General features: G+C 39.3%; 1 protein-coding gene across 2 annotated transcripts; it reads right to left on the bottom strand.

Moving 5' to 3' along the window:
- Positions 1-41,521: 41,521 nt before the first annotated feature.
- On the bottom strand, positions 41,522-188,688 carry LOC126480776 (uncharacterized). Of its 2 annotated transcripts, XM_050104077.1 has the most exons (14): positions 188,620-188,688; positions 188,264-188,411; positions 176,415-176,477; positions 176,281-176,322; positions 173,156-173,494; positions 147,090-147,280; positions 138,594-138,918; positions 111,320-111,437; positions 96,725-96,856; positions 96,350-96,649; positions 66,215-66,406; positions 56,771-57,447; positions 43,524-43,707; positions 41,522-42,688 (listed from the first exon to the last, which is right to left on the bottom strand). In XM_050104077.1, the coding sequence occupies exons 2-14, from the start codon at positions 188,402-188,404 to the stop codon at positions 42,681-42,683; spliced, it is 2,712 nt and encodes a 903-aa protein (XP_049960034.1). In that variant the 5' UTR covers positions 188,405-188,411; positions 188,620-188,688; the 3' UTR covers positions 41,522-42,680. The 2 variants fall into 2 exon arrangements, with proteins under 2 accessions (XP_049960034.1, XP_049960033.1); XM_050104076.1 differs by having other exon boundaries at positions 41,522-43,707.
- Positions 188,689-256,153: the final 67,465 nt, after the last annotated feature.

The raw sequence follows: 256,153 nt of genomic DNA, 5'->3' as shown, positions 1-256,153 counted from the left end.
TTGGTTTTGTTGATGTTCTTCTTATAACCTCCTTTCAAGACACTGTGAATTCCATTCAACTGCTCTTCCAGGTTCTTTGCTGTCTCTGACAGAATTACAATGTAATTGGCACACTTAAAAGTTTTAAATTCTTCTCCACAGATTTTAATTCCTACTCCAAATTTTCTTTTATTTCCTTTACTGCTTTCTCAATATACAGATTGAATAACATCGGGGATTGGCTAAAACCCTGTCTCACTCCCTCTTCAATCACTGCTTCCCTTTCGTGTCCCTCAACTCTTGTAACTGCCGTCTGGTTTCTGTACAAACTGTAAATAGCCTTTTGCTCCCTGTATTTTACCCCTGCCACCTTCAGAATTTGAAAGTGCGCATTTCAGTCCACATTGTCAAAAGCTTTCTCTTAAGTCTACAAATGCTAGAAACATAGGTTTGTCTTTCTTTAATCTATCTTCTAAGATAAGTCAAAGGGTCAGTATTGCCTTGCATGTTCCAACATTTCTACAGAATCCAAACTCATCTTCCCCAAGGTCAGTTCTACCAGTTTTTCCATTTGTCTGTAAAGAATTCATGTTAGTATTTTGCAGCCATGACTTATTAAAGCAATAGGTCAGTAATTTTCACGCTTTTGACACCTGCTTTCTTTGAGATTGGAATTATTACATTCTTCTTGAAATCTGAGGGTATTTCACCTGTCACACACATCTTGCTCACCAGATGTAGAGTTTAGGTGTGGCTGGCTCTCCCAAGGCTATCAGTAGTTCTAATGGAATGTTGTCTACTCCTGGGGCCTTTTTTTGGCATAGGTCTTTCAGTGCTATGTCAAATTCTTCAGACAGTATCATATCTCCCATTTCATCTTCATCCACATTCTCTTCCATTTTCATAATATTGTCCTCAAGTACATCACCGTTGTATAGACCCTCTATATACTCCATCCACCTTGTTTATATTATTGCCAGTTAAAGTTCGCCCAGGATAAGTGTAGCTTCCAGTTTCTTTCAGTTATTCTTTCCAATTAATTTCTTTAATTATTCAAGCAGCAATTATTAATCAATTTCCATTATATTATTTATACCCACCCCCCTGTATGTCACAACTCAATTTTCACAAACAAGCAGTCAACTTTCTCCACAGTCTCTCCCATCCAATGGGAAGGGCTGTTGTATGACTTGTGAGGAAGGCATTTGTTTAGCTAAACATCAAGAAAGACTGCAAGTCATTTGTTTGCCAATGTAATGCACAACAAGATAATTCAGCACATTACAGCTTCCCTCAGTATTTTCATTCCATTGATTTAACACTTCAAGCATGTCCACATCGACATCACTGGACCTTTACCTCCCTCAGAAGGGTATCAAAACAGCTGGACAGTGATTGACCATTTCCCTCGCTGGTCTGAAATCTACCCTACGAAAGTACGAAAGATGGAATGGCCGAAACTGTAGCCATGACCTTTTTTTTTTATGAAGCCAACTCTTCAGCAATCCTCTCCACATCACTACCAATCAGGGTAAAAAATTCGAGCCATATCTCTGAGGCACTCTCAGCATTGCTTGGTATGAACCAGATTCAGATCTGTACCTGACATCCCACCACAAATGGTCTTATGAAACACCTCCATATACAATTAAAGGCCTCACTCAGATGCCATGCTACATAACATTGGGCTGACAGCCTCCCTATTGTCCATCTAGGCTTCTGGGGAGCTTTCAAAGAACATATCAACAAAACAACAGGTGAATTTATGTATGGACAATCACTTTGACTGTTTTTTATCACATCAACCAGTATTATTGAAGCCTCAGACTTTGTGCAACATCTTCACTCTTAGATCTGCAAGCCATTTCAAAAGAACATTCTACAAAGTGACAATTATTTTTCTGTGACTTACACTCATGCAAATAAGTTCTTGTTTGATATAAAGCCATTATGTAAGTTCTCCAACCCAGCTGAGCCCTACATCAATACAGAGACAGCCTCTAACAATGAGACATTACTTACAGGTTACTCCATGAGAATACCAGACACACTCAGTATTCCACCAACATAACCTGTGCCTCTAAGAAAACATAAAGTTGGCAGCCATGTACCTTTCAACCCCAAATATGGTTGACACTCAGAGAGATGGGGAATGGAAAGGGGGAAGGTGATGTGGATAATGAATTGTTTGCTACATACCTCTACAAACAAATTGTAGAAATAGATGCTCCATACAGTCTTGCGATTACATGTTGTAATTAATTGCATATGTTGTATTGAACAAACAAATTGTATTTACATGACACAAACAAAGTTGCTCATTAATATTTCTTTATTAATAATATCTAATATTACTGTGATAGTATTATGAAACAGATCTTGACAAGTTAAGGAAGGAGAAGAGTAAAGAGAGGTGGGAAGTGGCAACAGGCAACAGGAGGAACAGGCCTAGAACTTTGTCTGACAGTTTCATGGTGAATGTGGAAAATAGATTTGACCTGTTGCTTCAGTTAGAAGCTGGTGAGCCTCAAGCAGTTGCAGATGTAGACAGGGCACAACAAACTTTCAGCAGCAAATTGAAAAGTAAGGATGTAGGGAAAACAGTAAAGAAAAAGAAAGTGTTGTTGTTAGGTAGTTACCATGGCAGAAGTGTTGGCCAACTTTTGCAGGATGAACTAGGATCAGATTACCAGGTCACCAATTTTTTAAAACCTAGTGCTGGTCTGGAGCAGGTGACAGAGGATTTAGGATCACTTTGCAGATATTACACTAAGGAAGACACCGTGGTTATAGTGGGTGGGTCAGGTAACAGTATTGACAGAGATCCTGGGTACAGTATAGACTGTGACCTGGCAAAGATTGCATCAGCATCGAAGCATACTAGTGTTGGAGTTTGTATCTGTTCTTGGGTGCCATGACCGACCTCATTTGAACTCTTCTGTCAAGAGAGTTAATTTGGAGTTGGAATGGTTGCTTATGTCTTGTGCAGGGTCATACATTGGTGTGGTTCCTGTTGATTCTCTCAATAAATGGGATTATACTAGGCATGGCCTTCACCTTAACAGGAAGGAGAAGGGTAAACTGGCTGGGAAAATAGCAGGAAAGTTAAAGGAGGGAGGAATTGTCATGAGTGATAAAATACCAGTGGTTATAGGGTTCAGAAAAAAACCATTTTTAGGGTAGCGAGGACAGAAAGTAACCAAATTTTATAAGAGGTTAGGACTGAGACAAACCTTCAGTTTGAGAAAGAACCCAAAAAAACATAATTCTAGCTTATTACATCAGCATAAACAGCTATTGGTTAAGAATTTTAAACAGTCAGCAGATATTTTAACTCTACCCAATTTTAACTCAGTCAATGTGAAATGTCAGCTACCGTTATTGCATCAAAATATTTGAGGACTGAGAAATAAAATTAATCAATTAATTATCTGCATAGATGAATTAGTCTTCAAACCCAGCTGACATAATCTGCCTCTCTGAACATCATGCGACCACTGGCATAGAGCTTTTAAGTGTTATAGGGTTTAGGTTAGCATCTCACTTTTGTAGATCAGAAATGGAGAAAGGAGGGGTTGCCACAGTCACCAGGAACTGTCATAAATTTAAGACTATAGACATTCATAATTTTTGCCTAGAACAGCATATGGAAGCATGTGCAACAGAAGTAGAATTTCACAAAAAATCCTTCATAATATTAAGTGTATATCGAGCACCTGCAGGTAACTTTAATCTGCTTGTAAATCACGTTGAAGCTGTACTGGACCATTTAACAACCAAAAACAATGAAACAGTGGTAGCTGGTGATTTCACTGTAGACTTCCTTAAAGACTCTCCCAATAAGAACTTATCTGAGTTAGTAACACTATCATTCAACTTAATTCCCACTGTAAAGTTCCCCACTAGGGTAGCCAATTGCTCACAAACAGCCATTGATAATATCTTTATAGAAAAGTCCAATGAACAAAATTATATTACAAAACCAATAGTCAATGGCCTCTCAGATCATGACATGCAGTTCCTTCTGTTAAATGTTCATACTGAACAGGATATAAAATCTGTTAAATTTGAGCTCAAAAGGGTAATCAATAAGCCAAAAATTGATCATTTTAGGACACTCCTCAGAGGCTTTCACTGGACTGATGTTTACAGTGCTCATGGCATGAATGAAAAATATAACACTTTAGCTAATAAAGTGCTTACCTTATTCGAACACTGTTTTCCCCAAAAACTTACCAAGGCTAGAGAAAAGTCTACAAAGAAGCCATGGATTACTCAAGGAATAGGGATATCTTGTAAAACAAAAAGAAAACTGTATCTGTCAATCCGAAACAATTCTGATGTTGATGCTATAGCACATTACAAGAAATACTGCAAAATATTAAAGACTGTAATGCAGACATCAAAGCAAACGTATTACAAGGAAAAGATAGTCATATCAGATAACAAAATAAAGACAATATGGGAATATAGTAAAGGAGGAGACCAGTAGAATCAGACATAAAGAGGGACAAATAGCATTAAGAGCAAATGATACATTGGTGACAGATATGTATAGTGTTGCAGAACTTTTTAACAAACTTTTATAACTGTTACTGAAAAGATGGAGTTGCCAGGTTCTGTAGATGCTGCTATGGAATACCTCACACCAGACATTTCAAGTAACTTCCATAATATGAATTTGACCCTCACTACCCCAGCAGAAATAATGTCCATCATAAAATCTTTAAAATCAAAAACACCTAGTGGGTATGATGAAATATCAACAAAGCTAATTAAAGAATGTGATTCTGAGTTAAGTAACATATTAAGCTATCTGTGTAACCAGTAGTTTATCAGTGGAATATTTCCTGAATGGTTTACCGAGCGAGGTGGCGCAGTGGTTAGCACACTGGACTCGCATTCGGGAGGACGACGATTCAATCCCGTCTCCGGCCATCCTGATTTAGGTTTTCCATGATTTCCCTAAATCGCTTCAGACAAATGCCGGGATGGTTCCTTTGAAAGGGCACGGCCGATTTCCTTCCCCATCCTTCCCTCACCCGAGCTTGTGCTCCGTCTCTAATGACCTCGTTGTCGATGGGACGTTAAACACTAATCTCCTCCTCCTGAATGGTTAAAATATGCTGTTTAAGAAGGGAGATAAACAAATAGCATCAAATGTCCGTCCAATTTCACTTTTGCCAGCATTCTCAAAAATTTTAGAAACAGTAATGTAAAATCGGCTTTATAACCATCTTATATCAAATAACATCCTGTCAAAGTCACAGTTCAGATTCATACAGGGTTCTGATATTGAGAAGGCTATCTACACTTACAGTGAAAACGTGCTTCATTATTAGATAAAAAATTGCAGGTAACTGGTATATTTTGTGATCTGTCAAAGACATTTAACTGTGCAAATCACAATATCCTTTTAAGCAAATTAGAATGTTATGGTGTAACAGGAAATGTTGCAAAATGGTTCAAATCTTATATCTCTGGCAGGAAACAAAGGGTGTTATTTGGAAAGAGACATGTGTCAAGCTATCAGGCATCATCCAACTGGGAACTAATTACATGTGGGGTCCCACAAGGTTCCATTTTAGGGCCCTTACTTTTTCTTGTGTATATCAATGACCTTTCACCACTAACATTACCAGATGCCAAGTTCGTTTTGTTTGCCAATGATACAAACATTGCAATTAATAGCAAATCAAGTGTAGTCTTAGAAAGATCAGCTAATATAATATTTGAGGACATTAATCACTGGTTCCTAGCCAATTCTTTGTCACTAAACTTTGAAAAAACGCACTACCTGCAGTTCAGAACTTGTAAGGGGTGTCCCACGAGTATATGCCTAACATACGATGACAAGCAGATAGAAGAAGTGGACGGTGTTAAATTCTTGGGATTACAGCTTGATAATAAATTCACCTGGGAAAAGCACACCACAGGACTGCTGAAGCTTCTTAACAAATCTCTATTTGCAATGCAAATTGTGTCAGACATAGGGGATATAAAAATGAAAAACTACTACGCTTACTTTCATTCCATAATGTCATGGGGTTATTTTTTGGGGAAATTAATCAAGCTAAGCTAAAGTTTTCCGGGCAGAAAAATGTGCAATAAGAGTCGTATGTGGTGTGAACTCAAGAACATCCTGCAGAAGCCTGTTTAGAGAACTAGGGATACTAACTACTGTTTCCCAATATATTTATTCCTTAATGAAGTTTGTCATTACAAATACATCACTTTTTCAAACCAACAGCTCAATTCATGGAACGAATACTAGAAACAAGAATAATCTTCACAAGGATTTAAAGTCACTTAGTCTTGTACAGAAAGGTGTGCATTATTCAGGAACACACATTTTCAGTAACTTGCCAGGAGCCATGAAAAGCTTAACAACCAATGAAATTCAGTTTAAAAGAAGCCTAAAGGATTTATTGGTGGCCAAGTTCTTCAACTCCTTTGATGAATTTCTCAATAGAACCAACTGATTTGTGTGTGTGTGTTGTTGTTGTTGTTGTTGGGGTCTTCAGTCCTGAGACTGGTTTGATGCAGCTCTCCATGCTACTCTATCCTGTGCAAGCCTCTTCATCTCCCAGTACCTGCTGCAACCTACATCCTTCTGAATCTGGCTTAGTGTATTCATCTCTTGGTCTCCCTCTGCGATTTTTACCCTCCAAGCTGCCCTTCAATACTAAATTGGTGATCCCTTGATGGCTCAGAATATGCTCCACCAACCGATCCCTCCTTTTAGTCAGGTTGTGCCACAAATTCCTGATTGCGCATTAAACAAGGCCAATCTAGGTACTCACAATGGATGATGTTGGATGACTTTGTGTTACGTAATTAGTCTGTATCAGACCAGGAGAAATACAGATCCAATGTAGGAGTAGCCTTATTCATAGAAGTGTCTCACATATCACTTTGAACTTGTGGCATGTGATTTTTCCAGTAGCACTTGATGCATTTTTTGAGTTCAGTGAAGTAATTTTGGCCTATGTGTGTGGTATATCAGGAAAACATGGGCCTCTTTGACAGCACTACATGGCAAAGTACTCACATTGTTACCAGACAGTAAGACCACTGTCAGCACAGCTTCAGTGTGCATTCAATAGACAAGAGATAAGAACTACGCAATAGTCAACTGCAAAAAATTAAACATTACTAATGATAAAGTGATTTATGGGGATGTAGGGCTACAGATATTCAATTTTAACAGATTGTGAGTGGTACATTCATATTCTTTGATTAGCCTGTGATAACAGTGGCACCACTACCAAGGCATTCCACTGACGGCCAACTTCAGCTGAATGAAGAATCCACAAGTATTTTTTTATGTAAATGTTTGTAATTTCAGTTTAGTAACTTAATCATTGATGATCAAAGGCTACTACTGTAAATATGATATTGATAATGTGAGCCCCTCACCTAGTTTTTGTTTTCAGTGATGTGAGACGTTTTTCCATTCAGTATTCATCTTTCTTGTCTGAGTCTTCATGTGAGCAAGACACAGAATTTGACTGCTCCCATATTAGCACATCTTAAGATACCAGTATATATGCAGGGTCACTCCATGATAATATTACAGACTTTCAGGGATGATAGAGAAGGGTAAATGTATCAATTTGATGCAAGGACCCCTGATCATGACCTGCAGAATCACCAATGAGTACTCCCCCACATAATTTCCCATGTTGATGGACTAGGTATGGCATATATAAATTGATGTCAAAAAGACTGAAAATCCTGTGTAATGATTTCCATTTACCTGCACAGTCTTCACAAACTGCTACATTTACAACAGTTGTTCAAAATGGTGTTCCCTAGTGTTAATGCAGGCATTGCATTGTTGAACAAAGTTCTGTGATAACCGATCTAATATCCTAGGTGTCATTTGAACAGTGTCCATGAGATCATCTTCAGTCTTGACAGGCATCTCATATACAAGACTTTCCATATGGCCCCACAAGAAGAAATCAGGTCAGGTGAGATCAGATGAACGTGCTGGCCACGAAACAGGACTTCGTCTGCCACATCCATTGATGAATAACAAGTGGGGTGTTCTTCAGGAACCTGGGTAGAATGTTTCTGATAAAGATTGTGTACACTGGTGCATTTAAACAAGAGGAAGAAGGAACAGGCCTAGTAAATACTGGTAATCACTGACTACGCTTGTCCACAATTAATTATAATCTGATTGTTGGCTCTTCGCTATCATAGTGATGGAATTCTCAATGGCCCAAACATGGCTATTGCGACTATCTAGCATTCCATCTCTGGTGAAAAAGCCTTCATCTGTGAAAAGCACACATGCAGGAAAGTGAGAATGACTGCAAGGCACTGCAAGAATGACCAGCTAAACGTGACATGAGGTCCGAGATGAGCATGATTCAAAGCATGCCTTTTCTGTTGGTGGTTGGGATGTATTTATTGTGACTATTTGGTATTCCGTCTCATGTGAAACAGGCTTCATCCATGAAAAGTTCATATGCAGGAAAGTGAGGGCTGTAAGGCACTGCAAGGACAATTGGCTGAACTTTAGGTCTGAAGTCAGCAGGAGTTGAAGCATGCACTTTCTGTGGATGGCAAGGGTGTAGCTGCATTTCCTGTAATACTCACCACACAATACTCTGTGAAATATTCATTTAACATGCAACTAATCGAGCACTGATTGTAGGCTCCTCATCCACTAGAATTAGCCCCGCATCTTCCCAGTCAGGAATCCATGTAATTCATCATCCTCTTTGGTCATTGTACTGTGGTACTAACTGCCCTTTCTCTTGGAAATATGGTGCGATCCAGATGTCTCCTACAAGGATATTTGATCCTGTACAACATTCCTGCTTCCTTGCAGCTTCTATTTGCTTGTCCATATATGAAAATTATATCTGCAATATTAACAATGCCCTACCATAGCAAGAACAACTTTATCTTTGCCAGATCAGTTCTCTGTAGTATGTGATCTATGCTACATGCATCGTGTATACACTGTGAGAGTAAAAAGTATTCACAGTAAGTGACAGGAGTGCGAATGATTATTTATTGTCATAATTACCAAGCCTGCTCCCACTACCTACAGTGATGACCCCTTTATTGTTTTTTCAACCGCGCCACAACGTGCCGAGTTATACTTGCAACTGCATGCCGCTATCGCCATGGGATACAAACTTCACACCGCAAAGAATACACCTCATGATGGTGCTTCAGCACCTAGCTTCACTATAGACAATTTATTTGTGCATCTATTTGGTGTTCTCACCGATTCCCAGACGATATAGCCAGTGCAACTGTGGTTCTTGAATGGTCAATGATGTTCCCATTGTTTCAACAACCGCCAAATCCCTTAATTAACTGTGCTACATCAACAGTGACCAAACACGGTGAGCAATGGCTGCCTGCCGCCATCCCCACCTTCCACCTAACCAGTGCTCCTAATATACCAGCCAGTGGGAGTGTTAATGAACTACACCACACTCATCTTCATTCTAATGACTCAGCGCGTATCAACATTCCATGTGCAATGTACCAAATTACAGACACCTTCCAGAGTATCGCAATTGTTGATAAACAATCGCCACCATATACAACCTCCTTCCACTGCAGAGAACCAATATTTACAGGTTATTGCAGACAAATCCATCCTACAAGTGACCTATCTGCGCCATACCACGTTTTTCAATGGCCTACACCTGAACTTTATGTCCCAAGTGATACCATACATCACCCAGATGACGTCACACTTATGGACATGCTGAAACCCGCATCACATCATCACAGTGATGTCACACCGACAACAGCCGTGTCATGCTCTGGGCCGCATTTCCCACGTGACATCATTCAACAAGCAGGCGCACTGTGTCTACCTTCAACCGTGCAGGGTTTTCATATCTCACGACCACAGCATATCAATATGGTGAGCCTGACCACAAGTACAAAAAATGCACCATGGGAACACAAGGTGTACCTACATCAGCCACTGCATTGTGTGACCTACACCGATGCACCGTTCGCCACAATTGCCGCCAACCAGGACCTGTCCACCATGCTGTGTTCCTCAGTACCCCACTACAATGCCGGCCTCCACAATGCCGAAGCATCAGCTGTGACACCCATGCCGCGTCCTGTGATAATCGGTCATGACACCCGCATTACTGACACATCTACTGTGAATACCAGGCCCCGACAACAGTTGCTGCCTCTATCAGCACCACCAGATGATGTTCACAAACCTGCACTATATACTACACATGATTACAACAACCTCATGCTGGTCCCTGCCCCTCGCCACCAGGCAGATTACCACAGGCCACACACCAAGTTATATCTGCCTCTGCTACAAGTTGATTCTCCACAAGTATGGTTCACACTCTGAGAGTGCATGATGCAGTCGGCCGGGATCACAGACAACCACGACATGTTTTTGGTGCTTTTGAACCACCTCCACACCAACACCGATCTTATCAGTGACCTCCTATTGTACGCAGCAACCACTGACAGAAACAAGACAACGAAGACGCTCGTACTAAAGTGCCTGTCACATTCACGTGAGCAACAACTCCACCTAGACACCGCTGGGCCACGATACTCTGTCAGCACTCTGGCTAATGCACAAGGACAAACCACTGGAGGCCGGTTACACCTTGCTGACTGGATGCTTGCCCTCATGCAACATCACACCTTGATAAACACTCGCATCGGTTCTAGCACCAACATCAAAACTGGGTGCATCTACAGCCAGCGCAGGCTAGCCTCCATACCAGTCATGCCCATGGAGACCACAATGCAACACTCACTGCGCACCACCTGGCCAACTGATGGTCACCGAACTGCTCCGACCTAAGCTGAGTCCTTCCACGCCATGCCTGCCACAGCCTCGCGAGACTCCTGGCCAACTGATGGTCACCGAACTGCTCCGACCTAAGCTGAGTCCTTCCACGCCATGCCTGCCACAGCCTCGCAAGACTCCACTGCAGAGAGGCACCCTGTGTACATGATACTACTGCCATGTGTATATGTGCATATCACTATCTCATAACTTTTGTCACATCAGTGTAATTTAAACTTTAAATTCTTGCCATAAACTACTTGTATACTGTTTCCATTTTTCTAATGTTGAATTAACCACAAATAGGCTTGGTAAATCAATTGCACCTCTAATTCATATTTCAATTCTTTAATCAAATCAGTGTAAGTTCTCATTGCTGAACTATGCTCACTGGACATAAGGTAATTATCATTTTTGTTACCACTTCACCATTGTCTTAATGTTGTCTGAAAGCTACTTGTATCTGCACTACACCTCTGGCAATCCTGTGTAAACAGGTTTAAATATTGGGATAAGAGAAGGGTTTCTGCAATAGAAACTATTGCATGTGTAAAGAGGGAGGGTAGTGTGGTACTCCTGGTGGAGAAGAAAGAAAAGACTAAAAATGTTACAACCAAAGAAAGAAAGAAAACAATCCTAAACATAGACACCCATCGAACCTCCCACGCCAAGGAATCCCTCCCTGGGAGGTGCTTCACTGGTGGGCTGAAGAATGAAGATGTTTGTCAATCCTAAAGAATGGATAACACAGCTTCACCTCCATATGCCCCAAAAATGAGTTCTAACACCCTGCTATGAACAGCCTATGGGAAGAGTAGCAATGCAAATTGTAACCTCCATCTCATTAACTAACTAAAGCACTAATAAATACTTATGAGCCACACCCCTACTTCGTCTACTCTTCATTTATGTTAGACAGGGTAAGCCAATGGTAACCCTTGCTACTACAAGCAATTTGAAGGATGTACAAAACCTGTGCAGAATATACTAAGGTACACTTGCCACCTTTAGTCATTATTACTTACATTATGAACATCTGAGACACTTAAAGCACTAACATTCATTTATAAAATCAATATAGTAATTAGACCACTACAGATCAGCTACGTCCCTTTATTTCACAACTTTGGAATAAGCCTCAAAACCAACAGAAAATCTACTTCCGTAGAAATTATCAAATACACCTCCTTCCTCAGAAGGATGTCTCCTGTTCTATTTCTTTTGAGGTGCAGGTCCTTCTTGCTTTTGTACAAGACCATCTATATTCATTACACAATTTATACACACAGATACAGTACCCTGTTTAGTATTATACACCACTCTTCTCTCTGCTCCTGTACTTAATAGTTAAATTCCTTTATTTTATCCAGAATTCTTACCCGATTACTGCACTGTGTCATCTGCTGTCCCTCAAGCACACTCCTATATTCGATTCAATGTGACCAAAACTTATTCAGTTTCACTGCAAATGTATTATGCTGCTGTGGCTCTGAATGTTCCTATGTAGACTTCATCTGGATGCTAACTTGTCATTGACTGCTATATCAGGCTATCTTTCCCCTTCTTACTGTTCCCGTTTTTGACGTGATGCTCCTGCACCTTTCTAGTTAAATTCACATTCTTATTTAGGTGATGCATCTTCTCCATGGATGCTTGGTAACATTAAACAATGCAGTGTTAATGTTGAGAACATAGGAATCCTTATTTACCCTCATCTTATAGTTACATAAGTGTATTTTATGAGCAATTACAGTGAAAATTATCATCCACAGGAATAATGTAATAAATTCATGGTATCTGTTAAAATTAAACATGCATGTAATTACCAATATTCCATATGTTAGTAAGTTACTCATTAATTGAGTCAAATTGACTATAGTCGAAAAGCATAGTGAAAGGAAATTTAACTGAAGGAAGATAGGTAGCAGGAGAAGAGATCATTATACAGAAATCGAAATTGTTACCTTCAAATCAGGTGTTGTAACATAACAATTACGTTCCTTCACTCGAACCTGTGCAGTTTTATTTCTTTCCTGCACACCCTTGTCCATGCTCCATATTTTGGATTGTACCTTCTGGCCATTTAAATAATTTTAACAATTGTTTTTCTATAAATTTTCTATTTAATATTTTCACGTGTGAAAGTCTAGCAGACAAATTAGGCAACTTGTTTAAAATAACTTGGAACTCTGGAATCATTCCAGCCCAGATTGTATGCCTGTTTGAACGATTGGTTCGGCAAAGTTTACTTAATTCCTTCATTGCTCTTTATGACAGGGGAGACTGAGGATGGTACTTTGAAACTGTAATATGCTGTACTGCTTCTCATGCTAAAAATTCTTTAACACATTGACTACAATGAGGCCATCGCCAGCCACAGCAGAGCCTCATGCCTGATGCCATAGCCTGACCTGGGGTTGAAACATCCTTTACTGTGCATGCGGCAGTCAATGTGCCATTATCCATAAGTAACCCTCTCAGTTTGAGCACATCTGTAAAACACACCCATAAACAGTTAACTATTGTCACTGTATTTGCTATTTTAATATGATATAATTTTACGCATTTTGACCAGAACTCAATTGCTATGAAGATTTAAGTCACTCCACCTCAACCTTTTGGCAACAGTCCGATGATATCTGTGGCTGTTAATTTATGTGATGCCTTTGATACTGTTGGTTACAATTTGAAATTGGTGTCTTAAACCCTCTGATGAAGTCAGGCATACGTGACATTTCCTTTATTATTCTTGTTACGTCCTGAGCCCAGGAGTATTGTTATCAGCAGATAGTGTTGTAAAATTCCAGGGGAATACTGCCGGTAATATTTCCAAAATTCATAAATTACTGGAAATTATGATTAATTAGCAGGATAGTTCAAAAAACTGCTAATAGGTAAAAGCAGCAATTATTTGGTTAAATCAAATTTATATAGATCTGGACTTAACCTCCTTGTTAGAAATAAACACACTTTTTAGTTTTCAATGTTTTAAATATCAAATAATTAGCCCTAGAATTGCCAAGCATCGTCATTTACGACTCTTACATTACCTAGAACTGCCAACGTCGAAATAATCAACTTTTAGAAAAATCAAGTTTATAATATTGATATGCCATCTAGTGAGTAACTAAAGTTACTAAAATACACTGGGAAGTTTGGTTATCCAATTTGTTAAGTTTTCTATCAATGTTTGAGGTATAAAGTTTAAAATAAACTCGTGCGAATTTTGTAAACATTAGTCACTGAAAATGGCATTTCGGGGAAAAATTATGCGAATAAATTGGCCAAGTTTATGATTTACTTGAAAATACAAGTGATTTTATTTACACAGAACATGGTAAAATATTAATTAACAATTCTAAAAGTGAAAGTCATAGCTATATTTCGGAAAATAAATTTATAAATCATAATTCATCACAGGAACTGAGGAGTCTTTGAATTCTGAAAGTGAAACACCTCTAGTCATTCGTTCGTAAAAATTAAAAAAATACCTCAGATAATGGACGGTTGAGAATTTCATCTCCAGAGAAATATTTTGTAAGTTTAGGTTTCATTCAGAGGAATGTGGGGTTTCAACTTGCCTAAAAATAGTAGGCCTAGGGAACATTTTAAATTATTTTTTCTGCCTGACTTATGGTAAATAATGTTTTGCCTTGAATTTGCACGCAAATTAATGCATGGAATGATAAATTTTGGATTAAAATGTATGAATTTACTTAGTTAACCTAGTTTTCAGGTTCTTTCAACTGTTAGTAAGTGTTAAAACATTCAAAATCTAAAAATTTTCATAAATTCCCAATTTTTTGGCATCTTCCCTCATCAAAGAAATATTCTCAGCAATATTTCCATTTTATAAGTTCCCTCCCACTGGGAATATACCCAGAGCACATCACTATCAGCAGGTCAAGCGAAGAGTGGGAGTGAGTGATACCGTGGAGTGCCGGGCCGTGAATGAAACATCGTTCAGTCAACAGTCATTTATTAGTGATACTTTTACAATCCCCTTGTATTCCTCATGATGGTGCTTCTGGAAAGCATGAGGTAGCATGTCAGTGCCTGGTGAGGAACTCGCTGAGCGTAGGGTCTGGCAATGCCTATAGTCAGTGCTGTGGCCCAAAGGAGGGTGTAGCAGCTGTGCATCTCCAAAGCCCAGCGTGGCTGTGGACTTCTGTTGGAGCCTCAGCACTTTCAATGAGTGAAGCTGCACTTATGGCCATTCCCAGAATACTGCATACCCCAGTAGCTCATTGTCGAGATGGCTTGAAGTGGAAGAATCAGCAGCAGTACGGATGACAGCCCAAGTGGTTGTGCCAGCGTACAGCTGGTGAGGCAGTACTTGTATTGCCCCACTAGCGGCGAAACAGGTGCACAGCACCCAAGTTGAATAACTTGCAGATGAGCAGACTGGGTCTTCATCCACAAAAGGTTGGCCCAGCCCCATCCTCATTCAACCACTGTTGCGATAGGCAAGACTGCAGCTTGTAGATCAGAAGTCCCACTTACAGCTGGATGGCTGTGGACTTGCAGCAGTGGACTCCAAGTTGGCTGCAGCTTGTAGACACTTGTTGAATTCACCAGAGCATCTTGCAAGTTAGAGATGCTACTCCATTGTTATCTATGATACAGATAGAATAGGCTTATTCTGAGGATCAGCTTGAGGATGGTGGACGTTCTACAGCAGATGATGTGATCCTCCTCCACACTAGTCATCGAATGTGCTCTCGTTTTCAAAGCCTGTCAGGACCTCAGCTGCTCTGGTCTTTAAGTTGAGGCCTTCAGGGCATTCCTTCATGAGAAATTTGCATCCTCAATGCATTCTTATGACGCCCCCTGGTGAAATTACTAAATTTAGCCTCGTTAGAGGCTGTCTCCTCTGCACTGTTGTCAAAGTGCTGAATCAGCTGTTCTTGGCTTCCCTCTTGCATAGTCTAATGAAGTGAACTCTCAGCTTGTTTGTACTTCAGGCTCCCATCCATGTTGACATTTGGTTACTACGTCATTGCACAGCCAGCAGACATGCCCCACTTAGCAACGTCTTAGTTGGTTTCTAACAAAATATTATACCTGTACTTACTGTTCTACTGTGCAACATTCTACTTAAATTTCTAAAACAGTAAAACAACTATATGCTTAATCCACTTATGTATTCAAAAGTGTCCATATCCATTGGCTACATACCACATAGGATTATAAATGACTGTAGTCAGTATGGATATTTGCCACTGCTTTGATACTCCAAATTAAGTATCATTATAAAACAGCCACTTTGTGTGTGTGCGTGTGTGTGTTTTCCAGTTGGTGACCCTAAGTTACAGGACATTACAATAGGACCAAAGTACTCATCAGATTGTAAGCCATCTCTTATTTTTTCCTTGATAACAGTGTTATGTCATTATTACAATAATTTATTGAAATGCAATTTACTCTAAATATGGTTCCAGATCCTGCAGTTCTACTTCAGTTATCTCTACTTAATGGTAACCTAGAAAGTACATCAGGCATTGCATTTGATGTATAATCTCTAACTTAAATCCTTGTAAAAATAAAACCCATCTTATCTCATTAGTCTACTGAGTAACAGACACTTTCCATTGGAAAAGACGAAGTCTGATGGTCTATGTCTAAGACCTGGAAAGACCACTGCAAATTGATGACACTTACTCTAAGATAATTATGAGAAAAAGGAATAACAATGACACTTTCCAAGTCACATTTACGGCATACATCCTTTGAATAGCTCACAACTCAACATACATTCTGACATATCTGTGGCCAATTTAAACACTTGAGCACTTAAGGATAATATAAAATCTTAGTTTCTACAAGATTTTGCTCAATATTAGTAAATGCTTCATCTGCACCATCATCCAATATCAACATAGCTTTTTGTTTCAATAAATAAAAAAGAACAAGGATCATTCATCGCCTGGCCTCTAATATATATCTTCTATAGCAGCTGACTAAACCTAAAAATGACTGCAATTGTTTTGTTCTGGTTTCATGCCCTTTATTACGACAATATGACCCAAAAACTTCAACTCTTGTCCCCCCAAAACCTGACTTGGAAAGGATCACTGTTATTCCTTTATCTCATAATCACCTTGGAGTATGTCAGCAATTTGCAGCAGTCTTTCCAGGTCTTAGGACTAGCAGTTGTTGTACCAAGTCCCTTCCTAGCAATTTATCTAAAGCATGAATGATAACTGCCACCCAATTTTCAAACTAAATGGTAATACTTTACACTGAAATGATTTACCCTGGAATAAGAAAGCCAAATATAGTCTTGATTCTTCACGTAACGGGGCTTGCCAAATCAGTCTAATAAATCCATTAAACTAAATAATTAGGCTTCCTCAAACCTAGATAATAACTAATCTATACTCGTGGGTCTGTGCTGCTCAGTTTCTATGTGCTTATTACGTGTTTGTACATCTAAACTAAAGAAACACCTCCTGTTAACTACTAACAGCATGTTATCGTAGACATGAAAACTGCGTCCACTGTCAGTCATCCTCTCACAAGAGTCCAAAGATTCATCATTACAGGCTAGGACTCACAAAAGAAAGTCCTGTCATCTTTCACTTGAAACCTACATACATAATACTTAATCATTCCTGGTATATATGAGAACATATTTTAATAAAACAACTCCTAATTGAATTTTTGTTTTTTATGACAGTACAAACAAATCACAATTACAGAGCTCCACCACATCAATTAGAAACAGAGTATTATTGTGTTTTCCTTGGCATTTACATACACTTACATTTGAAATAGCTGTTTCACACACATCACATTCAAAAAGATATTTTCTAGTTCATGTGACCATAAGCTTTTTACTTTATTAGAAACAATGATTTTTTTTATCTTTGTATGGTCCAGCTAGGATCCTTATTATTTAAACTACATACGATGAAATTAAATCTGCTTGAGACACTGATGTAAGTTTACACTCACAAACACCACAGCCTTTACATTGTGTTACCTACCATGTTGAATATGTGTACGGCCATCCTGATGTAAATTTACCTGATTTTCCTAAATCGCTCCAGGCAATGGAATGGTTCCTTTGAAAAGGCACAGCCGACTTCTTCCCCATCCTTCCCTAATCCGATGACCTCACTGTCTGGTCTCCTACCCCAAACAATCCAACCCAACTCATATCCCTCCGTATACAAAATGTCATCATCATACACCTCTTGTACTGTGGGGGTATGGTGATATCTTCACTATTTAGCAATGCTTTCCACAAAAGTGAATTGTTTATATTTAAAGTGAATGCATTTATCCTCAGTTGTCTATTTGTCAGATTAAGATTAATTTGAAAACTGTATATAAAACTGCCTATCATCGAAACAACTGCGACAATGAGTTCCTGCTAATGCTACTGTCATATTTTGTGTAGAACTCGTAAAAATATATGACCCTTCCAGGATTTGAACGTGTTGTTCTTATTCGCAATCACATATGCTATCCATTGTGGCAAAGAGTGCATCCTACAGACGACATTACTGCTGAGTATCTGAATTTGCCAAGAATAATTTCATTGAACTTTGGATCATAGTTCATCACCGATAGTCGACAATCTAGATATAAGATATGGACCAGTTGCAAAAGTTTCCGTAGTTTTGAGTGAGTTTAATGATGTTGCAGGGAGCAGGGAAAAGAATGTCTGTCCTTGTACATATTGCTGTTCTAAATGGGTGGAGAAAAGACGCATCAATTTTCATAAGGTTTCCACCATCAGCATTCACAAACTTTCCTTCTATTGTCAGTCAAAAGTTTCATTAAATGGCTGAACTATTTGCAGGAAAAGTATATAAAAACCTAGTGACTTCTGTCAACACTCCTGTAACACACATATATCATTGTCTTACTCCTAGTATGTGATGTCACCAGAACTTCAGATAATAACAGAGCATTTTCAATCACATGACCAAATCTTCATAGAGAATATTGACTGCAAATGTGATTTGAATGTTATAATCACTCAGAATAACAACAGTCTGAACCATACTTTTAACACAGGAAAGTAGCCTTTTAGCTCACTCATCATTTAATGTTACACAATAACTCATCATTTAATGTTACTCAATAACTCCTCCTTTGCCTGTTTTGTTTCATCAACCATAATAATATCAGTAGAAGCCACTAAATGAATATGCTTCACCAGAGGTTGATCTTCTTTAAATTCTAAGAAATTTATTTTGGATGCATACACTTCATACCTTATCATTTCCTTCCCATGTAATTCTTTTGTGGTTGAAACCTAACATTCTATTATCAATTAACCAGTCTGAGACTAACAGGACATCTACGTTTAAAATGTGTTCTACTAAAGATGTTTGGTTAAAGGTCAACATATTAATTGTTATAGTTGGTTGTTTTTCTACTACTAAAGATCTTTGGTAAAAAGTCAACATATTAATTGTTATAGTTAGTTGTTTTTCTTCTTTTATTTGTTTCCCTTTATGACTAATAGGTAACACAAATAACAAACACTACTGTTACTGATAGTATGGGGTAAGGATATTTTTTTCTCATTACTGCTAGCAATTCCTGTGAGATTATGGATATTTCACTCCCAGAATCAAAGTGGCTATCAAATTTCTTTCCAAAAATATCATCCACTATTACTGATTTATCTCATTCATTCATGAGTCGTTATCGGTCTTGTAAAGGCTACTGTCTTCTTTATATGAGGGCGAACTGTGTCACTGTTACTTCCCAAAGTGGCCCCTGCCTCTGAACAGTCATTGTTTCTCAACAACTAGTGTGAAAATTACCAGTTAGTCAGCGTATTAAGACAGACATTGTTTATTCTATTAGAATTATGTGTCTGTGTATGGGTACTCCCAGGATTGTTTCTCTTATTGTTATTTTGCTACCTTTCATTAAAATATTTACTTACAGATTTTATCTGAAACTGTGGTGGATAATGATATCAGTATTGTTACCTGACTGACAGTTTTCACCTTGTGTTTGTTTCCCTTGTTCTTCGTTCAATGTATCGATCTTTGAGACACGTTAACAAATCATTCACAGTCATCCACACTTGATATCGTGTTTCCTTGCTCACATGATAAAGGTACCACTATGAACCTACACTAAAATATTCTCAATTACTGTACAACCAGTACTTCTTTTTAAAACTTCTCTGAAAATCATTCAAAGAAGAGAGTTCTCCTGAATCAGCAGTTCCCCATTCAGCACCATCCCCTTCCAAAGAACTGAGGACAAAATCAATTCTCTTGGAGTCATCCCAATGCTTACGCAAAGATTTAGAAAAAACTCTTAAAAAGTAAGTGGGGGTAAACACACCTTTCCAGTTTCAATTCTGGAAACTGTTTGGACAAGTTAGTTTCATTTCACAGAAGCAATTCCTCTATCAGTTCTACAAGAGACCACCATTTCCATTTTATTAAAATCATCCTCAATTTTGGCTAGTTCATCCCAGAGCTTATGAAATTCACCCTCAGTCCTATCTGTGTCTGCTGTGGAATGAGGTTTAGTGACAGATCATTCAATCTCTTCCCATACCTTTTGTTCAAATAAGTCATTAAAATGCTCCTCCAAAGAAGCAAGAGCAGAGGCTGAGATGACAGCTGTGTTAGGATCTTTACTTTGTTGTAAAACATTTTGCCTGGCCTTCAAATCTGACACTTGTCTACATACCTCAGTAAGTTCCTGAATATTAAATCTTTAATCTGCTTTAAATCCTTACATCTCTAAACTGTTCATTGACTTCATTCATCAATAAGTCACATTGCTTAATTAGATCAGAATGTATTTATTTATATATTTATTCATTCATCAAAAAAGTTTTCCAGATTGTGGGACACACAGAACAAACACAAAACAAAACAGTGATGCAACACTATAAAAATACAGTATTATTTTAGTAGTCACATAAATTTTAGCTTGTTCCACAAAAGAGCTTGCACTACTTGCAGTAGCTGCACTGTCTTGTTTCCAAGACTCTTGTATCTCAAATGTTCTAAAAATTCTGCTACTGAATAGAAGCAATGGTCTAATAAGAATGCCCTTAAGGTTTTACAAAAGAGTGTGAATGATGATATGATTTTTTCCTTATGCAGAAGAATATTGTAAGTTTGTGTACCAATGTTTATTGAGAAAGTCTTGCACGCTGATGTCTTCAATGCTGGAAATGAAGCTTTTCCTTTTGTCTTGTATCATGCTCATGGATATTAAAATTTTCATTTACATCTCCTAAGTTCTTTCAATCATACTTACAGATTTCTAGTATGTACATACAGAGAAGTGGGAGGACTGTTGACTTTTGAAAGAGGGTTTTGCGAGAATCTGCCTAGCACATTGCATCGCTCTTACAGTTATTTTCTAGGTTAGAAAAATGAGTGAACTAAAGGGTGTATTACCCCTGTATATAATTCCATACAGTAGGAATTGAGCAAACTGGGCAATTCGGACAGTGCTAAAACTTGTTTTAACAGAGAGTAACCATTGACTATCCATGTATTTTGTTTTGAATCCATATGCCTAAAAACTTTGTCTCCAGAGAAGATGAAATTTTTTTAGAGTTCAATGTCTTTTTGTTGTATGCATAACCTTTTAAACAGACATTTAGGAATGTAATTGTTTTGGTGTTTATCATTAGTTTCTCCCTTCAAAGTATCTATTTAGCAGTAGACTATTACACAGTTTTTCTATGATTTTACTAAAGCCTGATAATAAGTTTTCTATATTTGACTTGTCTCCTTTCTTATGAATAGGGACCACTTTAGTAATTTTTAAACAGTCTGGAAATGTGCCAGTCAGAAAAGATGACTGTCTATATCTGCAAGAGACAGTGAAACATTTGTATACATTGCTTTATGATACAATCAAGAATACCATCAATTTCAGATGATTTTGTCTTAAGAGTTGATCCAACCATTCCATGTTTGTACATACTCCAAGTTCTTGTTTGTACCAAAGAGAATGCACATACATATAAAACTAGGGCTAATGTCCGTACTTATGAACATCAACCTGATAAATGTCCCCGGGACTAGACTATCCAAGCTCTGGTACTGTGCACCGCGGCATCTGAATCCGCGCCAGACAGCATGGAGGTCGAAGACCCCTAGATGTGTCTGCACCATCGCCCTGTAAGCCTTGGTGGCGTGCGCCTCCTGGCCTACATTTAGTGTGAGGGCACCACAGTGGAACACGTGGTCCCAGCGGCGCCCCCGATCATGTATTTAAGCGCGAACCTCTCGCTCAGCCAGCCAGTTTAATCTTGCGTACGTCTCTGGACATATCATCTCGCCTTAGACAGCATATTTACTTTCGTGTTCTGTGTACGAGTGGACGTGGTTGTCTATGACAAGGTCTCAGCCGTCGATGCGATTTTACATGTACCAATCAGCAGTGTAAGGCTTCATATGCGGACTCCCTGATCCGGGATGTGGTGGTTCAGCTGGCTCCCGATCCTGAGGTCCGTACAGCGGTGCTGAAACTCGATAATCCCTCCTTAGAAGAGATTCTCCACATCACCCTCTCCTTTGAAATTGCTCAAGTGGCTAACGAGAGTCTTATGGTGTGGCCGCCGGTGGCGGGTTCAGCCCTCGCAACGCCGACGTGGCCCAGCCAACAGTGGCCAGCGCCATCGGGACTCTTCGTTGCCGACGTCTCTATGGCATCAGCGCCTCCCCCATTGCCGGTCGCACGGCCCACTTCCATCTTTCCTGCAGTGCTTTACGACACATTCTCGAGCTGATTGTCCCCACCACTGGAAAACCTGCACAGTGTGTAACAAGGAGGGCCACATCCGATCGGTATGCCGTAGTCGCTCGACTCGCTCCAGTCCTGCCCCTCCTGGGCCCCATGATACCGCCCATGCTCTGCAATCGGTCGTCCCACAGGACGACCCACAGGTGCGGAAGCTTTTCCTCACACTCTGCCTTTTCACTAAGGATGTCGGTTTTCACGTTGACTCTGGGACCACCGTCTCCCTGATTAATATGGCGACATATACCCGGCTGGGTTCTCCTGAGTTATCACCTCCCTCTCGCCTATTGGTCGCCTGCAAAGATGGTTCCATTCCCCTTCGTGGGCAGTTCATCGTCCAGGCGACGTACAAGCGTGTTCCCCGGCTCCTTACCCACTTTGTCACAGACCATCCGTCGGCTTCGAATATTTTTGGCCTGGATGTGTTTCAACTGTTTAGTCCCAGTTACAACACAAGCTTAACAATAATTTTGCACACATTGGCATAGTGTTCCTAAACAAGGTAATACAAAGTGTTAAGGAACTGCCACAATAAATTTAAAATAGTTATAGAATCATATCTAAAAAGAAAAGCCTTCTACAATGTGGAGGGAGTTGTAGGTAACAGTATAATGATTTAATGATTTAGTAATTTATTTATAATATAAACAAAATGATATATATTGTAAGGTGTGTAATATACAAGTGTAATTGCTATTTATGTAAATTAAATAGGTAATACTATAATGATTAAATGATGATGGCGTCCTCTTGGGTAAAATATTCCAAAGGTAAAATAGTCCCCCATTCGGATCTCCGGGCAGGGACTAGTCAAGAGGATGTCATTATCAGGAGACGAAAAACTGGCGTTCTATGGATCGGAGCATGGAATGTCAGATCCCTAAATTGGGCAGGTAGGTTACAAAATGGATAGGTTATTAGATATAGTGGGAATTAGTGAAGTTCGGTGGCAGGAGGAACAAGACTTTTGGTCAGGTGAATACAGGGTTATAAATACAAAATCAAATAGGGGTAATGCAGGAGTAGGTTTAATAATGAATAAAAAAATAGGAGCACGGGTAAGCTACTACAAACAGCATAGCGAATGCATTATTGTGGCCAAGATAGACACGAAGCCCACGCCTACTACAGTAGTACAAGTTTATATGCCAACTAGCTCTGCAGATGATGAAGAAATTGATAAACAGTATGATGATATAAAGGAAATTATTCAGGTAGTGAAGGGAGACGAAAATTTAATAGTCATGTGTGACTGGAATTCGATAGTAGGAAAAGGAAGAGAAGGAAACGTAGTAGGTGAATATGGACTGGGGATAAGAAATGAAAGAGGAAGTCACCTGGTAGAATTTTGCACAGAGCATAATTTAATCATAGCTAACACTTGGTTCAAGAATCATGAAAGAAGGTTGTATACAAGGAAGAACCCTGGAGATCCTAGAAGGCTTCAGATAGATTATATAATGGTAAGACAGAGATTTAGGAACCAGATTTTAAATTGTAAGACATTTCTAGGGGCAGATGTGGACTCTGACCACAATCTATTGGTTACGAACTGTAGATTAAAACTAAAGAAACTGCAAAAAGGTGGGAATTTAAGGAGATGGGACCTGGATAAACTGAAAGAACCAGAGCTTGTACAGAGTTTCAGGGAGAGCATAAGGGAACAATTGACAGGAATGGGGGAAAGAAATACAGTATAAGAAGAATGGGTAGCTTTGAGGAATGAAATAGAGAAGGCAGCAGAGGATCAAGTAGGTAAAAAGACGAGGGCTAGGAGAAGTGCTTGGGTAACAGAAGAGATACTGAATTTAATTGATGAAAGGAGAAAATACAAAAATGCAGTAAGTGAAGCAGGCAAAAAGGAATACAAACGTCTCAAAAATGAGATCGATAGGAAGTCCAAAATGGCTAAGCAGAGATGGCTAGAGGACAAATGTAAGGATATAGAGGCTTATCTCACGAGGGGTAAGATAGATATTGCCTACAGGAAAATTAAAGAGACCTTTGGAGAAAAGAGAACCACTTGTATGAATATCAAGAGCTCAGATGGAAACCCAGTTGTAAGCAAAGAAGGGAAACCAGATAGGTGGAAGGAGTATACAGAGGGTCGATACAGGGGCGATGTTCTTGAGGACAATATTATGGAAATGGAAGAGGAGGTAGATGAAGATGAAATGGGAGACATGATACTGCGTGAAGAGTTTGACAGGGCACTGAAAGATCTAAGTTGAAACAAGGCCCCAGGAGTAGACAACATTCCATTAGAACTACTGACAGCCTCGGGAGAGCCAGTCCTGACAAAACTCTACCATCTGGTGGGCAAGATGTATGAGACAGGCGAAATTCCCTCAGACTTCAAGAAGAATATAACAATTGCAATCCCCAAGAAAGCAGGTGTTGACAGATGTGAAAATTACCGAACTATCAGTTTAATAAGTCACAGCTGCAAAATACTAATGCGAATTCTTTACAGACGAATGGAAAAACTGGTAGAAGCTGACCTCGGGGAAGATCAGTTTGGATTCCGTAGAAATGTTGGAACACGTGAGGCAATACTTACCCTATGACTTATCTTAGAAGAAAGATTAAGGAAAGGCAAACCTACATCTATAGGATTTGTAGACTTAGCAAAAGCTTTTGACAATGGTGACTGGAATACACTCTTTCAAATTCTGAAGGTGGCAGGGGTAAAATACAGGGAGCCAAAGGCTATTTACAATTTGTACAGAAACCAGATGGCAGTTATAAGAGTCAAGGGACATGGAAGGGGAAGCAGTGGTTGGGAAGGGAGTGAGACAGGGTTGTAGCCTCTCCTCGATGCCATTCAATCTGTATATTGAGCAAGCAGTAAAGGAAACAAAAGAAAAGTTCGGAGTAGGTATTAAAATCCATGGAGAAGAAATAAAAACTTTGAGGTTCACCGATAACATTGTAATTCTGTCAGAGACAGCAAAGGACTTGGAAGAGCAGTTGAATGGAATGGACAGTGTCTTGAAAGGAGGATATAAGATGAACATCAAAAAAATCAAAACTAGGATGATGGAATGTAGTCTAATCATTGGATTAGGAAATGAGAAACTTAAAGTAGTAAAGGATTTTTGCTATTTGGGGAGCAAAATAACTGATGATGGTCGAAGTAGAGAGGATATAAAATGTAGACTGGCAATGGCAAGGAAAGTGTTTCTGAAGAAGAGAAATTTGTTAACATCGAGTATTGATTTAAGTGTCAGGAAGTCGTTTCGGAAAGTATTTGTACGGAGTGTAGCCATGTATGGAAGTGAAACATGGACGATAAATAGTTTAGACACCAAGAGAATAGAAGCTTTCGAAATGTGGTGCTACAGAAGATTGCTGAAGATTAGATGGGTAGATCACATAACTAATGAGGAGGTATTGAACAGAATTGGGGAGAAGAGGAGTTTGTGGCACAACTTGAGTAGAAGAAGGGATCGGTTGGTAGGACATGTTCTGAGGCATCAAGGGATCACCAATTTAGTACTGGAGGGCAGTGTGGAGGGTAAAAATCGTAGAGGGAGACCAAGAGATGATCACACTAAGCAGATTCAGAAGGATGTAGGCTGCAGTAGGTTCTGGGAGATGAAGAAGCTTGCACAGGATAAAGTAGCATGGAGAGCTGCATCAAACCAGTCTCAGGATTGAAGACCACAACAACAACTATATTTTGTTGCAACATTATATTCTGCAAAGAAATAACTTGCAGCAGACCATGTCTCATGGAACAGCAATGTTGTCTTCAGACAAATAAAAGGATTTGATTTGAGAACAGTATACCCTCAAAACTATCCTCGGCCTTATGTGGCCACTGGCAAGACACTAGATTCACCTTGGTTACACCTCATTGTGGCATCACTATGATGTCTACTTGTCCAGTTTCAACTGTACGGGATGTCTATCGACTTTCATGGTCGAATCGAATAAGAGCATGTCAGCGCAGTTAGCCTCCCATATGAAGACCACACGTAGTATAATTGCTGCCTTAACTTAATGATTCTTGGAAGCAGTGTGACTTGTTGCTGTTTCCAATGCCCAATTACTTTCAAGCATGAAATTGCTGGAGATGTGTTCATTTTAGAAATGTTCTATGCAATCATTGTGTGTGCCTCATAAATAGTAATAAATGGAAATGAATTTATAGGTTGTACACCAATAGTTAAATCATATCTTGAGAAAGAGAGAGAACAAAAAAAAATCATTTTGCATGTAATAATCATACATTACAAGTGCATGGTTGCCCCAAGTTTCCCCAAGTGAAATTTTCTGATATTTCCCTGATTTCCAGACAACTTTAAGCATTTTTCACTGGCACATTTTGAGATCTCAAGGGTAAATAAAGACATAAGTTGGCAAAAAAGTAAGGACTTCCATATTTCTCCCCCGTTCTGCTTTGTTTTGTTTTAGGGTGCAAAACAACTAGGGTCGTATAAACCTAAAAACAGGGACATGGAGAAAGGTCTATAAAATACACAATAGAGAAATGGAGGTCCAGAACTAAAAATTAAATGACTTTCGCCATATTGCTACAATGTATAAGAAGTAAAACGTGGTCGACAGCCCTTGTGTCGTTTGCTAAAACGGCCGATAACTTAGATGGAAAACTGAAACAAGAACGTAACCAGTGAAAAAAAGGGAATTCCATCAGGAAATGGCAGACAGTTAAATGTTGGGCGCAATGTGCACAGAGTCGTGGGGGAGTGCCACTTAACAAATGGCGATTGCTAAAAAGGCAGTTCCCAATATGCAACCTAGTTAAAATGACCTCCTCATTGCAGGAGAGGTGAGAGGTGGTAATCCAAGCTGCTGGGAGAGGCTTAATAACCCGGAGCTTATTCCCATGAAGGGAGGACCAGTGGTGATGCCGAAGTTGCACCCCATTCTGACAGGCGGCAACACAGAGATCATCAAAGATGATGTAAGAACTAGTGGCCTGAGGTACAAGGACTGCAGCCTTGGCAGCAGCATGAGCAGCCTTGTTTCCTGTCAGACCGACGCGACCGGGAACCTACAAACATCACAGTGGCTCCATCAAGAATAAGAAAGTGCAAGCTCTCCTTGACCCACTGCACTAAGCGATGGCTGGTGTACAATGCACAGAGGCTTTGAAGGTCTGAGAATATGACACAAGCCTGTGGCGCCAGATGTACTCTGTGACTTGACACAGGGCAAAGAGGTCTGTCGTAAATACTGAGCAGTGTGCCAAAAGCCAATACCGAAAAATGTCGATGCCAATGACGAAGGCACACCCGACACCATGATCAGTCTGAGAGCCATCAGTGTACACAAAGGTACTATCATGAAATTCCATGTGGAAAGTTGTGAAACTGAAGGCGATAGAGCAAAGCCGGTGTACTGTCTTTAGGAACCGAATGACGGCCACGGTGAAGATGGACCGCTGCACTAAGCCAACGTGGTGAAGGGTCCACACCCACCAGTAAAGTTCCAGGGAGCGTGAAGTTAACCTGCCGGAAGTGAACTCCAGGAGGTAACAGAGAAAAGGGATGCACCCCATACTGGTGATCAAAGGAGTAATCGAAGAAGGAGGCATAGGATGGGTGGCCATGCATGGCAGACAAATGGCATGAATACCGGCTGAGAAGGAAGTCATGGCGGTACGATAGCAGTAGTTCGGTAGCTTCTGCATACAGACTTTCAATTCAGCTAGTGTAAAAGGCACCAGAGGCCAAACAGATGCCACAATGATGGATAGTATTGAGACGGCATAAGAGGGGCAGACATGCAGACGCATAAACAAAGCACCCATAGTCCAGTTTCGAAGAGACAAGGGACAGGTACAATAGGTGAAGGGTTGTTCAATCTGCACTCCAGGAAGTACCATTGAGAACACGTAAGACATTGAGGGACTGTGCACAGCAGGCTGCCAGCTAAGACATGTGGGAGTACCAAGAGAGTTTCTTATCGAGCAGGAGCCCCAGGAATTTTGTAGTTTCAACAAGCGGAAAAGCAACAGGCCCAAGATGTAAAGATGATGCGAGAAATCAATTGAGCCACCAGAAGTTCATATAAACCATTTTGTCAGTGGAAAAACGAAAGCCATCGTCGATGCTCCATGAGTAAAGACAACTGAGACATTGCTGAAGACACCACTCAATGAGACAGGTCTATGAAGAACTGCAATAGAGGGCAAAATCATCAACAAAAAGGGAGCCACATTTGCCACCCAGCAGGCCAGAACGCTCAGGACGGAACCCTGAGGCACACCATTTTCCTGGATAAAGGTGTCCAACAAGGCAGAACCCACACGTACTTTCAAACCTCGGTCTTTTAAAAATTCTTCAAGGAAACAGGGAGGTGGCCACAGAAACCCCATGCGTAGGGGTCTTAGGCGTTCTCCAAATCGAAAAACACGACCACAGTCTGGGACTTCGGCAGGAAACCATTCATGACATGGGTGGACAAAGTGACAAGATGGTCAACTGCAGAACAGCGAGCTCAAAATCCAAATTGTGCAGTGGTTAGTAAATTGCAAGACTCGAGCCACCATACCATGAATCATACATTCCCTCACCTTGCAAAAACAACTAGTGAGAGAGATGAAGCAGTAGCTAGAAGGAAGGCGTTTGTCTTTACCGGGCTTGGGTGTGGGTATGACAGTGACTTCATGCCAGCGTCTGGGAAACTTGCCCTCCGCCCAGATGGGGTTGTACGTATTTAGCAGAAAGTGCTTTCCAGCAAGAGAAAGGTGCTGCAACGTTTGAATGTGAACAGGGTCTGGCCCTGGGGCAGAGGATCTGGCTGAAGTGAGAGCATGATCTGGCTCTCTCATAGTAAAGGTGGCATTTTAACACTCACGATTCTGAGAAGAGAAGGATATCGCCCGAGCCTCCTCTACTCGTCTCGAATGGAGGAAGGCAAGGTGATAGTGGGAGGAGGTCCAAAGACATCATCTGCTACTGTCACGCTGGAAACTGGGGAATGGATCTTGGCCCCAGAGAGCTGTCAGAAGTTAGCCCACATGACGGAAGAGGAAGTGGAACTGTTAAAAGAACTAGTAAAGGAAATCCAGCTAGCTTTTTTGTTATCCCGAAGAACGTGGCAACACTGTGCATGTGTCTGTTTATAATGAATGGAGTTTGCCACTATAAGATGACGGTTAAAAACGAGGAGAGCACGTCTTCGGGCGTGAATTGCGTCGCAGCATGCCTGAATCCATCAACATATTAACATCTGTCATATCAACTATGCCATGCCAAACGATGCCATGCTTGGTGTAAGGAGCATAAACATTGGACAACTGAACAGTGCAAAAACGTTATGTGGAGTGATGAATCAAGGTACACAATGGGGCAATCCAATGGCAGGGTGCGGATATGGCGAATGCCCAGTAAACGTCATCTGCCAGCGTGTGTAGTGCCAACAGAAAAATTTGGAGGTGGTGTTGTTATGGTGTGAACATGTTTTTCATAGAGGGGATTTGTGCCTCTTGTTATTTTGCATGGCACTATCACAACACAGGCCTACATTGATGTTTCAAACACCTTCTTGCCTCCCACTGTTGAAGAGCAATTTGGGGATAGCGATTGCATCTTTCAACATGATCGAGCACCTGAACGAATGCATGGCCTGTGGCAGAGTGGTTACATGACAATAACATCCCTGTAATAGACTGGCCTGCGACTTGAATCCTATAGAACACCTTAGGTATGTTTTGGAATGCCGACTTCTTGCCAGGTGTCGTTGACCGACATCGATACTTCTCAGTGCAGCACTCCGTGAAGAATGGGCTGAAACGTTCCAGCACCTGATTGAATGTATGCTTTGCGAGAGTGGAAGCTGTCATCAAGGCTAAGTGTTGGCTAACACTATACTGAATTCCAGCATTACAGGTGGAGGGCACACGAACTTGTAAGTCATTTTCAGCCAGAAGTCCAGATACTTTTGATCACATTGTGTACTACTCCCTTTGGATTTCGAAATTGTGTCTACTAGCTGTCATGTGTCGTACAAAAAGAGAGAGGAAATGTAGTATTTACAAAATAAAATTGTGTATTCTCATGCACAGAACTTATGTAGGCAGAATCGAAAGAGACATTTTCAGTTGTGCATACTGTAGGTTTTTTGCCCTTACACTACGGGGAATTGGAAATAGCGAGGTGACTTTTGATGGAGAAGGTTTTTTCAAGATACCTTACTGATTTTTGATCTGGCTGCTTGTAGCTTTGTCACAGAAAGACTAAAAATCTAGTCTTTGGTGAGACTGAAACCTTGTGCCAGAGCAGCCTTTTATGTTGACACTGCTCTTTGCTCAAGAATGTGTCATTTGTTAGGGCTCACCATTAATTTCTTTTTGAAAAATTTGTATAAACACATCTTAACTCCTCACCAATAAAAATATTGCATTGGAATGCCCAATGAGCCAACTGTTGACATTCAAGCAAATATGCAGTAATATTCATCCATTTAGTTTTTGTTTGCTTATTCAAGGCAAGTGTTGCATGACAGTTAAATGGTCACATTCATTGCATATGTCAGCTACTGAGACTACCTGAATGTTGACAATCAGTCATACTCGAACAATCTTTCTTGACACAAGAAAATCCTTTTCTAGCGTATTTTCCCCAAAATCCCCCCTCCACACACACACACACACACACACACACACACACACACACACAATACAAAAAATTTGAGCTGCTACTGCTGCCATCAGCTCTCTGTTAAACCCAAAGCAAACAATGTATTTTTCCCACGTGGTATGTTTCCCTCTATTATATTCAATGTATTACAAAAGTTAGACATCTTCCACTGGGGTCTCTATTTTACAATGATTACACAATGCAATATGTAAATAAATGATAAATACTAGAAATTCAAGCAAGATAATGACAGTTGATAAATATACTCAAAGGGCTGTCCCACTGTCACTTTGTCGAGCAGTGTACAACGTGAGGCGGTAAGTGTCGTGTGGATATTTCTCAGATATCATAGGAGAGTGAGGAAGCTTTTGAGAGTATACTATTTTGTTCTGGACACAGTCACAAACTGGTTTGCAGGTCCAGAAGTTTTTGATGTTACCTGTGGATTAGAAAGTGAAGCGAATTATCTTTGAGGTTCCATAATAGTGATAACTCTAGCTGACAGATGAAATGTGGTTTTAAACATAAAGAGAGCATGTCGACTCAAGGTTGCAATTTTGTGCCTACGTTTCTTGATATTTACCACTAGATCATTACCTCATACAAGAGTGTATTAGATCGACAAGAAGACAGCACTTCCTCCTGTCATGTCTGCATCCTATAATGTTGATAAAACAGTCATATGGATGGACTTAGAATTCTGTGGGACTGCTTTAAGTGCTGCCAAGTTTACCTTTAAGACTGTACATCCAAAAACAATATACTTCAAAGCAGGTTAAAATTATAAACAAATTAACTAATTAAAATTACTTTCACCATGGGCATTATCAATATTCATTGACCAATGAGACACTGGGAACACATCACTTTACCAAAACTGATATGTTACACCACACTGTATAGCTTCCAATATTTTTTAAATAGTAGTTAAACTGAAGGTGCCAAGTTCTTTTCAATTGTATGTTAGATTAAATGTGATGGATGAATGTGATGAGTAGAGCACAGACTTTACATAATATTGCAATATAAAATACAATATTTTACCATGCAAAATATGCACTTTTTTCTTCGAGAAATTGGCTCTAAAATTAAGGCAAGCCTTGTCTTGAAATTAATATAAGAATGTCCAGTGTTTGATTTAAAATTCCTGCCAGACTTAAAAATGGCCATATATTCGATGATGCAGGAAACCTATCTCTATCTGGCAACATTGAATTCAATTGGCAGCAGCAGCGCACCAATGCGACGAACACTAGTTAGCGCACCAATGCGACGAACATGAGTTGCAGGGATTTACAAGCTTGCTAACACTGTCTCCTTCCTGCCTCGCCATCACAATTCCAGAACACTGTCTAGCCTATGATGCATCACTGCAGTCTACAGTGCCAGTGAATTTGAACTGGACGTGATTTGTGTTATCGGTAACAGTACAAAATTTTGGTAGTAGCTAGTTTTGTAATGGAAAAAAAAAATAGAAGATATTCATATGAATGTGGGCTGTAAACGGAAGTAATAGCATATGCAGAACAACATGAGAACAGAACAACTGAGCGGCATTTCGGCCCTCCAGCTACAGTAAAAAAAATTTGTGATTAGCAGACTAGTAATATATATCTTAAAAAAAAAAAAAGGAAGACTAAATGTGCAAATAGAGGATTGAATGCAAAATGGCCAAAACTAGAAGATGATATATTGAAATGCATTCAAGGACACCATCAAAATGGCACTGGAATACAAAAATGATTCAAATACACACTCATAAGCTAGCAGTACAGTGGAACTTAACACACTTTAAGGGAGGAGTTGGTTAGTGCAACAGGTTTATGAAGCATCATGGACTTAACATGAGAACCAAAACCAAAATATCTCAGAAAATGCCATAAGAGGATGAAAAGAAAATATTATCTTTCATGTACAGCTACATCTACATATATACTCCACAAGCCACTGTATGGTGTATTGCAGAGGGCACTAGTCATTTCCTTTCCTGTTCCACTCGCAAATAGAGGGCAAAAATTTCTAGAATCTTACCTCCATGATTCTTACCCACAATCTACGGTGTTGGCAGTAGAATCATTCAGAGGTCCAAATTTTCTCAGTTTGAGTTCCCAAAGCATGTCCACAACACTTACATGTTGTTCAAACATACCGGCAAAAAATCCAGCAGCCTGCTATGAATTACTTTGATGTCTCCCTCCAATCCAATCTGGTACGGATCCTAAACACTTCAACAGTACTCAAGAATATGTTGCACTAGTGTCCCATATGCAACTGCAAGAGCAACAGCCTCTGCTTCCTCAGCATCTTCCGAGTTTTGTTATTAAACCATTATGGGTCCTTCCCATCCTTTATCCACTTGCTACGCATATAATTCTCCAGACCACAATTCACGATCTGCTTAAACTTTTCCCATCAGTTCACTGTCTAAGTGACGTGCTAACAACTGCTTATCTCCTCTATCTGACAGAAACATTCTCCTAGCCTTCTTGACTGATTTATTAACTTTCGTAGTGACATCATGATCCCTAATCCCCATTTCCATACTGACACTGTTGAAAAGGTCCAGCCTATTTGTAGCTACACAATCTAAGATATTTCCATTGCGTGTGGGCTGCCAAGCTAGCCGCTCAAGACAGTTTTCACAGAATGTGTTCAAAATTATTTAGCATGACCGTCTGTCTGTACCCCTGCAATTAATACAGACACCCCAATCTATATTGGGTAGGTTAAGGTCATCTCCAACTAGTGTTGCATGATGCAGGTATTTACATGCTACTGACAATAGACTTTCTTTGAATGACTCTAGAACTGCCATAGGGGAATCGGGTGGCTGGTAATAACATCCAACAATTAACTTGGTTTCACCTAAACATGTGATACACCACCAGATAACTTCACTGTCACATTCAACTTTGACTTCAATAGACAGAACATTTTTCTCAACTGCAACGAAAACTCCTACGGCCTCTAATCTGTCTTTTTGATATATGTTCCACAACTCGCTTAATATCTTAAGAGTTTTCCACTTCAGGTTTCAGACAGCTCTTGGCCCCAAGAATAATTTGGGCATGAGAACATTTCTGATTTGAGCATGAGAACATTCCTGGAGTGCAGTAAATTGGAACTTTATTATGAATACTTCGACAGTTTACTGATAAAATTTTGACAGTCGAAGAGTCATTTCTCTCAACACCATCCGACTGCCCTTGCTGCATATTGACTGGCGAGTGTTCATCAGAGCACCTCAACTACTGTCTAGTATAAAAAACCCTCATGTGCACCCCACAAGTATTCTACTATTCGAGTAGCTGCTTCCTGTGTGTAGAGCAACCTTGACTTATAAAGCGGAGTTGTACAAATCCCCACACAATAACACAGGTCTAGAAATCTGCAGTCAATACCGTTACCTCCACTCGGCTCCAAACCAAAGGAGCCCGATCAACTCTGAGAACAATGGTGCAAATTATGAACTCTGCTTGTACCCCGTGCGCGAACCCAGCAATCTTCAACGTCTCTGCCAGCCCCCTGATGAACTGCGGATGGCCTTAGAACTATTGCAGTAGGCATCTTTGGTTCTGACGTGAGCCATAACTTGCAGACAATTGCACCTTGTATGCTAAATAGCTGCAGAGAAGGCAGTCTCCACATCTCAGATGAGCCCCCCCTGCCGGGTAGACATACCAAATGCACATTGGCTTTCTCTCCAGTGCTGAATGCTATCTGCCCAAGGAACCCGTCTGTGAGGCCGATCCACCACGTTGGGTACCTAGGAGGTGTCTCGGAAGCAGAGCCCATGGGAAAAACAAGATACACCTGTGGTATCTCATGTGACGCACCACAATTTCTCCCACTGCTACACCACAAGGCAGCAGCCTGAAGGTGTGTGACCATGACAAAAGCGCATCCAGTTGTTCATGAATTACAGCCACATCCTCCTGCATCCACACCCAGCATGCACACATCCTAAACATCCTAACAAGACTAACTGATAAGGTAAACTATAAAAGCAGACAGAATCCTAGATATGCAACTTGCCACCCTCCCGACGTGTCACCAATGGACGCTGATGTGTTAATGAGCTACGTAGCCGGCTGTTCAGTGAATATTATTCAACATGGAAAGAAAACCAGTATGGAAATAAGTCAAATGGTGAATATGAACGAAACTCCTCTGGCATTTGATGCGCTCAGTGTAACAGAACTGTTGCCATAACTGTAACTAAAAACAAGTGGAAATGAAAAAATGCACTACATTGTTGTCCTTTCATGTTGTGCTGACGGTGATAAACTTAATCCTATGATCATTTTAAAGCACAAAACAATGCCAAAATGTTCTGAAAGCGAAAACATTCTGAAATACCGCCAGGTGGTGCTGTTCACGTACTTTGCAAGAGTTCAATGGGCAAGACTGGTATGAAATTATGGATTAACAGAGTGTGGGAGAGAAGCAAAGGTACTTTACTAAAGAAGAGTTCTCTTCTTATGGTAGATCAGTTTAGTAGTCATTTGAAAAATTCTGTGAAACAGTGACTGGTACAGGGAAATAAAAGAGCTTGCTGTTATGCCAGAAAGACTTGCTTCACTACTGCAACCACTTGATGTCTTGATAAATACAGTATTTAAAGTGTATATGAGAGAGGAATGAAACAAACGAATGATGGATGAAACCCAACATGAATTCACACCAAAGGGAGCTTTAAAATGATCTTCAATCAAACAAGTGTGTCAGTGGATAAAATAGTCATGACGTAGAATGAGAGAAGACATTATCATTAAATCTTTCACAAAGTATGGCATTAGTAACACTCTAAATGACAGTGAAGACCATCTTATATATGAAGGAGACAATGATGAGGAATAGAAAGTTCACACGATGATTTCCAGGGATTTTAAATATCTGTTCAACAAACTAAGAATTTTTTTACTCTGGCTCTGCAATCTATTTTTAGTCTGGCTCCGCAATCTAATAATAAAAATGGTAAAAATGGTTTTTAAAAAAACTAGTTAAAAATTAAGGTCTGTCTAATAAATCATAAAATACGGTATGTATATAAACTCTATGAGGAAGGGGAGGAGGAATGGACACACCTTGAATGAATCATCCAAATGGGATGGAAACTGGTAGATGTGATGTACATGTAGAGATAATACATTAAAAAAAGATTACAATTTTGAGAAAAATTGGATGATTTATTCAAGAGAAAGAGCTTCTCAAATTGAGCAAGTTAATAATATGTTGGTCCACATCTGGCCATTATGCAAGCAGTTATTCAGATTGGCAGTGATTGACAGAGGTGTTGGATGTCCTCCTGAGGGATATCATGACAAATTCTGTCCAACTGGTCAGTCAGGCTGTCAAAATGAAACATGGACTCTCGGGACAGAGGAAGACCAGAAGCTAAATTCTTTTGAAATGTGGGGCTTTAGACGCATGCTCAAAATAAAATGTATCGACAAGGTCACAAACAAAGTGGTTCTGGAAAGAGCAGGTGAGAAGACAAGCTTCTGGAGTTTTCATTGTTAAAAGAAGAGTGCAATTTACAGGCCATCTATTAAGACATAAAGGACTCCCGAACACTATCATAGAGGGATATGTCGAAGGAAAAAGACCAAGAGGAAGATCATGGCCGAGGTACATGGATCAAATCGTAAAAGATTTGCGATGTAACACCTATAAAGAAATGAAGAGAAAAGCTGAAAGATACACAGAATGGAGACAAGCTGCCGTTGTAGCTGTTGCAAACCAATCCTTGGATTGACCACTACAGAAGAAGAAGAAGAAGAAGAAGAAGAAGATCATCAACTGGAAGAGAATTGTCTTCAGTGATAAGTTTAGCTTCAAACCGAGCCTCAATGACCAGCAAAGACATTTAAGTAGATGTTCCAGGCAGCGGTGGGATAACAACCTGACCGTCACCCACCATATGACCTGACTATCAGGAGTGATGGTATGGGAAGCTATTCCATTTCATAGTAAGACACCTTTGGTTGTCATCTGTGGTACCCGTATAGACAGCAGTATGTCGATGGTATTATGAGTAGTAACTTCTCCCATTTCTGGCTACAGAAATGTGACTGTTAGCTGTGTAAGTAGTCGCAGCAGGCAGCTAGATGCAACCGGGAAAAATTTTACTGCTGCACCCAGGCTGCCCAATTCTCGCATGGGCAGCAGGCCTGGATCTACGAGGGAGGAGCTGGGGTGGGGGGTGGGGGGGCAAATTCGTATTCTTGAGGTGAAAAAAACCTTGTTTCACAAAGCACCTAGCATCCAGCACACATTGGTCTATCGATTACTCATATGATTTTGATTCACATCCCTGCTGGTTTTTGAACACACTCTGTAAGTTGATTTCTGAATGAACCATAAGCCGCGCGGCGTAATCGTGTTTGGCCTTGGTTCACTCATTCCTGCCAGCATTGTCAAATAGTGTAAATGTTGAGCATAAACGCGGATATCTGCTTACAGTGTTCCCCCACCTATCTGTAACATATAGTTACTGTCCAACTGAGTACAAGGAATGAAGTTCACACAGACTTTATGTTCTCATATTGACATACCTCCTCGCAAGCTGCATGGTGAAACTACATTGCAGCACCACACATGCATCCACTGGCTGCCATAGTTTACAATTTTCCATTGATAACTGTATGAATAACAATCATGAACACATTTTATTAAATCTTTAACTTAAACCAATAATTTCAGGTCAAATCAACTTCTGAATTACACCGTAGTCTACATAACCTTAAAATACACTTATTTGTTTTAGAAACGTGTAAAGTACATTAAGAAGGTACACTTTATTTTACTTAATTTATTTTGAAATACTATTACTCTACTAAAAGACAATTATTTTCAGTTACTTCTGTTTACTAAAATCACACACACGCATGCAACTGATGCTTCACTGAACACAAGAACCATTAATAGGTATGTCAGAGACAGGGGTCTGAGCTCATGGTGCCCTTGTACCGACTACCCTTAACCTGTGTGCACCAACAACCCTGTTTGCAGTTATATTGGGCACATTTGGCCTGGAATATCACTGACTGGACGCTCAGCCTAGTTACTCACCTCTAAAATAGTAACCTCAATTATCCTAAAACGCATAATAGAACAAAAAGTCGAAGCTACACTCTCCGAAGACCAGTTTGGACCAGATAGAGGAACCAGAGAAGCAATATTTGCTCTAAAACTAATAATAGAGAAACGACTAGATAAGAACCTGACAACATACATAGCTTTCGTAGATGTAGAGAAAGCCTTTGATAATCTTAAATGGGGTAACTTTTCAAAATTTTCTGCAGTCACTGAATGTCGCTGATCAGGAAGAACATTTTTGTATGAGGAAAATTATGTCTTCATGTCATAGGATGTCAAGGGTGCAAATTTTAGGAGACGACATATTCCTACAGAGATATTGGCTGGAGTGTTGTCTTCTCCCACAGTGAAGATATTGCAGACAGCAGAAAAAGCAAAGTACCCTGAATTTCTTGCCACAACAGCATCAGACTTATTCATTATCCTCTGCCAGCATCTTCTCTTATGTCTGTCAAATTGCATTTGACATTCTCAATAATTTATGCTATTTCCTCAAAGGCAACACGCTAGATTCTAACTCTTTAATGTTACTGGCAAGAAAGTCGCAGTTGCTATGGATGTATGCCAGAGTATTTCAATTTTAGGATCAGTAAAAGCATTTTGTGCCTCTTGTATTGAAAAGGAAGATTCTCTCAGAAATGAATCAGTCAGTGTTTTCATGGCTTGAAAATGCTCATAATAAAAACCGACAGCTTCAAAGTACCCCACCGCATTAGAACAGGCTCCAGTGGCAACGTTAGTTTGACAGCAGTTCTCTGTAAATCAACACACAACATGAGGCTTCAAGAAACACTTTCTTGATGTATGAAATTATTTTACTTACTTGCGGATAGCTAGTGCACACTTCTTTGGCAATACATTGCAGTCTTTGGGCCAGACAGGTGAAGTAGGTAACATGCAGACAGAATACGAAAAGGGCTGTCACCACATTGAGCATACTGACCACAACATTCTAAATAATAACCAGAACTTTCTCTTCTAACATCATCACTGTTAAGGCTGTCATTCACAAAATGAGCTACTGTTCAATGATTAGTGTGTTCCAATACTTTGCGGGAAATCAATACTAACTTCTCCATCAAATTTTCCAACAATGAGATTGTTAACGAAATGTCCACCACATCCATTATTCCATCAATGGCTATCCATACGTGTTGGTTACTTACATAGCCCCAGACACTTTTCAGATCCTCCTGGTGACAAAAATCTAAATAGTTTTTCTTTAATGTCTATTCAGAAGGAAATCTGTTGCTGAGTCGATTCAGAAGGAATCTGTTGCCCACAGAACTTTTACACAGATGTGCAATATCCAGGGACTTGACATTTCTACCAAGGAATATTTGCAGTAACCATAACAGAGCACATATCATTGAAAAATTCATTTGTGGAGTTCACTGTCTTTTGCAGCTGCAGCAGTAACATTGTTGCTGAAGTTGGGACTTAATAGTGCACAAGATATGCTTACTGCACACTAGACATAGAACGATATAGAACAATCTCTCCATCAGTAATGGAATCATTGTCAATTGTAATAGCAGATGATCTGGTATTGATCTTAATTTAGATGGTAATTTTGATGCAACGAGGCATCACAAACGCAAACAGTCACGAACTCTTTAGAGGTACTATTTAGAAAACTTTTCTCGATACGTACGTGCTCCCAGGTTCTGAATGGATAGAAGTCACTAGTAGTCAGAAAACTTTGGGCTGCTAGTCTTTTGTTTCCCTCACTGCATCTTGACACCACACAAAGCCCTTTATGACAAACTAGAATGGTGATGACAATGCTACACACAATATTGTCATCAACCTACTTTGCTGTCAATAAATGAAATTTTCTATCTTCTAGAGTTTAGCAAAATCAAGTCCTTCATAATTCAATTCAAACTGCAATCAACCACATTTTATAACTCTACAACATGATTTTTAAGGATAATTCATCTGTTTTCAACTTTTACGATAGATTGGATTTGAATGTTTTTCTAGGGAGCAAACGAGGATAAGAAGGGTAAAAAAGCAAATAAGCTGTAACTTTAAGCAGCATAAGCTTAAATACAAAAACATGTAATTATAGCAAAATATGTACCAATAATATTCAATATATCAACACTGGTGACAGTATTTCTCTGAAAATTTAACAGGAATTTGTTTTGTAAGAGTCTCTGTTTCTGTGATCAGTACTCTGCAACTCGAATCTGTGCTCTTGTAAAGAACTTTTTTTGGGTGTTTCAACCAGAACTTTTCTCGTATAATTCGTTTGTTTGTGACTGAATATTGATTCCTGTTATAATTGTTTTAAAGATCAAACAGTAAGTTACAGACACATACATGCAAGTCTACAGAAAAAATTGTGGTGCTATAGAATTAATACATACTTTCCATTAAAACAGATTTTACGTGCCATTTTCATTCACAAGAGTCTTCAATGTTAGCTATATTTACTTGATTAATGCCACAAACTAAAACTAATGGCATGAAACTAATGCTAACCACGTCGATAGACACTTTTCATGAATGTTATGTAATTAATTATAAAGTGAATTTTTACTATTATTATTTTTACTTTGATAGTTTAGTAGTCAAGTGCCTTCAGCATATTATTATTATTAAGTTTCAATTTGTTCCTTTAAACAAAACTGAAAATTTATTTGGTCCTTTGATTCAACATTATTTAGCCACCCTTTTCTTGTTTCCTTTTATTTTCTGTTATACTGTTCACAACAAATTTTGTTGGATACTATGACAACACAAGTCACAAAACTCTACATAAATATAATAAATACTTGTATTTGTTATCTAAGATATATTTCAAATTTCAGTGGGGTAGTGAACGCACCCTCTGCAGCTGGCAGATGTGATGTCAGGCAAGGGATGCAGGAGGGGGATCTAAGTGCAAGGAGCGGGAGCCCAAGTGGGCAAAATGTTTCTATAGTGGGAGACAGGCCAATAAGTTTTAATAAATGTGTTCTGGACAATAACTTTTACTTCACCTATCACGACAACTAGTCATTATTTTGAAACTGCATGAGCTAATCGTATATGTTTCACAACACACTTTGGACCATTTATCAGCAAACAGCAATATTTCTGGCAGAAATTTCTGCATATTTTGATTTATCAGCCATTCAAATTTTGCAACTTGAAGTTTCTTCATATCAATTTTTAGCACATGGGTGGTACACTATAGACTAGACACATGTTCATTTAGTTTCCCAATTTCATCCCTACAATTTTCACACATTTCCTTTTTACCAGAAATCTCTCTCTCTCTTTGTGTGTGTGTGTGTGTGTGTGTGTGTGTGTGTGTGTGTGTGTGTTTCTTTGTAGTTGAAAGTAAGTGTTATAAACCCACAGAGCTAATTCATATTGTGTTTCAGTGGTTCATTGATCAATTTAAAATAGATCATCAAGAAGATTTATTTCCAAAATAATACTCTGAAGAGTATTATATTCAGAATAAAATACTTCAATACTTCATAAAGCCAATCCATTGCCTACGTAGTTAATCCCTAATTCTGGATGATAATTTATCAAATCTTTAATGGCAGCTGTTACTCAAACACAAAAGAATTTTTATTTTTTTATTTTTGAAACTTATAGCTGTAAAAGAAAATATCTACATTATACTATCTAATGATACAATTTAATTTATACTACAATTCACATACATTGATAATTTGTAAGTAAAAGTTACTCTACACGTTGTGTTTCTCGGAATTGGTACTGATACCTGCAGAGTGTTAAACTATTTGCTAAAACTATGTATGCTGCCACTAATCCACATGTATATTGCAGAAGGATGGCAAATTGTATGTCAATTTGAATTGCAATACTGTTGAATTATAATATGCAAATGAAATGGTTTCATTCTAAGTAATGGATATGATTATTAGTTGCAACAACTACTAACTGTTGGAAATATGTCTACTACAACTGGAATTGTCCTACCATAGCGTTAATAGCTCTAATTGGACTATTTAGAATACTTCATTGTATTAATAAAACAATAGACAGAGAATTTGATGTCTGAATTTTTCATATTTACTTCAGTTACGACCATTTAATTTACAGAAAGCATTATGATAATGTACCTACGGTCCAGCTGTTATAAACTACAAACTACCACTATGACAAGAGAAGTGATCAAGAATTATCACAGAATCTCAACTATTAAAAGTCAGATCATCACAAATTTCAATAGATAACCATAAAATCCACAAAAAAATTATTAATAGCTACACAACCAACCTTAATCATAACATTTTCAAATGCTGATGACGTTTGCATAACATACAATCAGAAGTACTGCGCACCATCTACAAATACATGAATAAGATCATAACGTTTTTCTTTGAAAATATCTTCCATATATTACACCTTCCTTTCCCTCCTGGTCTTACAGAGAGATGATAAAAGACATTTTATTGACCTGTAGGCAAGCACAAAATATTAAAAATTAACTGTAACATTTGTTGCAGCTTTCATTCCAGTCATATAAACTGTTACAATCAACAGTACAGAAGATTAATTTTTCGTATGAAATTATGTCCACTCTGGCAGTAATGATTGTAACTAACTTGATTCTTTACAAAGAGCAGAAAATAAAACCAGCAATGGGTGAGAAGCACACAGGCACAAGTTCAAATGGAAATTAACACTTAGGAGATATCAGTCTAGCTGTAACACTGGAAGAAAATAAAGCTGCTCTCTCTGAAGAAGGGCTTTGTCCAAAAGCTGAGCATTTTATGAGCCTTTTACAAATCTATCCACTGCTTGGCTCTTCCACTTGAAGAGAAATGATATATCCTCACATACAAACTACTTGACACACATTGTTTAATACATTTCTTTCCTGTAAATATTGACTACACATAGAGGCAAAAACAAATGAACTGCAGTAACACAGGGATATCAGAAGGAGAAGGAAATATTTCTGATATTATTTTGTGTGTTGCTACACTACCAATCAATATACAAGTTTAAATACACATCAAAGATCATCAGAGAGGGCAAAGAAACCACCACTACATACGATTTACATTAGAAGTAAATATTCTGTTTTAAAGGGAACATGGCATATACAATAATTTTCACTTCGAGAAAGTTTCAAAGTTTGAAACATACATGTTTACACACGTTTTACTATACTTAGCCATAACTATTTCCTGCCATACATAAATGAAGTCAAAGCTATACTTACAAACAATTCAATAACTCATTAAAAAAAAAACTCAAGTTTTAATCTATACTGTTGTTCTCCTCACCATATGAGAGAAGCACGCTTATTACTCGGGAAATATCATTATCACAGCGATTCAATAGTGAAAGATTTAGTTCCTTGTTGGTGAAGCCCATTTCAGTAAGTGTTGCCATGCACTGTGAAGTGGTGAGGCCAGTATCTGAAGAATGAGGTGGTGCCCCTGCTTCCCAGGATGCATTGTTCGCAGTCTATATGAAAATTCAAAGCATAAGTAATAATTAAATTTCCCTTAATACATTATACACAAAAATATTAATTATTTAATACTGTGAACATATCCAGTCACTGTCACCTGCCAACAGAAGGTTCTCAAATTAACAGTTTATGGTCTTGATTTCCTGTTGTCTATGAATTCAGCAATTTATACTGTTTTATGGGCACTAGGATATGGATGACTACGCTGTACATGATCTGAACTCTGCAGTTTTCCACACAGAAAACATATGCAACAGGAATGGGAAAAGGGGGAAGTGACATACTGTAAGGTCACTTGTTAAGTATGCATGTATACGTAGATATTTAATTTTTTTGCACTCCCTCAAAATGTAACGCCAACAAAAATTTCCTGACTTTATTTTCTTTCTGTGACAAGTAAAGGGGGCCATGACACTGCTTATCCTTCAGGAAGGTCTTATATTTATACAAATTTAAGTTCAGGTAATCTCCTCTGAGAGTAATTTTTTGGACTGAAGTCTCATGTGTAGGTGAAAAATGCATAGTAAACAGTACTGAAGATAAAAGAATGGAAGCTTTTAAGAGTGTGTGTGTGTGTGTGTGTGTGTGTGTGTGTGTGTGTGTGTGCGTGCGCGTGTGGGCGCACGCAAGGGCAAAGCTGCAGCAAATCAAGTTTTGGACAGAAGGCTACTATCACTACAACAATATGATCCCTGGTATTACATTGTAAAATCTGATACCAGCTGATCATCATCATTGCAAAAACCCACTTCGAGAGGAGAACAGATAACCTAAAAACAGCATAGGGAGATTCTATGTAAACATTTCGCGATTACAGCCACACTGAGTTTGATGCCTTGTAAGAATTCAATGAGTGAGTTCCCTTCAGTTCTTAAACAAGTCCACCTCATGATTTTACTCAAATTTACATTCCAGAGTAAGTCATCTCCCCCACCCCCCCCCTTCCATATCCATGGGTGTGAGAGCTACATCCCCCCCCTCTCCGGATTGTGTTTGTGCACTTCCCTCCTTCATAGCTCCATAAATTAAATATCCAGTAAGCGATTCCCCACACTGTCTATCCCAGTACATCACAAGAAGCAACCACAGGATGTCTCCCAAATTTATGCCAATCCTTCACAGCTTGCCTTATAAATCACTGGCGATGCAGTGTGCAGACATGTCTGTGGCAGTGTTTATTTTCCACAAAATGTCTTAACACTACATGGAATCCACATATGAGTTACTAATAACACTAACACAATAAATATATTTAGAGAAAACCTACTGTGTGATGTAAGCAGTCAGATTAAGTGGAAAGATTAAGAGGAATTTATTTATTTATTTATTTTTTATTTTCATTTTATTTCTTTCTTTGGATTTCTTGCATAGCCAACAATGCTATGGCTGAGCCTAGGCTGGTGTAATAACACATCTTTTGGTGTAATAACACATCTTTAGATGCCACACCTAACCACGCTCAGTTCATGTGATAGTGTTCTCACACCAGGTACTGCTGAGAGGGGACTCTATTGTAAAGTGTTGCTTACAAAGAGATGCATCCCCATCTCCGGCGTGCAAGTCGCCCAATGTGGCGTCGAATGCAATAAGCGCTTGCCCTCGGTGGCCGAACTCCCCCAAATGGGGGACTCCCGGCCCACAATGCCGTACGCTCATTTCCATTTCTGTGAAAAATGATGCCCTGAATCATGTTAAGTCTATTATTAGTAGTCACCAACTTGTTAAATCAAGCAGCAACAATGGCTTTTCATTTTAGAGATAGCTGCCACTTCTCCAAACTTGTATTCTGTCACTTCTCCGAACCTGTCCTCTAAGTTTTCCATAAAGAATAAAGGTTTTGTGACCAAGAAGGAATACCCATCAGTCTTTGTGCAAACTAAATATTGGGGGGTTCTTCCCATGGGCACCACCCAGCCTCAGCAATGGCTAGCTGGCCAGTAATCTGTTGCTTGGAGACCCATGCCTCAGCCAAGATAGGCACATATTCCTTGGCTTACATGGAAGTTTTCAGCTCGGGTGCCATGCGATTCCTGCATGGTCAGGGGGCTACAACCATGCAGGTACTTGAGAACAACACCCCCACCTCTCACCTGAATGGCTACCAAGCTGGGTTTTGGGTGTATTACCTTATTAAAAGGAAGGGTGCAAAGATTGAAAGGCACAAAGGTGGAGAATACACCGCACTGGGCGACCTTCCCTGCACAATTCTCATTTCTGGAGAATTTTGAAAATTGGTGGCACGTCAAACCCAACAAGAGGACCAAGTATTTATTTAATGAAATGTTGCAGAGATCACCGGAAATGGAAACTTGTCTCCCAATCATAAACTAGGTTCAAGCAGGGTGTGCACCGAGAAAATCATCTGATGGAGAGGCAGAGGGAGAAAGGGACAGTGGAAGTATAAGCTTACAGCACGGAAAGGAAGTAATGCTGCAAAAAAACCAAACCACATGGCTGAGCACTGGCACACACTGTGTAGGACGAAATGTCATACGATATGACACACAAGGGATGGCTGCCCACAAAATCAGAGGCAAAGTTATCCATAGCAGAACACTCCACAGGATAACAGGCAAAAGAAAGGTCGTAGTGGGAAAATGAGATTAGGGCAGGTGCTGCCACCCACCCAAGACCCCTGCAATAACAATAAATCCTGTAAGGAAAGGAGTAGTTGATGAAGTGACAAATGTAGTTTACGAAGGCAAGCTCAGAGGAAAGACTGTCAGAAAGTTTGTAGATACAGAACAGGGACAGTCACGGCATGCCAAACTGCACGCATGTACAGATGTGCTGCACGTGTGTCGTTCAGGGCTCGGTCCGCCACTACTCGGCTTTCCTTGGTTTTTCACGGCACTGGTCAGCACGGCTCGACATTACACTGGCTGTGCGATGCAACATCTTTTCATCTGGCATAGGGTGCGTTAGTTGATTAGTAGTGGCACCCATGTTTATTCCTCGCTATTCGGTAGCGATTCGTAGGAAGTTTATAAGTACTGTACAGTGGTTGTTGAAATGGAACACACACTCACAAAGAGGTGGGGTAGTGACACAACGCCACAAGCCTTCAGAACTGAATGGGAATTGCAATATTTTTTCGAAGAGAAGATGAAAATTCTCAATGTCTATTATGTAGTCGCATACTCACCGGGCACTGCAAATTTGCAATAGAACGGCATTATAACACCACACACAAAGAACTTAATGATTTAATTGGGGCTGATAGATCAAACAAGTTGGCGGAATTAAGAAGACATAGTGTTATGCAGCGAGACGGACCAAACGTGAGTACCCCTTACAAATCTTTGTGTTTCTAATGTTTGTATTCGTACATTAGAATTCGAATTTAGAGTTCACTCAATTTTTGTTTTCTTTTTTTTTTAGCCTGCAACCGAACTTGTCTTTAAGAGCAAGCTACAAAATAGCACTCAAAATTGCAAGAGCGAATAAGCCTTTCAGTGATGGTGATTTCATCAAGGACTGTATTGTTGAGGCGGCGGAACTCTTGATGCCACTGGAAGTAAAGAAGTGTAGTGAAATTAGTCTTTCCAGACAGACAGTAGCGGATGTCTACAGGCAGTTAATTGATAGTGCCTGCAAGTTTATTGCATTCTTGATTGCTTTGGACGAGTCGATCGACATTTTGGACACAGCACAACTAGCGATTTATGTTCGTGGAGTCAACAAAAATTTGCACGTGACGGAAGAACTGTTAGATTTAGTACCAATGAAAGACACAACGAGGGGTACCGACTTACTAAAAGCAGTTGAAGAGGCAGTTGAAGCCGTTGAGATGAACTGGAAAATGTTAGTTTCAGTCACCATGGACGGAGTGCCAGCAATTCGAGGGCTCAAAATAGGCTTGTAGCATTGTTGCGTAAAAAACTAGGACGATCGACGTAAGATTTGTACGGAATCATTGTTTTGTACATCAAGAAGCTCTTGGTGCTAAATATGCAAATTTGGAGCACGTGATGAAGTTGGTAGTCACCATAGTAAATTTTTTGAGGTCGCATGGCTTAGTACACCGTCAGTTTCAACAGTTTCTCATGAAACTGAACGAAGAGTACGGAGATGTTATTTACCACTGGGAAATATGTTGGTTAAGTCGAGGGTCATGCCTCGAGACATTTTTCAATTTAAGACTCGCTATTGTTGAGCTCCTGAAGGAAAAAGGAAAGGCAGAGTCAAAATTAGAAGATCCAAAATGGATTGCAGACCCGCCTTTTCAGTTGATCTGACTGCACACTTGAACGCTCTCAATAAGACTTTGCAAGGTGAGAAGGAGCTTATTTCTGATCTGATGAAAAAAGTGGATGCATTTAATAAGAAACTCGCATTGTGTAAGGAACAACTCGTGACAAAGAATACCGCCCATTTCCCTATGCTCTCTCGGGAAGAGTTTCCCCGTCTCCACAACGAGGCTGCAAAAGTTATATCAATGTTTGGATCGCAATGTGTGTGTGAAAGGTTTTTTTTGTTTATGAAACTAAATAAGTCACGATTACGTGGCAATCTGAGTGACAAAAATATAAGAAACTGTCTATGTTTATCCTTGTGCTGTCAGTTTGTGCCGGATATGAACTTTATTATGTCTACAGCGAACCAAAAATAATTAAATTAATGGTGATAATTTTATTGTATTTGTCATATGTTTTGTTGAGAATTGTAGTTATTGCAAATTCTGTACAGTAGTTCCAGATAATAAAATTTGCTTGTTTCACATGTAGTTGGAATCACTTATTCCACATCATACAGCATGCTGTAGACCACTTTTACATCCGTTTCTATATCTCAGCTTAAATGTTGTAAGAATTTTACAATGACGATGTGAGAAGCACGATATTGTTGGTGTAATGCAGTTTCAAACCCAGTGTTATTGTTATTTTTCTGTAGGTGTACCAACAGCCAACAACAACAAAGATTCAGTATTGCTCAACATTATGTGTTGTACAGAGCTTAATATTATCAAATGTCGTTCTTGGTCATCCCTGATACAGAAGCTCAGACTAAACTGCCATGCTATAATATAAGTGGATTAGTAGAGGAAATAACTGTGTTGTGTCCTGCAGGGACTTATTTCGTAAATCTAAAGATTGAAGGGAAAAAGTATGGTTTTGATGTGGAAGCAGTAGGAAAACACAGATGGGGGTTCAAACTCATTTTAGGTACAGATTTCCTATCCAGTTTTTAGGCAGTGACATGAACTGTGCAATTCAGCGAGGCAACTCACTGTTTTGAAAGTAAGTGTGCACTTCGCCTGCAAGGAACCTGATGTGTGAGGCCGCCTCCACAGGCTCCAACAGAACAGTATATGTGGGCATTAAATGTACCACCCTGTTAAAATAAGCAGACGTATAGAAAAAAATTCTCTAGATTGAAGTAAAAACCAGGATACCGCTGAGATTGGACTTTCTGGTTGATCTGCTCAGCGAGAACGACGTTCTCAACAGGTTGCAAATTCATGTCAAAAGGAATATAAGCAAGCCAGAAGTGATGGGGAAAAAGTTTCATGTAGCGATACATGTTGACAATTTTGGCCAAAGAGGTATAGTGATTCCATGTGGAACTATATTCGCAAGTGGTGAGAAAGTAATGAAAGCATAAGTTTATTGCGAACGACAGTTTAAACATAGCAAAAAGAAACAGATGCCAGTAATAAAATCACGACACCTGGTGCTTACCCTCCATCCCCGTATCAACGAAACACAGGATAGATTAGAGAACTGCACTTATTTGACCACGCTTGGCATGTGCTCTGGTCATCATCAAATTCTGAATGCACCACGAGATCATCCAAAGACAGCTTTTGTGGTTCCTTACAGAATGTATGAGCTTTTACACAAGTCTTTTTATCTCAGGAAAGAACCTGCCATTTACAAAGATTTGCTGACCTGCTATTGTGAGGTATGAAAGTCATTACGTGTCTCGTATATAATGGACATTTCATAAATAATGCATAGGTTGGTATTACTGTGGACTGTCTGATCAAATGACTCAATGAAAATTACGTCATATGTCATTGGGAGCTTGAGGAAGATGCACGTGTTTTTGTTTTATCGCCCTGTACTCTAACACAAAATTGGCGAGAGATAGAAATGGACCCTGCAGGGGTCTCATGTACTGTGACTGTTGAAGACCACAGGTTGTACATCAATATCGAAACTTTTTGCTGCAAAAAGCTAACAGAAATCCACAGTACATGAAGTGAATTTTGTGGTAAGTTTACAGTGGACCGTAGTACAGTTTCGCATTGTATGAATCATTTTCATGGTGGTTGTAGGAGTATATAGGCGATAATCGAAGACCTGGAAGACCAAAAATGTCATTCCTGCCAATATCAGTATTTTGTATTCTGACAAATGATTTGAAGAAGATAAAAGTTTCTGTAAGATGAGTCTCCCACTGTTTGACTGCAGAAAAGAAGCGGAAACACCTGGACATTGCAACATTCCTCACACAACTATTTGATTGTGAAGGTCACAGATTATTGTGTCAAATTGTCACTATTGACGAAATGTGGACTAGAGACTGAACTGGAGTTGAATTCACAGTCCAATGAGTGGAGAGCTTCAGAGCTTCTCCTCATCCAAAAAAATTCCAACATGTTCCATCAAAGCTCATGCAAATCATGATTTTTGCTTTTTATGATCGCCAAGAAATCATCATGATAGATAGAGTCTCATGTGGAACAAGTCTCACAGCAGTGTATCATCATAACTTCACACAAAACCTGTGCAGAAATATGCACAAAACCCAAACTCAGTTTATCCAGGTGGAGTCACTCGTTCTTCACGACAATGATCACCCAAACACCAGCAATGTCATAGCCACAAAAACTGCACAATTACTGATGGGAAGTGTTGCCGCATCCTCCCTACAGCCAGAACACGAGTGCACCCGACTTCGACTCGTTCTTAAAGACGAAAAAACTTATTCATAGAGATCATCATCTTTCTCTGGAAGAGCTTTCTACCACCATTGCCCGAGTCTTTTGACAGATGACCAGAAGTGGTGTTCTGCATGGAATAATAGAGCTTCTGAGATGAGATTCAGTTATAGAGAAGCAGGGACACTATACTGAAGGTCTGTAAAGTGATACAGAAAAAAAGTGAACATGTAAGAAAAAAAATTATTCTGCACTATTTATGAAATATACCTCGTATTTAAGTAGTACCATAAGTTTTTCAAGAACAACTGAGGAACACATGGAGAGATTAACAAGTGTGTTGTCAAGGTTGCAAAGTGCACATTTAATCTTGAAAATAGAGAAGTGATCTTTTCCAAAATCACTGGTTCAGTACCTGGGACACAGTGCATGTGAAATTAAGCCTGATCCAAGACTAACAAAAGCAGTAGAGAATTTTCCAATTCCTACTAATGTTACAGAGTTGCAATCTTTTCTTGGTATTGCTAATTATTACTGTCATTTTGGGAAGGATTATGCCATGGTTGCTAAACCATTAATGAAACAGTTGAAGAAAGGTGCAGTGTTTGTGTAGACATAGAAGTGTGATGCAGAGATGAGAAAAATTAAGTGTTTTGACAGGTTTACCTTTGTTGGTCTATCCAGATTTTGAGAAACCTTTCTTCTTTCCATGGACACTTCAGATGGTGCTATTGGAATTGTTGTTTGTCAAGAATAATGGTGAAGATAGACCTAGTGTTTATGCTTCCAGGCAGATGAACTCAGCACAGATACATTATAGTGCTACTGAAAATGAGTCATTATCCCTTGATTTTGCAGTAAAGTATTTCAAATGCTATTTTTGTGAGTGAAAATTTACTGTGGTCACTGACCACATTGCTCTTGTGTGAATGTTGAACTTAAAGAACCTTAAAGAACCCCAGTAGTGGCTTAACTTGGTGGGCACTGAAATTATCAGAATATGACTATGATGTATGCTACAAGCCAGGCTGTTTACACCAGAACACTGATGAATTAAGTTGTAAAGTTAGGGTTGTTCTGGCAAATGATCTTTTAATAGAAGAACTAAAAGAAACATAGGAAAGAGATGTAGAAAGTCCCCAGTATGTTTCTCTTTTGTTACAGAATATGGTATCTTACACCATGAGACCCCATAGCATAATACGGTAGTGATACCTAACGAACAACAGAGCATCGGGGCACAACGTCATGACAGTTTGCAGACATTCCACAATGTGCCAAAAATGCTAGGGTAGCTTCCTACTTCTGGTGGAATGGTAGACAGACCATTTTTGGAAATATATAAACAACTGCTTGGCTTGTGCTCAAAGAGCACCCCCACCAAGGATCTCCCGGAAGCTACTAGACCATTTCAAAATGTTGCTCTGGATATTGCTGGCCTACAAAGCACACAGAATAACAAATACATCTTATCCATCAATAATCACTTTTCCAGATACACAATTCTAGTACCATTTGCAGACATGACTGCATAAACTGTTGCACATACATTTGCCAATCATTTACCTCTGCCATACAAAGTCCTGACACTATCTCGACCGATCAAGGAACTAATTTTATGGCTGCCTTGTTCATACATGTATGCTAATTGTTGCAGATCAAAAAATAGTGGACCATACCTTTTCAATCGAAAGCTGACAGTGCTCACCTAGAACGTGTCTGAAAGAAAACTGTTCAAATGCTGTCCTACTACTAGAACAAACCACGCTCAGACTGATACCAGCACGTTGCTTCAGCATACAATACTCATATGCACAAATCAACTGGGTACATACCCTACAAGGTAGTTTATGGAAACCTTATGAACTCCCCATTCAAACTTTATAAGCTACCACCCGGTGTTGATATGTCTGAAGTGAAGGGGCTGGCCCACTGCCTTAAACCTATTTAGAAACAGGTTAAACAAAATAATTCCAGAGCTACTCAGAAGCAACTACAGTGTGTAGCAAAAAATGGACTATGCTTCCCTACTACACACCAGGAGACCCAATTCTACTTCGAAATCCTGTGGCCAAGAAAGGAAAAAACTAAGAAATTCTCACCCTTGTATGAGGGCCCATACCCTGTTATATGGGTGACTTCTCCTGTGAATGAACAATTGTCTGATCATACTGTGGCAGTACTGTGTTTTTGTGGATCGAGAAGTTTAAAAGTGGATGAACAATTGTAACACACGAAGAGGAGGAGGGGCGGCCATCAACCTACACTACAGATGACAACATTCAGCCAGCTCGAGAGATGGTTCTGGCGAATCACTATCAATGAGGTAGCATCTGCTTTGAACATCAGCCATGGCTCCACCCATAACATCAACCACAACGAGCTCGGTTTCCATAAGGTCTGTGCACGGTGGGTACCAAGAAAGCTTACCGACGGCCATAAGCTCACCCGTGTTAGGGTTTGTCAATGCTTACTCACTCGCTTCAACAATGAAGGTGGTGCACTTTTGAGCAGAATTGTCACCAGCGATGAAACATGGTTGCATCACTACGAGCCTGAGTCAAAGGGCCAGTGTCTGCAGTGAAAACACCCTGGATCACCAACGAGGAAAAATTTCAAGACGGGGCCATCCACAGGAAAGTTTATGTTAACCATGTTTTGGGACTCACATGGGCCTGTGCTGGCAGAGTTCATGGAAGAGGGAACGACTATCAACAGTGTAGGGTATAGTGAATTGTTGGAAAAGCTGAAGCCAGCAATTCGCACCAAATGCCGAGGTTTTCTGTTGATGAAGGTGTTGTTGCACATGACAATGCACAGCCGCACACAGCCCGTCACACTACTGAAACCATGAACAAGCTGAAATTAGAGGTATTGGAACACCCTCCCTACAGGCCTACCTTGCTCCAAGTGACTTTCACTTGTTTGGGCCACTCAAGTATGCTTTGAATGGTCGCTGATTTGCCTCAGTATGGACGTGCAAAATGCGGTACTAAAGTGGCTTCACGAACAATCAAAAACCTTTTATTTGGAAGGAATATGTAAGCTTGTTGACTGCTGGGAGAAGGAGGGAGAATACGTAGAAAAATGATGTGCACTGTATACCCCGAGCTTCATGCTTATAAATGGTTGAATGAAAAGTGTAGATAATTTTTGACTTGCCCTTGTATATTAATGGCACCATATCCCTTGCATTTGTATTTAAAATATTAAATGCAGCACTGAGAAATTATTCAAAACCTGAGAAAGAGGCATGGTGAACATGCAAAAGGAGGGCAATAGCAGGGCGTCACATGTACTAGTCTAGTACTGACACTGTGATAAATACACCGCCTGGAACTGCCACACCTGCACCCAAACTCAATCGGCCCCATCCCAGTATTTCAACCCATGGCCACACCCTGACCGTCCCTGTCAAGAGTGCATTTTTATTTCACCAGACCCTTCTGAGAAGCAATGTGGTTGCTAGTTGTCATGTTCCCTCTAACTTACCCTTGTTGCACGGATGGCTGCTACCACAACAGCAGCTACCGTCTGTGCCACATCCATCATATTTGCAATTAGAAGGTACTCAGTTCAAGGCATTGTGTTTCAGAATTTTTATCAATGTAATGACACTGAGCACCTAACTGTCACCCCTTTCTATCCAACGTCCAATTCAGAAATCGAGCAGATGGTCAGGACCTTCAAAACACAGGTGTGCAAAATACCTATGAGAGCCAACTCCGGGGAAGCACTCATCAGCTTCCTCACCGCCTACCAGTTCACACTCATAAATGGATGTAGCTGAGCCAAAATTTTACACAGGTACAGAACCTGCATTCTCTTCGACCTGTTATGCATGATGCAGCAGGTCCACACACATACCACATTGCCTTATAACCGCATGGATTCCCTCATTGCTCGTACTTTCAGCTAGATTCCTGGGTGGATCCACGCTACCACACCCAAGACATGCCCAGCCAACAGCCTGTCTACTACCACTACAACCTCCATCCTCATTTTTGGCGTCAACAGGACGTCAACAATGACCAATGATGGGAGGCAATGGATGTGGAACTACTTCTTCGCCCTAGCCAATTTTGGCTCCCACCAACACCAGCGATCCACTCACCACACAAATAAATGATGGACGAGAAGTGTTTTCCAACTGTGCTGCCCATGCAAGCCATCTCCTCCACAGCTGGCATCTGCTTCCCTGCAGCCAGGAGCTAGCTGTAGCCCAGAACTCATCGATCAAGCTGTGATGCCCACAGACAGTGTCAGCACCTGGCCCAGCTGATCACATCGAGGAACTACCATGGTAGTCTTCTAGTCTTCGGTGGGGATTCTGGCACCCCCCCCCCCCCCCCGCCCCCCCCCCCCCCCCACCCCTCTTCCACCCCATTCCTCAATGAAGTTGGTATAGGCACGGCCATTTAAGGGGGGACGGTTTAATATCTGATAGCGATACTAAATCCTCACCCACCTTGAGTACCAACATGGAGGACGGGTCATACTCCAGCTGCAGCTTGCTCCTACAAGGGGAGTGCCACATCAACAGACATATCATGTGAGCCCATCCACTGATGCAAGTGTGCTGGTAAATACTACACCTCGATACTTGTGAGGCAGTCTCTTGCTAGTTCATTGACGTCAGAAGTATGCGCCACTGATCAGAGGAGTTTTGGCCTTTCCTGTTTTACGTTTTGATTCAGATTGCTACCTGAACTGTTTGTATACACTTAGGATGACTTTACCATGCTCTGGGCTTGTTTTTTGTTAGCAGCACACTCCACGAATGCCTGTTTGTTCCACTAGTCTCTGCATTAACGGCCAGTGTGATGATCCTGAACTGTATCCTACCTAAACAGAGTAGGATAGAGAAGGAAAGATGTATTTTGACTGTATTGTTCTCAAATAATATAAGGAAAATGTCTCTTAAGAAGCTCTTCATATTTTTCTCGAAGAATTTCATACTGTTCTCAGTAACAACTTCCAGCAATAATCTACACTGCAGTATTCAGAGTAGTAGTCTGTACAGCTATCCAACTGAGGTCAAAAGCAAATAAGAAAAAGAGGGTGAGATAAATAACAGCCAGCGATTACAGCTAATGAGAAAATTAATCATAAACATAAACAGACTATTACAATAGTCTTCACTCCTACCCTTTCAATTCCTTAAAATAACAGCAAATAAAATTCATCAAATGACTGGGCATTAGTGTGGAAGAGGAAGGGACCTGACTTTCTATACTCATTGTTACAAGATGGAATTTTATTGGCCCAACAGTTATACTGTTTCCATGTACAACAATACAATGTGTTCCAAAGGTCTTGTAAAATGCAAATATTAGGTTTGTTCTCCTAAAGTTCATTTAGTTATGTGTATTGTATACATATGCCTTTTTCAAAGCATTTTATATTTTCCACTGCAGATAACTAAAGTATGGTCATTTAGTGTTAAAAGAAGAACTTGTTACAAGTGTCATGAACCACACAACAGAAAACTGTCTCAGAGAGATAAAATTGTCTAATGTAGGCTATTTACATTCATTAAGTGTTTTTTGTCATTAACATAAGAGATAGTGGTTTGATATAAACAAACAAGCTATAGGGATTTTTATTCTGTGTTAATTTGTTATTCATGTATGACATCTTTTGTTTGAAGGTCTTGAAAAGAACAAGTATGGTAGCAAACTGCAAACTATAGTTTGATTACTACCTAGTACCATTAGTTCAGAGGGTATTAATAATTACAACATATTGGAGGTAGACGAAGCTCTGCAAGAGATTCAGATTTTGTTATTCCAATGCTGCTATGCCCTTCAGTGAGAGGGACAGCTAGTCACTGAATGCAAGAATCATGACTGCAAGGCTGTTTTAACAGAGACTTTTGCCTGTGGAACTGGTGACAGCTGTCAAAGTGAAAGTATCTAGGATCAAATTCATCTGTATTTTGTTTGCTGCAACAATTTATTTGTCTTATACACCTGTTCAATAACAATAAAACCCACAGTGAAAATATTTGAGCATAAGCTACAAATATACAAAAAATGCTATTTAACCCAAAACTTACATGCATTGATTCAGCTAGACCTGTTGTTGGGTACAAAGCAACTGCATGAAATATGACTGGAAAAATGGAGAAAGATTGAATAACAATGATGAAACTTATTAAAATAACTCACCCTTGCAGGAATTGTGCGAAGATTGCTTATTACGGCTTTAGCAGTACTGAATGCTGATGTTGCAACATTCACGGCACCAGTCATTAATGTCTCAGGCAGAATGTGAATAATATTTGCACTGTTTTCAGTTAACGAACTCTGTGCTTCACGTTTAGGACTTGTGGGCTGAGAATGCTCACTGTCGTTTTGAGATGCATGATGCAGTGGTGCTTCATATCTGAATTCATGCACATGATTTGTGGTAGTCGTGTTCATTTCAGCATTTGCTTCTTCACAGTTCTCCATTGATGCTACTTGTTCATCTGAACTGGCTTTACTATCATTTGAAGATAGTGATGAATGATTATTTACGTTAAGTTTCTTGGGTCTATTTGTTACTTTAATAGGTACAGTTTTTCCTCTTGTATCAACAGCAAAAATTATGTTCTTCAAGTTTCCATTATTTTTCAAAGTATGGGGCAAATCAAAGGTAGAATAAACCTTTGACTTCTGTGACGGCTGCATTAATTCCTTTTTAAGGTTGAACTGTGAGGCACCACATTCTGCATTCACAGTAGCGTTAGAGCTTTGTGCCATATCACTGAGTTGTTTCTCACTTGTGGAGGAATCTGCTGACTGGTCTTCCATAGGCATTTTTTTCTGCTGTCTTGCCTGAATAGCTTCAGTTCCACTCTTTTCTGCAATCAGACCAAGCATCTTGTTACTCAAGCAATAAATTATTAATTTTGACATGAAATTACATATTTCTGAGAGGAAGCATTACAGCTTACTGTCACAGAAGGCAGGCACTATTAGTCAGGGTTTCTCTGACAAGAATGCTACTGCAGCACGTACAGAATATTAGAGATATTTGCTGATACCTACAACTAATATAAGGAAATAAAAAGCTCAAAACTAAGGCTTATTAGTAATAACAAATAGCAAAATATTTATTTCTGTTTTATTCAAGAAAGTGATTTGACAATAGCACAACCACTATAGATTTACTGAAAAACCTGTAAATAGACCAAAAGAAATGCCAGACATATCAAAGAGTAGGGAACCAGGAAAGACCACACAGAGAATAAATACCATCACAGCGACAGCTGTTTGCTCAAACAACATGACAGTGACAGTTTTCTGCTCCAGCATCCTGTTATGACTGTCTTCTGCTCTGCTGTCTAGAAATCCACTGACATCTTATTAGATTTTAAGTACTGTTCCAGATTTACCCAGTATCAATTATCTCTCTCAGGATGTTCATGTGTGTATATTGGTAAACTGTTGTTTTCCACTCCCAGCACTTTCTTTTATTGAGGTTTTATGTCCTACTAACAGTAAGTTCATTGTAAATGTTGCTTTAGTATAGTTCCAGGATGTAAGAGGGAATATATGAACATGGTTGTCAAGCATTCATTATTTGGAAAACCACAGTAAACTGAAATTGGGATCTAGATACAATTTTACAAGCTTATTAGTTAGTTAATTACATGTTCCAAAGATTAATCAAATGATTCTTTTATCGAAAAGATATGGAATGAGTCAGTACACAGGATACGTACACGTGATTAGGTTAACATTAGTGAGCACATTATTTTTTAGCCTTACTCCAGAAAAAATGATTTTAGGTTAGATTAAAAAACTTGCTTTGCTACCTGTCACACATTTTATGTTACTGGGCCAATGCTCAAAAATGTTTGTTACTGCATATTGAAATCGTTTCTGAGCCAATCACACCTTTATTAAAGGTCACAAACACACAAGTGGCAGGAGGACACACACATAAAACTATACACCCAAAAATTTTGAGCATTCTACCCTATTTACTGAATCATGTTCATGTGCTCTATCATTGTTGGTATGATTCTATTTGTTACATTCAACTGAGCGTAGTGTGTCTTGTCAAAATTAAGAGAGAGTATATTTTCACAGAACCACTCCATTTCTTTGGTAAAACACAATTAACAGTTATGTTTGTTGCTTTCTCTCTAATCAGATTTGTTATGACACTAGTATTGTCTGCAAAAGTGCCAATTCTACTTTTTGAATGTTGAGTGGAATGTCATTCACATACGTATGTAATAGGAGTAGACCCAAAATTGAACCCTATGGACTCCATTTGTGATTTCTCCCCAGTCAAAAAAATTTTATACCTTTCCAACAGTTTCTCAATTACTTGGCACCGTTCTGTATATTACATAAGATTCAAATCATTTGTGGGTAAAGTCATCAATTCCATGAAACTTTAGTTTTTCTAAGAGTGTAACATGTTCTACATAATCAAACGTGTTCAGAAGATCACGAAAAATGCCAACTGGTGATATTTTATTCTTTAAGACCTGTCATTTTTACTGGGTCAATGAATAAATAGCTTTCTCAGTTGAACAATCCTTCTAGAATCCGAATTGTGACATGTTAAGAACCACAAACTGTTTCTACTTTCTACTTACTACTCGTAAATACAGTACTTTTTCAAATATTTTGGAAAAAGACATCAGTAAGAAGAATGGATGATAAATATTTAAGTCTTTCTTATTACTTTTCTTATAATGAATTTTAACAATTGCTTATTTTAAGGTCTGGAAAAATTCCCTGTGCATTGCACACATATCTCACGACATTACTTAAGTTTGAGCAACTTTTCAGAAATCTGTTTGACATTCCTTCAACACCATATGAGCTTTTGTCTTTCAGAATTTTTATAATTCTATTAATTTCAGTAAAAGACATCAATCCAATCTTTTGTTGCTTAACGTTTTGTGGACTGCCATTTTTAATATATTTCTTGCTTCTTCAACCATTTAATCCCACTATTGCTGCTACATTCAGATAGTGGTTGCTAAAAGTACTCACAAGTTATGAACTATCCACCAGAACATTGTCATTTAGTTTAATTTTGGTATCTTATCCACTGACTGACTGTCCTATCTCCTGTTTGACAATATCACATATAATCATACACTGTAGGCTTTCATGGCCGGTATTTGTGATATTGCTGATACTTGATTTATGGGCTTTTCGCTGTGATCAAAGGCATAATTATCTGCCTATCATTTTGTCTTTCACTGCTGTAAACTTCATCAGAGGCGTTAACGTCTCCGAAAGCTGACTCAAAATAATCTCAGCAAGCCAAACTGTTTATACATATCTACACAATAGTCAGTTCAGGACATCATCAGACCACTGCCTAAGATCATGGGGTCATGCCGATGTACCCTATGGAGCTTGTAGAGGGGAAGAATTTGGTGCTGTTTGTTGTGTTTAGCGATACGGTACACAACTTTTCTAATTTCAGTCCTCCTCTTTCTTTATACTGTTTTTGTGCTTTTGAATTTTCTATGGCCTCTCTATACATCATAGCATAGTAACTATTAAATCTTGCTAAAACCACAGTGTCAGACGTGAATTTGCTAGTTCTCCAGTCATACTGCGTGATCTACTACTGCCGATTTATCTGTACTACCCAGACAGCAATTGCTCGTGTTTCTTGAGGTGAGAGGAAATGCTTCTTTTTTGATTTCCTATGCACACTTGCCTACATGTGCATGAGATTTTATATACTTCTGCTGTGGCAAGTGGCAGGTGTAGGTGTTTTGCAGTGTTTAGGGCGTAAGGTCTCACATGGATAGATACCTTCACAAAAATGTCCATTACCATCCCAAGCAGAAAAGAAGAATGATCAAAACAGTAGTAGACCAGGCTACAATAATCTGTGAACCACAGTACTTGAAGGACAAGCGCGATCATTTAAGATTGGCTTCTAGAAGAAACAGTTACACTCACGAAGAGATAAATATGGTGCTGCATTCTAAAACATCTGAAGTTTCTAATAAAAAGGAACCAGCTAAAGGGAAAGTTGCCCTTACATTTGTAAATATTATCACAGATTGCACCAGCAAACACTCAGAAAACACAGCACTGATATCGTGTTTAAACCAAGAAGAAAGGTGAGCATATATCTGAACACCGAAAAGGACGTAAGCCCACTGTTTGCCACAGCAGAAGTACATAAAATCCCATGCACTTTTTGTGACCAACTGTATACTTGAACCACATAAAGAAACATTAACATCCCTCTCAAGGAACACAAGAACAGCTGTCACCTGGGCAAGATGGCTACATCAGCAGTAGCAGATCACACACTAGGGCCAGGAAATCAACAAATTCATTTCTCTGACACTGCGGTTTTAGCAAGATCTACTACATTGGGATGTATATGTCAGCATCATTCTGCAATCTTAGGCAGCCATCTGATGACATCACGAACTGATTGTTGTGTGGATACATATAAACAGTTTGGCTTGCTCAGATTATTTTGAGTTTGGAACAGCTTACTGAGTCATTAACACCTCCGATGAAATCTCCAGCAAGAGAAGTCAAAAATTGAGGCACAGAATTATGCCTTGGAGCATGGCCTTATGCCCATAAATGAAATACCAGAAACATTTCATACAATTTTGATCATACTATCTGGATTATTTGTTTCAGCCAGGACTTTGGGACATTTTCATGACATTCCTTAAAATAATACGGTATTATTTGTAGTGTGCAAGTAATGTTAGAGCTTAACTTACTTTGGCCTTTATGTAAATTTCCCTCTTCCTCTTACATGAGATAAGGAAAGCAACTTCAAAATATTAACACAAATTTACTAGGGAACAAACTGAATTTGACATTAGCGTCTCTTTCTATCCATGTGAGACCTTACGCCCTAAACACTGCAAACACCTACACCTGCCACTTGCCACAGCAGAAGTATATAAAAGCTCACTCATCCTGTACCACTTCTTTTAACTAGTCTTAATACACTGCATCCTGCTCTCATTATTGACCCTCACTACTTTTTATGAACATTCCTCATGTCTGTAATGTGCTATGTTGTTTACTTTCATTAACTGTCCATTACACTAAGACAGTCCATTAACAGCTGGGTGGACAATGATTCGGCCTGAGCACTGTCTATAAATATGTTATCAATCAAGGTCCTGCTATCTTGCTGGACAGGAGTTGGAAAATTAACTACCAAAATTAGATTGAAACACTCAACAGTAATTCCAGTTCCTTTTTCCTGTCTGCATCTTTCCTTAAAAAAATCTGCATTAAAAATTTTCACAAACTATTGGGGGGGGGGGGGGGGGGGGGGGAGCAGTTAATAAGTAATGCAATCCACTTTTTTTCTCAGCCAGTTTCAGCTAAAAAAATGGCAGAATTTGTTATGGGACATTGTGGAATATTCCTACTTTAGCCACTGTGGTTTTGTGAAGTTCCGACAGGTGGTGGTGCTATACATAGCCTTAAAATTGGTTTCTGTAAAGGAGGTGCATTATAAGAAGAGAGCTGTCACTGAGTGTCTTTTGGTGAAAACCCATAGCATCACAGGTATTCATAGACACTTGCACAATTTCTACAGAAACCTGGCAATGAACAAAAGCATGTTGAGTTGTTGGATGAGGCTCTGTAGTCATCAGAACAAGGTCATGCAAACCTGTGCAATATACCGTGTGTCAGCCAGCCGAACGCAGCTGTGACTCTTGCAATATTGGCACACGCAGACAATCTCATTCAAGGTGATCGACAGATCAAGAACAAATGCTTCGCTGCACAACTGGACGCCTCTGTTGGCAGTGCTGACACACGCGCACACACACACACACACACACACACACACACCAATTGGGGTACTCAAAGGTGTGTGCCCACTGGGTTCCTCGCTGCCTAACATAAGAAGATAGAGAGATGAAGAGCAACGAAGGACCTTATGTGCAGAATTGCTTGCATGTTACGAGGCAGGTGGTGACAATTTTTGAAGGGCACGAAAGGGAAGCAGTGGTTGGCAAGGGAGTGAGACAGGGTTGTAGCCTATCCCCGATGTTATTCAATCTGTATATTGAGCAAGCAGTGAAGGAAACAAAAGAAAAATTTGGTGTAGGTATTAAAATCCATGGAGAAGAAATAAAAACTTTGAGGTTCACCGAAGACATTGTAATTCTGTCAGAGACGGCAAAGGACTTGGAAGAGCAGTTGACTGGAATGGTTAGTGCCTTGAAAGGAGGATATAAGATGAACATCAACAAAAGCAAAACAAGGATAATGGAATGTAGTCAAATTAAGTCAGGTGATGCTGAGGGAATTAGATTAGGAAATGAGACACTTAAAGTAGTAAAGGAGTTTTGCTATTTGGGGAGCAAAATAACTGATGATGGTCAAAGTAGAGAGGATACAAAATGTAGACTGGCAATGGCAAGGAAAGCGTTTCTGAAGAAGAGAAATTTGTTAACATCAAGTGTAGATTTAAGTGTCAGCAAGTCGTTTCTGAAAGTATTTGTATGGAGTGTAGCCATGTATGGAAGTGAAACATTGACGATAAATAGTTTGGACAAGAAGAGAATAGAAGCTTTTGAAATGTGGTGCTACAGAAGAATGCTGAAGATTAGATGGGTAGATCACATAACTAATGAGGAGGTATTGAATAGGATTGAGGAGAAGAGAAGTTTGTGGCACAACTTGACTAGAAGGGATCGGTTGGTAGGACATGTTCTGAGGCATTGAGGGATCACCAATTTAGTATTGGAGGGTAGCGTGGAAGGTAAAAATCGTAGAGGGAGACCAAGAGATGAATACACTAAGCAGATTCAGAAGGATGTAGGTTGCAGTAAGTACTGGGAGATGAAGAAGCTTGCACAGGATAGAGTAGCATGGAGAGCTGCATCAAACCAGTCTCAGGACTGAAGACCACGACAACAACAACAACAACAACATCAGAGGTGATGAAAGATGTGTTAATCACTTCAAACTCAACTTCAGCAAGTTTGTCATCACGAAAATGCAAATGAACTTCTCCTTCTCAATGACAATGCAAGGCCTCACCTGAGAGCGGCTCACAAAACTTCATACAGGCCCTCCCAGTAAGGTGGTATAAACCATCACACTGAACATAAATATGTTGCAAATAGGGTTCTATAGCCAAAATAGTGGGGAATAACATGTTATATTGGAATGCTAACTAAAACCAACTTGCTTTCAGAATAAAAAATTGTGTTGCATTACTTACTGGACGCCCCTCATGCTGTTTCTTCTTGCCTGTCAGATATGCATCTAGATTTCTCATAAATAGCTGAAAGTTTTGTAGAGGGGAACTGTAGACCATTAGAACTACCAGAGAAGTATTCTGCAGTAAAAACACACAAGCAAATGCCTCTAGGTTCTGATCTGCACAAAACTGATTGTTTCTATTTTTATGACGTTGTGTCAAACTCTTACATATGTTCCCTTTTTTCCATGCTAGCTTCACATGAAAATGATACCAGTCTATAATCCTTGATATTTAAATTCTCCATTTCTGTAGTTACATGATGTTGGTGTTCAAAGAGGCAAAGAACACCTAGTACTTACTTCAGAATTTTCCATATTTTCTGGACACACAAGAAGCTCACCTATCTTAGCCTGCCTTACTACGACTTGTTATCTCTATCTCCCAATTGCATCACCAACTACAGCAGAAATATGAGACTCTGTTGCAGTCAAAAGCAACCCCTCAAGTTTTTTGTTTACATGGCTGACAGTGTTAAGCCAGGGGTGGACGTGTCACTGCAAAACTTCCAAAAACCCCACATGAGTGTGTGCTGCTGCTACACCTATTTCCTTATATAAGTTCAGAAGCTTATTCCAGTAACATCTGCAAGAATAATTATGCCACATTTTGGTGTATAACCAGTTAATAATGGTAGTGGAACTAGAGATAGGTAGTGATAATGGAAGAGGAGAGGGGTGGGGAGGGGAGGGAGGAGGAGGGGGAGAGAGAGAGAGAGAGAGAGAGAGAGAGAGAGAGAGAGAGAGAGAGAGAGAATCACCATTGAAAGGTTGGGCTATTCAGCTGTCACCAAGAATTTAATTACTATAGTGTTTCTTAAATACTCCAGAACTAACGCCTACACAAAAAAATGAAATGAAGTTAGGATGCATAACCTGGGTAAGATTCTTAGGTTTTGCATAAAAAAACTTCACAGAGTTTCTTAATGAAACTAAGACAACACATGATACCTGTCAGCTTCAAAGAATACCTAAATACTACTTGCTAAAACTCCCTCTGCCCATCTAAAGTACCATACTCAGCAGAATCTTCTAAAGTCAGCATATAATCCCTCTTTAAGCATTCAAGAAATCACAACACATGCTATCTGCCTGCTGAAAACTTTGAGTTGCATTTTTTTGTCAATTTATTGTGGTCTGTTTACACCAATGTTCTCATGTAATTTACAAGAATCTACAAAATTATAACAGAATTTGCGCGAAGTGAAGTCACAGACTTGCAAGAAACTTCTGCCAGACTGTGAATGGCACTGAAACTACGTTTCTCTCAATTCTCTCCATTTCTTAGGGTTTTCCCTTGACCCCCCCCCCACACACACACGCTACTTTGCAACTAGCTAGTATTTAAGTTTTGGTGAATTTATACACATTATCGTACACCAAGTTCAGAATACGATTCTTTTCTAACAATTTCCACAGCAAATTCAACATCAACAGATTAAACTTGTGTGCTATACTGGGACTTGAATCAAGAACCACGGCTTTTATGGTTTCTTCCCAACTAAGCTGACCAACAGTGACATATGTCCCACTCTCACGGGTCAATATCTGTCAATACTCCTATATTCAATATCTGTCAATGCTCCTATATTCAATATCTGGTGATTATTCTTCAAAGGTTCTCCATGAAACAATGCTTTAAAGTTGTCCAAAATATTTCATTTCAACAATTAATAACAGATGAGTAATGTGAGGGAGAGAGACAGAGAGAGAGAGAGAGAGAGAGAGATACGGGAGGCAGGAAGAGAGGTTGCTAGTGGGTATCTGGTTGGCTCAGAGGGAGGTAGCAGATTTGCTGACACAGGATGTGACAGGCAGGGTGGCAGGCGGATGGGCTAGGCATGTGATGCATGGATGCCAAAGCCTGTGGAATGCACCGCATGATGAAGGTGACGGGGATTGGAAGGATGGTACACGACAGAGGAAGGGGAACTGTTGGCTGGAGAGTGTGCAGACAGGGGAATGTGTTGCAAGGATAGCTCCCATCTGTGTTAGTTCAGAAAAGCTGGAGGTGGAGAGAAGGAATCATGTGGCTCGGGTTGTGAAACAACCATTGAAATCAAGGATGTTGTGCTCATCTGGATGTTGTGCCACTGGATGGTCAACTTCGTTCTTGGCCACAGTTTGGTGGCAGCCCATCATTCTGCTGAGGCCTGTGACAGGACTGGGGCAGGAAGTGCTGGGTGGATGGACTCCACAGGTCTTGCATCTGGGTCTTGCACGGGATATGATCACTGTGGCAAGGAGATGGGAGTGGCATAGGGATGGGCCAGGTTCATGTGTAGGTTAGGTGGGTGATGGAATACCAATTTAGGGCAGTGGGGAGGATCTTGGTTAGCATTTCCCTCATTTCTGGGGATGATGATAGATACTTACTTGGGTGAAGACAACTGGCAGCACTGGCTGTTGATACAATAGGGGTAGTGCTAGTAGTTGACATTATACTTGTTGCAGCTGTTGTGACAATTGTTGTTGTTGCTGTTGTTGTTGCCACTGTTGTTGTCGTGGTAGAACTTTCAGGGTTTATTAATACCATCTCACTTGAGTCACTGGCAGCACAGCAATTGTCTGTAATGAGATGCAAAGATGAGCAAAGTATGCATGGTGTTTAATGACTGAAAAACAATCACTGTGCCACTCAAATATTTTCCTTTTGCGTGAGAGCTAAGACATTTTAAGGATACAGGGTACTTTTCTGGTTCAATATCATCTAAAAATCAACACCTATTACTTTCGGGCACTGTTTATAATGTATATGTTTTACAAATTTTTTGTTAATATCAGGTAATGCAGCACACTTTCTAAACAAATTAGAAGTATTTTGAGTATTTTTGAACCTGCTTAGGGTTATTAAAAAAAATTATAAAGAAATTGATGCAATTTTTTTCCAAAATGCTTCCTCAAATTGAGGTACCATTTAATCCTATGTTACACATTTGAAGGAGACCAAAGGTTTACCAGATATGCATGACATGATGGCTGAGATACTAGACCTATTTAATTATACCTACTATGTATATTACAAGGATTAAAAAACACATTTTAATTTTTATATGTTTTTCTTAGTAAAAATGTTACTTTTTCTATAATTCAGTCGATTCTGCTATAAAGCTTAGATTTACTACATAAGTATGGACTACTGCAAGCTACAGAAAAAAATCAGAACATGCTTTATAACTTTAGGAAATATTTGTTCCTGAATTCTGAAAAATACAACTTGCGGGAAATTGCAAATGAAGATATGAGTCCAATTAAACAGTGCCTCAAAACATTCCTGAAGCATAGTCTTCATCCTGCAGTATTTCTTCATCTTCAAGCTTCCTCTTGGCATTCCTTTTAGCACTTCTAACCTCTTTCGTAACTTGAAGAGTTAATCTTCAGGTTCATGCACCTGTTGTCTGTCACACGCAAGGATCTTCCATATTAGAGCCACATTTTATGCCTGAATTTCTCAGGACTTCCAACCTTCCTATCACTCCATCACTGAAACATATCACTGCATCTAGTACACCAACTTTTAATGTATATAGTCCTACGAAAGCATTCTTGGGTAATCTTTTCCGTATGCAACAGTTGAAACTTTTATTTGTATTCTGAGTGCCCCCATGAAGACATTTACCAAGCAAAACAGGGTCACTCAGGTCTCTAAAAATTGGCTCTATTTCATTCATAAAAGGCTCAGGAAGAGAATGCTTATGATGGTATATTTGACCACTTTCTTTTGCGTATTCGGAACCACACCAAGAATCTGCTCCTTTAGGGCAAAGTCCGTGAACAGGGTGGTCATCTGTGGAAAACTTATGAAAGTAGGTGGCCCAAAGAGCTTTTCTCATTGCTGTAACATCATTCAGAGGTGCAGTTTGTCTAATGGCCAGTCCATGACAACTCTGAAGAAGGTCTATTTCAGTTTCTGTCAATCTGCCTCGGGCAGACAGAGATTTTCCATCAGCTAGCAAGTTTCCTTTCATTTCTCTACGTAGCTTCTTCTGCACATGTCCACAACACTCCAGTTTTGTTACCAAGGTATCACCATAAACATTGAACTTATTAATCTTATTGAAAGTTTTAGAATCCAAATTGCCTAGGTACTTCGTATATCTAATGTAGTAAACGGGCACTGTAACCATCATAATTCTTAGAATACTGATGTTCAATATGTCCTTCAGTGTTCCCATGGCAGGTGTGGCAGTACTTAGATAAGCACTCAACCAAAGTTGAAAACCCTAAAACCCTACTGAAAGGACACAGATTTGCAACAATACATGAGACGAAAGTAAATTTGTGGATGGCGCATTGCACGATCCAGCATGAGGCGTACCAAGACTGCTTCGGAAGTGGGAACAATGACGGGTGCAGAGTATCAATTGTGGAGGAGAGTATTTCAAAGGAGGCCAAGGTATGTCTAGAAAAATTTTGTGGGCGAAGTTCAGAATTTTTTGAACAGACTTGGTATATAGCCGTTTTGTCCTGAGAGATAGCCTTGCTCCATACCAGGATTCTAAAACTCTTCGGGAATGTTTCTGGCTGTCTTTTCTGCTCATTTATTTCCTGTCTTTACTTCAATTTCATTTAGTAAACTTCCTAGACATCTGAAACTCTCCACTTTCCCAAGTCATTCCTGACGAACTGTTATTCCAGTTATGACTCTCTCCTCCTTTCTGGTTGTGATAATCATTTCACACTTACTTACACCTAATTTCATCCCACATCATTGTACTATTTGTTGTCAAATGGCCAACTACTCTTGCACTTCCTCCTGCTGGTTTCCCCAGACCATCTGCAAACATCAGTTCTTTCATCTTTCCTTCACCAATTACTTGTGCCCCACTAATCACTTTCTCATCCATTGCCACAATGAAGAGCAAAGGTGAATGTGTACTTCCCTGCCTCAAGCCATTCTTCAGTTCAAATCAATCAGATCTCTCACCTTCCACTTTCGTAACTAACACTCCCGCAGAACATTTCTCTGGAAGATATAGTCTGCTTTTCTACTGCTCTGTTCCCCTGGGACCAGATCTACTGGGGACCTCCCTACTTTGAAACCATGTTGTTGTTTTCTTGTCCCCCCTCCAATTTTTGTCCAAATTCATGTTTCCAAAACTTTCTCAACATTCTTTGCACAATGGCTCATGAATGAGATTCCCCAGTAGTTTGTTTTTGCACTCTTTTTCTATAAGTTTTCTTCCCACACCCTTGTGATCACTCCCCTGCTGCTCCAGAGGAGTGGTATGTATTCTTACTGATGAATGATACTCAAGAAGGAAAACCATAAAATAAATTATCATAGAAGAGAGCACAAAATACTGTATGGATCTGTTTATTTTATTTGCACATGAGGAATCATATAGACCTCAAGTCTTCAAGATGGAATAGTGATCACAGTAACTTCATGTGAGGAAGCGCATGCCTCCTGTGAAGCAAAAATAAAAGCTCTGAGCATCACTGGCCTACTTTGGAGATTTTTTTTTCTTTATCTGTAATTACATTTAAACATTTAAAAATGCTGATCTATTGGTTAAAAAAAAGACAAAATAATATGTTCATACGGTTGTGCAATGGTGCCAAAAATGTATTTATCATTAAAAGATGTAATTTTTTTCAATGGTAAACGTAACACAAACACTTAAACATAAATCCTTGTAGCACAATGGACAAAATAAGGCAGATGAAGATTTAAACGAAAGAAGAGATTATAAATTAAATGAAATTCAATGAAAATGAAGAACAGAAATAATGAATGCAACAATATGGATGACAGTGTAAGATGACAAACAGAACAGAAATAATGAATGCAACAATATGGATGACAGTGTAAGATGACAAAACAAGAAATTAAATCAATACAATACATAAAAATAATTAAAATCAGTTGTAAAAACAGAGCAAATGAAAAAATTAATATATTTACAAACTTGACCAAAGATTCAAAATAAAATAATTACATTTTAAATCACTCATTTGAATATATATAATGATCAAGTCATTTTGACATGGATTTAAAAATAAAAATTTTTATATTTCCTGACGGGATCAGAACCAACAACCTTCTGCCTGTCATGAACGCATCTTAACCACTACGCTATGCCACTGCTCTGAGTAATTCTATCAATTTTTAGTCTCTAGAGCATCAGATAAACTTCTGAAACTTTTTTTCGTTTATTACTTACAAACAAGGGTCCACTTTGATGAACGGCTTGAGGATGTGATAACTGGGATAATAACCTACATGACTGCAGCGATGGTTTCAAAAAGTCAATCCCAACCCTGGGGATTTTTCCTTGTTAGTTTACTTTGGAACCTTTGATAAGTCCCTAAGAAGAAAATCTAACAACAAATTGTTAGTATAATTCATTTTTTGCTGAAGTTGATAAGTCATGAGTCTTACAGTCTTGAAACCTTCAGCAGATTAAAATATGGAGTCTGTATAACTGCCTTGGCTCCACAGAAGTCTATAATATAGGCCGACCACATTAACAAATCCACACTGCTGGTCATTGAAACTTCAAGACCAGGAAGAGTAGCACATGCAGAAATTTTACTTGCACATGCAGTAATTTTACTTGCAAATGCAGAAATTTTACTTGCACATGCAGAAATTTTACTTCTTGTGAGTATGCGATACAGTAAGAAGTATACATGGGGTACACATAGTGTGAAAATTATTACACAAAGTTGTCACCTATAGCAACAACAACACCTTTAAATTGGCTGGGCAGGATAATTCTATGTCAAAACAAGCAATAATTCAAGGATTTATAACCCTTTATCTCAGATTTTCACAAATCTTTGCATATTTGCTTATACGTATAACATACAAACTCCTGCAAAATTTTTTTAGTCTCAGATTACAACTTTATTTTACATTGAATTTTAAATGTAGTGATATCCTGATAACTGAGCTCTGCGAGAATGTCAGTGCAAAATGGTACTTATCTACATAAATGCTCGTAACTCGGGTGTTTATGAAGCTTCTGGACTTTGAATTTTTTTCAGAAGTTAAGTAAGGCACACAGTTAACAGATATCCAATTACTGAAAAATATTAATGTATGCCAATTTTTGATTTCAGAAAAATTGCAAGGTGTGGAAAACTGCTTATATCACATTTCTCCAACCAGCTGGTAATCTGATTTTGTTCTTAAATAATCCTCTAGATTGTAAGCTTTCTGATAAAATAAAAACTTTAATGGGTCTTCAGCTAATTGACACATATATATGAAATCAAAATACTTTTTGCTGTGATGGAAAAGGGTCATTTTAAGTAAATCCGTCCACTCACTGTCTCACATGCAAGCATATCAAATTAGCTTATTTAAGTATAACTCATTCTAGGCAGGTGAGTTAACTTTAAGCTGAATATTTATTTCCTTTCATTTGACTAATTCAGTAATCTTTTAAGGCCTATAATATATATAATTTGGCTTTTTAGCCTCAGTGCTCTTTGTCTTTCTGTGAGACAAGTCATACCTGTTTGTCGTGCGGCCCTAACATTTCACTTGTATAAAGTACATTTTAAGTGAATTAGTGCTCAGTTAATTGCAATAGAAAATGTGAATTCATGTACTGTTGGAAAATTACTAAAAACACCATGTCATTTGACAAGACCTGAGTAAAAATTCTACAAAAAATAGAAGAGCTGAACGAAGACCAACAAGATTTGATATTGCTGCAATCCAGTATAAGCTTCCCACAAGATCAGGAAAGTGCTACTACATGTGAACATCACAGATACGAGGGGCATTTGAAAAGTCCATGCAAAAATAGAAACTACTTACGTGTTTGGTGTAAACCTTTCTTATTTTTCAACATAATCTCCTTTTAGACTTATACACTTTGTCCAATGCTGTTCTAATTTGTTGATCCCTTCCGAATAATAGGAATTGTCCAAGTCTGCAAAATAGCCATTAGTTGCTGCAATCACCTCCTCGTTTGAATAAAATCTGAAGAATAGGGGGAATGTGAAACGAGTTGGAACCCTATTTCCATTAATTGTGCGACCACAACTCCTGAGGTGTGTGCTGGTGCATTGTCGTGATGGAAAAGGACTTTTTTGTGGTTCAATCGGCGGCATTTTTCTTGCAGCTCATTTTTCAAACAGTCCAATAACGATGAATAACATGCACCTGTAATAGTTTTACCCTTTTCCTGAGAGTCGACATAGATTATCCCTTGTGAATCCCAAAAGACAGTCGCCACAACTTTCCGGCCGAAGGAATGGTCTTCGCCTTTTTTTGTGTAGATTCTCCCTTGGTAACCCATTGTTTAGATTGTTGTTTGGTCTCAGGAGTATAGTAATGTATCCATGTTTCATCCACAGTGAAGAAAAGACGCTTAAAGTCCTGTGGATTCTTCCTGAACAGCTAGAAACCATCCTTGCAACACTTCACACAATTCCGTTTTTGGTCAAACGTGAGCAATCGCAGAACCCATCTTGTGGATAGCTTTCTCACGTCCAAATGTTTATGCAAAATATAATGTACCCGTTCATTCGAAAATCCCACAGCACTGGCAATCTCACGAACCTTAACTCTTCTGTCATCCATCACCATATCATGGATTTTATCAATGATTTCTGAAGTCATAACCTCCACAGGGCGTCCAGAATGTTCAGCTTCACTTGTGCCTAATGGCCACTCAAAAAATTTTGAAACCACTTATAAACTGTTCTAACAAGTAGAAAAAGTTTCGTGAAAATCTGAATCAGTGGGTGTCAGTTATGGCTGATTTTAACTAGATTTTTTTTTTCATCACAACACAAAGTATTGTGATTTCAGATTTATTTGTGTCTCCATTCATAGAAAAAGCATTAATAATTTTATTTTATTATGATGTGTACTGTCTTGGGAATTACTTAAGACCAATTAAAAGTTCCCACCAGGTTGGGGAAATGTGATATACGCATTTTTCAATGTGCCTGTACCTTTTGCGGAAATTGGAAAGTGACACATATTGCATTGTTTTGTATTGTTCTTTGTAACTTTACTGCTTAAATAATTACATGTCTGTTAAGTATGTGCTTCTTTCAAGTTATGAAAAAAATTCCAAATCAAAAGCTTCATAAGCACCATTTTGCACTGACATTCTTGCAGAGACCAGTTATCAGAATATCGCTACAATTAAAATTCGATATAAAAATGAAGTTTTAGTCTGAGAGCAAAGAGATTCTGCACAAGTTCTTATGTTATAAGTACACGCAATTTGGCAAAGTTTCATGAGAATCTGAGATTATGGGTGACGTGACCTGCACGATTTGATGTGGAATGACCCAACATCAATTCTAACTGAGCTATGGTGACAGATGTGGGTGCATTATTTATATCATTCCATACTCCTTCAACCCTACACCAGACATCATCATCTGTGGCAGCTGGCAAAAGGTGGCAAGGCAGTCTCTCAGCGACCCATGACCAGAAGTTTTTCTCTGTAGGTGAAAAATCTGAAGAATGTGCTGTGAGGACACGTATAATAACGTCCGTATCGAGATAGGTCAGGACGATATGTGGTCTTGTGAAAAATAGCATTACAGAGATCTTGGTGATAGGGCACAGCAATTAGTCATTACATAAAAGAAATGTAATGCCTGCTTTCCAAATTAATGGCACTGTGGACCAGGGGTGATCATGTTGTGTTACCAAAGGCACCGAGTACCATCATACCGGATGTACATTACACTGTCAACATTAATATTAAAACACATATTAAAAACACTAAAAGCATCATGTGGAATGGCAGCATTTTTTAAAAATATAAATGAATCAACTGCATCGTATGGTGTTATCCATGGTTAAACAATTATTTATGAAGAAATATTAATGGCAAAACTCACTATCTATGTGTGTGTGCCATCACAAAAGTTTTCTATTGGAGGTGTTGAGGCACAAGCCATTAGCAGGCCAGCAAACCGTGTGACATCAGGGCCGAAACACTCACTCATTCACATACTCCCCCCCCCCCCCCCCCTCTCTCTCTCTCTCACACACACACACACACACACACACAAATTTTTTAAGATGATGGGAGAAGCTGACAGAATACATGTCACTCACAATTCACTCATTTACTTATGAAACAATTTTTACGGGAATGAGCAGTGAGTTACAAAATGTGCCTGGCAAGAGAGTAAGTAATTCCACAGCTTTTTGTGACAGGCCTAGCACAGAAGAGATCATAATTGTCTTGGTGTGTAAGAAGAGCCAAAAGTCTACTGTACTCTATCTCTGTAAACAACATTCTAGACTTCTAGTTCTCTGGGTATACAGAGATTTTTGGCTCTCGATATATGCGACCAGCTGATGCACAGCAGTACATGCAAAAAACTTGGTGTGCCCAGATGAATACCTGCCACTTTTAATGTTCGTCCTTGACTCGTAATAATACTGATCCTGATAATATCACAATCCAACACACTTCTAAAACACTCTGCATACATTACATTGTTACAGTGTTTAACGATGATTTTATCCTACAAGAATATTTCTGCAGTCCTAGTCTTATGCACGGACTTATTTTATTTGTCAAAGCAGTTAGATACTAATCTCTACACTACACTTATTGCATTTATTAGATTGTTAACTTTCATAGATGACTTCCTAGTCAAGTTACCCATCCCATGGAAACAGTAGTTATGCTGACCATCCTATGACAAAACGGATTTTTACATTTTTTAGATGATGTGTCAGCTGTTGGCATGATCTACAAGTTATATATATTCTTTAAAAGAATCAAGTTTGTCAAGCAACTTTGCCAGCCCCCCCCCCTTTTTTTTTACCAGTTTCGACAGACCTATGCTGTCATCATCAGACCTGAAAGCTACAAAAACAAATGTGCCAAGTGAAGATGGCTTTAAAGTATACGACTTCATGCAACCACTGTCCACACTACTTCAACCTTAGAATGTACATTTAACATTATTAGATGAACATGCTTCTTACAACACTGAAAACCACATAGCGACTTTGCATCAAATTGTAATACTTGTAAAAAGTGGCAGGGAACATCAGCATGTCACAAATAAAATCATCATCATCATCTTGGACAGTTTCCAGCCACTGGCTGGGTCTGTCGGGAACACAAGCCTCTCCATCGTGTTCTGTCTTTCCACCATTCCCCCTCTTCCACCTTCGTCCAGTTCTCTCCTCTTCTCATCACACATTCCTTCACTCCCTTCACCCATCTATCTCTTGGTCTTCCCCTGGGCCTCTTCCCCTCCAGTTGCAGATCAAACATCCTCTTTGGAATTCTTCCCTCATCCATTCTCTTCATGTGTCCATACCACTGCAGTCTTGATTTTTCTATCCTGTCCTGTACTGGTTCCTCCTTTAGTCTTTCTCTCACATACACATTTCGCAATCTGTCTCGTCTTGTTACACTTAATCTGCTCCTCTGGAACTTCATTTTACTAGCTTGTATTCTACTTTTGTCGCTTTTGTGCAGTACCCATGTCTCACTTCCGTATGCCAATATGGGGACAAAGTAGGTTCGGTATATAATTCCCTTGGATTTCTGTGGCACCTCCTTGCTCCAAATAAGCCCCCTAATGCATTTGAAGAACTGCCCTGCTTTTCTGCACCTTTCATTTATTTCCATTGCGTTTCCCCCTTTACTTTCAATCATGCTTCCCAGGTACTTGAAGTTCTCTACCACTTGTAGTTTTTCCCTTCCACAAGTTATATCCACATTTGGCCTATTCTTCTTCCTTGTTGTGACAATTATTTCACTTTTCTTTGCAGAGAAATGCATTCCATATTGTGCTGCCGTTGCCTCCCATACATCTAACTGCTCTTGCACCTCTTTCTCGCAATTTCCCCATAACATCAGGTCATCGGCAAAAAGCACTGCTTTCATTTTATGATCTCCAATTGCATCTGATACTTGCTGTAGGATTTCATCCATAACAATAATAAACAATAAAGGCGAAAGTGCACTTCCCTGTCGCAGCCCATTTTCCAGCTTGAACCATGCAGTACGTTCCCTCCCCACTTTCACACAACTCTCACTTCCCTCATACATTTTTCTGACTTTTCGTGTTATCTCTTCATCTATCCCTTTTGCGTTCAGCACATCCCAGAGGTTGTCCCTATAGATACTGTCATACGCCTTCTCAATATCTAAAAAGGCCATGATTAAGTCCTTCCCGTACTCATAGTGCCTTTCCTGCAGTTGCCTTACCGCAAATATGAGGTCCGTTGTTGATCTTCCCGGTCTGAAACCATACTGCTCCTCTTGCAGTCTACTTTCAATACTGCTTCTTATTCTCTTCTCCAGGATCTTTTCATAGATTTTTCCACAGTGGCATAGCAGGGTGATTCCTCTGTAGTTCTCACATCTCCTTTTATCCCCTTTCTTGAAGATCGGGACTATAATTCCTTTCTTCCAATCCTCAGGAATTCTGTTCTCCTTCCACACCACCCTCAGCACTCTGTATAGCCACTGGGTTCCTACTTCTCCTGCTGCTCGTATCATATCCACTGTTACTTCGTCCCAACCTGGTGCCTTGCCCCCTTTCATCCTCTTTATGGCTTCTTCCACTTCATTCCAAGGTAGATCATCAATTTCCCCACTATTATAATAGTCTGCTGCCTTAGGCTCTCCATCGCTGTTAGTTACCCACTTGACGGCATTCAACAGATCTTCAAAGTACTCCTTCCAAATCTTTTTGAGCTCATGCATTTCCTCCACAACTCTTCCATTATTATCCATGATCCTCAGGCACTCGCTTCTGTCGTTCCTCTTATTTCTTACCATGGTGTAAAGTACTTTTTTGTTCCCTTCACTGTCCTATTCTAACATTCTTGTCCATTTTCCCATCCACTTCTTCTTCTCCGCCCTTACTATGGTCTGTGCCGCTTTCTTGCTTCCCTTATATTTTACCCCAGTTTCCTCTGTTCGGGTCTGGAACCATTCTCTGAAGGCTTTGTTCTTTCGAAGTACTGCCTCTTTACATATGTTGTTCCACCATGGGGTTTCCTTACTTCTCCTCTTTGTGGTAGTTCTTCCGCACACAGTCTCAGCTGCCTCAACTAGAGCCCTCCTAAAATCTCCCCATTCTTCTTCCACTGTTCTCTGATCTTCCTTTGGCAGCTTCTTCCTGATCAGTGTCTGGTACTGGGTCCTCTGTTCATCCTCTTTCAGCATCCATGTCTTCAACCTTTTCTCCTGTATGTCTGTTGCCCTCCTATCTTTTTTCTCTCTCAGGGCGGCTACCAACAGCCGATGGTCACTGTCTAAGGCCTCAGATGGAATGACCTTAACATCTGTGAGGCTGCTCATCATCTGCCTATCCACTAGTACATAGTCTACTACTGAAGTTTGGGACCAGTCTCCACTGTACCAAGTTATTTTGTGGTTACTTCTCTTCTTGTACCAGGAATTTGCGATCGCCAGCCCCTTCCTCTTGCAGAATTCCAGCAACAATTTTCCTTCTCTATTTCGGTTCCCCCAGCCCTCTGGTCCCATTATCTCCTCGAATCCTTTCCTGTCTGTGCCAACATGTGCGTTGAGGTCCCCTATTATAATCTGATTACCTCCATTTAGCTGCTTTTGCATGTCATCTTCAAATTCCTCCTTCACCTTTTTTGTACACCCCACCTGTGGGGCATATGCTTGGATGATTTCAATGCTTTTTCCTTTCACTCGTACTCTGGCTTTTATCATTCGATCATTGATACCTTCCACCTCCTCCTGCAGACCCTCTCTGACCACTATTGCCACAAATAAAATAACACACAAAATAAAACGTACACTTATGTTCAGAAAAAACAGAACACCTTGAACGACTAGAGATAGATGTTCATATTCACAAGACATGTGCATTAATATGTTCTGCAGAAATGACTAAGATCTCAACCATGTCAACACACGGATTCAAGGTCAATGTCGATATCACGGCACACTACCTACAGGCAAGCTAATGAATCACTGTGACCTGAGCAGATGTGCAGAATGCCTCGCTGACTTACACGCAAACCTTACTGTCAAATCAGTGAGTTTGAAACAGGACGCATTATCGGCATAGGAGAATGTGATGAATCCATCCAGGAAATTGCTGCTCGTGTGGGACGAAGTGTTTCAGCTGTGCAAAGGGTGTGTGCAAAATGATCCACATAATTCTGTAGAACACGACAAGATGGGTCAGATTGCACTACCCAGACCACCCCCTGAGAAGAAGTTACAGGCACTTCGTACACTTCTCCGTCGATCTTTGATGAATCTGCAGAAACATGTTAGTCGGCAACGGTGTATGGACAGGAATGGCATCAGAGAGCGTTTTTGGATGAATCCAGATTCTCTTTGTTTCAAAATGATGTTCATATCTTGGTTCACCACAGACGGGGAGCAGCATCACAAGACATACAGCGCCAACTCAAGGACTTATGGTTGTGCTTTGGGTCACGGCTGGTGCACGTCCAGGGCACTGTGAGCAGTGTGACCTGCGAACCCACAGCCATACCTTTTCTGCACAACACCCCAGAACATAACTTTTCTTCACAACACCCCAGAAGCCAATTTTCAGCAAGACAATGCACAACCACATATTGTTGCACAAACACATATCTCCTTGGTGTCACAGAATGTCGGCCTTTCGTCAAGTCCCATCAGGCCACCAGACTTATTGCCAATTGAAATGGTGTGGAATAAGGTGAAACAATGGATGCAGCGCTGTGACCCAATGCCAACCACCACAGATGAACATTGGTACCAGATGAATGCAGCACGGATGGCTACACCATAGGACACCCTCCGCGCCTTACACGCATCAATTCCATCACGCATGGAACAAGTTATCAGGGCCCATGGCAGACCCTATGCCTACAAGGCAACAGGACACATGCTGAACTGAGGTGACCGAAATGCTAATCATTTCTGTACAACATACTAATATACACATCCTGTGAATAAGAACAGCCTATCTCTAGTCGTTCAATGTGCTCTGCTTTTTCTCAACACGAGTGTACAACATGTTGCGCTGATGTCACGGGATACACTAATTGCTTGATGCCACAATGGCAACTTAGCTAGTATAATATTTTCGCAGGTAAGTACACAGTTGTTTCCACAGTGGGGTCCTATAATTTGATACACGTACATGTGCCATACAGCCTTTATGTCTTCTCCCAATCTCATTAAAATTACTTTTAGTTAAATTGCGAATTTAAAATAACTGATGTTTTGAAAATATACAGTGCCTTAAAAAAAAAAAAAAAAGGAGAGAGAAGAAGAAGAAGAAGAAGAAGAAGAAGGCAAATACACAACGAAATACACATTGTCATCCTTTACAAGTAAACTTATAATAAGATGTCACTTTTAAAAAATAAGTTTACAGTAAACATAGTTCAGATTAGTCATCCACACAGAGCCCTATCACAAGCCCTGACTGAAAAGATCATCAAGGTAACTATATACAAGATAAATATAGGCCATAGCCATGAACCATACAAAATCTCCCATGAAATAATATCAGAGTCACATAATAGTACTCTTCGCACCTTATAAAATATGATGATGTGCTCGTCGTTTATACCTTCTAGTTTTTAGTTTAAGTAGGCACAAAGTAGATCTGGAGTTCAGATGTGAAAATGGTACCAGATGTCAACATCTTTTACATAATAACCTCTTAATACAAGAATTTTTCTATGTAACTGATGCGGTGCTCGATGCTTATGTTTATTACAGATTTTGTTAAGTAGATACAACAATGAATACCCAGTATGCAGAAGTTTAACTGTGTCAAATTAAGGATCAGATAAAAATGATATAGTACCAATGCCAATATTTCACACATGATGACATCTTAATCCGTGAATGAAAAATCTTAATATAAATGATTCGGTGCTCGATGTTTATGCTCATTAAGGGTGTATACAGGGACAAGGAAAAAAAAAAATCCCAGATTTCCCGGTTGAAAATACACTTTCTCCTGGGTGAACATACACTTTTCCCGTGTTAAGTGATAGTATAGTTTTCCTCGGCACTGTAAAACTTATCAGTCCTTTGAATGTTTATGGTTTTACATGGCGACGTAGAATTTTCCGGCACTTTAGGAAACGAAACTAAGGGGGAACAAAACACGTTTTGGAAAGATCTTCGATGTGCAGCAACATGTATGCTGCATATTTTCGTGTTATGAAGGTATAAATTCGAATTCCACCATACACCTCATGTCACTTTCCAAAGCATTGAAATCAAGATTGCGACGCACTTTTCTAAGCCAGTCATAGATTATGTCACGTGATCTCGCCAGCCGAAGACAGCATAGGACACGTGATGTAGTCAGCCAATAGTAAGATCACTCTTAAGCAGCGCGAAAACACGTATAGGAAAAGTTAATGGTTTAAATTAATATACATAGTGTTGCTACAAGAAAAACATAGCTTTCACATATAATCGTCGTCTTGAAGATTAATAAGCTGCAAGAGACGCTAAGCTTCCACATATAATGTTGATCTTTTTTGCGCGTGTTACAGTTTCAGATATATCACACAAATGTGCCTGCAAAAATTTTAATAATGGCGTAAATTTCTGATCTTTTGGGCTCGAAATTCTTCTAGATGGTCATCCTCAAAGAGTTGATTTTTAATTGAGGGTCAAACGCTGTGTGATTTCAGAAATTCATTGTACATTCTCACACATTGTTCATCTTGTGTAAAAGTAAATTTACTTTGAAAGTAATGCTTTTCAAACAACCATTCGCAATATTTTCCCGCGACCTGTTAGAAACTGATTCGTTTCTGCAGTTGCCAGAGAGCGCCAGGTAACAGGCGCAACTGCTCATGCGCAGCTACGAAGACGCAGGAAGCTGGTATGTTCGTACGTGTAAAACATTAAAAGATCTTGCACTATGTAACAAAAGAAACAAGACATCAGAGGATACTTCAAGAGTATCGGAATATCGTGAACCATACTAAAATGTATAATTCAGCTTGAAGTGCACATTCGTATGTCCAGATTCGGATGTAAATTTTCTTGAGTACCAGTACTGTCTGCCACGTCACGCTCATCGGAGGTAATTTGTTGTTAGGAAGCATTGTATAGTCTTCCTAGAGCCTTTGACATACTTTGCTGTGTGCAGATGCTTGTATGAGCACTATGTTTTGCTGTTGTATATGGCGCATTTCCTTGACGACTTAAGTATTATTTTCGTTTTTTCTCCCTTCTCGTTCATGTTTTGTTGCTGCAGTATTATTCCGCAGAAGCGAGATAGAGTAATATCCTTTGTTGGAGTATTGATTTTTACCAGTCAAAATCACAAAAATTTAACTGAAAACTAAAACAATAATAGACTCCCGGAATTCAAAAAATTCCCGGGTTTTCCCGGTTTTCTCCCGGATGAAAAAATTCCCGGGTTTTTCCCGGATCTCCCGGTTGTCCCGGGTTGCAGACACCCTGTTATTACAGAACTTGGCATTTAGTACAAGTGGACAAGCCAGTATAAACATAAACATCAAGCACTTTATCAGTTACATTTAGATTTTTCATTCACAGATTTTGATGTTACAAGGGTTGTTTTTTAAGTAAGGGCCGTTTGCGCGTATAGTCCCGTAGTTCGCGCGGACGCCGCAACAAGCCACCGCGCCACTTGCCGGCATTCTTCCCGTTCACACTGATGCAAGTTGCAGCTCTGTAGCTGACGTGTACACATCGCTGTGCTACCTTATAATGTTTACGATTATTGAATCGCCCACCGCGTGTGAGATACGATCAGTGATACGTTTTTTGACCGCGAGAAGCCTATCAGCTGCACAAATTCATCGTCAGTTAACAGAAGTTTATGGCTTGAATGCAATGAGTGAAGGTAAAGTGCGTCAATGGGTTAGAGAGTTTAAAAATGGACGTCAAAACATCCATGACGAAGAACGCTCAGGCCGGCCCTCTGTGATCACTGATGATTTGGTGGCTGCAGTCGAAACAAAGATTCGTGAGGACAGAAGATTCACAATTTCCACTCTTCCTATGGAATTTCCACAAGTTTCAAGATCGGTTTTGTACAAAGTGCGTCTGAAAACCTAAACTTTAAGAAACTGTGTTCTCGGTGGGTATCCAGACTCCTCACAGAGGACCACAAAGGGAAGAGATTTGCCACATCATTGGACTTTTTGATTCGTTACGAGGAAGAAGGGGATGACATGTTGAGTCAAATTGTCACTGGAGATGAAACATGGGTATCCCATATCACTCTCGAAAGCAAGCGACAATCGATGGAATGGCGACACACAACCTCACCCGTCAAGGTCAAAGCCAGACAGACACTGTCAAAGCGCAAGATTATGGCAACTGTGTTCTGGGACCGGCGGGGTGATTTTGCTGGTGGACTTTATGCCACGAGGAACGACAATCAACTCAGATGCCTACTGTGCAACTCTAAAGAAGCTCCGCAGAGCAATTCAAAACAAAAGGCGCGGCATGCTGACAAAAGGAGTTTTGCTCCTGCACGATAACGCTCGGCCTCACATCTCTCAAAAGACTCGGGATTTGATTGATTCTTTTGGCTGGGAAGTTTTGGACCATGCACCATACAGCCCTGACCTTGCTCCTAGCGATTTTAACCTTTTCCGGTACCTGAAACACCATCTTGGCAGGCAGCGCTTCAATGACGACGATGAAGTGAAAGCAGCCATGAACTCTTGGCTGTCGGAGCAGGCGGCCGAATTCTTTGAAGAGGGAATTAAAAACTTAGTTGTACGGTATGACAAGTGCTTAAATAAACAAGGCAACCATGTAGAAAAATAGGTAAAAGTGTGTAGAATCAGAAAATAAAAGTTTTTTTACAAAAGTATATGTATCTTTTTTTTAAATAAAAACGGCCCTTACTTAAAAAAACAACAACCCTCGTATTGTGCATGAAATATTGTCGTTGGTACTACATCATTTTTACGTGAACTTTAATTCTTCACAGTCACACTTCTGCCTGCCATGATGTATTTATTGCTGTATCTATTTGAACAAAATCTAGAATAATGTAATAAACATTGAGCCCTGCATCACTTCTGCATAAAAAATTTCATTCATATGCTAATTAGTTATTACATGAATGATGTTTACATTTGGTACCTTATTCACATCTGATTTCCAGATGTACCTTGTGCCTATTTAATAAACTAATTACCATACGAGTAGCAAACTTGGTAGCATTAATGTCAAGGACACAGGGAAGAGAAATAATGCAAAATCAATTCAATTGAAACACTTTTAATGTGCTGCTATGGTGTATCATACCATTACATAATAGTACCATAACTGCTACAAAAGTGTTCAATATAGCGCCCGCCAGTGTCCAGAAGAGACTGAAAGTGCAGGATTGCATTCTGCACAATGGAACAAAGCATGTCCATAGGTATGCTGGGTACCTATCTTGATATGCTGTGCGTCAGGTCAGCACAAGTGTGAATGTTCCGCTGGTAACCACTGTCTTTCAGGTAGCCCCACAACCAGAAATCACAGGGAGTGTGATCAGATGATTGTGCCGGCCAAGCATTTGGAACCAGGCACAATCATCTGATCAATCGGCTGATAATTCAATCATTTATAAACATGTTTCGGAGAAGGAAGTGAACTTCACAAGAGATATGTGGTGGAGCTCCATCTTGCATGAAAACTGTTCAGTTCAATGCACCTCTCTCCTGTAGGGTGAGTATGACATGCTGGTGAAGCATATTGCAGTAATGCTGGCCAGTCACGCTGCACGTCTTTGGACCTCGTGCACCAGCCTGTTTAAAAAAGAATGGACCAGTGATGAATGTAGCCACAAGCTACATCACACAGTAACAAACTCACCATACAAAGGAACTTTATGCACAGTGACTGGACGTGAAGATTCCCACACTCGGCAATTATGTGTGTTCACCTTACTCATCAGAGAAAAATGAGCTTCATCTGTCCATAGGATGGTCCAGGGGCAGCCCTCTTCAATCCTTGCAAGAAGGTGGAGAGAGAAGTCAACATGTCGATAATGCATCCTGTAGTTCAGACTGCTGTATGATATGGATCTTGTATGGATACCGTTTGAGAATGGTTGGAAGCACCTTCTGTACAGTGGACCACAGGAGTTCAACTGTCATGACACAGAACACGCACATCAGTAATTGTGTGCAGCCTTGTCTGCCATAGCAGCAGCGATTTCATCAAGCACCTTTGGTGCAACTGGTCGTCGGCCTCTTCCCAAAGCGACGCCCAGTACTCCAGTTGATTCGAACTTCTTCATTATGTTCCGCACAGCAGGTGGAGAATGAGAACCCTTCTGTAACCCTTTCAACCAGCGATATGCTCGAAGTGCAGCTGCAGCATTACTGTTGTTTTCATAATAGAGCTTCACCAATACTGCCCTGCTCCTTTTGTCCATATTCATGTTGACACGTCAACAAGTGCACTGCGACAGGTCATGTGTATGAGACTATGAATCATGATGACTGATCACGGCATCTGGCGGCCGTAGTTGAAACTGGATAATGGTGCAGGGACGCATGGAAATCATGCACCCCATACTCTGGACACTGATGATACCAAGTTTAGTACTTGTACGGTAGATAGTTTCCGTGTTATAACTTGTTGAATAGGGAAAGTTTAATTATAATCACCCAGTATATGAAGAGGACAATGATGATGACAAAGAGGAAGAGGGAGAGGGGGGGGGGGGGGGGGGAGGAGGAAGTTCAGATGATGGTTTTCAGGGATTTTAAAGGTCAGTTAGTTTTTATAAACTAAGAATTTTTTGTCTGGCTTTGCATTCTAATAATAAATTCTTTTATTTTTAAATTGCTTAAAATTTAAGCTGAGTCTTACAGTCTGTAGCATCTTATAGTTCGTAAAATACGGTACATAAATTGTCTTAAAAATAATTTTAATGAGATTGGAGAGAATACATAATGGTAATGTGTCACACGTGTCAAAATTTATCGATTATGGGACACCACTTTGTAAACAACAGTGGACTTACTTGTCTGCAAAAATATTATACTAGTCAAGCTGCCACTGAGGTACCAAGCAATTAGTGTGTGCTGGGACATCAGCACATCATGTTGTATGTTTTTTTTGTATGATATTTCATTTGTGACATGTTGATGTTCCCTGCCAGTTTTTATTACAATTTGACACAACATCACTATGTGACTTTCAGTGTTGTAATGAGCTTGTACATCTAAGAACATTAAAGGTACTTTCTAAGACTGAAGTAGTGTACACAGTGGTTATATGAAATCAAATATGTTAAAGCCACCTTCACTTGGGATGTTTGTTTTTGTAACTTTCAGATCTGATGATGACAGCATAAATCTGTCGAAACCGGTCATAAAAATAAAAAGAATTGCTAGTGATCTTGATAAACTTGATTCTTCAAGAATAATGTCCGTCCCGATAGCTGAGTGGTCAGGGTGACAGATTGCCGTCCTACGGGCCCAGTTCGATTCCCGGCTGGGTCGGAGATTTTCTCCGCTCAGGGACTGGGTGTTGTGTTGTCTTCATCATCATTTCATCCCCATCCAGTGCACAGGTCACCCAATGTGGCATCGAATGTAATAAGACCTGCACCAAGGCAGCCAGACCAGCCCTGCAAGGTGCCTCCCGGTCAACGACGCCAACCGCTCATTTCCATTTTCAAGAATAATACAGTGATTTTTTGGGAATAAAAGGCAAGCTATGTATTAATTCACGATATATGCCATTTTCATCCAAATCAATCCAGCCACCTCAGCGTGAAGAGCCACTTGAGAGTTAAGTGCAGCAAACCAACTAAGAAAGAAAATAATCAATTTCTGGTTCACTATGGGGCATATTTTATAATATTTGTACAAAGAATGTCGTCTGCACTCATGTGCATGTGTGTTACCCGCAGATACGCTCACATATCATGATCAAAATCCAGTAACATTCTACATGTACAGGCATTACACCTATGTCATACAGCGTTTTAATGACACCGTCACTGTGTGTCTTCCAGCATCTCAGAGGCTATAACATTCGCCTCACGCTCAGCGACTAAAATGCAACAGGCTTGTATGGATGTATGGATTAAACACTTCGAGTTTCATTTCACTGAATCGTATTATGTAAGACATATTAAACAATAAAAGTGTTTTCACAAATATGATACAGTTTAAAACTCAAAGAGTAAATAGCTTTTCCTAAGAGTAATTATTGTTCCATATTTCATGTCAGTCTTAAAATCAATGAACATATTGTACTAAACACTTTTAAATGTAGCCTGTGTGTTAATTCTGGGTATAAGTTCCAAATTCATCCAGCCGGAGGCTTTATTGCAAAAGTAGGTCAAAAAATAAGGAACAGTTGTCAGTGAGTAACTCTGTGTATTTACTTCTAGTGTGATCACAAACAGCTTCTAAGGGTGTTGCAGAGTAGGTTGGTGCTAAGAAATAATGGTTAAGAAAATAGAATTTGATACATTGTGCCATGTCTTAGTTAATTAGCTTTGAAGTTAGCCGATCAGGCTGTTGTGCGCACAAATTCAAGCGGCCTGCCAGAGATGGTGTCACCAAAAATGTTCTTCATTTGGTTTCCTAAAATCGAACAAGACAGCAATACAAAAATTGGAAATGGGACAGTAGTAAGAATCATACCCAAACTAAAGGCTGAGCGGTCTCATACATTATCATATACAATATGACAACCACTGACAATAATTGCATCTGACAGGCTGCTTGAATCTGCTCACGCAATGGCCTGATTAGCTAACTTCAATGCTAATGAATTCAGAAACAATGTAACATACCGAATTTTTTTTTCTTTACAATTACTTCTCAGCATAACCTACCATGCAAGGCCCTTACAAGCTTTTCAGACTGTTTCTGACCACGCTGAGTATCAGTATTCACAAACAACCGCGAAGTGCATTATTCCAGAAAAGACAAGTCATGTGTTGATAGAATTTGCTGAAAAGAGCATATTCAACCATAACACTTTCTTCCTGATGAAAATGGCAGTAATCTAGAAATGGAATGAAAGATGAAACTACTTCCATTTTATTAAACAATACAGTAATTGTACAGCTTATAATGGCATGTCATTCAGCAGCTTATAAAAAAGAGAAGATTGTACAAACATTCCAAACTGGTTCCAATGTTTGTATAGTTCAAGATATGAATCAGTCTTAAAAATGAAAAATATAACATTCTAGAATGAATGTCAGATATGGTTGATACAGCTATCTGAACAAATAAGAAAGGAAAGTTTTAACAAAAAGTGCTCTTTCAATGGAAATGATTTTAAAGGGAAGGACATTTACACAGACGGAGTCATAGACATTTCAGCCTACTCTTTGTAAGATAAAATATATTTTAGCAAATTATCACCAGACTCATAGGTGAAGCTGTATGCACACCCATCCTGCTCTTCCACATTTTCTAATGTCATCTACGTATCTTCCATTAGGTTGACAAATCACTCTTTTCTTGCTTCTTGTTATCTGTCAATGACCTTACTTGCCTCATCTACCATCCATTTGCCTAGTTACATGTCCTACCCACCTACATTTCATTTTCATTATAGTCACAATTATGTCTTCCAATCTTCTACCAGATCAATTTGTTTGTTTTCCTTTTTCTTTGCTAGTAATTCCTAACACTCATTTCTCCTTGTTTGCTGATATACATATATGTATCACATTGTCATATTACAAAACAGGTAATATACAACATATCATAGTACAGTGTACAATAACAACATGTGCAGACACCACTAAGCGAGATCCTAGAGAATGCTTTCCATCTGTTATATACTGACAGTGTGAATAACAAACATTAACGAGTTGGGCTCTAGTGCCTGGAGACAGAGTGTAAGATGTGTGTGTGTGTGTGTGTGTTTTATTTCCAAAGAAGGGCCTTGTCTGAAAACTTAATATCTTAGCAGTGTTTTTCATTGCACCTGTCTGTGACTCAGCAACCTATCCTTTCCATACCATTCTTAATCACTAACAAACCCCATAATGCTCATATACATTTTGTTTTGTTTTGCTAGCCTTGATAGTTTAATCATTGAAACCTTTTGATAATTAACAATGAAGTTGAAATTGCAGCTGTGGGGTATAAAATAACTGTATGCAGCCAGTGATGAAAATTTTACTTTTTCCAGTTTCTGTCACAGTTGCGTTTAAAATTTTTTATGTGTGGTGACTAGTTTTGGACTATACTGTCCATTCTCAAACCATAGCCTCTGTTGTAAATGTTTAACTACATTTCCACCAATACACATATGTGAACATTTGCAACTAACGCTACAGTCTAAGAATGGACCATGCATTCCATTTTTGAAAGCAACTGTGACGGAAGCTCCATAAATAAAATTTAGTTATGCATTTTGCTAGTCCTCATTCCTACATTAAGTTGGAACTTCATAATGATGAAAATTTTTCTCATTCAAAAAAAACCTCTTGTATTCATTGTGGCAAGGAAGCAAACAGCCTCCAAATGTCACCTTGTGGAATTTTTACTGTGGCTGAAACACACAGTGTCATTCTATCAAACTGCAAGTGGTGGGAAAGTATATGTCTTCACACCCCTACATGCTTTGTGAGCGACAAATCAGGGGGCCAAGTGGGCCAGTCTAGACTCTGTACATTTTTAAAAGTGTTTGTGGTGGGTACTGAAGTGTGTGTATCTTGCATTATCCTGCTGGATTATGCCAATCAGTACTCTGGTGATAAGAGATTTAACAACAGCATTTATCATTCTCACCACATACTGGCAAAAAGTCAGCCTCCTTTCAACAATTACCAAATCAGTCCTGTTGTCATACCCAACAGCTCATCACGTCATTTCCGGGAGTTGGAGAAGTGCACATCCACAGAACTATTGCTTTCAGTAACCTTTCTCTAGGTTATCTACTGACACATCGGTGCCAAGCTGGCTGCCACAAACAGAAGTAAGTCTTAAACTGAAGTAAGTCTTGTCACCGACGTATTCGACATCCCAGTTAACTCTAGAATGACAGCGTGCAATTCTCTGTTGTCTACTGTGTTGTACAGCAGTTAAGGAGACGTGGCAACTTGATATCTAAGTCCGGCTTCCATTACACTGCTCCCAGCATTTCTTGGTGACACACTGCCTGTTAACGTCTGCCCACATTTCAGCTGTTGTAATTTGTAGGAGCCAACAGAACATTGCCTACTATCTTCCCGTGGAGTAGTCCTTCTGCAGAGAGTCATGCTACTCTACCTGCCACACTGCTGTCCTGTGTTCATACCATTACCACTAACTCTGCATTCACTGCACTACAGCCTTCTGTCCTAGTGGTCTGCTTGTGTGATGCTCCCATGGCCCTCATGCCAATGATTAAACCTTTCTCAAAGTCTGGAAGATGGCGAGAAACTGTTTATGGACATCATCTTTGATTATTTGGTTACTGTTCCATCTGAGAAGTTCTGTAACATTATACACATTCAATAGCCATCAATTACTCACACAATCCTTCATCTATAAGAATTACGTCTTTCTCTACTAAGCTCATACGAGGATGAAATTTTAAACAACACATCCCACAGGAATGAAAATACTGGAATACTTGTTTGGTAGTGTTCAGTCAAGGTGTTCATGATATAATACAGGACGATCAATCTTTAACGCAACCAGCTGGCAGGGATTATTTTACCCCACCACCAGCCAGCCGGCAGTGGCACTGGCGAGGAGTATATTTCCCCTCCGCTGTGAGACCTTTGCATGTGCAGAATTGTCATGCAGATAGGACATGTGTGCTATGAGATACAATACAGTGTAGTGAGTGGAAGTGTTTAAAGTGAAATAGCGAAATAAAAATATTCTATTCGCCAAGGAGTATTCGTGTATGATTTGTATGCGCATACGGGATCAGCGTGTGCCTTAAAGAGATTATTTCAACATGAATTTCCTGACAGTCAAGTTCCTAATTGGAGTACAATTCAATGACTGATAAATAACTTCCTTAAAACTGAGAGTATTCTTGACAGGAAACACAGACAACTATGAACAATACTGGCAGAAGAAACTCTGGATAACACTGGGCACACTCTGAAAAGGACTCTTAAAAAATCAGTTCGACATCTCTCAGCAATTGGGAACTTCCTACGGTTCTGTTCAAACATCTACAAAGTTACTCAAGTCACAGACCTACAAAATAACAGCAGTGCAAACTTAAATTGTGTGACCCTGCAAGAAGGTTGTAGTTTTGTAAATGGATTCTGAACAGAGTGCATGACATAAAATTTACCCTGACCTAATTTTCTTTTCTAGATGGAGCAGTTAACAGCTGAGTTTATATGATAAACTCAAACTACCAACATGGAAGACAATAATTTAGTCTTCTATTAGTGAAAGAATGCTGTACCATTTCTGTCCATTGTCTGGCAAGCCCACATTGTAGCATGAGCATTAGTAAATGTTCTGTCACATATCATTTCACATGACTGAACTTTAAGGTGACAAAATTGTAAACGAGCCCCTAGTAATTTTATGCTTGCTACTTTGAACTAGATTGGTGGCTGCACCACTAGAATAGCACTTGGATGGCATTTAAAAAAGAATAATAATAATAATAATAATAATTCTTTTGTCAACCCCCCCCCCCCCCCCCCCCACACACACACACACACACACCAATCCAACGAATCTACTTCCATTATATCTAATCTGTGTGAAATTTGGGCTTACCAGGACAAAGGGAAAGGGTGAAAGACTCCCCTGGGCCTCCAAAATCAGAAAATCCAGAAAAAATAAAATAATCATCAACCTGGCCAAATATTAGATATGTGTGATAAATTAATTCATTACCTAATGTATATATTTACTTAAATTTCTGTAACTGAATGTGCTCTTATTTCACAAATCTTCAGCGACCATTCTCTTTATTTCATGTATGATTGTGTTTCCGAGTATTTTATGGATGATTTTTTAGTAGTAGATTATGTCGTGTACGTCACTGCTCATATGACAGCACGTTATGCTCATAAAATTAATCTGAGAAGTTCACGCTATTTTAGGAGCACATTACTTTCGAGCAGTTGTTGCAAAGCCCACTTGGAAATGGATGAGGCCAAAATTGTACCACTGTCCATGAAATAAAGAGGAAGGCAGTTGAAGGCTTCAAGAAATCTTCCAAAAATTCATCACAGCTGTGGCCCCTATCGCATTGAAAATTATACTACAATGATCCAGAGACAAGTAGCAAGGGTGCAGAATTAATGCCCCCCCATAAAAAAAAAAATAAAAATAAAAAATAAAATAAAAATCTAGTTTTTAGCCCAACCCAATACAAACCACCCTAGTAGTCTTTCACTTTTCAGGGAAGATAGCAGTCATAGCAAGTACAAAGTGTTCAGTTTATTTATGTCAGATAATACATTTGCTTGGATATTATTCACATTAAATAACTGTAAGTAAATTGCCACCTGACAAATGTTAATTATTTTCTTTTTTACAGGGGAAAACAGATTCTGATACAGGAGCTGAGAAACTGAATACCAAAATTAGAAGCTTTGTATCAACAACAGAGATGACCACAAAAATAGGCTGAAAGATAATCTGAACTTAAAAAGTAAGAGAGATTTTTGCACGCCCCATCCCCCTCCACAATCTTTAGGACATATCACTCGCTAAAACCTTGAAAATCATTACTACTAAAGAAGACACTACTAAGTAGTTGATTTCCATTGTTTATGCTTGGAATCAATCACTAGTATCTGAGTGAGCACAAAATTAAATTCAAGAGGTTGATAAATCATGTATTTATGGCATGTAAATGCATTTGAAAACATAATGAAAGAAAAATCTACTAGCATTCAACACTGGTAATTTTAAACATATGTTTGTCATGTAACTTACTATGGTTTGGCTGTACAGTCTTCAGGAAAAGGGGAGGGGGGGGGGGGGGGGGGGAGTGGGTGGTGAAAGGGAAATTTTCAAATTAAATGTGATCTCTCTCGATCAAGGACATTCTCCTGCACTATCTCTTTTGTACTCTGCGGATACCCATCATGAAATGTAGATGGTAAAAACTGTTTACTATTGAAAATATTTATATTTGTGATATATATGCATTATGACCACAAAGAGAATGTGATTTGTTACATTTGTCTTGCTTTTTCACTGTGTAAGTCAAATCACTTCTGAAGCCCTTGTGCCCCTTCTGACGCCAAAGCATCATATTTGGACTTCAGTATCCTTTCAAACCTTTACAAATATAAAGCTGTCACTTTTGATATCTCACACGTGTCTTTATGAAAACTGAAAATCATTTATGATAGCTGTCTCCCATTCTGTCACTTTAACCATCTTTTATCCTAATTAATCAACTTAATCAAAACCAGAAATAGTTAATGTATTAAATAATGAGCAGAATCATCAGTTGAAAAATTCAAATAGGAGTCTATCATATTCCATAAATTATCAATGATGTGACTGTGTAGATTGTTTCTAATAAAAGGAAGAGTATTTTCTACCAAATTTGTTTTGCATCAGAAGGCCCTTATGGCAGGTCCTTCACACTGGTATGAAATGAAGATTTCATCAACGTTCTACACATAGTAATGAAACTGAAAGTTATAAATGATCTAGCTGTGAGAGATGTCAAGCTGAACAGAGGAAGGGGAGGGAGGGGGGGGGGGGGGGGGCAAAACATGTTTCAAGCTGTGTCTGAGAATCTAAGTTTCCAGCAAATAAAAAGGGACTTTCTCAAAAAATAAGAATTTTTTACAGAAAATATGATTTTTTTGTCATATTGGTCTCACAAACAATGGACTTAGTACCTTTATACAGCAGTATTAATATTTCAACTGAAAACAATTAAGTTACTGGCAAATCTGAACAATGTTTTCTGAGATATAAAATTAATACGATCTTTACGAAATTTTTTCGCTGCTTATTTTTCTTATGTACAGGCCGTTTGTTACTGAGCTCAAATTGCACACAAATCATTTTCTTGTGCAACGGAACCCAACTATTGGGGTAGCACAAAGAAAAACCTCAAACTGTAAGTAATGTACCACACACAATATGGTTACTTACTGGAATGATACAGTTTCATGAATGAATATGATGTGCCACCCTCCCCCTCAAATCCCATCTTCTCAAATTATGTAGTATCTGGAGACTAAACTCGCAGTTATCCTAAGCTATGTCTTTGCAATTGATGGATAAACGGTACACATTGCATGGAGAAGGTTTTCTGGATAAGGTCTGGTATTCCATTAACAATAAGTTGCCTTGATCCAGCTGATGACTCACTGTTGAATTAAGTGTCGAGAAATTTGCATCCAGTTGGCACTGGACACACTGAAATATTAAAGGTGGAAGAAGCTTGCATAAATAGTCAGGCCTTGTGTGTTACTTTGAGCAAGAATGTCATTCCCTATGTGCTTTGAACTAACCATGAGTTATAATTATTGGTCCCACATGCTGTGTGACTGGTGAATACAAGCATGACTGCAGTCTCTGGCAATTGATGCCACACTGCTGTATGGCTTCAGTTGCCTGTTGTGTGTGTTTTGTCTATTATTGATAAAGGCCTTGTTGGCCGAAAGCTTGTTTATGACAGTCTTTTTGTTGTGCCTATCTGCAAGTCAGCATCTCCGGTATACGGTGAGTAGCGATTTTCCGTTTCATAATATTGTTGCATTCCACACTGGATTTTCCATTGTATTTTGGCGTTCAGAGGTTGCTCAAATTCACAAGATCTATTTTGGTGTGTGTGTGTGTGTGTGTGTGTGTGTGTGTGTGTGTGTGTGTGTGTGTGTGTGTGTCTAACAGAAAAACCCCACTGGAAAAATTTTACACAATTTCTGAAGAATGCATGAGAACAAGATTTCAGTTCAAAGGCGGAGAGTGGTAAATTGTGGGCACCACAGTTCACCTGTCTGACAAGTGCATGCAATTTGGGTGACTGTATACAAAATGTGTTGTTGTTGTTGTTGGTGGTGGTGGTGTTGTGGTCTTCAGTCAAGAGACTGGTTTGATGAAGCTCTCCATGCTACTCTACCCTATGCAAGCTTCTTCATCTCTGAGTAAATACTGCAACCTAAATCCTTCTGAATCTGTTTAGGGTATTCATGCCTTGGTCTCCTTCTATGGTTTTTACCCTCCGCACTTCCCCCAACACTAAATTTCCAATACTAAATTGATGATATCTTGATGCTTCAGAATGTGTTCTACCAACCAATTACTTCTTCTAGTCAAGTTGTGCCACAAATCCCATTCAGTACCTCCTCATTAGTTATGTGATCTACCCATCTAATCTGCAGCATTCTTCTGTAGCACCACATTTCCAAAGCTTCTATTCTCTTCTTCTCTAAACTACCATGTTTCACTTCCATACATGGCTACACTCTGTACAAATACTTTCAGAAAAGACTTCCTGATACTTAAATCTATACTCGATGTTAACAAATTTCTTGTCTTCAGAAAAGCTTTCCTTGTCATTGCCAGTCTACATTTCATACCCTCTCTACTTTGACCATCATCAGTTATTTTGTCTCCCCAAATAGCAAAACTCCTTTACTACGTTAAGAGTCTCATTTCCTAATCTAATTCCCTCAGCATCACCTGACTGAATTCAACTAAATTCCATTATCCTCATTTTGCTTTTGTTTGTGTTCATCTTATATCCTCCTATCAAGACACTGTCCATTCCGTTCAACTGCTCTTCCAGATCCTTTGCTGTCTCCGACAGAATTACAACGTCATTGGCAAACCTCAAAGTTTCCATGGATTTTAATTCATACTTCACATTTTTCTTTTGTTTACTTTACTGCTAGCTCAATATAAAGATTGAATAACATCGGGGAGAGGCTACAACCCTGTCTCACTCCCTTCCCAACCACTGCTTTCCTTTCATGCTCCTCTACTCTTGTAACTGCCATATGGTTTCTGTACAAATTGTAAATAGCCTTTCGCTCCCTGTATTTGACCCCTGCCGACTTCAGAATTTGTCAAAAGCTTTCTCTAAGTCTACAAATGCTAGAAATGTAGGTTTGACTTTCCATAATCTATCTTCTAAGATAAGTCGTAAGGTCAGTATTGCCTCACGTCTTCCAACATTTCTACAGAATCCAAACTGATGTTCCCCTAGGTTGGCTTCTACCAGTTTTTCCATTCATCTGTAAAGAATTCGTGTTAGTATTTTGCATCCATGACTTACTAAACTGATAGTTCTGTAACTTTCACACCTGTCAACACTTGAATTCTTTGGGATTGGAATTAATATATTCTTTTTGAAGTCTGAGGGTATTTTGCCTGTCTCATACATCTTGCTCACCAGATGGTAGAGTTTTGTCAGGCATGACTATCCCAAGGCTATCAGTAGTTCTAATGAAATTTTGTCTACTCCCGGGGCCTTGTTTCGACTTAGGTCTTTCAGTGTTCAAATTTTTCACTCAGTGTCACATCTCCCCATCTCATCTTCATCCATGTCCTCTTCCATTTCAATATTATTGCCCTCAAGTACACTGCCCTTGTATAGACCCTCAAATTCTCCTTCCACCATTGTGCCTTCCCTTCTTTGCTTAGAACTGGTTTTTCATCTGAGCTCTTGATATTCATACAGGTGGTTCTCTTTTCTCCAAAGGTCTCTAAAATTTTCCTGTAGTCTATATGTCTACCTAACCCCAGTGATATATGCCTCTACATGCTTCCTGTCAATATCATTTTTGAGAAGTTTGTATTCCTTTTTGCCTGCTTCATTCACTGCATTTTTATGTTTTCTCCTTTCATCAGTTCAATTCAATATCTCTTCTGTTACCCAATGATTTCTACTAGCCCTTACCTTTTTACCTACTTGATCCTCTGCTGCCTTCACTATTTCATATCTCAAAGCAAATGTGAAGAACAACAAACATCTGGCATTTGGAGTTCCTACAAAACTAGTGCATCTCAGTTTCTAAACCAATTCCACATGACCCCGTCAGTTGTCTAATATCAAAAGCATCTATAGGATATAAAGTTGATGAAGAAACAGAAGAAGAAAGTTCTCTCTCATCTTCCAGCAACATATCATAACATGACTACCAATCTGGAGAAGGTATTCATTTAATGAATAATGGTGATCTTTGGCCTTGGCATTAACGAAAGGTTAAGTTGAACTGCTCGGTTCATGTTGCAAATAATTTAATTTGCTTGCATCAGGTACAATAACTCCACATTTTCGCCACAAACACAAAGAACTTGTGAAATTCTATTCAATGAGTGGCACTATTTACTACTGCAAGAGTGTTCAACATTTTCTCATGTCAACCTCAAGTTGGGACACACTACTGAAGCATGGCGATTGTTCAACTCATCTAAAATAAGTTTCAAAGCAGTATTATTAGACAATGGAAACAAAAATATGCATCAGTACCAGTTGGATATTCTACCCATTCTGAAAGAACATACAAAAATATGCCACTACTTCTTGAAAAAATATGGTGTCACAAACATAAATAAAAAATATGACCACAGTATTATTTATAAAACAAACTACATAATTTATTTTAATGCTTAGCCATGCACGTTTGAGACTACCTGACTCTCATAATAACAGAAGTAAAAATTATAAGTTGTGAACTTGCCTTCAGTTGTTGATGAAGCTGGCATGGAAACAACAACAAATTTATCTTCATCTCCTGATTCTGAAGTAACTGATATGGTGTGTGAAACAATACTCATATTATCGGATTCAGAATCACTCTCATATTCAGGATTTTTCTGATTCTCATTACTGTTCATGACATTAGAAGATACAGTTTCACACTTTGGCAATGAAGCAGACTCAAATATTTCATCACATTTTGATCGAACTGTAAGGTCAACTGCATGATCATTCCTGGATTTATTATCAAAGTTTTCAAGAAAATTGTCTGTTGCAGGGCCTATAGCAAAAAATATTATGAGTTATTAACAAAAGCAATATACAGTATTACAGATCATCAGAACAGTCAGCTTACCGCTATCACATCCACTGTAAATATTCTGAGGTTCATCATTTGGGTCAACAATAATAGCACAGCTTATCCAGTGCCCAAATCGAACACCCATATGGTAGAAGTGCCAGTAAGATTCGAAAGTTCCAGCAAATTCTGCAAGCAAAATTGGTTACGTTCAATTTTAATACAGTGTCCTGAATTTGATTCAAGTTACAGTGATAACTAGTGAGTAGTGGAGAGCCTTATCCATTTTTATTGCTACTTTCCTTGAGTATAATACATTTAGCAATTTCTTTCCTCTTAGTTGCATTCACAACTTTACAAAAGCTAAAATAAGGCAACAGTATAGGTCAGCTATTATCACAGTACAAGAGATCAAGTTCACATCAACCAGATTTTGTAAAATCAGCACAGTGAAATACAAGCCACGATCACTTTAATTTGATCACTTTAATTTCTTTATTTTTATTTTGTATTTCATATGAAACTGAAATGCACAGATGTGGAATGACTGGTTATTAAAAGATGAAATTACACTGATGAGTTCAGAAAGACATACAACAAAAACTTCTGAATAGTTATGTATTACTAATATATTTAAAAAGGAATACTGTGTTTCCTCTATTGTAGGCCACAACTTAAATTATTACACTATTGCAATTTCCTGTCATTGTCAGAAGAAGAGTGGTCTCTATATCAATGTAACAAAGATTCCAAACACAAGATTTATTGCCCAGATCGCAGTTGGTACATATCCTGATTACTAGTTTCAGCGAAGTTAGATTGCCATCTTCAGATGGTTGGATACATGAATAACAAAGCCACTACGTGTGGCACATTGCCATCTGTCCAATGAAAACATGTTGGTAAACTCACAGAAAAGACACTCCCATGCAACAATAAGTACATTAAATAAAAGCCAAAACTGTACCAGCTAGGCACAGAGGTGTCAGAAACAGGTTTGAGGTCATCCACTGACTGCAGTGAATGTGCTCTGTCTGATGCATTTGAAACTTCTGTATCCTGCTATCAGTGTGTGTGAGTCTGAGGGTGGCAAGTGCAGTGTCACCGCATGTGTGTGTACCAAAATCAACCACCAACTGTATAAGAGAGGGCCGGCCACTAAAGGCCACAGGTAGGAGCGTGCATACCGCACAGTCTCCACCACACCGTCTACTGGCGGACCGTGTGTATACAAGAGTGAAGCAGCAATGACTGACTCTCCTTATGTTCTTCTAGTTTGTTCACCTCACATCAGTTGTTCTGTGTGGAGTCACAAGAGACTTCTTTCTGTTATTGTTCAGAGGGTTATGAATAAAGCCACATTTGTGTTACTTGGATCGGTTTCATGTATTGCTTGGTTACTACATGACTGGCGACGAGTTTGAAAAGGTTTCTTTGTGTGCAATCTTACAGTGAGGTTTCATGAGGTTGATTCATTATGGTTGCTGTGATACCAGCCCTGACTGAACAGCTTACTTCAGTTGTGAACACTTTGTTGGTTTCGATTAACAGACTGGGTACCGTTGCACCAGTCCGTTTCACTTTTCCTCTATATGATGATTCAGCCAAGGACCTGGAAGCTTACAAAAAAGACCTACACAGCATTTTCTGGCTTTCAGTGTGACAGATTCGAATTTGTGCAAAGCTTTCTTCCTCCCGTGGATTCCACCTGAGATGTATCAATTACTGTGTCAGCTTGCCCCTTTACAAGAACTGGCACCTCTTACTTTTGATCAAATGTGCAGTTTATTGTCCAACTACCATCACAAACAAACACTTCACAACGGAATGAACTGAACTGTACCGATGCCATAAGAAACCTAACCAGTCATCAGTCATACAGGGTTTTGGCAGACAAACTTCATGGCCTTAGCCGTATGTGTCAATTCGTTGCTGATGCCCGTTATACAGACTCTACGGTGTGTAACGCAACTATCTGTTTAGCTCCGGACAAGGAAGCTTGCCAGAACTCTTTACTCTATGAAGTTGGCAGGGCAGAAGTTTTGCAAACAACATAATATTTTGAAGAGATGCTTGCACGAGGAAGCAGCAGCAAACATCCAGGCCCGTTCCGAGTTGACCAAGGTCGGCCCAAACATCTGTAACAGCCACAGTGCCAGCATCAGCGTTCCCTGTTTCTGTCTTGTCCTTTCTGTTTTGTCCAGCACAAACGTTCAGCATGCCTTAAGTGCTGGGCTACTTGTAATGCTTAGCAGAAGAAAGGCCACATCGCCTGTGTGTGTCGTTCATTGAAGATTGCTCAGCATATGGACATGGACGTAAACCACATGATTCCAATGCTTGTGACTTCTTCCAAGTTATTTACCGAGTTAAGTGCTTTTTGCCACGTCTCTGGCTACAGGTTGACGCAGGTGCTGCGATGATGTTATTGAATTCTCAAACCTGTGTGAGTTTACACTCGCCGCCATTAACGCTGATCATGCAAAAGCTGGTCAGTTATAACAACAAGAACGCTGTGCTACTGGGACAAATACATCAACCGCCTCTTGTAGGTCAGTGGTAGGTCAGTGGTTTCTTCCGTTACATTTTTGTTGGGTGCTGATTCTAGTGCTGAGAACTTTTTCAGGATGGACAAATTTTGGGCATTTGGATTTTCTATCATCGACACAGTTCAGCTTGTGTCCGATCAGGTACCACATTATCAACTGGACACATTGTGTGAGGAGTTTTTGGACTTGTTTTCGGAAGGTATAGGGTGTGCTACGAATTTTTCTTCTCATATTTTTTTGAAATCCACGGCTCAACCTTACTTTTGTCGTGGACATCCTATTCCTGTAACCCTGAAAGATCAAGTGAAAGCAGAATTAGACAGGCTTCTGTCTCTAAGAGGTGATGCAACCTGTTATGGCTACGGAATGGTCATCTCTGCTGGTTGTAGTTCGGAAGCTGTTGGGGAAAATTCACTTTTGTGGTGACTTCAGCAATACTATCAACATGCAGTCAACTGTGGATGCGTACCCTCTCCCATGCCAGGAGGAACTTTTGGCAAAAATACTGGGTGGCCAATAATTTTCTAAAATTAATTTGTCTGAAGCATACCTGCAGGTTCCTGTGGACGAAGGGTCTCTGAGAGTTCTGGTTTTGAATACTCCTTTTGGTCTCTTCAATATTTGCGCCTTCATTTTAGTGTGACTAGTGCTACTGCTATTTTCCTATGATTTTTAGAGTAATGGACTATGCCTGCCTCAGGCTGCATCAATTATCTTGATGATACCGATGTCACGGGCTGCAGTGCTGCCCATCACTTGAGAAATTTGCGCACTTTGTTTTCTGTCTTACAGTCTGCAGACTTACAGTGTAGCCTCACTAAATCTATTTTTTCAACCTTATATTGTTTATCTGGGGTTCAAGGTCTCACAGCATGGGGTTCACCCTCTGCCAGACCACATCTCCACTGTTATGTCTATGCGTCGCACCTCGTCTACAAAGGAGCTTCAGGCCTTCCTAGGGAAGATAGCCAACTACCATAAATTACTGCTGGGGGCAACTGCAACGCCTTGTTATGCAAGACTGTACCATTCTGCTGGAGCCTGGATTGCAAACGTGGTTTTCAGATGTTGAAATCTTTGCAACTGTTGAAATAGAGACTACTCTTGGCCCACTGTTTAACTACGTTCTCTCCAGAACAGAACATAGTTTTGCCAACCCACCATTAAATCTCTCACTCTACAGCATCACTGTCAAGTGGAAAAAGAGATTTCTTGTTTTTTTGTATGATCCAAGTTTAACCTTATTACTGACCATAAACCCATGGTTTCCTTGTTTAACCCTCACACTTCCTTGTGTTGTCAGGCAGCACACTGTCTACAACAAAAGGCGCTGTTCTTGTCTCATTACAATTACGAAATCCACTTTCAACCTATGTCTAAACATGCCAACGCAGACACCTCATCCCACCTTCTTGTCTGTTCTGTTCCTGACTTTGATCATGAAGAATCGCTCTGGCGCACAACAGCTGCCATTGCTGCTGACCCAGTTCTTCGCCAGGTGATTCATTTTGTTTAACAGGGCTGCCTGATAAATTGCCAGGTCAGGCTTCGCACCCACTGCACAACTATTTTTCCTTACAGTATTGCCTATATTTTAGATGGTGTTTTGCTGTTGTCCATGGAAGATCTCCCTCCAAGAGTGGTCATTCCCGACACATTACAATGCGAGGTTCTACACCTTCTCCACCACAGCCATTGGGGAGTTTTGTATACTAAACTGTTAGCTAGGAGACATGTTTTTTGGCCATGGATTTATAGGGAAATTGTCTGTCTTGTCATGGCTTATGGGCAATGTGCTTCAGAACAGGGAGCTCCCTGGATATTTCTGTCTCCCTAGCCTCCTCCACACCAGCCATGGGGTTGAAATCACACAGACTTAGCAGGTCCCTTCCTGAATTCCTGTTGGCTCTTGGTTGTGGATGCATTTTCTCAGTTTCCTTACATTCTCAGGTGAACTTCAACATCGGCTGAGGTCACAATTCATACACTTTTGAGGGTTTCTCCTACTGAAGGGCTGCTTTGTATCTTAGTTTCTGACAATGAGCCCCAGTTTATCTCTCGTACCTTTCAACTGTTTTGTTCACATCATAGCATTCATCATGTTATGGCTGAAACATCCGACCCTCAATCAAACGGCAAGATGTAGCAACTAATGTGTACGTTAAAGCTCCAAATGAAAAATTTTGTTGTGGATTCTTTGCAGGACAATGCCCTTCTCCGTTTTATGAGCACCTATCGCTTCACACCTATGGGGAAGCGGATTCCAACTGAGTTGCTTCATGGCCGACAGCCACATACACTCCTTCACTTTCTGTGACCAGCACCACACCTGCAGAAGTCAGGTTCATCCCACCAATTCGAGCTGGAATCACTGGTGTGGCCACAAGGGTTTGGTCATCAGCTCTAGTGGATACTGGCCACTGTTGTCCACTACCAAGGGCACCATCTCTGTGATGTCCATAAGGCCAACAGGCTGACTGTGTGCCATTTTGATCAGTTGTGTCCCCACTTGCTGCCAGAAGCTACCGTTTCATCGGTGCAGCTCCTGTCGCCACAGCCTGCCCCACCCCGCCACCCACTGCCTTGAGCCTGTCATCACCTGCTGTGGACCACCACCATCCCATTGGCTGCCTCCTACATGTATGCTGCCTGGGGTTCCAGCTTTCCGGCACCAGGCACCGGTCTGTCTCCGGCCTCCAGTCCACTGCTGCACCCTGCTGTTCCAATCGGGCCACCTCCACTGGATCCCTCGTCACCATCACCTGAGACATTATCATTGGTGGGTCCACCCCAGTCTTCTCCGCACTGAGACCTGCCTGCCAATGACAACGCAGAGGGGCAAAGGCACCCTCTTACCCAGCACTGTCATCGTGTGCCACATGGGCCCACCGCTCTTGGGTCAGCCTGTGCCCCCGTGCATTCCAGTCCTATGTTCTAGTGCCCGCCTGGTACATTGTGCTGCCTCCACCATCAGCATCAGCTGCTGCCACTCCGGATCCAGTGGATGTGGCTCTTGTTGGGGTGCCAGCATCTCCTCCATAACCTGGGCACACCGAGGTATGCTGTATCCTGTTACAAGTGCATGAGAGTGTGAGTGCACCGAGTATAGTGTCGCCGCGTGTGTGTATTCATCCCAATCACCAACTGCATCAGAGCAGGCCAGCCACTAGAACCCACCGGCAGGAAGCGTGCATACAGCATGCTGTTCTGTCATGCCATCTACCTTTGACCTGCCACCTATATACACGTGGAGCAGCGCTAATTGATTCTCGTTGTGTTGTTCTAGTTTTTACCGCTCTCACATCAGTTGTTCTGTGTAGAGTCACAAGATACTTCTTTCCATTATTGTTCAGATGGTTATGAATAAAGTCATATTTGTATTACTTGGATCACAGTTATGACTTTTATTTTAGTGTAGTTAGTGTTGCACTGTAGTGTCTTTTCTGTGAGTTTACCTCCAATTTTGTCAATGGCCATATGGCAATGTGCCACACATAGGGAATTTAAATTCACATACCCAATTATCTGAAGATGGCAATGTCAGTTTGCTGAAACTAGTAATCAGGACATGGACCAACTGTGATCTGGGCAATAAAACTTTTATTTTGGAAGCTTTTTAAAATTAAATTATACCTTAGAAATAAATACCAAAACTAGTGGCACTGTGCTAACATAACATTCCTGTATAAAATTGGCAATCTACATCTCATTATTCATGTCAACAAATTCATCAACTGAGAAAAACGATCTTGCAAGAAGATATTCCTTTAGTTGGCTCTTAAATTGCTGAGTTTTACCAGCAAGGTTTTGGCCACTAGGAAAACACTGAAACCTTTTGCGGTTTAGCAATGTACTTCTATTCACACAACTCCTTCTACAGTTATGTAGGATCTGTTTTGGCTTTATACAGTGAATTTATGTATTGCAAATAAGTAGCTATTATCGGTGAGGCACATAATGGACTAGAGACAGTGAAATCATTATGAGTATCAGTGGTGGTGAAGAAGAAGAAGAAGAAGAAGATGATGATGATGATGATGATGATGATGATAATAGGTTGGTTTGGGTGTGCGAGAGCAAGATCTTTAGCTCTAGTACTGAAATCTTTATCAGCTGAGTGCAGATAAAACTTACAGAAGAGTAAAATTTCAACAAGAATTATAATAAAATGGAAATGCCATGTGGCTAGGGCCTCCCAGCAGGTAGACCGTTCGCCTGGCGCAAGTCTTTGAAGTTGACGCCACTTCGGCGACTTACGTGTCGATGGGGATGAAATGATGATGATAAGGACAACACAACACCCAGTCCCTGAGCGGAAAAAATCTCCAACCCAGCCGAGAATCGAACCCGTACCGTTAGGTATGACATTCAGTCGTGCTGACCACTCAGCTACCAGGGGCGGATAACAAGAATTATACTGTCATAAACACACACACACACACACACACACACACACACACACACACAAATCAGATTTAGCCACATTGCTCCATCCACTTTGGCCTGATACAGCAACAATGTTTCAATGTTCCAAAAACAGAAAACAGTCTCTGCTGTAGATCTTTTATTAATAATGACGCATTCACATGATTAGTGGATCTTCAGATTCTCTGTAATTAGTAATAACAATCTTTTCAAATAACAGTTCATTAATGAACCTCTCTAACACTGATCAGGGATAGCTAAGCTAAAGGTGAGAAGTGAAGTGATTCATTTGCCTTGAACAGTGGACACTGCATTAGTCATATTTAAATATTTTATAAGTAATTCCGTGCAGTATGTGATTTCTCATCCCTGCTCTTTTTTACTGAATTTTACATGTTTCGATATTCTTGTAACCTTTGGTGTCTGGTCATGATGTCCATTTTTTCAGTTTTTTTAAGTTCCTTTTTCGCAGTGGTATAGTACAGGTAAAAATACTACCTACATGCTAGCTACTTATTATAAACTACACTTCATTTCAAGGAGTACTTTTAAACTTGAGTTTTGTTTTCTTTTTTTATTATTTTTGAGGATTATTTTTAAACTTGAGTTTTGTTTCCTTTTTTTATTATTTGCTACCCTAAGAACTGACCTCATTAAAATGCAAAGTTATGTTTACAGCAGAATTTATTTCCCTTAATAATTCTTCCCTGGCTCTCAAGCAGCTTTTTCAACTTTGTTACCCAAGCAGTCATGCAAAGCACGTTTTCCAATACAAAACATAAGTTTAAAATTATTTCAAGCGCCGCTTGTCAATTAATCTTTAAAATGCATAAATGCCTGGGTATTTACAAATTTTGGGCATTTTCCCAGGCATTTGCCCCAATTTACAAATTCTCAGGCATTTTACATCACTAGTGTCGACCTCTGTCAACGCAGCAGCCCATCTTTCCCTGCCACTCTCCTGCCCTAGGGCCCTCCCTGCCCCACAGCCTTCCGAGGTTGCGCATGTTCGCATTCTAGTCCCTGCATACACACTGCCACACAGTGCTCATCTCTCCTCCTCCCGTACAGTGCTAGCCCTTCCCCTTCCGCAGCTCCTCAGATTGCTTTTTCCATTCCACGTGACAGTTGCATTCTGGTCCGAGCTGCCAGAGAGGGTGGACAAGTGTGCGTGTGGTGTGCTTTCTTTTGTAAATGAATGTGTGTACTTGTAACTTTTTCTGACAAAGACAGTGGCCAAAAGGTTAGGAGTAAGTGTCTTTTAGTTATGCCTGTCTGCTACTTAAGTGTCATCTTTATGATAAGTAGCAATCTATCTTGTCCTTAAATTTTTTACAATTTGTCTGAAAACTAAAACAAAGAAGAATTCCTGGAATTCTAAAAAATTCCTGGGTTTCTCCCAGACGATTCAATTCCCATGGTTCTCCTGATTACTTTTTATCAATTAAACATTTTTTGTAGAACTAGACCCCACATTTGTCCATTTGATAACCCATATGTCAATTTCTCACTCTTTGTTCGGCTATGAAAATTCAGACACAAAACCATTGTTTGATTTATAGGGAGTCTTGTTTCTGCTCTAGTCAAACATCTGACCAATAGCCATTCAACACTTAGCTCGCTCTCCATTAGAGTCACGCTATTTGTGGAGCTTGTAGCCACGTCTCACATGGGTATCTGATAGTTAAAAATGAGTTTTCTAGAGAGCTGTGGACATTGGCCTTTCCTAAACTGAAAGATTAAGTTCCTCAGATCCTCCATATGCATCCTAAATCAACTGACGTTCCACTGCACTGTGAGAGCTATCTTAGCAGTGAGGTTTTCTGTGTTTTTCCCTCTGTCCTGCTTCCTTGTTCAACAATTTTCAGCACAAGTTGAGGGTGGGGAGTTTACTTGAGGGACTTGCTGCTTCTCTCAAGGGGACATAAGACATCCACAACATCATAAGTATGGCCACTGATCCATCAGGTAAAATCATGGCCGTATGCTGGCCTCTTGATTTATTCTCTAGTTTGGATTTTGGTGACAGTGTCATGGCCATTTTGACAGAAACATATTCCTAATATTTTGATCTCAAGCATGTACTCGTATTCTCCTCCTCCTCCTCCACTAACAAGGAAACAGCACCAATTTTACCACATATTTTAAGTAGAGAAAAGCACACTTGCAAGGTACCAGCCTCAGGCATCGATCCCACATGACAATTTGGGCCATAATAGGGAAAGAATAGAGGTAAATAAAAGTACCCTCTGCCACACAACATAAAAGGAAGTGAGTTAATGTTGCATTGTCATCCGGTTCTGAGCTACACTGAAAGTTTCAAGTCTCTAGGTCACTGGGTTGTTAGTTTACAATCAATTGAAAAATTTGTACCAAACAGACAGACACGGAAGCAACCTACTAAAAATGTATTAGTAACATTGAACAAATGTGTGTGTGAGGTTGAACTACTATGTACTCATGGAATAATGTGGTCTTAGACCAGATTTCAAAACACATTGAGCTGATTTGCCCACCTCCAACCTCTCATACCTCACTTTCAACGTCCTGCAAAAAAAAGATGACTCCGGTTGTCATGCAACTGTACAGTGCTCTATGCTTCAGCATTAGGTGCTGTAGTGGAGTGCAGCGAGAGAAAACCAGCCAGTGCACGTGAAAGTTCAAAATCTGCACTTTCAGATCATGACTTCATACCATCAGAATTATGGCCCATATTTTCACATGGAATCTACTGCTGGGCTTGATATCTTGCAAGTGTACTTTTTACTTCTCGAAAAAGTTGGTGATGTCTTCTTAAGTGCCAACACTGGTCTTCGGTACAGGTTGCAACAATCCCAAGACAAATGACTTCACTGAAGCAGGAGGGTGTGTAACCTTAAATGCCTTCATTGTCTCACAGTAAACAGATACTTTGAAGTAACTTTTATCCTCTGGATTTTTTTCTCTTTTGCAAATACTTGACATTGTGGGATCCAAACTGAAAGGTTTTGGGACTGACACACATTGGTAGAGCAGTTCGCTGAGTGCTATATTCTATCACACCTGCCCTGTCAGCAGCATAACTTTTTCTATTTAGTTTTGTGGTTTATATAACAGTTTCAGCTTTTTCTTTCATCACGTGTCCTTTATTACTGATTAGGCACTTACTTGTCTCCAGCTCATTTTGAGTAGTCTTCAAGTAAATGGTAGAAAGGTAAGAAGCATACGTAATTTGCATTCTCCTGGTGGATGCTAAACTGAACGAACGCAGAGACAAGCTCATGTTTTTGTAACACTTTTCATATAATAAAAATGATGAGTGTTAACCTACCATCATGTGGAGTACATTCATTATTGACTTCTTCAATTATTTTATATTTATATTTAAGAAGAGTAAAGAAGAGAGCATATTTGACAATGTAACTAACATATTTCTTCCATCAGTTGTAGCAGCATATAATATGCGTATACTTGGTTGGTGGTCAGCTGAACAACTTCCACACTTAAGCTGACCTTTCCAAACCGTAGTGGCATAAACAAATTATTGGCATTTAAAGCAGCACATAGGGTTAGGTAAGTAGGTCCTAAATTTAAGATGGATAAAGTCAGAGGCTATGTACCGGGTGATCAAAAAGTCAGTATAAATTTGAAAACTTAATAAACCACGGAATAATGTAGATAGAGAGGTAAAAATTGACACACGTGCTTGGAATGACAGGGGGTTTAATTTGAACAAAAAAAAAAAAAAAAAAAAAAAAAAAAAAAAAAAAGAGTTCACAAAATGTCCGACAGATGGCACTGAAGAGCAAAACGTCAGTGCCTGCGCATGACAATCGTGTATAAACCGGACCTGTAATCAGAGAGAGAATCAGATGCACCAACATTGGCACTAGGCATACCCTCCGATGCTATCCGTACAAAATCCATCGGCATCATGAACTGTTACCTGGCGATTTAGGGAAGTGGAGGGCATTTGCGGTGTGGGCGTTTCAAAATATGGCGGAAGATGACGATTGGTTGAGTAACGTGTTGTGGACCAATGAAGCTCATTTCACACTCCAAGGGTCTGTCAACGCCCACAACTGCAGAATTTGGGCTACCGAAAATCCTTGAACTGTCATGGAAACTCCATTGCACGACGAGAAAGTCACAGTATGGGTTGGATTTACCACATCTACTGTTATCAGGTCTTTTTTCTTTGAGTAAATGCGTGATTCTGGTTTTGTAACTGCTACTGTGACGGGTGACAGGTATGCCGATATGTTACAGAATCGCGTCATTCCCAGCCTGGCTGATAAACACCTGCTGGAACGTACGATGTTTATTGCAGGATGGTGCTCCATCCCATATTGCTAGATGTGTGAAAGATCTCTTGTGCGCATCATTTGGTGATCATCGTGTGCTCAGCCGTCACTTTTGTCATGCTTGGCCTCCCAGGTCCCCAGACTCAGTTCAGACGATTATTGGGTTTAGGGTTATCTGAAGTCGCAAGTGTATCGTGATTGACCAACATCTCTAGAGATGCTGACAGACAACATCCGATGCCAATGCCTCACCATACCTCCGGACATGCTTTACAGTGCTGTTCACAACATTATTCCTCGACTACAACTACTGTTGAGGAATGATGGTTGACACCTTGAGCATTTCCTGTAAGAGCATTTCCTGTAAAGAACATCATCTTTGCTTTGTCTTACTTTGTTATGCTAATTATTGCTATTCTGATCAGATGAAGTGCCATCTGTTGGACATTTTTTGAATTTTTGTATTTTTTTGGTTCTAATAAAACCCCATGTCATTCCAAAAATGTGTGTCAATTTGTACCTATCTATCTACATTATTCTGTGATTTATTCAGTTTTCAAATTTATATTGACTTTTTGATCACCCAGTATATGGGCACCTTTGATAAAGTGTATAATTTGTGCCCTGCTCGCGACATAACAACGTATTATTTTCTTTTTCTATTGGAATATTAAGGTTTAAAGATATAATTTAACCTCAGAGTCAATGAACTGCACTGCAAGTCAGCGAATACGTACGCCCAGAGTAATGAGAGCGGTCTATCATTATCATCTGCATTTTGTTCTATTAAGAATGCACGCTCGTCTTTTATTTCTCTCCTTTAATCACCACCAGCAAGCTGTATAGTGCTCTCTGAAGCGCATCTATGAGTTTTTAGTTAAAGACAACTGGCAGTGATCTATAGTCCCTACCTCAGAAACACTGGATTCACCAAACCTGTACACATCCAACAAAAACTTAGTCCCCTGGCATTAATGTGAGTATAACCTGTACACAGCCAACGAAAACTTAGTCCCCTGGCACGAGTGTGAATATCAGACAATTTTGGATAATAAGCCTGCACATATGGTTTGGCTGGACCCCAGATATAATTCAAATTTCTTTCTTTTGAGCAACAAAAATTATCTTTGCAAATGAGAGATTTCACCAGGAAATAAAATACTGGCAACAATGAATGTAAGTACCATAAGTATGTACACTATGTGATCAAAAGTATCAGGACACCTGGCTGAATCTGACTTACAAGTTCGTGGCACCCTCCATAGGTAATGCTGGAATTCAGTATGGTGTTGGCCCACCCTTAGCCTTGATGACAGCTTCCACTCTCGCAGGCATATGTTCAATCAGGTGCTGGAAGGTTTCTTGGGGAATGGCAGCCCATTCTTCATGGAGTGCTGCACTGAGGAGAGGTATCAATGTCAGTCGGCGAGGCCTGGCACGAAGTCGGCATTCCAAAACATCCCTAAAGTGTTCTATAGGATTCAGATCCAAGTGCTCGATTGTGTTGAAAGAAGCAATCGCAATCCCTGAATTGCTCTTCAACAGTGGGAAGCAAAAAGGTGCTTAAAACATCAATGTAGGCCTGTGCTGTGATAGTGTGACGCGAAACAACAAGGGGTGCAAGCCCTCTCCATGAAAAACACGGCCACACCCTAACACCGTTGCCTCCGAATTTCACTGTTGGTACTACACACACTGGCAGATGACGCTTTCTGGGCATTCGGCATACGGATACATACACCCAGTCATCGGATCGCCATATTGTGTACCGTGATTCGTCAATCCACAGAACATTTTTCCACTGTTCGATCGTCCAATGTTAATGCTACTTACACCAAGCGAGGCATCGTTTGGCACTAACCGGCCTGATGTGCAGCTTATGAGCAGCCACTCGACCATGAAATCCAAGTTTTCTCACCTCCCTCCTAACTGCCAAACTGTCATAGTACTTGCAGTGGATCCTGATGCAGTTTGGAATTCCTGTGTGATGGTCGGGATAGATGTCTGCCTATTACACATTATGACTCTCGTCAACTGTTGGCGATCTCTGTCAGTCAACAGACGAGGTTGGCCTGTACACTTTTGTGCTGTATATGTCCCTTCACATTTCCACTTCACTATCACATTGGAAACAGTGGACCTTGGGATGTTTAGGAGTGTGGAAATCTTGCATACAGATGACACAAGTGACACCCAATCACCTGACCACATTTGAAGCCCATGAGTTTTGCAGAGTGCCCCATCCTGCTCCCATACAATGGCTAATGACTACTGAGGTCACTTATATGGAGTACCTGGCAGTAGGTAGCAGCACAATGCACTTAATACGAAAAACGTATGTTTTCGGGGTTTCCATATACTTTTGATCACATAGTGTAGCTCGTACAACATATTTATCTGCAGTCAATGCAATTGTGTGTAAGGCAAAATAAACTGACACAGGCATGTATTTAAGAAGTACAATAACATTTTTTAGACTTATACTTTTAAACCACATGACATTTATCATGGTGACATCAACTAATACTGCATAAATGTACAGTATATCGTTTCAGTGTCCTCAATGGAGTTTCAGAAATCTGCTAAGTCGTCCAATGACATGTACATGTGATCCACTGCATGTACTAGTGTGACACAATCATGGAAACAAACACTTACTTGGAATGAGAAATTGCAATATTGGTATCTCTCATTTTATCATTTAATGTAATAAATACACTGAAGATAAATCTAATTAATTGAGAATAAATCTTAACTTTAATTATATGTGACAAATTGAAACAGTACTCTGGACCGGACTGCCTTTCACAGGCAGTGCTCTACCAATAATACCATCAAAGCACCCCTTACAGGCTGAGTCGAAGCTTCAGCTTGTCACAGGCTCCTTACATTTCCTTCCAAACTCTGCTGAGTTTTTCTACAGTGCTGTGAAACAAATACCTCTGAAGGAAAGTGTATAACAGGTAACTCCCTAGAGCCAGTCACAATGAAACAAAATTCCAAAGAATTTAAATGTGAAAGTAATTCTTCTACAGTCTCTGTAGTTTAGTTCATCTGAAACTATGGTAAACATACCGAGTAGCAACACTGAAAGTAAGCTGAAGTTAATGTTGAGCACAATGAGGAAATATTAGAACCTGCTGTATGATTTTACAAGTTCAAACAATCCAGGAAAATATGAACATGCCAAAATGAAATATACAAAACTGAGCTTAGCTGCACAAGGGCGTGTTATTGAATATAAACTTTAAGTGCATTAGGAAATCATCTCAAAAATGTATTCTTATACATCAGCTTAAGAAGGTTATAAAACCATATCATTAAAATTTTTAGACTTAAGTTCAAGGGGTACTGTCACAGTACACCAATGAACATAACATGAGTTATAAATATACCTGGTGCTTTAAATGTAACACATATTTGTCCACGTTCCCCAGGTTCAAGAGCAGGACATTTAACAGTAGTTACTTGTGGTTCCAAGCCAGTTGTTCCCCAAGCCAATCTCAACTCCGTCTACCATAAGACAGATACAATTACAAGTCAGTAAAAGTAAAATAATAAAGAACAACAAGACACATAATTATGTCAATACCACATATTTTAAAACAGAAATTCATAAATGAATGATCAAAGGGTGTTCAGTGAAAACTAAACAAAATTATGTTAGTTGTTGGAATTGCTACAGGGTGGTGCATACAATGTGTTGAAGGACTTCATCAATATACAAAAAGGGAAGTCAATTAGGAGGATCATCTTAAGGCTGATTAAATACATAAAAAAATATATGCAGTATAGTCAAACCTCTGAATAATGATTATCAACACAACAATAAACCCGGGTACAGCGATAATTTTATATGGCCCCAGCTGATTTCCTGCATGTACTATGTTAAGTACCCCCTCATTAGAACAATGAAGTAAATTTAGCAACACCCTATTATAACGAAGACAAAATTTTGAGGAATTTATTATTTCCTACTTCTAAGAAGTTCACTAAAGTGGTATGTATTGTTTATTTAGCTACTAGACTTTTGGCACTTTATTTCCAGAAGCTTCACTACATACTACAGTACTGTATTTATTCTAGGTAACGAGAGTAGCATACAGCTGTGGGTGAGCTGCGCTAAGTGGCAAATGAGACAAAACAGCTCCTTTGTTTGAACAAGTGTTTAGTTTGTCCATTGTTGAGCTTCAGTAGCAGCCAGAAGTGTTTTGTTGGGCTCATTCGCAGGCTTATCTCCGTGATTTTTGCAATCTGTGAATGTTTTTAGTCGATGTAAACATTTTGGACTTCACTAAGATTTGGACAATACCTGGAACTCGGAAGCAAATAAAGTTGGAGAAAAAAATGGAGGTTTTCGAAGACACTGATAATGGAATGAAACAAGTAAATGTGGCAAGGAAGGATGGACTTGCACAATCAATGTTAGCTACAGTCCTTAAAAAACAAACAGAAATCGAAGAAAGTTTTGTAAGTTGAAAACTTAACCCTTCAAAAAAAAAAAAGACAGCTGCTGCTGACAATGTAGACAGTGCTACACTGCGGCTGTGTGTGCAAAACGTACCAATTAATGGTCCATTGATATGTCAAAAAGCTTTAGATTTCGCTAAGTTGCCTGACAATTCTAATTTTAAGATAAGTAACAGATGGTTGCAAAGATTTAAGGTCAGGCATGGGATCAACTTTAAAGTGATTTCAGGAGAAGAAAAATCAGCACCTTTAGGTGATGCAGAATTTTGGAGAAAAAACAGCATGTGTAAACTGTTAGAAAAATACAGTCCTGAAAACTTGTACAATGCAAATGAGACAAGATTGTTTTATCAACTGATGCCAGAGAAGACGATGACCTTTACAGGAGAAAAATGTAAAGGATGGAAGCTGTTTGAAGTATGCCTAACAGTTCATCTCTGCAGCAACGCATCAGGGACACACAAATTGACACGACTGGTGATCAGACGATCTGCAAAACCATGGTGCTTCAAAAATGTAAGAAACTTACCAGGTAAGAGGATACGTATATTTTATTTTACCTTCCTTTAGTTTGTCAGTCAATTCAGTACAGTATAGCTTCAGCTGTAATGTTTTGCTACAGTTGTATTGTAAATGTGATTTCTTTTATAGCAGTCAAATACAAGGCAAATGAAAAAGCATGGATGACTTCTACTCTTTTTAGTGAGTGGCTGCTTTCGCTTGATAAGCAGATGTAAATGAAGAATAAGAAAATTGCATTACTGATGGATAATTGTAGTGTGCCTAATAACGTGGCAGCAATAAAGAACGTTGAACTATCAACTCCCCCCACCCCGAACTGTACTACAAGGCAAATCAAAAAGCATGGATGACTTCTACTCTTTTTAGTGAGTGGCTGCTTTCACTTGATAAGCAGATGTCAATGAAGTATAAGAAAATTGCATTAATGATGGATAATTGTAGTGTGCCTAACAACGTGGCAGCAATAAAGAATGCTGAAACTATCAACTCCCCCCACCCCAAACTGTACTTTGATTCTTTAGCCACTAGATATGGGGATAATTAAGACAAAATACCATTTACATTTAGTTCAAAACATGATCACAAACAATGTTTAGTTCATCACATGATCGCAAATACTGAAAGAGAGGTGAGCAATCCCTACAGTTTCAATGTTACAGGCTTGTGACATGACTGCTAGTTCCTGGAACAGCGTACAGCCAAATGTGATTCTGAACTGCTGGGAAATGCAAGAATTTCTGAAAGTGAAGAAGTTTGTGAGAATGTTGTGGTGGATGAAATAACACAGAATGATATTCAAAGTGATCTGGGGATTTATTCAGCAGTTACTGGTAAAACCATAGATGATTCAGTAATGAATACTTGTCAGTGGATGATGCATTGGTGTTTGAAGTGTATGCCGATGAATCTATCATTAAGGATTACAGGTATTATGAAAAAGGGCAGAATGCTGCTCATTACACAGATGTGGTGTTTGAGTCACACACATTCATGATGAAAAGACTGCTCCACATTTAAGCTTTCAAACAAAAAGGCCTTCAAAAATGAATGAAACACACACACACACACACACACACACACACACACACACACACACACACGGCCACTGTCTCTGGCCTCTGTAGCCTGACTACAGACTGAGTCTAATGTGAGCAGCAATCTGGGGTGGGGTAAGAAGGAAGCATGAGGTGAGGAGGGGCAGGGATAGCAGGGTCGGAGTGAGGCAAGATGTGTGCTGCATGTGAGAGAATGCAGAGATGTGGTGGCAACAGGACAGGGCTGCCAAGTTCAGAATTGACACAAGGTGTATACATGGACAAGGAAAAAAAAAATTCCCCAATTTTTCCCTGCTTTTCCTGGTTAAAAATACACTTTCTCCCAGGTGAAAATGCACTTTTTCCAAGTTAAGTGACAGTACACTTTTCCTCGGAACTGTAAAACTTATCAATCCTTTAAATGGTTATGGTTTTATACATCAGTGTAGAATTTCCTGGAACTTTAGAAAATGAAACTCAGGGGGAGAAAAAAAACATTTTGGAAAGATGTCTGATGTGCAGCAACATGTACACTGCATTTTTTCGTATTACAAAAGCATAAATTTTAATTCCACCAAACACCGCATGTTACTTTCCGAAGCATTGAAAATCAAGATTGCGAAGCACTTTTGTAAGTCGGTCATAGCTCGTGTCACATGATCTCACCAGCTGATGACCGCACATAATCCGAGCGTAGGACACGTGATGTAGTCAGCCAATAGCAACATCACTTAAGTAGTGCAAACACACAAATAGGAAAAGTTAATGGTTTGAATTAATATACATAGTGTTGCTACGAGAAAAATACAATATTGGTCTCAAAGATTAATAAGCTGCACGAGAAGCTAAGCTTTCACATATAAAGTTGATCTTTTTTGCATTTGTTACTGCTTAAGATACATCACACAAATGTGCCAATAAAAGTTTTAACAATGGCATAAATGTCTGATCTTCTGGGCTCGAAATTCTTCTAAATGGTTGTCCTGAAAGAGTTGATTTTTAAATGAGAGTCAAACGGTCTGTGATTTAACAAATTCATTGTTCGTTCTCTTACATAGTTCATCTTGCGTAAAAGAAAATTTACTTTGAAAGTAACACTTTTCAATCAAATATTCGCAATATTTTCCCACGACCCGTTACAAATAGGTTCATTTCAGAAGTTGGCAGAGAGCACCATATAACAGGCATCACCGCGGTTGCACAGCTACAGTGACACAGGAAGCCTGCATGGTTGTACGGGTAAAACATTAAAAGATCTTACCATATGTCTTAAAAGAAACAAGACATTAGAGGATACTCCAGGGCCATCAGAATTTCGTGAACCATACTAAAATGCATAATTCGGCTTAAAGTGCACATTTGTATGTCCAGATTCAGATGTAAATTTTCTTGGAGTACCAGTACTGCATAATCTAATGTTTGGCTTTTTACTATGGCATAATGCCATATGTGCTAGAAGATGAACAGGTGCACTTGAAATGCAGTGAACAGTTGAAACTAGTCAATAGTGTGGAATTAAACACTTTGTTTCAAATAAATTTACAGCCTCAGCAGAAAGATTAACATAAGCCAAATTTCTTTAGCAAACCGATAAAAATAACTTCATTGGGTGATTAATGCTTCACTGTCAGAAAGGTGGACATAAAATCTGAAACTAATAACATATTTTAGCCTTCTATAATTACGTGAATGTTTTTTTTATTCACTTTATAGGTCCTGACCACAGAAATCCATTTTGTTTTCCTTTGACGTAAGAGCAATAAATGAAGAGGAAACAGCAAAAGCACTAGACATAAACACGGGTCACAGGCAGGTTGAGGGGCGCATGTGGAGTGGGTGGGAAGGTGGGGCGGCAAAAGAGAGGAAGACGAAGGGGAAAAATGGGGAAATGTATGGGCAGAGGACGGCATGCAATAAAGATGAGAGGATGTGAATATTGAGGAGGTGATAGGACTGAGGGGCAGGAAATGTTGGGTGGAAAGTGCAGAGACAATTGGTTACCATTGGTTTGAGGCTGGGGTAATTTTGAAAGCAGAAAATGTCTTGTAAGGATAACTCCCATTCCAGTTCAGAAAAGCTGGCGGTGCTGGTGGAGTGGAGGATCCAGATGGCCCAGGTTGTGAAGCAGCCATTGAAATCAAGCATGTTATGTTCAGGTGCATGTTGCGCCACAGGATGGTCAACCACACTCTTGGCCACAGTTTGGCCACTGCCCACGGGGCCTGGCCTTTAATGGGGTAGGATAAGCTTGTGACAGGAATGCAATACCAAGTGCTGCACGAGTAAATTGGTCAGGTCTTGCACCTGGGTCTTCCATAGGGATATGATCCACGTGGCAAGGGGATGGGAATGAGAGTGGCATAGGGACTGACGAGGATGTTGTGGAGGTTGGGTGGGTAACAGGAGGGATGGGCGGGATCTTGGGTAGGATGTCTCTCATTCCAGGGCATGACAGTAGGTAATAAAGCCTTGACGAAGGACACGGTTCAGTTATTCCGGTCCGGGGTAGTATTGGGTGCGGAAGGGGTCACTTCTTTGTATAGGATAAGGTGTATTGGCCCTGAGTCCGGATCATGAAAAATCATCAATGAACCTAAACCAGGCTAGGAGTTTAGTTTTTTGGAAGACTGGGAAAGTTTCCTCTACAAAGCCCATAAACATAGCACAGGAGTGTGCCACGCAAGTGCTCCTTCAAAGGAGTAGTTGTGTGTTAGGATAAACTTACTAAGGTGCATGAGGATCAATGTAATGGGTTTGTAATCTGAAGGATGTCGAGAAAGGTAGTGTTCAATAGCGGCAGGACCAAGGGTGTGAAGGGTGTTGGTGTATAGGCAAGTAGTATCAACCGTGATCAGTAGGGATCCTGCAGGTAGAGGTGGAGATGGTGGAAAGTCGGTGAAGAAAGTGGTTGGTACCTTTCATGTGCAAGGCTAGATTTTGGGAAATTGGCTAGAGATGATCTTCAATGAGTGCTGAAATCCTTTCAGTTGGAGCACAATAATCAGCTGCAATGGAATAATCAGGATTGTAGGGTTTGTATATTTTGGTTAGCATGTAGAAGGTGTGTGTGTGTGGGGTGTTACAGAGTTGAGGAGGCAAATGGGTTCAAGGGAAGGGCCTAAGCCTTAAGGCAGGGATTGGAGATTATGTTGAACTTCTGGGATGGAAGCACTCTGGCAGGATTTAAGGTGACGAAGTCAGATAATTAGCAGAGGTCTTTCCACCAAATAGACACTGCTATTCATAACAACAGTGATGGAACCTTTGTCTGCAAGTAGGATGGTAAGATTAGGATCTGTTTTGAGGTTGTGTATGACTGTCCTTTTTTCTGCTGAAAGGTTGGTGTTCTCGGAAGGGATCTGCTGAAGGATGGTGAGGCCATGTTGGTGGTATGGAATTCCTGGAAGATGGTCGGGACGTGGTTATGGGGGGGGGGGGGGGGGGGGGAGTCACAACTGGATGGTGGTATGAAATGGGAGAGGCAGAGTCCAATGTGGGATTAGGTTGGCTTTGAAAGGAATAACTGATGGCAAGGAAGTGTTTTCATTGCTGGGGTTAGGAGAAGGAGCGTTTAAGGTACATCCAACATGCTTAAATTTGGGTGTACAACAAAAGGTAAGGCCTTTGGATAGAACAAACTTCTGTGTGGCTGAGGATTTTGGTGGGAAGGTTAACAAAAGCGTTATTGGAATGTTTCAGCTCTGGATTTAGTGAAATGTTGGTAGGGAGGTCTGGGAGTTGCAGCAAAATGAAAAGGCCAGTTAGGCAGGATCTGGGTACTATTAGGGACTGACAAAGAGGAACACCGTATGTAAGACAGGGATTGGATAGTGGTGCCCTACGGTGGCAGTAAGATGTCAGCAGGTTGGATAATATATGGAAATGGCCTGGAATGCTCTTCCACGTGCTGGAGAGCAAGGGATTCAATTTCAGATATGTAATGTATACAGTAGGGATTGCACATTAGCAGTACCTTGTGGAGGGAGTAGTGGTGGTTCTGAGGTGCCTGAGCCATGTGTTTTTACAGTACCAGGTTTGTGAAGGCCACAGACTGGTGGTATCTGAAAAGGTAAAAGTCACTGCAAAATGATGTACAGGATTCAGAGAAAGGAATTTTTATGGTTACACTGTTATGATGGTGGTAGTGGTAGGGGGGGGGGGGGGACGGGGGGGGGGGGGATTCCACAGTTTAGGCAGATTTTAAGGAGGTGGATGTGGGACAGGACTTTAACCAGGGAAAGGGATACTTTTCTCAAGGCCAACACATACTATTCTCATTCTTTCATAACCTCAAAACCTTCTCTCTCATTCGCTTCACCTGGTCCTCCTCAATAAAGCGTCCAACCTTCCTGGAGATTGACCTCCTCCTCTTTATTGCTCCATCCACAGTTCTGGTCACATTCAACTTAACAACCACCAACAGTGCCTGCATTTCGACAGCTGTAATCCTTTCCATGCCAAAAAATCGCTCCTATACAGCCTGGCCATCTGGGGATGGCATATCTGCAATGACAAGAGCTCCCATGCCCAATAAGCTGCAGGTCTCACCACTAAGGCCTTAACAGACAGGCAATGCTGCCCCCCGCCCCCACTAGTCCCCAAACAGATCTCCTGTGCCATTTCCTCATACCCCCCAAATCCTCCCATCAACCTTGAGAATCAGCTACAAAGAAGTGCCCCCAATTTGTCATCCAATACAACCCCGACAACTGAACCATGTCATTCATCACGGCTTTTATCACCTATCATCATGACCTGGAATGAGGGTATCCTACCCAAGATACTTGGCGCTCCTCCTACAGTGGTGTTCTGTTACCCACCTAACCTTCACAGCATCCTAGTCCATCCCTATGCCATTTCCAGTCCCAACCCCCTGCCACAACGATCACATCCCCATGGAAGATCCAGTTGTAAGACCTGCTCAATCCACCCTACCAGCATTTCTTGTTCCAGTCCTGTCACAGATTCATCCTACCACATCAGAGGCTGGGCCACATGGGAAAGCAGCCAAACTGTGGCCAAGAGTGTGGTTGACCACCCTGTAACACAACATGCACCTGAACATAACATGCTTGATTTCAATGGCTGCTTCACAACCCAGGCTATCTGTATCCTCCACTCCACCACAACCATATTTTCTGAACTGCCCAGATGGGAGTTATAAATTATCCCAGCCTCAACCCACCGTAACCTACTATCCCCACTCTCTCCATACACCAGCCCCCCCCCCCCCCCCATGTCCTATCACCTCCTTCCTTCATCCTTACTGTGTGCCCCCCTCTGCCATCGCACCTGCTCATTTTTTCCCCATTCCTCCTCATCTCTTTTTCTGTTCCCTGCCCCCCCCCCCCCCCCTTCCCCACAACCTCCAGACTGTGGCTGACAGTCTTGTCATGCCTCCATCTAGTCCCTGCATGCTCCGTCGCACATCACACATTGCTGTTCTCTCCTCCCAGTTGTGCCCAGCTATCCCTCCCCTTTCCCTGCCCCACTTCACACTGCTGCTTTCGTTCAACCTGACAGTTCCTTTTGTGCAACGTGACAGTTGCGTTCTGGTTCGAGCTGCCAGAGAGTGCAGTCATATGTGCGTGAGGAATGTTTGCTTGTGTAATGTAGGTTTTATCTTTTTTCCCCTTTTTCTGAAGAAAGCTTTGGCCAAAAGGTAAATGTGTAATATCTTTTTGTTGCATCTGTCTGCAAGTCAATGTGTCATCTTTACAGTGATCAGAAAACAAAACAATTATTACAAGAAAATGACTACAGTTTTCAGAGCATAAAAACCTTTTGAGATGGAATCAGAAGTGAAAAGTTTCCTCATATGAAGTGCATCCATGCATTACCAGTTGAGAGAACAGTCGGAGTGTGTCGTGCGCGAGTCAGAAGAGCCAACACTGGTAATGCCCCATATTTTAAGACTACAGTCAAATCACAACATTTGCAGCCAATCAGCAACATTTTTATATTGACACATCAAGACTGTTTCAATCTCGAAGTAGCAATAGATGTGGATTATGATTTGTTACACAGTTCAGATTGACCTCCACTTTTCTATTTGCTCCATCAATTTGGTTCACAAATAGATTTCCTGGGCCATCTTAGCCAGCCCCAGAACCACTGACACTCATCAGAAAAAAACAAAGTTATCTATCTCCATTACACAGCATTACTTTGTTCTGTTGTGTTTCAAATTATTTCTCCAACATGACTATAGCTTCTAAAGTAATGTACAACACACAGGTACAACACTCAACTCTTTACTGGGAATATGACCAAAGCGTGTCTATACTAATGACAAAGGTCTGCTACAAAGCACACACTATCATACGAAGGACACAACATTGGTATCATCACATAGACTACTTGAAATCTTCATCCCAATAACAGCAACTCAGAGGCTCAAATGGGCAACCATTTTACAGGAAATTTTTGTTTTTACCACACACTTTGCCTGAGTTTGTATTAATCTCTGCATCTGAAGTCTTTATCCTTTTCACTGCCATTCGTTCTGCTGTAGCCATCCAAGTTTAGATTTACTTACTTCTTCACATTTGTAAGCTGCAACTTCCTTTGTTAAATTTTCTCCTGAGTTATTTCTTCTGCTCTGTTCCATGTTTCCCTTCTATCTGTCATAAATTTCTGTCTTAGGTAAGCTTCGATGTCTTACTAGTTCTTTCTTACGTCCGACTTCTTAGTGGTGAGCAATAATTTTAGTACAGTTAGTAGTGATCATAATGGTTCTCACAATGGACAACACTGCACCATTGTCCATACCAGGACTAGGTAACTGGATTACAGAAAGGATACATCCCAATTTGAAAGTGGTGAACTAGTGTATAAGCATGAACAAATTTAAATGATACATATAGGGGTAGAATTTAACTTCTAATTAGCAGCTGAGTGCTAGTTCAGCCACAAGGAATGTAAATAAACTGACACTGGATAAATACATAAAATTGTGGAAAAACCTAAATTTATTTGATAAGATGGAGTTTTAATTCTGTTCTTCTTCAATATTGGACCAGAGCCTTAAAGAAAGTGCAATTTCACCTGAGAGAAGGCTACTACACAGGCATGCTTTGCAGGCACAAAGATAAATACTGGCACGAAAACCTCTGCGTCAGTAAATAAATTTAAAAAAAAAGGTGGAAGACGAGCTTTTTTTCTCCGCCCCTACTTTCGACCACTGCATTTTCATACATTATGCAACGAAGTATATACAAATTCCGCATTGTTCATCTTCGAATGTAGCAGCATTTGAATGTACTACGAAAATCCGACTGGCAAGACTGTTTGGGATGTTTGTCAATGTGGCCAACTCTACGTTCTGAATTCTTTCCTACCTGTGACAAGACATGGTTGCTAATAGGAGCTTTTATGAATTGTGTATCACATACAATATTCTCTTCACCATAAGAATAATATTCTTTCATGTTTGCTGCTATCTCATTTAAATCCTGTCTGCCTAATAAACTACGAAACTAGAGTGAGACAACAGCAAACGCGGAAGAATATACATATCATGTCATGTTTATATTCGTATTATTCTTATGCCTAATAGTGATACTTCTTATGCCTAATAGTGATACAGTCAGAAAGGAAGCACTGCAATTGACTAGATTTTTAAATCTGAGATGACTCTAATTTGTGTGCAGAATGTAATGTACTAAAGAGGCGTCTGCAAAGATTTTCAAACAGAGAAAAATTTTCGCTAAACTCTCGTTCAGAACATCTATCATATGCAATCTATTATTTGGTTCTTGTTGATCATTATCAAAGAAAGCAGCAGTGTAGGTAACAACAAATAGCAGTCTCTTGCCATTGTTTCGCTAATGAGATGATTCCTCTCTCTTTTTAAAAAAAAAAAAAAAAATTGTAAGCGGCAGTAGCGTGCACAAAAGCAAGTCATGCCGCGAGCGGCGACAGTCCGTAAACACTCCTTATCAGAATGCGACAAACAATGCATGACACAGTACAGTACTGCATTTTCAGCTTAGAGTGACATAAACACCTATAACAAAGAGAACAGCACTTATCAGATCAAAGCAAAATAAGCAATCAATTCAAACCAGACGAAGCATGTGAAAAAGGAAGGGTACTCGTATAAATACGGACGGAGCGCCTGACGCATAGCAATGGCTACCTGGTAAAGCTAAACTGCTAAGCTTACGATTCGAACCTAACTACTGTAGCTGTATCGTCATTCATTCGACCTAATTGTGTCGCATATAACAATGAACCAACTTTGTTTCGATTTGGAGGTGCGACCTAAAACTTTTCTCTCCCCTTGAATTTCGAGTCTCAAATTTCAGGTGCGGCTTAGTTTCGAGAATTTTTTTTTTTTTTTTTTTTTTTTTTTTTTTTCTCCTTGATTTCGAGTCTCGTTTTTGAGGTGCGGCTTAGATTCGAGTGCGGCTAAGATTCGATTAAATACGGTAATAGAAAATCCTCAGGAACACAAATTTTGTAAGTGACTTTTTCTCTGGTATTGTGAAGAAGTTGCAACAAAATCTTGCTAAAGCAAATGTAGCACTTAGCTCTCACAATGAGCTACACAGCAAGCACAATAATAATGCTCCCTACAAAAGAGCTTGAAATCATAAAGACTACACAGAAATTTAAAAAAAAAAAAAGCCAACAGATAGGGATGAGTTACCATTTCCCATTTCTGAAGATATACGTAGAGAGCATACAAGACCCATTAACAAACATAATACAGTCCTTTCATTCATATATTTTTCCAGAGTACCTAATGCATGCACAAATTGTGCCCTTACTAATAAGAACGCTAACGTGCAAAGTACTAAAAACTACAGGCCAGTTCCACTACTGTCTGTGTTCTCAAAGATTATCGAATTACTCTTACAGGATAGACTAATGAGTTAGATGAATAAATAAAATATAACAAAGCACACTTTGGTTTCCAAAGTGGGACAAGTACAATATCGGCCATTATGAAGTTCATAGAAGTGTTACTTGAAGCACTTGTTAAGGACGATTGTGACACAGGCATATTCTTAGACCTGTCCAAAACTTTTATATTCTTAGACTCGTTCAAGGCTTTTGACACAGCTGACTATAAAATATTACTAAACAAGCCAGAAACACTAGGTGTGAGAGGATTAGCATATGATTAGTTTAGTCTTATGTGAAAAACAGAGAGGAGAAAGTAGAGATTGTTCACTCACCTGCTAATGATAAAATTTTAGTAAAACAACTGTCAGACAAAAAACATGTAAACATAGGTGTTTTCAGAGTAGTGTACTGGGTCCAATTCTGTTCTGAATATATGGGCCAATCCATACCCTGTGGTGCAGCACAGGTCGCTTGACCATCTGAGAAAAAAAAAAAAAAAGAAAAAAAAAAAAACCTCATTTTTCTGGGTGAATACCCTAACGTTCCGTGGACTCAAAAACATTTTTTAAAAAAATTTATTGTTTTATCATTTGAAAATGACAGCCATTTTTGTTTGAGGCCGCAAGCAATTTTTTGCACTTGCTTTTTATCACCTAGCTGAATGTATTCATTGATATATTTTTAACAGTGAAAGTTATTTTCAAGGTTAGTTACAAACACTTTAAAGAACTCTTCTTGTGGTTTTATGATTGTCACCATTCCTGTCCTGTCCTGTGTCATCCTCTGTTTGCATTCCATACTCTCAGGCATAAAACCGTCTTGTTCTGTTTCTTCAAACATGCCAAGTAAAGCTTGGCTGCCTAGATAATCTTGACTTTTCCCACAACCATACACCTGTAACTGTCAATATTGTGTGCCAGACCTTCCAAACGGTCTTTACAGTCAACTCTAAGATTGGCCACATCTATCATCAACTTTTACATTCTGCTGATACAAACAAAAGCAAATGTTATGGTGCCAGGTGACCCTGCAACAATAAATCATTTCGGTCTCAACTCACAAAATTTTGATTCCAACGTTAATGTCAGAATTTTCTTTTTTGAATTTGTAAATAGCTCATTTAAATTACACAATATTGCCCTTTATTGTCTTTCAACCTCTAATGAAAATAATAATAATAATAATAATAATAATAATGAAAAAAAACTATTTCTGAACAGTAGTTTTCCACAGGAGTAATTTCTTGGCATAAATATCTTTTGCGCTATTACACTATGTGGTCCACTATATAGTACAGTTACTTTTTATATAGTATCAATGGAGAGAAGCTTACACATAAAAAATAAACTATTTTAAAAAACAGATTTTTAATTTTTTTTTTTTTCAATTTTTTGTTTGTAATATCTTTGGTGGGGGACCAGATAAAAATCTGAAAATTATGCTCTTACTAGACCTTTATGATCAAACTTCAGTATAAATGTCAAATCTGAGACTCAATTGGAAGTTATGGGGAAAAAGTTAGAACACGGTGTATACGTGGACAAGGAAAAAAAATTTCCGGATTTTTCCCGGTATTCCCGGTTAAAAATACACTTTCTCCCGGGTGAAAACACACTTTTTCCATGTTAAGTGACATTATATTTCCCCTGCGAAACTTATCAATCCTTTGAATGGTTATGATTTTATACACAGGCGTTGAATTTCCCGGCACTTTAGAAAATGAAATTCAGGGAAAAAGACATGTTTTGGAAATATCTTTGATGTGCAGCAACATATATGCTGCGTATTTTCGTATTACGAAAACATACATTGTAATTCACCGAACGTCGCATGTTACTTTCCGAATCATTGAAATTGAGATTGCGATGCGCTTCTGTAAGCCAGTTATAGCTCATGTCACATGATCTCGCCAGCCGATGATAGCGGGTATTCAGAGCATAAGACACTTGATGTAGTCGGCCAACAGCAACATCACTGTTAAGTAGCATGAACACACAAACAGGGAAAGTTAATAGTTTAAATTAGTATACATAGTGTTGCTACAAGAAAAGCAAAGCGTTCACATATAATATAGGTCGCAAAGGTTAATAAGCTGCAAGAGAAGCTAAGCTTTTACATATAATGTTGATGTTTTTTGCGTGCGTTACGCTTTAAGATATATCACACAAATGTGCCAGTAAAATTTTTAATAGTGACATAAGTGTCTGATCTTCAGGGTTTGAAATTCTTCTAAATGGCTCGTCATCAAAGAGTCAAATGCTCTGTGATTTAAAAAATTCATGGTACATTCTCGCACATAGTTCAACTTACATAAAAGGATATTTACTTTGAAAGTAATGCCTTTCAAACCACCATTCACAATATTTTCCCGCGAACTGTTAAAAATAGGTCTGTTTGAGAAGTTGCCAGAGAGCGCAGATAACAGGCAACACCATGCTTGCATAGCTATCATGACGTAGGAAGCCCGTATGTACATACGTGTAAAACATTGAAAGATAATACATTATGTCATAAAAGAAACAAGACATCAGAGGATACTCCAAGAGCATCAGAATTTCAGTGAACCATGCTGAAATGTGCACATTTAAAGTGCACATTCGTATGTCCAGATTCCCAATGAAGTAGACCTCGACCTGATATTAAGTTTTTCAGTGTGGTTTTCAGGATTTAAATTTTCTTGGAACACCAGTTGGTTCTTTTTATGGTATAATACTATATGTGCTAGAAGATGAAAACCTGCACTTGAAATGCAGCGAACACTTGAAACTAGCCTGTACTGTGGAATTAAACATTTCGTTTCAAATACATTGACTGCCTCTGCAGAAAAGGTTAATAAAAGTCAAATTTCTTTAGCAAACAGGCAAAAATAACTTCACTGTCGGAAAGGTGGGAATAAAATAAAATCTGATACTAATAACATATTTTAGCCTTCCTTAATATGTGAATGTATTTTAATTCACTTGATAGCTCCCAGCCACAAATATCTGTTTTGTTTTCATTTGATGTGAGAGTAAACGAAAGAGAAACAGAAAAATCACTAAAGGTAAACATGGGTCACGTGGAGACTACCCACTATAACTCAAGACTGCTCTGCGCATCAACCCTGGATCTACGATATTTGCTACCAGGTCAATACTAAAAAAATTGAATTTTCAAAAATATGTTCATCTTGTCGTGCACATCTTTCTGAAAAGTCTGAAACATAAAACATATGTGTTAGAGGAAATGTAAGATATGTTGTTTGGTTGTAAGTGCACCAAAGTGCAGTGCCACGTCTCTTCAGACAGCATTCTTCTATCGCACGTCACTGTATTTCGCTCTGTGGTATTGAAATGTGTATATTTTGTAATGGATGCCATCAAACTACATTCAAGACAGTGGAAATTGAAATGTCCTGCGGTGCCTCTCCTGCTCCCAGTCAGCCGGTTTGACAGCCTGCCCCTTTTTTAAAAAAATCTCGCAATTAATAGCGAATGGGATTATTTGTAATCGGGAGAACAAGAACTCTTCAGAAAATTTGCACTCTTTATTGCCTATTAGCTAACAACTTGCTGTTTTGTGTGACATAAAATTAAATATAGGATACATAAAACCAATAAAGACAAGAGCCAAGCAAGGAAGTACACATTTCTTCAATTAGGTCCTAGCATGCCCCCCCCCCCCCCCATCTCTCTCTCTCTCTAATCTTGCTACGGCTTTACATGGCGTGCTTTCCTTTCTGCAAAAGAATCTATTACTTCATCAAAGTTCATCAAACATTTTGCTACATGAAAAATTGAAATGTCGTAATCTAATACTGAAAACGCTTTTAATACAAATAATACCCAGGTCTGGTGTGGTTTCTCAATCTGATTACATCTATTTTGTCACTGTTGGCTAGATAAAACAAAATAAGCCTTTCTAATATTGGAGCAATTTTGTAAGACACGTCTAATAAACGAGACCGTTTTGGAACAAATGGTCATTTTTATAACACGACAGAATATAATTCACAAAGTACCAGTATCAAATGCCTATGAGGCCTACTACAAGCAAAAAGCTTTATCTTAATTTTATCCATTGTTTTTCAGAGTTTCATACAGGACTGTTTTACTTTCATAAAATGAAGAACAAACCGCCTTCAGTCACAAGTTGTGTTTATTTACTGCATTATGCATTTCGAGCCCTGGAGGCTCACCTTCATGTGCTTTTTAGTGATTTACATCAGGTTTTTTAGTTGTTTGCCTGTTGATATTACATTTTTATGTTAAAACATGGTATATTGTAGATATAAGTTTAACAGCGTTAATAATATGAAAATAACTTACAGTTTAACATTGTATGATGTCTGCTTCTGTTGTGCAGTTGGTATGTACTGCAAAATTAAAGATGTATATTGTGTATACCAACTGCACAACAGAAGCAGACATCATACAATGTTACACTGTAAGTTATTTTCATATTATTAACGCTGTTAAACTTATATCTACAATATACCATGTTTTAATACAAAAATGTAATATCAACAGGCAAACAACTAAAAAACCTGATGTAAATCACTAAAAAGCACCTGAAGATGAGCCTCCAGGGCTCGAAATGCGTAGTGCAGCAAATAAACGCAACTTGTGACTGAAGGCGGTTTGTTCTTCATTTTAAAAAAGCTTTATGTTAGGAAATAGTTTCACGTTTCATTCACATACACCAGTGCCTCGAGCATGAGATCGAAAAGCAGTATTACAAAATTTTTATATAAATTTGGAATTGTCTTATTCTTCCATAATTTGTGTGATGTCCATGTTTCTTCTTCCTCATTCTAACACACAATCTTGTCATCATCACTAATTCTGTAGATATTCCTGCCATTGTAAAAATTTGTTCGCCAATTAACTTCACTAACCCTGACAGAATCACAGGTTTAGTTATCCTGTGATTATTCTCCGGTTAGGCCTTGTTACATGTTCGTACAACACGTTTTCCGCGTTACTTTCACAATATATCTTAAGCGGCTGACAACTGATCCTCATTAGTGCAGTGATCCGGCCAAAATTTTCTGTCAAAATTTCATTTTCTTGGATACATCAAGAAGATAATAGGTAATCTTTCTCACCTGTTATTCCTGTTAGTCGTTTATTTCCATTCTGGAAGTCTGAATCTATGGATTTCGCAAATAATCATAACAACGCTGATCATTCGCAAACCCAATCAACCACATAATCAGACAGCGATTGGCATTCATCTGTTCGACTTTACTCTGCTCAGCTCGTATAGCCCCGTTCCCTTTTGTCTGCAGAAAGTTTATTTCTAGATGCGACGAGGATTCTCCTGATAGAGACATCACATACACTATGCATGCATTCAAAACTCAACTTACAATTCATTCATAAATCAACTTAAAATGTGTTCAAAAACCAACAGGGAAGTGTTTCACAATCATATATATATTTTTCCTGCGTGGAATGTTTCCCTCTATTAATTGATATCATACGAATAATTGATAGACAAACGTGGGCTGGATGCTAGGCGCTTTGTGAAACAATTTTTTTTTCCCTCAAGTAAATCAATTTGGCACCCCCTTTTCCCGGTAGCATCTAGCTGCTTGCTGCGACTGCTTGCACAGCCAACAGCCAAATTCCTGTAGCCAGAAGCGGGAGAATCAACTACTCAAACATGACTCAACTGCACATGCGCATGAGCCCACTCGTAGCTGCTAAAACGAATCTAATGTTAACAGTTGTGTCTTCATGCTCATTGGAGGTTGGTTTTTTTTTTTAAAGCAAGGCATAGTCTTCCTAAAGCCTTTGACACATTTTGCTTTGGCACACGCTTGCATGAGCGCTGCGTGTCGTCGTCGTACATGGCGCATTTCCTTTGCAATTTAAGTTATTTTCCTTTTTTTCTCTCGTTTATGTTTTATTGTTGAAGTGTTATTCTGCAGAAGTGGGATACAGTAACATCCTTTGTTAGAGTATCAGTTCTTACCAGTCAAAATTACAAAAATTTAACAGAAAACTAAAACAATGAAAAATTCCCAGAATTCTAAAAAATTCCCGGGTTTTTCCCGGATCTCCCGGTTGTCCCGGGTCGTATACACCCTGTAGAAATATTAGTAAAAAATATGTTTTTGAACATCTGGGTCAATCCGTGCCAAGTGGTCCAGCATTCAGAAAAAAATTGGTATTTGCTTAGTGAATTCCCTCACAATTATTCAGTAACAGGTTGCCCTAGACCTTTCAAATAAGAAGCATTTAGTCCATCACACACTGGACTATAAATTAAAATCACGATCACCAAGCAGAATATATTCCTTAATATATTTTTAATGGTTCAAAACTATTGTTCATAAATTTTAAAAAAACTTAATTTCTGAAGAGTATTTTTCCAAAGAGGGAGTAATTTCTCAGCCTTAATATGTTTTATGCTATTACACTACACAGTGTAGTTACTCTGGTAAGAAGCTCACACTTAAAAATTATGTTAAAAAACAGATTCTTTTTTGAATTTTTTTATTCTTTGGCCTGCAATATCTAAGTTAGGGGACCAGATAAAACTCTGAAAATCACGCACTTAATAGGCCATTATGATATCATACTTCAGTATAAATTTCAACTTTGAGATTCAATGGAAAGTTACGAAAAAAATTACCAGTATGAGTCAAAAATATGATTCTTAATTCAGCAATATCTGGAATAATAAATAAAGTGTATCAGCTGCATAAATTAAACAAATCTATCCTTTTTTTTAATGAGCCAACTACTTACATTACCTTGTTCTCACGTTATATGTTTTTATCGTGTTGTTCATTGATCAACAGAGAAATTTCTTCACTCAGTCCAGGCGTTAGGTTGAAAGTTCACCCAGTTGCAGTTTTAAATTCCAGGAGATGAGTTCTACAGTACATTTTTAACAGTCATCCTGCCTGGATCCTTTTGAACTGTTTTAAACGAGGTTATTGGTCCCAGTGGGTGGTAAAATGTAACATGCAAATCTTGGTTTTTGGCAATCAATATTATCAACGTCAGCAGTCCACAACTGTTTGCCATAAACACAAGCCACTATGTCCTTATTCTGAAGTGTCGACGGTACAAGTTTTCCACACTGATGAAGTTCACTAACAAGGGATGTTGATGTAAACTTACACTTCAGCAAGTAGTGTGACTAGGGTATAAAACAATGAAAAGATCAAGGGCCCTTAATCTTCTGACAACCACTGAATCTTTACTCCAAGACTTTGGTATAGAGTTCTTGTATTTCCTTATATTTTACAAAAACATTGGTAATCTCTATTACTGTTCTTTACACAATTCAAACATTTCTTGAGGTGTAAAGATCTGGTTCTCATAGGTCCGCTGCAGACTAGGTTTTATGCAGCTTGCTTAGTTGTACCTTCGATGCCATCACACGCATTCTTCCCATGGTTTGATGCAAAGAAAGTGACATTCTGCATCAAGTTCATGGTCTTCTTTGTGAAAGGTATTGTAAATATTTTTTTTTTTTCAAATTTTTATCAGGAAAGTAGATCAGTTTGTTTAAGTAAGGGTGGTGCTTTTTTGTGTGTATTGTTAATTGCAGTTTAAAAGCATGCACTGGTGTAGCATTGTGTTCAAGTTAGTCACTTATGACACAAAAACTGTGACTCTTTAGTTTATTTTGATTTTTATAATGGAACACAAATGGATGAACTCTGGCCTGTTTGTTTACGCAGTGGCACCCTTGTACTTCATCTTGAACAACATAGGAATAGAATTCATAAAAGTCACCACGAACCAAGCATTCATCAATTGCCAAGGCTTGCTTATTGTCTTTCAGAAATTTACCCTGAGCTTTTGCAATTAACTGATGCATTTTCAGGTTTTCAAGATTAGTTGTTAACACTTCAAACATCTCTTCCCATGGTTTTCTAATTGTCACCATTTCCACTTTGTCTTGTGTAACCCTTTGTTTGTATTCTATATTGTCAGGCATCAAACCATCTTGTTCTAATTCTTCAAACATGTCAAGTAAAGCATGTCTGCCGGGACAGTCTTAATGTTTTCCCGTGGTCGTACAATTGTAACTATCACTATTGCAAATCAGAACTCTCAAAAGGTCTTTACGGTCAACTCTAAGATTGACCCCCTGTATCATCAACTTTATATTCTGGTGGTTACTGTCATCTTCATGAAACCTAATAACCTTTTTGTACAGGTTTCCATTCATGAAACTAGGTGCATTTTTCTTTTGTAATGCACATAAAATTCCCTCCTCTTTTACTAAATGCCTTGTTCATTTAATCAAACATTCTGGCACATTACATTCATCACCAATCTTTGCTCAACTCCAAGAATTGGTAGTAAACTGATTATCTAGACTTTATCCTCCCTGTTTGAAATAGAACATTTATTTTTAGCTTTTCTGTCAAATCATCATATTTGGTTGGAGAATTTTTAGAACTTTCATCTGGTTTAGTGCAACTTTTCTTTCGAAACGAAACTTCCAAATTCTTTTTGACAGTATTGTCACTTTCTCAATTTTTGCACTCAATCCAAAAGGTACTTTTTCTTCACTTTGTTTTCTAATTTTAGTAGCAGGCAATACACCTTGGATTCACAACCCAAATCCACTTTTTTTAGAGTTTCTGAAGAATCACAAAATTCTTTATCTGAAATATCACTATCCATTTCTTTGTTTATGACAAATATCTTAGAATAACATGTTGAACACAATGACTTTCCTGGTATTGTAGTGATAAAAAGACTTTAATTTTTAGAATAATGATCAAATGTTACTTCTCTCAGAAGTTTCTTTATAGGCTTCTTAATTTTTTTAAAAAGGTCCAAGCAAGACTGGATAAAAAGATGATGAAACTTCTGTACGTATTTAATTTTTTGGTACATGCAAGTTGAGTTAACCTATGAGCCAACTCATGAGTAAGACAACACTTTATATTCTTATCTACAAACTGCGACTGCAATTTAAATTGGCAATTTATCTGATAATAAATATGCAACCAGTCGCTTTTTTATGATTTATTCAACTGAACATGTTTTCGGGTTGCCGCAGACTCATTATCAGATGGTGGTGTTTCAAGAACACTATGTTGTGGACCAAATGCAGCTACATGCAGTGCTGATGAGTGCACTGCCTTGCGTATCCATATCAGATCTCTTCCCAAAATGTACATTATTAAGCTATGTACACAAATGTAGACAGTATTTAGCTACACCTGGTTTTACACTGATTCACAGAAAGTAAACACTGGATGTTTTTACAAAGAACATGCAGTAAATCAATTACACAATTTAAATACATCAGTTTAAAGAAACTAATCATTATTTGTTGAGCCAATCCTCTGCTCAAAGGTTCAGCAGGCTAGGAGCCAGCGTCTGCAAGTATGTACAGGCTCCAGAAAAGTCTGCACAAGTCAATGTGCTGTCTGCTTCCTTCCACCAACATCCATACACTCAGTTAACTACGAAGTCTTGAAGTGTGCAGTTAAAAAATTGAGTCTAAGTGTTCTGTGTTCTTGTTAATGAAGGTTATCACAAAAGTGCATATATAGTGTTTCCCAAAGCCATTACTTTAATGGAAGATTACAACAAAGATGAAAACATGTTGTTTTTCTTAAGAGTTGGCCCATAGGCTAAATTAATTTGGAAATACCATGAAATGAAATACTTAAAAAAAAAATCTATCACCTTTATGGTCAGTCTTGCTTCGGCCCTTTTCAGAAATAATAACAAAAGGTCTGAGAGAAATAATAGTAGATCATTATACAAAAAATAAAAGCCCTTTTATCAATACCACCAGGAAAACCATTGTGTCCAACATGTTATCCTAAGATATTCGTAATTAACAAATAAAGGGAGAGAGACAGCTTAGAAGTTCTGGGTCACAAAATTCTGAGGATTTTTGTAATTCAGAAATTATTAAAAAATAGATTCAACTTGCTGTAAAAATAATTTGGAAGTTTCATTTCAAAAGAAAATTTGTACTAGACCAGATGGAAGTTCTAAAATCTCACCAACCGAATATGATGATTTGATAGAAAAGCTAAAAACTTAATGCATATTTCAAACAAAGAGGATAAAATTAAACTATCAGTTTACTGCCAAATTCTTGCTTGAGTAAAAGTTAGTGATCAATTTAATGTGTCACAATGTTTGGTTAAATTAACAAGGCATTTACTGGAAGAACAGGGAATTTTACTTGCAATACAAATCACAGATTCAACTACTTTGATAGATGCGAACACTACCAAAAAGGTTATTACCTTTTATAAAGATGACAACAAGATCCTGGCAAAAAAGACTGTGTTACTGTGGAGGAAGTGGAGGGGGGGGGGGGGAGGGGGTTGACACTACTAACATTCAAAGACAAAAAAGGTTAATACTGAGTCATTTAAATAAACTATTCACTGAATTAAAAAAAAAAAAACCTGACACTGAAATTTGAAGATCGAAATTTTGCATGTTGAGATCGAAATGACATATTGTTGCAGGGGCATCTGGCAGCATAATGTTTGCATTTGTTTGTATCAGCAGAACGTAAAAGTTGATGATAGATGGGACCAATCTCAGAGTTGGCTATAAAGACCTTTTGGCAAGGTGTGACATGCAATAATGACAGTTACAGTTGTATGATCATGGAAAAATGTCAAGATTGTCCAGGCAAACAATCTGCACTTGACATTTTTGAAGAATTGGAACAAGATGATTTGATGCCTGACAATATAGAATACAAACAAAGGGTGACACAAGACAAAATGTAAATAGTGACAATCACTTTTTTCATGTGTTTGTAGCTAACCCTGAAAACCCCACATGCATCATTTTATTGCCAGGGTAAATTTCTGAAAGACAAAATGCAAACCTCTGTAGTAGAGGAATGCTTAGTTCTTGCTGACTCTTACGAACTTTATTCCTTTGTTGTTCAAAATTAAGTACAATGGCACCACTAGGTAAACAAACACGCCAGAGTTCATCCATTTGTGTTCTATTATAAAGTTCAAGACAAAATAAAGAGTCACAGTTTTTGTGTCATAAGTGAACACAATGTGCTCGCTTTTCAACTGCAATTAATAAACTACACGCAACAGCAATACACTTCCATAAACAAACTGATCTACTTCCCTGATGACGATGCAAGCCAATATAAAAATTTAAAAAACAAATTATTAACATCTCCTTTGACATAAAAGACTGTACAGTTGATGCAGAATGGCACTTTTTTTTCCATCATGCCATGAGGAGAACGCGTGTGATGACGTTGGAGGTACAACTAAGCAAGTTGTCACGAAAGCTAGACTGCAGAGGACCTATGAGAACCATATCTTTACACCTCAAGGAATGTTTAAATTATGTAAAGAACAGGTAATAGGGAATACCTATGTTTTTGTAGAATATGAGGAAATACATGAACTCTATACCAAAGTGTTGGAGGAAAGATTCAGTGGCTGTCAGAAGATTAAAGGCACTTGATCTTTTCATTGTTTTATACCCCAGTCACACAACTTGCTTAAGTGTAAGTTTACATCAACATCCCCTGATTTATAATGGTGGGTTGTTGAAGTTCATAGTTTTGATTGTCAATACTAGGATGTGCATGTTATATTTTACCATCCACCAGGACCAAGGACCTCATTCAAAAAAGCTAAGTAAGGATGAAGTTTCAATACCAGTTAAAAATGTACTAAAAAAGCTCTCCCCCCTGGAATTCACAACTGTGACTGGGCTAACTTTTAACCTAATGCCCATACCGAGTGTAGAAATTTCTCAGATGTTCAATGAATGTTGTAGTAAAAAGAAATAAGATGTGAACAAGACAATATAATTAGTTGACAAATTTAAATTATGCAATTGATGTATTTTATTGCTTTACCTACATACTGGAAATGTTAAAAAATGTATTTTCGGCTCATATTTGCAATTTTTTTCATAACTTCCAATTGGATCTTAAAGCTGAAATTTATACTGAAGTTTGATATCATAAATGTCTGTTAAGTTTGTAATTTTCAGACTTTTATTTGATCCCCCAACAAAGACATTGCAGGATAAAAAATTTAAAAATTAAAAAAAAATGTTTTATTTACTAGTTATTTTTTGAGTAATCTTCTCACCATTGATACTCTATAAGAAGTAACCATACTACATGATGTATTAGCACAAAAAATTATTAGCGCTGAGAAATTACTTCTCCTGCGAGAAACCACTGTTCAAAAATTGAAATCTTTTAATTTGCGGACAATAACTTTTAGTTATTACAAATATATTAAGGAATAGATTCAGCTAGGTGAAAACAGTTATATTTTGTAGGCTAGAACACACTGAACTAAACACTTTTTTATGTGAAAGGCCTAGGGCAATTTATTACTTAATAATTTAAAAAATGCAGATGCTTGCAAAAGCAAAACACAGCTTGCAGCCTGAAACAAAAATGGTCACCACTTCTAATTGATAAACAATACAACATTTTTAAAAATATTTTTTAGTCCACTGAACATCAGGGACTTCACCCAGTAAATAGAAAATTTTACTCAGGCGGCCAAGCTACTAATTTAATTTTTTTCCCCTTTTTCTTTCTTTTCTGGGCACATATACAAATGACTTTCCAGACAGTATAAGACATGGAGAAACAGTTCTCTTTGCTGGTGATGACAACATCATAGTCACTGAGAAAACACCAGAACTCCTATTAGAGAAATCAAATTAAATTCTGAAGGAAGTTTATGATTGAGCAATGAGTAATTATAATGCAGAACATAAAGAAAACAGTATGCACTTCAGCATAAAGAGGAACAAAATTCTGTTGCATTAGGCATAGCTGATAAATTTGTAGATTGTGCAACTAGCACAAGGTTTTATGGATGAATATTGATTGTTAATTAATATGGAAAAACACAAAAAGATTCTGGCAGAAAGAATGGTACCTGCATGTTTTGCTCTTAGGATTCTATCATGTGATTGTAACAGCCAATGTCTTGTGGTGACATACTAGTCTTACACTCAATTCTTATCAATGACATTTTTTCTGGGAATCAAATGTGCAAAATATGGATACAATTTTTAAAATGTGGAAAAGGGGCATCAGGATAATAACTAGAAGCAGTTATCAGGCACACTGTAAAGAACTGTTTTAAAAAACTGAACAATGGAAAATCCAGGATGAAATGTAACAATATTATGAAAAGGATAGTCGCTACTCACCATAGGGGATATGCTGAGCTGCAGACAGGCACAACAAAAAGACTGTCAGAAAATGAGCTTTTGGCCAACAAGGCCTTCATCAGAGATAGGATATGCGCTCGTGCGGCTGCATACACGAGCGCGCATGCACACAAATGCAGCTCACACACATGACTGCAGTCTCTGGCTGCTGAGGCCACACACACTCAACATCTCTGCTATATAGTGAGCAGCAACTACCCTTTCATAACATTGTTTAAAAAAAAACTGAGTTGTCTTACTCCAGCAAGTAAGTATGTCTACCAATCAGTTGTGTGCGAGTGCTATCCACAAAGTACATTACGTTTTGGAATTAAAAATAAATAAAGTATTGGAATTTTTTTTTTATTATATACAGGTGAAAGCCACACTTAAATACTACTTTTCTACATAGTTGCCATTTAAATTAAGGCACTTATCGTAGCGATGGACGAGCTGGCAAATTCCTTCGTTGTAAAATTCGGCCGCCTGTACCTTCAACCACGTGGTTACCTCTTCTTGAAGCTGTGCGTCGTCATCAAAACGCTGCATAGCCAACCACTTTTTCGTTGCTGGGAATAAGTGGAAGTCGCTCAGCGCCAGGTCGGGACTGTACGGCGGATGAGGAAACAACTCCCACTTAAAAGATTCGAGAACTTCACGAGTGGCATTTGCCGTGTGGGCCCGGGCGTTGTCGTGAATCAGCAAGATCTTTGAGCCCAACTTTCCCCTGCGCTTGTTTTGTATTGCTCTTCTGATGTTGTACAGAGTTTGGCAATACCTTTGAGAGTTTATTGTAGTGCCTCTTTTCAGGAAATCCACAAAAATCACACCTTTTCTGTTCCAAAAGACAGTCGCCCCGTGGTTGAAGGGATAGGCGGCCGAATTTTACGACGAAGGAATTTCCAAGCTCGTCCATCGCTACGATAAGTGCCTTAATTTAAATGGCAACTATGTAGAAAAGTAGTATTTAAGTGTGGCTTTCATCTGTATATAATTTTAAAAAATTCCAATACTTTATTTATTTTTTATTCCAAAACGTAATGTACTTTGTGGATAGCCCTCGTATATCAGGGAAGACAGTACAAATTATTTCACTAATAGTTCTATACGTAATCAAGGAACAAGAGCCAGTTTGGACTCATTATTTACCAAGGGAACACAAACAAAAGACTCAATACAGCATTTTCTAGCCTAGAATAAATTTGCATAAAATCCCAAGGGTGGTGAAAAAAGTCATTGAAATACACCTGTTTAAAAGGCAGCTGAAATGTTGAATACTTCAAAATCAAATATTACTTAGAGGATTCAGAGCAGCGATACTGTAACACTTTTATAAGAAAATCATGTGCCAAGCTCTAAAGCATATGAGAGCAACATCTTGTCATTCTCCTGAGTTCAACGACTCACTCATCATGCGAAGTGGGATGCTGATTTAATTTTTCAGGTGGACTGATGGGGGGGGGGGGGGACATGAAGACAGTTTTCCGAGTGGACTGGAATCAGTGTTCCAAATGGACTGGAGTTAGTGCAAGGAGTATAGCAGCAAGTTAATGGTTCTGGAGTCATCAGTGGGGGTCCTTGATGTATGCAGTGATAAAGAGTGTGTATAATCAAGAATCTCTGCACAACAGGGACCAACCAAATGAAGCAGTGCAGTTGTAACAGATACTGACCTTATTTTCAGTAGGATGGAGCCTACTGCATTTGGCCATCTTGATTTAGGTTTTCCTTGGTTTCTCTAAGTCACTTCAGGAAAATGCCAAGATGGTTCCCTCATCAAGCCCACAGGTGATCACCTGTCCTATCCTCTTAAAGCAGTGTGTATGTATATGTTCTGAGCTATTAATTTGCAGTGAATTTGGATGAGAAATCCTTTATCATTGTAAGGTGATTCCTGGATGAATGGATGACTGACTACATAAATAAGTGTACATTTCATATAATACAACATAAATATTCTTAGTAGCTACAACATAAAAGCATACGTAAAACCCAAGTCACACTGTACGAATTCAGTAGTAGAAGAGTGGACATAAAAATATAAGAATGATATAAAATAAGGTTCATTATTTTTTGCTACCAGAACTTGACACTGTTCTTCAGCAGTAAAAAATGGACACGAGCTGCCACAATATGTGGAAAAGAGGATGCCAATTATCCACAATCAAGATCAAAAGAAACCTAATACAGACAGGAATGAAAGGAATGTAAAGAAAAAGTATTACAGAAATAAAACTTTTTTTTTTTCTACTTTAATTTGCAGTCCGCGCAGTGTTGAATAACTTCTCTCTATGTAACTGATCTATGTATTATTTATCTCATTCTGTGGCACCTCTTTCTCTTCAGTTTTGCAAAATTCTAAACCCAAATTAAAAATCGTAAGATAAGTGAGCATTTTTTGATCAGTTCCTCAACATCACCACATTTCTGTCACTTTAACTCTCTCTCTTCTCCCTTAATTCCGAATAAACAACAAAAAAATTAAATACAAGCACACATAATTAATGTCCACAAAAATCATTCTCCTTTCCAAACTAAAAGGCTAAATTTTCTTTCATTACAGTAATGCATCATATTACAAATTGACACACAAGAACAGTTCTGAAACACGACAACACACTATTATTTACCTTATCTGTCCATGGCAGTGTGCCGGTGTTCATGATCTCCCAAACTTTTGTAAAAGATTCTCCAAGCTTGATGTGTAAATCTGGTTTTGATCCAACATTTAACAGAACAGCATCCATTAAGTATGTACCAACTGGAACATCCACTCGTTTCCTATTTAATGATTTCTTCTCAGGTAAAGTTTCGCTGCGTGATTTTGAATGCGACTTTTTTTCAAGCATTCGTTTTGTTCTATTTTCCAGCTTTTCTAATTTTGCATCCAATTTCTTCTCAAGCCGTTTCTCTCTTTTTTGGAGTTTTTCAATTTTTCTCAGAAGCTTGTACTCTCTGAAAACAATGTTTTATTCTTCTTTTAGATCACTGCAAAGGTATTCCTTTTCTGTCACATTATGCAGGGTACATGAAGATCTTATGTCACAATTACTGAAAAGATTTTACTACTAGCAACTTAACTAAATGAAAAGCATTAATTGTCAAAACACACAATATTAGTAAGGGTTTGGTAACAAATATCATTAAAAAAAGGGGGGATGTTAAAGAAAGAGCAGTGGTGAATAGCAACCTATCCCTTCCATATTGGTGTTAGCCTATCCAGAACTTTCCATTAATTAAAAAAAATGAAACTGCACTCGAAAATCAGATTTACTCTCTTTAGAGGCTAAAGGAAACAAGGACATCAAAGATAAAAATGGGAGATCTGATTTTCCAAAAACCTGACTTTATGAAAGGGCAATGTGCAGGTGATAAAACAAATAGAACAAATTAATAGAATAACAACTAAAAATTTAAATTTAGATGATTTAAATTGTATTGTAAATGCTTAACTGGTCAATGAACATTGGGTGGTACAAAAAGAAATACTTGCACGAAGTATGGAGTACTAAACATGTGAAATTGTGAAGAGCTGACATTTTAAAAAGATGCTTATAATGCAAATTCAGCTTTTGCTGTTGACTAATCAAGTGATCCACTGATAAGTAAGCACTATCACATAAGTTTACTGAAACTGAGCACTGAAACCCTGCTCATTCAAAGAGCAATACCCAAGTGGAGAGCTGGGATTTATCCCTTTCATGATACTGAAACAGTCTCCAATTACAACATACAAGTCAAAGACTAGAACCAACAACCAACTAGGGCAATTAAGACACACACCAATTACCACTGTCCAAGGCTTAAGATTGTACATGTTTCATAACATATTCAGAAATGTGATCCTGATCAGCTTCATACAGGCTAAAGTGTAACCTCATATGGAGATCAACAGCAAGTGAGCTGCTTTAGGCAACTTAACATATATATTGGGCATTAGGTCCACTACAATTCAGAATTTCAAACATTAACTGCAAACAACAACAACGGACAGGTTAAAAAGAGAAAAACAACCACAACTATACTAATAATACAACAGAATTCACCTTCAGCTGGATACCACAGTGACTGCCCTATTTAAAAATTCCAAAAACCAGTGACTCCCACATAAAGCTAATCTGGAAACCAACAGAGGCACAAAAAATTCCTCAAACTTAGCGATAAAACAATATGAGAGCCAACACCTTGTGACGTATTACAAAAATTTGGTAAACTACGCCCATTCAAACTCTAGTGGCTGTAATATAACTGCGAGCAACATTACCCTATTATTTGTTCACTGAAACTCAATTTAAGGAAATATTTGCAACAAAAGACAAGCCCCTCCAATGGATATGACTGTATGGGATGGAACCCGCTCTTCATGAATATTACTAAATGACAACGATAGATCATCAGCACACCAGATTTAGTAGATGCCAGGCTGATCGGCACAGCACTTAGAACTACATAAACATTTAGAGAACAACTAGAGCAAAGCTAACCACAACTTAACAAATGTCAAACAAATTTCCCTCAAGAAAAAGTATGCTAGCACAACAACATGTCATCAAGAGTGATAAATTCTTATTCCCTGCTCATATTCCCTTAACAATCACTAACACCAAAAGAAATAACACATCACACAACTTGCCAACACAGACAGCTGAAGGGTAATCTACACAATTAATCATCTGGAGAAAAAAAAAACAGAAAAATCACTCGTAGCAACTCTCAAAGATAACAACCCATAGATGGCCCACCACACAAATCACAGCGAATGTTCCATCTGACCCAGTGCCCGCTCTCCAGGCTGCTGCTCCTCTGGCAAACATTATAGGGCACTGCCCACCAAGCCAGTATGGAACAGCCTGAAGCATCATGCGATGTGGCAGTGTGCTGTCATAACACTCTGCAACCCAAGGTGACAATTAACAATTTAAACAATTAAGATCAATAATTCAGAAATTTAACTAATTGGAAAACCTAAGAAATGATACAGGATTTTATTACGATAAGAAGGGTAAAACTAATAAAGCAATCCGAATATGTAGAGCAGAGATGATTATGTTTCAATTAAGAGAACCTATCAGAATCGACCCAGAGGTGGCTGGAGCGCAAGTATACCAGATGGCATGTTCAGAGATAGGCACAGCCAGCAACCCCTATATATTCAGTCATATGGTGGGTGCAACCAGCGGGGCCTGGGAAGGGTAGGAGCACATGCAGGAATACAGGGAAGGGTCCAAACGTAACAGTTAAGGTGCAGTCCTCAGGGGCAGACATCCTTCAATCCATGTGGAAGAGTCCACCAGAGGACCCAGCGCAGAAGGAAAAATAGTCCATGATACATTTTATTGTGGTGGACCACAGAGAAATCGCTCTATTTATAAAACCATTACTTGGAGTTTGTCCCCAAGTATGTCAACCGGAGTGAATGATGTAAGTGCAAGCAGAGGTAATATTTGGCAAACAGTAATGTCTGAAATCACTGCCACCAAGAATCGTAAGCAATGGGGGGACACGACACTGTTAGGAGATACGTGGCTAAGTGGTTGAACAGGACGGACATGCAGTGAGGGTCACTACGTCTTGATGGCACAATAAGTTTTGATTGGGCACATACTGTGCTATGTAACACCGTCCAAGTAAAGTTGCACAGGAGGTGGCCTTTAATAATGTGTTTGAAGTATATTTCCGATGGTGAAAAACTGCTGAGGCTTAGACAGAAATAGTTCACAAACAAAGCTTATGATGTGTGCGACACAGCACCCCAATGTGTGACGGTAGGTGAGTGTAGCACCCTGGCAAGCTGTTAGTTACTCACAAATTGTGGTATTATTTGCACTGATGATCCTTTGGTCATGACTTAACATGCGCGATATTTATTAACTTGGATTATTAAATTGCAGCCTTCCCAACAATCCTTAAGGGAATGTGAAAGACCAGTGTGGCAAAGAACATTAACTGCATCTTCCCAACACAGAACTAGCTGTCTTGTGATATCTATAAAATGTAAAACCTTTGAATTTGTGGATATAGGATCTATATAATATAGTTCCCTCCTATCAGAATTACTTTCCCTTTATGGGTAGTTGTATGCAATTTCATCAAGTGTTACTGTAGTTAATTAAATAGAATCCACACGCTGGAGCACAGAGACCTCGTAACTGCACCAAATGTAAGGTCGGGTTAGCTTCACAGGTTGAAGCAGGTAGGTCAGTGCCAAGAAAGTGCCACACACCACTGGAAACTACTGCCTCTCGTAACAATGACTTGTGTCCAACAGTAAGTTGTCAAGTAGGGTATTGTCATTCCATATCCTCTTAGGGTTGGCCGCTGTAATTTTGTTGCGTTTGGCACCAACACAACTATTAGATTCATAATCAAAATTAATCTGACCACGAGAGGATATTGGAAATGTTACAAAATAGTGGATGGGTAGCTGGGGAATGGTTTGGAATAAGGCCAAATAAACAGTAAAAGTCTTTCAAATTGTTGTATACAGATGAAGAAAATCAGTAGGAAATTTTACAGAATAATTAATAATAGGGCATACAGGTTTTGTCAGGTACTCTCCAAGCATAAGAAGACAGGAGGAAGCACTGCTTGAGTAAAACAGTTGTGTTGGAGATGCACAGTTTTTTTGGAATATGGGTGGAGTGTTATGGCACAGGTTCAACGCATCACAGCAAAACAGCTGGCAGTTCAGTGGCAGACAACGTGACGTCAACGGCAACAAATGTTAAGCTCTCATATTCTTTATCGATTTTTGGGCACATTGGTAATGCCTGAATGCAAAATGCAAGATTCAAGATTAATTAAAGATCCAGGAGATACCCAGTTACCAGATTATGAGCCAATTACTATGGATACTATTAAGAGAGAATTGAGTCGTACAGAAATTTTGAGTCCAGAATCTCCCGAGATTGTAGAGTTAGCACAAGTGGAAATTAATTTGCGCAATTCAGTGCAAGCAGGCAAGGATGACACTGAAGTAATGACAGATCATGTGACGAAGCAAATAGCCCCAAAAGTAAAGTCTGATAGGCAAAATGTCTTGCTGATTTCAATAACTGCAATGTTAGGGAATCACAAGACAGAACTGACTGACAAATTCAGCAAAGTAGCGCAAATTTAAATCAAGAAAATACATGACAATGTGCAAGTGGTAACTTCTCATATGTCCTCATATGACGAGATTAAAAACTGAAGTAAAGTGTGATGCTGATGAACAGTTTACAAAATATAAGTCGCAGTTGAAACTCCAGGTGGAGAGACAATAGAAAAATATTGTTACTAAGGTAGATAATGAAACTGATGCAGTATGCAGTAATTGTGACGAATGATACAAACAATCAATATCAAATATCTCGAAAACATTGGAATAGAATGAGACTGGTTATCGCACTTCACCTAAGCGATGGAGCTAAGACAAACTGAATATGAAAGTAAGACTGATAATAACTTTTTACTAGCACAAGCAATAATGTAAGTTTGAAACAGTGAAGTCTGGAACAGTGTAACAATTTTAAAGGGGATGTGACAGAGATAAGCAAAAAGAGTTGGCAAGACCTGAGCACAATTGAGGCGAATTGCCAAAGACAGAGAGGGGTAGCGAGTTCTCCTGGATGCCCTATGCCCCCATAGGGGCCAAAGGAATTAAGTCAAGTAAGTTACGTGACAGATATAACTCAGGCACTGGTTGCAGAGTGAACAGCATGAACTGTTACAAAGAAAACGGATTGTGCATCATCAGACACTGGATGTGCAACTGATTAAAAATGAAAAGTCAATCACTAAATGGTCAAAAAGGGGTGTGCAAGCTTCGTCCGTCACTTCAGCAGATGCAGCTTTCATTTGGTGAAGTAAACTTAATTACTTCCATCCACATGGAAATGTGCACCCAAAGTTGACAGTACTTTCAAAGGGCTGGAGTATAAGGAAAACAATGAAAGAATTTTCCACTACAGATTACATGGTTCGAATAGCAAACCAGCTGGTAGAAGAACATGGTATATTAGTGACACTGAATTCTAAGCCAGGTTAAGACACTGTGTGCGAAAACAGTACAACGTGTACATAATATATCTGTGTAAATTCTAGAACCACTCAGCCTTCTACCATCTTGAACACACGACATTCTGGATATGAGTGTGGGATGGGATGGTAGAATCCTACCTACTGCACGTCACATGTTTGTGTATGCAGGTTTAAAATCAGTCACGGGATGAAAGTAGACGCGGCAGACGAACGGCACCAAGTACCTGTCGAGCAATCCATAGACGTTTTAGTGAGTGTGTAAGGAAGAACCATGGAGTTAATATGCAGCTCTGTGCTTATTGGATCACTGACTATTGTTATTAAAACAAAGGCAATTGAAAAAGAACTCTTGAAAACTCTTGACATAACCTTGCTATATGCAAGACTTATTTTCTGATTTATGTTAAGAAAAGTTATGGTATCGAAGCCAACTTTCTTTTAACTGTAATTTAATTTGTTTCTGATGTTCGAGTGGACAACGGACTAACTGGAAGTTGTTTATAAATGTTGAAAGTGAGAGTATTATTGTGTATGAAAGTCAAATACATCATTAACTGACGTAAAGCAAAGTTTGTATGTCTACTTATTTAATAAGTAGAAAGAGTCTAAAAATTCCTGTACCTAGCATTATACGATGGAGAAGAAGTCAATAGGATTTTGAGCAGCTGACTATACAGTAAAGAAGAGTGCCTGCAAATTACAAATAAGTCACTTCGTAAAGAAGTGGAAGGTGGTTTAGGGGAATAAACCGAAACAATCCAGATTAACACTCACACTTTAAGTTAGAAACATTAGAAAAAGACTACATGTCAGTGAAAGAAAATGGAATTATGAGAATATAAGCAGAAGCAGCCAGTATTGCACAATCTTAAGGAATTACATGCTTGTTTCAAAGATATGTATCGGACATAAATACTGGATTCTAAAAATTTTGAGAGTTGCAACCAAAGACTGTGTTCTTGCCAATGCCAGTGGGACCCTGCTGTTTGTCTGCATGTCTGTGTGTGTCATATCAGAAATTGAAGTTAATGGTTGAAGAATGTAAACTGAAAGCACTAATGAAGTGTGAAGAACACACATTACCAGTGTACATGCACTATGTAGCATTTGTTACATGCAATCCTGCACTTCCAGCATTATTCTTAGGTTCAAGTCCCTACTGTCCAAGTGTGACAATACTGAATGATCATTTGTTTGAATTGTTTGGTACGAACTGTACTGACAAAATTCCGTACAAGTGTTTGTTAACAAAAGGCAGGATAGTTCTAGAGACTGTAACAAAAACAACAGATGATTTCACTGAAGTGTTTGCATCAAGTTTACAACAGCTCCTTCAACAATCAGCAGTAGTAACAGCCCTTTTAAGCCACTAAAAAAGAACTCAAAGTGAATGTCTTTTTCTGGGGATCCTGCAAAGAATTACTCTTTTACCATGCAGGATGAAGTACAGGGATTTCAATGGAAAAATTCACAGGTTACTATTCACCCACTGAGACACAAAAATGTGTTGCAAACTTAAGAAGAAACAGGTGAAGTACAGGCCAGCTTCTTACATCCACATGGACCATCACCATTATCTGTTTTTTCTGCCATACCTGACACTTGTGTTATCAGAAGATGCAATTGTCTTTTAAGTGTCTTTGCAAGTGTAAGATATGAAGTTCTCACAAGGCTGGATCCTGTGATACCAACTGGAGGAAATATAGTCTCCCTGCATCAGATCCAGTGAACATTTAAGAATTTAACTAGAGACTTGTGAGATGAGATTTTACCATGTTTTATTACCTTTTCATTCAATTTACACTGTAAATGGTTCATAATACCCCCACAGTAATATAAATCATATTTTTGTACAACATTACTTATGAACTGCACTTTTCTTCTGCATTTTGGTAGTGTACTGCTGCTCACAAGATAAATTTTTGGCCGCGATGTCGTTACCGTGCCACCTTGATATTTAACATGCTTTTAGCAACACTTTGGAGCAATATAATATATTTCTTTAATTTTGAGATATTCAAGATTAAAGGTTGAGGTCAACGACCATGAATGTATTCAATTTTGAGATATTCAAGGTCAAAGGCTGAGGCCAATGACCATAAATGCGAAAATTCTTAAAAATCTGCCATGTTACATATCAATGTAAGGCTCTAATTATTAGTTTTTCAATAATACAAGTTTCATTGCTTTATCTAGATTATAACCAAAGTTGCAGTCATAAAATGGTGCGATTATAAGTACAATCATATCAAACCTTAAGTAATGGTGTTTGTGGTAACACAATATGTGAAGTTCTCGGCACAAATAATATAAATTATGTATATGAAAATATTCCAACATTTTTGGAAGTGCAGGTTTTGACTGCCATTGTCATCCCATACGGTACACTTCAAATTGAAGAAAAGGCTCCCTTCCCAATTATGTCCACCATATAAAGTGACAAGCATGTGACAAAGTGAATAGAGACGACAGTAGGAAATAGAGTGTGCAAAGTGTGGCAGCTGAGCAACGCATATACACAGCAAAGTGCAATGACACTATCCTAAAGTCACGTATTAGAAGCAGATTTAGAAGATATATAGACAATAAGAGTCAGAAAATAGATAAGTGATTTGAGTGGACGTTAAGTAACAATGTCTCTCAAGTTGATGGCAAAATGAAAGCTGAATTAGCACAAGTGGAAAAGCTAGAGTCCACTTATAGCTTTCAAAGATGCAGTACCAGCAGATACTTCAATACCAAGATCATGTCTCCCACTCTTGGAAACTGCCGCCTACAGTAACAGTGTGTTTTGTACAACTGTACAGCATGGAGCAGGTTTTTTTCCCATACTCTCTCAGAGTCGGCTGACATAATTTTGTTGACTCTGGCACCACCACAACTGTTACGATTCACAGAGAAAATTAATCTGGCTACAAAAGGATAACAGAAACATTACAAGTGGGTCTTTTTAATTAACACTGTAGCCTACCACGACCAAAGCAGAAATAAAAAATCACGGTAAGTGTCATATGGCACAGCATCAGATGTGTTACAACAGTATATCGCTTAATAATTCCAATTATGTAGACAGATAGCCAAGTAGTATTATTTTACACTTATACCTCTGCTCAACAACATTTGCATCTGATGATTCTTCATCAGATATCTTCTTTTTCTTCTTCTTTGTGCACGATGCATCTATAGAAGCTGATGTTTTTTCTGAACTGTGCCAGGTTTTCTTCAGGTCAACTATAGCTTGATGAAGTTCATATGTTACCTGTGAAGTAACTTCTGCTACTATTTCACCTTTCATCTGGAAAAAAAAAATCTTCATGATAAACACCAAATTAACAGAATTACTTATTGTATCTACGGCCCAGAAGAAATACTGCAAAGGAAAATGTAATGTCATAAAGAAAAGTAAAGTTGTTGTCCATCACATAAATCTTACAACAAGAGCAGAGCAATAATTAAGGTGATCAATCACAGATAAACCACCAAAAATTATGAGAAACAACTACAACAGATTAGTTTATGAAATACAGTTTTAGTGCTTATCAAAACTTTATTAAAAGTTGTAAGCTCGCTTACTCATGTGCCGTACAGCACATCAAGTTTCTGTAGATTTACAGAACAGCTAGCAAGAAAGTGAATAACTGTGTAACAATCCCAATTTTTGTAATAAGATCTACAAGAAGCACAGTTTTTACTAATGATGTCATGCAGAATCTTGCAAGCCACATCTATTTTGTCATGGAACGAACCAGTACATAGTTCACAGAATGCTGTTCATAAAATCCCACAAACAAAGAATTAAATAATTAACAAGACACGAAAAAAGAGAGAGTAGGAATAAGTACATTACAGAGAAAAGTTTAAACTATTATGATGAACTTTTGTACAGAATAGATGGCATGTGCCATAAGGAAACTTTCAACCTGTAGTAGAATATGTAGGGTTTAGAACTCAATTATTTTACTTCTGCTGGAGACCTACAGACTTTTCTATAAAATGTTTCAGGAAGTATTTTCCAAGTGCCTTTGGTTTTTATTCTGTGAAATGCTTAAGTAAGTGTTATCCAAGTGTAAATCATTTTTCCATCTAGTATTCACTGAATGAATGTTGCAGTTACTTCTGAAAACAGCACTATTGTTAACAACATAATCCATGATGGAAAATATATATCGCTTCTTTTAACCTAGGGAACAGGTGATAGTCACTGGGTGCCAAGTCAGGACTATAGGGTGGGTGGATGATTATGTTCCACTGAAACTGCTGCAGGAGAGCAACAGTTTGCCGAGCAATGTGTGGGCGAGCATTGTCATGGAGAGTGCGTACGTCCTTGCTCAACATTCCTCTTCTCCAGTTCTGAATTGCCCGTTTGAGTTTTTACAGTCTCACAGTACCTGTCAGCGTTAATTGTGGTCCAAGCGATTCAGTTCCGATGACGAGGTGAAAGAAGAGATTCATAACTTTCTGAACAGCATGGCGGTGAGCTGGTATGACATGGGCATATAACAACTGCCACAGCGTCTACAAAAATGCATCGACAGAAATGGTGATTATGTCAAAAAATAGCTAAATGTTCAAGCTGTAAACGATGTAAACGATTGTAGAAATAAACAGGTCTATGTACTTATAACAAAATAGGAGACCTTACTTTTGGGATTACCCTCATAACAACAGCATCAGACTCTTATTATCTTATATAGGCGTTGCCGACAGCAACACCGTATTCTGCTTGTTTACATATCTCTGTATTTGAATACACATGCCTATACCAGTTTCTTTGGCACTTTAGTGTATTTGATATTCCCCTTGGTCAAATTATTCCTTTTTAAATAGATGTGACAATGACTGTCAGACTTTATCAAATTACCAATATGAGCAGTAGCTATTAAAATATAACACCTCATGCACACACGAAAGCCAACTCTAGCATCTTGGGCCGGACTGCAACGTCACTTGGGATGCAAACAGCAATCTGGAGGGGATGGGGAAGGGGAAGGGATAGTAGTGTACGGGTCGGGAGAGAGATGAACACTGTCTGGTGGACTGTGCAGGGACTAGACTGCCAACAGGCGCAGTGTCAGAAGGTTGTGGAGCAAGGAGGTATGGAAAAAAAGGAGACACGTGGGGAGAGACAGAAGGATGCATTGGCGGAGGGCTGCAAATAATCAGGGTGGGAGATGAGAATGGGGAGAAGATGATGGACAGAGAGAGTGGAAACTGTTGGGTGAAGGGTGTGGGGACAATATGTTAGCACGAGTTGAGGCCAGGATAATTATGGGAGCGGAGAAAGTGTTGTAAGGATAACTCCCATCTGTGCAGTTTAGAAAAGTTGGTGGTGAAGGGAAGAATCCACAGGACTCAGGTAGTGAAGCAGCCATTGAAATCAAGTGCATTATGTCCACTTGTGTGATGTGTCACAGGGTGGTCTGCTTTGCTCTTGGCAACAGTTTGTCAGTGACCGTTCATCCTGAACGACAGTTGGTTGGTGGTAGTCAAACCAATATAAAACGCTGTGCAATGACATGACTACAGCTGACCTGGTGAATGACATGGCAGTTTTCAGTGGCCCGAATCCTGATGGGGTAGGATAAACTTGTGACAGTACGAGAATAGGAAGTGTTGGGTGGGTGGATTGTGCAGTTTTGCACCTGAGTCTTCCACAGGGATATGATTCTTGCGGCAAGGGGTTGGGATTGACAGAGGCATAGGAATGGACTAGGATGTTGTGGAGGTTGGGTGGGTGACGGAATACCACTTTAGGAGGGGTTGAAGTGTCTCGAGGAGGATGTCCCTGATTTCAGGGCACGATGATAAGTAATCAAAGCCTTGCGAAGGATGTGGTTCAGTTGTTCCAGTCTGAGATGGTACTGCGTGACGAAGGGGACACTCTTTTGTGTCTGGTTCTTGAGGGTGATGGGGGGATTAGGGGTGTGAGGAGAAATGGCATGGGAGATCTGCTTGCGGACCAGTTCTGGCAGATAGTGCCTGTCTGTCAAGGCCCTGGTGAGACCCTCAGCATTCTGAACAAGGGAGTTTTTTGTCGCTGCAGATACGTCGTCCCTGGGTAGCCAGGCTATATGGCAGAGATTTCTTTGGTGTGAAAGGGATAACAGCTGTCAAAATGCAGGTACTGTTGGTGGTTTTAATGTGGACAAAGGTGTGGGTAGGGGGTCTTTACTTCTTCACAATCTCAACACATTCTCTCCAATCCGCTTCATGTGGTCCTCCTCAACAAAGCACGCCATCTTCCTAGTATTGACCTCCTCCTCTCTGATCGCTCAATCCGCATTTTAGTCCATGTTAAACCCACCAACCACCAACGTACCTGCATTTTGACAGCTGTCATCCCATTCACACCAAAAAAATCTCTGCCATATAGCCTGGCTACCCGGGGACGATGTATCTGCAGTGACAAAAACTCCCATGTTCAGTATGCTGAGGGTTTCATCAAGGCCATCACAGGCAGACATTATCCCCCAGACCTAGCCCACAAACAGATCTCCTGTGCCATTTCCCCTAACACCCCCAATTCACCCACCACCCCCAAGAACCAGCCACAAAGGAGTGTCCCTTTCATCACCCAGTACCATCCTGGGTTGGAACAACTGAACCACATCCTTCGCCAGGGCTTTTATTACCTATCATCGCACCATGAAATGAGGGACATCCTACCCAAGACACTTCCCACCCATTCTAAAGTGAAGTTCTGTCACCCACCCAGCCTCCACAACATTCTACTCCATCCCTATGCCACTCCCAATCCCAACCCCTTGCCACAAGGATCAAATCACTGTGGAAGACTCAGGTGCAAAACTTGCCCAATCCACCCACCCAGCACTTCCTATTCCACTCCTGTCACAAGTTTATCCTACCCCATCAGGGACCGGGCCACCTGTGGAAGCAGCCATGTCATTTATCAGCTCCACTACAATTATTGCACAGCTTTCTATACTGGAATGACTACCAATGAGCTGTACACCAAGATGAACAGGACACCACCAAACAGAGGCCAAGAGCAAAGCAGACCACCAAGTGGCACAGCATGTAGTTGAAAATAACACATTTGATTTCAGTGGCTGCTTCAATATCCAATCCATCTGGATCCCTCCCTCCACCATCATCATTTCTGAACTGTGTGAATGGGGGTTATTGTTACAACACTTTCTCCGCTCCCATAATTATCGTTACCTCAACCTATGGTAACATATGGCCCCATGCCCTCCACTCTGTCCTATCATCTCCTCCCCATTATCATCTCTCACTCTGTTTATTTGCAGCCCTCTGCCAACACTTATGCCCATCTTTCCCTGCTCCTCTCCATTTTTCACCACCTCCCTGCCCCACAAAATCCTGATGCTGTGCCTGTAGACAGTCTAGTCTCTGCACACTCCAACAGACTGTGTTTGACTCTCTCCCCACCCGTACACTACTATCCCTTCCCCTTTCCCCACCTCCCTCCAGATCGCTGCTTGCATCCCCTCGTGATGTTGCATTCTGGCCGAAGATGCTGGAGCTGGCAATCGTGTGTGCATTAGGTGTGCTAGAGGGAAACATTCCACGTGGGAAAAATATATCTAAAAACAAAGATAATGTAACTTACCAAACGAAAGAGTTAGCATGGTGATAGACACACAAACAAACACAAACACACACACAAAATTCAAGCTTTCGCAACCAACGGTTGCTTCATTAGGAAAGAGGGAAGGATGTGGGTTTTAAGGGAGAGGGTAAGGAGTCATTCCAATCCCGGGAGCAGAAAGACTTACCTTAGAGGGAAAAAAGCACACACACACACATATCCATCCGCACATATACAGACACAAGCAGACATTTGTAAAGGCAAAGAGTTTGGGCAGAGATGTCAGTCGAGGTGGAAGTACAGAGGCAAATATGTTGTTGAATGACAGGTGAGGTACGAGCGGCGGCAACTTGAAATTAGCGGAGGTTGAGGCCTGGTGGGTAACGGGAAGAGAGGATATACTGAAGGGCAAGTTCCCATCTCCGGAGTTCTGACAGGTTGGTGTTAGTGGGAAGTATCCAGATAACCCAGACGGTGTAACACTGTGCCAAGATGTGCTGGCTGTGCACCAAGGCATGTTTAGCCACAGGGTGATCCTCATTAGCTACAAACGCTGTCTGCCTGTGTCCATTCATGCGAATGGACAGTTTGTTGCTGGTCATTCCCACATAGAAAGCTTCACAGTGTAGGCAGGTCAGTTGGTAAATCACGTAAGTGCTTTCACACGTGGCTCTGCCTTTGATCGTGTACACCTTCCGGGTTACAGGACTGGAGTAGGTTGTGGTGGGAGGGTGCATGGGACAGGTTTTACACCGGAGGCGGTTACAAGGGTAGGAGCCAGAGGGTAGGGAAGATGGTTTGGGGATTTCATAGGGATGAACCAAGAGGTTACGAAGGTTAGGTGGACGGCGGAAAGACACTCTTGGTGGAGTGGGGAGGATTTCATGAAGGATGGATCTCATTTCAGGGCAGGATTTGAGGAAGTTGTATCCCTGCTGGAGAGCCACATTCAGAGTCTGATCCAGTTCCGGAAAGTATCCTGTCAAAAGTGGGGCACTTTTGTGGTTCTTCTGTGGGAGGTTCTGGGTTTGAGGGAATGAGGAAGTGGCTCTGGTTACTTGCTTCTGTACCAGGTCGGGAGGGTAGTTGCGGGATGCGAAAGCTGGTTTCAGGTTGTTGGTGTAATGGTTCAGGGATTCCGGACTGAAGCAGATTCGTTTGCCATGAAGTCCTAGGCTGTAGGGAAGGGGCCGTTTGATGTGGAATGGGTGGCAGCTGTCATAATGGAAGTATTGTTGCTTGTTGGTGGGTTTGATGTGGACGGATGTGTGAAGCTGGCCATTGGACAGATGGAGGTCAACATCAAGAAAAGTGGCATGGGATTTGGAGTAGGACCAGGTGAATATGATGGAACCAAAGGAGTTGAGGTTGGAGAGGAAATTCTGAGTTCTTCTTCACTGTGAGTCCAGATAATGAAGATATCATCAATAAATCTGTACCAAACTTTGGGTTGGCAGGCCTGGGTGACCGAGAAGGCTTCCTCTAAGCGACCCATAAATAGGTAAGTGTACGAGGGGGCCATCCTGGTACCCATGGCTGTTCCCTTTAATTGTTGGTACGTCTGGCCTTCGAAATTGAAGAAGTTGTGAGTCAGGATGAAGCTGGCTAAGGTAATGAGGAAAGAGGTTTTAGGTAGGGCGGCAGGTGATCAGCGTGAAAGGAAGTGCTCCATCGCAGCGAGGCCCTGGACGTGCGGAATATTTGTGTATAAGGACGTGGCATCAATGGTTACAAGGATGGTTTCCGGGGGTAGCAGATTGGGTAAGGATTCCAGGCGTTCAAGAAAGTGGTTGGTGTCTTTGATGAAGGATGGGAGACTGCATGTAATGGGTTGAAGGTGTTGACCTACGTAGGCAGAGATACGTTCTGTGGGGGCTTGGTAACCAGCTACAATGGGGCGGCTGGGATGATTGGGTTTGTGAATTTTTGGAAGTAGGTAGAAGGTAGGGGTGCGGGGTGTCGGTGGGGTCAGGAGGTTGATGGAGTCAGGTGAAAGGTTTTGTAGGGGGCCAAAGGTTCTGAGGATTCCTTGAAGCTCCGCCTGGACATCAGGAATGGGATTACCTTGGCAAACTTTGTATGTGGTGTTGTCTGAAAGCTGACGCAGTCCCTCAGCTACATACTCCCGACTATCAAGTACCACGGTCGTGGAACCCTTGTCCGCCGGAAGAATGACGATGGATCGGTCAGCCTTCAGATCACGGATAGCCTGTGCTTCAGCAGTGGTGATGTTGGGAGTAGGATTAAGGTTTTTCAAGAATGACTGAGAGGCAAGGCTGGGAAGTGAGAAATTCCTGGAAGGTTTGGAGAGGGTGATTTTGAGGAAGAGGAGGTGGGTCCCGCTGTGACGGAGGACGGAACTGTTCCAGGCAGGGTTCAATTTGTATAGTGTCTTGGGGAGTTGGATCATTATGAGTAGGATTAGGATCATTTTTCTTCGTGGCAAAGTGATATTTCCAGCAGAGAGTACGAGTGTAGGACAGTAAATCTTTGACGAGGGCTGTTTGGTTGAATCTGGAGTAGGGCTGAAGGTGAGGCCTTTGGATAGGACAGAGGTTTCGGATTGGGAGAGAGGTTTAGAGGAAAGGTTAACTACTGAATTAGGGTGTTGTGGTTCCAGATTGTGTTGATTAGAATTTTGAGGTTTTGGGGGGTGTGGAGCTGGAAGTGGGAGATTGAGTAGATGGGAGAGACTGGGCCTGTGTGCAATGAGAGGAGGTTGAGGTTTGCTGGAAAGGTTGTGGAGGGTAAGTGAGTTGCCTTTCCGGAGGTGGGAAACCAGGAGATTGGATAGTTTTTTGAGGTGGAGGGTGGCATGCTGTTCTAATTTGCGGTTGACCTGTGGGAGGATGCTCTGAACAGCCGGTGTGGATGTGGGAAAGATTGAGGACTTTTATTAAGGATAGGAGTTGACGGGTATGTTCATTGGCTGAGTTGATGTGTAGGTGAAGGATTGGGTGGGTGAGGGCAATGGATTGTTCAGTTTGGAACTGGTATAGGGACTGATGGAAACAAGGGTTACAGCCAGAGATGGGAACTTTAACTGTGAGGCCTTTGGGGGTAATGCCAAATGTCAGACAAGCCTGAGTAAATAAAATATGGGGGCGTAATCTGGCTAGGGCGAAGGCATGTTTGCGGAGGGTATGTAAATAAAACTTAATGGGGTCGTTGTTGGGATGTTGTGAGGGTGACATGGTATTAGAAGGTGAAAAGTGTAACATGAGGCTGAAATGAAAATAAAAATATATGGGGAGAGATAAAGGTGAACTAGAAAGCAACTGGAGATCTGGTGTGAGAAAAGTCGAAAAAGTGTTGGTTGAAGCTGAGCTATGTTGATCCTGTGGTGAACTCGGGTTGGTAAACAACGATGTGCACAAAGTTAGGTGGCTGTGTTGCCGCCGAAACACGTTTAAGGGAGGAGAAATTTGGGAAAATTTCGAAAAAACTGCGTGTAAATGTATTAAAAGGAGTGGTTTTGTGGTGGCAGATTATGAAAATGAGGTTAACAATTGTCTGACGAAGAAATAATGACGTTAAAACCTGTGGGAAGCGGCTAAAAATGATCAGTGATGTGGGGAAAACGGAAATGGAAATAAAGCGAAAGTTGTTAGAACTAGCCGAAATGGTTGTTTAATAGGTGAAAGGAACTGTTTGTGAACTGGAAACGGTGGATTTTATACCAGCGGTAGTGTTGAAAGCGGAAAAAAATTTTTTGGTTATGGTTTGGAAGTGGGTTACGTATTATTGAGAATATACAAGCGGGATAAAATGGTATGGTAGATTACAGTAAAAAGGAGAAGGTAAATACAAAGTGAAACTACTTGCAAAAACAGAAAGCCTACACTGTGAAGCTTTCTATGTGGGAATGACCAGCAACAAACTGTCCATTCGCATGAATGGACACAGGCAGACAGCGTTTGTTGCTAATGAGGATCACCCTGTGGCTAAACATGCCTTGGTGCACAGCCAGCACATCTTGGCATAGTGTTACACCGTCTGGGTTATCTGGATACTTCCCACTAACACCAACCTTGCCCTTCAGTATATCCTCTCTTCCCGTAACCCACCAGGCCTCAACCTCCGCTAATTTCAAGTTGCCGCCGCTCGTACCTCACCTGTCATTCAACAACATCTTTGCCTCTGTACTTCCACCTCGACTGACATTTCTGCCCAAACTCTTTGCCTTTACAAATGTCTGCTTGTGTCTGTATATGTGCGGATGGATATGTGTGTGTGTGCGCGAGTGTATACCTGTCCTTTTTTCCCTCTAAGGTAAGTCTTTCCGCTCCTGGGATTGGAATGACTCCTTACCCTCTCCCTTAAAACCCACATCCTTTTGTCTTTCCCTCTCCTTCCCTCTTTCCTGATGAAGCAACCGTTGGTTGCGAAAGCTTGAATTTTGTGTGTGTGTTTGTGTTTGTTTGTGTGTCTATCAACATGCCAACACTTTCGTTTGGTAAGTTACATCATCTTTGTTTTGTGTGTGTGTGTGTGTGTGTGTGTGTGTGTGTGTGTGTGTTGCTGATGAAGGCTGTGACTGAAAGCTATAGGTGAGAGTGTTTTAACTGTCCCTGTCTGCAACCTGATGTGTCTTCAGTTTCCTTGTGATGTGTCTTCCTTAGTCTTTTCCTACACTGTTGATGTTATTACTTGGAGTTTCCATTGTTTGACTTTTAGGTATGGCATCCATATTGATTTATTAAAATTAGGATATTAAAAATTATGAAATTCCTCATTATGCCAATTACATCTTTGTTACCAGTGTGTTGAGTTTAGACAATTTATTCTATCAATAGTATGTTAACATATTCCAGAAATTTATAGTAGTCTGGTCACAATAAGAGCTGAAGGTTTGGGCTGACTGAAATCATCCCATATGGAGAAGGAAAACAGCATGAAAATAAGAAGAACTAGTACAGATCCTAGCTACTGTAGTTACTAGTATAAAAGACAAAGTAGGACGGTGGGGGCCAAACCTGCTTTGTCACAATCTGGAAGATTCATTGGAATGCTACTTAAAATTGCACACAGTCACAAGATTCTTTACTCTTTAATGGTGTAATAATTGATTCAATTTCATCTTTGCTTGTTTCCTGTAGCTGCATGTGATGTAGTTGTCTCAGAATACCAGCATTCAAGAGTTCTACATATCTACCTGTGCCAATAAAATTTTTATTCAACTTACCAGCCACTGACAAGTAGTGATTATTAAATATTTTGCAGAACTTGGGTGGATCATAAATAGTTACATTCTCACACAACACAGGCGTAATATGTTGAACACACATACTTTGCCCTATACCACTTTCACATTTAAACACATAATTTAAATTTTTTCTGAGTGCATTCTATCCTCTTGGCGTGATCCACTGTTTTAACCCCTCTGATGACGTCCCTCAGCACTTTGCAGTATTGTCTGTAGTAAAATTCTGCTTTCAGGCTTTAACTGATCATATTATGATACAGCTCCCATTTCTTCCTACATGGTATTCTAATACTAACTATCTAAATCAGTTGCTTATTAGCACTGCTTAGGTGCCTGCACATTTTTTAATGGAAAAGAGTTATTAAAGTTATCAAATGTAATGTCTCGTCAACAAAGTGGAATGCATGTGGGCACACGGTCATAAGTATTTTGAGAGCAGGGATGCAATGACTTGAAATTCAGTTAAACTATTTTCTTTTTCTAAATAATGGGTAGTGGAAGTTGGGTTATGACTATCTAGTAACAACTAGAGATGCAATCTGGTGGGAGCTCCACAACTAGTTGAAAAACTAAAACAGAGTTTTTTAAAAAGTAATGTAAGTGAGAACATAGAAACTCTAACAACAATCTATAATTGGTGAGCAGACAACAGTGGTTATAGTGGAAAGGAATCACACTACAGTTGTACAGTGGAGACATGCTGTATATCAAGGATATGCGGTCTTCTTCCTTTTTTTTCCAGAATTGATAGCTAGTGCTTTGCAGGAATGAGTAATAGTAAGAATGTGGCTCCAACAAAGCAAATTCAATATAGGAATTGGAGTGATAGTGTGTGAAAAGGTTCTAAGCAAGATAGGGCAAGGTGGAAATATGGTGCACATCATAGGGCATGTTTAGGGGAAATGTAGGATCTTACTTCAACCTACTGTCACATGATGTAGTACATACAGAACATACATTTTCTGGTGCTTGTGCAGTCATCAATGTGGGTATGAAGTATTAGGTACAGCCCAATTAAAATTTTATAGTACGGGATTGACTATTCTATAATGTTTCTTTTAAGATGTATGAGGTTTCTATAATTTTATATGTGAGAGGGATTCATTCATGTACATGTTTATTATGGACCTGTTTCAAAAGTAATTGGGAATGGGGCATGCAGACAGACCTGACATTACTGACAGTGTCAGCACAAAGACAGAGTTAGTGTTTATCATATCACAGCAGTGATGGCCACTAAAGTTAACAAGTCCATCGAGAAGACTAGGAGAGTATTTATATTGGAAAGAGAAGAGCAGCAGTTGTTAGCATCTTACTTAGACAGTGAATGAACACGAAAAGTTCCAATATTATGGATACAGAGGAATTATGGGCAAAGTTTCAATCAATTGTAAATCACGCTCTAGAGAAGAATTTGCCAAATGGATTTAGGACACAAAAGGCCCATTGAGGTTCACTAACAAAATTCAGAAAATTCTGAGGAAACAGAGACCCTTGAACTTTCAATTCAGAAAAGGGCACGTAAATGACAGGCAAAAGTTACTAGAAATTCATGCACCTGTAAAAAAATCAATGCACAAAGCATATAATAACTTCCACTGTTACAAAAGCGAGGTGGTGCAGTTGCTAGCACATTGGACTCACTTTCGGGAGGACGATGGTTCAAATCCATGTCCAGCACCCTGATTTAGATTTCCGTGATTTCCCTAAATCACTTCAGGCAAATGTCCGAATGAGTCCTTTGAAAGAGCACAGCTAACTCCCGTCCCCATCCTCCCCTCATCCGATGGGTCTGATGACCTCGCTGTTTGGGTACCATATACCACTATTAATTACTTCATTTCCTATTCGACTTGCAAAAGGAATAAGGGAAAAACAATTGTATGCTTCTGTACAAGGCTTAACTTCTCTTACTTTGCCTTCTTGGTCCTTACGTCACATGTATGTTGGCAGTAGTACAACTGTTCCTCCTCCACATCACCCAACCAACTTCCACCATCATGCCTCAGCAAAAGTGCCGAGAACGCAAGAAAATTCTGGTCCTATATAAAATCGCTAAGTGGGTCAAAGGTTTCTGTCCATTTATTGAGCAGTCTGGGGTGGCAATAGAAGACAGCAAAAGGAAAGATGAAGATTTAAATTTCGCATTCAATAAATCATTCACGCAGGAGGATCAAACAACCACCATATGGAGGACATAGTAATGGGCATCCCAGACATAGGACAGCAACAGAAAGAGTTCCAAACAAATAAATCACCAAGTCTGGATGGTATCCCAACTCGTATTTTATGCTATGCAACAACTGCGCAATGGCTCATCACTATGTCACTTAGCCCACCCATGATGCATCAACAATGCAGTGCAGCTAGCTGTGCACCTGATATACTCTATGGCATTGGCTCTTTACTTAGCCTGCATTTATCACAAAGCTCCCATGCAGTGCAACCCATGCGACTGAAAAGATGTTCGAACATAATAAATATCCTTGAGACAGAAAAGCACAAATGAGCACTGACTTAGAAAGCATTGCTCATGCAAAACTCAGCTTGGCCTGCAAACCACAAATGAATAGCAACAGGCAGATTCCATGTTCCTAGATTTTCAGAAAGTGTCTGACATGGCACCCACAGCAGACTGCTAATGAAGGACCGAGCACACAGAATTGCTTCCCAGATATGCGAGTGGCTAGAAGACTTCTTAAATAATAGAAGCCAAAATGTTGTCCTCAATGGAGAGTGTGCTTCACAGACAAGGGTATCATCAGGAGGGCCCAAAAGAGGTATGACATGACCACTTTTGTTCTCCACGTACTTAAAATTATGTGTCGGATAAGCTAAGCACCAAACTGAGACTGCTGACCCTGTAGTATATACAGAATTACTTCAGACAGAATTTCTGTGGTGTCATGAATAGAAGCTTGCTCCACATGTAGAAAAATCTAAGTTCAACAATGTAGGAAAAGAGAGATTGCTACTTACCATAAAAAAGATACATCAAGTTGCAGACAGGAACAATTAAAAGACATTTTGAAGGATTAGTTCAACACAAATTCATGCTACTACAGGGACAAACTGTTAACTGATGGTACTATCAGCACATGTTGCGATGCCTGAGAGAGAATGTGAGAAGCAAATGCCCAGAAATGTGACGACACAATTCATGGCTCTTTCATCACAATAACGCACCTGCACATTCATCCCTGTTAGCTCGTGACTAGAGCACAAAAAATAAAATCCTTGTGGTGCCTCATCCTCTGTACTCTCCAGAACTGGCCCCTGTGAACTTTTTTTTTATTTTCAAAGTTGAAAACCCTGTTGAGAGGTAGGAGACTTGCAATGATAGGCAAGATAAAAGAAGACAGCGCTTCGCGCGATCCAGAAAGAGGTGTACCAAGACTGCTTCTGGAAGTGGAAACTGCGTTGGGTGTGGTGTACCAATTGTGGAGGAGAGTATATCAAAGAAGATCATGCACAATTAGTAAAAGGTAAGCGCAGAAAAATTCTGTGGACATAAGTTCCGGAATATTTTGAATAGACCTCATATATGCTTAATGTGCACTGTCAATTGCTTGTTCATTCTGTTTTTCAGGATCCTTAGGGCATAATATGTATTCAGTTTTGAATTAACATGTGCCACAGGCATCTACATTTACATACATATTCCACAAGCCTCTGTATGGTATGTGGCAAAGGGTACCACATACCACTATTAATTACTTCATTTCCTACTTCACTTGCAAAAGGAGTGAGGGAAAAACAATTGTATGCTTCTGTACAAGCCCTGACTTCTCTTACTTTGCCTTCATGGTCCTTACGTCACATGTATGTTGGCAGTAGTGCAACTGTTCTGGAGTCAGCAGCAAATACCTGTTCTCTTAATTTTCTCAATAGCGCTTCGCGCAAAGGACATCATCTTTCTTCCATGGCTTCCTATTTCAGTTTATAAAGTACCACTGTAACACTTACATACTGACTGAATGTACCACTAACAACTTTAGCGGCACGCATCTGAATTGCTTTGATGTCTTCCATTAATCTGACCTGTAGGGACCCCAAACGCTCAAACAGTGTTCTATACATGGTTTCCTTTGTAGATGAACTACAATTTAATGAACTTCTCCCAATAAACCACAGTCAACAACTAGCCTCCACTACTATCATCCTTATGTGCTCGTTCCATTTCATATCACTTTGCAACATTACGCCTTGATATTTAATCGACATGATTTTGTCAAACTGTACACTTCTGATGTTGTGTTTGAACATTACAGGACTGTTTTCCTACTCATATGCATCAACTTACAGTTTTCAAACAATGGAAATTCCCGATAGGAATATAAACAGGAAAAGACAAATTGTTACTTACCGTAAAGAAGAAACGTCAAAAGTTGCAGACAGACACAAGACACGTCCTGATAGTACCATCGATTAACAGGTTGTCCCTAAGGCACGAATTCACAATGAACTAATCCTTCAAAGTCAAAGAAAACTATCAGCACGGCTTTGACATTTGACCTGGCCTGACGGGCTTTTTTGGTGTTGAAAAAACAATCCCAACCCACTGTGAAGATTGAACCTTGGTCTCAGTATCATAACTGTACCCACGTTTCACCAGCAGCTACGATTCTCCTAAGGAATATCTCGTTCTCATTTGCATGATCCAAAAGCTACGAGGTAAAGGTCTTTCCAGTTTTGACTCATGAGCTATGGGACGAGCTTGGTGGCACCACAGCGCATTCCAAGATGCTGGGTCATGATTTCATGACATGATCCAACTGAAATATTACATTATTATGTAATCTCTTGGACAGTCAGTCATCAATTGGCATGCAAAGACTGACATGCAAAATTTCATTGACGTTCCTGACATGAGCATTGCCGGTAGACGTCAAAGTGTGTCCTGTACAAGGGTCATTTTTAACTTCCATCTGGTTAGTTTTAAGCCATGTGAACCACTTATAACACCGAGCAAAGTTTAAGCACTCATCACCGCAGGCTTCCTGCATCATTTGGTGTGTCTTTGTAAAGGTTTTTTTGAGTTTCACACAAAATTTAATGCAGGCTCATTGCTCCTCTAACTCTGCCATCTTGAAAGTCGCAAACTGTGCGACACAACTTTCTACTCAATACAGCACTGAACAACAACTGCCAGACATACAACAATGAAACTTGTGGCAGTTCCATGTTAAACACAGTCATGTGCAGGGATGCCAAACACATTTCATTCCAACACACTATTGGCACGAAATTACGGATGTTCAAGAATCTTTTGAACGGACCTCGTATTCACAGACACCTAAGACATCAAATTATATTTGTGTTATTTATTCTGCTACATTGAGTACCTATCAGAATCACTGCTGCAAGAACACTAGATCGTGTATGCCTTTTTGGCTCTCAGTCCAGTCATGTTTTGAATTTCCCACAATATTCCCCTGAAGCAAATGCTAAACATCCTCAGGTGGTGGCTTTTGTTTCTGCTGAACTACCAGTGCTCACACAGCGAAAATCTGTATGTTGTTCTCATTTGAAAGTTTAATCAATAACGAGTACTTTGAACAAGCAGATAGAGTCACCATATAAACCTCCTGTCTCTCAATGTGGCCAAATATTTTACAGAAGATTTTGATGAGAATGCACAACAGTCAGCCACTTTACAACAATCTTGCTTTTGGCAGTATGTGGATGACATGTTTGGGGTGTTGCCTCATTTCTCTATCATTAAAATACTCAGTTTATGATGGAGGTGGAGAAGGAGGCACATTACCCGCCCAAGACATTTTGGTACAAACAAAAGCCAACAGAAAGCTGGGTCATAGTGAGGACTGCAAGTATGCTCATGAAGTTATATTTGGAGGCTACAAGTTGTCACCACCCTCCACAATATGACTCAGGTTCCCAATTAAGTACATCCTGGAACCCTGCACTTGCCACCATCAGATACAGAGGGAAACAAGAACATCCCACGACAGTTATGTAGCAACACAGAGAAAGTTCTGTCTACCAACAATTCTAATTTATCACCCACTTACAGCAACATTTTGAAACTGGCGCATGCGCTATGATGTAACATGTCAATTCTACGGAATAACAACATGTTGCCTCTCACCACTCAGGCCACCGAAACATGTCTGTGGCAAACCACGAACATTGTTCAGGTAGTTGTTAAGTGTGGAACAACAAACTGTGCGCACTTCGGTTTGCCATAAGTACAGATGGGGTGTAAGAGGCAACAGCTCAGAACATTGACAAGGCATGGCAGCTACTGTGGAATGTTGCTTATGCTTTGGCATCGTTGCTTGGCAGTGCCTTGGAAGTCACAGTGGAATAGACTCGGGCAATGATGTCAACACCAGAACAACTTAAGAATTTATGAAAACTGCCATTCTGCAACATTGTATCAGTACTGGAATACTCACTGTGATCTACTGTGAGCTACAAGTTAAGAACAATCTGTTCAGTCACAATTGTAAATGAAGTTGCTCAGTGGAAATGTTGCAATTATAATGCAGAAGAGTTATCGCAAGACTGATCATATCATTTTAGTAGCCTGAATAGACTGGAACTCTCTTCCAGCACTTGTCACTGCAAAAGGTGAAGATGTCACTCATCAATGTCTAGAGGCACTGCATAAGCAGGGCCACTAAAGCAAGTAACTTCAAGAACGGTGACTGCAAGATATTTGAAAGGCAGAAGCTAACAAACATATCAATCAGAGGACAGATTGTGCACGGAGTGGAGCACACCACAGCAAAAAATCCAACTTGTTACACTACAGCACAGAAGCCCACAGCTTGGCTTCAGGTAGGGGACTCCAAATGCACATGCTCAGATACGGACTCCATACAGACTGCCACAATAGCAACACAGGTAGTTCTAATTGCCAGTAGTACCAAACAGCCACCACCTGGCGATTTTGAGTAGTTTCCTCAATGGAATATTGGGGTAGGCATAAAACATGGTCTGGCGGCAGACTCAAGAGCCGTATCAAGCAGCTCATATTTACACTGATGTGATAAAAGTCATGGGATTCCTACCAATATTGTGGTGTAGTGCAGCAACTCGATGTAGTATGGACTCAACAATGCATTGGAAGTCTCCTGCAGAAATTGAGACACTTTGCCTCTATAGCCAGCCATAACTGCAAAAGTGTTGCTGGTGCAGGATTTTGTGCACGAACTGACCTTTCGCTTATGTCTCATAAATGATTGATGGGATTCATATCCGGCGATCTGGGTCATTCGATCAAATTGTTCAGAATGTTCTTCAAGACAATCGCGAACAATTGTGGCCAGGTGCCATTGTGCATTCACATCCATAAAAAATCCATAACTGTTTGGGAACATGAAGTCCATGAATGGCTGCAAATGATTTCCAAGTAGATAAACATAACTACTTTCAGTCAATAATTGCTTCAGTTGGACTAGAGGATCCAGTCCATTCCATATAAACATAGCCCACACCATTATGGGGCCACCGCAGTGCCTCACTGACAACCTAGGTCCATTGTTTCTTGGGATCTTCACCACGCTGTAATCGTACCATCCATTCTCACCAACCGAAATTGGCACTTATTTGACCAGGCCACGGATTTCCAGTGATCCAGACGCCAACCAATATGGTCACGAGTCCACAAAAGTTGCTGCAGGCAATGTCGTGATGTTAGCAGTGGCTCTCACATCGATTGTTTGCTGCCGTATCCCATTAATGCCAAATTTTGCTGCACTGTTCTAGCAGATACATTCGTTGTACATCCCACATTGATTCCTGCAGTTATTTCAGGAAGTGCTGCTTCTCTTTCAGCAGTGACAACTCTATGCAAATGCCACTGTTCTCAGTCATAAGTGAAGGCCATTGGCATTGCCATGGTAAAAGCTGATGCCTGAAATTTGGTATTCTTGGCACACACTTCTCAGAATACTGAATTCCCTAATGATTTCCGAAGTGTAATGTTAAATGCATCTAGCTCCAACTACAATTACAAGTTAAAAGTCTGTTAATTCACATCATACAGCCACAATCATGTCGGAAATCTTTTCACATGAAACATCTGACAAATTGCAGCTCCACCAATGCACTGCCCTTTAATACCTTTTGTATGTGATACTACCGCCACCTGTACACGTGTGCATCGCTATCCCATGACTATGGTCACCTCTGTACACAATTGCCCTACTGTTAGCCACACATGATTGCCCTTCGGTTAGGCAAATTGTTATAAAGAGTGACATTAAAATTAAAGATTTCCTTTTTTATATATGTTGTGGCTTGGTACTGAGACTAGAGGCAATTATGCATTTACAGTGGAAGTTTGTGCAAGGAAGTTGGATGCATAAGAGCCTAATTTCGAATTAAACTCACGATGTAGTTTTAAGTAGGCAGACACTATACAAGGCAAAGTACTCGCGGGCCAAAAGTTAATACCATGACTAGTGTAATATGCATGATTTTTATCATGTATTTTAGTTTCATTAATGAAGACTGTGTGGTTATTACTTGCATGCAACAGGTCACCTACGTCACAAAAGCAATACAACCCAAACATAGGTTTCCAGAAGTTCTACTGTGTATGGAAGAGAATTTCAAACAATTAGTTTATAGATGGTTAGACCAAGAGGAGCCACGGAACAATAAATTTTTTATTGTTAATAACCACTTCCCTCCTGATGTATTACAAACAGCTACAGTAGTGTGCCTTAGGTATTTAATCTGCACAAGTCAAATGTTGTACCCATTGCAAAAATCACAAAAATAAAATTGAACTGGAATAATTGAAGAGACTGGAGAAATGACCTGTGAAAATGTCACTTTGTGTTACTGCATGTGACATCTTGATTAAATTCAAAGACAAGAACATAAATACCGTAACACAAAATAATTTATTTACTAGACAGAATTTTTTGCAGTACAAATGGAACTACCTGTTACCAAAGCCCGCGTCACCTAGGACGACGCTTCCGCGCATATAGGCGGAGCGGAAAGGGAGCATGGGGGGAAGAGAACTGCGCATGCGCACCAGCAGAGAGTGGGCAAACAAAGTCCATGTTACTGAACTGCATTGCTGCAGATAACAGTCAGGCTCATTTGGATGTGATAGATTATATTATATGTTCAAATCTATGAGGGGATAACAAATATTAAAACCAATTTCGATCAATCGTCATGAGAGAAATATTAATTCATGTCCAATGCTCCGCAGATTTACTCTGCATGACGCCAGGAGGCGAGAACAGTTGACACAGCTTTGTGAAGACGTGAAGTACAATTTTTCTCTAAACGACACTGAAACTGTTTGCAATAATTACCATTTATTGTGATTTGAACTGCATTATAATTAAAAATTTAATACACAATAAAATTAACTTCTACATCTACATCTACATCTACATATATACTCCGCAAGCCATCCAACGGTGTGTGGCGGAGGGCACTTTACGTGCCACTGTCCTACCTCCCTTTCCTGTTCCAGTCGCGTATGGTTTGCGAGAAGAACGACTGTCTGAAAGCCTCCGTGCGCGCTCGAATCTCTCTGATTTTACATTCATGATCTCCTCTGGAGGTATAAGTAGGGGGAAGCAATATATTCGATACCTCATCCAGAAACGCACCCTCTCGAAACCTGGCGAGCAAGCTACACCGCGATGCAGAGCGCCTCTCTTGCAGAGTCTGCCACTTGAGTTTGTTAAACATCTCCGTAACGCTATCACGGTTACCAAATAACCCTGTGACGAAACGCGCCGCCGTTCATTGGATCTTCTCTATCTCCTCCGTCAACACGATCTGGTACGGATCCCACACTGATGAGCAATACTCAAGTATAGGTCGAACGAGTGTTTTGTAAGCCACCTCCTTTGTTGATGGACTACATTTTCTAAGGACTCTCCCAATGAATCTCAACCTGGTACCCGCCTTACCAACAATTAATTTTATATGATCATTCCACTTCAAATCGTTCCGCACGCATACTCCCAGATACTTTACAGAAGTAACTGCTACCAGTGTTTGTTCCGCTATCATATAATCATACAATAAAGGATCCTTCTTTCTATGTATTCGCAATACATTACATTTGTCTATGTTAAGGGTCAGTTGCCAATGAATCTCAACCTGGTACCCGCCTTACCAACAATTAATTTTATATGATCATTCCACTTCAAATCATCCCGCACGCATACTCCCAGATACTTTACAGAAGTAACTGCTACCAGTGTTTGTTCCGCTATCGTATAATCATACAATATAGGATCCTTCTTTCTATGTATTCGCAATACATTACATTTGTCTATGTTAAGGGTCAGTTGCCACTCCCTGCACCAAGTGCCTATCCGCTGCAGATCTTCCTGCATTTCACTACAATTTTCTAATGCTGCAACTTCTCTGTATACTACAGCATCATCCGCGAAAAGCTGCATGGAACTTCCGACACTATCTACTAGGTCATTTATATATATTGTGAAAAGCAATGGTCACATAACACTCCCCTGTGGCACGCCAGAGGTTACTTTAACGTCTGTAGATGTCTCTCCATTGATAACAACATGCTGTGTTCTGTTTGCTAAAAACTCTTCAATCCAGCCACATAGCTGGTCTGATATTCTGTAGGCTCTTACTTTGTTTATCAGGCGACAGTTCGGAACTGTATCGAACGCCTTCCGGAAGTCAAGGAAAATAGCATCTACCTGGGAGCCTGTATCTAATATTTTCTGGGTCTCATGAACAAATAAATCGAGTTGGGTTTCACACGATCGCTGTTTCCGGAATCCATGTTGATTTCTACATAGTAGATTCTGGGTTTCCAAAAACGATATGATACTCGAGCAAAAAACATGTTCTAAAATTCTACAACAGATCGACATCAGAGATATAGGTCTATAGTTTTGGGCATCTGCTCGACGACCCTTCTTGAAGACTGGGGCTACCTGTGCTCTTTTCCAATCATTTGGAACCTTCCGTTCCTCTAGAGACTTGCGGTACACGGCTGTTAGAAGGGGGGCAAGTTCTTTCGCGTACTCTGTGTAGAATCGAATTGGTATCCCGTCAGGTCCAGTGGACTTTCCTCTGTTGAGTGATTCCAGTTGCTTTTCTATTCCTTGGACACTTATTTCGATGTCAGCCATTTTTTCGTTTGTGCGAGGATTTAGAGAAGGAACTGCAGTGCGGTCTTCCTCTGTGAAACAGCTTTGGAAAAAGGTGTTTAGTATTTCAGCTTTACGCGTGTCATCCTCTGTTTCAATGCCATCATCATCCTGGAGTGTCTGGATATGCTGTTTCGAGCCACTTACTGTTTTAACGTAAGACCAGAACTTCCGAGGATTTTCTGTCAAGTCGGTACATAGAATTTTACTTTCGAATTCACTGAACGCTTCACGCATAGCCCTCCTTACGCTAACTTTGACATCGTTTAGCTTCTGTTTGTCTGAGAGGTTTTGGCTGCATTTAAACTTGGAGTGAAGCTCTCTTTGCTTTCGCAGTAGTTTCCTAACTTTGTTGTTGTACCACGGTGGGTTTTTCCCGTCCCTCACAGTTTTACTCGGCACGTACCTGTCTAAAACGCATTTTACAATTGCTTTGAACTTTTTCCATAAACACTCAACATTGTCAGTGTCGGAACAGAAATTTTCGTTTTGATCTGTTAGGTAGTCTGAAATCTGCCTTCTACTACTCTTGCTAAACAGATAAACCTTCCTCCCTTTTTTTATATTCCTATTAACTTCCATATTCAGGGATGCTGCAACGGCCTTATGATCACTGATTCCCTGTTCTGCACATACAGAGTGAAAAGTTCGGGTCTGTTTGTTATCAGTAGGTCCAAGATGTTATCTCCACGAGTCGGTTCTCTGTTTAATTGCTCGAGGTAATTTTCGGATAGTGCACTCAGTATAATGTCACTCGATGCTCTGTCCCTACCACCCGTCCTAAACATCTGAGTGTCCCAGTCTATATCTGGTAAATTGAAATCCCCACCTAAGACTATAACATGCTGAGAAAATTTATGTGAAATGTATTCGAAATTTTCTCTCAGTTGCTCTGCCACTAATGCTGCTGAGTCGGGAGGTCGGTAAAAGGAGCCAATTATTAACCTAGCTCGGTTGTTGAGTGTAACCTCCACCCATAATAATTCACAGGAACTATCCACTTCTACTTCACTACAGGATAAACTACTACTAACAGCAACGAACACTCCACCACCGGTTGCATGCAATCTATCCTTTCTAAACACCGTCTGTACCTTTGTAAAAATTTCGGCAGAATTTATCTCTGGCTTCAGCCAGCTTTCTGTACCTATAACGATTTCAGCTTCGGTGCTTTCTATCAGCACTTGAAGTTCCGATACTTTACCAACGCAGCTTCGACAGTTTACAATTACAATACCGATTGCTGCTTGGCCCCCACATGTCCTGACTTTGCCCCACACCCGTTGAGGCTGTTGCCCTTTCTGTACTTGCCCAAGGCCATCTAACCTAAAAAACCGCCTAGCCCACGCCACACAACCCCTGCTACCCGTGTAGCCGCTTGTTGCGTGTAGTGGACTCCTGACCTATCCAGCGGAACCCGAAACCCCACCACCCTATGGCGCAAGTCGAGAAATCTGCAGCCCACACGGTCGCAGAACCGTCTCAGCCTCTGATTCAGACCCTCCACTCGGCTCTGTACCAAAGGTCCGCAGTCAGTCCTGTTGACGATGCTGCAGATGGTGAGCTCTGCTTTCATCCCGCTAGCGAGACTGGCAGTCTTCACCAAATCAGATAGCCGCCGGAAGCCAGAGAGGATTTCCTCCGATCCATAGCGACACACATCATTGGTGTCGACATGAGCGACCACCTGCAGATGGGTGCACCCTGTACCCTTCATGGCATCCGGAAGGACCCTTTCCACATCCGGAATAACTCCCCCCGGTATGCACACGGAGTGCACATTGGTTTTCTTCCCTTCTCTTGCTGCCATATCCCTAAGGGGCCCCATTACGCGCCTGACGCAGCTCCCAACTACCAGTAAGCCCACCCTCTGCGACCGCCCGGATCTTGCAGACTGAGGGGCAACCTCTGGAACAGGACAAGCAACCATGTCAGGCCGAAGGTCAGTATCAGCCTGAGACAGAGCCTGAAACCGGTTCGTCAGACAAACTGGAGAGGCCTTCTGTTCAGCCCTCCGGAATGTCTTTCGCCCCCTGCCACACCTTGAGACGACCTCCCACTCTACCACAGGTGAGGGGTCAGCCTCAATGCGGGCAGTATCCCGGGCAACCACAGTCATAGTCCGATCGGGGGATGTGTGGGACGAGCTGGCCGTCCCCGACAAACCCCCATCCGGACCCCCACAGTGATGCACATTGGCAACAACCTCAAGCTGTGTGACCGAAGCCAACACTGCCTGAAGCTGGGAGCGAAGGGATGCCAACTCAGCCTGCATCCGAACACAGCAGTTGCAGTCCCAACTTCAAGCACAAACCAAAATCATTATATTTGCTTGACAACTGCTTCTGCTCAATAGAATTTTTAAAAATGTATAAGGTGTGTGTGTGTGTGTGTGTGTGTGTGTGTGAAGTGTAATCACTGCGTGTAAAAAAGAATTAGTGGTAGAAAAGACTAATGCAAAAGACTATCGTAAAAATGGCTAGTAACTTGTTATATTTTTCATTGTTAATGGGCATTATGCATGTAAACCAACACATTCGCTATTACAGTGAGAGACCACATTTATAATCCATTGAACAAGCAAACAATTAACCATCATCTGCGACTAACTCCAGGGAATCTGACCAATAATATCGAAAACCACCAATATCTTGACAAGTAACAGTTACTGTCATTTTAGGGCCTTATCCAGTTCGTGCCTTGAAAATGACAGAGGTTTACAACATAATGGGAGAAGCTTAACTTCTCCTTGGGCAATATGCTGAACATTGCATAATTAAAAGGATACAATGTTCTAATCAGAAGGCTAGGAAGTTCTCATTATTATGTATGCAACTGATATGTCGACAAACACATTTTTTAAACCACGAGTCTTTAAAACTAAGAAATATTATTACTTTGTTCTGAAGTCTACATCATAATACCATCATCACTTCTATTTGAGTCTGTTTCCAAACAATCTGATTTTAAATGTACGGTGATAGGTTCAAGGCTTATATCCATCATCACTTCCCAGCCAAATTATTCTTTCTGAAGCTTTTCAGCATTCCACACAGCCTGTGCCCATGCTACAGGTGGGATGTTGTCTGTTGCCTCATTGTCTATTGCCTCATGCACAAGAGATTCATTGCATGTTATCTTGAATGTTTTTTTTTTCTCCCACATAGCCTCAAAACCCTTTGCCCAAATTAATTCCATGGGGCTACAATGACAGTGACATGTGGGTAAATGCAAAACTTAGTGATCCCGTTCACTTGCAAGGAAGTAAAGTTTGTATATTCTGTCACGTAAATTGTACAGTATAAATTAACGAGCTGCAGAAGATCGGCATGAGTCTGATTTATATGATGCTTAATATTTCTATTTTTAAGCCAGGGAAATAAATCTAATTTTCTAGTGTTTGTACTTGATTTTTTTTTTCTCTATAAGATGTGAATTATAACTGGCAATGAGCGACTTCGAAGCAAGGTATGACAAGAATTGTGAATCACTTCATGAAACTGACAGTGTTCATTGCCGAATGCTATTCACTGTTGTTTTTCTTGCACGTAAATACAAGTTTATTCTCAGAAATAAAATCAGAAGAAGAGTCAGCATGCAGAATAAGTGTCCGAGAACCTATCCCTATGAAAACTTTAAAACTGCCAGTACCATCACTCATTTTCCAGCACATCATCTTGGAATGATTCTTACTGACCCATGTTTCATCAAAGTAATACACTGTTGAACTACCTCCTTCTCTTGTATCACGAATCTTTATGTGGGATACAGTTCATGCTGCACCTAGTTCACTTCTTCGAACTATAAACTCTCTTCTTAACATATCTGGAACCAACGTCTTTTAAAATTCTTTACCTTGGCAAAGCACTTACCATTGAAGCCTGCATAATTGTAACATGTTTTTGTTATGTCGGGCATTCATCATTCACATGGAGCACTTTAAAACATCATTGTTAAAACTACCGACTTGCATTACAGGTTCCCTGCGATTTCGATGCTTTCCAGGCGACACGAAACCAACTGTTTCTACAGCTCTGACACTTTCCTTTACAATTCTCTTTTAGAGTTCTCTTGGCTGACACCACATGGTTCTGGAGTCCGTTCTTGTGTTATCCACTGTCAACAGCACAAGACCTGCTTTTAAATTCACATTTGAAAAAGTTATAAATGTGGTAAATAATCTGCCATGCCTGCTTGTAGAGCACGTCACGTTTATTTCCATCACCTGACCTTTTTTATAATCACACGTTAAACATTTACAAGATATACTTTCACAGTTATACGGCTGCAAGAAAAAAAAAAGGAAACAAAATAATTGATAGTTGAATGAATAATTCGGTTTCACGAAGTGTGGCAATAGTGCATAGCATGTAGATTCTCACTCTCAAGCTGTAACACTCTGCTAGCCGCTCGGAAAGAGAATGAATATTATTGGCCAGCAGTGGCTAGTGGAGGGGGATGCGCAGAACGGCTGAATATTGGGCCACCTTCTCACATGACGCGAACAATAGCATATGGTGCATTCACAAACACAAGAAATAGCATTATGAGACTAGTTCTTACTAACAGGGGGAGGCCACGATGTTGGGATCACAGATTTACTTCAAACTTTGTACATCTTTAGTAGGCCATTAAAACAATATAATGTGCAAGTAGTAAGGTGCACTATTCTAGCAATTCCGAGGAAATTACAAGAGAAGTTTTAAGCATCTATTAAGTAACTGATGTATCTGTATGGAAGTGCAAGCCATTACGGGCCATTGTTGTCAAGTGGTTAGTGTTTGGGCATTGCAAGAGAATCGAGGATGAGGTGAAGGTTTGATTCCCAAGATCGCTTATTTTTTGATCTATATGTTTTTCATCACTTGTCACATGACATGTGCTGTCATTGAGCACACAGTACCTTGAGAGATGCTACTGGCATATGGAATAAAATGGAATATAATCACAGAAACGCAGGCTCAGGGAGATTGTGGTGGACACATCACATTTGTTTTGGTCTTCTCAGTGGGCACTTGGGATCAAGAATGTCTTGCACCATACTAACAAATCCACTGACTTGCACCACAGACCTCATGCACGAGGGATTCACAGCCTCACTAGGTTGTCACAAAACATAAAATAACCCACACACAGTGTTAAATACTATAACTTGTCATAGATACTAAATTACTTTCTTTGGTGAACTATCGAACTGGAATACCATAAACTGAAAAGATAAGATAATAAAAATATATTGCTTTGTAAGCTACTTACCTTGTGCATGTACCTTTTGAACCACAAGGGTGGAATATCATCCCTGATCTCCTCTGAGTTAATTTTGTTGCTCTTTGGTGGCTGTGTTGACCCTACAGCTGCAACTATGCGCTTTGCTTTTTCTACGGGTGCAAGTATTTTAGCAGCTGGTCGTGTGCTGGCTGGCTTAGCAGATTTTGGTTTTTCATGTCGACGTACAACACCAAGTTTTGAAAATTTTGCTGTGACACCCTGCACTGAAGTTTCTGTCTGGGTGTTTTGAATGGTATTATCTGTTACATTAGGTCTGTCTAGCTTCAAGACAATTCCTCTCCCTCGGCGAGCCCTCTGACGAGCAAACTGGAAAATAAAAAGGATGAAATCAGAGACTGCTTATATATTACTACTCATTTAAAGAGGGGAAATGAATATGCTCAAGCCTCAATTTGTAACTACACTGCCCATATACAAAATCGACTTGTGTCACTCTTGGCAAAGAGCCACTGTTAGCCATTCACTGAATGGCAACACACTGCTGTTCCTGTTTGCATTTCTTCATTTCATGTGCTCACATGCTGTCACTTTCGGAACTTTATCACTATATGACTTGGTGTAGACTTTTAAGCTATTTTCAGAAGAAGCGGGCACTCACAACTGGCAGGAGATCTGCAAATCCCTTCTCTCCATATCTTCTGCAGCCCAATCAACAATATATTGAGACACTTGCTAGGCAAAGGGGGAATCAAAAAACATCAAGACACTTGCTAGATAGGCAGGGATCTGCTGCACACAGAAAACATTAAGAACAGGAACTGCAGCCAAACAGGATCCACCACTACTGTCACCCCGTCCAGTAGCATTGCCACCTCCCCTACAATTCAATCAACAAGTGCATACAGAAAAACCCCCACTCAATATGAATGTCTCATTTTCCAAACTACATTACACAAATGTGCTTAAGTACTCGACTATTGTCATTCGTCTGTCCTACATACCCTGTGCAAAACATCATTTTAACAAAGTGATATTTTACACTATAGCAAATGTTTTCAAATGCATCTTTGGTGTTGAGTTCATGTATCACATTTGCTGGTCCTGTGTGTGTGTGTGTGTGTGTGTGTGTGTGTGTGTGTGTGTGTGCGTGTGTGATGAGGTTCTGAACATCTACTACGACTCATATGCGCCAAGGTTACCACTCCACAGATTCACAGAATTCTGCCAGCTAGTCTTCAGTCACAAGTACTATTCATTTAATGATAACATTTATAAGCAGATTGACAGACTAGCAATGGTATCCTGTATATTTCATATAATGCGCACAAGGTGTACCCAGAAAGGGTGTTTAACTGACCACTTAAAAGAGCACAAATACTTTATTCGGAATTGAAGTAAGAGCATCTGACTGTATTTCAATACAATTTATTTTGTTATATGAATGTATGATACCTGTTCCGCAGCTGTGATATATTTTGAACAACAACATCAAAGAATGATGCTGCCGTTCACGTTAACCATGAGGAATAAACTTGTTTGACAGTGTCATCTTTCTGGAATTTCAGAAGGTACAAAAGGTAATGGGTGCACAAGTAGACAAAAATCCAATACGGCCATATCAGTGCTGTGAAGACGGCGACTAATTATTTACCAGCTGAAATCAATTATGGATTGTGTGTTGCATCCGCCATAAAGGGATAAGCATGTTTATGTATGAGAACAAATTCGCATCAAACTGATCATCATACTTATTTTAGACTGTATAGCATAATTTTTGGCATGCGGCAAACACCTATTTCCATACAAAGCTGCACTGCACTCCAAAGTTTCTATCAGCAATAAACTTTGTTTGTCCTGAAGCACTGCACATATTAGCTGTTAACTCATTAGAATTAGTTTAATTTTGGTGTTCTGTGGTATGTGCCTGGACTCTAAGGAATGTCATAACCTCTCGTAGCAAACTCATACACATCACCCATCTTTATGAGATTTAAAAATGTTATCACCCTTATCAAAGTATTGTGTCAAAAACAGTAATCCAATCCTAATTTTGCACTTTGTGTCACATTCTGTTTTGAAATGTGGGATCTTGGGGGCATTTTCACCAACTGCTGACTGGAAATTGTATACAAAAGTGTTATGGTAAATCATCAGTTTCCAATTTTCTACTCTTCCTCCGCACTGTAAAACTCATCAATCCTTTGAATGTTTATTGTTTTATATACCGACGTAGAATTTCCCAGCACTTTAGAAAATGAATCTCAGGGGGGAAAAACACCTTTGACGTGCAACAACATGTACGCTGCATATTTTCGTATTAAGAAGGTATAAATTTGAATTCCACCAGACACCGCATGGCACTTCCCGAAGCACTGAAATCGAGATTGCGATACGCTTTTGTAAGCGTGATCTCGCCAGCTGATGACAGCATAGGACACGTGATGTAGTCAGCCAATAGCAATATCACCCTTAAGTAGCACGAACAAACAAATAACGAAAGTTAATGGTTTAAATAAACATACATAGCACTCACATATAATATTGGTCTCGAAGTTTAATAAGCTGATAGAGAAGCTAAGTTTCCACATATAATGTTGATCTTTTTTGCGCGTGTTACACTTTAAGATACATCACACAAATGTGCCAGTAAAATTTTTAATAACGACGTAAATGTCTGATCTTCTGGACTCGAAATTCTTCTAAATGGTCGTCCTGAAAAAGTTGATTTTTAAATGAAGGTGAAACGCTTTGTGATTTAAGAAATTCATCGTACATTCTCGCATATAGTTCATCTTGCGTATAAGTAAATCTGCTTTGCATGTCGCGCTTTTCAAAACACCATTCGCAATATTTTCCCGTGACCTGTTAGACATAGGTTCGGTTCAGCAGTTGCAACAGATCACCAGATAACAGGCGTCACCACGCTTGCGCAGCTACGATGACGCAGGAAGCCCTTATGTTCGTATGTGTAAAACATTAAAAGATCTTAACATTACCTCATAAAAGAAACAAGACAAAAGAGTATACTTCAATTCCCGGTTTTCTCCTGGATGAAAAAATTTCCGGGTTTTTCCTGGATCTCCCGGGTCGTATACACCCTGCACTCACATAATACATGAAATAATGTGTGATCTTGTTCATATTAATCTCACCTTTAATGCCTCTTGGAATTCACATTCACTTTGTATTGGAATCTGAAAAAAATAAATAAAAATTATGCACCCAATTAATAGTGAATAATGTGAAGCCAAAATCTAAAAAATCACTCCTGCGATGATTATCTTACCTCATCTCCTTCACTGTCTACGTAAGAGAAATTGATGTCCTCTGCTGTTCCTAAGTTTTGAGACTGAAACAAAAAATTACATAGATCAACAATATTTGTGAAAGTCCGGTAATACATATATATAATAAATGTAAGCACAGTATGTCCGTGTACGCCGCTATAACTCCTCATCCAACTCCCACAGCTGCATAGGGGCTATATGGTATGGTAGATCTCCATTCCCCATCCATGAAGACGGTCTGAAACTGCAGGGACCGAGTTTGAAGACGTGGGTTCAAAAGACGGCATCACACTAACATACTTCTTATGGGAAGTCAATGAACCACCTGGAACTCAAGTGCTGAAGTGGCCAAGACTGGCCAGAATGTTCACTCCAGAATTCTCACGAATGTTTTAGAAAGTTTCAGTTTTCTTTAATGTTCGTGAAAATTTATGAATGTTTTAGAGTCTTCTCAAATGATTTGGAGTGTCTCAGTGTACTACAAAGAAATGAATAAGTGTGTGCCAGACTACTTTATTTCAGGCATAATCCATATCACTTCAGGCACGGAGGTTACCTCCACAGTCTCAGATGTTATTGAATTTAGCATATGTTAAAATTCAGGAGTAAGTAAGAAACACATATTTTTTTGTTCTCTCCAAAAATATTCCTGCTCGAGCTACAGGCCTCCAAAGATGACACCGCGAACACAATTTTGAAGATGCGAATTTCAGAAATTTTTTTAAAATGCTATACCTCTGTAACAGTTCTAGATTTTTGTTATAGCTTTTAATTTGAAAGATAATTGCTCTATGATTATAATGGTATCCTCCATTTGGGTGTATCTTTTGCTGTCGCCTTTTGAATTTTTTTTTATAATTTACAGAAAAAAACTATTTTTTTCCAAAAATGCCAATCCACAAAAGTTAAATTTTTTCTGTTAATTAGTACCATGTAGTACTATATTCTCTATAAAGGAGCTTCCACATTTAAGTTAGACATGTTTTATTTTAAAAAAATCTTCATGTCTTCATTGAAGTTTTTAATTACTAATTTCTTTGTTACAATGTTTATTTCTATTGTCTTTGTTGCAGTTATTTCTTATTACTTTCTTTGTTGCAGTTATTTCTTTTCAATTTCATTGTTGCAGATATTTCTTACACTTTGTTGTAGTTTCTTTGTCGTGGTTGTTCACTGCAGGTTTCTGTATTGTAATTGTTCAGTGTTAATTTGTTTACTGAAGAAGCTTCTAAATAATCTGAGACCATCCAGTGAGTTCTTTGTTTTCGTGCGGAATTTGCCAGTTGACACAGTTGCAGTGTGCTTTGTGAAAATGACTGTTTGAAATATCTTCTGGCTGGGGTCACAGGAGAGTGAAGTGTGCAGACTATTTGTATATCCATAAGAGATTGATATGTAGGAGAAACAAAAAAACAGACTTTGTTCTCATTTGAAGACTGTTTCAAAGTGAATATGTTTCCAGTGGGTGTTCTGAATGTTTTGACAGAATAACAACAATGATAGTATCTGAACCAGGTGAAGCCTCCCATGGTGCAGATGATGCAGACTTTGCATCAATAGAGGAAGAATTAAATACCCTGAATCAGTAAATTACAGAGGTAGGTGTTAGTCCTGTTAAGAAACCATGGTCAGAGAAGTCGAGTCATAAGCTCTATGCATCAAGAAAGCACAGAGGAATTACTAAAGCTATGGATGAAAACACTACAGAAAAACTGACTACAATCTTCAAAGTGAAAATTACATCTTCAGAAGAAAATGAATCAAAGCACTCTTGCAAGGAATTTTTCAAAAATATCAATTCAGCTGTTAAATATTGTGCATCCTACAGTGAAAAGGTGCAAGTTTTAACTATAATTCCATAGACATTTTCAAAGAAAACAATTTAGAACTATATTCCAACAGACAAATCAAGAAATGTGAGGTCTGTAAAAGGAGTCTTTGGAAGACCAGATCCCTATTATGGTCATCCTGTAGAAGCAGATCAAGTCAAACAGTGCAGTCATTTTATCTGGAAGATAAATGTGACTGTTCTTGCCAGAGCGCCAACAAAAAGAAACTATAACTGTAACAATTGGAAGGTCAAAAAAATGTGAAAGTGTAAAGGTACATGACTTGCAGTATTAAATAAACTTTTACGATTTATAAGAATAACTATACAACTTCACATATTGGACGATCAAAATTTTATGCACTACACACCCATCCAGAGATGCCTGTTTATGTGTGTACTGCGTGAATTTTGAACTCTGTGCAGTAGCTTTGAAGAACTTACTGGAGCACGCCCTTGACTGGGCATGTGAAGTCATCAGCAGCCTGTGACGTAAAGCGGGAGACTTGTTTGTCTGAAGAATGTGGTGACTGGCCTGGAAAGGGAAGATTGTCTTTACAGACACTTGGCCTGGAAGACGTAACAGATAACTGTGCAGAAATTACATATGCGACAGCAGAAATTACATATGCGACATGGGAGGAAAATAAAGTAATTAAGAAAACTGTTGCCTTTTACAATTTCATTGATGAACTTGGTGAATGGTCAGTGAAAGCAGTAACACACCAGCATATGAAGAAATTACAACAACAACACATGGCAGAAGTGAAAGGGTGTGTACAGGCTAAAGAACTATGTTTAGTGCTTCACTACGATTTTACTGAGAACTGGTTTGTAATACAGGGGTATCATTGGAATAATGACCAGGTTTCAATCTTTACACGAGTGATATATTTTCAAAACAAGGCCACAAGAGTTGCACTTATAAGTGATGACACACGACGTGACTCAGCATATGCTTTGCTAGCAATGCGCAAAATTCTTCAACTGCAAACAGGGGCAGAGAAGATCACCATTATTTCTGATGGTGCCCCTAGTCATTTTAAAAATTTTTACCAAGAAATTACAACAACAACACATGGCAGAAGTGAAAGGGTGTGTACAGGCTAAAGAACTATGTTTAGTGCTTCACTACGATTTTACTGAGAACTGGTTTGTAATACAGGGGTATCATTGGAATAATGACCAGGTTTCAATCTTTACACGAGTGATATATTTTCAAAACAAGGCCACAAGAGTTGCACTTATAAGTGATGACACACGACGTGACTCAGCATATGCTTTGCTAGCAATGCGCAAAATTCTTCAACTGCAAACAGGGGCAGAGAAGATCACCATTATTTCTGATGGTGCCCCTAGTCACTTTAAAAATTGTTACCAAGAAATTACAACAACAACAAATGGCAGAAGTGAAAGGGTGTGTACAGGCTAAAGAACTATGTTTAGTGCTTCACTACGATTTTACTGAGAACTGGTTTGTAATACAGGGGTATCATTGGAATAATGACCAGGTTTCAATCTTTACACGAGTGATATATTTTCAAAACAAGGCCAGAAGAGTTGCACTTATAAGTGATGACACACGACGTGACTCAGCATATGCTTTGCTAGCAATGCGCAAAATTCTTCAACTGCAAACAGGGGCAGAGAAGATCACCATTATTTCTGATGGTGCCCCTAGTCATTTTAAAAATTGTTACCAGCTGTTTGAATTGAGTAAGTCGCTTGAGCCAACTGACTGGGTATACAGTGCGACTGGTCAAGGGAAGGGGGCTTGTGATGGTGTAGGAGGCCTGCTGAAGCACCATTTACAAAACATAATCTTTCCAGACCAAATACAACTGTGATTCAGAATGCTGAGGATTTTACGAGTCATGAAACGTTACACATCCACAGCCCTCATTCTTTTGTCAAAAGAGGAAATCAAAGAATTCCGTGAGCAGAAAAAAAGAAGAATGGTCCAAACAAACTACTCCTGTGAAAGGAATTCAGAAGACACATTTTTGGACTCAAAGTGATGGGCGAACTCATACGGCACACACTTTAAAGAGCAAGAAAGAAGAAATTTCGTTTGTTCGGCCAACACCTCAGAAACAGCAGGATAATATTCAGATTCACAACCTGGGAAGGGGGATGTTTGTGGCATGTGTGTATGACTGTGACTGGTGGATCGCAGAGATTATAGACACCAGTTATGAGTTAAACGAAACTGTAGTGAACTTTATGCTACTACATGGACCAGGTGCTGGATATAGGTTTCCAGCTGAAGGATGCAACAATACCATGAGTGCTCACTTCCTGTTCACAATATTTTGAAGATTGTAAGTGCTCCATTTCCTATTGGTTGAACAGGAAGGCATCACTCTATATAAAGGAAGATACTGAAGCAGTGGAACACATTTTTAGTTCATTGACTGGCTAATTTCAGTACAAAACAGAGTGCACAGAAGATGTATAAATTGAAACCTTTAAGTCTTTGGACCTTCCACATAATTTTGGAACCATTTAAAATGGCTTGAAAAATGAGTCTGTTACTCATCTTTCACAACTAAAATTATGTTAAATATGGCTAGGTTTTGATTTTTATGAGCCTGTTATGTGGTAATAAAACAGGAAGTTTTGTATCGCAAAACTTTCTGTTGTTTATAAAACCTGTTCAACCTAAAAGTGAAAGCTCTCCTTTTCAGGGACTGTAGAACTGCATGGTACTAATCAACAGGAAAAAATCAAAATTTTATGGATTGGTATTTTTGAAAATATTTTTTCCATAAATTACAAGAGAGTTCAGAATGTTATGGTGAAAGAACTTTGACAGATAAATCCAAATCGAGGATTTCTTTGTAATCATAAAGCAATTATTTTTCAAATAAAAAAACCAACAAATATCTAGAACTGTTCCAGAGATACAGCATTTTAAAATTTTTTCCAAAATTCACATCTTCAAAATGGTATGCGCAGTGTCATCTTTGGAGGGCTGTATCTTGGAGCAGGAATGTTTTTGGAGAAAACAAAAACATACGTATTCCTTACTTAGTCCTTCATTTTAACATATGCTAAATTCAATAACATCCGAGACCATGAAGGTCAGACTTTTTCCTAGCCTACTTCAATTGATATGGACTATGCCTTCAAATTAGAGTACTGTTGAATACTGTGGATGTAAGAGTCCTTAAGAGTATTTTTGAGCACTGAAGAGTATTTTTGAGTGTGAAATACTAATATTCTTATGAATTTTTGGAATGTTCATTTTTACAATGTTCTCGAGTGATCTGGAAAGATCTTGAAAAAAAGAGAAAAAAAGCAAGTGATGCAGGACTTTTTAATCTAGAACAACAATAAATAAATGCTAACCCATGAAAATTAAATAACTAGGAAAATGAGTTCTTTGTACAAATTCAAAAGCACATCTTTACACCTAAACAGGGAAAGAGATGGTCAGGTGTACTACTAATTCTGGAGAACTCTACATTTATAGGCCTATTACACCAAGGGAATTACTGAAAAGATGAGGCTAACCAACACAGCACAGGCTTTAAGAATAGGACTGACACTACACACCTGAACAGCCATCCCAGATTGCTTGCTGTACGTCAGGCTGTTCCAGCTTAACTCTGCTCAGCTGGTCGAATGATGATCTCTATATACTGCATTCTGGCCTGTATGCTTAGAGATGGTGGGTGACTGTGTCAAATTTTGCATCCGATTTGTAACCAGCGAGCATCACATGATATCAATGCTTTCTTAATGTAAAGGATGACATACCAAGCTGGCAGAAATAAATTGCATCATCTCCTGCCACTATATGGTTCAATCTAATTTACAAGGCTCATCACTAATACTCATACTTAGAAGGTTCATAATTTTTCTAGCAACCCTTCGTGACCTGAACGTTAAGATTTCAATTTAAGCAAAGTACTTCTTCCAGCACTCAATTCATTAAGATCATCCCAGCCACCTCATCCATCAAAGCCAGTAAACACAAAGGAAATTAACGTTAAAAGTGCAATTTTAAACTAACTGAAAACCTGTTACCTAGCAATTAAACTGTCAATTGGGACCAGGGAAACAATATCTGCTCTAACTTGTAAAGCCAGCAAGCAGTACCTGGTAGAATACTGTGAAAATAATACTTGAAAAGTGGTCAGTGAGGCTAAGACAGCCTCATTTCAGATCCATTTAGGTTATGCTGAGTTGTCAAGACAATGGTGGTGGTAATCTGAGAATGTTAAATTTTCTTACGCTGGGTTTCCATACAGTATGTTTGCAGAGGACACACACTATCTCGAGTGGAACAATGACATGATGTAATCCTGGAAAGAATTTAAACAAACTACTGGAAGATGTGGGGTTTATAATTCAAGCCTGTTACTGATTATTTGGACACACTGTTAAGTGTCACTCTTAAGTAAGCCACATGTCCATAATTTCAATACAACTGTCAGCTTTTTCTTGCCTTTCTTGAGATACCTGTGTTGTCTAAAGAAGTGTATGTGCTATCAGTTTAACAGCTCTCTCTGAAACAAAATCTGTGCAGTTATTTGAACTGAAAGTGTGTAGACTACATTCAGTTTTCTCAGTTCTAGCATTCAATACTTGTGTTCAAGACAATAAATTGACAATGGACGACAGAAAAAGTTTCAAAAACCAACTTCAAATTATAACTCTATGAATAATTACAGCATTGCATGGAGGTATTCAAACAATCATTTTCCCTATGATCCATATGTGAATGGAACGAGAAACCCTAATAACTGGTACAATGGAACATACCCTCTGCCATGCACTTCAGGTTGGTTTGCAGAGTATAGAGTTAAATGTAGGAAAAGGACAAGAACAGTTTTTTGTATGTCTATCAGTTCACTGAAATACTAGACATTATTACTTACAAAACAACTACACGCTCTACCCTTCAGAAGCTTGTACACTTACCATGTACACTCCACTGCATGAATCTCAGACTGACTGCAAACACTGACAACACACAGTCTGTAACCTCCCACATTTCATCTTATCATGGACACTAACTACTTCATTCATCTGACAAACAGGTTTCAGGCACCATCTGTAGCTAATAAACATCCTGAGCCTTGCATAGTCACTAGTCCTGTTTTAGAAGAAGGCTCTCAGCCTGCAAGATATGAGCACTCACAGAAGAAGGGATTATTGGTAGTTGGGAGCTCTCATCTTAGGCATGTAATAGAGGCCCTTAGGGATTTGGGTACCAATGAGGGTAAGAAGTTCAGTTTGCAGTCTGTGTGTGTACCAGGGAGGATCACCCCAGATTTGGCACAGGTCCTTCTGGATGCTATAAAGAGCACAGAAAGTGCCAAAGTGCAGGTGGCGGCTCACACTGGTACTGAAGATGTGTGTTGCTTTGAACTGGAATAGATTCTCTCTGGTTCCCAGGGGTTATCTGAATTGGTAAAGACTGCCAGTCTTGCTTGTGAGATGAAGGCAGACCTCCCATCTGTAGCTTCATTAACAGGACCTCTGATATGGAGTTGAATGGAGAGTACTAAATCAGAGGCTCAAACGAATCTGCGCAGTGTACGCTGCAGATTCCTCACCACATGGACAAAATTACATTCAAACTGATCTACCTGCTGTGCAATGAACCAGATCTTAAATTGGCGAAAGGAATAGGTCTTGTCAATGACCATCTGAAAGCAGCAGAGGTGGGTTGAATCTATTGATACCGGATATCAACTTTGACCACTGACATTATGATGCTGTTGCATGTTGTGTCATACACGAATAAACAGAGACAGAACAAAATGTATGGTCTAGGTCACGCTTGAATTTTACACATATTGTACAATACTTTAATGGTTTATGTCAACTATTCTAATGATGTCATGGGTAAAAGCAGATGTGTAGTATCAGCACTCCAGCATTTTCAGTAGTGCCACTCATCTGTTATTACATAAATAATGGGCAGAAATGACAAGCAACGGAAAAAGCCCAAGCTTCTTTCGAGAATACAATATGAGACTGCCAACCTTTATTTAACGGGAGCTGGAACATCCAATCCGAACAATGTTAAATTTAGTGACTTGGCTTCTGTGTATTTCAGGAACCACTGTAGCCCCTGAAATGAAACTTTTACAGGACTTAAACTTTATGTTCTGAGTCTACTGAACTATAATAATTGCATTTCAGCCACTGCTTTCGGAAATACAATTTTTTAATTACACGGTTAAAATTTTGTGTATTTTTTTTACATTACATTAAATAATTTTAATTATACATAAGATTATGTTCTTCTTTTAGTTCAGTAGAATAAGGATATGTATGTTATTATTCCCTGAAAATTTGAATACTCCACTCGAAGTGGTTTCTGAGATTTCGAGAAAAATGCAACAGAAAATGCAAATTTTCAGGAACGGCTTCTAAGGTTTCAAAAAGACTGTAACTCAATATATGCTTAATTTTTTTGTTTTTAGTCACTCAGGAGCACCCTACACCCAAATCAATGGGATTTTGAGTCTGACCATGCAGACATTTCTTCAGTAATTCAGGATTTGCCAGGTCTCTGTAAATAGGTTTTATGATATCCATGACTGTGACTGGGATGGAATGTTTATGGCTGTATGAACTGTTTGAGTACTGGGCATAGTGGTAATTGCACTATGAATCAGGTCCAGGAGGGCAAAGGTGGTGTACTGGTTTTTCATCAGTTGACAGTCTGTGGAAGAAGGTAGCCCATACTACCTGCTCCACTTTCAACAAATCCTCAGTATTATTTATAATGGCCATCATATAATACTGCTGTAGTTCATCAATCATTTTATCTGTCAGCCCGCCTCTTATGGTTTTACCATCAGAACGTTTCTTGTCAATTGTTTCAACTTCCTCAACCTGGCACCCATCCTCTTCTGGATATGACCTTTATTACACAGCAATCCACAGCCTTCTATATAAAAATTTACCGATTTTATTACATCTTGAAGTAATGCATGTAAAAATTTTAACATTTTCAACCGGTGCAAAAAAAAAAAAAAAAAAAAAAACTTCCAATGTGAGTTTATAAGTCTCACAAACACACACACACGGAAAAGTGCAAATATGGTAATGAGATAAAAACCTGAAAAATAAAGAAAGAAAGAAAAGTTTCCATTCTAACTCCCCTTAAACAGGGGCTGACTGCCTCAGATGTGGCTAAAATTAAAGTGGCTCCCATGATAGATCAATAATGAACTTTATGAAATCAAGGAAACTGTGCGCTTAATATCATGTAAACATTTCCTAAATAAAGTTTCATTAGCACAATAGATAAACTTGAGCATTCACCTGTGACATAAGTGTGTCGTGTTGCATAACATCACGATGGCACAGAATATTTGAAATGTATCAGGTTTGTAGCGGGCATGTTCGAGTGTTTGGTGGCACACACTAGTGCGGCATGTTTGTCTATAAATTGTTTGTGAATCTTGCTACTCATGTCGGACTCTTTGAGCGCTGTTTGTGATAATAATATTGGAAGACACTGTGGTGGTTGTTAGTGTGTTATTTTGATACTGGCAGCTATAGGCAACAGACAGGTTTTCTGATTTGGAATTATTAGTGAGGTGTCTTGCTTATTGTTGGAGATTTAATTTTACGTTTTGGTAATGGAAGAGCCACCAAAGTGCAAGAGTAGGTCCCTGCATGTCGCAATGAGGGATGACATGTTGAGCACATTTAAATTCCTGTAGTTATTTGCTATGATTGCCGAGAATGTGAGACATTACGGTTGATGAGTAAGCACGAGATTGACCAAAGTTGCTGCATCTTGGACCAGCGACCAGTGTATGTGGCATTGTTGGTGGGACAACGTATGGTGTTCTGTCCAGAAGGATTCTGGTTTGAGAAGTTTCAAGTTTTTCTACTCAGGAGATAGTGCTGATGGCATTATTGTTATCACTAGATTTCTGTAAGGTGACATTGGCTGGCAAGTTCGTTTTTATGGTTTTGTTTTATTTTATCACAGTAGTGTGCATGGTATGTATGTTTACGTGCATGATTGTGTGTTTATTGCATTTAAATATTGATGTTAGTACAATATTTTATAAATTTTCTTGGCTGTGTTGTTAATTGTTGGTCATCATCTTGAATTGAGTGACAGGTATTGTGAAGTTTGTTTTATCCACAGTGGTGAGGTAGGTATATGAATGAGTTTTGCTTTTGTGATACCATGGACAGGTTTACTGATGCTGTCCATAACACATTTTGTTAGTTTTCTCTGTGTGCAGGGTGCAATTTATTTCAGGATTTCTTTATTGCTATTGGTCTTTCCAGTTCTGCTATACAGAACAACTCATGTTACTTGGTTTTTGCTCTTATAGGCTTACTTTTTTTTTGCTATTAATGTGATTTTGCCATTGTTATTTTAGATATTTGTTTCCCCTCCACTCAATATCCCCTATTTTCCCACAATTTCCAGTTAGCTTAATATTTCATATTAACAATTTGCACAATTCTATGCTTCATACTTATATTTGGGTGTCATGGAAATGTTTAGGGTATTGACCACCATTTTAAAATGACATGTATGCTGCATCTTGGGGCGTGGCAAGATGGCACTGGTGGAAGCTGATAGATGGTATCCGATAGCCTGTATTACCCACAAACATTAGTAGCAAAAGCACTGTGATTCAGACTTCCACATCCTATAAATTATTTGGCAAGTTGTTTTTGTTTTTTTTTTTAACTTAAGTGTGCACTACCATTACTAGTATTTCATTGAACACTGACTGTGAACATATCTGCACTTTATGGCTATCTGACTTGAAAGGGAGCTGTGTACAATTGCTTTCAGCATTTCTGACTAAGTTCATGAAGTCTTCCCTTCCCTCTCCACCCCTTTGCGGAGGGTCATCCCATTTCTGTCTTTTAACTAAATCAAGTTTGTGGTTTCCCAGCTCCATACCTGGGCACATTAACTATGTCTTATTTGTTAACAGTAGGTCCGGTAGGCTTGTGAATGGGCATCTCTTCCTGACTGGAATGTTAATGGTCCAGCTCATCTACGTCAGCAGGCCATCATGCAAGCAGCTTGTGATTTCTAGATGCCCTCAGCATTTTTGACACTCTTGTTCTCCATGCTACTTTATTCTTGAAAGATAGCTGAGAAATTTGAAATCATGAAACTATGAATGCATGACCACTTTTACTGAAGAGGGTTTTTTTTTTGGGGGGCGGGGGGGGTGCTTATAGCCTTCCGTCATGCCACAGATACAATTTGGGTGGGGAGCTTGGGGCACAGGGAGAAGGAGAAGCAATTCCTACAAAGAGACTACCATTTGACTTGCCTAAACACTTCAAAATTAAAGCATATTCATTCTCAGTATAACTCTCGAACCTTCAAAAGAATAAACAGCATATAGTAAATGCCCTTGATACACAACGTAAGCAATCTACCATAAATCAAAATTATTTGAAATGCAATGGATAGAGTCTATATCTCTGTATCAAAGAATACTTTACTTTTTCATGTCCCTCTTAGAATGATCAATAAGATATAATGAGCGAATAATGGCATGTTGTGTATGGTACAAGTTCATTTACTTATATTTCATATCTGTAGTCATGTATTTCATATGCTCTACAATCTAACTGTGAATACAAACATAATGTGCAAATCAATAAATGAATTACCAGATGCATATTGAACACCACTTTTTTGGACTTTTCCTTCCCAATGTCATCCACTTCTCATTACCGTTCTTGAGTGGACTACTTTTATTCTTCAATTCAGTAATAAGACATCCATAATTTACTATCCAATAAATAACTGTTCGCGTTTTTATAATGCTTTCTGTATTTTAACTTCACTTCGGTTACACTACTTTACAGCACCCTTTCTAGACGTTAGAAAGTTCGGACCGTTTTCGTGTAAAAGCGCTCATATGTGACAGCAGAACATTCGAAAAAGGGTAATAACACAAACATAAATTACAAAATTATTAAACACGGCTTTCAACGTATTTTATTAATTAAAACCAATGAAAATAGTCAATAAAGGCTACTACGGAAAATTACCAAATAAGATTTGAAACTCATCCAGTCGAGTGATGCATCTGGCATATCCCATATTCCAATACTTGCGATATCTTCTCCACTGCCTGCGACACCTTGTTTCTTTTTCCACTGGAGCTCAAATATAATTCCTAGTGTATCCATTGCTGATCTGTACAAAAAAAAACAAAATGAACATTTAACAGATTGTCGAAATAGTTCCCAAATTACTGAACAGCAATGAATATTATAGCCACACACACACATAGATATGTGAAAAAACAAACTAGTGTACGGAACTCATCTAGCGACAACAAATAACAATAGTAACAACAATGAAAATCAACAGTTACACCGTTAAACAATCGAAGACAACATACCTTGTTACTACGCATCTGTCAAACAACCACAGCACTTTTCATGTAAACACAATCTTTGCCATCATTGATGAAGGATAATAGTCTCTGGAGCTATGAGTCGAACACGAATATGGATATCGTGTACAAGACGAGCCCTGCTGCTAAACGCACATTAGAGCGGAAGGGAGAATGAAAGGGGAGATGCGAGCATTCACGTTCAAAAACACCAGAAACAAATAACAAAGGAGGTAACGAACTGGACAACATTCAAGACAGATGTGTCTGACACCTTTACTTTAAATGAAGCAGTCAGTTCCCCTCCCCTCAGGGGGACTTTGAGGACGGCGCTGGGAGCTAACTCATTTAAAACACAATTTATGCAAAAAAAAAAAAAAAAAACGAGAAATATACCAAGGGAAAATGCTCCGCAAACGAATGTACACCAAATATATGATCAAAACAAAGTTAATACAGGTCATAGTGATGCAGTGGGCCCGTTTTATGTTTTTATTGGGCACCTTAATGGTAACGCAGATAAATACCATCCCATGGCCTTGAGGGAGATACTATTTACCACAGTTTCTGAGTAAAGCAGAAAATTACATATCTCAAGATAATGGGGAAAACAACAAGGGAGACTGCAACCAAGGTTGTGGAGGACAACACACTACGTAATAAACAGATGATAGCATACATACTGAAGCACAGAACACATCGGCAGAGAGTTATTAGAAATGTAGGTCTTGAAGTAAAAAAGTTAGAGCTGAAAGGCACTGTTCAGTCTACATTTACAGTCATCCTGTACACAGAGTGATCAAAAGAATAAGTGTTTCAGAAACGACGAGTTAAACACCCTGGAGAATGTGTGTGTTCACACCTGCACCGCAGTTTCTACCAGAATATGTGACAATATATGGCACGAAGTGTAGTGTTACGTATCCTCAGTGAGGCAGTGTTTTAGATGACTTCAGTGTGGTTATCTTAGTAACCAATGTCAGCCAGAAACTCAATGCAATAAATGTGGCGGGAATCATGAGACACCTCAGTGCACAAGTCAAGTAACGTGCTGTGTCCACTGTAAAAGGCACCATACATTCAGGGATAAGTTTCGCCCAATGTATCTCAAACAACAAGAGAATAGGAAAGCATCAGCTATGTACACTATATCCATCAAGGAAGCTGAAGAATATCTAAACCAAATACCTTATGCTTCTGTGGCACGGAATCTTGGTAGGAGTAAATCAGAATGGGAGAAGGAGTTTCCTCCATTCAGCACAGCTTCACAACAATGGTTCACCACAGTGGACTAAAACAAATAAAGACTACACCGACTCCTAGTCCTCTTTTTGTAAATATAAATTTACCAATATCTCCTGTTAAAGAGAATCCATATGCACCGTGACCACATACTCCTGACCCACAACAGGCAATTATGTCAGGAGCAGAGGATAAGAATATGGCAATAGTAGAAGAGTTGATGGCTGGAATAACAAACCTAATAACACAGCTTACCTCATTAAGCAAAGATGTTTGGATCAAGCAAATATATAGAACATGGTTGCTTCAATAGCATTAAAAAATAACTATGGATCAAGACAGAAAAAGGTCATACTTGTGCTCTACTCACATAAACAGAATAACAGATATTAAAGTTCTCCAGTGGAATGCCAGATCATTATATGCTAAGAGACAGTCATTCGCACACAAACTTTATACTACTTTACTGGCGCTATAATTGAAACCTGGATTAAACCAAACATGTCTGCTAGATTAGGGTACCGAGTAATAAGATCAGATCAAGAGGATAGGCAAGATACTGTGGGTGTACTGATTAGTAAAAAACTCACCTGTGAACCAATTACCATGCCACTCCCTTGAATTTCAAACAATAGCAGTAAAAGTAAATATTAACAAACGCTCATTCTCCATTGCATCTGTATATCATTCCCCTTCTTGTAGGAATTTTACATAACACATGCACACAATGTTGCAAACATACCAGAACCCTCCCTAATCTGTGGTGGACTTTGGTCCCCACCAGACAACATAAGGGTGTCATATAAACGATAAGGCAGGGCAGTACATAATATCTTGGACTAATCATTATAACATTATCATATACACACATCAAAAAAAGGTTTGCACCACCCCGGTTCCCAGAACTCCTGAAGATAGACATTGACCGGATATTGTATCACAGACACAGTCCCTTTGACTGTTCAGAGATGTCACTAAACCCACCCAAAGATGTAACAAACCATTCATGAGCAGCGCCTATTAGACGGAAGGGGTCTGACAGCCGCTCAGTTCCACTCATTCCACCAGGAAGGAGGTACACAGCTCGTGTTGTCTGTAGTTCAATCATGCCTAGACAGTCCATACCGCAGTTCGATCGCGTCCGCGTTGTTCCTTTGTGGCAGGAAGGGCTCTCAACAAGGGAAGTGTCCAGGTGTCTCGGAGTGAACCAAAGCGATGTTGTTCGCACATGGAGGAGATACAGAGAGACAGGAACTGTCGATGACATGCCTTGCTCAGGCCACCCAAGGCCTACTACGGCAGTGGATGACCGCTACCTACGGATTATGGCTCTGAGGAACCCTGACAGGAACGCCACTATGTTGAATAATGCTTTTCGTGCAGCCACAGGACGTCGTGTTATGACTCAAACGGTGTGCAAAGGCTGCATGATGCGCAACTTCACTGCCAACATCCATGATGAGGTCCATCTCTGCAACCACGACACCATGCAATGCGGTACAGATGGGCCCAACAACATGCCGAATGGATCGCTCAGGATTGGCATCACGTTCTCTTCAGCGATAAGTTCGAATATGCCTTCAAGCAGACAATCGTCGGAGACGTGTTTGGAGGCACCCAGTCACGCTGAAAGCCTTAGACACACTCTCCAGCGAGTGCAGCAAGGTGGAGGTTCCCTACTGTTTTGGGGTGGCATTATGTGGGGCCAACATATGCTGCTGGTGGTCATGGAAAAGCGCCATAATGGCTGTACGAAACGTGAATGCCATTCTCCGACCGACAATGCAACAATATAGGCAGTATATTGGCGAGACATTCGTCTTCATGGACGACAGTTTTCGACCCCATCGTGCACATCTTCTGAATGACTTCCTTCAGGATAACAACATCGCTCGACTAGAGTGGCCAGCATGTTCCCCAGACGTGAACCTATCGAACATGCCTAGAATCGATTGAAAAGGGATGTTTATGGACGACGTGACCACCAACCACTCTGAGGGATCTACATCGAATCGCTGTTGAGGAGTGAGACAATCTGGACCAACAGTGCCATGATGAACTTGTGGATAGTATGCCACAACGAATACAGGCATGCATCAATGCAAGAGGACGTGCTACTGGGTATTACAGGTACCAGTGTGTACAGCAATCTGGACCACCGCCTCTGAAGGTTTCTTTGTATGGCGATACATCATGCAATGTATGGTTTTCATGAGCAATAAAAAGGGCGGAAATGATGTTTATGTTTATCTCTATTCCAATTTTCTATACAGATTCCGGAACTGAGGTGATGCAAAACTTTTTTTGATATGTGTATAATGTAACGCTAAACCAACTGCAGTGGATGTAACATTATCTTCTCCCTGCATGAACCAAATCACAGAGTAGGTGGTTCTGCAGGATGCCATAGGAGCAGATACTCTCCCTATAACTATGAATATACAATGCAAGGAAAATAACTGCAAACATTTTAGCAACAATTTTGCTTGGAACACAAAAAATGCAGATTGATATAAATACATCAAATCCTTGAATTAGAGATAAAATCAACCAGAAAAAAACAAGACTCACACAGAGTGCATGCACAGCTACAGAACAGCATGTATCACACCACAAATGAATCCATCCCAAAACGATATTTATCAACAAAAGGAAGATTACTGGGTAATCCACACTGGAATGAAGAGTGCACTAAAGCAATACAAGACGGAAGGGCAGCATTATATGACTATGTCAAACAATTTAATGTGAACAACTTCTTACTCTATACACAAATAGGAGCTGGAACCAAGAAAGTACTGAAACCCATCCAGAAGAGAGGTTGTGTAAAATATTGTAATAGTCTGACTAAGAACACTAAATCATCAGTGATATGGCAGAAGGTTAACAGATTTAGGAATATCGCCCCTTCAGTCATTAACATACAATCGCATCAGTGGATAGAATTCTGTAATCTTATTGCCCCACCAATTGTTCACTGTAAGTCATTCAGGAGACAAAGAAACTCCTGCAACTCAACATGTGTTAACTACACAGTTCAGAATTGATGACATTAGTCATCAAAGGAAGCCCTAAAATTGCCCGACGAACGGATCAGATCATGTTTTCCATGACACAAAATGTGTCTGACAATGCTGTAGAATTACTTCTACAAAATTATAAAGGAATTTGGATGCATCAATAATTAGTCCCAGATTGGAAGACGCAGTTCATTGTCCCCACATATAAACAGTTTCTTACATATTAACAGTTTCTTACAGACTGATTGAACTATCGTCATGTATTACTAAAACATTGGAAAAACTAATAAAAAGGCCATTGGATAGGTGGGCAGAATCTTCATCCTTACTAGCTGGATCATATTTCGAGTTCCATATAAGTACGAGTAGAAGTAGCATTGACAACATTTCAGTATTAGTCTCCTCAATGTCAGCTGGCTTTGGTGAGAGCAAATACACAGCAGCACTATTTTCGAATACTGAAAAAGCATATTATAAAATTGAGACAAAAATATTACTAGGTAAATTACTACTTTTAAGAACTCCACCTCAGTTTTTAGAAGGAATGGCATCATTAATCAGGAGCAGAATTGTATATCTTAAAATGAATACTGGATTCAAGTGCCCCACCCATGGTGGCCTATGGCCTACCACAAGAACCAGTTCTCAGCCCATTACTTCATGCAGTGCATACTTCTGACATGGAAAGAACAATAACTCAACCAGTTCGGACTATACAGTCTGCTGATCAAAATATATGTGTGTTTACTTCCTATATAGTGTTACAGGAGGCGATGGACTACTTTGTCATCGATAAAGAACCTAAGTCGGCGTATTAGTGGAAATGACCTGATGATGGCACCACAGAAATACTTAGCAGTCATATTCACTAGGAATGGTTATGAAACAAGAAATTTTTAATACATGTGGGAGATAAAATAATCAAGTTAAAGAACCTATTTGGTTCTTAGGAATGACAATGGACAGCAAGTTAAGTTGGACAGCACCTATTAATACCTTAATTGAAACCAGTAACCAAATGCTTAATATTATTCAATCACTAACTGCAACATGAAGGAAGAGCGCATCCTTCAGTACTGCTGCTCCTCTATTGCTCCCTCATTGGATCTAGTTTGGATTATGGTTGTATATATGACAAACATGCGACTTGCAAACTGTTAGACAATCTGGATAGATCGCAGTACCGCCAGACATGCACTTCCTTAGGAAGGATGAAATCCACACCAACAAATACAGTGCAAGAAATGCCTCTCCGTATAAAAAGGTATAATCTCATGGGAACATTAAACAATGAAGAAATTATCAAGCTCACAGCATCCAATTCCTGAGATACTACGATTGCTCCATCCTCCATCACGAATCTGGGACAAAAAGCCTTTTGATTTCATTTCAGCATGTAATGATTTGGCAGATGAGGGCAAAGATATTGCCACAAGTATAAAGTGGCCTGCATCGCGCAAATCAGTTTTTGAAAAGTAGCGTCCCACGCCTAATTTGTCCATGAGGTCCTCCAGGCAAGGCAATGGATAAGTATCAATGACACTATGTGGGTTGATTGTAGACTTAGGCAAGTCCACACAGAGGCAAATGCGACCTGAAGGTTTGGGGAGCAAAACCAGTGGACTTGCCCATTGACTAGATGATATGGGCGCAATAACTCAGATATCTTACAAGTTCAGCAGCGGCTTTGTCCCGTAATGCTGTGTGAACAATACTGGCCCGGCAAAATTTCGGCTGAGCATTGTCTTTCAGGGTACTATATGTAACATAATTGTTAGCTTTGCCTAAAACTTCAGAAAAGAATTCCTCGAATTCACTTAGCACTACACTGTCTTTTGCATGGAATGCAGACACTGGCAACACATTGTCCTGAATGTTGATGCGAAACAAATCAAAAGAATCAAGACCAAATATACTCTCACAATCGCGTGATTGTAGCACTGTAAAAGTCACTGTTAGAGTATGCGAGCATTGCATGAGAGGCAAAGTACATGTTCCAAGAACGAGAATGCCTTGTCCATTATAAGCCGTCAATTGCGTGCTAGTTTTAGGCAGGTGTGGGGACCTAACAATTCTGTAATAGGACGACTGCAGCGGATGATGTGGTCGGGGTTGTAGGGTGTGGCTGGGTAGAAGAAGGTGGCTGTTATTAGCAATCTTCCTCTTTATTGTTGGTTCTTCCAATACATTTTCCGGTAGCTCAGCCCCACCGCTCATGTCGTGCTGGAGACATGCTGATGCACACAGCCCGGGGAACGCGACGCCATGCTCGGTCGGAGGCTACGTAGGCGGTAGGAGGTTAGCAGGACGAGGCCTGGCCCAACTCGCCTCCTGTGGCTCGTGACAACGCGAGGATTCGCCGGTGCAGCAGCGGGGAACGCCCTCCGCCGGCCGGTCCTCGGGGACAGCGTCACTGATGACGGCGACGTAACAGCGACCGAACGCCCAATCGGTCGAACCGATGCCGACGCCCACCTCTGGTGTCCTTAAACAGTGCAGACCGCTGCTGAATCCGCCAGTTACGCGGCGCCGTGTTTGTTAGAACGTTCTCGATGAGTTGGCTAACGCAACCGCGCCACAGGCGGCCCGCGCCTGCGTAATTCTGCTAATGCTGCGTTCTGGCTGTTGATGGCTGCCGCGCACGTACACACATACCGACAGTCGTTGCAAAACTGTGTCACCTGGATAACGCGCCGGCCAGTCTTCGTCCGCCATCTGCCGTGACGCTGGCGCATCACGCACTAAAACACACTAAATCACAATTTTGCACCATATTTCCTAAAAATAGCCCCTTGCCCTCTACAGTTCATGTGTGTGATGATTGAGGAATGTGACAGAGGCATCTGTGTCCAACTGAAATTTCACACGTTTCCCACAAATGTGTAAATGAACTAAAAGTTTGTTTTACTGGCGTATCACTGTAGAAACCACATGCTTGCTAATTTTGCTAATGCCAATTGCAGATTTTGTATATTCTACATTAATGACATGGGTCTTGCGATTAGATTTTTGTGGGTGGACCGAATTCTTATGTTTGTTCCGTTGCAAACATATGTACTGTGTCCAGACTAAGCGCATGCAACTGTCGCTTCCCGCGAAGCAGACCGGTACAGCGGGCCCCGGACCGAGTAGGGATCAGCCTGGCCGGTCATCCCGGAAACACAGACGCTTCCCAGAGACCACCAGGAGGCGACCACGGCGCCGCAAGAGGTCGCTACAGCCGCGGACCTCTTTCCTTCCGCTCGACACGTGACTGCAAATGGAGCCAGCCATATCCATGCGCCAAGCAGTATTTAGGCTGGCGCAGGAGCCTGGAGAGGCCCCCCTCCCCCCATCAGCCTTTGGCTCGGGAGTGTCATCTTTGTGCCACCCTTTTCGTGCAGTGTTTTACAGTGAGTGTTCCGTGTTGTGTTTTTTGGGTAGTGTTGGGAACAGCCATCATACTGTCGCTGGGCGTGCTTTTTATCTCTTCCGAACAGATACCAGACTGTCGCCGTGCTTTTTAATTGTGTGTGTACTATGTTACTTGTCTGATTCCTGTGTCTTTTATTAACATTGCCAACCCCTTTTGCTTTCTGTTTTAACTTTCCGCAATTTTCCGCCATTTTACACTTTACGTCACCATTTTATCGCCTGTTTTTCTTGTTTCTTTTCTTCTTCCGTTTTTAAAATAAAATTCTGTAGGCTGTAGAGCAGCGTACTAAGCTGCTGCCAGCCCGCCCCCTTCGGGGGGAATTGAAAATCAATAAAGGAAATTGCAATGCCGAGCGAGCCCACTGGTGTCATCGTAGCCGCCGCGTCATCGTCCACCGCCGCCAGCGTACCCGAGCCATCCCCGCAGGGCCTCTACTCGTCCTCAGACTCAGGTGACAGCAACGTGGACTCCGCGCCGCTCTTCACGAGACGCCCAGGGCTTGGTTTGGTGAAGTTGTATGGTTACTACAGACAGTTTATGTTTGGAAGAATCTCTGATTTAGTTATTGGTAGGCTTGGAGGATCAGTCCTACCTCACTAATATTGTTTTGTAACTTTTGGAGAAAGACTTTAGTTTAAATAAAACGCTATAACTCACACTCTGAGATTTTCCTATCTGCGGACGGCGGATATATTAAAATGGATTGTGCCTGTCCTTTCCTACCACAAATGTAACACTGAGCTTGTCGAGAAGGGTAGTCTTGGCATATGTGGCCTGAATAACACCGAGGGCAAGACTTAATTCTGTTCACCTATGTAGTCGCCTGTTTAGCGGTCTGCTTTCGTGGTGGGGAGAGTTGTTTTTTACTCAGCTTGGATAGTGCAAACAGCCAGTGCAGAATGGAGCAATCGCAAGCAAGGTACTCAACCTGGCAAATAGCCAGCTGCTCAGATGTATATCCAACAAGGCACCGGAATCATATTGATCTAGTATTTGCACTATGTACTGAAATGATGGATTAGACTGTTTCAAAATTTGTTCTCTGAGTTTTACATCAGGTACAATGTACACGATCGCATCATGCAACATGACATTTGAATATAAAGCACTGCAAGCACGTTTTAATTTGCATTTCCTTGTCATACCCTGCAAATCTGTTACCCACTCGCGATTATATTGTTCTGACCGTTTTTTGCAATTAAAAAATTGATACCTAGCTGCTACCACATTCACTTGTTGTTCATAATAGTTTGATAGTGAGTCTACCAGTGAGTCCTAAGCAAGTTCAACCGCAGTAAAGGTGGTATAGCAGTAGGTGCTGCTGCAGGTAGTGGTTCTTCCACTGGGCGCACAGCTTTGGCCAGTAGCTGCTGCACCGCTTTGAGTAGTACAGAAGTCTGCTGTGTCTGGAACTGAAACATCTGCATTAGCTGTGAGGCATCTAATGGTTGCGGCTGTAGCGCCTGAGCAGGGTGCAGGACAGGTGGGGTGGGCATGTTGGAAGACACAAATACAACAAATAGACAAAAAAAGCAAAGGAAATTTCTGCAACGTCCACCTGAAAACGCCCATTAGCAAAAACGACAAGAAACTGTTAAAGCAATAAGCGCCCTTGCTAAGTAAAGACAAGAGAGAATTAAGGTGCCAGCACATTAAAAAAAATCCGTGGCCGTCGCGCACTGGTTTTGGAGGACATTCGTCGGCAAATGTGGGGTCTTGCCCACTCATCTCGTATAGTGTGCCTAAAGGATGCTGTGTTCTCGGAATGTTATACAACAATTCAATCAAAATCACATTAATCGTTTTTATTACAAATAAGAAGATTGACAATACTTAACTTGTATTTTGCATTGGTGTTCCAAGCGATGGCCGACATGCAACATAAATCCGTGTCCTTTACCATATACAGTGTCCAAGTAAGCAATGGATATGCATAACGAATAATTGTTCTTCGAGTGCCGGTCTACAACTGAGCTAATACTGTCCGAATACTGAGCCGATATTGAGCTGCCGAGTCTGGCAGGAGCAGCACTTATATTCTCCTCTTGTAGGAGCTGCCCCTGTCATGGTGCGGTCCTAATCAGCTCACCATTGGCCGACCTCGTTTCACCACCTTCTCTTCTCTTGCGTTCTCCTCTTGTCGCTGGCCGTTCTTGGTTTTTATCAGAAGATTGTAAATTGTTAGTTTTTACTAATCACATCGTTATTTCTCATAAGTTCCTAACCCTGTTCCCCTACTTTCTTGAAATTTCGAAGTTCTATATACGTAAGTAAATATAAAATTTGTTTCGTTTCATATATTTGTTTATTTGCACTCTCTTTGGTACTTAGCATTTTTCTTTCGTATGATATGCAGCAAATCAGTCTCCAAGATGTAACACAACTCCGAAAGTCTTGCACTTTAAATTTCTTGTTCTTCCTTTTTTTGTTTCTGGAACATACACGGCAGTTTCTTTGTTTTCTTTTATTCGTTTTGGAAATAGGTATTAGTTGGTATTGCTTTATGTGGCCGTAAAATCTGACAACTGGATCATGATGAGATGTACGGGATGTAGTGGCAACCTCCAAGTTTTGCTCAGAAGCAGGTACATGGTCTTTTATTCAAGAATCAGACACTTTTAATAAAAAATCGTGAAATTGGAGACTCTTGTGTTCTGTATTGAAATAATGACTTGAACAGAATACATTAAATGCGCAATTAAAGAGGTACATGCAAACCTTTTTTGACCAATTTATAGTTTTTCTATATGTAGGGTAATAATTCAAATATTGGTCTGCCCGATCCACTCCTTTCATGTATTTGTTGTAGTCTAATACCCTTTCAGGTTCTTTTATTGTGTAATTGGTTTTTCTACAATTTCTTTGAGTGTGAGAGTGGCATTATGTATTGTAGACATCATTCATATCGTTCTAGTTTTCTAAGCTTTCCATACCTGTACGAGTACATACCTTCCCGTTGATGACACGCTTCAAACACAGTGACTTGTGCACTTTAATTTTTCCGGAAATCCTCTATTTTGTCTATCGTTTCACAAACTCGACTTTTCTTTTCAAGTAACTTCTCTGCAAGTTCTACACTATTATCATAATTATCCATGTATAGGTGATGCCACTTTCCATAAGAAGGCGTCAATAGTTCCATCACTGTTTTTGCTAAAGGGTTTCCAGCGCTGGAATATATCTTGAGTGAGGGAATGTATCCCATACTTGAGTCTCACAGCATCCAAATCAGTATGCCATATTTTGCAATTTTCGACAGATTGTAAACTTTAAAATTTAACTGTCCACGCCACAGTATCATTCCTTCAACAACGGAGATGTTTTGACTTGAATTAAAGGTTTCTGTAAACTTCTTGGAAAAATAATCAATTATGAATCGCACTTCGAAAAGCTGGTTGGCATTATCAGGTTTATTGTTGTTGTTGGGGAAAATGTAAAAATAATAATGTTTGTCTGAATCTGTTGCGGGACATCGTTTTGCGAATTATCAGTGTGTCTATCAACAGATCCGTTGACCAGTAATCATTGATCCTTGCTTTTTTTTTACAAATGTCATAAGGATAGCGAGCCCAAAGCATTTTCTAAGTTCGGGTCCCGTAAGGTAGACAAATTTGGCATTTTTTAAATTCAGTTTCATTCTATTGCAATTTTGACTGTGTACTTGTTGTTTCGTTGCCAATGTATAATTCTACGACATCCTCGACGCTGTATGTATCTTTGGGAAAATTGTTTGGACCCAGAGATCCTTCAGATTTATTATTGGCCCTCAGTAAATCAAAGTCTGGCCACTGTCCACTGTCATCTTCGTCTGATTCACCCGAATCAGTTGGCAACCGTAGAGTTCGCCGAATTCTTCATGGACTTATTTCACTATCTTCCAGCGATTCTGCTTCACTTTCTTTTTTTTGATATCCCAATTGGTCAAGTCGTCTGGAACGTCAGACAAGACGTCCGCGCATTCATCGTAAATAATCGTATCGTCTCTTTCATCTGCCATGATGGAAGGGCACAAGTACTTATACAAACAAAAAACTTGTTGACCTGTGTAATTTATTGTTACCTAAACAAAGCACGAACAGAATGCAAAAGATACTAAAGTCCTGTCGCTGGCCACTGCGCGATATTATGCACACGACACCACTATGGTGTCACCAGCCGTTGGCCGCTATTTCGCGTACCACACCACTGTCGTGTCGCCGTCCGTTGACCGCTATTTCGCGCACGACGTAACTATGGTGTTGCCGGACTGCATAGTGCTAATAAATGATTCCTAAACAGTTACTTGTCACTCGACTTCGAAAAAATGTGCTACATACAGTTTAGAACATGTAAGAGATTTCCCACCAGTATACACACAAAATATGACAACAAATAAATAGAAGAACTCGATAATAAATTCAACTGAGAGGAGCATATCGTGGAAAAAAAGCTAGCACAGAATGCTTGCTTTCATTCCATAACGTCATATGGGATTCTTTTCTGGGGTAACTCATCAAGCCAAGCTAAAGATATATGGGTCCAAAAACTTTTACTATGGATTGTTTGTGATGTATACTGAAGAACATCCTGCAGAAGCCTGTTTAGGAAATTGGAATACTAACTACTGCATTCCAATATACTTTTCCTAATGGAAAAATTTGTTAGTATCAATATATCTCATTTTTAAACTAACAGCTCAGTTAATGCAACCAATACTAGAAATGAGAAAAATCTTCACAATTATTTAATGTCACTTAGTTTGGTCCATATATATCAACTGTAAACGTAAAGTAAGTGAATGAGTCTGCAATCATGATATGGCACTTTATTTGTATAGGTCCATCTCAGTCACATAAATGTACAGTTCACAATCATTGGTTTTGACTATTGTCATTTTCAGATCTTTTACAAACAAAAATACAGTGGTGTAGCCAACTAAATTCAACTAGCTGAAGCAAAGTGCTAGTGACATACAAGAAAAATAAATACATATTTACATGCCAGCTATACATATCACAAAAAGATTCTGATGTAGGTATCAATTTCAAAATCTATATATCTAGGTACACAGTAAGTGTTGGTCAAGGCCTGGATGCATGCAGTATTTAGACAAATAACTATGGCCAGTAGAGGGCACTGTGGATAGGGTAGGTAAATCATAAATTCAATGGTTAAACTGCAGCATGCAGAATTATTAACTAAAACTACTTCATATGGCAGAATGTTCATCTGACAATAAAACAAGAAGTGGCATTCAATGTGTGCAGTTAAATTCTTATTTAAAATTTACATAAAACAAGTAAAGAGTAACAGTAGAAAGCTACTAGCCGGGCAAAGTAACACGTAGTTGTGTTAAAGCCAGAATAAGAAGTTTATAAGTAACACCACGTCTATAAATCGAAACTTATCAACATTAAATATAACTGTAAGCGATCCCTTCAGTGCAGATGCATATCATGCTGGAACTCATGCAGGAATTGGAAAAATACCACCAGCAATTAGGATAATGGGCAGGGCACTGTGACAGTAGTGTGTGGATAAGTTGAAAATTTGGGTGTGATGAGAGACATGCTAGGGTAGTCCATGCAGCTGTGATGACCACTGTATCTGGATGGCTTACTGTTCAGAGCATCGGCCTAGTGAACAAGTGACATGTGTTCGAATCTGGCATAAATTTTCAATTTTCCTCATGATATAAATCAGTGCTCACTAGTATCTAATATCATGATTCCCTTGTGTATTAATTTCATATATTGAATGTTCATGTTTTACTGTCTTGACATACATTTTATCACATGAAGTAATTTTAATTAATCACTGTGCACACTGCATTTTAAGTATTGAACTTACAATACTCATTAATTATGTATCTGAGCCATATTGCCTCCTACTGGCCCCAGTTATTTGTATGAACACATCCAGGTCATCACCAGCACTTAATATGTACCTAGAAATATAGATTTTAATGTTGATACCTAAATCGGAATATTTTTGTGGTATGTATGATTGGCATGCATAGGTGTTAATCATACAAATATTTATTTATTTTTCTTATGTATCACCAGGTCTGTTATAGATTTTGCTTCCACTAATTGAACTTAATAGGTTAAACCACTGTATTTTTATTTGTAACAGATTTGAAGATGGCAAAATTCGAAATTAATAACTGTGAATTGTACAGTTTATGCTATCAAGGCAGACCTCTTTATACAAAGCTGGTAGTGATAGATGGTGTTTATTTAGCAACACACATTCTCAATATCTTACCAACAGCCACAAAAAGTTTAACCACTAATAAAGTTCTGTTTGAGATAAGTGTAAAGTATTTATTGGTGGCCAACTCCTTCTGCCCCATTGACGAATTGCTAAGTATAACAAACTGATATGTATAGGTTGCTAATACTATAACATAATGTGTGTATCTTTCCAGTCTTACTCTATTGAACATTTATGTGTTTTGTAACAAGTTATCTATTAGCTGATAAATGAATATCTGTTTAAGATTTTTTGACTTTTACCACATCCATGAGGACCATTTCAATTGGAATCTATTAAAGGTACATTAATATATTTGTTCGTCTTTGTATATATTTATAGTGAATTCTTGTTTTTCTGACATGTTCTACAACCTGGAGAATCTCTTTGGTATGGATCTATTGAAATGAAAAGTGATCTAACTGTAGAAATTAGACTCATTTTAGCAACTAATTGTGTTAATTTTCGGCTTTACGATAGTGCTACAGCAAAATACATGAGTCCACACAGAGAATGGTTTTCAATGTTTAAACCACTAGTGAAGTTATTAGGTCCTATCAAAGTACAAGCTAAATCAGTTGTCTATACTGAAATTAGGTACTTAGTTTCATATGGTAAAATAGGTGGTTAGTTAGTTTCATATTCCATGGCTCATTGCACAATAAATCATAATAATATGGTATAAGTCATTTTTCATTCACATTGCAAACTAATTTGTAAGTATGACTACATGCTGAAGATTTATAAGCTTTTTTTCTTTTTTATTATTAGTAACTAATTCTCTCAAGAAAAGGAAGATGTCAATTTATGCTGAAGTAATATATGCACAGTGCCAACCAGGACATCATGCATGTGCTGATGGGATATTAGATAGTGGAACTTAGTGTATCGCTCCTCAGTATTCACTTAAAGATGGGCAGAAGACTCACTGGCGATATATCATACCAGCAAGTAACAGGCATCCAGCAGTTCTCCCAAAATCTTATAGAACAGCATTTCTTTAATTTCTTCTTGTTGTTGCAATAAGCTTTCATTCTTTCTGACAATACTTGTTTACTTTCTTCTGACCACTTTGGTCTCTATTGTTTTTGTTTTGCTTGTTCTGATGCAACTTCCCATTTCTCTACTTCGTGGCTAAAGATGTCTTTGTCTAAAATGTCGGTTGGTCTTAAGTTTGGGCTTTTGAGGACCTTTCTGATTTAGTTCAGCCAAGCTGTTGAGTTCTTAAGTGATGTTACAGAGACTGTTATCCTTTTTGTCAATCACTTATCTGGTACTCTGTTGAGATACCATGGAATTTCATTTGTCTTTTCGGAATGTCAGTATCGATGTTTGAAAACTTTTAGTTTGATTGTTTGTAGCCTTAACCATCTTGGGTATGTGTTGCCCCTAATATTTTCCTAATGATCTTTCCCCCTTCCTTTACTGATTTCTTCAAATTTGCATTTTCTGTTAAGAGTTTCACTTGCATAGAGGACTGTTGGTTTCTTGTAGTGCCGAATTTTTGTTTGTCTTAACATGGATTTTTTTGTTATAGACGTTTTAGATTAGTGTTATTGTTTTTCTGATTTTTTGGAGGTGATTTTGCTGCGAGATTTTTTAACGACCTGTCGGTTCGATAAATTCTACGAGAAAGTAGTAACTGTTCTGCATGACTTTCGCACTAGGTACGGTATGGATTAGTGCTACAATATATTGTTGTGTATAGAAAATATTGAACAAGCAAATTGAGCAAAAAATGGTTCAAATGGCTCTAAGCACTATGGGACTTAACATCTGAGGTCATCAGTCCCTCAGACTTAAAACTACGTAAACCTATCTAACTAAGGACATCACACACATCCATACCCGAGGCAGGATTCGAAGCTGCGACCGTAGCAGTAGCACGGTTCCCGACTGAAGGGCCTAGAACTGCTCGGCCACAGTGGCCGGCTGCAAATTGACCATCATTTGACCCAGCCCAGTTGTAGCACAAAGGAATTGGAATGTAAACTTCGACAATTTGAATAAAATGTGGACTGCAGTCCGATTCCAAATTCGAAATCAAATGCTTAATCAAGTTGTCTTGTGAGACACATCAACATGGTGAAGTGCATAAGAAGGGATTTAATCAAATTTTCAGATCTTGCCCTTGCTCCATCAGAGTTTATTCATGGGTGCTCTATATGGAATGATGCCATATACATCCTAAAGGGGAACCAATCGTTTTGTTGTTGTGAATGTTGTTGCAAGGGCAGACATCAAACAGACTTACAGTTATTAAGATTGAAAATGGGTCAGAGTTTCTTAATGATCAACTTCATAATTATTACAAGAAGGCGAGCTATGAAACTAATTCACCATATCCACCTCAGCAGAATGGTAAAACTGAACGTGAAATTAGAGTAGTCTACAACTACATCTACATATATACTTTGCACCCATAATACAGATCATGTCTGAGCATATGTTGTACCACTACTGCTCATTTACTTTCGTGTTCCACTATGAAATAGAGCAAGGGAAAAACAACTGTCTATATTCCTCAGTATGAGCCCTAATTTCTCTTATGTTGATGGCCCTGCTGCGAAATCTACATTGGCGGCAGTAGGGTCGTTCTGCAGTCAGCATCAAATGCCGGTTCTCTAAAATTTCCCAACAATGTTCTTAGGAAAGAACGTCGCCTTTTTCATTTGAATTCCCAAAGCATCTCTGTAATGCCTATATGTTGACCGAATGTATTGGTAATGAATATAACAGGCTTAGATATTCAAAATATCCACGGGTGTGCTGCCGGTCTGTAGTGTCCAACGGGCACAATATTTCGGCGATCATACATGTCGCCATCATCAGGTGAACTGACGGACTGAGCTCCTGTGAACGTGCCGGCACGGAGATCCGTACGCTATGGCTGCTCAGAGGGAACTGGGTTCGGTCGCGGCGGCGGCCGATTCAAATACCCTCCGCCCGCGGCGCGCTCCCTCCGCCGTCCGCGCCCCGCGCCACGGTCGCTCGGTGGAACAGATTGCGACGGCGTCTGAGATGACGTCGGTGTGATGGCTCTGTCCGCCGTGGTCGTCACAACTATACGTTTGCTCGATTTACTTTTGATTAACCCAGTCGCTGGTTCCCAAGCCTTGCTAAGATTATAGCCACAGTCACGGTTTATGAGGTCTTCATTGGTGCGAATTTCGATGGCCTCTCTAACAATGCTGTCCCAGTTTCTCGACGTCTGTACCACAATCCTCGTGCGGTCATACTCCATGGCTGTTTGACGTCCCGTAGCCTTCTTATGGGCGGAATCAGCTGACACCCAGCTGACACCATCATCAGAGAACTGTACTCAGAGTGGCTGATTCAACGTGCTCTCCACCCAACCACTGCAGCACAACCTGTTGAGATGGATGAAGTCACGAGGGAGGAGGTAGGCACTGCATTTATTCCATACATAGGCGCATTCTCGGGGGAAATCGCCCGCATTCTGAAGAAACACTGGGTCGGAACTGTGTTTTGTCCTCCAAATAAAACTCGTGCACTAGTGGGGGGGGCGCCAAAGATGACCTCTGTTTGAGGAAGGCCGGCGTGTACCAGATTCCGTGTCAATGTGGCAAGTCGTATATTGGTCAGACGAAGCGTACCGTCGAGGATCGATGCCGTGAACACCAGAGGCACACTCGACTGATGTATCCGAGCAAGTCGGCGGTCGCTGAACATTGTTTGTCGGAAAATCACGCCATGGAGTATGACCGCACGAGAATTGTGGTACAGACGTCGAGATACTGGGACAGCGTTGTTAGAGAGGCCATCGCAATTCGCACCAATGACGACCTCATAAACCGTGACTGTGGCTATAATCTTAGCAAGGCTTGGGAACCAGCGATTGGGTTAATCAAAAGTAAATCGAGCAAACGTATAGTTGTGACGACCACGGCGGACAGAGCCATCACACCGACGTCATCTCAGACGCCGTCGCAATCTGTTCCACCGCGCGACCGTGGCGCGGGGCGCGGACGGCGGAGGGTGCGCGCCGCGGGCGGAGGGTATTTAAATCGGCCGCCGCCGCGACCGAACCCAGTTCCCTCTGAGCAGCCATAGCGTACGGATCTCCGTGCCGGCACGTTCACAGGAGCTCAGTCCGTCAGTTCACCTGATGATGGCGACATGTATGATCGCCGAAATATTGTGCCCGTTGGACACTACAGACCAGCAGCACACCCGTGGATATTTTGATTATCAAATACGCCGGGAGAAACTCAAGAATCACATCAGGCTTAGATATCTTCCTGTAATCCGACCTATTGAGGATCCCAGAAATTCGAGCAGTACTCAAATGATGAGCCACATTTCCTTAAACTCTCCCAGTAAACAAAAGACGACCATTCGCCTTTCCCACTATAGTCCTTACATGCTTGTTCCATTTCATATCACTTTGCAACAGTGCACCTAGATATTTTATCGCCCTGACTGTCTCAGGAAGCCCATTACTAAGCTGTATTCAAACATTATGGCATTGTATTTCCTACATGTCAGCATCAACACATAGTGTTCCGCATTTATAGCTAGCTACCATTCATCACACCAACTAGAAATTCTGTCATCTTGTATCCTATAGTCACTCAACGAAGATACCTCTACATTCACCACAGTATCATCAGCAAACAGCTGCAGATTTCTGCTCAACCTGTCCATTAGATCATTTATGTATATGGACAATAATGGAAAATGATCTCACTATGCTTCTCAGTCTTGATCTTTCAGAGACTCTTCGAGCAGATGCTGTCAACACACAATCTAAAAGAGGTGCTTTGCTCCAATAAAAGGGATCAGGAATGCAGGGCCTCCCCTTTCACCACATAACGTGGCTTTTGCTCACAACTGCTTTATCAGTGTGACTCCCTTATCTAGAAGGGAGGACTGGGGTTGAATTTCATACAGATCACCACATACAATAGTCGTTGAGGCATCAGAAAGGGTTATGGCCTGGCGCTTGGATCGTCAATCTGACTGCATAAAAAAAAATCCACCACGATCAAACAAAAACTACTCATAGTATTTACAATTAATTTTATCATCTTAAGAGGAGCATTTTCAGTAGGGGGCCTTGCAATGCTAGCATTTCCTTGATATCTCTATAAATGGGGTTAACACTTTTCATTGAAAGTCGGATTAAAAGCACAACAATTTATTTTAAATCGAAATTACACTTGTACAAACGAAGTATAATTATTGAATACACATATTTTGTTACCTATGGACGTTAATACAAGACTGGAGGGCGTGGGGGGATATGGCCTAAATCCTGCAGTCACCCACAATACTAGCGTTTGGAACGGACAAGGAAAGGTGGGAGCTGACCATTCCGAAAAGACTTTACTCTAACAATTTGTGAAAGGTAAGAGATGGGATCCAATAGCTACTATGTATATTGAAAAGGCAAACTATGAACTACTTGTGGATGGGCGTTATTAAAGCGGCATCCCGTCTGTAAACTAATATAATTCATAACACTCATTCTGTAACACCTTGATTTACGAGTGCGAATAATAAGAAAAGCCGGCCATGCTATTTCTGGTTCAGTTTAGATATCGTGTGCAGACCTACTCGCCACGTGTTCACACGTGGGCGACAAAGAAGTGAAAACCTAACACACAAAGGCTGTTATGAAATGTTCACTAATATCATGGTGTATTGGAGAAGGAAAGACATTCGCTGAAGGCATAGTAGTTACGAGGGGGTTTGAATTATACCGAACGTGGTGACTGAGAGTCCCATGTCTACTTTGCATACTGCAACCGACCAAGCTCTGACGCCAAATCCAAGAACAATATTGCAAAATGAGGAAGAAGTAAAAGCAATGAGGGGCAAATCCTTCCGAAATTAAAGATCACCTAAAGCTTTAATATGTAGTTGCAACTAAATCAACTTCTGAACCTAGCAAGAGCATGCATGCTTACCAGCTTGCAACTGCCTTCTTCTGGATCTCGCCACCGACTCCCCACGACTGCTAACCGCTTACTGGCCGTTGCTCCATCGGAGCTGGGCCTTGAGGGGATGGGAATCGGCGCACTTTTCGCTGGCAAATCGGAGGGCACGGATCTGTCGCCGAACTAGCTACCGTTCAAGCAGACATTCCTGACTTGGCTGAGTGACTCATGATTGGATAGAATTTAGTCAGGGAGTCGTCATGGAGGCATCTATACAGAGCCAAACGTGCAGGAGAAACTAGATTTTAGGTTGGTTCTACTACTTAGAAGAAGAAGAAGAAGAAAGACTACCTTCGCTTCTCCAAGTCATTCAGACTACCAGTACATGCTTCCAAGCTCAAAGGTAAGTCCGGGAAAAGGAAAGCCAATATGGCTAGCTGATGGAGACTAGTGATAATGAAAATAAAATAAAAGTACCTTTCTCCAATCCTCTCTCAAGTTTCCTTATGCTGTCATAGCGAAAAAAAAAAATGCTGACTAGCACGCATGATACTGCCGTATTAGTAATGATAATAATATGACTATAATGCCGTGAATCGTAAATAAGTGAAAGAAGTGCAAGGTAGATGCACGTCTTACAAGTCTATACATTAAATCACTGTCCATTTCAGTCTTTTTGTGATAAGGTACAGTGTGAGAAATGGTTTGAGAAGGAAACATCATGTGTACCACAAAACATTTTCTATTATTTGATAGCAAGGGTGCTGAAAGAAGAATATTGTTTATCATAAATTCAAGAAATGGCAAATGCATCAATAATGATTTAGATTTCGTTTCAAATGTGGCAAGAAATTTTCCAAACCTTCTTCATTTAGTATGAAGATGAGTCAGTAACTGGATGGTAATAAAGGTGTGGATTTCAATACTGATGTTTTTGTTAAATTATACTGGATCACAGTTACTGTACATACTGAGCTCTCTCTAGTGTCTTTCCTTTATGTTTAATGTGGTGCTGAACTGCCTTGTTTTCTGGATGATTGCGGTCTGTGTGGAAAGGCACCGCTCACTTGATTTGTGACAAAGCAGAGAATACAGCGAAAAAAGTGGCCGGTTGCCATCAGCTCAGGGTGGAGCCTCATGTGTTGTCTATATGGACGTCACGACGCCAAAGCCAGCCATGGGACGTGGGGAGAAGGCTACTGTGTATTTTACAACCCAGTTCTGCCCAGTAACCGAAATGAGGCTGGGAGATGACTCTAGCAACCGGAGAGAGGCCCTTTTCCATGTTATAGAGAGAGGCCTTCGAAGATAACCATATTACGCCAAGATATTGGTTGTGTATGCATTTTCCGCTAGTGGCAGGCATGTCCTACATGGCAGGAAGAAATAGCAGACCAAGTGAGGTGGTGCAGTGCCTAGCACAATGGGCTCTCATGGGAGAGGATGTGATTCAAACCCTTGTCTGGCCATCCTGATTCAGATTTTCGAGAATTTCCCTAAATAACTTAAAACAAATGCCATGACAGTTCCTATAAAAGGTCATGGCTGATTTCCTTCTCTATTCTTCCCCAATTTCATTGTTCTGTCTCTAATGACATCACTGTTGGCGAGACATTAAACACTAATCTCCAACAAATAGCAGGGCATAAAACGCAGAGAGAGGACAAGTCATTGTTTCACTCATTTTCATATCCAAGACTATTCTTCAGTATTGTTATTACACCCAAGACATCATTTTCTGTGAGACGACAGAGCAGGCGTTGATGGGAGCATGCACATTATTAATTCATGCGTCATCTTTATGGTAGCTTTTCTTCCAAATCGTATTTTATGGAGCTGAGAACAAACAGGCGGTTTGGTTATTTACCAGTAAATCTTGATGTGAACATTCAGACCTTCGAAGCGACATGATAGAAACAGGAATATCTCAAAGCACTTACCAGGAAATGAATGAGTAGTAGGGCAAAGGGGAAACGAGTGCACTTTTGATATGAATTTAATTATATGATCAATTAATTAACCCATCCCCTGATGATGTCATGGCTTTTCCCCATCCGGCATGTGCCCCTTTCCCCCACCAATCCTCTGGGAAATTCCTGCCCCACCCCACCTCTTTGCCTCCCCATACCCAGAAAAAAATTCAGAAAATTCAAATTTTAATGGCAAAATAGAGCAATTGGGTTATCACCACAAACGTACCTCACCTCCCGCTCCTATGACATCACTCACCCCTCCCCCATCGCCTATCACCACCACCCCTGGAAATAGTAGGAAAATCACCCAGTCAGTGTTGGACTATTGGACTGGGAGCGTCTCATGACAGTAGGCTAATTATCGACAGTCACATTTCATTGAACAATTTAAGACATTCAAATATTGTGTAAATAATTTTCAGAGATATTATTTATTTATACAATATGCAGGAACCAAGGTAGTGCAGAATATTATTCATTTCAACAATTTGCAAGGATGGATACCAAGCAGCTCGAAACTGACGATGTCACTTGACTGGTATTATACTGCTGGAAAGAAATTCACTGTACCATTCGAAACGGAAATTTTGTGAGGTTGCGTTTATTTTGCAAACAAAACTGCATAAACAGGTGATAGAAAGTAGGAATGACGAGAAGAATGCAGAACATAAACAACCACTTGTTCTGTAAAGGTCGAGCACTATTGTCCACCAGTATGAAGTCTGGGAGCACAGCACCGTGCCCCAAGACCTCATCTCAGCAGTTAAACCCTTCCAGTTCATCTGTGCAGTTTCTTGACGAGGTCTTCAAGTGGTCAACATAATCCCTGACTACAGCATTAGTGACCCTCCTCGTTATTGGTCTCTTTGCACAATGTCCAGGTCTAGAAAATTTTTTCCGCATTCCCTTCAGATGCGAATATGTCGAGAAACACACTCCAGGCCAAATCAGGACTCATCCGTGGGAAGAACATTGACACACTATACAACTGTTCAGGTGGCATGTTGACGACTCCACTCTAGATGTTCCCTTCTGTGAAGAAACATCAGAGGCACACATACAACAGGTCTCTCACAATAAAGGCCACCCTGTCAAAGCCTTCTCTACACCAATTGTGTTGATACCACAGTGGATGCTGCCTGGTCTGATGATGGTTGCTGTGCAGTACTAAGGTGGTACTGTCATGCCCTTACAGCCAAATAACTGTCGCCTATTGCCAATGTCACAGGTGGTTGGCCTGGCCCTTGTCCTCAGCATACATTTTCGGTCTCTATAAACTTTCATCACAACCGAGAAACAAAAGAGTGATTCACATGTTGTTGGGATTGCCCTGCTTCCATTCTTCCTATGGTCCTCCACCACAGAGTATCTGGTAGACGTCTTCTCTGTGCCATCTTGCACAATCGGTGACTGTGTACACAGTGATTGTGGATGTAGGCCTACCTGACAAACACTACTCCGTCTGATATGTATTCTGACATCATCATTGGTGTGGTTTTCTGCTGCCTGATATGCCATCTTCCATGCAGAAAATCATTGTATGGACATCTGTTGACAGTCTGTATGATTATATAGTGAATTAGACACAGGGAGGGGAAGCAGCAGTTGGTTGCTTTCATTTTCGATACCAGTGTAGCAGCAGGCAGACTCAAACACTCCATTCATCTGCAACTCGAAATAAATAAATAAATATCTCTGTAACTCTAAATGAACACTTACCATTTTTGAGTTTTAGCTGCTTGTTTAAAGTCACTGTCAGAGAGAAAAAAATTTCTGAATCCTACAGCTGCTGTGGTGTTAATCACTTCTCTGAAATGCTGAGTAGGTTTACCTTACATTTGCTGCCAGAGTCAGGGATGTTACGGCAATTATTTTTTATTTTCTTCACCAGCACACTAGTTTCTAAGCACAGACAGGAAAGTCAGAAAGATTGAGTTTGAAACCAAGAATAGTGAAAAAACAAAGACACAAAGTAGATCAGATGTCTAAAAGATTCTTCTAGAATTCGATGCACTGTGCAACAGACGAGAAAAATGTGTGGAATTTTCGATCGCCTATAATACCTGGTTCTGAAGCCATGATGGCGGGTGGAGAACAAGTTCCACCTGTACGAACCAGAGGAGGCTGATCTGCCTGGCCCGGTCTCTGGCCACTCGAACAAAGAAGACATCACATGAATGTCTGGTGTCACAGTAGATACCTTGTTCTGCTCCAGTCTTGTTCGAACAAGTCTGTAGAGACTCCTATGCCCCCACAAAGGACGTCTTGTGGCTCTCTGAAGTCATGGAATTTCTTGTGAATGGAACATTCTGATTGGTTCTTTCTGAATTTACTTGCAAAATTTCAAAGGCAGAGAGAATTCCAAAGGCAAACTATCACCAAAGAAGCTTCATCAATTACATGGCTCTGCTACTATCGAGGAAAGCTGGAATTTTCAGCGTGAAACCGATCTCCAACCAGGCTGTATCACCACAAACAATTGTACCACCATATCATGTCGTTGTAGTAAACACAATTCGTATCCTGCACCGTACAAAATCATCACTTCTGCATCCTGCATATTACTATCGACTGCCACACTCTCATACGTACACCACAAACACACATATTCCAAAAACATAGCCAAGTAAGGTTGTGCAGTGGTTAGTACACTGGACTCTGCAATCTTACCCTCCCACATGTCACCACTAAAATCCTCTTAGACTGTTCATTATTTTCAAAAGCTTCGAGAGGGGTAAGATACACAAAAGAAAAAATTTTTACTTATCTTCATTATCTTATTTGCTGTTGGCTCCAAGTCCTGCATCTAGGGTACATTCTCGATTCTGTAATTTTTATAATGTTGCGGGTTCTTGTTGAACTGAATCACTCATGAAGATTTGCCTGTTGTTATGAATTTCTTTTTACTTTATCCCAATCTTTTCTATCACAATGACTTTACAATAACACTTCAGAACATGAATTCACAGTGTTATTGACTAGATTAGAAATTCGTCTACTTTCATCAGAGGCATGCCCACAACTACTAACATTCTGCAGTACTAACTATATTCCAAAACGTTTACAAAGCAAAAGAGTTTACAAAATTTCATGACAAAAGAAGAATCTCCAAGTTATATCATTGTTTTATAAGTGAGTCCAGAAGTAAATTTAATAATTACTCTTAGATTGACCAATTAATAATATGAATTTTAAAGATGAGAGATATTTTGTAATTTTAAATATTTTTGAAAGAAGAATAATTTTAACTGTACATACAGAGTACTAACGAACTGATTTCTTTTTTCATATTTTAGCCCAAACCCTAACACATCATATACAAAATCATATGAAGTTCATTCAGTTAGACAGGAGGTTATATGTTATAGGAGGGTGACCCATTACAGCTCACATTCAGGAGGACCACGTTTCAAACCCACATCTGGCCATCCTGATTTAGTTTTCCATTTTTTTATTCTCTTGTCAGAAACATACAGGTACGTGTACATATATTTTAAAGAGTTATGATTAAATTACTTTTGACCAAATACTTGGCCACTTCCAGTGCATTTTCTGTTGCTTGTTGAACATCATCTTCTGTACAGGAGACTGGGCACAATCAACACTGTCTGTTCTTCTCCACAGTGACACTGAATATCATTTGGATCAGTGTATCCCCATATTGCCAAGTTAACTTTTTATCTTCCAACTCCGGATCTCAGTCTATTCACGGACTTCCAAGTTGTTCATTCCACACCATGACCTGCAGGTAAAGCTTTAACAACTCTTTTCCAAGCTGGTGGAAGGTAGGTCATAGCCTTCCGTAGTTGCAACCTAGCTTCTTCAGCGGTGGTTCTAAGTTCCATGTTTTTCCATGATTTCACTAAATCACATACTAGGACGGTCCTTTGAAAGAGCATGGCTGACTTCCTTCCCCATCATTTCCTATCTGAGCTGGTGCTCCATGCCTAACTACCTCATTGTCGACGGGTCGTGAAAAACTTATCTGTTCCTCCTACAAAAACACAAACATATGCACAATATGTAGTCACAGCACTAGATTTCCCTACGAGGTTGGCTGGTCATCTACCATGGCTAGTGCTCACGAGGCAACAGCCCCCATGCACGCTGGCCTGCTGTGTGATCAGAGCACCTTCCGCGGGTAGCGGCCGCTCTCCAAACTGGTGTATAAAAGTTAGGCTGGTTCTCCTGGGACAAAGGCGTCCGCTAACGGTACTGTTTCTGGTTGCCTTGCTTGCTGCGAAGGTTTCTGCAACAGCTGTGGACATCTCCAAGCTCTGGGCATACAAGAAGATTTACTTTCTGAGCTCTGTCGATGGTAAATGCTTCATCAACCGCAAATTAACTTAGCTGTCTCGAAACCAATATCAGCTGCAATATCCGATTTTACACGCCAAAAAACGACGTAATTGTGACACTTTTGTGCTGAAATCATCGAGTAGCATATGAAAATTTTCAAAAATTTCATGTATTTCCACATGGTTTGTCTGAGTATCATACCATTTAGGCGAATGTGCTCGATATCAACCACACAGCAGTATGCCATCGATCGCTTGCACCGTATAATTCCACGAATATACAGAGCAATTTATATCTCTAGAAAGACAAAACTTTAGTGAGGCCATTATGTGGGATATGCTGCAAACTAATGAGTAAGAAGAAACTTATATTGTCAGGAAATATTTTTATGTCAAAGCTCGAGAATAGAGAAAACTGGTGGTTCCATCCATATTTTTTAATGAATACCGATGTCAATGATATAACAGATTCCAGATCATCCTTGTACTTTCCATAGTTAACTAAGCATTTAATACACATAATCATATGAGTTTCTCACATCTAGAGACTGAGCAAATGTCTCTTTCCCCTGTGATTCACCACTTCAATGCAAACAATCTATGTTCTCTCAACCAAATAAAGATGTGAAATGTGTAGAATAGCAGTACAAGCAGTCAAGCGGTCGGTTTACATGAATGGGGAATAATTGTCCACTGCAAACACTTGCCATATTGAATCTTGTCAAATTTCACGTAGAAATCGGAGAACACTTGCAACATACACCATCACGAAGGCTGCCAAACACATACGGAGTATTAGTTCACTATTCACCTGCCCAGCGGTTGTCACATTTAGGTCAACCGCATCCCCGTTGCCCACCTGATTGGTTGAGGAGGCTCAGAAGTGGCTCGTGCCTTATGGCAGAAATGTCCATTCGTTTGACAGCCAGCTTCCTCCACTATGCGGCCCACAAGCCAAGCAGCCACGTACTTAACAGTTTCATTACAGTTCAATATTATGATTGCAGAACTAATCTGGTGGCATTCGACAATGAGCGAAATTTCGGAAATACCTCCTCCTGATGACTGTGGCTCTGGAAATATCAATTTCCCACGAAAATCTATATCCTCGTTATGACTGGATATAATTTTCCATGCAAAATCTTTCGTACCCCTTACAGCTATCGACACTTTGAAATCACAGTTTCCCACTTCAAATCTGTACCACCCTTACAAATGGACAGTCGTTTTCTTTGCATATGCTGGAACACTGACCACAGTAATGTAATGTTCCAACACCATAACATTCCAGGCGAGTAGCGTGACTATTATTTATAGGTGAACAGCGTCCGAAAAATTATGGTAAGTCCATACTCACACTACCTCAGTGTCGATTCAGATGCCCTTCCACAGTTTCCCAGCAGTGAACACCTCCTGCCACATCACCATGTATTTGTCTAGGAATAAAGGGCGCAATTACAATTAAAGAGCCTTTGCGTCTTTTATTTAAGTTACATACAATCTTGCATGATAACTTGTGTTGTTCAGAGCAGGAGGAACTGATACCCCCAGTCAAGTCACAGACACCTGCCAATTCCTTCGAAATCCCTTTATGTTCTGACAGCCCTCTTCGGTAGTTGGAACCCTGTTTGGTCATGTAGCTCGCACAGACTAGATAGAGAGCCATCACAACGAAGAAAGTAGCACACTAACTACAGGAGAAAATTGACAAGAATGCAGAGACTATACGAAGAAATGCCGGATAAAAACACATACATTTCATCGTTACCAAATGACAGTCTATAAATATCCAATTGTTCTTTTTGTACAGGTCCTGATCTCCTTTATCGTATTCCTATGTTTACCACACTAGACATGCAACAGTGTAATAGTGTCAGAGTCTTCATTGACAGTATAGTGTCTCTCTATCTATCTATCTCTCTCTCTCTCTCTCTCTTTTGTTCTCCCCTCTCTCTCCTCTGTCTCTTTCTCCCTCCTCATTATTTTTGTAACATCCATGGAATAAAATGTCAAACTACAGAAGACAAAATATCCAGATGTATATCCACTTGAGGAAGTTTTAAGAAACAAAGGTGATCAACTATATGTTTAATGGTTGCCATTCACAAAATATTTGGGTTAATAAGGACAACATTATTTTGTAAACATATCCTAAATCTTGTAAAAGTTGTTGATCAGTTTATCCATTATCTAATGCAAAGTAATTTCTGTAAAATTTAATATTTTGATTCAATTGTGCTTTCATTTTATTGTACAAGTTAATCAAGTTAGGATTATTTGGTATTCTTACAATTTGTTCATTATTTGGATGTCTATATTCAATTACACATAATTTTGTTCTACAAGGAATTCTTCTCGTCTTTTTAAGTTCTTAATTTCTTCTTTTGCTTTATCCAGCACACACATAGAAATTTCTTTATCAATATTTAAATCTTCAAATTGTTCTTGTAAATTTTCAATTGTTGCTTGCAGTTTATTCTGACCATGTTTCTAAATAATGGTAAAATTTCTACATAAACACAATCTTAAAATTGTTCAGTTAATCTCATATTTGATTTCATAATTAATGAATATAATCCTGGTTAATTAATTAATATAGTGTGTGGCTGTATATTTGAATGTGGTAACGATTTGTTCCTATCCATATTATCATAGATTCTTTGATTTTTTCTGTTACATGCTCTGTGATTGCTTTTTTAGCATTGGTAAATTCCAATATAGCTGCTACATCCTTAGCATTAAACCATAGATTTTCCTCTTTATCAATTCTCAAAAAAACTTCTTTACTGTCGTAAACAACCTGTTGTTATTCTGAAATATGTTCATTAGTAGTGTGACAGCTTGTGCAGATGAACTTGAAGTTGGCACCATTTAATAAACAACAATTTGTATAAGATTTATTACTTCTATAATATAATTTTTTATATATAAATGTATCATACAATACGAATGAGAAAATAAAACTTTCACATTTTCTATACATTTTTTATCCTCATGATGATGTATCCTCATTCAAATATACCTTAGATGGACAAGAATTTGAATTACTTATACAGTCTAAATGGAGAAGAAATATATATTGTTTATTAACTTTACTGAACAGAGGCAACATTTGTTTTCCACTCTATTCACAAGTAGTCTTTGAGTAAGATTAACCATTAATTTATTTTTGTCTGTTTGTCTCAGTGCAGTAAAATTTTACGTATTTAAAGACTGAATAAAATTTGGCTTTATTTTTCTAACTTTTTCAGTGCCTAGCAATACAACCAATGGACACTGGACCAGTATTGTTGATTAACCCACAATGAATAAAATATAAAATTTCATTGGTAAGTAACACATTTTTTCAAATGTAACTTTTCTGGAAATATACCGATTTATATTGTCTTATGAAAAATAAATAACATAAAAGGAGTGCCTCAAAGTAAGAAAATTAAAAGCTAGAGCAAAACAAACAGGAATAAGAGATTATTCTAAGCTTACAAAACAACAACTTAATGACCTTAAACATCAATAACAGTCATAATATGAACAACAATATTATTATTATTCTAACATTAAGAATACTAGTATTAACAATAAAAATAATAACGATCTGGATCAAGTAAAAGCAAACTTAGTTACATGACTCATACATGCAAATTTTAATTTTTGAGCTATTATAAGAATTGTGTTAATAAATGTAACATGTGCAGATACAGTTGTTGATCACATTAAAAACGAAAATCCATTTACTGAATCTGATTGGACATATGAATGAAAGAAAGAAACATTATCTGAAGATTATGTGAGGGAATTTAAATTGGTTTGGAGTAATATATCATGGTATCAAAAATTATATGAAGAGTTTGTGAGGGAATATCTAGATAAAGTAAACTAGTTATATCCATATCACTGTATCAGAGATTCTCTGAAGATTATAGAACAGAATTCCCGGATAAAGTAAACTTTGACAGTATAACATATCTACAAAAAAATCTGAAATCAAGAGAATTTTAGAATTAATTAAATTGGTCATATGATTCACATGATTAAAAATTAAGTGAAGAGTTTATGAGAGAAGTAGAAGATTAAATCAATTGGATTAATGTATCAGGGTAATCAATATTAAGTTAACATTTTATCATAGAATTTCATTAAAAAAAAAATTGGAGTAAAATATCGGATAGACAATGGCTATCCCAAAACATTATGTAAGATTTGCAAATTAGATAAATGAGGAGAATGAATCACAGTTTCACAATATATCGGAAGATTTTACGAGACAATTTCAATACAAAGTATGTTGAGATAGTATATAAAGTGATCATGTGTTGTCTCAAGGTTTTATAATGGAATATAAAGCTAAAGTTCATTGTGAAAGAATTTTAAGTATTCAAAATTTGTGTGAATCATTAATACAAAAAATAATAAAATTTATGAAATAATATAAAATGTAATCAAATTTTTCAAAAGGCTGTATTGATAAATGGTCAGCTGATCATTCTTCTTGTTCAGTTTTTGTGTTATGATACAATTTTGATAAAAACCAATTACACCATTAATCAATTGCTCATGTGGATAATCATATAAAATATTGGAATAATTATGCTAACAAAAATTCTTGAAGTTTCTTTATTTCTTTGGTACAGATTTACTGAAATAGGATTATAAATAAGTTTTAACATTTCTTCACAATCTTAATGTATATCTTTGATTCTACACAATTACCTTTGTCAGTTTTTTTGTAGTGCTCTAATGACATAATAATTATATTAAAAGTTTTGATCAAATAATTTTAAAAGTCGAAAATCTAGTCTTAAATTCTGATTGAGTGTTTCTGGAACAACACAAGGTAATATATGATCTACTTCTCTGTTTTTTCTTATACTATTTTTTAAGCATTATCAATTATTTCATGTAAGTTTTTTATGTGCTCATCCTTAATTTTGTTCATATTTTCCAAGTGAGGTATTTGACCTTAATACATGTGTTTCACTTCATTTTTAATTTTATATTCTCCCTGTTTATGGATTGGTGGCAATAATTTGTATGTATCCCATTTTTTGAATTGTTTTGCTTCTTACTTATGTGATTTTAAAATTCAAGAATACAATAGTATTAACACAAAAATATTGATGTGTGTAGTCTCTAACCTATTGAACAATATTATAATTATTATCCCACAGATCATTCAACAAAAATATATCGGATTATGTTATTCTAAAAAATGCTATGGGCTTACAATATGTATAGTAGTGGCCTCTGGTGGATTGTATCATGCAGTTTCACTGTTTTACCTGTATGAATGAAGATAGATAAAATAAAAAATTGTTGTTTCCTTTGTGTGTAAAATGTGCAGGAGAGAGAATAAATAAATGTAATCACAGTGACCATGAAAGAATTTTTATTGGAACATGGACAACAGATGGAGTATATAAAGCTATAGAAAAAGGATATAAAATTTTAGGTAGCTACCATTTGTGAAATTTTACAACTAAAAGCAACAGCCTGTTTAGAACTTATATGAAAGAGTTTATGAATATAAAATTAGAAACTAGAACCTGTAAGTTTGAAACTGATACAATGTATATAAAGTATTTAAAAGAGAAAATAAGTATTGAGGTAATCCTGATAAGGTAAAAGAAAATCCACTAGAACAACTGTTGCTAAGATATACCTAAATCCATCATGGGAAAAATTTGGAGAATGACAAAATATGTGTAAAACTGATTATGTTAAAGATTTATAACAATTCTATGAGATAGCGTTGGATGATCGATTAGATAACATGGATATATATTCTATTAATGACTATATGGTTCAGATGAAGATGAGTTTCAAGGATTATTATGAGGAAAATAACACAGCTACAAATATTTTGATAGCAGCATTCACTACATCAAATGCAAGACTCTGGTTATATAATATGTTAGGTAAGCTAGAAAAAGCTGTTTTGATACATACAATGTAGTATATATTGATAATGGTGAAAATACGGGTTGTATGCTAGATGAATGGACTGATGAATTATTGAAGACCTTATAACGTTGTATGTTATTACGAGATAAGATTTATTGCAGTATAGCAAACTGTGTATCACAGTGGCAGCATAATTGTGTCGCTGCTATGGCTCACAGCACAGCTGACACTACCAGCAGTGAGAACGGTCTCCAGTACCATCTCGTAGGAACGTAAATTCATACCACCTAAGAAACTAAATAAGCTATAGTAAATATCATCTGATTTTGCTTAAACTTGGTACACAATTTTTTTGTTATTATGTAAAGGATGCTGTGAAAACTTTCAGACTTTTATCTCTTATCGTTCTGGAGATTGAGAAAATTTTTGAAATGTCCAAAAACCGACACTTATGTTTCAAAACTCAGTTAGGAACGATATCAGTTCGTCTTTTATTAACATCCAAAGTCATAACAGCGTTCTCAGGTATAAAATCACTTCATTGGAACTGTTTTCAAAACTTTAATTACTCTGCATTTTGTACTGTAAAAATCATTCAGATTTATTATCTGTTTATTATTTTGTTGAGTGTGTTCATGGGAATGAATGAGAGAGTGTCTGTGGGACATACGTAAAAATGAAATATTATTTTATGTTGTTGTTGTTGTGGTCTTCAGTCCTGAGACTGGTTTGATGCAGCTCTCCATGCTACTCTATCCTGTGCAAGCTTTTTCATCTCCCAGTACCTACTGCAACCTACATCCTTCTGAATCTGCTTAGTGTATTCATCTCTTGGTCTCCCTCTACGATTTTTACCCTCCACGCTGCCCTCCAATACTAAATTGGTGATCCCTTGATGCCTCAGAACATGTCCTACCAACCGATCCCTTCTTCTGGTCAAGTTGTGCCACAAACTTCTCTTCTCCCCAATCCTATTCAATACTTCCTCATTAATTATGTGATCTACCCATCTAATCTTCAGCATTCTTCTGTAGCACCACATTTCGAAAGCTTCTATTCTCTTCTTGTCCAAACTATTTATCGTCCATGTTTCACTTCCATACATGGCTACACTCCATACGAATACTTTCAGAAATGACTTCCTGACACTTAAATCAATACTGGATGTTAACAAATTTCTTTTCTTCAGAAACGCTTTCCTTGCCATTGCCAGCCTACATTTTATATCCTCTCTACTTCGACCATCATCAGTTATTTTGCTCCCCAAATAGCAAAACTCCTTTACTACTTTAAGTGCCTCATTTCCTAATCTAATTCCCTCAGCATCACCCAACTTAATTAGACTACATTCCATTATTCTTGTTTTGCTTTTGTTGATGTTCATCTTATATCCTCCTTTCAAGACCCTGTCCATTCCATTCAACTACTCTTCCAAGTCCTTTGCTGTCTCTGACAGAATTACAATGTCATCGGCGAACCTCAAAGTTTTTATTTCTTCTCCATGAATTTTAATACCTACTCCGAATTTTTCTTTTGTTTCCTTTACTGCTTGCTCAATATACAGATTGAACAACATCGGGGAGAGGCTACAACCCTGTCTTACTCCCTTCCCAACCACTGCTTCCCTTTCATGTCCCTCGACTCTTATAACTGCCATCTGGTTTCTGTACAAATTGTAAATAGCCTTTCGCTCCCTGTATTTTACCCCCGCCACCTTTAGAATTTGAAAGAGAGTATTCCAGTCAACATTGTCAAAAGCTTTCTCTAAGTCTACAAATGCTAGAAACGTAGGTTTGCCTTTCCTTAATCTTTCTTCTAAGATAAGTCGTAAGGTCAGTATTGCCTCATGTGTTCCAGTGTTTCTACGGAATCCAAACTGATCTTCCCCGAGGTTGGCTTCTACCAGTTTTTCCATTCGTCTGTAAAGAATTCGTGTTAGTATTTTGCAGCTGTGACTTATTAAGCTGATAGTTCGGTAATTTTCACACCTGTCAACACCTGCTTTCTTTGGGATTGGAATTATTATATTCCTCTTGAAGTCTGAGGGTATTTCGCCTGTTTCATACATCTTGCTCACCAGATGGTAGAGTTTTGTCAGGACTGGCTCTCCCACGGCCGTCAGTAGTTCCAATGGAATATTGTCTACTCCGGGGGCCTTGTTTCGACTCAGGTCTTTCAGTGCTCTGTCAAACTCTTCACGCAGTATCATATCCCCCATTTCATCTTCATCTACATCCTCTTCCATTTCCATAATATTGTCCTCAAGTACATCGCTCTTGTATAGACCCTCTATATACTCCTTCCACGTTTCTGCTTTCCCTTCTTTGCTTAGAACTGGGTTTCCATCTGAGCTCTTGATATTCATACAAGTCGTTCTCTTATCTCCAAAGGTCTCTTTAATTTTCCTGTAGGCGGTATCTATCTTACCCCTAGTGAGATAGGCCTCTACATCCTTACATTTGTCCTCTAGCCATCCCTGCTTAGCCATTTTGCACTTCCTGTCGATCTCATTTTTGAGACGTTTGTATTCCTTTTTGCCTGTTTCACTTACTGCATTTTTATATTTTCTCCTTTCATCAATTAAATTCAATATTTCTTCTGTTACCCAAGGATTTCTACTAGCCCTCGTCTTTTTACCTACTTGATCCTCTGCTGCCTTCACTACTTCATCCCTCAAAGCTACCCATTCTTCTTCTACTGTATTTATTTCCCCCATTCCTGTCAATTGCTCCCTTATGCTCTCCCTGAATCTCTGTACAACCTCTGGTTCTTTTAGTTTATCCAAGTCCCATCTCCTTAAATTCCCACCTTTTTGCAGTTTCTTCAGTTTAAATCTACAGGTCATAACCAATAGATTGTGGTCAGAGTCTACAGCTGCCCCTGGAAATGTCTTACAATTTAAAACCTGGTTCTTAAATCTCTGTCTTACCATTATATAATCTATCTGATACCTTTTAGTATCTCCAGGGTTCTTCCATGTATACAACCTTCTTTCATGATTCTTAAACCAAGTGTTATTTATGATTATGTTGTGCTCTGTGCAAAATTCTACCAGGCGGCTTCCTCTTTCATTTCTGTCCCCCAATCCATATTCACCTACTATGTTTCCTTCTCTCCCTTTTCCTACACTCAAATTCCAGTCACCCATGACTATTAAATTTTCGTCTCCCTTCACAATCTGAATAATTTCTTTTATTTCATCATACATTTCTTCAATTTCTTCGTCATCTGCAGAGCTAATTGGCATATAAACTTGTACTACTGTAGTAGGTGTGGGCTTCGTATCTATCTTGGCCACAATAATGCGTTCACTATGCTGTTTGTAGTAGCTTACCCGCATTCCTATTTTCCTATTCATTATTAAACCTACTCCTGCATTCCCCCTATTTGATTTTGTGTTTATAACCCTGTAGTAACCTGACCAGAAGTCTTGTTCCTCCTGCCACCGAACTTCACTAATTCCCACTATATCTAACTTCAACCTATCCATTTCCCTTTTTAAACTTTCTAACCTACCTGCCCGATTAAGGGATCTGACATTCCACGCTCCGATCCGTAGAACGCCAGTTTTCTTTCTCCTGATAATGACATCCTCTTGAGTAGTCCCTGCCCAGAGATCCGAATCGGGGACTATTTTACCTCCGGAATATTTTACCCAAGAGGACGCCATCATCATGTAATCATACAGTAAAGCTGCATGCCCTCGGGAAAAATTACGGCTGTAGTTTCCCCTTGCTTTCAGCCGTTCGCAGTACCAGCACAGCAAGGCCATTTTGGTTATTGTTACAAGGCCAGATCAGTGAATCATCCAGATTGTTGCCCTTGCAACTACTGAAAAGGCTGCTGCCCCTCTTCAGGAACCACACGTTTGTCTGGCCTCTCAACAGATACCCCTCCGTTGTGGTTGCACCTACGGTATGGCTATCTGTATCGCTGAGGCACGCAAGACTCCCCACCAACGGCAAGGTCCATGGTTCATGGGGGGGATTTTATGTAAAACATGATAAAATTGAATCAAGGGAAAATCGTGTTGTAACCACGAAGCTGATGATGTATGTCGATGTGTACTTGCTTTTGTAAGAGAGCAGTCAGAATAGGAGTCGGAAGTGGAATAAGTTTGTAAATTAATTTAATGATTATTTTATATTTCAGTCTATTTTATTAAACATTATATTAGAAATTCATATTGGAATAACGTCAATGACTTTCTGATTAGTGGTTGGCTGAAACAAGTTTTGCTGTGAGAATGATCTAGAAGGATAATTCTGATTGCTCTGTTCAGACCCATCAGACAATCAGAATTAAGCTGTTCCCATGCACAGAAAGTTAGATAGGCAGAGAGTGGGGTGGCATCGAGAGAATCCCTTGTCAACCTTAGTACGTGTAACATCATGCTCAATGTCGCCGAAAAAATAACTTGTATAATGCAGAACTCTCGAGTTCATCTCTGTTAGGGAGTTTCGTGACTCAGTTAGAGTTACAACATTTTGAGGACAACTTGATTAATTTATTGGTGTGTTATCAGCATTTGATATTTCAGTGTATCCCGCATACTTCATGGAATACTTGGGCGAGCACTTCTAACTTTAAAGACCATTGATACGACCGAAGTTTCAACTCGCTATAGTAGTGGGTCAGTGACTGTTAGATCGAACATTAATTGGGTCGGACTGGTAGAAATTCTGGCTGTTTTTTGTATGTGAGAACATTTTGCACAGACTGTGAGATGGGAATAGTAGAGCAGTTAAAATAGTAAATTCGGAATTGATAGCACATTTATGCGCTTCCTTAAGAATAAAAACCAACTTTCTAAAATTTCCGAAGGCTTACTGCATGTGAACTGCATTTTCCCACCATCCGAAATTTGTTAAAATGAACTTACAGGAACTGCTTCGCAATTTTAGTTATGTGGCCTATGTGTAGTAGCTATTAAGTGGTGGTTTCATCAATGCTGCTTTACACAACCTAGCATCTACTGCTGGAGAGTGAAAGGACGTCGTAAGGAAGCCACACTGAGGTAAGTGATCAATTGATAAGAGACGAACGACGTTAATGGCGACGAAAAACCGCGCCTGCCGAAACCTGGATTACACATTTGGGTTCAACTAGCCCTGAAAGTTATTATTTTGAGAAAATTTCCAAAAATACATAGACGAAAATAAAGGGATGCACATTAAACTATAAGTATATTCAAAAGGTGAATGGCGAATCTATGGTAAGATAATCTGAGGATCAATGGAAAGAAAAGATATAATTAGAGAACAACAATATAACAATAGATGCAAATACTATAACTTTAGTAAGCAAAACAGTTAAGAAAGAACTCTCATATCATTCTGATAAAAGAATAGTTCTAAAGTATTATTTTTGATGACCATACAGTTTTTATGTTTTATTAAACTTTTAGTCTACATAAATGGAAGCCTTACTGTTGAAGCTCAGAACCACTAATAGTACTTATTTGTTAAGAAAGATTAGTCATCCACAAGTAAATTTTTTATGTAATATTACCGGTTTAGAACATTTCAATACTAGACAAGGAGATAAAACATACTTGAAACTGAATAATGGATTTATAATTATTTTACCAGACATATACGAAATTGATTAGCATTTAGGATTTTGAGCTTTTTGAAGGAGAGGATATTAAACTGAGATATAAATTAGTGAAGCAACTTAAAAAGAAATAGTAATGTATTTCATGATCTGGATTTTCTGATTTGATTTTTTCGTGATAATTTAGTGTTGGGTGACCATCCAACACAGAATAAAACATAAAATATTCAACTCGATTTATTTAATAATCTCATGGGGGATGCGTATCCTCCACTGAATTTGATACACTAAAATGAATTTCTTAAATTAATTTTGGTGCGCTCAAAATTCTCATTATTTTCTGTTAAAATTTTATTTCATTCTGTTCATTCTGTATGCTCAAAATTGGCTTGGATTTTTATCTGTAGTGTTAATTGAGATGTTGAGTACACATGGAATGTATTTAATGTATAACAATTCTATGAATTAATTAAATTAATTATATTATACTACATTTATAAAGAAAATTTGCAATAAAGATTTTTCATAAGATAATCAATATCGAAGAGTTTTATCTTATAAAATTTTTTTGTCTCATAAAAAATATTTTTACCAAATTCTTTGTAAATTTGACATAATACAATTAATTTGTAAAATATTGTGCATTGAAAACATGCCCAGTGTGCTCAACATATTCACTTACTACTGAAAAATTCGAAATGATCGTCGTTTTTGAAGTAATTGATAAATTAGCATCAACAAAAGTAAGAAAAACGTATACTTAGTTGTATTAACATATATATATATGTTAAAAACTGTATGTTTTATAATTTAATTCATATAAATCTCTAAAATAAATATGTTTAAAAACTGTATGTTTTATAATTTAATTCATATAAATCTCTAAAATAAATATCTTTTTCACTAACTCTAGATGATACTCAGTCTGAGTTTTCGACGGACACAGTCACATTTCTGCATCCAATCATCCATTTTTTAAATAGATTTCTGTCCCAAATTTAAAACCAAAGCAGAGAATGCGTACTTATTTATATCAAAACAAGTACAGTATTTTGTAAAAGTGTAGATACTTAGTGGATATTCACAGTATTTTATAAATTTTTGATGTTTGTACTACAGTCTAATGTTGTTTGTATTATCTTGTTATTAAGACTAAATTTTTATACTATTTTACTATATGTGTGCAAGAGAGGGGCGCTAATAAAGTGTCATCCCTCTGCGTGCCAGTCATGTTCGCTATGCCACTATATACTACATTAATTTGCGAGCACCCTGTCGAATGGGCACATAAAATTATACTTTCAAAACCGTTTTTTCCTTAAAGGCAAACAAATGGACGCTTCCCAATGGCCAGGGCGCTGCGTTGAAGATGTAATGAGTAGTATTTGTTTGGTGTGACTCCAGATACCACATTACAAAAAGTAAATTGCACATATATGCCAAAACACCAGAGAAAATGCGCCTGACTACTCTTAGCATAGAGTCAACGTCTTAGAGCCGTCTCGTGTAGTTTCTCAAGTGTTTTGACAGATATTTGCCATTTCGCTTTCGCAATGTGTAGCTTCATTCAGCCAAAACAAATGCTTTGCATTTCATTTGTTTTCTTTCTAATTATAAACTGAATTATTTTTAAAGTGAATTTTACATACCCATTATGTAGAGTGATCTGAGATTAGTCTAGTGTGATATTCGTTTTACTGATGTTTATTAACAGAAACATGAAAATACGAAAAATGGCCTGTACTCTACCAGCAAATGAGCAGCACTGACCATGGTGGTAGCAGTCAGTGTGGACCAGGGCAACATGTAAGTAGCTTCTGTAGTACTGTTTATTCTTCTCATTGTAATGTTATTTATAATAAACATCAGTTAAACGAGTACCGTACAAGTATAATTTGGGATCGCTCTACTGAATGGGAGTATGAAATTTCGATTTCAAAACTTTTTTTTTTACCAGGAAACAAACCAACACTTCCGTCTGTACTGTGCATTGCATGAAAGACATAATGAGCGGTAGTGGTTTGGGCTGAGTCCATTTTTACAGTGCAATAACGAAATTTTTGGGTAGATATGCAATTTCCAGTCCTTATGGTGAGCCTCATCTCCCCTAGAGTTCGTTTTAGAATTTCTGGGACATCTTGTACACACACTCTAATAAAAAAACGTGTCACACAAGATGGAATTATCCAAATGGATAGAAAATTGGTAGATGTGATATACATGAAGAAACAAGCAAATGATCACAATTTCAGAAAAAAATTGGATGATTTATTGAAGTAAAATAGCTTCTCAAATTGAATAAGTCAGCAGCTCATTGGTCCATCTCTGGTTCTCATTTAAGCAGTTATTTGGTTTTTAATTGACTGACAGACTTGTTAGATGCCACATTCTATCCATCTGGCTCATTAGATCATCAAAATCTCGAGTTGGTTGCTGGAACCTGCCCATAGTGCACCATACATTCTCAGTAGGGAAGAGATCCGACGATCTTGCTGGGCAAGATAGTATTTGGCAAGCACAAAGACAATCAGTAGGAATTCAAACTATCTGTGTGTGGGCATTATCTTGCTGAAATGTAAGCACAGGATGGATTGTCATGAAGGGCAACAAAAGAGGGTGTAACATATTGTCTACATACTGCTGTGCTGTAAGTGTACAAAATATGACAACCAAAGGCGTCCTGCTATGAAATGAAATGGCAGCCCAGACTATCACTCCTCCTTTTGGGCTGTGTGGAAGGCGACAGTCAGGTTGGTATCCCACTGCATCAAAAGACACGTCTTATGTGGTTGTCGCAGCTTAATTCGAAGTGGGACTCATCACTGAAGACAATTCTACTCCAGTCAATGAGATTGTAGCCCGAAGACGTGTCTGGAGACGGCCCCAACAGTAGTGAGATACCAACCTGACCGTTTGCAAACCATACAGCCCGACAGCAAGAAGTGATGGTCTGGGGAGCCATTTCATTTGATAGCAGGATCCCTTTGGTTGTGATCTACGGCACCCTTACCACACACTGTTACATAGACGAAAGTCTACATACTGTTTGTGGTCCTTCAGGGCTACCCATCATGTGCTTACATTTCAGCAAGATAATGCCTGCCCACAGGTGGCGGGAGTTTCTACTGCTTGTCTACATGATTGCCAAATACTACCCTGGACAGCAAGATCGTCAGATCTTGCCCCAGTTGAGAAAGTTTGGAGCCTTATGGAGATGGTCCTCCAATCAGCTCAGCATTCTGGCGCTCTAACGAGAAAATTGGACAGAATTTGGCATGATATTCCTGAGGAGGACATCCAGAAACTCTATCAATCAAAACCAAGCTGAATAACTGCTTGCATAAGGACCAGAGGTGGACCACCATGTTATTGAATTGTTCAATAAATGAAACTCTTTTTCTTGAATCAATTATCCAGTTTTTTCTGCAATTTCAATTATCTGTTTTTCTGTACATTTAGATCATGTATACCGATTTCGGTCCAATTCGGGTAATTCCTTAAGGGTGCGTTGTTTTCTATTAGAGTGTATATATCTATGATGAACTCCACTGGCAAATTTTCAGCATTGGAAGTATGGGCCAAAACAAGGAAGAAGTTCTGGTAAACAAGTGCTCAAATACGCATACCTTAAGAATTTGTCTTTGGTACAGTGAGATATACCTCTTCTATTGAACATTTTGCTTTCCATATTTTGAAAGGTGTAGCATGGGTCAACTGAAGAAACAAACTTCCAGTAAACATTGGCACTAAAGTGCATAATTTGAGACCGATGAGCACTAATTCACCTTCGATAATGTAAAACACATCTCTTCTACTGCTCATATTTCTTCAGGTTTGCACCTTTAGCCCATATTCAAAAGATTTTTTTCTTGTTTTGGTCCACACTACCACCTTCAAAATATGACAAACACGTAACTTACATTTCTTTCGCACTATCAAAAGTGAACAAGTGCTCATAGCTCTTAAGGTGTACATTTCTAAGGCCATGTTTACTAAATTTTTTTTATTGTTTTGGTAAATACAACCACTTCTGAAAGTATGTCGATGCTGTTTTGCTTCACCCTATGTATATACAGAGTATCTCTCCTAAGAGTCGTCAGGCGCATTTTCTCTGGTGTTCTGGCAGATATTTGCAATTTCGTTTTTGTATTGTTTAGCTGTAGTTAGCCCACATGATCATCACGTCTTTCATGAAACGCTCAATGTCGATTGAGAGCATCAGTTTGCTTTCCCCATCACAAACAAAATAATTTTGAAAGCATAGTTTTCCATGCCCTTTCAAGAAAGCGGTCCCAGATTAGTCTTGTATGATGTTTTTTTAGGCATCTACAGGGACAGTAAAAATCGAATAATAACCAGTATTCAGCAGTGACAGCACTGTCCTGATCCATGGTGACTGCTACTGTCAAGTATGCAGAACAACTGAGTTGCTGCCAGACTACTGGCTATTCTTCGAGTTTTACACTTCTTGTTAATACATGTCGATAAAACAAATACCGCATTAGACTAATCTGGGACCCCTATATAGAATCGTGGAGTAAAATTGCACTTTAAAATTCATTTTATTTCTAATGAAAGATGTGTTCAATATTATTTGTATGAGGATTGTGTACAACGCAAAACCAAATTTCAAGTAACTACCGAAAAGGCAGAGAAAATACACCTGCGCCTGTTAGAAATATCCCATATATACAATGTGTTTCTTCCACTGTGTACAAACTCTAGGATTTGATTGATTGGAGGATACAGACCAAAAAAGGTCTAATGAGCTTACGTCCTGAAATGCATGGTTCTATGGTAGAGACCATTTATTCATTTGTACTTTGTTACAGGGACTATGGTCTAATACATGTTGTACCATGCAACACCAGTTATAGTATGCATTGCTTCCTCCTAGAGGGTGGTACCATTCCTCATACATCATACCCCAGCCCCCTTTCCTGCCATCGTACAAGGGTAAGTCAATTATTATCCGCTATTTAGTTATATTTTTGTTTATTCTGATAGTAGTGTCTTGTTAGGTTGACAACAACACATGCTTTGTTTATTTGTTATTATATCTTTGCAATTTTCAAGCTGCTAGGTTAGTGCCATTATCGGTGCCATGCTGTTAATCATGGCTGCTCCACTGTCTATTTGCAACAAAGAAGAGCAACGTTCAGTGATCCGTTTTTTGTTGTCGGAAGGAGTATCAGGTGCCGAAATTCATCGAAGACTTTCGTTACAGTACGGTAACAGTGTTTCACCACAACGGAGTGTCTAAGAATGGATTGAAAAATTCCGATGTGGTCGCACAAGTGTTATGCACGCTGAAGGAGCCGGACGACTGTTTACCGCCACAAATGAAGAAACCATTGAGTGTTCACGTGAAATCATTCTCTTAGACAGAGTTGATGAAGTGGCACATTGTCTGCAAATTAGTCACGGTACTGCCCGCAAAATCATCTACAACAGACTTTGGTTTCAAAAAAGTCTGTTCAAGGTTGGGTCCCAAAACAACTCACACAGTTGCATAAACAAACTTGCAAAGACATCTGCAAAAAACATTTGGATCGCTATGGTAACGAGAGGGACATCTTCTTAGACAGGATCATTACTGATGACGAAACATGTATCCATCATTACGAGCTGGGGAGTAAACAACAGAATATGGAATGGCAACATCCAAATTCACCATACAAGAAAAAGTTCAAGACCCAACCGCCCGCAGGAAAACTGACGCTTACAGTTTTTTGAGACGCACAAGGTCCAGTACTGGAACATTACAGGGAAAGGGGCACAACATTAAACATTGTACGTTACAGTAAGATGCTTACTGCCAGGCTGAAGCTTGCAATTCGAAGCAAACGCCAAGGATTGCTGTGAAAAGGTGTTGTGTTGTTGCATGACAATGCCTGTCTGCATACTGCTGCCCACACTGCTGAAACGCTCCAGAAACTCAAATTCGAAGTACTGAATCATCCTCCATATAGTCCCGATCTTCCCCCTTCTGACTATCAATTGTGTGGTCCACACAAACAGGCATTAAGGGGCCGTCGATTTGCCTTAGACGAATCAGTGAAAGAAGGGGTGCATTTCTAGGTTGAAGCTCAACCGAGAACCTTCTTTTATAAGGACATCAGGACGCTTGTACAACGATTGATCAAGTGCGTTGAAATGCAATGAGACTACGTCAAAAAACGATGTTCTTGTAAGTTTCCTACTTGATTACAATAAAAATTTATAACTACTTTACGGGTAATAACTGACTTACCATCGTAATTGGTACTGCTGTGTCCAATTCATTTCTCTTGCTGACTCATTTTGTAACAGATGTGATACAGCATTGTACACAATCGTTTCATATTCAAATCGAGAGCGAGAGCTTGCCAACATGGTATTTACTTACAGAAAGGCAAATGACAACGTGCGGCAGGCAGAAGGTTGTATCAGGATTTCTATCCCTACCGACAACACAGCATTCAATATCTGCAACAATGTTTCGCCGTTTGTCTGAGACAGGGTCGTTTCAGGAAGCAGAAAATCATAAAGGAGTACCTGAAATGAAACTTCCTGGCAGATTAAAACTGTGTGCCGGACCGAAACTCGACCTCGGGACCTTTACCTTTCGCGGGCAAGTGCTCTACCATCTGAGCTACCCAAGTACGACTCACGCCCCGTCCTCACAGCCTTACTACTGCCAATGTCTCGTCTCCTACCTTCCAAACTTTACAGAAACTCTCCTGCGAAACTTGCAGAACTGGCACTCCTGAAAGAAACGATATTGCGGAGACATGGCTTAGCCACAGCCTGGGGGATGTTTCCAGAATGAGATTTTCACTCTGCAGCGGAGTGTGCGATGATATGAAACTTCCTGGAAGATTAAAACTGTGTGCCAGACCGAGACTTGAACTCGGGACATTTGCCTTTCGCGGGCAAGTGCTCTACCAACTGTTTGGAAGGTAGGAGACGAGATACTGGCAGAAGTAAAGCTGTGAGGATGGGGCGTGAGTCGTGCTTGGATAGCTCAGATGGTAGAGCACTTGTCCACGAAAGGCAAAGGTCCCGAGTTCGAGTCTCGGTCTGGCACACAGTTTCAATCTGCCAGGAAGTTTCATAACAGCACACACTGTGCTGCAGAGTGAAAATCTCATTCCAGTACCTCAAATGTTCGATCACCAAATTTGGAGGGAAATGTGATTAACACTGTGGAAGGCGACTGCCTTGTCAGAACCAGGCAGTTGGCCCACTAGTACAGGGTATGGTAGATGACTGTGTGGAGCATACTCCATGACAATTGTTACTACCCTCATCACAGCGGTTTCAGGACTTAGTAGTGACAGACTTTCCACGTAGGATGCAGTTTTGTCACTGGTTTCTACACCAGGCAACCACAATTCCGAGATTTGTGTCACCCATCCTATTTATAGATGAGGCCACCTTTACAGAAAGATCACAGTTCATAGTAATAGACGGAAATCATCGAGTAAAACAGGAGTAATATAGGGCGTTCCACAAGGAAGTGTTATAGACCCTCTGTTGTTCCTGATCTATATTAACGACATAGGAGACAATCTGAGTAGCTGTCTTAGATTTTTTGCATATGATGCTGTCATTTTCCGTCTTGTAAAGTCATCAGATGATCAAAAGACCTGCAAAATGATTTAGATAAGATATCTGTATGGTGTGAAAAGAGGCAATTGACCCAGAATAAAGAAAAGTGTGAAGTTATTCACATGAGTACTAAAACAAATCAGCTAAATTTCGATTACGCGGTAAGTCACACAAATCTGAAGGCTGTAAATTCAGCTAAATACCTAGGGATTACAAATAACCTAAATTGGAACGATCACAAAGGTAATATTGTGGGTAGAGCAAACCATAGACTGCGATTCATTGGCAAAACACTTAGAAGGTACAATAGGTCTACTAAAGAGACTGCTTACGCCACACTTGTCCGCCCTGTTTTGGAGTATTGCTGTGTGGTGTGGGATCCGCATCAGGTGGGAAAAGTACAAAGAAGGGCAGCTCGTTTTGTATTGGAGTGGCAATCATTAAAACAAAGTCGTTTTGCGTTGCAACGGGATCTTCTCATGAAATTTCAATCACCAGTTTTCGCCTCCGGTTGCAAAAACATTCTGTTGGCACCTACCTACATAGGGAGAAATGATCATCACGATAAAATAGGAGAAATCGGGGCTTGCTCAGAAAAATTTAAGTGCTCGTTTTTCCCACGTGTCGTTCGATAGTGGAAAGGTAGAGAGACAGCTTGAAGGTAGTTCATTGAACCCTCTGCCAGGCACTTAATTTTAAATAGCAGAGTAATCACGTAGATGTAGACGTAGACGTAGACATGAAATGGTATCTTCAGCTTTCATAACAGTCATCTGTGGGATAATGTGCAGAACCCCTGTGGTACTCTTCATACGATCCACACGAACTACATCTAACATTTGCCCAAGACTGTGGGTCTCCCTCCAAATGCCGTTTAATGTATCTTATTTTCTCTTTGTCCGACATGCCGTGAACAAAAGCGTTCCTACACGCAGCCAAGAAATTTACTGGGTGACATCTTGGGTTGTTGGGTGTTCTGCCGGATATCAGCGTCTTACTTGCACGATATTTCGGTCACGTAGCTCGTAACCTTCGTCAGGTGCGACCTGAGACTGCTCCTCGACTGGACCTGGTCCAGTATTTATGCCTATGGCACAATTTACTTTGTGATATCTTCTGTCATCTATGTAACATTTCACAGATCCGGTATTTTGCCCAAGGGATATTTATAACCGAGGTGGCCTGTTGGAAGGCTAACGAATTTAAATAACTTTTTATCTGTTGCATTTGTTTTTTAAATTAATTTTCCCTAGTGATACTGGACTCTATTTTATCACTAATTTTGCGCACTTCTTTCTCCCCCTCACCTACACGATTGGCAAAGTCACTAATTGCTAAATTTATATGGCTTTTATAAGCATCTTGCTCTTTTATCAAGTCACTTACTTTGCCCCCAAGCTCCATCTGTATCTCATCCATTTTTACCCCAAGATCTTTCTCCATTGCTTCGATTTTAGATTTTACTATTACAACTTCATCTGTAATTTTTCCCATATCCACTCGGACACATTTTAATTTATCATCAATTACCTTTTCAAGGTTACCCATAATTATTTCAACTTCCTCTTTCACAGCGGAACCTATTTCAGTTCGTATTCTACCCATATCTGTTCGAATTGTACTGATATTATTTACCATTCCCTGGATCACTTGCATAAGCTGAGACATCATATCTCCCCCACATTCATTCCCCTTGCCTGAATTCCTACTAGTTACACTTTCGCGCTCTGAGTTCGGACTAACTGGCTCACTTCCGTTTTGAGAATTACACATACTATGTAACTGTTTTATATTCGTGAGACCTATAAGTGGAGCTTGAACTGCAGAGGGCACTATCTCTCTATTTGCGCAGGCACTTGTCTGATCTGAGATGATTCCCTCTGCCGTGGTGATTCCGTCAGTTGTAGTGAAAGTCGACATCGAAGACTGCCCTGGAGTAATCGAAGAAGCTGTTGTGGTACCGCTGTTGGTCTGCATCCGCCACTCGAGAAGTCGCCTGATGTAGTTGTAGCTGCTGCCGGTTACCTCGTGTTCCAACCATCTCCGATACCACTGTCCGTTAAGCGCGCTAACCGCTACTGTTCCCTACACTCAACTTATTTAGACTCTGAGCCCCCACGCAAATTGCCTTTAATGTGATCGATTAGGACCTCTATGGATAGCACATGTTAGTTGCGAAAATTACTGCGAATTTCCACTGTTTACAGACACCTATTTGCGGAAAAAAATCGATCTCACAGTGTGTTTTGTGAGAGGTTCACTCTACAGAAATCTCTACTGGTTTTGAAAAGGATTTTTGCACTTCGCATAGTACGCTGAATAGCAGAGAGCAAAGGAATTACCACTTTGCAGGGCACAAATCCCGGACGAGCCCCTAATTGCGGGTATTCAAATTATATAAAATGAAATGGTGTGGTGGCCTTCAACTACGCACCCACAGACTCAGAGTCGAAATACTAAAAGTTTTGGCTGGTTTCGTTGTCTAGGGGCTGGGATAAGTAGTTGCCGCATTACATGCCAAATACTACTGAGTCTACAGTATACAATATGAATACACACATGAATCGAATGGTCGAGGGTACCTACCACTCGGCAATTGCGAATTATGAATGTAACATATAAATTTATAAATGAAAGGTTTTAATTAAATAAAATCTGCAGGTACTATTTTAACGATTTTAAATGATGAGTACGACAGTAGAAGTACTTTTGAGAAAGCAGTAATTCTACAGAACACTTATTGGTGTTGATGGTCCAGCAATTAAATAAAATATGAGTTGAATAACAAGGATACAATAGATTCCTACTGCACGTAATTAGTTATAAACGACAACACAGCTCACGACATATTTACTTCTATACGCATACTACGTCTTCACTGTAGAAACCTCGGAAATCTCACAAGTTCACAAGTCCACACTCCGAAGCATTTCTATCTCTCACGACCAAGCGCAAACCGCACCACACTCCCACTCTCTCTCGCGACCGTGTGCCTTCGCGTCATTGCGTCCAGTACTCCCGTGTCCTGTGCCGTACCTTCCAGAACTCCCCCATGTCCTCTCGGGATACAATGCTCCTCCCAAACCTCCACACGTCTCTCTTGGTAACGAGCGCTGTGATTGGCTAGAGCGCTCCCTCCATGTCTCTAAGCCAATGTGGACTCACAAACGTATTGAAACACATAGAAATACTGGATTTACATTTAAATAACTTGAAATTAAATAAATATTACTACAGCTGGACCCTAAACACACTCTAACACCCATTATTAAATATATAAACAAATTAAATAAACATATATCAAAGGATAGCAACAAAACGTAGGCCAGTAGCCTAATGTCTCTGTGCTTTCTAAAACACAGTAAATATTTATCCAATTTCTTCATGAACAGTATATATCGGATATAAACAAAGACATAGATGAATATATATATTTATAAGCATGCTGCTACCGTTTTTCGTGTAACTGTGGAGTACTTATGGCCTGACGCGATCGATAGTAATCAGCCACTTTGACCTCCCATAACTCATGTACTATTCAAGTTACACACCTGTTACTCATACCAATTTAGGTTTACACTAATAGCTTTCTAAAGACAAGACGATCGGCCTAATCGGATGAAGCGTTTATATTTTGGAAATTCGTTGCTGGGTGTTACTTGTATAATTTACTGTCAGATACTAAACTTTAAACTAATAAAGATATTGAAAATCTGATTACATGTTTCTTTTTGAGGTATCGCGATTCATCTGGCTACTATTAATTTGTATACGAACTGTGAAATGTCTGCCATTAAGGTTTCGCAAAGTCCACCATCTTTGGCACTCCCAGCATGTCCCCTTCATCGACACAGCATCACAATGGAATTCCCAGCCATGCAGCTGGACCATGCACTGGCCGTTACCTCTTCTTTCCATGTCGTCTAACAGGCCAGAATTATCAGCGTTTCTTAAGAGTGACTTTGCCTCCCCAGCTGGAAGAAGTGCCATTGACAATTCGAAGCATTATGTGGATGCTTCAGCCCACTTCTGCAGTAACCTCCAGATGCACTAAATCGTGTCATATCTGGTTGATGGATCTGACGAGGGGGTCGAGTTGCATGTCTCGCTCCTTCACTAGATCTCAACATTTGCGATTTCTGGTTATGGGGCCATCTCAAAAGTACTGTGTATGCAGAGCCCATTCCAGATGTGGAGACACTGGAGTAGCATATTTGTGCTGTCTTTGAAATTGTTCAGATGCAACCTGGCCAATGTGAACATGTCAGGCAGAACATGCTATGGCACATACACGCATGCATTGAGAGGCATAGAAATCATTTTCAACATACACTTTAAAAGTGGCTGTCTCTGTAACAGTATATTGTTGAATAAACCGTCTCTAGCATGGAAACCATGCATTTCCGAACATAAGTTCATTATGCCTTTTTTGTGCCATGTCCTGTCATTGATCAGTCCCTGGAGTTTGGACACTGTGAAGAAGATCGCAATATATATATATATATATATATATATATATATATATATATATATATATACAGGGTGATCCATCTCAAGTTTTGGATGAGATTATCTCGAAAACTATACACTGGATAAAAATAATGGGTAAGACAAGTTTGTAAGCTCAAAGGAGGACATCAAATGATACTACACATGACCTCCAGCCCCCACCCACTTGGTTGGGGCGGGGGCAACTTTTAAATCTTAAATGGAAACCCCCATTTTTATTGCAGATTCGGAGTCTCCACAACAAAAAAATAATCAAGTATTGTCTGAAACATTTCTTAAACCATTGACAGATGGCACTCAAATCAAGAAAAATTAAAATTGGGGAAGAATTCCGATTTATTTAGAATGATCTGAGAAGGACGCATGAAATCGATATAAAACGTGCACCAAATCTTTCAATACGCCAAATTAAGCAATTTTTAACAAAATGCATCCTATCCACCACAGTTTTTGATGGAGGAAGCCGGAATGGTATTAAAATCTCTTTAGGGAACTCTTCACAATTGCGTTACTCACCTGACTATGGCGCTACCATGGCCAAACCGGGAACTATGGCTCAGTATAAAGGTCAGTGCAATGCGATCAGACGTCACTTCACTTTCAGATTGTGAACCGTAAACATCAACTGACGAAAGTAAATTATTCTTTAGCGAAACATGGCTCCCTATCCTCCTACAGAGATTGTTGATATGATGTTACTTTTGGGTGAATGCCATAACAATTGCGCTGTAGGTCTGCAATTGTATGCGGATCGTTTCCCAAACAGACGACATCCAAGCGGGAATATTATTCGAATTTGCACTCAAAGAGCTTGAAATGGATACATGCCACATCCACCTCGTCATCGAGAATACAGTGAAAATGACACTTGTACCCTTACCATCCTCGCCTGTGTTCAACTGGATCCTGAAACGAGTAGTCATGTGATTCAGAGACAAACTGGAACAGCGAAATCAACTGTTATGAGGATTATGATGGCACATAAATATTTGCGTACCATATCACACTGACACAGGCATTAACACCAAAAGATATGCAAATACCCGTTTATTTCTGCCAATGGACCTTGGAAATGATAAGAGATGACAATGATTTTTTAGATACGTTATGTTCACCAATGAAGCTGCATTCAAAACCAATGACGAATTAAATCGTCATGATTGACATTATTGGTTCCCTGTCAATCCAGACTGGCATAGACCCATTGACAATCAACACAAATGCTCATTAAAGGTCTAGTATGGAATTTTAAACAGTTACTTTAAAGGACCGTATATTTTTCACCGAAATGTTACTGGGGAATCTTATTTACAACTATTCCATGATGTTTTGTTGGAGCTAATGGAAGATGTTGAGCTAGCCATGGTGGCTTTGCGGTTCTAGGCGCTACAGTCTGGAACCGCGCGACCGATACAGTCGCAGGTTCGAATCCTGCCTCAGGCATGGATGTGTGTGAGTCCTTAGGTTAGTTCGGTTTAAGTAGTTCTAAGTTCTAGGGGACTGATGACCTCAGAAGTTAAGTCCCATAGTGCTCAGAGCCATTTTTGAAGATGTTGATTTAGAAACTAGGCAACGAATGTGGTTCCAACAGGACAGAGCAGCTCCCCATTATGCTAAAAATGTGCGGAACTTTTTAAATTTACGGCATGCTGGTAGATGGATAAGATGTGGTGGACCAATTCAGTGGCCTCCATGTTCACCAGCCCTAACATCTCCTGATTTTTTCCTGTGGGGTATTCAAAAAATATTGCTTATGAAAGACAGGCCACAAACTAAAACTATATGGAGCAATGCATTCAAAGAGTGTGTTCAGCCATACCACGGGATGTGCTGCTCAAAACTGTGGACAACTTGCACAGACGATTGACTTTATGCATTGAAGCAAATAGGGACAATTTCTTTGTGGCTAATTTCATTAATTAACCACCCATATTGTGAGAGGCAAGGGGACTCACTAATGAAGCACCCCATGGGTACATCATTCTACTACGTCCATGTCATTGTTTCTGGGTAACACTAAAAGCAGGATACAGTACATTTAGCACAAAAATAGCTTAATTTGGCGTAATGAAAGAATTGGTGAACATTTTTTATCGATTTGATGCGTCTTTCTCGGATAATTCTAAATAAATCACAGCTCTTCACCAATTTTACTTCTTTCTTGATTTCAGCTCCATCTGTCAATTGTTTAAATAATGTTTCAGGCGAAACTTGATTACTTTTTGTGGAGAATCCGAATCTGCAATAAAAAATGGGGGTATCCATTTAAGATTTAAAAGTTGCCCCACCCCACCTAAGGGGGTGGTGGCAGGAGGTCAGGTGCAGTATCATTTGATGTCCCCCTTTGAGCTTACTAACTTGTCTTACCCACTATTTTACCTGATGTATAGTTTTCGAGATAATCTCATCTGAAACTTCAAATAGACCACCCTGTGTATATATATATATATATATATATATATATATATATATATATATATATATATGTATATGTGTGTGTGTGTGTGTGTGTGTGTGTGTGTGTGTGTGTGTTCCATATGTCATTTGTTTTGTGTCTTTTGACAGTTCTTTTACGAAAATGTGGTTTATACATACACACTTAGTCTTAACATCAATGAATATATTATTTTTTGCCCTAGTCATGCAATTGAAGTTAAAAACAAGGTTCTTTTGAAACAAGCTACCAGTTCTTAAATAGTAATGTATGCATACAATGGGAATTGTTCAGGAGAAATGATTTTGTTTTAGGTTTAAATCTCGCTTTGCTGCTTGTCAGATGCTTTAAATTATTGGGCAAATGATCAAATATTTTTGTTGCTGCATATTGAACTCTGTTTCTACCCACAACAGCTTTAATAAAGGTAATTTTTTCCTCTGTGGTCGTAGGTACAGACATCACTGCTCTGAAATGGTGATGTATTATTTATGACGAATTTTATTAACCAATATATGTAATGTGACAGTGAATGTAAAATGCCTAATGTCTTGAAGTGTTACCTGCATGATGACAGAAAGTGAACTCCACTTACTAATTTTATTGGTCACTTTTGTTCAATCAGTATTTTCTTTCCAAATTCTTAATCATGTAGGAAAATTATTCCAAAATCCTTTATTGAATGGAGATATGAAAAATATCTTAATAGATTGATTTGTTTGTTTCCAAAACTAGAATTATAAAAAGAACAAAAGTAACTGAAGCTGATTGTTTGAGATGCTCAGTAATCTGCTTCTTCCAGTTCAAGTTTACTTGAATAAGTATGTCCAAAAATTTTGAGGATTCTACTCTATTTACTGACTCCTTTTCAAGTGCTATATAAGTTGTTGGTATTATTCTACTTCTTGCACTGAATATCACGAGTTTTCTAAAAAAATTAGGGAGATTCAAGTTTCAGAGAACCATTTAATAATTCTTTGAAACATCTTTAACACTCTCTTCCGTACTTTCTCTCTAATAGGATTTATTACAATATTTGTATAACCTGCAAAAAGTACCAATTCTATTTCTTTTTTCAAATATATAAAACATAGAGGTGGACAAATAATTGAACCCTGTGGGCTCCCTTTGTGGTTTCTCCCCTGTCATATAAGTTTTCTACCTTCCCAACTTTGTGTGAATTATTCAGCACATTTTTGCATTATGTTTGTTAAGCATAATTCAGAGCAGTTATGTGTGTTTTTCTAACATTGTAATATAATCAGATGCCTTCAGAATATCCTGAAAATACAAACTGGTGATATCATATTAATTGAGGTTTGTAGCATCAGGTGGGTGGATGTCTAAATAGTGCTCTCAGCTGAACAACTTTTCTGAAATCAAAACTATGCTATATCAAGTACTGTAAATTGTTTCTGCTTAAATGTAAGACTGTTCTTGAGAACTTCACTTTTTCGAATATTTTGGAAAAGGATGTCAGTAAGGAAACTAGATGACAATTAATAAGTATTGGTTGTCACCTTTCTTATATAGATTTGTAACAATTGCCTGTTTTAAATTATCTAGAAAAATTCCCTATGCATTAAATCCAGTTCACACACATAACAAACGAGTTGCCACAGTTAGTGTCATAGCGCAGTTCCAGTGCAGTTGCATGTGTGAATTCTCAGTTTTCAGTGGTGCAACTTAAAAGATGCAACTTTTGTCATACCACGAAAAGTTCAAATTTGTTGTACTTTGTTATGCTATTTTCCTTTCACCAATGTTTCCTGGTAGCTGTATCTCGAAGAATGAACATTCTGTCACAGTTATTGTGAAATAATTGTTGCTGTGCTCCATTCGACTGCAGCGTGTTTTCACAGGTCCTGGAACTACAACAACTTCAATATATGTTTCTTTTTCTGTAGCAGTGTGTTGCTTGTGTGTGTGTGTGTGTGTGTGTGTGTGTGTGTGTGTGTGTGTGTGTGTGTGTGTGTGTGTGCGCGCAAATGCATGCAAAATATTTGCAAACCCATGATGTAGATCTATCCTATAATCTTGAAAGATGTTTGATGCATAAATAAGTAAAAAAAGGGAGTCTTATAAACATCGTGATTTGTGAGACCATGCACTTTATAAATTGAGGATTATATGTAGGAAATAATCCCAGAGTGTGATCTGGCAGTTCTTGTACTAAAAATTAGTTATTTGAAAAGGCTACATCATCGAACACAGTAACATTCTTGGAAGTGGGCTTTGTTCGCAGATAATGTTTACATTCCAGGTGTCGATTAGTTTGCCATAACGGACAGCTATCGTTTGTGAGTGTTATTTCTTTTCTAAATTTGTTTGAGGCCTCTCATTTATCCATGTGTGAAATATATTTTTGTGTATAATATTTGTATTTTATCTTGCTTGTATTTAACTGTTGTGAAAGCTATAGTCATTATGTCACAATATTGTCATTTAGTTTAATTGTTATAGTGTCTTATTCCTGACGGAATGCCCTGTCTTTAATTCGACAATACTTCTACAGTTCTAATCTTATTATCTCCATTACTAATTTAATTTAGGGTGTACATTTAATGACATCCTTAACACACTACAGTACTTTTCTAATGTACAAGTAATGCCAGATCTTGACTGATTCTCGCCTTTATAATAATTTCCCTCTCTCTCTTACATGAGATTTAATTCACTTAGTTAGGAATGGCTTACTTGCTTTTTTATGGGTGTTCTAGATAATTTTTTAGGGATGCAATTTTCAAATATTGCCACAGATTTACTATGGAATAAATTGAATTTGACATTAGCATCTTTTTTTATATATTCTTCATCCCATTCCACCTCTTTTAACTTACTCTTGAAACAATGTATCCTGTTCCCAAGAATAAGCATCACTGCTTCATATGAACCCATCTCAGGGCTGCAAGATGCTGTATCATTTATTTCCATTAAATGTGTATAATAAGCATTTAACAACTGGCTACACATTAATGTTTCAGCCTGAGTACTGCGTATAAAAATGTGGAATATTGACTATGTAAATCAGATTGAAACACCAAATTAATGCTTTCAGTTCGTTATCCTATCCACATGTTGTAGTAAATCTACAGTGAAATTTGCACAAACTGCTAACTGCTTCTTCTTGTCTGACAGATACCTCCATAATACATCTGGATTTCTTGTAAACAGCTGAAATTTCCCCACAGGGGATCTGTAGACCGTCACAATTAGCAGAGTTCTAGTCTGCAATAAAAGTCAAAAGCAAATGTGTCTACATTCTGAGTTGCACCCAAGTGTATTATTTCATATATATATATATATATATATATATATATATATATATATATATATATATATATATATATATATATATATATATATATATATATATATATACACTCCTGGAAATGGAAAAAAGAACACATTGACACCGGTGTGTCAGACCCACCATACTTGCTCCGGACACTGCGAGAGGGCTGTACAAGCAATGATCACACGCACGGCACAGCGGACACACCAGGAACCGCGGTGTTGGCCGTCGAATGGCGCTAGCTGCGCAGCATTTGTGCACCACTGCCGTCAGTGTCAGCCAGTTTGCCGTGGCATACGGAGCTCCATCGCAGTCTTTAACACTGGTAGCATGCCGCGACAGCGTGGACGTGAACCGTATGTGCAGTTGACGGACTTTGAGCGAGGGCGTATAGTGGGCATGCGGGAGGCCGGGTGGACGTACCGCCGAATTGCTCAACACGTGGGGCGTGAGGTCTCCACAGTACATCGATGTTGTCGCCAGTGGTCGGTGGAAGGTGCACGTGCCTGTCGACCTGGGACCGGACCGCAGCGACGCATGGATGCACGCCAAGACCGTAGGATCCTACGCAGTGCCGTAGGGGACCGCACCGCCACTTCCCAGCAAATTAGGGACACTGTTGCTCCTGGGGTATCGGCGAGGACCATTCGCAACCGTCTCCATGAAGCTGGGCTACGGTCCCGCACACCGTTAGGCCGTCTTTCGCTCACGCCCCAACATCGTGCAGCCCGCCTCCAGTGGTGTCGCGACAGGCGTGAATGGAGGGACGAATGGAGACGTGTCGTCTTCAGCGATGAGAGTCGCTTCTGCCTTGGTGCCAATGATGGTCGTATGCGTGTTTGGCGCCGTGCAGGTGAGCGCCACAATCAGGACTGCATACGACCGAGGCACACAGGGCCAACACCCGGCATCATGGTGTGGGGAGCGATCTCCTACACTGGCCGTACACCACTGGTGATCGTCGAGGGGACACTGAATAGTGCACGGCACATCCAAACCGTCATCGAACCCATCGTTCTACCATTCCTAGACCGGCAAGGGAACTTGCTGTTCCAACAGGACAATGCACGTCCGCATGTATCCCGTGCCACCCCACGTGCTCTAGAAGGTGTAAGTCAACTACCCTGGCCAGCAAGATCTCCGGATCTGTCCCCCATTGAGCATGTTTGGGACTGGATGAAGCGTCGTCTCACGCGGTCTGCACGTCCAGCACGAACGCTGGTCCAACTGAGGCGCCAGGTGGAAATGGCATGGCAAGCCGTTCCACAGGACTACATCCAGCATCTCTACGATCGTCTCCATGGGAGAATAGCAGCCTGCATTGCTGCGAAAGGTGGATATACACTGAACTAGTGCCGACATTGTGCGTGCTCTGTTGCCTGTGTCTATGTGCCTGTGGTTCTGTCAGTGTGATCATGTGATGTATCTGACCCCAGGAATGTGTCAATAAAGTTTCCCCTTCCTGGGACAATGAATTCACGGTGTTCTTATTTCAATTTCCAGGAGTGTATATGTGTGTGTGTGTGTGTGTGTGTATGCGTGTGTTTGTTTTGTGCATATATATATATATATATATATATATAGTGAGTATATGTGCACAGCATCACAGCATATGTGCATGTATATGTTTGCGTGTACTACCCTATTTTCCACTGGAAGGTTTCGATATGTTTGCGCATAATTATCTTTAAAAAATTAATGTATTTCTTTTATATGTAAAGTCTTGGCTCTCTTCAACATTACAATAGCGTTTGGAGCATCATTTTAAACAGTTACGTAGATCGAACATTTCTCTACCCATTGCAGAGGGCCACCCAAACAAGCTATATACTGCTTGTTTTTTGTTCACCACTCTATCAGAACATCTGACCTTCACTTGATCTTCATTTTAAGATACATAAAAGTTTATTTTCTGATTAATATATAGTGAATTGAAGAAAAACATCTGATAGCTACATAACTCGACTGATTATTTCAAGAAAGCTGGAAAGTAATAAAATACATTTCTATTTACTAGAAGGAAACAGGAAGGCAATGTGGGCCCCACATATGTTGTGCTGCACCTGGTAGATGTTTTGAAATGTTTTAATGGAAATAAATAGTGATATATATATATATATATATATATATATATATATATATATACACACACACACATATACACAGGATGGTCCATTGATTGTGACCAGGCCAAATTCCTCACGAAACAAGCGTCAAACGAAAAAACTACAAAGAATGAAACTTGTCTAGCTTGAAGGGGGAAACCAGATGGCGCTATGGTTGGCCCGCTAAATGGCGTTGCCATAGGTCAAACGGATATCAACTGCGTTTTTTTAAATAGGAACCCCCATTTTTATTACATTTTCTTGTAGTATGTAAAGAAATATGAATGTTTTAGTTGGACCACTTTCTTCGCTTTGTGGCAGATGTTGCTGTAATTGTCACAAGCATATGGTTCACAAGTTTAGACAAACAGTTGGTAACAGGCAGGTTTTTTGAATTAAAATACAGAACGTAGGTATGTTCAAATATTTTGTTTCGGTTGTTCCAATGTGATACATGTACCTTTGGGAACTTATCATTTCTGAGAATGCATGATGTTACAGCGTGTAAATACCACATTAATGCAATAAATGCTGAAAATGATGTCTGTCAACCTCAATGCATTTGGCAATACATGTAATGACATTCCTCTCAACAGCGAGTAGATTCGTTACAGAATTTTCGCTGATTTCTACAAAAGATTGTCTGTGACTGAACTGAAACTATAAGCATCACTTAATGGAATGGGAAATAGTGTGGCTTTAGAAGTTACTACAGAACTTTGGTATATCAGGCTGTTCATGTTAAGCTATGTAGTTTTGTTACTAACACTATACTTTTTGAGTCGTGGCAGATGTGATCTTTTACAGACATTTGCTGAAACAGAATCTTCAGTGTCGATTCCTCATACATCACTTATCAAGTTGTAAGAGGGGGCAGTTTGATGCCCATGATAAACGTGCTCCAAGTTATCCATCCATTGCTCGACACTGTAGACACAACTGTAGCTTATCAGTTTTCTGTTGACTAAGAAGACCAGTCTATGCATGCCGACTTCCTGCCTATCCTCACTTAATCTTGTTCTACTTTGTGCAGTACTTTGTATATGTTTTTATGTATGTATTATGTACTGTGTCTGTCATGTCGAGTACTGTTGTACTGAATGATCTGAAGACGACTAAATAAATAAGTAAAATACTACATTCATGACAGAACTATTGTGGTAGACTGATGGACAACACCAAGCTATACTGTACGTTGTTTGTAGTAGGAAGCAAACCGCCAATAGGCATCCCATGGTAGACAGATGAGCAATAGTTGTTTGGGCTGACTCCAACTACACATTGCAAAAACTTAAATTGTGTGTATCTGCCGAAACACTAGAGAAAGTGCGCCTGAAGTCGCTTGGGAGGGATACCCCATAAAAGAGAGTACAGAAAGTATAACTAAGGTATATGAAAGAGCTTATATATAATACATATGAAAAGCATGACACATAATTCCACCTAAGTTACTGTTGACATTAATTTATAAAAGAAACAGGCTAATTTTCATTGTTTTAGAAGAGATGGAGTACAATCGAAATTGTAGCTATTTTTCAGTGCAAGATTATTGTTCAATAAATCTTTGGAATGTAGGTAAGAATTTTTAATATTTCGAACTCTTCTATGAGGTGCATTTTATATGCCTTGTCAACTATGTGCAAATTTTCCATCTTAAGCAAAGATGGAGGAGGAAGAATTTGTTTCTCGATTTTGAGATGTTCTGTGTTCTTTCACTATCTTTGTTTAACAACTACTCACAAAAGTTGGTCTTAAATGTCCTCCATGTCTGCTCAACAAAGATAGTGAAAATTCACATAAGTCAATTTTCACAGAACATATAAAAATTGAGAAATACGCACTTCCTCCTACATCTTTGCTCAAGATGGAAATTTTGAATTTAGCTGACAAGATTTACAAAATGAACTTCTTTAAAAAATAGTCCAAACTATGTAAATATTCCCACCTAAATTTCAAAGACCTTTGAATGATTATCTTGCATTGTAGACTGTAGAAAGTTAGTCCATTTCTGCTAATTATTAATGAAAACCATCTCAGTTATACAATGTTTGAATACAAAGTAGTGGCAATAGTGCCGTTAAATGAAGGATGTACATCAAATGGCAAGCTCTTAGTCTGTAGCTGATAGTAGAAGATCAGTTTAAGTAGTGCTGTGAGAGGCAACGGCTATGTTTGAGTCAACTGCAGTGAGTACTGTCTGAAATTGCGCAAGGCGAGTTCAAACGTCCTGACAGTATGGTTAGGAAACACGAACAACATGTGTGGATCAAAACTGAAGTAGCAAGTGGCCAAAAAGCACAATGTGCTTGCAGAGGAATTGCTTAATCGCAACTACAGGAGGATGAAGACATGCTTGGAAGAATTGTCACTACAGAATTATCGTATAAACGGTGATTAAAGCAGCAGTCCAATGATTGGAAACGCCCTCTCCTCACCCACAGAACGTGCGCCGTGAACCAGCTGGTACAAAAGTGATGGTTATTATGGCCTGCAATATCTATATGTTAATCCTACATCACATTGTACCGCAGGTGGAGATTGTTACTACAACCTACTACTGCAATTTCTTGCAGCAACATCTTGGTCCCATTCTGAGAAGAAAGCGATGGTGCGTTCTGCCACTGCATCCCATCACCATTCATCCATGATACCACACAGCAAACCCCACACAGGAGCTCCTGGTTATGTTGAGATGGGAGACGCTGGAACATCCACCGTACTCAACTGATATGGGTATGTGCTATTACAACATGTTCAACAAAACAAATGAACCTCTTTGTGGCATGCACAACGCAACAGAAGACATAATCTGTGCTATGGGGAAGTCCTCGTGAGATATCTACAGAGATGAACGCGCTGACAGTGTATGAAGTCTTTCAGCTGTGTTGAGGAATACGATCGAGATGCGGGTGATTATACTAAGGACAATTAATATGGTGAACGTCTGTTGCCACTACCTTTTATCCAACCAATGTATTATTACACATTTCCGGTGTTACCTCGATTTATTATTTTTTTTCAAATTGTCTGCACTTAAACAAAACAGGAAATTACGTTAAAGCTACAGCTTCTAAATAAATAAAATAGGTTGCTCACACTGATAGTAGCAATATACTAAATCCTCACCGAACTGTGCGAAAGTCATGACACAAATGATCTGCCTTATGTAACGTTCAAGACCAAATTGAAGAGCACTGATCAAAATCTATCTCCTGACCGTTGGTGGAAGAATGGCGAGCAGACACAGCTTGCTGTGTAGAGCTCACTTACCAGACACGGCTGCTCCGCGATGAAGGTTAGCATGTAAACATCTCCCGAGTGCGAGAGTTGACTGTGCTATCATTACAAGCAATGTCAAAACACTTAGTACAAAGCTGAAATTAAAGATCATGTAATTAATCCAAACAATGGAAAAATAGAATCGAATGAAAGTTAACAACACAATTATGCACAATAACAAGAGAAGAAGTGACAGTACTTACTCCAAACTACATCATCATTTGACAGTAATGATAGTAAGTGAATAATTATAAAATACAGTTGCAAAATAATTTTGTAAAATTAGTCAGGAACAGTATTTATAATCTCACAGAACAATCACACATTAGCTACAATTTTATTTATGGCTACTTCCATTACTTCTTGGTAGAAAAATTCCATATTTAAGATTGAATAGCAAGTACACTGTTTTTGTTCTACTGATTTTTGTTTATTTCAAACTAATTTTTGGCTTATTGGACTATATTCAGGAAGATGCCCAATAAGCCAAAAACTAATCTGAAATAAACAAAAATGAGTAGAACAGAAACAGTATACTTGCTATTCAACCTTTTCTACAATTATTTACAGTGGAAGAGAATATATACCACTGGTTACATTGATAATGCCATATGACTTATGTGACATATTGTGAAATAAATACGTACAGTACAACTGAACCAGCTCGTTTGATTATATGAAGTGATCATCACTACAGAATAAAAGCAATTACAACAAACAACATACAGCCATTGAATGTACAAAAAAATAGAAAGTAATGGAACTGGGTACTTCTTGTGTGTTAATAACAAACTAAAAATGAAATGTGCTGAATCTGTTACACACCTGTACAATTGGAGACAAGCTGAAATTGGCATCTAGTAGGAATTGTTTGGGAATATCAGATATGCTAATAAGACAGTTATCTGATGAGGACGATGTTACATTCGAAAATCATTTCTGAAGGAAAAATCAATTTCGAAATCTTTTTGGGCAATATTTCTGACTCTGTACAATAGACTAATACAAGTATGCAAGGAGCCATGCCAACTAGCATTAAATTACAAGTAACATTCGAATATCAGGCAGCTGGAGTCGCCATAATATACATATTTTATTCTGAAAAGCACTATTTCTAAATTTTTTGCCTACAACACACTGAAGGTACACCATAAAGCAGAATTTTTGTTTCAACAGTTCAGCTTTGTTTTTATTTTCAGTTAGAGTTAGTCAAGGTTCTGATAGAACACAGGTGCTGCAAATATACGTCTATTTCGCCGATGCAGCACTTAATTTTGTAACCAAATTTTGTACAACTGAGAAGAACAGTCATTACTAAATCATAGTGGCAATATGAACCCTTTTAATCACATAAGATTCTAATGGGTATTAGGAGTTGTTTTCAGTCTCTAAAGCCACTAGTAAATTTCCATTTCGAGGTAATATTTACGCTCAAAGATTAAAGAAAGAAATTATTATCATTATATATTTAAAGTAATTACTGTCCTGCAGTAATATGAACCTCAGCAAGTTCACACTCTCAGTTTCAACACTTCTTCATTCATTCTGTCACTTCAGACAATGGTATGTCATTGTATTACAAAAAAGAGATTATAAAAAGTTGCTGAACACTAGAATGATATTGTTATTGCAGTGTTTAAGAACAATTTGCCATTTTAGAACTATTTATTTCCTTAGTTGAAGACTTAGCTCATTATTTTTGCATGTACATAAACAAACGTTTCTAGATCTATCCAGTTGCCACAAAGCTGAGCAGAATAAGAGTAGATCCATCTATCAGCAGTTGCTGAAGCTCACAGACAATGGTGGGGGAAGCGACACCATTCAAGAAAGTAGAACACCTTTCAAATTCCGTAACTTATGCATAAGTTGGCACGGCAGTGTGCAAGTAGTTGTACTTTCACATGTAAGTTGTCTTATGTGAGTGGTGGTTGGGATGTGCACATGTAAGAAATTAATGCCAGTGGAAACCTGGCTTTATGCTTCTGTGAAGAAGATATTGATAGCCTGTAAACCAATATTACATACATTTCTGTAAAACACTTCTTATACTTTTCGTATATGTATGGCCAAGTTCTAATGATTTACAATATCAAAAATTTTGTTGGTCACTAAGATGACAGATGAATATGTTAAAATTGGTATGAAGACAACAGATTAATCTGTTGACAGGAATTAAAAGAAATAAATTTCCTAATTGTGCAACTGATTACTAATTTTACTCTGAAATATGTAACTACCACAGTTGCTGAGAAAATGACAGCTATGAATAAAATCATAATACATCACACCATTAAGGTGATCAAATATTAAGTTTTATTAGAAAAGAAGTATTCTAAATAACTTCAAAATTTTTTAAAGCTTCTTGTCTGAGGAGAATAAAGCAGTGGAATTTTTTGTTATTAATTATTTTAAAGCTATCAGTTTTTATTCAATAAAGCAGCTTTTTCCCCATTTCAGTTTCATATATATAAAGTATACAGCCAACTGCTTGCACAAGTTTAATGTAAAAACCCTGATGAAGTTTCAATACCACTTATTGTATCTTCTTCAGTAGGAAAGTCACATAAATTAGATGATGCTAAAATTGTAAACATACTTGATAAGTTAAGGAGCACAAGTCAAACAGTAGAAAAACAGTGACATGAGCTCCTTAAACTCTTCATGTGTGTTTACAATTTTAGCGTCATCTAATTTATGTGACTCTCCTCCAGAAGAGGTTATCCTTAGTAGTACTGAAACCTCGTCAATGTTAGTCAATTCAACATATGCAACCAATTGTCTGTATATAGTAAGAAATTATTTATGGTTGCTTCCGTCAGCCTTGTCTAAAACTGATATTTCAGATTTGTAATTTTTAGTATCAACGTAACACCATTGGAATACAAATGGAAATACCCTTTGTCAAGATTTTCTGTTTGCAATATCATTGGGTAGATTGACTTTAATCATAGATTAAATTAGATTAGATTTACTTTCATTCCAATCAAACCGTATTGAAGAGGTCCTCCAGGATGTAGAACATGTCAGAAAAACAATAATACATGCCAAATATTTACAACAGAAAGAAACAATGTACCTCCACAGGTCCCAAGTGGAATGAGCGTCATTATTTTAATGATTGCTATATGAAAGAATCATTTTACAAACACTAATGCACTGAATTTAAAGTAAAAAAAACTTTTTTATTTATAATGCAATAAACATGTAATAGAACTACTACAATACGTATTTACAATGAACACACTTCTGCGCTGAAATGGTGTAGAAGTAATACTGTACTCATATATATATAGAAATCAGTTGGTTCTACTGAGAAATTCATCAATGGAGTAGGAGTTGTTGGTTGTTAAGCTTCTTATGGCCGCTGGTAAGTTATTGAAAATGTGTGTTCCTGAATAATGCACACCTTTTTGTACAAGAGTAAGTGACTTTAAATCCATCTCAAGATTATTCTTATTTGTAGTATTGATTCCCTGAATTGAGCTGTTGGTTTGAAAAAGCGTTATATTTTTAATGACAAATTTCATTAAGGAATAAATATATTGGGGAGCAGTAGTTAGTATCCCTAGTCCCCAAAACAGGCTTCTGCAGGATATTCTTGAGTTCACACCACATATAACTCTTACTGCACGTTTTTGTGCCTGGAAAACTTAAGCTTAGCTTGATGAGTTACACCAAAAGATAATCCCCTTATGACATTATGGAATGAAAGTAAGCATGGCATGCCAACTTTTTCATTTTTATATCCCCTATGTCTGATAGAATTCGCATTGCAAATAGAGATTTGTTAAGACGCTTCAACGTATCTGTGGTGTGCTCCTCCCAGTTGAATTTATTATCAAGCTGTACTCCCAAGAATGTAACACTGTCTGCTTCTTCTATCTGCTTGTAAATTATGTTAGGCATATACTCGTGGGGCACCCCTTACAAGTTCTGAACTTCATGTAGTCTGTTTTTTCAAAGTTTAGTGACAAAGAATTGGCTAGGAACCAGAGATTAATGTCCACAATTATTTTATTGGCCGATCTTACTAAGACTACACTTCATTTGCTATTTATTGCAAATTTTTGTATCATCGGCAAACAAAACGAACTTGGCATCTGCTAATGATACTGATGAAAGGTCATTAATATACACAAGAAAAAGTAGGGGCCCTAAAATGGAACCTTGTGGGACCCCACATGTAATTAGTTCCCAGTTGGATGATGCCTAATAGCTTAACAAATGTCTCTTTCCTTATAACACCCTCTGTTTCCTGCTAGAGATATAAGATTTGAACAATTTTGCAGTATTTCCTGTTATGCCATAATATACTAATTCACTTAAAAGGATATAGCGATTTATACAGTCAAATTCCTTTGACAGATCACAAAATATACCAGTTGCCTGCAATTTTTTGTCTAATCAATCAAGCGCATTTTCACTGTAAGTGTAGATAGCATTCTCAATATTGGAACCCTTTAGAAATCCGAACAGCGACTTTGACAGTATGGTAGTTGAGATAAGATGGTTATAAAGCCGATTAAACATTACTTTTTCTAAAATTTTTGAGAATGCTGGCAATAGTGAAATTGGACAGAGATTTAATGCTACGTCTTGATCTCCCTTCTTAAACAGTGGCTTAAATTTGGCATATTTGAACCACCAGGAAATATTACAATGATAAACGACTGGTTACACAGATAGCTTAACATGTTACTTAACTCAGAATCACATTCTTTAATTAACTTCCTTGATTTTTCATCATAGCCACTAGAGGTTTTTGATTTTAAAGATTTTACTATGGACATTGTTTCTGCTGGGGTAGTGAGGGCCAAATTCATATTATGGAAATTACTTGAAATGTCTGGTCTGAGGTATTCCATAGCAGCATCTACAGAACTGGACAACCCCATCTTTTCAGTAACAATTATAAAATATTTGTTAAAAAGTTTTGCAACACTATACACATCTGTCACCAGTGTATCATTTACTCTTAAGTAATTTCAGATCATATTTCAAAAAACTGGCATACATATTCAAACTAATTAATGTAGAAACGATTTTCTTTGCATATGCTAGTGAAATATGATTGGTTTTTTAAGTATCAAAGTAATTGACTTTAAAAATTATTGAATAACTGATAAACATTTGAGATATAATGCATTTACTGTACTTCCTATCAAATTTAGTTACTGAGGCATGAGATATTACCAAACTTAAAGCATGAATTATGTACAAAGTGGCGATTTTAGAATTTTTCACCCCTTGGAAAAGTTGCTGTGGATTTTCATGGGTTGACACTTATCAACCCTTCTAAGTGGTTCACATTGGTTATCAATTAATTGAGGAGGTTCGAAAAATGGATAGTGAATCGCAGGTGGTTTTACAGTATCATTATAATTGCCAGTTGACCTCTATTCTCAGTGAAGCACGCGAAAAGTCTTATATCTATGCAGAATTACAGCTACGTTGAGTATAAATTCGGGATTATCTGTCTGACGATTTCGGGCTGGGAAGGAACAGCATTCTATCACTCTATTTTAAAATTCTCTCTTGCTCTACAGTCGATTTTCCTTTAAGAATAATGAAAAGAAGCGATGTTTCATAAGTTATGGTTAATCTAAAAAAACACGTATATTGTAACTGACAATGTAATTGCAGAACTCGATCGTTTCGTTTATAAAACGTTTCTCAACACATGGCAGGGATGGTACATCAACGATGAAGAAACAGTCAGTCTTGTTTGCAGCGATATATTTTTTATTTATTTACAAGTAACGCTCTTCACGTGGCTACGGCATCTTCACATTGGCTAAATATTGAGATACCCTGTATACATAAAGTCCCATAAATAATTATCTTCGTCAAGAGTCTAACAACATTGCACAGTATCATTCTTGAGGCATGCAACATAACCCAGCGAATGAACCACAGAATTAGGCCTACATAGATGTCACCACGCAAACTCGTCAAACGTGTAGTTGCTCATGTCTGGGGTAATCACTGTTCTGCATTCATTTGACTGCATCGTGTAACTTAACAAGGACGCTTGGCAGTTATTTGCTAGGATGTTCTGCATGCTTGATATCCTATGTGCCAAACACCATCTTATACTCAGCCATTGTGAAAATGCCCGAATCAGGTGAAATTCGTCACTGGTAAATAAATAATAAATACATTACTGCAGCCAAGACTGACTGTTTCTTCATCACTTCATTTATAGTCCACTCTAGGTCCCAGAGTTTTTTAATTCGGGATTCCTTGTTGTTGGAGGGGGGGGGGGGGTAGTGTTTGTTTGTTTGGGTCTGCACCTCACAGACTTGCATTAGACGTTTGTACAGAGCCATAAATATGGCTCCCATATATTTCAAAATTGATTGTACTCATTCTAAAAATCTCTTCATCGTTAGATACCCCATTATTAGCGTATTTGATGCTCCCAAACAATTCCTTCAAGCTGCCCATTTTCATATCCGACATCTGAGGTCTGTTTTTTCTTCACTGAATTCACTATAAGCTATTCAACTATAATGTGTGCAACTCCCATACGAATAATTTCACTTTCCATCATGTTGAATGCTGCGTAAAAAAGGGCCCCTCACTCGTTCAATAATACTGTCAAACTGTGAATGAATTTATTGTCAAAGGGCGCGTATTGACGTGTTGTCAGTATTAGAAATATTGATAAGCAGTATTGATAGTCCTCAAAATAGTGTCAGTATTATCAATACATACTGAAGGTGTGAGGTGAAGTATTTATGCTTCAACAGTATTCTCGTTTCACATGTTGACAGAGAT

This window comes from Schistocerca serialis, chromosome 5 (assembly GCF_023864345.2).
Source record: "Schistocerca serialis cubense isolate TAMUIC-IGC-003099 chromosome 5, iqSchSeri2.2, whole genome shotgun sequence".
Classification (NCBI taxonomy): domain Eukaryota; kingdom Metazoa; phylum Arthropoda; class Insecta; order Orthoptera; family Acrididae; genus Schistocerca; species Schistocerca serialis.
This window is presented reverse-complemented; position numbering and strand designations above follow the sequence as displayed.

Bases quoted from the DNA above. Each gene is read 5' to 3' on its own strand.
- LOC126480776 (XM_050104076.1), bottom strand. From the start codon at position 188,404: ATGGATACACTAGGAATTATATTTGAGCTCCAGTGGAAAAAGAAACAA. The intron at 111,438-138,593 runs GTAAATAATAGT...GTCTTATGGTAG, and splicing joins CACTGCCATGGACAGATAAG to ACGGAGTTGAGATTGGCTTG. The intron at 43,708-56,770 runs GTGAGTTATTTT...ATTTTCATATAG, and splicing joins TTCGCACAATTCCTGCAAGG to ACTGCGAACAATGCATCCTG.